This window comes from Sturnira hondurensis, unplaced genomic scaffold, assembly GCF_014824575.4.
Source record: "Sturnira hondurensis isolate 20B ecotype Veracruz unplaced genomic scaffold, ASM1482457v3 Scaffold0010128, whole genome shotgun sequence".
In the NCBI taxonomy this organism is placed as follows: domain Eukaryota; kingdom Metazoa; phylum Chordata; class Mammalia; order Chiroptera; family Phyllostomidae; genus Sturnira; species Sturnira hondurensis.
This window is the reverse complement of record NW_028082759.1, coordinates 26,813,438-27,057,489: the sequence shown is the minus strand read 5'-3', so window position 1 is coordinate 27,057,489 and position 244,052 is coordinate 26,813,438. Positions and strand designations below refer to the sequence as shown.

At 47.8% G+C, this 244,052-nt stretch overlaps 3 protein-coding genes across 11 annotated transcripts; 2 read left to right on the top strand and 1 right to left on the bottom strand.

The window, feature by feature from the left end:
• The first annotated feature begins 71,830 nt into the window (after positions 1-71,830).
• BLTP1 (bridge-like lipid transfer protein family member 1) lies at positions 71,831-190,509 on the top strand. 8 transcript variants are annotated; one of them, XM_037058586.1, is made up of 88 exons: positions 71,831-72,044; positions 73,512-73,598; positions 80,692-80,865; positions 83,268-83,384; positions 84,547-84,625; positions 85,655-85,719; positions 89,854-90,040; positions 91,952-92,033; positions 92,401-92,594; positions 93,570-93,649; positions 94,522-94,672; positions 96,115-96,271; positions 96,678-96,756; positions 98,537-98,628; positions 99,541-99,658; positions 100,925-101,080; positions 101,332-101,429; positions 102,544-102,722; positions 102,857-102,963; positions 103,830-104,038; positions 104,529-104,756; positions 105,566-105,703; positions 107,035-107,211; positions 109,148-109,276; positions 109,688-109,801; positions 110,398-110,678; positions 111,791-112,041; positions 114,679-114,937; positions 116,325-117,162; positions 119,209-119,279; positions 119,796-119,969; positions 120,444-120,564; positions 121,548-121,694; positions 122,050-122,177; positions 122,502-122,701; positions 124,726-124,923; positions 125,558-125,769; positions 128,050-128,201; positions 128,598-128,748; positions 128,898-129,050; positions 129,762-130,002; positions 131,188-131,327; positions 131,785-132,004; positions 132,395-132,553; positions 133,881-134,056; positions 136,729-136,904; positions 137,797-138,503; positions 138,921-139,160; positions 139,592-139,685; positions 141,479-141,529; positions 145,129-145,335; positions 146,730-146,968; positions 149,398-149,642; positions 150,269-150,374; positions 151,147-151,244; positions 152,000-152,185; positions 153,149-153,317; positions 154,153-154,364; positions 155,878-156,076; positions 156,738-156,797; positions 158,448-158,674; positions 159,986-160,186; positions 160,375-160,505; positions 161,939-162,062; positions 163,657-163,766; positions 164,359-164,449; positions 164,925-164,987; positions 167,360-167,601; positions 168,153-168,368; positions 169,689-169,866; positions 170,388-170,583; positions 172,105-172,262; positions 172,739-172,882; positions 173,912-174,113; positions 175,169-175,369; positions 175,933-176,112; positions 177,489-177,626; positions 178,442-178,696; positions 179,764-179,914; positions 180,309-180,466; positions 180,557-180,749; positions 180,963-181,180; positions 183,608-183,859; positions 184,809-185,012; positions 186,423-186,617; positions 187,038-187,172; positions 188,178-188,343; positions 190,099-190,509. In XM_037058586.1, exons 3-88 carry the CDS (start codon positions 80,769-80,771, stop codon positions 190,313-190,315), a joined length of 15,240 nt encoding a protein of 5,079 aa, XP_036914481.1. In that variant the 5' UTR covers positions 71,831-72,044; positions 73,512-73,598; positions 80,692-80,768; the 3' UTR covers positions 190,316-190,509. The 8 variants fall into 8 exon arrangements, with proteins under 8 accessions (XP_036914481.1, XP_036914485.1, XP_036914479.1 ...); XM_037058590.1 differs by having other exon boundaries at positions 107,032-107,211; positions 170,388-170,484; XM_037058584.1 differs by having other exon boundaries at positions 107,032-107,211.
• Positions 190,510-193,633: 3,124 nt separating this feature from the next.
• On the top strand, positions 193,634-212,731 carry ADAD1 (adenosine deaminase domain containing 1). Of its 2 annotated transcripts, none has more exons than XM_037058593.1 (11): positions 193,634-193,805; positions 195,166-195,354; positions 197,496-197,663; positions 198,910-198,978; positions 200,080-200,205; positions 202,845-202,968; positions 204,466-204,603; positions 205,476-205,705; positions 207,642-207,879; positions 210,598-210,730; positions 212,618-212,731. In XM_037058593.1, the coding sequence occupies exons 1-11, from the start codon at positions 193,634-193,636 to the stop codon at positions 212,729-212,731; spliced, it is 1,701 nt and encodes a 566-aa protein (XP_036914488.1). The 2 variants fall into 2 exon arrangements, with proteins under 2 accessions (XP_036914488.1, XP_036914487.1); XM_037058592.1 differs by having other exon boundaries at positions 204,433-204,603.
• Positions 212,732-219,587: 6,856 nt separating this feature from the next.
• Positions 219,588-225,070, bottom strand: IL2 (interleukin 2). Its single transcript, XM_037058215.1, has 4 exons — positions 224,924-225,070; positions 224,773-224,832; positions 222,408-222,554; positions 219,588-219,802 (listed from the first exon to the last, which is right to left on the bottom strand). The coding sequence occupies exons 1-4, from the start codon at positions 225,068-225,070 to the stop codon at positions 219,692-219,694; spliced, it is 465 nt and encodes a 154-aa protein (XP_036914110.1). The 3' UTR covers positions 219,588-219,691.
• Positions 225,071-244,052: the final 18,982 nt, after the last annotated feature.

Here is a 244,052-nt window from a genome sequence, read left to right as displayed (position 1 = left end):
AAGAGCACTATTTCTTCGAGGGGAAAAGGCTCATGGAATCGCCGTCAGAAAGAGTCTTAGGGACCAAGGAATTTATCCGTCGATTCAGAAATAATAAAACTGAGGCCTAGAGAGACTTGCTAAGCAACCCGAGGGAGGTAGCTAGGGAGAAGGTTTGGACTTATCCTGGGCCAGCGTCTTCTCCAAGGCTTCCAGGACGCAGCTTTCCAGCACGTCCAACTTGGAAGAATTACAAAAATACCAGACGTGCTCTGATGAGATAAAATAAGTTACTCATTTTTAATTGTATCCAATTTTACCATGTCTCATTGGGGAGCAATTCTTCCCAAGTTTAAGCAAAAAACACACGTAAGGAAAGGTATTTGGAATTTAGTTTTTTTAAAATTTTATTTATTTACCTTTAGAGAGGAAGGGAAGGAGAGAAGGAAAGAAATATCAATGTATGGCTGCCTCTTGTGAGTGCCCCGCTGGGAACTGACCTGCAACCCAGGCATGTGCCCTGACTGGGTATCGAACCGCGATCATGTGGTTCGCAGGTCTGCGCTCAATGCACAGAGCTACACCAGCCAGGGCTGGAATTTAGTTCTTAAAAGTTAAATAAAATATTGTGTTTTTCAGAGAACATAATAAATCTGTAATGTTCACAGAAGCAATGTTTACTTATACACCTGACACAGAAAAAAAGTAAATATTAGTACTAAGTAGTTCCTTACAGTTGGGAGTGCCATGTCCCAACATCCCAGATAGAATGGAGGTGAAGTGCCCCGCCCCTCCGTTCCCCCTCTGGAGTACTTCTAAAGCGGGGCTGTGCCAGCCTGCAGGCCCCCCACTCCTGCCCCGCCCGCTGTCTCCAGCCCGCCTCTCCCAGGCCCTTTCATCCTGAGGCTGCTACAGACACTTTGTTGCAGCAGGTCTGAGAACGTCTCTGGGGGCTTCCTGTTGGGAACTGCCCTGCCTGGTTTCAGAAGCTGTAACCCCGCCCCCCATGGCAAAGTCTGAGTGAGCAACCTTCAGACCATGAGCCACTAAGGAGACAAAGCTTGTCTCCCTGACATGAGCGTCGCCTCTGCTCCTTTTACTTCATCCATAACTGGCCCCCAACCCTTGATCAGTTAGCCAGTGATGGGTAAGATTCCACAAGGGGGGAACGACTTAAGACAGGCACGATCAGGTGGAGGCCCCAGGGAAGGACTTGAGGGCTCTGGAGAAAGAGGGTGATGGACCCTCACCCCTCGCCTTTGACAAAGCCTGAGTCCTCATTCTGTCTGTGAGAAGTGTCCTAATCTCTTGACTATCTTGCCGCCTCTGCCTGACTTAAGCCTGAAATAATGACTGAGGACGTTGCAGCCCTGTGCTGGAAAGGGCGGGTTCCCCGGGAGATCAGGCCTAAGAAAGAATACATAAACTCCTGTGAAACCTGCTTTGCTAAGAGTGCTTTCAACTAAATGATAAAGGTCCAAGCAGGAAATGAGTTTGTTTCCCAAAGTTTGGAGCCCTTTAGCTAACAGACCCTGACTCAGAATAAGCCCTCAGAGTTCTTTGTATGTTATCTATTGTTTGATCCTTACTGCCTGACCATGACTGATGAACTTTACCTGTATTCCTGTGCTAATTGAGCCCAATAAAAACCTGTCCAGGCAAGGGTCGGCACGCTGTCCCCTTGGAAGAGTAGCGGTGCCATCCCTTCTCCTCCACAGGACTCAGCAGTCCATGTGAATTGGTCTTGTGTCTCATCCATAATACCGCAGACACTGCAGGCCGGTGTCCATGTCAGCGTCCCAGGGCTCTCAGGTTACATTCCAAACTTGACCTGCTCAGTCCGGCGTGGTCTGAACTCATTCTTCTCCCACCCTCCCCAATGCACAGCCCACCTTTGGTCACCCTGAACTTTTCACTTGTTGCCTGGCATTCTGGGCACTTCCCCAACTCCCAGCCTTTGTCTGTGGCTCTCCTGTCTCCACTCTCTCTCTCTACCCTGCTTCCCTCGGCACACTTCTGCTTTGCCCTAAAATCCTAGGTTCCTTGTGCCTCTCATCTGACACACCCTCCCACGTCAGTGAAGCCCACATGGCCCCTGGTCCTTTCTCGTGTCTCTGTCGGTACCACAGTCTTGCTGCTGGTCACGTTGTATTGAAATTAGCTCTTTCTGTGCCTGTCCCCTCTTTGGACTGTGAATTCCTTGAAGATGGTTTGGGACGTTATTTCCTTTGAGGGTTCATCTTTTTGTCTTTGACCTTTAGCTCCACAGCTGATGTGCAGGACAAGAGGTCAATCCAGGTCTGTGGAATGAAGTCAGGAAGTCTACAGCATGACAGCTATGGGGGTGGGGGCAGGGGGTGGAGGGATGGAGGTAAAAGGACTCACGGACATGGACAGCAGTGTGGTGACTGTGAGGGGTGGGTCAGGAGGATAAATGGTAATGAAAAATAAAATATTTTATCTCTTAGAGAAGTTGTAGGTTCATAGCAATATGGAGTAGAAGGTATTTCCCAGGGGATTCCCAAACACTCTGTCATACATATGCCTCCCCCACCCTTGTCAACATCCCCCACCAGAGTGGGGTCTTTGATAAGCTGATGAACCTGCGCTGACATATCACTGTGATCCAGAGTCCATAGTTTACACTGAAGTTCACTTTTGCGGTTGTACGTTCTATGGGTTCAGTCAAATTTGTACTAACACGTGACCTCCAGACACAGAGTAATTTCACTGCCCTAAAAATACCTCTGTGCTCTACTTACTCAACCCCCCCTCCCTCCTAATGCCTCTCAAACACTGAGGGTTTTTTTAATCATTTCTATACTTTTGGTTTTTCCATAATGTCATAGACTTGGAATCATGTGCTCTACAGCCTTCCAGTGTGGCTTCTTTCACTTAGCAACGTGCATTTGAGTTTCCTGCACGTCCTTTCGTGGCTTGATTGTAGAGGTCAAGGAAAAGGAAAGAGATTGATGTAGCTCCTCTCTTTTTGGCACTGAATAACAGGCCGTTGTTTGAATAGCTACCGTTTCTTCATCCATTCACCCTCTGAACAGCAGCTTGTTTGCTTGCAAGTTTGGGCAATTATGAATAAACCTGCCATAAACACCCATGGGCAGGTTTTTGTGTGGCCATGACTTTTCAACTTCTTCGGGTAAGTGCCAAGGAGCACAATTGTGGTTCACATCCTCACCAGCACGGGGTCTTGTCATGTTCTGGATCTTATCTATTCTAACAGGGATACAGTGGTATCTCATTGTTTTAATTTGCATTTCCCTAATGACATGCCACCTGTTGATCTTTAGGGAGGTGTTTGTTAAGGCCTTTGGCCCAGTTTTTTAAATGTGGTTGTTTTCTCACTGAGTTTTAAGAGTTCTTTGTATATTTTGGATAACAGCATTTTATCACATATGTATTTTTTCCCTACAAATATTTTCTCCCAGTCTGTGGCTTGTCTTCTCATCCTCTTGACTCTTTGCTTTCTAAAGCAGATAAGTTGTTGGTTTTCTAAGCCACATAAACTAGTACGATGGGAAGTGCTGCGTGTCAGAACAATGAAACCCGAAAACAGAGGATCCACGAATGTCCCGGGATCAGTAATATTCCAGCGCCTTTTACACAGAACTTGCAGGATCCTGTAAACGGTATATCCCTAATGCTTGCAGCTCTTCGACAGGCCAAGGCGGTCCAGGCACTTTCCTTGCTTAAAACAAGTATTTTGAACACTGCTTCATCAGCTAGAAGTTTGGGACTCAAAATTTACTTTATCGCAGGAATACGCTGTGAGCGGTGCTTCTATTTCTGGGATGGCTCACGGAAGCCTGAGTAGCTTAGATTTGTTCAGTGGCGGGATGGGGTGGTATCCGAGGACAGAGGCCCTGGGCCACTTTCAAACTGCGGCCCTTCTGAGCAGCGAGAGAGGAAATCTCACGCATTCTGCCCTCGTCACGGGGGACGGGATCTCTCCTTGGTCCCACGTCGTCACCCGCAGCCTCCCTTCCCCGGAGCCTCCCAGCAGCCATCTGGGTCCTCAGGCGGATGTCGGTTTGCGTTCCGGGCGCCCTGGCTTTTCTGAAGCGCAAGAGTAGTGTTGCTGGGGATTCAGGGGCGCCCAGCCCTAAAGCGCTTCCCTCAAGGGAAGGGTGAGTGCAGCGAAGTAAGATCTTTGGGGAGGAAAAGCTAAACTGGGGAGGGACCACACTCACGTAAGAGTTCTTTCAGAGTGTATTGTTAGAATGGCCCTCTTTTATTATGAGTTATCGCTGTTAACCTCTCACTGGGAGTAACTGGTAAGTCACACTTTATCCTAGGCGAATACGTGTAGGAGAAAGCATAGTATGTGGCCGGTTCAGTACTCTCCACGGTCTTGGGTGTCCTCTTGGGTCTCGGAGCAGGACCTCCACCCATAAGGGGATGACTGGGTTGGGTAAGGACTCTGAGTTCATTGCTGTGACTGTGGAACTAACCCCCCAGGCCCGAAGTCTGGGTCCTCGAGCACGGCCCGCCCTGGCTGACTTAGATGGCGCTCCGTAATCCAGGGCCCAGCTTGCACAGGTGTTGGCTGCGCCCTCTTCCCCACTGGACTGGAAGCTCTTCGGGGGCAGGGACCGTCTCTCCACTGACCTGGTCACGCCAGGCCACCCAGAACGTGGGCACAAAGGAAGCCTTCAGTAAGTGGTGGCAGCTGGGACAGCAGACACTCGGACGAATCTTTGTGGGACGAGGCTCGGGGAGTGAGGAGGAGGAAGACAGCTTCTTCCTGCGCCTTCGGACAGTGCGCCAACTCCCAGTTCAACCTGAGAACGGGTGGGATTTTTCCCTCCGTGTCTTCCTCTTCCTCCTGTCGTGTCTTTTCCTACTTTATGGTGCCCAACCTCCCCGGTCCCCGCGGACTCTGTGACTTGACCGTGCTTTAATCTCCCGTGATATCATGTCTCTGGCCCGCTCTGTCCCCGAAGTGACCCCTGCTTTCCATCCCCCCTTGGACCTCCTACCTGTCAAAACTGCCATTCCTCCAGGGCCTCCAATTACAGCTGGCTGTTAAAGGATATGTAGCCAAGAGATTTCCATTTTTTAAAAAAAACTGCCATGAATAGCAATTTAGTGCAATTACTAGCTGTGCATTCAAGTGAAGTGAAAGGAGGAAGATGCTTTGGGGGGCCGGGTGAGGAGCCACCACGCCGCAAGCCAGCCTTGGGGTGACTTTCCTGCGGGCTTTCCGACTCGCATCTTCCCTGCTACGGAAGTTGCCGTTCCCATCGATTTAAGCTTGCCTCCCAGCCCCGGTTGGCATCTGCCCATAGCGACATCAAGGAAGGCTGCCAGCCCGAGGAGAGGGGACAAAGGGCGGCTTTCTGTACGGTGTCGGTCTTGAGAAAATGGGGACCGAAATATATCATCATTGGAGGACAGTTTTCCAGGAGTGTCTCACATGTAGGCGCATCTTGTGAGGAGCATGGCAGAGGCTGCCTTTGTTGTGGAAAGTTCTTCGAGGGTGTTTGGGTGGCAGGCGGCCTCAGAAGACAGGTGGCACCTGTCTCTGGGGCAAAGAGCAGGCTGGTTCACTGTCCCGTGCGTGGCACTTGGAGGATGCTCCCGCTGGGGCAAAGGCCAGGCAGGCTTCCTATCATTACCGGAGATTCGTTATCTAAGCTCGGGGTTCCTCTGTTGGGATGCAGAGCACGGCCCAGGCAGGTATCGTCTGGCCCGCTCTTGTCAGGACGGGGAATGGAGGCTCAGAGAACTGGGACAGGAGGTGACACTCTGGCGACTGCTACTGCCATGAGTGATAACCTGTCCTTTGTCCCTGGTCTGGGACTTTCGTACCTTCCGCCAGCATCCATGAAACTGAACTAACTTATTAGCTTGCAAATAGTGTGAAATCTCAGACCCTTCCTAGTTCTTGACAGTTATTACAGTTTACAGATGAAAAAGTTCTCAGCTCTCCCCAGAACAGATATCGCCAGGAGTAAATTAGATTCTTAAAGAGGCGTTTGCACCTTTCCCGGGGGACCAAGCGTGTTGCGAATTTTTCTGGGCCCAAGTAATCTTTTACCTCCTTGCTCACGATGACTTTGTATGTGGAATCAGACCCCAGGGAAATCGGTGCTCTCAGTGAGACTCGGCCTTGACGGGGGGGCTTGGTTATGGGACGACAGCCTATGGGCCGCCACTGCCCCTCCAACCAGCACTGCGTTTGGGTGTTTGCGGTGGAACAGGGTGAGTGGTTGGCTTTCATTTCCCCTGCGAGTACCTACGGAAATCAGGTCTGTTCGACCTCTATTTTGGGCAAGGGTAAGAACGGCTCTGGGTTATCCTAATCCGTATTCCGGCCCACCCCCTTCCACAACCTATTTAAAGACACGTTCCTCAAAGTTATATTTGTCCTTCCTCGAGGGAGGAGGAAAGGACTGATCACTTACCAATGGGAAACTGGCAGAAACATGTGGTATATACGTCACCTGCGAGAAAGGGAGTTTGAGAAAGAGAGAGGAGTTTCATCTTCCCAGTAGTTTTCCTTTTAGTGGGTTGAGTTCAAGTAATTTCTTATTCATGTTATTCCTATGCAGGATGAATCCTTAGAACACACTAAAAATGGTGATAAAAACTAAAATGTAATTCCTTTTCCTTTTCCTACTCATCTTTCTACCCTGTAATGTATTCATTCTGTGCTACCTGCAGGTTGCAAATGCAATTCCATCCTAAGGTCTGAACAGTTCAGTAATAGAGTTAGGACACAGTCTTCAGTCTCCACGTCACCCGTTCACCCTCCTTTGTTGCGTTTAAAAGCACCAGCCTGTCCTTTCCGTCATTGGACCAAGACAGAGTTGACCTGCTGACATCCCAAGTCTAACCGGGTGAGGATTTAGGGAAGGCAAAGTGGGCTTCTCTTAAATACTCCAGAGATAAACAAGGGGGGACCCCAAAATGGAACTTATTTATAAAAAACTGTGCATTCATTCTTACGTGTTTAAACCTCAGCCCCCTTCAAAGTGCTCTCTCTTTGATGCAACACACCTGTCGAGATGTTTTTTCCACTGCTCAAGACAGTTTTTAAACTCGTTGATTTTGATGCTTTTTAGTACTTCTGCCATTTTTTCTTCTCTTCCATGTTGGCAAGATGTTTCCCTTTGAGGACTTTTTCATCCAGGGAAACAAAAGAAAAAACTGCTTGGGGTGAGATCGGGGGAATAGGGAGGGTGGGGCATGGGGGTCATGCCATTTTTGGTCAGAAACTGCTGAACACTCAGCACGGTGTGGGAGGTACACTGGTAACTCACCCATCACGAAAGGGCAAACGTGTTGATAGAAAAAAATTCACTGAAGCTGAATGCAGCCTCTCACAACAATGCCAGCTGGTACATTGGTACAGGTGCGTTCCTGAACACTGCCCCAGTGAGGGAAGCCTGCGCTACGAGGGTCCTGCTCCAGAAGATAAATGTGTTTCTTAGGGATCCCGCCTCGTAAAGGACAGTATGTCCCCATCTTCAAATGTGACTCCTTTACCTTATAATTCGTCACTTTAGGCAGAAGTGTTAAGAGAGAGCAAAAGGAAAGAGAAATAGAAGAGAAGATGTATAAGGTTCTCTGCTTCTCCCTGTATTCACCTGGAATAAATTACCTTAAAAATGTAAGAAATATCCATATACATGGGATGCTCAATGGTTTACTGGAATACAAATTTTCATTAAAAGTAAAATGATAAGATTTTTATATGACATAAAATATATACCTCCATTATTAATATTTTAAAATGAGGTAATCAGAGTATACTTAAGGATAAGGGAAAGAGAGGAGATTATACTGTCTTGTGCTCGAGTCCCTTTTGCTGTCCCTACGCCGTCCTTTCTTAGAAGAGGTTTAGATGCCGGGGGCGGGGGGGCAGTACAGGGATGGAGGTCAGGGAATCGGCCTGACGAATACCTGCCCCCACCAGGATGGCGGTGAAACAAGTGCTGGGGGGGAGGGGGCTGCAGGTGGTAGGTCGGAGGGCTCCCGGAAAGCAATGACTTCCAACACATCTCAATCTACAAGGACCGGAAAAGGCCACCTGGACACAAACAAATCAAAGTCACAAACTTCATAACCAGGGGTTGGGGATGGGAATGGAGAGCAATTATAAGAATCCACATTGTCATAAGACAAAAAGAAGACAGATTACAGAGTTTTGTGGACAGTAGGTTTAGGCTTGACTACAGACCAGGGGAAGGTTGTCAGATACAATTTGATGCTTTGAGTTTTGGCTTAAATTGAATTTCTCCTGGGCCCCCATGGGCACCCTGTGAGGCGCTGCTGGCTGCCGAGCTTGGGCGCGCCACCCGAGTGGGGATCTGTACGAAACTCGCCACTCTCGCACACAGAAGCACCTCCTGTTGACGTTCTGCGGTAGCCCTGGCTGCTGAACAACAGAGAGGAGTCACTTCTTCAGAAGGTTTTGTTTTGTGAGGACTCCTCCCTCATCAACTGTTTAGCTGCCAGCTTCCAATTCTGAAACCCTGCGGGGAGAGAGGGCTGCTTGCACATCAGACGGGAGATGCCAGGCTCCCAAAACAGAAGCCGCTTCAATTTTCATGTAAAGTCACCGTGGCAAATCACAGGTGGATTTTTACCAAAAATTCATGGAAGGGCCTGTGCCGCCAATAATACCTTATTTAAAAGTAATCAGCTCATGCTTGGCTGGAAATATTATGTGTACCGTAGCCAAATGCTTTAAAACGTCAACAAAGGCACCCTTGGAGATACCTTGGCAAAAGCACCATATCCACAAATGAACTGATTTCCGGAGGAATAACAGAAGCTCACAATGAGCAGAAGCACGGATTAAGGATTTAAGTGTAGTGCCGTTAAGGGGGAAGAAATGGAATAGTTTATCAGGGCGACTTTTTGTAAGAATGTAGAAGATCTTATGCGTTTAGATCTGTTTCTGAAGTTACTTTTATATCAATGCAAAATACTCTGCAGCCATGAGTGACAAGATCTTACACACAGAAAATGTAAGACCAGTGTCTCCGGTGAGACAGGCACGGTCTGAGCCCACACACTCGGTCTCCCAGAGCCCCGGGTTGCCGTCAGCAGCAGCAGCAGCAGCAGCCTGAGCTCCTCTCTCCTCCTGATCCTCTCTGTGGACCGCGCAGGGAGCATTTATAGGGCGATGCCCTGGAAACCTAGATCAAACCCGGCAGCACAGCCCTCGAACCCTCTGGTCTCTCTGCATCGCCTCCAGACAGTGCCCTTCGCTGAACACACGTGGAAACCCAGGTGCCCTGGCCTTTGTCTGTCTCTCAGGCCTTACCGACTGCCACCTTCCCTTTGAGACTTGGCACGTGGGTGCCCTCTGCCTAGAATATATTCATCCAGACAGTTATTGGGAGATTTTTTTAAAACAAGCCACATAAAATTTTGCATATGGCACAAGTCAAGAGAGTGAAATGCGTCAGTGACAGCACATCTGTGAATTCAGCATTTACATGATTTATCTAGAACGCACTTGTCTTCAAGCTTTTCTGAATTAGCAAAAGTCCTTCCCCGTGTGGCACAGAGAAGTAAATGCTAGGACTTTTGTTTGCTCTATTGTTAAGTAATTTGAGACTATAGTATCTAATCAGTTTATACTCTAAAAAAAGAGTATTAGTCACTTTATCAAGAGATACAGTTTTTTTCTATAAAACCATAGTATCTCATATCTTAAGTTACACTTCAGAACTCAGGAGATTAGTACTTCTTCTATGTGGAAATGTAAAACATGCTATCCATGTTTTTACAAACCCATTTAATTCCATTCTTTGTCTCTTTTTAATCAAACATCCTTCCTTATCAGGACTCAATCAATTACTTGATTAATTATTAATAGCTCTGTGTATTTTATATGGTGTAAATATGAGTATTCACAGTAGAATAATTTATAATAAAAAGTAGAAATCATAGGATTTTGGTAAAGAATTATGGTGTTTCCATGCAACAGAATACTTTATGGGCACAAAAGTCATGTGGTAGAAGAATATTTATGGGGAAAAAATTCATGATATATACCAAGTAAAAATTGTGGGTTATTGAATTTTATGTATGGCTTTATACCACTTTCCTATACAAACCAACATGGCAAAAAGACTAAGAATTTTCACCTCTTCCTGGGGAAAGGAGAGTGGAGAGAGGTGTTTAAGATTTATGATGGCTTAAATTTTCCTTTAGCTTTTCTGTGCTTTTCAAATTTTATGCACTGACCTGTGTAAGTAAAAAAAAGGGGGGGGTGGTTAAAAGTGAATTGCTCAAATAAAAATCAGTTTTTGTTTAATTTCTTTATCCAAGCCAACCAATATTTTTTAACACAACCAAGTCAAAGATATTATAGGAGATATTTTTAAAAGACAGTTTTTTTCCTGCAGTCAAAGAGCTTTCAGCCAGATTTTAGAAGAATTGGATATAAAAATATAAAATATTTTTTAAAATCGATAAGGTTTAAATAACAAGTCAAGCCAAGAATAGAAAGGTAATAAGCACATATTAATTATATTGACAGATATTGCAATGGGAGAGTCACTTCTCTGTTCAACACTGCTGCGTTTTGCCCTGGCTGGTGTGGCTCAGTGGATTGGGCATTGGCCTTGGAACCAAAGGGCCTCGGGTCTGTCCCCAGTCAGGGCACGTGTGTGGGTTGCAGGCCAGGTCCCCAGTAGGGAGCGCATGAGAGGCAACTGCATATTGATGTTTCTCTCCTCTTTCTCACTTCCTTCCCTCCTCTCTAAATATAAATTAATAAAATCTTTTAAAAACCATTCCTGTGTTTCATCTGAGGCACTAACCGACCCATGCATTTTCTTTCCTGTTTGTTGTGTCTCACTGCTGACTCCATCTTTTGTAACTAATCCTGCCCTGGAGTTCAATTTCCATGGCATTTAGCAAAGTGCAGCTCTGAGAGCTCCTGGTTCCTTGACCGCAAACCACTTAGTGACACGCAAGAACCTGACAGTAGACAGCTGTCGTTTCAGTCCCTGCTCCGGTCTGAGATTTCAATTTAGATGTAACACGTGAAACTTCCTTCCCTATTTCCCGGTGTGGATTAAAGGGTGGGAGAGGGGAAACCTTGCTCCATGTCGGCTGGGGGCTGGTGACACACTTTGAGGTGCAGAGAGGGGGCATGGCGGGGAGAGGTAAACAGACCACGACAACACCGAGTGCATGTCTGTGTGAGGTGGGCGGAGTAAAGACGGTGGGACTGAGGGCACCTGAAGGCATTTCCCACGAGTACCCTGACCTTGGTGGTTTTCCTCCCTCAGCATGTAACCATGTTTGTTCGCCCTCCCCATGGGATTCTCGTTGTTCAGAGAAGCTGATCCCATTGCACAGTAATGTATTAGCCCCCTGAGAAAACTGGCATTCTTACCTATAACGATGGAAACTGACGGTTTTCAGTTTCCCCGAATGTTATCGACGGGTCAGTAAGGCAAAGAATTGTGGAGTCATGGGCTTCACGGGTGGGTTTTCACGGGTTTTTTTTCCAGACTGGTTTTTGAGACTGGGTGTGAGAATGTGTGCTTTCCCCCAGAGGGGAGTGAAAGACGGGATACATTTAAAACGTGGTGCGTTTAGAAGGACTAGCCAGGCCTTCCGGACATTTCCCCATACTGGGTAGGTGAGAAAGATGCAGAGTCAGAGGGTTCCCCAAACACTTGTGAATTGCATTTATCCAGTGAAGATTTTAATTTCTCCTCCTCATTATTGATTTCTCCTTCCCTGCCTCTCTCCCCCCATCCCTCCCTCTCTTCTTCCTGCATTCCTCTTTTCTTTGAACAAATTACATGCACACGTTTGGAATTAGGTTCCATAGCGAGTGCTGAAGAGGGAGTGTGTCTTTTCTCGTTGATTTAACAAATACAGAAGTTCATTAAGCCCGTTCTTCAGGGGCAGAGCAAAGACGGCAGCCCAGAGAAAAGCAGCAGTGGCCTCCTTATTGGAACACAACTTTTCAACAGCTCCTATAAAAGCTAAAGATAATTTCTGTGAAATAAAATGTGGTAAGCATAATCAAATGAGCACTTCATTCAAGTAACGAATCTGGAGTGAAGAGGCTTCTGATCACTGTCTTCCCAGTGCACTGGACCCCCGCTTCCCTGGGATCACGTCTGAGCTGAAGGACGGCTTCCTGATGGCACACTCACTCATACGTAATTATAAGCCAGTTAAAAGGTACAGGCTGTTCATGTCAATGAACAGATTATCATTTTCATAAAATAACCTTTATTGGGCAGTTTTCTGCACTTGAAGCTAGACGTTTTGCTAATAAAATCATCGATGGAGTAGAGATCGAAATTCTCCTCTGTAAGTGGGTTTTTCCTTCCGGGCAGCCGCTATTTCCATTGTTCGCTTTAGCGGAGATAAATTTAGGGTTTTAGAAAATGCAATGCGGGTACTTTTTCTCTGCTGCTTTTGGCCCGCCGAGTATTCTTGATGTTGTATTTTTACCTGGAAATTAAAAAGGCCTGAAGCCTTTGTTAGGCGCTACGTTTCCAGAGGACGAGAATAGAAGAAGGATCTGATCTGGCCCAGGGCCCTGCTCCCCTCGCAGAGACCCAGGCAGCAAAGGCAGCGAGTGTGCTGGAAGGCCTCGGAGGAACCGCCGCTGCCCTCGCAGCCAGGACTGAGAGCTGGCGTCTCAGACATCTGGCCAGGCGACGTCCCCAAGGTCACTTGGCAGGTCAAGTCCCTTGCGAACCTGCCCTTCCACCTTCGTCATCCTCCCAGTCACTTGAATCAGGTGGCCCTGGGCTACTTCTGCCTGCTTGAACTGAGCGAGTCCTCGAGCAGGGCTTTGTGCTCCCTTAGCCGCTGGCCGTCTGGGCCTGGACGGCCCTTCCCCGATCAGACCTCGCTGTTCTCCGTACCGTGCATGACACTTCAAACTATAATTTCATTTTGAGCTTTCTGATTGAAGTAGAACATGCACTCCAAAAAAGCACATCAGTCCTGTGTGTTCAGCTGGATGAATGTGTACAGCTGAAAGGCTGTAAGCCGCGCGGACCCAGGAAGGGACGTCACCCCAGGACCCCTTTCCTGCCCCCTCCTGTCACTGTCCCTCTCATTTCTCACAAAACCATGTGCTGCCTGTTTTTGAACTTGACCTAAATGGAACCATACACATTCTCTTTTGTGTCTGTCTCCTTTTGCTCCATATTATGTTTGGAAGACTCTCAAAGCTTTTTTTTAAAAATAAGCAATATTGCAATCTCTAAGATTTTAATCAGTTTATATGAGATGTTTTCCATGTCCCCAGTTTATATGGAAGGCAGCTTCTGTAAGGCGTGCGTGGCACCCCTCCCCAGGGGACGCCTGCTCAGCACTCACTGCTCTCCGTTCCCAGTGGGAACCCACTTTTGTCAGGGTATCCCTGTCACCCCTCCTCCCACTCACCCCATGTGATTCGTGGTGGGTGCCCCTCGTTGGCAGTCTTGCTGCTCCTCACCAGGGATTGGCTGAGGAATGAGATTCCCTGTTTTGGCCAATGAGACCTGAGGAGAGGTTTGGGGGGCCCCGGCACTGCCCAGGAGGTGCCGGCAGAAGGGGCCCTCTCCCTTCTCGCTGTGGTGTGTGAGGCTCTGGCCTCCAGGGCTAGCCCACCGCCAGCCCTGAGGAGGGAGTCAGCACCAGGGGGAGGAAGCTGGCCCAGAGCCGCAGGGAATAGGGCCCTGACCGGACTGAGTCATCCCTGAGCCCATCCAGCCTCGCCATTTCCCATAGTGTCATTCGGCAGAGCCAGTCATTGTTTAATTCAGCTCGGGATTTGTCTTGCTTGCTCACTGTTTAAACATACTGAGCGCTAGAGGCATTTTCACCAAAGCATCTCCCAGGAAGGCTTGGACGAGAGCTGGGAGGCTGTGCTGCTGAACAGAGGGGATGCGAGGCTCTGATTTTGGGAATGGGGTACACAGGTGGCCTCCGAGGATGGGGTGATGGGGAAGGATGTGGCCGTGAGGGTGAGGACTGGAGTGCAAATCCCACAGGGCGGGCAGAGGCGCTGTGGGCAGGAAGCACACAGGCAAAGGCGGCCGAGGGTGCCTGTGGGCAGAGAGACTTGCCTTCCCACCCCACCACACCACGCAGGAGGTGGCAGGACGTGAAAATCAGAGTGACCTCGGTGCAGGGCTGGCCCGAGGGAGCCCTCAGGGCACTGGCCTGCACTGGCGGGCAGGTTGCGGGGTTGCAGTGGCGTAGTTCTCTCGTCCAGGGCGGCAGGGCTGCTCAGACAATGGACATGGAGTGGGGTGCAGTGACAGCAGGCTCTCAGTGTCTTCCTGCACCCTGGGGTGATTGAGAGTGACTGGGTGGGGCAGGGTTTCTGTCCCTCCCCACCCCTGCCCCGGGGCGGGGGGCATCATTCACAGTGGTCACAGGGACCCAGGGAGCCTGCCTGGGGGGCGGCGGTGACCACAGACTCAGATGGGGAGGGTAGGACAGAGGGAAACTAGTTCTCTGCATCCAAGCGGGGGCTGTGGGGCCGACAGTTGCATTTACAAGGGGGGTATTAGAGGGACTGTATGTGACCTTTGCACCTGGCTTGTGAAGGTCTAGCTTCTACCTCGAAGGGATGGGGCAGGTGGTGAGGCCCAGGGATTGATGATGGAGGAGAGGTAGAGAGGCTGGGGACAGTGGACGGGGACAGAGTGTGGGCATCACAGCCCCTGCGGCAACGCACAGGGCAGGGGGTGTGCCGGCGGGAAGGGCTGCATGAGGCTGCAGATAAGCTGCCTGGAGACCAAGGGCACTGAGGATGTCTCCCACGGGGTGGGAGTCTCACGCTGTGGGGCGTGGAGACCACAGAGAGCTGCACACCTGTCTTCGGCAGCTTGAAGTTGGCTTCCAGGTGCCTGGAATCAGAAGGGACTGGAAACCCAAAGACAGGAAGCGGGGAGACTGACGGGAGCCAAAAGCAATAAGGCAGACGAGAGGGCGTGAACCCCAGCTGCGGATGCAGATGGCAGAGAGCGAGAGGTCTGCTACGGGTCCACATCAGGTTGGGTGTGAGGGCCGCTGACTGATGGAGATGGGGCTGGACCACTGTCACAGGACCTGGTCCCAGGCTGACGATTTTTCACACCGTCTTGCATTTTCTGCACAGCCACCCCAACTGGCAGGCTATTTGGGGAGCGTATTTGCAGCCAGATGAAACAAACAGAAAACCAAGTGATGAAGTGGCACATGTGAAAAATGTGCCTGAAACAGACCCTTTATCTTACGGGGTCAACAGTGCTCCTGTGTTTGGCCACACCGACCTGCGCACTCCAGGGCTGGTGACGGAAAAGGGTGTGTGCTTGGAACACCTTGGACCTCGCTGCCCTCCCCCCTCTCTGTCGGAACCTGCCGGAAGCAGGTCAGAGCCAAGCAACTGAAGATGTATTTTTTAGTTTCCAGAATTTGATTCACCACCGGCCAGAGTGAATTCATTTTCTAAGCTGGAAAACTCACTTGGCACTTGATTCCGAAGCTTAATTCTCTTTCTCAGTGAAGAGGAGAGATTATGAATGTGCTTCTGTGAGGGATGGATGCCGAACAGCTTTCTTTCTTGATGATAATAGAGGTAACGGTGCCTTTTAAAGTCGTGTTTTTTAAAGAATAACTTCAGTGTCTTCTCCTCCCAAGGGAGGGTCATGGAGCCCCATGTCAGGGTCATATTAGCTGCTTCATAAACGCCTATAAGAAAAATGCCAGTGAAGGACCAGTGCGAGCAGAAGACATTAGATGGGAAGAATCCCAAAGAGCGATGCAGCTGTAAAGCTGTGACGCCAGGAGAGCCATCTTACACTCAGGAAATTGGAAAATGAGTAGTTCTTCAGAGAAAAAAAGAGCGAAGGGGTGTGCCTGAGGGTGATTTGCTGCGCTCATTTAAGATTTGAGTCAAGAGCTGGGAGTCACTTTAGAGGGAAATCTCGGTTCTGGAGATGCTGCACGGATGTTAAACGACGCAGTCCCTCGTTTATTTGTGTCCAAGTGCATCACAGGGACTCATGAAAGACCCCGGGAGCCCGTCACTTCTTCCTCCAGAAGAGACTAGAGCTCACAGTGACTACGTAGTCATGACTTTGGCTGTTTAACAGAATATTTTTTCTTCCAGATTCACACTGCTTTCTGTAATCTAAACTAGTGTTTATGGCGCATAATAGTTAGAATGACTGGCTAATCCTTGAAGGGTAATCGTGAATGTCTGTATGCAGTATATTGTGCTGTGTCTCTGTACCGCACCAGAAAAGGAAAAGCAGCATTTAATACAGAGTGATTAGTAGCACATAACGAATGAAACACATTAAGCAGTATGAGGTAGTGTGCCCCAAATCACCCTTGCGATGCCATCCATTGCTGGGAAATTTCCCAGAGGAAGTGGGAATCGAGGGATCCTATCCCAATTGCATACAACGGGAGGGGAAAGTGCTCAGTTGCCTTAAGAAAGCGTTGCGGGGAGAAGGATTTTGAACCAGGAGGCGAAGGCAATATTCTGCCTCTGGAAATTCAAGGTCTCCACTGTGATTCCGAGTGTTGCCACTCATAGTAAGCATCTTGGCACAACAGGAATAAGAAGCCTGAGTCATTATCATGAATTTATATGTCAAGATGTAAGGAAAAAAGGCATAAACTGGCTAAAATTCTCACTGAAGCCTGGTGCCCTTTAAATGCATCAAGGCATCCTTAGAGATACCGTCATCACGAGAAGCGTAGCAAAGCAGCACCGCCCTGAGTGCGCACTAACAGTCAACAAGAAAAGCTTTTATCCACGTACAGTAATTGTTTCATTGTGTGTTGCCATTGGGAAATTTAACAGTGACTTGGATGTAAGCCAGACTCCCTTCGCCTTTTCCCTTCCTTTCCTTCCCAGTGCCCTCCTTCCATTCAGATGAAGGGAAGGGATGACATAGCCAGAAGTTATCATTTCCAAAGCCAAGGAAGCCAGCCAGTCCTCTATGAGGATTCTCATAGAGCTGCCAGCTGTATCCGTTACCCACTGTCACACCCCAAATGCTCTCGAAACGTTTCGATGTCCGACAATCGTTTGCATAGTTCGAGATACCGCCCGTTCACAAGTTGGCCATCTGGGCTGGCCCTGCCTGGGCTCCCTCACCTGTCTGCTTGCAGCTGTGGCCCCAGGCAGGGCCAGCACCCCTGCCTCTCCGGCAGGTGGCTCCTCCGCCCAGCAGGCTGCCCAGAGTGCGTGCTCCAGGTGGAGGCAGGGCCCTGACAGACCACGGAAGCCTGCAGGGGTTCTTGAGGCCTAAAACTGGCATGAGCCAGTTCTGCCACATTCTGTCAACAGGCCACAAGGCCGACCCAGGTTCCAGACATGGGAAGTAGTTTCTACCTCCTGATGGGAAAAGAAGCAAAGGCATGAATTTGGGGAGGCTGTTAACTGGGACCGTCAAGTCCTCGATCTGCCATGTTAGCTACAGTTTTTCTAGTACTTGAAAATATGCATTAAATTCGGGAGGGAACATTCCATCTTATTAAATGCCCCCCACCCTTGCACGTACAAAGGTGATCATGGATTGGATTTTCCTCCTTTAACCACATGAGGGACCATCTTCCCAGACTTTCTAGCATCGAACCTTCCTTGCATGCTGGACAGCACTTTACCCGGGGTAGTTATTGTTCTTTCATCCCACGGGGTCATCTCATCGCCGGTATTACAGTGTGGTTTTTGTGAATGGTCTGTAGTCTTGTTTTGTGCGTGTGTGTGTGTGTTAGATTTGTTACCAGAGTTATAGTTTTCTGTCAGAGGGAAATTTCCAGGATGACAGATTTTGTCCTAAAGAATATTATGTCATAGATTGCTGAATTCTGGCAAGATTTTAAATCCTACTTCTCAGTCCCTTTACTGTTTACTAGATGACGGACTCTGTGATTCCCCCAAGTTTTCCTACCTCCTCGAGACTCCACAGACCTCTGTCATTCGTTCACAGTGTGACCCAGGGAGTTTCTGCCGTGGTGTCCGGAGAGGCCCGCTTCCTGTATTGACACCTGTGTGCAATCCCCTCACCTGGAGGTGAGGGCCCGTGACTCTTCTGTAACCCACGGAACACGGCTTAGATAATGGGACGCCCCTTCCCTGGTCAGGTGATGTGAGGCAGTGACTTCTGTCTCTCGAACAGACGGTCTCCCTTACAGGCTGGCCAAGCAAGGCCCCGTGTTGGTAAGGGGGCGAGGGTGACCCATGGCCACCAACCCTCGACGGCAGCCCTCTAACACCTGGGGCCTTCCCAGGGAAGTCCTCAGGTGGAGACCGGCCATGGTCATACCTCCCCACAGCCTGTGCGACGGAGGAGGCAGACAGGGACAGCGACACTCTGTCTGACCCCCAGAAACTGTGAGTTGACATGTCTTGTTTCAGACCACTCAGTTTGTGCCGTTAGCCAGTGACAGTAACTGGTGCACGCTGAATAACAGATTCTTGGGGAAGAAGGGCCTTCAGAAATGCCGCATCGCTCAAGCTCATGTTCTAACGCAAATGTCCTCAGAGAGGATGTTCCACTTATGTCCCAATTGCTCCGATGACAGAAAGCACACTCACATAAAATGTAGCCCATTCCATCTTGGGGAAATGACAACTTTTAGGACTCAGTTCATTTTAATACGTTAACCATTTATTCCCAGGTCCTGACCTAGAATACATAGTTAGACCTAGAGGTTAGATGCTGAATACTAAGTTATGTTAGGATAGTTGCCCTTTTTATCCCCAGCTCCTGTCCTTGTTCGCACTGTGATGAAACTGCGAACATCTGAGACTGAGAACTGGTCACATGTGTTTGTGTCCCCAGAGCCTGTAGCAGCCCCTGGCATTAAGGAAATGCCCACTTATGAATGTCCGGGGGATGAGATTGCATTACCGATATTACATATTCCTAGCTCTTCCCGGAATCCCTAACATGACAGAGTTTCATATGTATATTTTTCATAATCTGACGTAAAATCTCAGCCCATTTTATCATCTCTGCTCCTCGACGACACTTCTGCCATCCGTGTGAACCGAGGACTGTGGACTCGGTCACCTCCTGATAGACTGGGGCTGCTGACCCAGTGCCCCACCCGTTTCTGCTGCGCTGTCCCAGGCCTGGGGATGGCTGGCCGTCCCCACCTCTGGGCAGCTGAGGACAAGGTCCTGCTCACTTCTGATTGGTTGAATCCACTGGGTCTGATTAATCCTGGCCAGTTAGAGGGCCCGTGTGCAAGGACAGGTCACACTAATTGTCCCTTATTTTTCTAAGTAAATATTGAACAGTTGGAAAGAAAGCAAATTAAATTTCCTTGAGAATACAATCTCTCCTTAAACAGTGGCTGGAAACTGTTACACATTTACATTGTCTGGTGGTGGCAATGAGAGGTATCAGTCAGATCTCTCTAGATTAAAAGTGATTTGATTATACCAGATTAAACCAAACTGAGTTAAACCAAAGAGGGGATGTGTGAGTCCTCATGACTGAAAGTGGGGATGAGTGTGAGCTCACCGTGGAGCTCAGATGCTCAGATGCTCTCATGAGAAATTGGTCTCTCCCAGTTCCTCAGCTCTGCTTGCTTGGGACTGACTTCTCTCCCAGGCTCTGACACGTCACGGGAGAAGTGGCAGCCAGCAGCTCCGGCTGACACCCTGTTTGTCAGTGAACTCCAGAAAAGAGCAAGCACCTCGCGCCCCATTGCCGGCTGACATCCAGGCGCTAAACCTCATTTAACGAGCTGACTAAGTAAGTAAGGTGTCCGTTTCTGAGATCAGCACTGAGTCCAGGGGCCTGGACGTGACCGACAAGCCAGGCTCGCACATGTGCCCGCTCCTGATCGTGGGACTGGGCACGGGCTTGGCCATGTGCGCCACCACAGTTGGTGTGTGGCGTTCCTGTGTGAGGTCAGAGGGGCTGACAACATCTCGGCTCACCTCCCATGTGCCCCCCAGGCCTTTGCACCAGTGGGGAAGACTGCCCCCTAGAAACTGCTCTTGAAAAGGGGGGACAGTGACTGAGGTGAGGACAGCAGCTCCCAACAGCAACGCTGGAGAGACGGCAGAAAACAAGTGAATAATAACATGAGATCAACAAACAACAATAACTATAAGCAAGCATAAGCATCGTGCAACAGCTGTGGCGATGCCGACAGCCTTGCCCTGGCCGCCCTCTAGAACTCGGTGTCCGGTGACAATAGGCCTCTGGGAAGGGGCTGTGTTGACCCGCTGGGGCCCATCGCAGGGTGTCCGTCTCTGTCGCCTGTTCCTGCTTTCTCCTTTCCGTCTTCTGTCCCTTCTGTCTTTCTGACTGCTCACCTGTCTGCGCACGGCTTCCTCCTTACGCCATTGTCTTCCACTTTGTGTTTGCCTCATTGTACTTCCCCTGTGCGTGGCAACATGTTATTTCTCATTCCTCCAAGGAGGGATGGAAAGGGAAGAGATAAAGAAGACACTACCGAGCCCCTGGCATAGTTAGTTGACGTGCTGGGACTAAGCCAGGCCACATAATTTTTTCGGTGCCTCTTGTTCCGAATTTATTAAGAATGTTGCGACGACAGGGCAGGCCTGTCTGGGACTGGGCTTGGTGCAGCTATAGAGGGTGGACCCTCGTGAAGCCCAGTGGCTGTCCCCAGCTACTCCTTCTGTCTCGCATGGCTGTCCTTCACAGGAGGCGGTCCCCTCCTCACACCCAGGAGGGTGCATTAGTCCAATGGTGTGTCCCCATTCCCTTTGTCTAACTGGGTTAGACGTGTGCACGTGAGACAGTTCTGGCCAATGGGATTTGATCCATCGAGGACAGAAAGAAGCCCAGGAGAAGCAGCCCCTGCCCCTTCCCTGGACATTATACATCTGAGCAGTAACGCCCGACAGAGCCAGTTGCTGAGTGAGGAACGCGTCCCTGAAGATGGCAAAGTGGAAAGAGACGAAGCCCATCAGTTAGTGGCTGAATTCACCAGCCATGAGGCCACTCCTGCTCCGGCTTCTTGACGTGTGAAATAATATACGTATTTTTTTAATTAAGCCAGTTCACTTAGATTTTCCTCATAGTTATAAGCAGCTCAATTTAACTGTCTTAGTAATCAATGGAATTCTTAATGAGAGTCCATTTGTACATACAAACAGAGACAAGGAAACAGAGAGAAGTGCCGGTTGCAGTGCAGAACCGGAGGACGGGCCTCCTGGCCAGTGTTGCCCCCACAAAACAGGCCCGTCTCACGCTGTCCCGCTCCTCGAACTCTCGGGAGCCGTTAAGCACGCACTCCGAAAGTCTGGAAACAGGAAGCTAAGTAACAAAACATGCTACTAAATGGAATGAAATCCCAGGTTTTAGAAACGGTTGTGATAACAGAACCTTGGACTCACAGATGAGACACCCTGAGGGAACATGTGAGTAAAGGTTTCCAATCCCAAAACAGAAACAGTCAGCCCTTGAACGTGGTTTTGGGGTCGCCTTGGAAACAGCCACCGAAAGCGCGTCTTTCTCAAGACGCCGCTAAATAAATGTATTCTGAAGCTACTTGTTACGCGTAGGACTCTGTCTGCTGTACGGGATAGGAGACCTAATGGGATAGGAGACCTAACTGGGACTGACTTAAGGTTACATAATCCGAGAGCCCACGGGGACTGGATTCCAGCCCAGTTAGATCCAGGCTGGAGTCTTTCTCCATCTCCTGGCCCTGCCCACCCTTGAGATGCACGGTGCTCCCATCTGGCCGCTCTCCTCACAGGCCCTGCCTGGAGCCAGGAGGGGAGGGCACCTGCTGCAGGGCCCCAGGGGTTTTTGAAGGAGGAGTGGTTTCGGAAGGGTTTTCTGGGAGATCAGAGGAGGGATCCCAGGCCGACAAAAACAAGTGCCTGTATCACTGCTGGTGCCATGGATTCAGGCTGAACTTTTAGTTTACTCATAGCAGGGTTACAGTGAAAGACAAGTGTTATTCGCAAGTCAGAAGGAGGAGTTCTGAATCCAACACTAACTTGTTTTTAAGTTAAGGCTTTTTTTCTTAATATACCAATTAAATTTTGAGGATTGGGTTAATATTTTAGTCTTCTGTCGAATCATTCCAAAAGCTAATTTTATTTCCAAATTGAAGGGGGCTGTGAACATGTCTAATCTCAAGTATAAATTAAAAAAGGGATGAAATCGAAACCAGACACCCCCTTTGTGTCACCAAATCCGAATGATGACAGACGACAGGTACACAGCGAGATGCTGGAGTGAAGCTATCTATCATACTCTGTCACAGGGACAGTTAAAAAGCCCAGATGTACAGTTGTGTAGCGTGATTGGGTTCATAGCAGCCCCTCTGACTGCCTGTCAGAGGAGACAGCTCAGTGAGGGAGCTGCCTTCCCGCGTTAGAAGGCAGCCTCATGTTCTTCCTTCTCTCTTCATCAGCTTGCATCGAAAGCTTCTAGTCCCAGGACATCGAACATGGGGAGTTCCCAGGAAAAGGAAGGCACGCTTCAAATTTTCAACCGAGCTTTGCATCTACTGTGAGTTCAGGGACTCACCTTTTTAAAGAACCCGATCGCCAGATCTGCACAAACTTGAGACTGCTGCATTTTCATTGGCACAGAGACAAAGACATTAATTTCTTGTCCCAGAATAACAAGACATCCTTTATTTCCAATAGAGGTAACTTGAAAACATTGCAGTAATTTATGGATACCATGCAATTGTAAGACAGCATGTTATTCCAGAGGCTGGAGAAAAATTAGCTCTTTAGGAGATGGTTTATCTGAGTCCAAGTTATGGTACTGCTTTGCACCGAGACCTCCTGGGTCTCTCGCACACGCAGCTCCTTTTTAAGTTATCACCTGCGTTGCTGTGCAGGGTGACAGCGAGGCGAGTGACAAGGCCTGGGTTGGGGGGAAGGTCATAACCAAATGAAGAGATAGCTAAAAAAAGCCCAGTTCATGCACTATCATCTTTTTATATCTTATTAAGCAGACAGCATTCATCACCACGATGTACAATGATACCATGTTGCTAAAGGGGAAAAATGAACCTGAAATGAAAACTGACCATGGCGGACTTTCCCTTAGGAGGAGGAAGAGGAGGAGTAATTCATTTCAGTGGAGAAATCAATCTCCTTAAATCTCTGTGCAGCTCCTCTTTCCTGACAAGAGGCTGTGGAGGAGGAGAGGGGCCTGAGGCCGGAGCACGTTCCTTGGTCCCCAGAGTCCGCGGCCACCGAGCGGGGGAGGGAGGGTAGAGCCGACAGAGCTGCGGCGCTCTCCCCCACCCCACCCACGGCAGCCAGGACCATTGCTGGCTCTGCGGTTGAGGCTGTTTGTGGTGGCAAAGAGGGAGGCCGAGGCAGAGCCAGGCAGCTTGGCGGGACGCTGGGGGTGGAGAAGCAGCCCAGGGTCTTCCGAGGAGACAGCCCCAGCGCGGCCCTCCAAGTCGTCTGCCCGGAAGCCTGCACTGTAACCTCCTTGACACCATTCCCTGGGATCATGAGTAAAACTCTCCCATCTGTCAAACTGCACTGGTTTTCATGACGGTCGGAATTCAAGTAACAACATCCTGAGTTCCGCATCCAAGGTCGTGTGCGTGGGGGAAGCGGGGACAAGACGTCGGTGAGACTGAGAGCAGGAACTGAGTCATACACGTCCCAGGAGCCTGGCACAGAAAGTCGGGGGAGGCGAGGGGGTGGCAGCGCCAGCTGACACCTGGGCCACTGACATCCTGGCAGCTACTCTCCCTGATGCGGAGATTTGCTGAGCGTCCTCCGTAGTCTGAGAGCCTTTGTGGGCTCTCTCGCTCCCTCCTTACAGCAGTTCCCTGTGATTTTCCTTGCTTTCCCTTGCTGAGATGAGGGAATTGGGGGGCAGCAAAGCTGACTAACTGGCAGACAGATGTCGGAGGGACACAAGCCCCTGCCCCCCACCCCTGCCCGCATTCAGCTCAGACCCCTCCTGGGGGCCGCTGGCCCCGCCCTGACCCTCGGACCCATGCTCCTTCTCTTTAGTATGAATAACTACACGCTGCCTCTGGATGCCGCCCCAAACTCCCAGGTCTTTTTCAGTTGAAGAAGACAGCTCTATTGTCCACAACAAGCGCTTCTCCACTAACTAATTAATTAGTATGCACAAAAGGGAAAAAAGTGTGATACCTAATTCCTAGCCTTTTGAGAATTACAATCAAGTTGGGTAAACAGGATAAATACGAAAATAGAAATAGAAATCAATGTACAGCATGGCAAACCAAACCCCAGAGGCCCCACTGACGTGGGCTTCTGTGAAGTTCTGGAAGGAGGGCGGCAGTGTGGGGTTCCAGGGCAGCTCCTCGGAAGCCGTGCGGGTTTGGGCAAGTTGCTTCAACTCCCTCGGTCACGGCTCCCACTGGCAGTGCAGGGAAGGTCAGAGCGCTCACTTTACCCTCCAGAGCAGTGAGTCCAAGTGAGAAAGACGGAAAATTGCTTTGTAAATCACAAAGCCCTATACAGATTCCAGGTATTATCTAGAATTCCAGTGCAAAACAGGCCTGTCTGCCAGGTACTTAAGAACTGCCCATCTCCCATGTCAAAGGCCAAAGGCCAGAAGGTCCAACGGCCAGTTCGTTCAAACAAGGCGCCACTTCTTCGCTGTCCCTTACCGACTCCTGGGGGCAGAGTCGTGGGTGGGAGAGCCAGCAGGGGGTGCAGTGAGGAAGTAAAAAGAGCAAATGTGACCAGTGGACCAGTGGGGCCCTGTCCTCTCTTCTCTTGACAATGGGACCAGCCGGTGTGACACCTGGACCTTCCTCAGGGACTCCCTTCTCTTCGCTGCATCCCCACTGCCGTCCTGTGTGCTCCTTGCCTCTCTCCTGGGCCTTGCCCCAGCCCCTTGGTCCACTGTCCACACTGCCACCACCAAGGTCGCCTTTCTGAGATGCAGACGTGATCCGTAGCTCTCCAGCCTCCAGCCTCCAGCCTCCGACCCCCTGCCCAGGGCCTGGAGCGCGTGCAGCCCGTCTGCGTTCACCTCTCAGCCCTTCTCCGGCTGCATCCCCAGGGCCTGTGACTGTCAGCCTTGCAGTTCTTCGAAGAAGCCACTGCCACAGCCGCACTTTGCACGCGCCCTTCCCCTCCTTGTCCTGGTGATATGTCACCCACCCTTGGGACTCCGTCAGCAGCACCTGCCTGTCCGCACCTTCCCTCTGGTCTGCTCCCGCTCCCATCCCGCCACCCCACACACAGAGGCAGAGTTGGGGGGGCTTTGACCCGTGAACACCATGTGCACGCTCCCCTCCCAGTGTTTTCCACAGGGAGCATCATTATTCGAGAAAGGGCAGGAAAAGGCACAAAGTCCAGACACACCAGGAATTTAGGACAAGGAGCCACCACAGCGAGAAAGTTATGCTGGGGTCTAGTTTGCACGGGGATGTCTGGGCCAGAACAGGCTGCTCTGGGGAGAGAGCGCCCCAGCCCCCCAAGTAAAACAATATGGATTTTTATCAGAACTCTTTTTGATCTCCATGAAGACCATTTTGAACACCATGAGGGCAATAAGACCTTTTTGATACGATTCTGAATAGTTGTCATTTATTGAGTGCTTATGGCTAATTACTGTGGGCCCGGCTCTTCGGCCAAGTGCCCTAAGGGTAGGGAGAATGGAAACTGGTGGAGGTTAAATAACTTGCCCAAGGTCATACACCGACTAAATGACAAAGCTGGGACTTGAGCTCATGTCTGTCAACTCCGAGCCTCAGTTCTGAACCCCTGAGTGCCCTGCCAGTGAATGTCATTACATTGACCAGGCCCTGGACCATCCCCAGCTGTGTCTTCCAGCCCCAAGCTTCCTGCGTGGCACATGCCAGGCCTCAATGAGCGCGTGTTGAATAGGCGCAGATAAGGGGGCCTGGTAGCTCAGCCCGACTTGCTGGTGTGCTAATGGGCCGGGGGCGGCTGCTGCGCTTCCTTCTGGGAGTGCTCCATTCCCTGCTCTGGCCATACACAAACAGGGCAGCCTCACTCCCAGATCTCAGTCTTATGCCCCCTCTGAACGGCACAGTTAGGGCCCAGCTGGGTGAACCCATGCCGGGCCAGCCAGCAGGACTCCCCACTCATGTTCCAGCTGGGGCCAGAGTCGAGCCTTGGTCTCCAGAGGCAGTAAAGCCAGAGACATGGAACACGAGAGCAGTGCGTGGTCACACCCCCACGAAGAGGTAGGCCTGAGAAGGAAAGGAGGACCTGTGGGCAGAAACCAAGATTTGAGAGAGAGGAACCCTGAGGAGAGATGGAGAGGAGGTAGGGATGGCAGAGTCTGAGCCCCGGTACCACGTGCTTCTCAAGTCCCAGCTCCCCTACTGCCCATGTGTGCCCTTTGCAACCCTGGGTTCTCACTAATCCACGAAGTTCACGTTTCCCTGAGAGAAAGGGAGAAGACTGTCTGTTCCATCTCTGTGTACAGCTCATGCCTCTCCGTCTCTCAGCCGAGATGACGTGGTCCTCGACAGAGCAGAGGGACACTCCGTTGGAAGCAATTCACCAGTGACACTCCTATGTTCCTGTCTCCCTCACCAGGACCTTTACATTGTAAAGCAGCTCTCCTGACCATCGGGGGGCAAGACACGGTTGGCTAAGGTGCCCCTAGTTCTCCAGAAGAGCTGGCACCAGAGTGTTTATTCTGGAGAACACTGGGGCCTCAATTACAGATCGGGGTTCTTTGCCACCCTGGACATAAGGAACAAAGCTGAGCTTAATTCATCATTAAATGAATCTATAACAACTAACTAATTACTGTACTACTTGATTTGTAGAACAGGTAGACTAGGAGGTAGCTCTTCCCCTTATAAAAAACTGCATCCCGGCTGCAAAACCTGGTTTTGGGGTCTCAGAGCCTGCCTGACAGTGTAGAAAGTCTCCCCTTGTGGGGAAACCGAAGGTCATGGTGGGTCCACTTATATTTCCTTCACACACGACTTATTCAAAAGCATCTTTATTACATGGAGCAAGGCAGCCAAGTCTGCACACTGCACAGTGTCACCTGGCTGGGGGCGCCAGCAGGGGCCTAAATCCAGCCATCACCTCTCACCCTAAGCCCATGGGGTCAGCTGCACCGTGCAGAGGCACCAGACAGAACAGTGCTGGCCCTATCAAAGCAAAGCACCCCGCCCGGGGCCGCAAGCTCTTCTGAAGGAAAAAAAAACCCCGACGGGTCACATTTTCCCTGTACGAGTGGAGCCCACCACGTCCACTAAGTGCTTACTGAGCTGAACGAGCACACTGTGCAACGAGAAAGGTAATGCTTTCCTATGTAACGTGCTGAAAGGACAGCGGCAGCAAACGCACACCTTACACCACGCCACGTTTCTCCTCATGGCTTTCGTCCTTCTGGAGTGTTTTCCACGGGACCCAACGGCACCAGAGTTGGTGACCGCCCTGTTGTATCCCTTGTTGAGCAGGACACGTACTTTAATTTAAAGAAAATTCACTTTCTATCAGTGCTTCCCTGTGTCCCCACAGGTTCCCGGATCCCCACAGCACCTGTGATCAGTGAGCAAACAGCCCCGGGGCGCGGCACAGCTGCAGCCCCATCAAATGTGGGGCTTTGGTCATCAGCACCGACGGTCAGCACCCTCCCGTGACTCCCCATCGTTGGCGTTTTTACACCACCGAAGGTCCTGGACCTGCTCACGGTACTTTCTATAAATAGCAGCCCCTCGTTCCAGCTTTCTAAGGAGCATGTTCTGCTAAACATAGACCGTGGAGACAAGCAACCTCTGTTTTTCTTGCGGTATATCATGGGTGCTAATTCAGGCTGAGTTTTCCCAATCCCATCCCAGCATGACCTTGGTTATTTTGGTTCTGTCACAGAGGTCACCATCTGACTTCACGTGCTTGATGGTTGGAGCCCAGGCCAGCAGTGTCCAGGCCCGGGAGTCTGGGGCCTCACAGCTGCGATCCCCATCAGCAGGAAGGACCGGGCTGTGGCTAAGTCTCACGGAGACTCTGATCCCCAAAACAAAAGTTCGGGAGGCTCCTGGTGATTAGAAGAGCCATCGAGCCATTTGAAGGTTGGGGTCCGGTTATCCCTGACTGAGGACTTCCCCAGCTGGGGCAGGGTGACAGCTGCCATGGCACATAGAGCAGGAGTGAGCCCGGTGGCTCTATGGGACATGTGACTAACGCCAAAGACTTCGAGTGAGACCTGCTCAGCCTCCCGGCCGAAGCCGGCCCTCAGCACAGCCTGGGTTTTGGGGGGTGTGACTTGCTGAAGTCTTTCATGTTTTTTGCTTGTTCGTTGTTTTTTTTTTCCCTCTCAAAGTGTATGCCATTCAGCACCAAAATGTGACAAAGAAGCCTTCTGGAGTTACTTGGTAGGGGTCTTCATTTTGGATACATTTTTTCCCCTTCAGACATTTGGCCCTTTCTGTCCATAATCTCAGGCCCTCCTGTCCCACCAAAGCTACCCCTGGAGTATTGGGGACCCATACAGTGCACTTACAAAATGCAACGTCACATCTCTCCATCACTGCTCCCCAGGACAACCCTGGGGGGCAGGACTTGTCCTTCCTGGTTTAGAGGTGAAGAAGTGACCTGACACTGATGATGTGACTGGTCCACAGAGGGCAGCCGGAACCCTGACCCTGGCCTCGGGCTCTCTGCGCTTTCACCAGAGCACCTTTCCTCTTAGGGGCACGTGCGACTTGCGTGGTGGAGAGGATGTCGGATCACAGCCCCAGGACTTGCAGCGGGAGGTGCTTGCGATGGTTGTTCAGTCTTCCTGAGCCTCAGTTTCTCTTTCTGTGAAACAAAATCCCTCTTGGCTCTCACATTCTGTGACCCATGGCTAGGTACACAGGGCGATTGGGAACCTTTCTTTATTCCACATTCAGTGCAGGTGTGGTTTATGCATTTTACAAGAAGAGGAAAATAGGAAAACATTGAGTAATTTTTCTCCTTCTTTCTCTTCCCTGTCATTATTCCCTCCATCTGCTGCCCGGATGAATTACGTTCTGCTCTTCACGTCCTCGTTTGTGTCGGCTGCCGCCAACCGTGCTGCTCCCACCTGACCCTACGGAGTGCTCCTGCTTCTGTTTTCATAAGTAACCTGAACACGGCGCGAACGTGTGTTCCCAGACAGCACGCCGGGGCTCGTGGGAGGTTAGGTTGGTGGCTTTTGCTCTGATTTGAGGTTCATCCTGCAGCATTTTATTTGCTTCTATGTTTTTGTTGAGGACAGAGATGCAAATACTTTCTTCATTTTTTAATCTTGACCTGAACCTTGTCGTGCATGTGAAACGGTACTTGCTGGAAACAAAGGAGAAAAAGAAGACGTTCCTGGGTGATGCTTACCCAGGCAACAACCTGCCTGCACAGTTAGATCCGCGGGGACCAGTGTCTCCCTGGACCACAGGCCTCTGCCTTTTGCATTGGCTGGAGACATTCAGGCCTCTTCTGAGACCCGCTGAGTCCAACACTCTGGAGTTATGGTCCCCAAATCTGTGCTAAAAGCCCCACAGCATTTGAAACACATTCACGTTTGAGAACTAGAGTTAGATCGTTCTCCCATGAGGCTGTTTTCCCACTGCTAACCTCCCCGGCACAGTCCTGCGAGAGTGAAGTCGAGGAGGGTATCTGTTAGTGGGACGGATGCGGAGCCAGGAAAGCCCAGCTGTCCCTCGAGAATAACCGTCAGTTACAACGTAACACTCCATCACCTTTTAAATTGTCCAGTCGTTACCTTAGACATGCACTATTAATGTCCTTCTCTATATTGTATGTATTTCACCAATATATAATATATAGTTTATGCACCCAAATCTTAAGTATCAAATCTTAAGATACTTGTAATTGACAAGCTATGTTTGAACCTTAGTTCAATTCCACTGAGCTGCCGTTTTCTGCAGTGACTCCACCAAGGCGTTACCGCCCAGCAGTCCAGCCTTGTCCCCTAGGTCTTGCGTGGTCTAGGTCTATGGGGTCTGTCCAGTTGCAGTTCCATGCTGTTTTGGAAGCGAATGAGCCTGTTTACCCTGAGGACAAGTACCCTCCTGAGGCGCCGGATCTGGTTCATTAATTCAGTTAGTGATAGCAGAGTCCTCTTCTGGGGAAGACGTCCTGTGTTTCTGATCAGCACTTTAACTTCCAAGATTAACCCGTACTCACAAGCTCTCCCAACATGGAAGTTCAATGCTAACTTACTGAAGGGATCATAGTCCTCTGAAGAATCTGGGTTGCGCTACTTCATAATTGCATAGAGCACATACTTAACCTCCCAAAACCTTGGTTCCTTACCAACAAAATAGGGCCTCTCCACCACAGTGCAGAACCTGGAGGGAATTCCTTTCGGTTTTAATGCAGCTCCCTTCCCACCCCCCACATTTTTCAGCCTTTAGTAGGAGACCGGGAGCTTTCCCTTTTCATTTGTCACGGGAGGGCAGTGAGCCTTTGGTGTCCGTACCACACACCTGGGTGTGAATCCTCAACCGGAGCTGGAACTAGCTGTGTGACCTTGGGCAACTTCCCTCATCCCTTTAGGCTTTAGTTTCCTTACCTGTAACAGGAGGTAATAATAGTACCTATCTTGTAGAGTTGGAGAGATAAGTATGTAACATGCTAGCCTATCACATGGTGAGTGCCCCAAATTTGTTGTCATTGCCTCTCTTTCTTCGAATGCATCAGACATGGCATTTGCTCCCTATTTAGACCAGGCCATTCATTGATTTTTTGTTATCATGATGAGGCAGAAATTATGACATGACTTCCTTCCACTCTTTTTTGTCAATTCGGTGTCTAGCTCTATCTGGGTACTGGCTGTTCTGCTTGAAGCCCACTTTTTGAAGGTGATGGTGGGTGTCTCAGTTGATGACTGGTTCCCATCTCTGAAACTGATGGCTCTTTGGTAGTAATTCGAACAGCGTATTTGAGAGGAGTTGAGACCAGGGATGATTTGCAAAAGTGAAGGGTGAAGGGCGAACTCCCCAGGGAGGGGTAGGTGGCCCTGCGGAGCAACTGCAGGCCCGCTGCACTCCGAGGCTGGAGGGCAGGGCGCAGTCCGGGCGCCTGGGCAGAGGCACCGCCTCCAGCAGAGAAACCCTGCAGCGGCCAGGGCAGCCCGGCACTCCCCTCCTTCCACCTTCTGACCCTCACACCGCCTCCTCCTGCAGCGGTAAGGCCATTCTCTGCGTCACCGAAAGGCCTCTACAGGTCAGTCCTGGGGCCTTTGTAACTGAGCACCGCACACGCGGGGGCGGGGCTAGAGGGCAGAAACTGCCTCCGTCCTCTTCTCCCCTTCCTCCCTCTTCAGCCAGCGGCCACTCTTCCATCCTTTCCCTTAAGACTTTCTTACAAGTCCGGGGTCACCACACGAACCAGGGTTCTACTCACCTCACACGCGTGTTCATAACAGCCCGTTGGCCGGCCTCCTGTTCTGTATTCTCCCCCATTTCGGTTTATCCTTTACCTACAGAACGGTTTTTATCTCCTACTTCTGAAATAAGATAGACACTTCCAACTACCAGTCAGAGGCAGCCCAGTTCTGTCCAATCATAGTTCTCCTTCTCAGCGTCATGCTGGCACCCAGCCTATCAGAACCAGCTTCTCATAGGCCCGCAGTGGCCGTTGCTACCCCAGGGATGTGAGCCCAATGTTACCAGTAGGAGATGGAACTGGCCTTGCTCCGCCAAGGCAGAGGCCACCGCAAAATATGGGACTCAGGAAGGGTGTTTTGGTGGCACTTGCTACTATGATAGATAGCATTATTATCCTTAACTTAGAAAACTTTTCAGACTTAGGATTCAGCTGATGAACCTGTTATTTGACAGCTTTAAAAAACATGTCCTTAACTCTGCAACCTCTGTTTCATATATAGGCATATTTCTGCAATTAGATCATGACTTAAGCTTTAATCATATTAATCACTTATCGATTATATGAGCCAAATGGACTGATAACCCTTGTTAACTAAGTGAAGCAGTGTATTGGAAGTTAAATCACTTAACAGTGCCTAAGCAGGTAATCATCTGGTGGTAAAGTCATAGCTAGCTTACCAACTACATGAAATACCACAGAATTTTGCAAAATGACTACAGCATTAAAAATTGAAGGTTAGAACCCAGAGTCTTCCCTTCGGTCATGTATATATTTCAATTTTCACAGTAGAAACAAGAGACTACTTTTATCATACTATTTATGGTAGCCAATTATCTCTTTGTCAAAAGAGGATTCCTGTAACCTACTTTAGGAAAAACGCTTAAGAGGCTATTTTGGTTTTCAGTGTCCAGGGATTTTGCACCTGCATTTATAGCACAGCAATATGTTGTGGTTGGAGCAGGGGTTTGGACACGGGTTTCCTCAGAGGACACTACTGTAACTCAGATATTAATCCCGGCCAATCAGCCGTGTGACCATGGCTCAGGATAGGTCAGTGATTCCTTGTGCTGTTTTCCGGGACATATTGGAACAGAGCCAGGTGGGGGCAGGGCAGGACGGTCCTTCGAACGACGGCTCGCAACATGAACACTAGGAGAACAGTGCGCATGCGCTGTCACTGGGTTTAGCGGCCGAACGTTGCCTCTTGGGTTTATGTCTCTCTGTGAAGTCAGGGAGGCCCGTTTTCTCTGGTGCTGTCAGTTCGATTCCTGACTCTACCGAGAAGCCCTTCTGGTTGTCTCTGTCCCAGTGTTGGCCTCAGCCAAATCAATTCCTCCTGAATTTGTTATCTTCTGTCTCAGGAAGGGCCACCTTAGAGTCAAAGTACAGCAGTGGTGAAGTCTGTCTGTCTGTCCATGCAGAACCAGCTTTGGGGAGAAGGAGCTTGGCTCTCAGAATATCTGAAATTTCTACATGAGAATGTGTAATACGTGGAAATGTTAGCTGAAGAGTTGAAATATTTTTCTATTTACTATGCAAAGTTCTTCCTCCTTATAAAAGTGTACTGCAATATAACCGGCTCATTACCATATTAATAAAAACAACAGTAGGCCAAAACTTACGTAAGTAATACATTACCATACGAACAATACTGATTGTCATAGCTCTCACCGAGTGGGGGCCCCACGGCCTAGACGGTGAAACCGAGGTGCCTGTAGGTGCCATGGAAGGGCCCAGCGGTGTGAGGCGCTGCTCCTGGGTGAAGACATGATATAATCTCCCAGCACAGAGCCCCGGGCCTCCTCCAGGCTACGCACAAACTCCGCATCGTGATCGAGACACTTCCTGGCTTCTGGAGCCTGATCTCTCATGGGCTTGTCCCTTCATTAACTATTTACATAGCAGATGGTATGTTCCCATCGTGCATGTTTGCCGTCGGAAATCCTGCTGTAGCCAAAATACTTCAAGAGTCAGAGTATCATTATATTCTCTGGAAGTTGCTCAATGTGAGTGGGGGCCCAGTGTCTCCTACTGCTGGAGACCAGCTCACTGAAACGCAGTGCGTGGCGAGGTCAGATTGAAGTCACTGAATGACCAGTTTGCCCAAATCCTGATTTTGCAAAACTGGTTCTTAATGTGCAAATAGGGATGTTCCGTTTTAATTACGGATGATCAAACATATGACATCAATGCTGATATATCATTTGAAGACTTGGCCCAAAAAATCTAAAAATGCTTCAGGTTTGGAGAAGTAGTTTCACCCAAGAAGTAGTCAAAACAATCCTAGCACATGTAAATGTTAAAAATTTGGTTTCAAACCAGGGGCACCTGGGACATGCAGACTTGGGGGCAGTTTGTTGAACGGCCGATGAAAACCTAACAAAGAAGGAGAGTCTAGGAGATGCCCGGCGATGGCGTGGGCGAGTGCGACACAGGCCACGCGGTTGGTGTGGAAGAGAGACGAGCGAGCTCGTCTCCGCCGCCGCCGGCCGCTGGTTGTTAGGGTAGAGCCGGAGGTTTATATGCTGCCGGAGGAGCTGGCAGAGTATCTTTAAAAGGCTGCAGCGTTGGGGAAGTTAATATGAAATGGCAGCAAACGAGAGACCCAGTTGCTTTACGGATCCTCCCCAAACTTGGCCGGGGTTTGCCTCTCCGAAGGGCACCGTAAACTACCGAGCACTGTCGTTTTTCCTGCGTCCTGCTCTGGAGTTAGTGCGGCTCCCTCGGAGACGCCTGGCCCTCGGCGTTGTGAGCTGTGCACTGCCCACTTCGTAGTCAGTGGGGCGGATGCTTGTGTTTCCAGGCGGGTGTTTGTCTCTTGGCGGTGGCCATCCTGGGCCTCAGTGGCCCCTCAGGCACCTTGCTGTTGTCAGTCACCTCCTGTCATCTCGGGTGACTTCAGGACACCAGCTGTCTGAATCACTGATGCCTTTTTTCTTCGTTGTTATTTGCATTTACTATTGTTATATAATATCTCGACTGGCAGCTCCTCCCGTGCTAGGCAAACGGCAGTGGGAATTTACTGGCAGCAGTTGGATGCCCAGTGCACTTATCCTAGAACCGGTCCAGGGGAGATCGGCCGCGCGTGCCAGAGATGCGGGGGGCGGGGGGGTGCGGGTGCATTCCAGCTCTCCCACGTCCCGCTCCCCCACACCCTGTTCCCGTGAGGCTATGAAAACTGTAATTGTAACGCTGCCCCCATGGCCAGAAGCACACCCAGAAGCCCCTCGTGGGCTGGTCTCCTTATTCTCTCATTACTCTGCCTCCACCTACGGTAAACACACAAAGCTGAGGTCTGTCCTCGGTGCAGGGTGTGACCCAGAGCAGGGGCCCCATGCACGTTTGTTGCTGGGGCCGTGCCTGGCTCATCCTGGGAATTTTCTCTCACCTGCCTAGGATCTGCTGACCTGGTTTCTGCTGCCCCCGTCCGTCAGACATGTCTGGACTCAAACACTAGAGAGTGTTGAGTTGTTTTACGTGTGTGTGTTTTCCCCTGAGAGGCTTCTCAGCTCTGTGTAAATCTGTGGTTCAAGAACATGGATGTTCGAGCTTCCTCTGGCCCATCCCAGCCCAGGCCAGAGAACTGGTCACTGCCGGAGTGCAGGTGATGGACGAGGTTGCTGTATCCCGGACCCAAAAAGTGTGACACCCTCCCGGCCAGGAATTCAGGGGAAACCGGCACAGAAATGTGGTCACAGACCAGACGGAGCCACCCTCCTGGGTCCACAGGGGCGGGGCTGGGAAGTGCTGCGAGACCCACAGGATGGCAAAGCTGCTGGCTACACCAGGGCCACACGAGCCATGCTGGCTGGCAGGACAGAGTCCCCTGCTTGTCATCAACATGGAGGGGAAGGCAATGCCTGTGCGAAGCCTTTTCTTTTCAGGATGAAAACTCTGAAAACACTGGACAAGCGAAATGGGAACATGGCTGGGTTGCCTCGGCTTCCTCCCCTAGGACTGGGGTTTACTCAAGGCCACTGGAGAGGGCGGGGGTCAGGACAGTGACCTGGACGGACAGCTTCAGGCTGACAGCGAGCCACGTGGTCTGCACGTTGGGAATTCTGGCAGGACCGAAAAGGAAGTGGATGCTGTCTCATTTTCTGATGTGACATAAACCAAAGCAGTCACGTCACCAAAGCTGAGCACCCTCAACCCCTCCCCTCCCACCTCCCACACTAGGAATGAGAGACAAGAAAGCCAGGGAGTGACTTTCTTTATGGTCTCAGGGGACAGGATCGAATTGTCACCCACTCTCTACTTTCAGTTTGCTAGAATAAAGAATATAAAAACATTTTTTCCCGTTTAAAAATGGACAAAGTGATTGAACACTGAAGTGGTTTCCTGAAGAAATAGGCCAAGCAGGGGAAAGACTCGGTCATCTGTGGTCTCTTCCATGGCCCCTAGGGGCCCAGACGGCTCTCAGGGGATGTGCCCTCCCTCTGTGAGCATCCGCCCCTGCGTGACAGTTGTGGGGAAGAAGCACAGTCTACAGTCTGCAGACTCGAGAACCGAGCTTTGCTGTCTGACTGGAAGACTGAGAAATGGAGACAGAGAAAGGCCAGGTCTCTGGGACACTTGTCTATGGCTGGTTTTGCTGCCATCTGCCCCCGTGTCACTCCCACAGATCTGTAGTCCCTGCCAAGGACCCTTTGCTGCTCCAGAAGCACACCCCTCACACCCCACCCGCCCTTTCTCCAGACTTTTCATAATCCACCAGCATCAAGCCGGGCCTCTGAAAGAGACCTGCCGGGTGTGGCCCACTGCCGAGAGTGGGACCGAGAAACAGACCAAGCAGGTGGCTCGCGTCCCAGTGCTTGGCAGTGTCAGGGATGCACAGGACCAGAGAGACTGTCATTTACTGAGAGGTGTCTCTGTGGGCTGCAAGTACTTGCTATTTTCATGTTTATGAAATTACCCCACAGGGACAGGGAAAGCAATTCACTGTCAGAGTAATTTCAAAGGGCAGCATTGTAGAATTCAGAGTAACAGAAACAGAGCAAAGTGAGTGTTGTTAAGAACACGCGCTTTTACGGCGATCAGCGAGTGTTCGTGCGTGCCCGTTTGCCCAGCGCTGGGGGGTTGCGGAGTCACAGTGACCCTGAGTCCATCCCTCAGGACATCATACACACAGGCTGAAGGCTTGTCCGCAGGAGCACCTGCCGTGCACAAGAGGTGTGTTTAGGAGTGAGTGTTATACGCAGTGGTGCGTCCATACATCAGCTCTCCCGAAAAACGGCTCTGGCTCAACACGACTTCGAGGGACACGCTTGTCACTGTGAAACGAATCAGTGGTATCAAGTGGTGTCTGCCAGCGTGGCTGCCCCCATATTGAATGCCAGCCATCCAAGCTGCCCCACTGCCTGTCCCTGCCCCGAACATATACCTACTTCGAGCTCACTTAAAACAGTGTCCAGGGGGACAGATGTGCAGAATGGCATAGTGTCCCCTGAATTAGAGCTCAGTGTTCCGTTCATTGCACAAAATAAAGAATAAATCACACATAAATTTGCACACAGTTGGAAGTCCACTGTGGGTAAAACGAAAGAGGACTAAATGTGACTGTCACCGCAAGCTGGCATCCAAGGCCCTGGAGAAAGTGCAGAGAGGGGCACCCCCCCCACCCAGCTGGCCGTGCACACCCTGCTGGGGGTGCCCTGCAGGACTAAGAGCAGCTCAGAAAGGGACCCGGGGCGGGAAAGCTCTCGCAGGACACTCACGCCCCTTCGGCGGGAGCTCCACTTAGTGCATTCCCCACCCGCAGACGCGCCGTCTGGTTGAAGCAGCAGGAAAACAAGGACAACAACCGGCTCTAACCTGGAGCACAGGGTTTCTGGGATGGAGGACGGGGCTCTGGTGACTGGCTCTTTCAGGCCCTGGTTAGCTAAGCTTGCTCAGACGAGCTCTGTTAGAATCCATTTAAAGTAGAGGCGGCAGTGGTGGCCGGTTACCGAGCAAATGGGGTCACAAACCAGTCACGAGAAACCATCTCCTAAAAGGGGGCTGATGGAAGGTTTGCTGACTGAGGCACACTCCGAGTGCACCTGGCACACGGCGGTGGGGCGGGGCACTGGCAGACAGTGAGAACACCCCCCCCCCCTTCTCAGGTGTTCTCCTCCCAGGTGGCTACGCTCAGCCTGAGCTCTGCTGCACTTCTCTCTCTCCCTCTCTCTCTCTTTTTCTCTCTCTCTCGTCTGTCATCAGTGTCTCTGCTCATGTCCTTTGTGAGAGTCTCCGAGTTTGCCTTTGTGACGTTTTTACAGGGCCTCTAGGAATGAACCTCCTATCAGTTATCACGGAGTTTCTAGGACAGAGGTTTTCCTCCTGCCAAATGCCGAGTCATAGAAGTGAGAAGAGGAGACCATCTTCTTCTATCTCATCAGGCTCACTGAAGCCTGGTGCTCCCCAGCCACCGTCAGTGACCCCTGGGGCACCCGGGGTGCTCATTGCGTCTCCCCACGTGGTAGGAGAGCCTTTATGTGGCATAGCACCCACTGCAGCTTGTCCCCATGTGTCCGTGAGCTGCTTTGGCTCAGCCTGCCCTCCTGGTCGGTGCCGTGGGGTTCAGACGGTCTCCCTCATGGTCCCCTCCTTGTGCTCTGCACTGTGCGGAGCTTGGAGGGGCGCCATGAACACCTGCTGAGTGGACGAGCACCGGGTTACAAACCGTTACAGCCCTCACTCCGACATTTCGGGAGGGTGGTATCTCAGTCAATAAGCCCACACAGCCTTATTCCCTGAATTCACATTAATGAGTGAAGAATTTCAATTTCCAGACGCTGCCAGCCCTCCACAGACCTCACGATAACCTTTTTGCTCTTTCACCAAAGCCCAGCAAGTCAGCTGCCCATCCCGTTATTCTATGGAGCCCCAGGAATGAAAGATCTATAAGGACCAGCCACAGAATAGAATTCCCCAAATCCTGCTATGGTTGTATTGTCTCTCACTGTTGGAACTTGGATGGTTAAATATAACATCTACTTCTATAGCATCATATACTGGTGTTTGTCTTTGCCAGTAAATTTTAAGTTTACTTGATAATAATTGAAATGTGTTCTTAAAAACACACAGAACTTTTGAGTAGAGAGGAAATATCAGAGTCATTATGAACCATTATGTCCTGTTAGGAAATCGTCTATTAAAAGCTTTTAGTGACGCTGAACTTTGGCAACCTTCGGAGCCCATTACAGTTCATCGCTGTAAAGTATTTCCCCGTGCATCTTTCTGGATGTCCTACTCTTAGCTATTATCCGAAGAACAGAGCACTCTTCTTTGCTGTATTTGCAAACAACAGAATGGAAACCAAGATATTTTGGACCCATTAAAAAAGGGGGTGTTACCTCCAATTTTTTGACACGTGAATGACCGTGCTGCAAATTCTCCAAAATAGAACAGAAATTGCTGCCTCTGCTGTGTGTGAGTGTGACTGTTCATAGTCTCCAATCAAAGTACATGACATGGCAAAAGCAAATCGGTCCTTTGCTGGTGCAGGTGGCACTGGCTTTGCTGAATAAGTCTTGGTCAGTGAGCCACTCACAACCGTGGGACTTACTTCCAGGACAGGTGCTGCCACCGCAGAGGAGCGAGGGTACCTCCTTATTCTCAGACAACAACCACAACCACAACCACAACAACAACAAGAAATCACCTCTCTTTCCACTTTTCACTTTCGCTGCCAGAAAGTGAGAGCCAAGCTCAAGCTCCAAGTTTTCTGCACTTTTCAGGTGCCTGTGAGTGAACATTTGTTGTATAATCCATAGACTTTTGAACACACACAAACATCAGTGAGCTGATTACTCAAGGTTACGTGGAGGGCTCTTGTATCTGTCCACACCCGACGCCAACAAAGCCCAGCCGCGCTTGAAGACTCAGTACACATCGGCCCCAAGTTAACGAAAATATATGAGACAATTCTGGTGAGTTTACAATCTCCCTTTCTTCTCGTTGAAGCCAAAACAAGCCATCATCGCAAAACATTTTTGCTCTCTGATTTAGCTAATAAATCCAGGGAAATCTGAACTTTTAAAACAAGAAGGCAATTTATCTCAACAGAAGAAAGCCAAAATGATTTTCAGAACTTTCAAATTAATGCTTTAGTGTGATTGAACCAGGGTCTTAACAACACCTGCTGCAGTGAATGGGAATGCGTTACGCATTTTGAAACCAAGACCACGTTGTCCTGCTTGCTGAATTTCAAAACCAAGCAGCCGTGTTAGAGCAAATAGCACTCCCCTGGTTTTCATTCGGCGGGGTGCTTTTAATAAAAATTGTAGATGACCACAAATACCAGAACATGCACGGTCCACTTACCCGGCGTCTTTGGAAATTCTGCGACTTGGATCCATAGTAAAGCAGATTCGAAGTCCACTGGCTGATGCCCTCCTTGTCTTGACTGGTGATGGTCAGTACCTGCCCACTGTTCCTAATTTTGCCTGATAATTGCTTCGTTTTCAAGTACCTTCAGTTTCTGGGCTTATGGGTGTACACACTCGGCCACGGCCTCCTCCTCTCCTCCACTCGCCCCTCGCCCCACTTTCGGGTCTGCCCTGAGAACTAAGACCTGTCTTCCCAACACACACACAGAGTGAAGCCCTTTCCACCCAGTAGGGAAGATCAGGGCTGTGGGGATTAACCGTGGTCCTCACACACAGCCCCCTCCTGGGCGTTACAGTCAGGTGCCAGCTGCACAAAGCAACCTGTCCTCCCCGTTTTCAAACATTTCTGGGCCGAGAGGAATTTTCAGATTCCAAGTTTACAGTGAAGTCAGGGTGACGGCGCCCGCCCTGAGTGTTAATTATTCATTGAAGGCTCTTTAAAGACACAGTTCAATATTTTTCTTACTGACTCACCGCTAATTAAATTACAAGTGAGGAGGAGTCTCAATTCCTCCTAATGGCACTTACCCTCTGTTTTCTTTCTAAATCACATTCGCAGAGATGTAAGCAATTTTGGGGAAACATCAAAGTGAGGGGGGGTTTTCTGTGCATGAAGTTACCATCACTGCCAGACATTAAAGGATGTTCCCAGCCATTATTCCCGTACTCCTGCCAAATTCATGTCGATCCAGCCACTTTCTTTTTCCTTTCTATTGTGGTAAGAACACCTGAGATCATCTCTCCACAGCCTTTTCACTGTACGATCCAGCATTGTTACCTGTAGAATTTACTCAGTGTGACTGAGACTTTGTACCCTTCATACCAGCTCTGCAGTCCCCCCACCCTTACCCCTGGCACCCACGTTCTATTCTTCATGACTGTTTTAGACATTTTTCTCACCTTGACATCTGCACAGGCCAAGGCAAGGGTAGCACATAGGATTATTCTAAAAGCAGAGGTGTCGGGTTTGTGATGTGAAGATTGTCAATAGTTGCCTATTTTTGTTGATTCCCGCCCCGGCTTTCCCACACGCTGAGCAAGTGAAAAAACTGGTGCCCCCGAGAGAAGGGAATCTGTGCGGGCAGCGGCCAGCCTTGCAGCAGAGGAGCCCGCACGTACAGCACATCTGAAATTTCATTACCTGTCGTTAGGGACGCTGTTAATGCTATTACTGTGATACAGACATCAAAGGGAATCAAATCACCCTCCCGGGAAAGCCGGCCCTGCTGGAGACGCTGGTCACCAACCTCAGGTACGTGGTGCTTCCCCAGCAAGAGGCCGAGGCTGCCCCGCAGCCCGCCTCTGAATCAGCCGCTCCGAGTGCACACGGGGGAGACTCATCAAATTAGGTAAAATGCGATTTGAATCTTGTCTTGCTCGGATTTCAGATTGTAGCATCATCAAAATTATTCCGATTGCCTGGAGTGTGTCTGTGGGTGGTTAAGGTCAATTAAGTTAAGACCAGTTAATTGGATTGAACCTGCATTGGAAAGAGCCTTTCAGGTGGAAAGCTCACGGGCTCTTTCGATTTGTTGGACTCCCTCCGTCATCGTCCCTGAAAGGAAAGCACAAGTGTGTGACGCACGCAGCCTTTTTGGTTTTCACTCGTGTCATGTAAAATAAAGCTTCTCCACTCTTTAAACATTTTTTCGTTTACTTATAGCCAGGCACATTTGATGGATGATCCACGTTTTGTTGCTTAAGTCCACGCTTGCAGAAGCTACAAGTAAGAACCAAAAGAAACGAAGAGCAAGTGTCAGAAGTGGGGGCGACTTCACAATAACGAGACGCGTGCAGACTGACACCTGACGGCTGCCTTCCAAAGTGTTTTTTAAAAGTTGGTCCTTGTTAACCACACTAGGTAGCCCGCCACCAGCTCCCTGTTTCAGTTATTTCCGTCCTTCTCTCGTTTAGTACAAGAAGGTCTTCAGCGTGTGACAGATTCCGCCCTAGAATTTTCACAGAGCCAGCGTCGAGCTTGAAGCCGCAGGCAGAGAGTGACATTTCACTGGAATTTAATAACATCATTTCCCTTTAGTTGAATTTGCTTCTATGGTGTTATTCTATTAATAGCAAATGACACTGTTTTTCTACTCATGGTAATGCCAACTTTTTCACCTTTTAAGTGAAAACAATGATTTAAGTTAAACACAAATATTGAGTGTGGCAGGGGTGTGGTGAAGGTCACAAAGGTGACCCAGGACTGGCGGAGGTGGGGAGCGCGGCCTGGGGCCAGGGCACAGGCTAGGTGCTGAGGCTCTGCCTGTGCCCTGGCCCCCTGGGTAGGGTGTGGCTTTGCAGTGAGACTGTTTGCGGGGATCTCTCTTCTATTTCCCCTCAGACAGGTTTTCCAAGATCGGTTAGCTTGGACTCTGGCATTCACAGTGCATCCGCTTCGGTCCCACTGCCCCGCCCTTATCCTGGCCTTCCCAGGTCAGCCCCGCCCTGGTTGTCCGTATCTCCCTGACCGGAAACTGGAGGGTCATCCTCTTGTTTGCACTGTTTTTATTACTGTCAGGGCCTCCCCTTGCCACCTCCTTCTACCCTTTGCTTAGCTCAAGCATTTACTAGTTCCAGACCCTACTAATTCTGATCCCTTTAAAAGGAATCTTAAAAGTGTGCTTCCGCTCTAACTCTACCAAAGTCCCGTCCACCCTTCAGGGTCCCCCTCGAATGTCGGTTTCTCAGTGAACTTCCCAAAGGTCACTGCACGAAGAATTCACCGCCCTCCCTAAGCCCACCTTGAGAGCTCTAGCAGAAGCTCCATCTCACACACCACCCTGCGGGTTGAGCCGAGAGGGAGCAAACCGAGAACGAGGGGTGTGCCTGGATCATCTCGTTAGTATAAACACCCCAAAAACGATGGATCGCATTGAACCATGATCAAATCACAAATTTACATGATTTTGAAATGACCTCGTAACTGTTTTTTAAAAGTGCTCTTTTGTCATTTTCATAATAATGTCTACTTTTCTCATTATTTCGTTTTCTCCAAAAACGGGTTAAAGAACCTCAGTAGCAGAAACACTCTTGAGGCACTGTGTTACAATAAAAGGGTATCGTTTTAACCATCCTAGGGCAAACTTATTCCATTTTGGGAGACATCCAGAAAACGTCGTGTTATCTTCCTGGGAAAGCCATTCCAATTTTTTGCATCTTTTATTCACAGGAAGTTATTTCTCAAGTTGAACCTAAACCACTTCAAGCTTCAGTTTAATTTGTTTCTTATCATCCGTCTCATCGTCTCCATGAGAAACAGCTGGCCACCATCCATTCCATCGGCTCCCACCGCAGTCAAGAGCCCGCGGTCTGACTAACCTCTGGAAAGCACACGCAAAATTCCCTTTTTAATCCGGAGTCGGCGGGCATCCCACACTAGCGGGGTGAGGCATGAGGTTTTTTAATGATGGGCATGGTGAGCTCTTTTAAACAGAGTTCCTCAGGTTGCTGTCAAGAGGGCAGTATTTTTTCAGAGTGAAAGTCCAAGGGAGACTCTATTATATTGTATTTAAGGAGGAAAATGGATCAGCTAGTTTGTAGAAAAAGAATGTGTCAAATCATGCGTTCAAAGGCATGTCCGCAGGTCACCGATACGGTGTGAAAAAAGCAGGTGTTGAGGGAGAGACTGCAGGGAGTTTACACTCTCCTGGCGCCAGAAATGAGCGGGTCCAAGGATGCAGCTGAAGTTCGGAGAAGAGGGTCCACCTGCAGCTCACCTGGGGGCCCGTGTCACTCCTGGGCCCCCTGCCGACAGGCGCAGCTCCCCACGGTGATGACCTTAGAGTGCAGGTGACACTTTGAGCACCTCTTTGTTTCTGGGAGCACCGTGTTCTGGGCTCACACTTGCACTTCACTCGTCTCGGGCCAGGAATCTTCTGGTTTTCCGAGGAGACCTGGTTCCTTTTAAGAGGAAATACGTTTTAGAAGATGGAATTCTGGGTGCAATCAGAACAGAAATATTATTTTTCCTAGGCCCTTTCACTGAAACAAAGCACTTAGATAATATATCATAGAACCATGAGTTTATGCTATGTACAATCCAAACACAACACTATAAGATTCTTTTTCTTCATCCTCTTCTTTGTATCTCTCTTTGTCTCAGTGAAAATAAACTGAGGTTTCCAACAATAAAATATTTACTCCTTAGTTCTATCCAACATACATACAAAATAGTGTCAGAATTACACCACCAATAACAAGCCTAGTGGGTAAAATTGTACAATTATTTGGAGTGTCTGTATAATCCTACATTGATATACAATATAGAGAGTGTGCTTAAAATTTAATTGAATTAATTTTTCTATATGGATATGTTATTAATTTCATGTACTGTTGAAATTATTTGTATATCATTTTAGTATAATCACTATGTATCACTTATAAAAGTATAAAAATGTATACATTTTTATACTTTTAAATTTAGTTGCATTTTTAAAAAATATATCATATTGACATGTTTTGTAAGTTGAAACTATATAAAACAGTATACTCGGCAAAATCTCTCTCCAAACTGCTTCTACCTTCTTCCTATCATTGATGGCTGGCTGGAAGGCTGACTACCTAGGTTAGATGATAGGCAGATGTTAGCTAGATCCTCACACATATCCTTCTTTCTTGCACAAAAGTAGCATACTGTATCTTTCTTATTTATCTCTTGTTTTTTTCACATAAGGTTATATGCTGAAGTGACTCCATTACAATAAACAGAGATATTTTTCATTCTGCTATCACTCCATTACTATTTAACCAGTCTTTTACAGATGGGCATTTAGCTTACAGTATTTTGCTGTCACAAATAACCCACAATGAATATGCTTGTGCATGTGTTATTTTGAATTTGTGGAGGTGTGTGTTAAGGGCAAATGCCCAGGAATGGACTTGCAGGCCTTCAAGCAAATACCTACGTAGTTTTGCTGGATGTTCCCAAATTTTTCTTCAGAGGAGTCAGGACATTTTGTGTTTCTACCAGCATGGGTCAAAGTTGCTTTTTCCCTAGTGCCTGGTCAGTAGAATATGTTGCCAAGTTACTGATCTTATAAGTAGGAAATAATAAATTTAAAAATGATTTCCATTTGGAAATGTAAGTACGAGCAAGTTGCTGAGCCTTTCTGAGCTTTAATTGCCTAGTGAAAATAAAATGCCCACCTGAAAGGGCTGTTCTGATGACCAAGTGTGTATAACAGGTAGATTTGTGAATACACTGAAAATCTATGACTTGGAACATAATAGATACTCAATAAGTGGTATTTCTTATTAATATTATTATGTATTTAGTAGGCAATACATTTCAAAGTAACATTTATCTTAATAAATAAGTCTTGGTAGCTAACATGGAAAATTATTATTCCTATGACAACAGGGAAGAACAGACTCAGAAGCCTTAAAGATCATTAAAGGCAAATAGTGCTTATCTCATATTCTATCTTCAATTGCTTGGTAGTGACTTCTGGAGTGTTAAGAATGTTTAAGATGACAAATCTTTGCTGAGCAGGTAAGAATACTTGGTTGACAAGTTATACCCACTACAGTCATGAGTGTGAGGGGTACACACATATTTCTTATCATTAATCTGCCTCAATTCATTGATTTTTGTACTTGAGGAACTGGGGGCATGAAGACTGGAATATTCTATAGATGAGAAGCAAATTAATACCAAAGTCAGGATTAAAAAGTAGAATTTCTAACTCAGTGCCATGCTTTTCTCATTGTACCTTAACATTCCACCCCCCTCCCTGTCACACACACATGTGCACACACACACATGCACAGGCTCCCCTCACACTCAAGCTGAGGGTGGCCTCGTGGGGGTTAGGTTGTGATCGTCAGCCACGTGGGGGGCGGGGGAGCCTCCCACGTTTGTACAGTGTGACCACCTGCTGTCCATCAAGCGCCTGTTCCGGACTCAGGACGAGGAAGGGGAGACGGTTCTCAAGTCTGGGTCAGGGGTTTCTTATGAATAGACGACTGATGGGTAGACAGCTCTTCCGATGGATAGAACCGATCATCAGAGGCATCTCATACGCCACTGAGTCACTGAGGGTTCGTTTTCCCTTTTCCAGAGAGTGAGGCCTTGCGGGCAGAGGCAGTGAGCCACCATGCCCTGGGCACAGAGCAGCCCAGCGGGGAGGTGAGGGTCGCTCAAAGGGCAGTCCAGCCACAGAGGCAGTGGGTGGGAAGCACAGTGACAAGTATTCCGACCAGGCAGTGCATCAAGCACAAATGGCATCCGGTGCCATCTCTCCCGGCCATCGCTCATCTAGGGTCACAGCTCTGGGATGCAGCCTTCAACCTGAACATGCAAAGCAGCGTCGGAGCAAATGGATACCCAGACTGGGAAATGGGTGTGCTTTCCCAGAGCCGTCTTGCTAAGCCACAAGGCAGAAGACTGGAAGGACCTTGGCTGGCATCCCAGAGAGGGAAGCTGGCATCGCTGGGGTTCTCGCAGAGAAGCAACGTGAACTCACGCCCTAGGACAGGATCACCTTTCCTGCCGTGCTGGGAACTCACCTGATGGGACGGGTCCCAGGGAGCACAGGAAGGCCAGTCAGGAAGCGGTGCCACGGTTCCAGCAAGAGGTGATAGAGGAATGGGTCCGAATGCAAGAAGTAGTCTGATTCTGGATGTAGGTTGGCAGTGGGGCCAAGAGGATCTCCTGTTAAAATAGATGTGGGAAGGGAGGGACACAGAGGAGGTGGGGATGACTCCACATTTTTTTCTGGACAACTCTAAGGATGGTATTGCTGATATAAAATGGGAAAGCTATAGGAGAGGTGGTCTGGGCAGGAAGATGGATGCCTTTTAATGATGGTGCCTCTTGGCATAAAGAAAAAAGTTAATTTATATTTTAATAGACTTGGCTATAAAAGAATGAATAGGTGACGTGTCCTTATAGAAAACGTAGCTTTAAAAAACCACTCAGATGACTCACCATTGGCAGTTAAAGAAATAGCATATATTTTCAAAGTTTTTTTCCTTGTCTAGAACAAATCATTCCCCCCAAAATGCAGGAAAACAGTGTTTTCATTACTAGGAGCTAAGAGGATACAGAGGAGAGGAATAACCAGAGGTAACTGGGCCAACCGGGGAGCATCTTCTAGAGCAGCTAGGATTTAAGCCAGAGGAAGGAAGGCAGAAGGAATCTTAGAGGTGGATCGACCCTCGGCTTGGAGAGTTCAAGGAGCCTCCAGCTGAAAGCCAAGCGCTTCGATTTTAGGAGGCAGGAGCGACAGTGGGTCTCGGGGAGGCCCCAAGACAAGGGAGGCGGAGCTGCAGAGTCTCTGAGTGAGAGAGGGAGCAAATGCCTAGGCATCAGAACTTCTGGGGCCACCACAGACTTGAGGGCGAGTGTCCACTTCCTCTGCAGAGGGGTTGACTAAATCGCGTCAAAGGCGCCTTTACGCCTCAGTTCAGATCCTGTCATTTTAGATGAGACTTGCACTTCAAGGCTGGGAAGGGGCTGTTATTCAGAAGGTATTAACCAACTGTTCCTCACCTCCAATGAGGACGGGATGTGAGGGCGAAGGAGGGTAGGTTAATTCCAACAGAACTCCTTGCCTGTTATTAAATCTCAGAACGAGGTCCTGAAAACAGCCCGCCACCGGATTAGACCCTGTAAGCGCCCCTGTGGTTTCCTGTTGCTACCAACCCAGGTCCCACGGGCTCCGACCTTGGCCCCGAGGTGTCTGGGCAGACTCCGTGCCCCTTGTTGTCCACAGGCCCAAGGGTCCAGTCAGCGCGAGTGCCCTCGGTCTGCCAACAGAGGTGGTGTCAGGAGCCCCCGCAAAGACTGGTGAGTCCCACCTCTCCTGAACATCTCCACTTGTACCCTGCCTTGTGCTCCTGTCGCTTCGGTACCTGAACACCCACTGATCACCGCTGGTACGCTGGTCTCTCTCAGTGTCTTGAAATAGCCTATTCTTTGTGAACAAATGGATGCGCATTCTCTTGATACTCCTGGAAAACAAGACAGAATGGCTTCTAATTGGTTTGGAATATGAAGTCCTGATTAGGAGGTGAGGAAAAGGCAGAAAATGGTGTGCCCAGTTAAACGGTCACTGGGTTCTTGTTTGCTCTGTGTGTTCACGGTTCTTGTTGGGGATCTTAGGACGTGTTCCCTGGGATGGTAGCTGCAAGCTAACTCCAGGTACCGACTTTGACGAAATATTTTTCTTTATAGTGCAGAAAGCCAGCAATTAAAAAAAAATCAGAAGCACAAATGTACATTATTTAGGTTATCTATGAATTCTAGTCATCAAATACTACCTTTACAATGGAGCATATTTTGCTGTGGATAATGCGCACTTTTTGCCCAAATTTTTTAAGGAAAAATAAGGATGGGCGTTATACATGAGTATGATGATTCCACACCATGGGGGTGATAATCCTGTGTATGGTGCACACCAAAAATGTTGGTGCGCAGCGCACAGGCAAAGCAGGACACCAGTCAAGCGGCGGGTAGAGGAGGAAGAAGGGCCCCGGGGGCTTCCTGGAATGTGAAAGAGGTGGTGTAGTGCCTACCGATGAGCCGAATCGGAGATTTCCTCTTTTATAAACCCTAATTTAAAACATGCATGTATTCCTCAAACTTTAAGAAATGTTTGATGAAAATTTGGGAAGATGCTTTTCTTTCACTCTGGCAAAGTGAAGGGAAGTGAGAGGTGATCTAGGCGGTGGCGGCTACAGAGCCGTGTGTCGTCAGTGAGCAGGAGGAAAGCAGGAGGACACCGGGTTTTGAATCTGGCCCCCGGCAAAGGGACCCACCTTATCCATGGCAGTGATGTACAGCCAACTCTACGTGGCAGCATGCATTCAGTTCCGGTGGCCGCGATTTCTGTTCCCTGCGCCAAAAGATTTCTAGTCTACCCACGTGAGCACTTTGCGTATCCCCAGTGTTGGCTGTTTTTTTTTTTTTAATTTTTCTTATTTAACTTTTGTTCAAGTACAGTTTTCTTTCTTGTATTCCCAGCCCTGCACCCCCCCAGTGCCCCCCACCCCCCTCCCATCTCCGCCCCCCGTCTTAGTTATTGGCACATGGACAATAACCCAGTGTTGGCTGTTTTAAGGGTGTCTGTTTACTGTGGTCATTTCTTTTATGTTTTACTTATTCACTCAGGATGGCTGGCTGCTTGGTAAGGTCATCTCGGGAAGAACACCGAGGTGAGTAACCCGATTCAGCACAGAGGAGAGCGATGCCAGCGGAAACGTGTTGGCACCTTTCTTCTCCCCAAGTTTTCATTGCTAAGTCTCCCTCTGGCTCAGACCCTAGATTTTGAAATGAGGAAAACATATATGACACTTATTTTAAGAACTGCGACTCTCCACCATTTCTCTCTCCAAACAAGCCTAAAATAATCTCATCATTGGCAAGGAGCTGTAAATTCCTATTCAAGCAAAAGGTTCCCTTCTTTATTCTTTTTCTTCCCAGAGGCTCAACCTCTTACATTAAGTAATTGGCAAGATTCGATGTTTTATCATGGAAAAATGATAGTGATAGTCATAGAACCAGGAAGGAGCCAAAATGCTCAATTTCAAATAACTAAATCTACCTTCTCTACAGCTGTTAATTTCATGAAGATTTTTCATCCTTAAGAGCGACCGTGTGTGTCTGTGTGTGTGCAGATTAATTTTGAGGTTTTGTTTAATTTTGATGCCGCTGTTTCATCTGTAGCCTAGAGGCTTCTCTGTTGTCTGACGGGGTAATTGGAGATGGAATTGTTTGATGGCTGTGATGGAAATACTGGACCAGAAACATTATGCTAATCTCACGAAAACAGCAGGACTGACAGGGTGCAGAAATGTGAGCCGAGGAACTGCCCTCCCCACCACCCGCCCCTCCCCTCCCCTCCCCTCGGCGCAGGCCAAGGGCACTCCTGCTGGCCACGCCTCTGCAGCTAAGAGGCCGTTCTGCTGTCCGAGAGCAGGGCACCTTAGACAAAACTTCTCCCTGTAACAGCCTCCCCGTCTCCTTGCCTGTTCCAGATCGGAGTGAAAGGAGCAGTTCTTCTAAGTTAAAAGATTGATAATTTCAACCGCATAAAACATAAAATTTAAAACGCAGAGAATGAAAGTTCTCCGGCAATCGTGACCATGAATTACGTTCTCAGAAAGCCTCCGGGCCTCCAGCTTCGTCCTGAATGAACCCGGGAGTTTTGCCCAGCCTCTGAGTTTCTCTCACGTGGCTCCTCTCCTGTGTGCTCCCTCTTGCCTCCCACCCAGAAAGTTCTCAAAGTGCCGGGTTTAGATGCGCTGCCCCGAGGCTCCCTGCCAAGGCCCCCATGGGAAGAGGCTGCTGCTTTAGGCAGCCGCGTGTGATGTGTGTCCCAGTCACATCGCCGCGCGAAGGATCCTGGTCGTTTCCTGCTGAGAGCGGACGGCAGGAAGGGAAAAAATGCAGGGAGCCTGGATTCTAACTTTTTAACCTCACTTTCGAATTTAGTCCCCATGGCACATCAGAGACAGCTTTTCATACACACACGCGCCCCACGCCAAAGTTTCTAGAAGCTGGTTGACTGATTTCATTCCCTCACGGGGATTGACTTAGCACGCCCCGGAAATGTTTGTGTCTGGATCCTGTCACTTCTAAAACTGTAGGACTAACGTTGCATTTCCTCGTGGGGAGGCTGAAGGCCTCTGAGACCCGCTGAAAGGCAAACAAACGAAGAACACCACTTTGTGGCTGAATTGTTGTCAAGAACTGGCCCTCCCTCCGAATCTTCTCTTTGACGAAGCAGTAAAAATTCCCGGGGTGGGGGGGGGGGCATGTCATACGAAGTTAGAGGATCCAGAAAAAGTGAAAACTTTCCAGACATGAGAACGCCAATTTTGTGGTCATAGAAGTTATCCTGAGTACAAACTTCATGTTCGTAGGTGTGGGAGGTAGAAGAAGGTCCCTGCAAAGACGTCTGCACCCAGGCCCCAGATCCTGTGAATCTGGCAGGCTATGGGGGAGAGGGGATTGAAGGTCACTAGAGGGTGAACTCCAAAACAGGGAAATTGTCACAGAATATCCAGGTGGGTCCTTAAAACCGGAAGCAGGGGAGGGGAGGCGGAGCAGTAGACTCCAGTGAGGCGGCCCCTGAGGCCCGGGCCTGAGGTTGTCACTTTGAAGATGGGCAGTGGAGCCACAAACCGAGGGAAGCAGGCAGCCCTGAGGAGGCGGGTTTCCTGGGAGCTTCTGCAGGAGACACAGGCCTGCCCACGCCTCCACATTAGCCTAGTGAGGCGCCTGCCGGACGCCGACCCTCAGGGCCGTAAGGTCGTGAGTCTGTTATTCCTGTGGGTCGTCCACACAGTGGAATACTCGGCCACAAAAAAGAAGGAGATTTTACCCATTGCAACAGCACGATGGACCTGTAGAGCTAGTCAGAGAAAGACATGTATCCTATGATCTCACTCATATGTGGAATCTAATGAACGAACTGAACTAACAAAGCAAACAGAGACAGACTCATAAATAGAGAGCAGGATGACAGTTAGTGGCAGGGAGAAGGTTGGGGGTGGAGGGATCGAGGAAAAAGGAAAAAGGACACATGAACACCGACAACAGTGGGGTGGTTGCAGGGGACAGGGGGAGTTAGGGGACTAAATGGTAATGGAAAAAATGCAGTAAGAAATTAAAGTGAAGAAAAAGCAAAACATTGGTGTTGCGTTAAGCCTGTGAGTGAGCGAGGCTGTGCCGGCAGCAACAGGAAGAGAACGCAGTTGGTCTCTGGGCAGTGGGGCAGAAGTCGGGGTTCCCCTGATTGCCTGCAGCTGGCTCGGGCACTTGCCCTTGGGTTGGCACTGCCCGGCGGTGGGGAAGAGGCAGGCTTCCTGAGGCCAGGTTTTCTCGGTCTCATCATGAGTCTTCTTCTAGAGAGAGTTCTGGGGGAGGGCAGAGTGGGTTGGGGTTGGAATCGGAGCCCTGACTTCTTAATTTCAAAATGAGAAGGTTAGATCATCTCAATGGAGGACCAGCTCCATCTCTGAGTGGCCCTGATACCGTCAATGAGGAGATGTGGGCCAATGCGCATGTGCAGAGCTCATGGCGTTCATCACTTCAGGTCCGCAACAGCCTCCAGGCTTGCGTGGCTGTGTCACCTGGTTCCGGAGAGAGAGGACATGGGGCGTTTTGCTCATCTCGCTGTGTTTGGAAGGAAGGCCTGTGCTTCCTGTGTTAGACAACACCGTCTGAGTCACTCGTGATTCCCCAAACGTGGGGTTAAACTACAACTGAGTGAACTCAGCGGGGTGGGCTGTGTGACTGGCGGTCACAGGCAGGGGTGGGGCACTGCACACGGATGGGGCGCTGGGCTCTGGCTGCCTCCGAGCGACTCTGTGTCTCCGAAGTTTCCCTGAATCCTGGCCACTACACTTACTGAAGACTGAATGAATGAAAAGTGAGTGAGTGAGTGAGTGAGTGAGTGAATGAATGAGGGAGTATATGAATGAGAGAAGGAATGAATGAGGGGGTTAATGAATGAGTGAGAGAGGGGGAATGAATGAATGAGTGAGTGAGTTAATGAATGAGTGAGTGATTGAATGAATGACTCAGTGAATGAGTGAATGAATGAATGAATGAATGGGCCACCTCCTTGATGCTTGTCTTGTTCACCCCATTCTCTGCACACCCCAGCTGGGAAGTGTGAAAACACAGCGGCTGCTCTCTCACCCAAGACTTGCATTCCTCTTCCCCAGCTTCTCTCATAAAAGATAAAATTGTCTTTTTGGAGAAACGTACACATTGCTTTGACAAGTAGAATTCTTAGACTAATGAAACTGAAGTAGAAAGAACATATATCCCTTAGGAGTCTTACATCTAGAATACATGAACAGTTCTAAAGAATAATAAGGGTTGGAAAACAACCAGTAGAAAATGAATTTCTGCCTCAGACTGAGCTGTAACAGCACAAACCACCGACCCGATGGATCTGCGTGCCTCCCCCTCCCGTTCTAGCTCGGCTCTCACGAACTCACTCGCCACCTGCTGTGCTGTCCACAGAGCCCTCCATACCTGGGTGTGGACGTGCGTGGCCTGAGTTTTTCCTGCTGGTCTTCTCTTTGAATGAATTGAGACGGTCTGTCTAAGTGCATTGACTAATGCTGTGAAGTGTGGAGCGATTCATCCCTTTGATCTTATTTTCCCCACCACGCGAAACTAACACTGCCTCAGAGGTGGACCTGGGTGGGTAGCCAGAAATAATCAGGAGAGAAGAAAGCAGAGGACGGTTTTCAGATATTAGGTCTTAGAGTGTTCCATTTTCCCTAAAGGCTTGAAACATTTAAAATTTCCATCTAAAAATTTTCTTAAACAGAAGGTAAGGGTAATACTTGCAGAGTGTGCCTAACAATGTGCAGTATAAAGAGAACCCCCTCAGGTCAGTTGATGGTCTCCTCTGTCCCCGAAGGAGAACAGCCTTAGGAAGAACGCGCTCTCTCCTTCCTGTCCTGAAGGTCACAGCCGCAGCGAGCACAGCCACACAGCCCCTGCTTTCCATTTCCCATGATGCTGGGACACGGCTCAGGAAAGAAGCACGACCGAGTCCGTTCGTTTCCTAAAAGCCGTGGGAAAAATGTGAACTGCTGGGGAAAGTCACACCCAAGGGAAAAGGCTCGCGCTCAGACCACGGACACTGTGAGCCTGTTTGGTTGCTTTTCTCAAGAGTCCACTTCTCGTCACTGGGTCAGGGAGCCTGTGGCTGGTGGAGAAGGAGCCCCGTGTCCAAGGTCATGGGGCTGGGGAAGGACTACCCTTCAGAGACCTCTGCCAGGGCCAGGGATGTTGGCTGCCGCAGAAACAGGGCCTCCACCCGCCGTCCCTGTCAGCTCCCTTGCATGGGTTTGATGTGTGAAGTATGTTTACTGGATGCCTTCCAGCCCCATCAAGGATTTTCCTAATATTTCTTTTTCCTACTCCCCAAGCTGCCTTTCTTTGTGGTGGTGGCCTCAGCTCTCGCCGAGTGAATTATGTGTTTAGGTCACCAGCAGGCAGAAGTGTAACTAAGGAGGCGTGCCCGAAGGGACTTCTGGGACAGTAGCCGTCATGAGAATAGGAGTGGACACAGAGAAAGTGTGGAGTGAGCAGCCCTGCTGGGTAGTGGGCAGAACAGGGAAATACCGGGGGGCTGACAAAGGAAAGGAGAGAGCTCTGTGTCTGAGTGTTCTCCCGAGAAAGCAGGAGAGCGCGGGGCCGGCAAAGGCACAGTGATCAAAACAGGAATGGCCGCCCTCACGCAGCCCACTAGAAGAGGCAGGGTGTCCAGCTTGATTATTTTATAAAAATTGCTTCCCTGATCCAAAAGGCTGGGAAATGGGCTGAGAAGGCGGAACCCGTGGAGGATCATGACAATTCACACGAGACCTCTGCGTTGTTCTTCAGTGGGGGTGCTATAAACCTTGAACTAAAAAGTTAGTGGCCGTAAAGAAGGGCTACAAAACATGAATGTCTCAGAAACATGACTCGAATCTCCTTCCTTCTCTTGAGAAAGCTGCGTCCGCCCCGCGTCGCAGCTCCCTGGCTCCTGGACACGCTGCTTTCTGAGTTGGGCTTCGCTTCACTAGGAAGGAGCTCTGCAGCCAGCTGGTGGCGGGGACCTCTGCAGCTGTCTGTGGCCCCTACCCCTTTCTCTTGGACACTTTATCTCATCTCATACCTCTGCCTTAGTGACCAGGTGTCCTCTGCCCACCACTGGCTTTTTCGTCCATCAGAAATTCCGTAGAGCAAAGGCAGAATCAAGGCAACTTACACCCACGGAGCCATTTGTAAAGTTGCAGTGACTCTGAAACGCAATGGCAGGCTAGTCACAAATGTTGGAGCCCTCAGCCTCATCTCCTTTATTATTATCCAGAGTTCTTTTTAAGCTTTTTTTTTTCTCTTAATAAAATGCTGGCAAAGGGGTCCAGAAGATGCAGCGGGTGTGAAGATTACTTTGCGCAGGGAGCGGTTAGGCACGGGCTCTCTCTCGGCTCCCTCATCTGCCTAGGAGCCGAGCCTCTCGGAGAGGACCGGTCTCCAGCCCCTGCCCTGTGAGATTCACCCCCACGGAGGGTGGACGCATCTCCGGGGAGAAGCTGCACGCACACACGTCGCCGAGACCGTCACTGGTGCCATGGGCTCTCCGAAGGGCGCCCTTACCTCTCCCAAAAGTCGCTGCATTTCTCTTCGCCCCTCCCTTTCCTCTGTTAAGATGATAAATAAGCCCCCAGTTCTACATACCTCTGTGAGTTATATTTTTCTGTGAACTCTCCTACCCAGTTTCGGTGACTAAATTTTGGCTTTTCTCTTACTCATCTGTCTTTGTCAGTTTAACTCATGGGCCCCCAAGTCTGGGACATATGCAGTCAGAGTAGGAGCTTTCCCTCCTCGACACAAGCCTTTCAGTCAAGCTTTGTCCATGTCCTACCCCCGCATGTCCTCAGAGAGTCCCACCCCGGGTATTTGCCACCCGAGTGCGCCCTCTGCTCTGGGGCTGCTGTCGGCCTGTCAGCCTCTATTTGAGAGATATCTATCTTTGAGCCCTGGATTCTTCTTCCCCCTTCTCGTGGCTGTAGCAAACCCCACCAGTGAGAGCAGCTGATGTCTAACAGAGCACTTACTGTGAGCCGGGCAGTGTCTCTAGTGTCTTCCATTGAGGGTAGAGAACTGGTCGGGGCTCTCCCAGCTCGCGGGCACCAGGCAGGGGGCTCCAGGGCAGGCGGTCTGGGGCCAGAGCTCCCCTCTTTGCCAGGACGCTCATTATAGTTTTTCTCTCGTTTTCAGGGGCTGACGTTACAATAGCGCCAGGCGTGAGACAATAGGAAGTTACATGGCCTGGGTCTACAGAAAACATTCAGATTCAAAATTTTAAAACGTCGTTTTTGCCAAACATGACCACCAGCCTCTGGGTGAGGACTACTGGGCAGGCTGCTGGCGTGGGGCCTCTCCTCTCCGAGAGCAGATGTGGAAGTGTGGATGGGTGGCCCACGGACGATTCAAGGTCACGGTGGTTAAAATTAGACTGAACTCCTGCTCCCCCCCCCCACTGCCTGATAATGAGTTGTCTTTTTAGTGTTTTTGAGTCTGTTATTCTGTAATTAATCTATGTCCAAATCATTAACCCATGTTGATGGGCACCTAACTGAAGAAAATACTAGCTTGAAAAGATGTGTGCGCCCTTGTGTTCGTTACAGCATTGTTTGCAACAGCCAAGACGTGGGAACACCCTACGTGCCCATCAATGGGCGAATGGATGAAGATGGACAAAAAACAGCTACGTAAAATGGGATACACACCCACACACAACAGACTGTTATTCAGTCATAAAGAGGGAAGGGAATCTCATCATGTGTAACAACGTGGACATACCCAGAGGGTACTGTGCTCAGTGAAATGAGTCAGACACAGACAAATGCCATATGATTTCACTTATATGCGGAATCTTAAAAAAAGGAAAATATCCTCGATAAAAACACAGCATCCCATTAATGTCCTATGGGTGCGTTAAGTGTTTTAAATGGACTCTCGCTTGTGCGTTTTCACTTGGTCATCGCACGAAGTAGGAGAAACGACTGTAATTTCTTGTCATAGACGAGGACCTCGAAGTTCTGGGACAGTGGGCAGCGATTTTAGACTACCCTGTTCACATGCAGCCTGCGAACTAAGAAGGGTTTCCCTGTTTTTTAAATGTCTGGGATGGGGGGCGAGGGACCACATCAAAAGAAGAAGAATGTTTTATGATGTGAAAATCCCATGAAATTCCAATACTTGTGTTTATTAGGAAGTTTTACTGGGAGACGCATCCGTGTTCGTCCGTTAAAGGATGTCCTGCGGTGGTTCTTACGCTCTGTCCCCACGGCGGAGCAGCTGTGGCAGAGGCCGTGCGTCAGGCGAAGCTGAAAATACAGGGTGGGGCAAATGTACATAGGCTTAGGCTGAGAAATAATGCAGTAATCAATAAGTGATAACACAAGAATAAGCTGTTTCAAGCACTCACAACTGTGGACCCACTTTTGCCCCACCCTGTGCATATCTGCTGACTGGCCCTTTATGGAGCAAGTTAACTGACCGCTGCCCTGGGAGGCTAAGTGACTTGTCCCCCATGGCACACTGTAGGGCCCTGTTCTAGAACGGGAATGCCGATCTTCTGACTCTCTCAAAGGACAGGCTCACTAGCTAGATGGCTCATTGCTTTGCAGACAAAAATAAAAGGAATATTTCTACGCTTTTGAACTGCCAGGCTTCTCAGCTTCCATTTCCATTGTAAAATGCTTCAATTATGGAAGCAGGACGAGAAGAAAATTCATAGCCCAGGCTCGAGAGCGCAGCTGGCGTGAACACCTCTCCTGGCCGCTCATCAGATGGCCCCCACCTCTGTCCCGAGCCACCCTCAGAGATGAGTGTCACCCGCAGGACACTCATCTCTTCCAAAAGCAGCATGACGAGGCTTATTCTTAGCATGGCCCAGGCCATAATACTTCACAAGAGTGCTACCCCCCTCGGTGCGCTTGTGGCTAAGGACAATCAAGACAGCAGATGGCGCAAAGAAATAGCACCCTCAAATCCTACCTCAATAGCGGCTTTACCTGAAAAAAAAAAGTTGTTTTTGTGACTGTGAACAGTATCTGCCTGGTTGACAGGACACATAGAGAGAGCGCTTAGACTGCAGTATGGGTCTGCTGCCGGACAGGCTTGCTCACGGTCAGGGGACAGCCGGGAAGCCGCCAGCCATTCTTAGCAGGGAGCAAGTTGCCCAGAGTTTTTAAACAGGAGCAAGATGGCCAATTTGGGCAGTTTCCCAGATATTACTGTGTTAGCCCGTGGTAGCCGTTATTGGCTCTTTCTGCATGAATTCTCAGAAAATTAATCACATCCCTATCCCAATATAAACATATTAACATATTTCAAATCCCAGTTAATTTTTAGAACAGCCTGAGTTTTGAAATAGGGCCCCTTCTCCCTCCCTTGTGTTGGTGTTGGTAGCCGGGAATTTCTACTCTGGCCTTAGAAAACAGCGTATTTCTTTTCCTAAAATTACCTGGGGTGATAAAAGCAATTGCTCATTAGGGGTTCACATGCTGTGATTTCTGATATATATTATGGTTACTAATGAGTTTGTCAAGAACAAAGACAAAGCACACAGGTACTACAATACGAACATTTGTAAGGGACTTACCTGGCTGTACAGCGGTTTATTTCATCATCATCTTCTGTATCATTACTAATAAAAGCCTATTGGGAACGCATCGGGCTTGATTTTCTACCAAGCCGTCCATTGGGGCACCTCTGTCAAGGCGGTGATTGATCAAAGGCAGCGAGGATGAGTGGGGCCGAGACTGCTTGCCTGCCGGCGTCCAAACTTGCCCCAGGTGGCGGAGCCCTCACGAAGCATACAAAGCGTTTTGTGATTTATCCTATCAGTGCGGGTCTTGTTTTCTAAGTTTTTCTTTCAAAGTGATTTAAGATTGAGAGAAAAGTTGCAAAAATAGTGTGAAGGCAAAAGATTTCCCTGTGTACTTCCCCCAGATTCCTCAAGCTCGACCATTTTGCATTTGCTTTATCATTTTTTGTACACACAGAGCGAAGCGGCTATAATTCTGTTTTCTGTAACCTCTGAGGGCAAGTTACACACCCGAGGCTTCCTCCTCACCCAGTGCATCACTGTGGGTGTCCTCAAGCCAAGGGCATTCTCTGTCCAGCCACAGCGCAGTTACCAACTAGCAGGCTCACTTCGACTGGAGTAAACTGGGGGAGTAGGTGTGGTTTCCAGATGTCATTCAAATTTTACTAATCGTCTCACAAACAGCTTTCATAGGAAAAGGGGAAGAAATCTGGTTGAAGAGTCAATCTAGGCACACAGATTGTTGTGCGGTTTTCTTTTCTCTTTAGTCACCTTTAATCTGTAATCTCCACTCTGATGACCTTGACCCTTTTGAAGGGTTCAGGCCATTTATTTTGAAAAAACATCAGTTTGCCGATTCCTAAAATTCCTTGCGATTAGGTCCACACAGTGTGTTCTGGGCAGGAGACCGCAGGCGGCGTTTGGCCCTTTCTTGGGGCTGTTGTGTGAGGAGATGCACAGGATCTGTCTGCCCAATTGTAGACACTGTTAACCTTGAACACTTACTTAGTAAGGCAGTACCAGCTGGGCTTTTCCACTGTGATTTTCTGTGTTTTCCCTCGTCTTGTGTGGGGTTGCAGTGAGACCACCTGCCTGAAACAATTACTGCTATGGAGATTGCCACACTGTGATTTTCTAGTCTCGTTTCCTCTGCATGTATCGCTGTGTGGAAGAGCCTTTCCTTCCTTGCACACTTACTTGCCTATTCCTGTTAGGATAAGCATGCCCTCTTGTTGCGATCAGTGAGTTGTACGCCGTCATTGGGGTTGTTTACGGGGGCGCATACGTTGCCCCGGGCTGGCTGATGGTTGGGGGGGCAGAAGTCCGCCAGCGGCATTTCTAGTCTGGCAGCTCCAGAAAGGGGCTGTGGACGTATGAGCTGGGAGGCCCCGGAGCGTTGGGTGCGGGAAGCACGGGACAGACTCCGGCGTCTCTGGGTGGTGGAACCCCTAGTAACTGGGAGGGGCTGGGGCCCCAGCAGAGCAGAGGCTGTGGAAGGCCAGGCGAGGCTGCAAACACGTAGACGGGTTTAGCATTGGACTCGTGGAGCGCAGTCCACCAAGGACACGTCCTGGGGAACCTCCTAGCGCTCGAGAATGGCGACCCAGAGCGCAGGGAAGAAGCAATGCGAGAGGGGCAGACCAGGGGTCACCCAAGACGGAGGCCTGGGCAGCCAGCGAGCAGCCTGAGCGGGACCGGAAAGCCCACCTAGAGGTGAGAAGAGTGGGGTTTCGGAAGAGGCTGTCGTTCGAATGTCAGAAAGGAAACAGAGCACAGAGCTTCTTCGCAGTTTCGAAAAGGAGGGAGTCGTCCGTGGAGCCGAACCCTGAGGCTGGATAGACAGATGGGTGAGATGAGGCCGCAAACCTGACAATGAGGAAGTCAGTGTCACCTTCAAGAGAAGAAGCTGCCTAATTTGCAGGTGAACAAGGTGACTGACGTGAGGATGCGAGAACAGCAAACACAAAATACACCTGCAGGGAGTTTAGCTGTGAAACGAAGAGCAAACGCACCAGCGTGAGGCAGGAGCAAGAGGACTTTTCTTAGACTGGACGTTGTCACCAGGGCTTCCTCCCAAGGACAGAAAAGGGGATGAGATCGGGAACACCTGTGGGCCCACCACCTGCCCAGGTACTGTTGATTCGGGTGCCCGGAGACACTGGGCCTGTGGAAGGCGGGAGTCTTACCCTAGCTGGAGTCCAGGAGGGACAGGCGTGACCTTACAGGGAGGTCGTGGCGTGAGGAGGAAGGCGAGTGGCAGAGCCGATTTTCCCCGTGTGGTCAGGGTGAAGGGAGAAGGAGAATGGATTCGGAGCTGCCTGAGACGGGGAAATGACTCTGAACCGTGGTCATAGGACCGAGACAGGCCTAAGGGTACTGCAGTGGTGTTCACCACATGGGAGAACCTGACTGTGTGCGCCATGTTAGTGGTGGCTGAGTACCTGGACACCTCAAATCCTTTATGGATCCGGACAGAGGAATGTGGGGGGATGGGGGCACTGTGAGCATGTCAGGCTCCCTCAGAAAACAGGTGGATGTGGTGGCAGGACCGGATGTGCATGAGGGTTGGAAGAGGAAGAGTCGTGGGCGGTGGGGAGAGCCTCAGCCCACGCGGGTCCCACCTCTCTGAAGGGAAGGGGAGGCAGGACGACCAGCTGGGAAGGCTCTCAGACTTCAGCTCAGTCTTCAGCAGTTGGGCCAAACCAAAGGGAAATCCTGGAGCCAAAGTGCCCTGCTAGGGAAGTGTCCATCTTGCAGGAAGAAGTGGGCCTTCATCCTCCAGCCCTGGGGCAGGCCTGCATTAACTCAGCAGCAAGGATTTGAGTGACACATTCCATGGCTGCCAGGTGAGCATGTGATGAACTTTCTATTTTTTTTTTAAGATTTTATTTATCTATTTATTTTTAGAGGGGAAGGAGAGAGGGAGAGAAACATCAATGTATGGTTGCCTTTTGTGCATCCCCTGCTGGGAGTTAGCCTGCAAGGAACCGGCTTGCAACCCAGGCATGTGCCCTGACTGGGAATCGAACCGCGATCGTCTGGTTCGCAGGCCCGAGCTCAATCCACTGAGCTACGCCAGCCAGGGCTATGAACTTTCTATTTTTTGAAATCAACTCCCAGGGAGCGAGATGATCACCAGAAAGTCTCCACGTAGGAGGACGTGTCGTCTCCAATGTACAGGGATGTGGGGCTGGAAACTGAGCCCTGGAGCGTGGACTCAGGGCTGTGGAAGGTTCCAACTTTCGACCAGAGTGAGAGAAGGAGAACTGGGACAGCATCAGGTAAATCACCCGCGAGCAATGCCCAGGCCCGTCCATCACCAAATCCGAATGGGCAGGAGGGCGGGGGTGTTCGTAAGGGAGGCTGCTTCCTGATGGATACATTACAAGACTGACTAGCACACCCAGGACCCCGCTGAGGCTGGGTAAGTTGCATTTTTAATGACACTAACAGCACAATGATAGGAACACCAGCGAACACAGTGAGCACTCTATTAAGTGTTTGTTGAATGAATGAAAGCAGGTTCACCGAGATTTTTACGAGGCATCAAAGGTCATTTTGGAGGATAAACAGGAAAACCAGGAAGTCAAAACTTTTTTTTTTCTGGCTATCTGATTACAGAAAGTTGTCGGGTCCTGTTCACTAATTTATCACCCCTGGCTTGTGTCCGAGGGTCCTGTTGCTTCTAGTATAGATAATAAACACCATAGACACTTCCTCTTTGAAAGCTGCTGTTTGTCTGGGGTCTCCGGAGAAACAGAACTGGTCAGATAGGTAGAAAGATCGAGAGATGATAGGTAGAGATTTACTACAAGGAATTAGCTCACATGATTGTGGAGACTGAGACACTCGAGGTCTACAGTCAACAGACTGGACGGTCTAGAGAGCTGAGGTGTTAATTCTAACCTGACTCCAAGGTCAGGAGGAGGCCGATGTCCCAGCTCTAAAACAATTGAATTGGCAGAGAGAAAGGACTCCTTCTTTCCAAGCTTTTTGTTCTGTTCAGCCCTCCAATGGGACCACCCACACTGGGGAGGCCGTGGCTTTCCTCAGCACACAGAACGTTCGTTTATCTGACCTGGAAACACCCTCCGACACACCCAAAGTCATGTGTAACCACGTATCTGAACACCTCACAGCTCATTCAAGTCAACACATCACGGTTGCCATTTGGACATCTAGGAACATAAAGGGAGTTCTGTGAGTCAAATATTTAAATATATGGCACTTCCATTTTTCCTGCAAAGATAACTTTTTCTTGGGTGGTTTGATACCAAAGGAAATAAAAACTAGACCTGGCTAACTCCCTAGTTTACAAGGCTGCCTCAGTGAGACCATTGACCAAGGCGAGAGAAAGAGTGCTTCCCCACGTAATACCACGTGACCCTAAGGCACATGGAAGACCTAAAGAACCAAGTGACAAGCGGCAGTCCCCTGGGCCAGGAGAGCAGTCTTAGTTCCTACTACACGTCCTTGTCCTTCAAGGTATGAGCGAGGGGCACAGCCAGAAGACTTCCGTTTTTAGCTACTGTTTATGTCACTTGAGAATAAATTCAATTATTTTTCTGACTCGGCACTGGACTTTTAAATTCCCTGCTCTGAACCTAGCTGTTCTGTTGTGTGATTTTTCTGTGCTCAGCAACTCCCAAGTAGCCAGCGAGCAGGAGCCGGCGGACGGCTCCCCTCTGGCTGCCTGGCTCGCATGGGGCCCAGGCAGGGAAGTGAGGGCTTAGCAGTTTGCCCAACCCCATCCCGGGGCCGGATTTCTGTGTTTTTAACAAATGGGTACAGAATGCGTTGGAAACTCTTCATTGGTAAAAGATTTAATCTTTGCTTAGAAAATTGTTTCCAAGTTTTTAAAGCAGGCAGTGATAAGGTTTTTTAAAACAGGAGACAGTGACATCATGTTTTGGTTGTAAAGATAATAGAACCATAGCAAAATTTCTTCGTATCTCTTTTAAAAATGTTCTTTTTCAAAAAGGAGTTATTTTCTCATTTATTTATTTGGTTTCTGTTTGTATCACCTCTTCTTTGATGGCACAGATGGATAAAAAAATTGTTTTAAAACTAAATGCTACAGTCGGGTATGATGTAATTATTTCAACCTCTTAAAGTGGCCCAGTGAAGCCCATACCACAGGTAAAGGTGTGTATCTCTCATGGGTGTGTGGAACTTATGGGCCAGCTTGGTTGGGTTGCAGTACCCAGCCACCTAATCTGACACTGGCCTAGGTGTTGCTGTGAAGGTATTTGGTAGACGTGATTAGCATCTGAAATCAGTTGACTTGAAGTAAAGGAGTTTGCCCTGGACAATGTGGCCAGGCCTTGTCCCGTCAGTTATGAGGCCTGGAGAGCAAAAACAAGCTTTCCCAAGCATAAGAAATTCTGCCTGAAAACTGCACCATTAACTCCTGCTCAAGTTTCCGGCCTGCCCTGTGGATGGCAGACTCTCCCACGGCATGAGCTTGTTTCTTAAAAGATACACGATGGAGAGAGGGAGAGAGATCTTTGTACATACGCAGTCATTCCATTTCACCTTCTGAAAAACACAGCCTGTCATGTTGCTGCCAAGATGTCTATTGTATTGATTCTGTTTCTCTAGGCGAGGCTGACTGAGCAAAGTGCAGGGGGTGGGGATGGGTTGGTGGGAGGTGACTTTGATTAATGCAGAGGGTAGGGAGTGGCCACGTGGCCTTAGGCCTTGGAGAATCCACAAAACAGGTAGGGATGACAAACAACAGCTTAAGTGAGAAAAGAAATCAACTTGAAGAGACTGAAAAAATTAAATTAGGTGTTTCTCCAACCAGGTTGGCAAATATTCCAAAGACTGACAGTCTGCGTCATTGGTGTGGTAGCGAGAAAACCGAGCTCTCGGACCCCTGTGTGGGAGGGTCCAAGGCCTATCCCCCATGGGAGGGAGTTTGGTGATATCCAACAAAATTTTCATGGTTGTTCATCACTGGATCCAGCATTCCCAGTTCAAGGCTGTTACCCTGAAGATGTACCTTCACAAAAGTGAAAAACACAGAGGGTTAGTCTTGGCATCATTTTTTTTGAAATAGCAAAATACTGGAAGCAACCTAAGTGCCTATGTGTAGAAGATTGGTTAATTAAGTCTAGTGCATGCACACGGCAGAGTTCCATGTAACTACATTAAAAAAGAAAGATTTCTATGTATGGGTATGAAATGATTTCTAGGATATTGTATTAGGTGAAAATCAAGGGAGAAATGAATATAGATAGAATGCCAATTTTTAAATAAGGAAGAGAAAACAAGAATGTGTGTGTGTGTTTGCTTATTCTTGCAAAATAAAAATTTCAGTAGAAAAGAAAACCCCAAAGGCAGAACCAAGGAAACAGTTTCTGTGAGATAATAGGAAGTACATGTGTTGGTTTGTCCCCCAGGTCCTGACACAGGCTCCTGAAACCTTGCATTGTACTTTGCTGGGGACAGGAGCGTCTTCTGTTCTGATGACACTGGCTGGCTCCTACTCAAGGACTGGTCAGGAAATGGCGTTTGTGGTGGTTCATACTGGTGTGACGAAGACTCCATAAAATCCCCAAAGTGCAGGGTTTGCAGAGCTCCCAGGTGATGAACAGGTGAGGGCCCGGGAGAGTGGTGCCCAGAGAGGGAATGGAAGCTCCGCCCCTTCCAGGTCTTCCATAGGGATACTCATCTTATCCTTTATCATAGCATTTTATTACAAACCATCGAACATGAGTGACCTGTTTCTCTGGGTTCTGGAGCCCTTGTAGCCAATTCCTCAAACCAGAGGAGGCAGTTTTGGGCACCTCCCATCTGGACATCCCAAAGACACCACCCTGATCCATTTTACTGATGGGACTGTGATGCAAAACACGAAATGGCTGCATGCTGAAGGCCTCCAGGAGAACTGTGCGTTCCTGCGGTGGAGGGCGTTCCCTGAGGAGTTTCAGGGGCAGGCTACGTCTATGACAGTTTCCAGTTCCAGGGGTCAGAGTTGTGTTGGAAGTCCCCCAGAAAGCGTAACACAGGTGCCCTCGTCTGCACCTCCTGACACCAGACAGGAAGCACATTAGCTGGTGGGCTTGGGGTTCTGGAGGCCAGACTTCTCTGGCCTGTGAAGTGGGTGATGAACTGCCTCAGGCTTTGAACAGCGCCCAGAGCCAGAAAGGGCCCTGTTGCAGGTCCAGGTTGCTATGCCCGTAGGGCTGCTGCTGGGTCATGTGATCTGCAAGTCTGCAAGTGTGAGGATAGCAGTGTAGCAAAGACTGCTGTGTGGTGTTTGTCTCAAGTCCCCACAAGAAAACCACAGAGCAGGGTCCCGGGGTTCTAGAGCAAGGCCGTGCCATCGGGAGCAGAGGATCTTGCACCTGGTATGCTGCTAGGGCCCTGTAGAGACGGGGTACCTGGGTGCGAGGGGCCGGGCGACCACGCCTCCACCCTTGCCTCCCCCAGGAGCGACACCTCTGGGCATGGAGTGGGTTGGCGTCAGTCTCTTATAACATGGAAGAGGTGCCCCTGGGACTGAGCCTGGTCAGGCCACCCAGACTCCCGTAACACCCGCTGCCGTGGGCCGGCGGCCCTCTCTCCCAGGGAGGAGCAGGGCCAAGTCTGGTCCTGGTTTATGGATGGGCCGGCTCCATCCGTGGGCCCGGGCTGAGGGGTGGGCAGCTGCCCTTGACAGTGATGAGGGAGTGAGCGTGGAGGGTAGAGGTCTTGTTCTTGCTCAGTCTCCGGCTGCTCTTACTAGCAGTGCTTTGATTAAAATTGATTTAGGTGTTTGTGGGCTTTTTGTCTATGTATAATTTATAATGAGTTTTTTTGTGTTCCTTATACTATCAGGTGCACTGAATTTATATGTAAAATACAATTCATACTGTGTTAACTGGAAACATTGTGAGCAGAGCTGTCTCTTTACTTACTTGGACCTTGTACATCCTTTAAAATTTTGTTCATAAAGGTTTATTCGTTCTTCGGTTAGCTCCTGGTTTGTGCTGGTTTTGTTAATTGCGTCCTCTTTTCTAGTGGGACTTGGTTAAGGAAGGTGTATTTTAGTAACTACACACACTAAAAAGCCAGTGTCAGACGAGATCAGGCACGTTCAGTGCGGTGGGGCCGTAGACTGTAAATAGCCAGTATCGCTGCTTTGGAAAGGAGGCGGCTTTCGCAGGGGGTTCCTGTTTATGAAATGAAGACACTTCAAGAGCGCTGTGAGTGTCTGGCTCCTTCCACGGGAAACCCTGCACCCAGTTCCTCTCTCCCCCCGCTACTCTGGTCGGCATCACCACGCTGGTTTTCTCTTCCCAGGGTTACAGCCTGTACTTTTAAAGAAACTAAAATGATGTGAATTCTTGTATAGCCTTCATATTTACATACCTTAGAGGTTTTCATTTCTTTCATATTTTCTCAAGTTTGACTCATTTCTTAACTCAAAAGAGAGGGACTTTGAAGGTATTTTTGGCCTCGCAAGCACATAACCTGATTTCAGAATTTGCTAACATTTGTGTCGGCTGCTAGGGAGACGATTAGTTTATATAAACTGAGATGAATTATAATTTGCTTGTTTTTGTGAGAATTATCATTACAGGTTAGGACAAAAGTGGCTTATGATAGCTGGGTATGGGGCAATCATTCAATTACTTGTTATTGAAGTGGCGGCTTATGGAAGGGAAAATATGATTAGAGTTTAATAAAAGTATACATTAGAGAATTACATCTTTGATGCATGATAACAAGGAAACATTTTTTTTCTTAATAAAAATGCTAGCAGTCTGATTTGTGACTTTGACGTTACTTAGATGTTCCATAAACCTTGCTCTTGAGAATTGTATCTCTTGCTGAGAAATTTTAGTCACTTTAGAATAATAATTCAATGGTAGGATGTCTAACATTTAAACTTCTTTGGCAAACAGAAGAAAATTAACTCCAGAATAAGAAAATTGGGTATATGTGACCCGACCGAAATACATTTGTTCCTGTGCTGTTTAAGTGAAGAAGGCTGGACACCTTTTGCTGTTACAGTGCTGATTCTGCTAAGGAGAAATGGTAGAAACCTGCAGTCAAATTTATGGGATTTATCATTTTAGGTTACATATTCAGCCAAAACGGAATTGATGCGATCAGTTTTTCATCTGGCTGAGTTCTCCCCTAAGCTCTCTGTTTCCATAATGTCTGTTTTCCCAATCACTTGCTCTGTCTGGCCAATAAATCACACTGGTATTTTCTCTTGTATTTTCATTGTTGAGTCCTAATAGTTGTTTATACATCCGGGACGCAAATTCCTTATCAAACGCATGATCACGAAAGTGTTTCCCCATTCTGTGGGTTGTCTTTCCCCTTCTGGATGCCATCCTTTGTAGCAGATGTGACCTAGTTCTCTACCTGGGGTTAAGCTCCAAGGAGAATGCTGGACAGCCCCAGGACTCACGAAGGGACCTGGACGGAACTTGAAAAGGCCTTCACATAAATGACTGCTGGGGGAGGGGCAGGGGACAGCCCAAACCGAGCACACAGTGGGCCTTGTGGACACTGAAGGACAGCACAGAACCAGTTGGATTCTGTCTCTCTTTAAAGTCCTTCGATGGCTTCCCGTTGAATTTAACCTAAAGTCCAAACTCCTCGTCACAGACCAGAACCTCCGACCCTCAAGTGTGGGCGCAGAACAGCGGCAGAGCCACCTGGGCTGTTGAACCTGCAGAGCCTCAGGTCCTGCCCCAGACCTTGAAGCAGAGTCTGTATTTTATAAAGGTCCCCAGGTGGTTTGTCTGCATATGAAAGTATGAGGAGCATTGGCATACACGATCATGAATGAATAGTTTAAACTACGTGGCGATAGTCAAGGTATTTATTTTCTCTTAGAAAGAGACAGTATATGTTATATTTGAGGCCTAAACTCCAAGAGTGAAATCCTGCTGGTATGATGCCTCAAAAACATGCCAGTGTTTGTGCCCTAATTTGCTGTGCCCCTCCACTGAATAGATCGATCGTCTAAGGAAAAACAAATCCCACCCATCAGCGCTTTCTAGAACACATACAAGATCAAGTGATAACTTACAAAATACAAAACAAAGCTAGAGTTTTTAAACAGTATGTGGAATGTCTGTGTCAAAGAATTATGGAAGAGTGACGTGAAAATGAGACCAGTTTTAGGAGAAGATCACATTTGTCAGGTGTGGTGGGCTCAGCTATGTTCCCCCCTCGAAGTTGGACGTCGTAGCCTTAACCCCCGGACCTCAGAATGCGACTGTGCTTGGAGGTCAGGCCTTTAGAGAGGTACTTCATTTGCGGTGAAGCTATTAGGGTAGTCCCGAATCCTGTCCGACTGGTGTCCCCGTAAGAAGAGGAGATGGGGACACAGGGAGTGACACGAGGGGCCCTCGGGCACAGAAAGGACCGTGTGAGGACACGGTGAGGAGGCGGCCATCTGCAAACCATCAGCAGGCGTCTCACGAGAAACCGAAACCGCTGACGCCCTGATCCAGAACGTCCGCGCTCCAGAACAGTTAGAAAGTATCTGTCGGCTAAGCCGTCCACTCTGCGATATTCTGTCGCGGCCGCCTGAGCAAACCAACACAAGAGTCAAGCCACCTTGTGTTTGGAGGGAGAAAGTGTAACTTGATGAGAAAGCCAAAGAAAAAGATGCTTACACACAGTTATTAGCAACCACACCTAAAACAAAAGCAAACCAAGAGGACAGCTAGATCAGGAGTGGAACCATAGAAATGAAGAACACATGGAGGGTTAGAAACAGGGGGGTGGGAGGAGGAGAAGGGGGGAGAAGGCACAGAAAATAGCATAGACCGTAGGTAGAAAATAGATAGGGGAGAGGGCGAGAATAGTGGGGGAAATATAGAATCTAAAGAAGTTGAGACACGTGGTTATAAACTAAGGGGGGAGAAGGGTGGGGGAGGGAGTGTGCGGGTAGAGGGGAATGAAGGGGGGAATAGAACAACTGTAATGGTATAATCAATAAACTATATTAAAAAAGATGCTTACAGTTCATGAAAATACTTTATTTTACTTTAGAGTAGGTAGCACGCACACATCACAAAACTTCGTTGTTATAAAAAGGGTGTGCGGTGGAAGAGAACTTTCCCCAAACTCTTCCTGGGTCAGGGCGCCCCGTTCATGCCTCGTCCTAATGACAGTCTGCACCAGGTCCTCCAGCATTTTTGCAGTTGTACCCTGTGCCTAAAGAGGTGTGCACGTGTGTGCCTGTTATTTTACAGTATGTGCCAGCGACAGGGGATTTTAACTTTTGTCCAAAGGAGTCTATGACCAGTACGCTTTGCAAGTCAATTTGTTGGCTTTGGCCTATTTGCTTATTATTTTCCACACACATACATATATATCTGCTCTCCAGCTTTTTCATAAAGTGTGTTGTGGCTCCTCTTGTGTCAGGGCATGCATAGCTGTCATATTTTGTCACCACTCCACAATGTTCCACAAGCTTTAAACTAGTCTTTGAGAACTGAACATTTTTACATTAACAATCTTTGGCTTTTACAAGCAGTGTAGCAATGGGGAGTTTGTACACTGGTCATTGTGAAGGTACCTGGATGATTCGTTCTAGAAGTGCAAATGCTGGGTGGAAAGAAATGGGCACTTAAAGTTTTAAAAGGGAATTGCCGTATTGCTCTCCATCGAGGCTAATGAATTCACATGCCCACCAGCAAGATAATAAGGTGTCTGTTTCCTCGAACCCGTTCTAGAACCTGGTGATAAATAGTTCCGTCCCTTGTTTGCAGTGGTGGTAACCTGAACTTACATTTAATAAAGTGACATAAAGCTTTATACACACATTTGTCAGATTCCTGATATGATTTTGCTGTGTATTAGGTGCACTTTTTGCTCCATTTTTTGAGGGACTAAATAAGGATGCACATTACACATGGGTAGTACCTGAAATACCTGGCATCCGTTCTTGTGTTTTGTAATTATGTTACATAAAATTTCTTGTACCATATGTTAAAAAATAAGTGCTAAAATTTATTTATAATACAAAAAACAAGTATCTAAGTATAAATAAATGAAACATTGAATTAAAAAATTAGAATAAAATATTTTCCCCTGAAAGTTTGGGCCAAAAATGTGGGTGTGCATCATACCCGGCAAAATATGGTTGTTGTGTAAGATATTAGCATTGGGGGGACTTGGGTGAAGGATACACAAGGCCACTCTGTACTTTTTTTGGTTATTTCCTGTGGATCTATAATTATTGCAAAGTAAAAAAAGAAACATCAAAAGCCATTAGAGGGCTTCTACCATCAGAACGATTCTTATTGAGGCCTCTGGATGGAGACAGTGGCTTCTGACCAGGTGGCAGAAAGTGAAAGCAGGTGGGGAACTAGGGGCGAAGGGGCCTCACCAGGATAATTGGTGAGTCCGATAGCCTATCAGGGGGCTGAATGGTCTTCACAGAATCAAACATCTTTAGAACAGAAAGGCTTTTAAAATAAACAGTCCACTTGGATAATGTGGTCTGGGTACCTGTGTCCAGTTGCAAGGTGGCTCTGGCCCCAGGGACAAAAAGGAAGCAGAGTCAGAAGCTCTGCAACAGTCCACTCCGTGGTCGGGTGTGATTCACAGTGAGTTTCAGCCCCTCACCCTTGTGATGAACCCTTTCTCCAGCCCCAGAGCAGTTTAGTTCAGTGAATTTTAATTGGAGGAGACAGAACCACATCCACATAATTTCTAGTACAGAGAACTTGTCCTGGGACAATTTCCCTCTTCTGCAGAATTTGTTTGAACTTGAACCCTTGTGGGATCCTGGTGCCTTACTAGGGAACCAAAGTTAAGAATGACGAGGATTCTTCCAACCTTTGAAAAGACCGTTGAAATTAATTTCTTTGTAGAAGTACAGAAATAAGCTCTAAAGAGCTCATTCAGATAAGGATGGTAGGAGCGTCCTGGTGGCCCATGGAAGGCACTAACATAGGTGGGCATTTTTCGGTTTCCATGCAGTGCTTCTATAAACCACTTCTGCCTGGACCTCGTTTCCTTCCAGGCAATAAAGGCTAATATGGTACCTCATGTGTTTAACCTTTCCCGAGTTTATTTTACATTTGGTTTTGATAGGGGACTCAAGACTTGGAAAATTTTAGCTTAAGGTAAAAAGTTGTAAGTCTAGCAAGTAACGTGTATGTTAAAGCTTTTGTTTCAGAAACTACCGTGAGGCCCATCCTGGCTCCTGGGAAAACCGCAGGGCCCCTGGGGCACTGCTAGTGATCACCGCCTGGGGACATCCGGACCTTTGTTCCAGTGAGAGCAGAGAACCTCTCTCCCCTGGGAACAGCCAACTGCCCAGAACAGGAAGGCTGCAGCTTCACTCACCCAATACCCCCTGAATTTCAAAGCCCTCACCGCACCTTGTTTATCCACCCATCCCCCACCTCATAAAAGGCCCTGCCTGGAAAGAAAAGACAAGATGGTTTGTTAGGGTATGAGCCCGCCATCTTCTCCGATCACTAGCCATCTGAATAAAGGGCCCATAAAAAATTCAATTGCTGTCATTGCTTATTGGATTTGGTAGTGACAGGCTGCCTGAATGCCGGTGTCTTTTCCGGCTACAGGTTTATGTCTGTTCCTTTGGGCTACGCACGGAACTCCTATGTGGAACTGTGAGATGAGGGACTTCTGCTCCGGGAGGAAGGCAGAGTAGAGATTTTGATCCAGAACTCAGCAGGTGGGATACAGGAATATTTGAGGGCATGAGCTTTGGAGCCACACTGCTTGTATTCAAACCCTACCTCTCCATGATTAACTGATGTAACCTCGCTGTACCTTAGGTTTTCACTCGTGAAACAAATAAATGGGGATAAGGGTGTTTCCTTCACAGGGTTTTGGGAGGGGTGAGTGCTTAGAATAGTGACTGGCCCACACTTTACACTATTTGCAATTGCAGGTCTCCTTGTCTCATGGGCGTATTTCACACCTGGCCCTAGCAATCAGAAAGCTTCCACAGTTACGGTTGTTCTCCACTTTTTCTGTTACAAATTGTGCCTTGGCTCCGCCTCCCGCCGGTCCAGGGGTGGGGCGAGGGCGGGGCCCCGCCGATTACTGGGCGAGACTCCGAGGGCGTGCCTCCAGGCGCTGGCGCCGTGACGTAGGACGTTACCAATTCACGCAAGCGCAGCGCAGGCTGGCCCCGCAGCTCGGACTCCCTCCCACCCCCGCCTCTCTCTGTCAGTGGTCTGGGTCGGGGCCAGACCTCCGGCGGAGGGCCTGGATCTTCGGCGGCGGGCCCGACTGGCAGGGCTCGAGGGTGTGGGCGCGGGCTGCGTACAGCCGGCACTGCTGCCGCTGTCCAGGGCCCTTGGCGTCCTCCAATGAGAGGCCGGACGGTTCCGGGCCGCCCCAGCGCTCGCCCAGGTTAGGGGACTGGGCTCGGTTCTGGTGGGCGGCACGTTATCCAGAGTCTCTGGACCTCAGGCGGGTCGGAGTCGGGAGGTTTGGCTTCGAGGCAGGTGCGCGCTACGGCGTCGGCTCACCTCCTAGTCTTCCGCTGTGCTCACCTTCAGCGTTGGGACCTGCGGAGCTGGTGTCGAAGGCCAGTGGGAAGGCCTGACGGGCCCCGGCGGGGGCTCGGAGCCCGGAGTAGCCCCTGCGGACGGTGCTGAGGCGGGTGGGCGGCGCCCGCTGGCGGGTGTGTGGCCTCTGCGGGAAGAACCGTGCACCTGCCAGCGGCGGCTACAGCCGCACTGGCACCTGGTTACAGGAGGCTGCGTAGCGCTTAATTCCGGGCGGTGGGGCTTCAGAACCCCCTTTCCTGCCCAGGCGACGTGTGTCTTGTGTTCTGAATCCTGTCTTGTATATGCTGGCTGAGTCTGCACAATGGAAGTGGACACATTTCAGCGGAAGCATTATCTTGGTCAAAGGGAGGTGAAGGAAAGTTGATTTTCTTTAGAGTCGTCGCTGCAGCCCCCCTCCGCCCACCTCTCCCACTCCCGACACCGCCTTAGCCTTAGTTTCAGCAGCAGAAAGTTAGGGACGCTTGTTAAAGGGAAGGAGAGTTTGTAAATTTCCTCTGTAAGGAAGTCATGGGATCCAAACTGTCTGAGCGTGTAAGTTTCAACTGGTTTCATGTTGCTGCTTCCCCTTTGTGCATGTCAGTGAAGCGATTTATTCTAAGTTAACTAGGCACGTGAAGTGTCAGAACAGATGAATTTACCAGAATATGTATCTCACAAAACTGTTGAGTGGTACATTAGGTGCATACATTACCTCATTTAATCGTTATAACAAGCCTATCATGTAAGGTCTGTTATTCTCCTTTTGTATGTGAGAAAACTATAAAGCCCTCAGCCCTAAAAAACAGCTCGTCCAAAGTCAGAGCTATGAATAAACCAGGTGACCTGGCTCCAGGTTACAGCAGCCCCTGAATCCGTGTGCTTTGCCATCTCCCAAGCATATTAAAAATTTGCAGGGTGATTTTCACTGGACAAAAAGTGCTCCAGGGGCCGGGAATAAGAAGGAAACCAGGGAGCCCTTCTTGCCGGCAGAGACCCAGCATTTGAGAGAACTTTTTTAAGGCCACACTTTGAGAAGGTTGTACGGGTAGCAGGGTGTGACTGCTGGAACCCTCTGACTATTAAGCCATGAGCGTTCCATAAGTACGGTAGTTTTGAAATGTTTGGAAGGCCATGGGTTGGAAATTGTGGCCTTGTTGTAGATTTAGGAGTATTTCTTATTTGGAGACATATGGAAGAAGGAAAGGTAGTATTAAACTAACATTAAAGACTTACCTGCAGGTGTAATCAAATCATTTAATCTGAAACTGTGAAACTGCTGGTAAAGCCAGAATATCTGGGTTATTAGTTGAAATCTTTTTTTTTTTAGGTTTGATAAGATGAAACACCACAGATGGGCCTTTTGAAGATAAGGAGAAGGAAAAACAACACTGAAGACATTGGGCAAAAAACCTGGGTAAATGTTTTGGCTAAGTTAGGAAAAAAATCTAATTCCCAATGAAAGCTCAGACAGAGGAAATCTGACTTTCTGTTTCAGTTGTGTTTTAGTCTGCTTTAAACGGTGGGGGACTGGGGGTGGAGTGGGGTGGTGCCTAGCTTGACCTGTCAGTCATTTTACTGGACTTTGGAACCACTGATATCTTCCTGACAGTTGAGTCACGGGCTGAGTTTGTGTGTCGGAAGCGTAAGGCCGCGGACACCTTTGTCTGGACTACCCAGTGTCCCTGTGCTTTTACCTCTTTTGCGTGCACATCGATCTTCCTGTGTTATAAAGGATTTAAAAAGAAATGATGAAAATTAGTGGACTTTTGGTTTGTTCTTCATACAATACTGTGTGTGGTTGAACTCAGGTGCACTTTTACGACGAGTCCTGTGGAGAATAGTAAAAGCTATGGTTTAGCATGACTAAGAAACACTTAACTCACTTGGCAAATATTTAGTGGGGACCAGAGTGTCAGGCATTATTTCAGGCCTCTAGTAAGAGCAGTGGTCACCATGGCCCTGAAGACCGCCAGAGCAGGGAGACTTTTTCTAGAAGGTAATATTTTTGTAAATCCATACATTTTCTTGTTTTTTTAATGCAAGGATGTTTTTTGGTTTATGTAAAAGACTAGGAAAGCAGCCCTGTGCAACCATATTGTAGATGTTTGTGTTTATAATCTTTCATATTATTTTCATTATTAAAGGGAGATAGCCTTCGTGCTACTTCAAGGGACAGTGGGAAACCAGGATTCTTACAGACTTCATTTGACGTACATTTTTCACATTAAAGATAGTGCTAGGATGGTAGAATTTCATGAGAGGCTAAGAAAACATTAACTCTTCAATTTGTGAAAATTTCGGGGTATTTCTATGTGACAAATAGAAGTGATATGTTCAGATAGGCAGTCTGGATGGTGACTTGGAGAGAAAGGAGCTTGGGGGCATGGTGATTAAGGACAGGCCATTGCAGTCACCCAGGTGGCGGATGAGAAACAGAATTGAAACAGTACAGATGGGAAGTGTGGACACAGATGGACTTGACAGTTGCAGAGGTGCCAGAATGGGCAGGATTCAATAGGCTGGAGAGACAGTGGTGTCTGGGTGCTTCCTCGTCACTGTCGTGCTCAAGCACATAACATTTAAGAAATACTTGCAGCATAAGTGAAATGGATTACCTGATGTCTCAGGACACTGAGTAGACGCTGGGGCCACTTCTGAGGGGGCGTAGGAGGAGCAGTATGGTTGAAACATGGTTGGAGGAGAGAAGTTCAGCGGGAGCTGTTGTATTTGAAGCCTCTGTGATTTCCACCAAGAACTGTCATCAGGCAGTTGTACATATGATCTGAGATATGACTTGTGGACTCTCAGTTCACAGGGATAGTTAAAAGCAGTGCAAGTGGATGAGATCATTCACGGAGAACATGTGGAGCAGGGAGCCTGACCTGTGGCCCAGGATGGCTGTGAACGCAGCCCAACACAAAATTGTAAATTTACTCAAAACATTGTGAGATTTGTTTGTGATTACGTATCGCAGTGTATTTAACGTGTGGCCCAAGACAGCTCCTTTTCTTCTGGTGTGGCACTCTTCCAGTGTGGCCCAGAGACGCCAAAAGGGTGGGCAGCCCTGAACGTGGAGCACTAGAGAGAAGCAAGGATGGGGCACACTGATACTGAAGTGTCAGGTGGAAGAAAAACACCCCTCAGAGGGGGTGGGTGGGCAGGGAGGTAGGAGGAAAAGTCACGAGCGGCACAGAAGTCAGTGGGAGAACTGGGTTTGGGAGAAGGACTGTGTATCAGTCTCTTTGAGACATCAGATAAGATGAGGACCACATAGTGTCCATTGGGCAAGCCAAGTAAGCAGCTGTTGACCCCAGCAGGAGGAATTCCACAGCGGGAGCCTGCTCACACTGGGTGAGAGAAGAGGAAGAAGAATCGGTGAAGCACACTGACCAAGCTGGATGGGCCGTGGGTCAAGGGGGCTTGGGGTAGGCTTCTGCCAAGACAGGTAGGAAGGTGCGATGATCATGGACATGGTGGTTAGTAAGAGTGCAAGTAGAGGGTGCTTCAGGAAGTCTGTGCAGGAGACCCCCACTTGCAGGAGAAAGAGAGAATGGTTCCTTTTCAGAACTGGTAGCCTTTTGGGTGTGGGCCTGCTGGCTGCTGATCTTTTGGTAAAGAGGAAGAGAGAGGGGTGAGGGTAGTTTAGCTTAAGAGTATAAGTATGGACCATGTGTGTAGAGAGACTTTGCAGCTATCTTGCAAAATTACCTTCTTAAACTTTGGATTCGTCACCTGTTGCTGAATAACAACTTACCCCAAAATTTAGTGGCTTAAAACATTATCTCAGGGTTTCTATTGACTCAGAACCTTGGGTGTGACTAAGATGATTGTGTTTGGCTTAGGGTCTCTTAAGAGCTTGTAGCCAAGATCTTGGCTGAGAGGGACTTTAACCACCTGGGCATCAGCTGGGGCCGGGCGATTTGCCACCCTGTTGGTTCACTCCCATGGCTGTTGGCTGGAGGCCTGGGATCTGCCCCTCATGCACCTCTCTAGGGCTTCTTAGTGTCCTAACCAGGCAGCTGGCTTCCCCCAGAGCAGATGCCCTGGTAGAGGGAGCAAGTTGGAAGCTGTGGTGTCATCTGTGACCTGGTCACACACCATGGCTGCTGCCCTGTTCTTTTAGAATTGTGTCATCAAGTCCAGCTCCCATTTGGGAGGGGAATTCATTAAGCTTCACCTCTTGGAGGGAAGAAGATTGAAGAGTTTTTGGACATATTTTCAAATGACCACATACCTTTTGTCAATTGCCATTTCCTTTAGGGGGCAAAGCTCTGTAGAATGATGTAGAGATACAGTCTTTATGACCAGGTGAGAGGGAGGTACAGAGAAGTGGGGAAGTGGTTCAGCCAGAGATGCTAATCAGGCCCCAGAACTAGATGTGTTACTGCTTGTAGTTATTTAAAGGAAAAAAATTGCTGATCTTTGATTTAATGGAGGATTGCTTTAGGAGAAAAAATGCCATAGTGGGTAAAATATGAATTTCTTCTTATACCAAGATATGAATTCTGGTAACATTCATTTTAGCTCCTAAAGTAGAATCTAGGGCTGGGAGGAGGGAACTTATTTTTCACAGAAAAAACCCTATAAACCAAGAGATTGTTATCGATTTCTATGAACATAAGTGATGACAGGTAATAGGACACAGACTCTAAGGCCAGACAGTCTAGTTGTGACCCCAGGACGGCCTTAGCTTCTGCCCCAGTTTCCTTGTCTGTGCAAGGGGGGATTGTAAGTGGGTAGTTATTTGTGGTGGTTAGATGAATAAATACGTGTAAAGTGTTTAGAACAGTGCTGGGCACATAGCAAGCAGTGAATAAATGTTAGCCATTGCTTTGGTAGCTCTATTTGAGTGGGGAGCTAATTCCACGGAGTTAACATTTCAGAGAATAAGATAACATTGACCAAAATGTTTAGAGTTTAGACTTTAAATTACTGACCTTATTGTACTTTGTCGCTTTTTATGTGTGTGTACAGTGTGTTTTTATCTAGCTCCAATCCATTTGAAGTACTGCATCAGATGTCCACATAGTATGGTTAGGGCGTATCCCCATAAAACTCACAGAAGCAGGCTTTAACGCTTCTTTCCATAAGAGTTCAGTTTCAATGGTAGCAATATTCTTTGCTCATAGGAAGTGGCTGTAAGATGAATCTGTTGGCCTCTTTCCATGGCAACATGCTAATGAAAGACCTTTTCTCTGAACGTGATGTAGTGAGAGTGGTGGTGAGCAGGTGTGGCCACTGTCTTCCTCCCGCTGCCCGCACATCCGGAGACCCCGTTTTCCTGTTCCATTGGGTGGGCAATTTGAAGAGTGTTAGGGAAGGCTGTCTGACTGAAGTGACTTAAGGTAGAAGATGAGAGAGAAGCTTAAGGAGTATATGCAAAAATGGGAACGGTTTTACTACAAGAAACCTTTAGAATTTTACCTTGCTAATGCTTTTTGGTGTTAGGCATTCTCATATATTTTTAATCAAGATGAAAGTGTGTTACATTGAATTCTTGATTAAAAGGATTAAAAGAAACTAGCAGAGTGGGTTTACCAGCCAGCACGAAAGGCAAAACGCCCCCACAGCTGATCCCTGTGTGGGCTGTGGTGGTGGGCAGGTCGACCTTCTCCTCTGCGGCCCTTTCTGCCGGCCCCTGCAGCACCTGCGGGAGGGCCCTCGCCACGGTGAGCCCTGGGGGGCTGCTGGGGGTGGGTGCTGCTCAGGCCTCACAGCCCTTCCGGGGCCGGGCCGGGTTGGCTCTTCTCACCCTGTGGGGGGGCGTGTTCTCCGCAGCATTCTAAGAGCTTTTTTCCTTTCAGTAGGAATCTAGGTGAAACAGCCCGAATTTCTGGTTATAAAAGGGAGGTTTGCTACAGTGCAACATTTTTTTGTTGGGTGACATGATTTCCCAGATGTTAACAATTCTTTCAGCTCTAACATGAAGTATTTTTGTAGCACGCATGACGATATTGAAAAATACGTGTGTTTGGTTGGCTGATTTGTGGTGGTGGAGCCGTTTGTCACGTGTGTGAGCACTCCCTCAGTGGCGAGTGCCTGCCGGGTAGTGGGCGTGCGTCAGTGTTTGGTCTGTTCCCACGAGTCCCGCTCACTGGCGTTTGTACAGCCGTATTATTTATCTTCACTTTGTGGTTTAGGCCAAATAATGTCTTTTGATTATAAAGTTCTGTTTAGCTAACTATATACACTTTATGTCTTACATATTGCAACGAATGAGACACAATTAGATTATTGTTTACTGCTATACATTTTATTGTTTTTTACCTTAAACGTTTTTTGTTGAACTGATTTTTTTAAAGAATGCTAATCACAGTGATTGTAATGACTTTCTTGTCACGCACTGCGCTGTGGGTTTCATGTTTGCGTTAGCCCCTCCTACAGGGAGAGAAGGCCATTCACACAGAGGACGCAGGCTCATGGTGGAGCAGTGACGTGCACCAGCTGTCTCCCAGTGACGGGAGGGTGGGGGACCCCGAGCTTTCCATTTCAAATCTGACTTCAGAGTCCACCCTGGTTCCAGGTGGCCAGACGATTTCTGTTATTTCTGATTGAATGTTATGTTACCACTTAATTTTACTGGGATTTAGAGTTAGTGGATAGTGAAATTGTGCTTGTCACATGGAGAATCCAGGGCCTGACTACATGACCTCAGAGAATAATTGTCTGTTTTGTTTGTTTAAATGAACAGAACGGGCGGTTAGATACCTTTGCTCTGTGTACACAACTGCTGATCCTGGCTGAAACCGTGAAAGAAACTAAGTTTGCTTTTGTTGTCCACCGCATTGTTTTTAAGGCTTTCTCCATCTTCAGGAATCTTGGGACTGGTATAATATTCTTGGGTCTTGCTCATACTATAACACATGGTAATAATTAATGGTAGCTATTACTGACATACTTTAAAGTTACCTTGGTATTTTAAGAAAGAATAGTGGTTAGTACTCTATTTAAATGAATGGATGGTGGATTTTAGGCCTCGTACCCTAATGGGTAAAAAGTTTTAGGCAGATATTTTCAAATCACTGTGTGCTCCGGGGTACCACTGTCACGTGAGATGTTCAGTTGCAGTAAGTACTTCTCTGTTTTCTGTACTGATTTGCACAGCATCGTACACTCAGAAGGAGCATCACAAGCACATTTACTTTACTAGGACGCTTGCCTTTAGATGCTTGAGTGCTCAGGCTATTTGAGCCATTGTAGAAAAAGTTCAAAGGAATTGGAACACTCTTAAAATATCCTTTGTATAAAAATGTTGTGATCTGATTTGTGTTTTATTTCTGTTTGGGAGTGTCACTATGTCACAGGAAAGACAGGCACTCAGTGTGTTCGGGAGCTCCTTTGTGTTGGTACAAACTGAGGTTTTGGGTCAGTTACCCTGCTTGGTCAGACACCCGGTTTCTTAACTGTTAGAGAGGACATACATTTGACGTTGAAATTGGGAACCCTACAAAAGTATCTCAAGATAGTTTGTTACAAGTGCACCAAAACTAACCAGTAACTGCAAAGTTTTCAAGTACGAATGTATATATTCTTTTTTAGTCTCTCCAAGGACATGTTTTTAGTGATTTTAGAGAGAGAGGAAGGGAGCCCTGGCTGGTGGCTCAGCCGGTGGAAGCATCGTCTGCACCGCAGTGTTTGGGGTCCAATCCCTGGTCGGGGCGCACACTGGAGGCAGCCAGCTGACGTTTCTCTCTCATGTCCATGTTTTTTTCTCTCTCCCTCTAGAATCAGTAGTCATATCCTTGGGTGAGGATTTTTAAAAAACTTTAAAAAAAAGGAAGAAAGAAAAAGCTTATGTTGTAAAGTTAGCTGCCACATTTTAAGTTGCTGGTTGATGGATTTTTCAAAGCTTTGAAAAGTCTGAGAACATTCTTTACAGTTTTATTGTGATGTAATTGACATGTAACATTGTATTTTCTTGAGGGTGAAAAGGATCTTCGGAAATACTTGTTTATCCTCGGCAGTAGTTGATAATTACGTACTTTTGTAATGATGCATTTATCTCATTCCAATATTATCTTCCTCCTGTGGAGCAGTGAAGCAGGTTGACTTGCAGGGTGTGTCTCTTCCGGTTGGAGTGTGTAACTGATGGCTTTTTGTTGGGTGTGTAGTGGAAGTTGAGTGGTAGTGTGTGAGGGCTCCCCCTTCTGGCCTCTGTACTCCACCTTAAATGAGGTTTCCCTTTATTGCAGTAGTTTTCACGATACTTGCTCTCTCCGTATTGTTGAGATGAATGTCTTTGATTGTATTTCAGGATAATGACGTCCCTCTTATTTAGATCCGGAATATAGTAACTGAACCTGTTTTTCTATTCATACTTAGAATGGTGAAATCAGGATGTTAAAGTACGATACATTGTCTTACGTTTCATGTGGAAATGTGGACATGTTTTGTGGTTGTTTGTTGTATTTTTGCATCCTTATCACTGAAAGAACCAGACTGTGGTTTAATAAACTTTCATGTTTATTAAATTCACCCTTCTCCCCCTCACATGATTTTCCTTGCAGGGTAATAAAGCTCTGAGTCGAAATTTGACTTTGAACTCTGTTGCACTTGTAGATGCTGCTCTGGGAAAGCCGCAGTGATGGACCAGAAGAAGAACGAGAGCATTGTCCCCAGCATCACCCAGCTGGAGGACTTCCTTATAGAGCACAACTCCAATGTCGTCTGGCTCCTCGTCGGTAAGGGGAGTGTGTTTCCTCGCACATCACTGGTTTTTGTGCATGGAATAACCACTGCCACATTTTAAGCAGTGGTTGGCTGAAGTCGGAATGCTTAAAATACCGTTTGTTTACTTTTTGGAAAGGAGATTTAATCTGTGTTTCCATGAATATTCGCTCTGGGAACTGCTCTGGGAAGCTCTTTTTCTTAGGCTGCTGCCCTGGCTGGCTGAGGGAGGGGGCAGAGGGGGGAGACGCTGCCCTTGGCCATGCCTCTGTGTTCGGGTCCACTCCCCACTGCGTCCCCCATACAAGGGAGGAACCTCCCGGGAAAATGGGACACGCCGGCCTACGGAGCTCCTCTCCTTCCTCGCTCCCCACACTCTGGGCAGTGGATTCTCCTGGTAATGGTGCTTCTATCTAATATCCGGAACGTTTCCTACGTGCCTGCAGACAATACACAAGAGTATAGTTAAATGGCAGAGAGAGGGATGGGATACGAGTGATTGAACGTGGATGATCAAACGAAAGGGAGGAATACTGAAACAGTAGCCTGCAAGGGGAGCTTCCTGTAGACTGTTACCAGGAAGTTTTCGTGGAAGAGTGGTGTTTGACTTGAGTTTGGGGTAGGGATTAAACGGTGAGGAGGGAAATAGGGAGGGTGGGGTGGGGTAAGAGAGGACAGGGGGGCCAATGGTCTTTGTCAGGCACCGTCCGTGTGCGCATGCTCTCTCACTGAACGCTCCCGGCAGGCTTAGGAAGGCTGGCGGTACCCTTCCCCTTTGAACATGCGGGGAACTGAGGCCCAAAAGGGTCACATGGTCAGCTCTCAGGGCCCTTTTCTCTGAACGTGCGCTGATGCTGCTTTCCTGCCGCCAGGGACCTACGGTGGGGCCTTGGGTAGAGGTGACGGGGTTGTAATGATTCGTGCAGGACTGGATTACCATTTAAACTTTGAGTGCTATTTTCCCCAGTGGATAGGCATGAATTAGTTTAAATTACCATTTGATAAAAGCAAAAAAAAAAACGGAAAATGAAAGGCAGAGCGTTAGTATGGAGTAGGACTTCGTAAAAGCAGTTTGATTAGGGACAGAATTCTTCCTTGTTTCCTGTGTGTCCCTCGGCTGCCATCCAGAATTTCTCTTTTCTGGTGTGTACGGCCCCTTTCTTTAAGGAGAAGTCAGCAACAGCGACCAGGAAAACACCGAGCGGCCTCAGGAACTCAGAGGGGTGGGGCACGGTGCAGCGAAGAGGCTCCCGCCCCAGGCTGCGGGACCCCGGCCACCCTTCCTCTGAAGGTGCCCCTGGCCTTCCTGAGTGGCTGGCAGCAGCCGTGGGCACGGTGGTTTGCAGCAAAAATTCACACGGCGTGACGTGCAACCTAGAGCACGGTGTCTCAGCGAAGTGCTTTTTCCAAAGAGCTGCTCTGGGGACAGTTCTGTGGGCTGATTGCTGCACCAAAGCCGTCACCGTCCATCTCAGTCTCAGCCACCCTGCGACATGTCAGTGATGGCCACGACTTATCACATTAAATGATGCTTTTAGAAGTGAAGAGCTGAATTTGATGTTCCTGAAAGGCTACTCACGTTAAATGGCTTTGTATGACTTTGTCCTAATTTAGTAAATAGTTATATTTTTTAAATGGATGGGTAAAAAAATTATCAGAAAATGCTTTCTTGTATTTTACCTTTTGTATATTCATGAACTAGTTTTTTGGGGAATATTATAAATTATATAAGTGACTATAAACCTTATGACAAATGGGCAAATTTGGCATATCATTTATTATAGTGTATTTGGTAAAAGTAGGCATTTTTAAAAGGTTATTGCCTTATCAATTATGGCAAAAATAGTATAAGATGTTCTATTTAATATAGATATGCCTTTAAGTGGGCTAAATTCCTATTTATTTCTATTGCTTTTTTTAAAAAACAGAGTTGATCAATTTAAAATGTAATGACTTTTCTCTGATTCAAAAAATCATCAGTTTTCTTTCTTTGTAAGTGACTTTAGCCTTTAGGAATAGCTTGGGAATGCGCTCTTAGCCTACCAAAGGTAGATGTTTTTCATAATGTACGGAGTGACAGGCTTTCTTGCCCCAGAACACCATTCCCTGTGTTCGTCAGTTGAAGCAGCACAAAGCAGTGAGGGGGAAATAGGAGGAAAGCAGAGGGCGTTAATTGATCCGACTGGGACCTGTGCCTTCCTGGCTAGTGGTTGGAAGGGATCGGGGGAAGCTGGTGAAGTAGAGCCGGCCTCTGGTTTTAGAACCTGGGTATTCCGCTGTAAGAGGACACGCTCCCACACCACCATTTCCGAACGTGGGAAACGACCGGTCACTAATGAGGTTTTACTAACGAGGTTTTACTAGGACGGTAAGGTGATTGAAAGTGACACCCGTCTGCATTTTTTTCTCCCAACAGCTACCATTTTGTCCTGTGGATGGATTATTTACCTCACCTATTATAATTCTCGGAATGTTGGTCTCATTTTGACATTGGTTCTTAACAGATTGTACAAACGAGGCTATATCCACATTGGTAAGTTTGAGTAATTCTGAGTTTTTTCTTCTGTGTAATCTTAAGGTATTTATTATAAATTTATGTTTTATGAACAGGTAGTAGCTTTAGAAATTTCCTTTTGTTTTATGAAGGTCTAACGAATTTCTGTCATGCAGCACTTTGTGACATGTTATGTCCTTTACCTCATTCTTATTTCTCAAAGTGTTTCCACAGTTCTTTTTTTTTTCTTTTTATTGATTCTAGATGGAGGGAGAGGGAGGGAGGAAGAGAGGGAGAGAAACATCGATGTGACTGAAACATCGATTGGTTGTCTTTTGCACACGCCCTGACTGGGAACCGAAGTACAACCCAGGCAGGTGCCAGCCTGGGAATTGAACCCACGACCTTCTAGTCTGCAGACCTTCTGGTCTGGTCAGAGGCCAACAAAGTGAGCTATCCTGGCCAGGGCTCCATAGTGACCTTTGACTATAATTTGAAAATACAGATAAATATAAAATATGGAAATAGAAATTTCTCATGATTCTACGATCCAGAGGAAGTTTTGAATGGTTGATGAAGTATTAGTTGTGTTTTTTCTTTTTTAAGTAAGCCATACTTTAAAAATTGGAGTCATCTTGTGTGTTTCATTTTGTGGCCTGCTTTATTAATTTAGTTTCTGACTGCTTATAAGTGGGAGGTTTGCAGAGAGATAGGAGGGTGTGTTAGGAAGCTCCATGCTTCGGGAAGTCCTCCACCAGTGGGGACAGAGGGAGAGGGGACACTGGGGAGAACTGCCCTTCCCTGGAGCTGCCTGCCTGGCGGTGGACGTAGACAAATGCCTGTCAAACATAGTCTTCCATGAGTCGGAGGCAGTGACTGGTTCCTGGCGTCACACCAATTGATGGAGGAAAATGGCGAATTAGGCACCGCTTTGGGTTTATTTAGGGGCTGTGCATAATTCAGGGAGTTGTGGGGCAGCTGTTAAAACCGATCTAGTAGCTCAGCCCATGGTGGTGTTGCTTGTGGCACTTGTTTGGAAAGAGTGATAGAGATCAGTGAGGTTGTGAGGCTGTCAGGGAGGGAGGCAGGGGGAACATTGAATTATTGAATAAATTGAGTGCTAAGATTATTTTAAGTTTTAAAGGCTTTACTATCTATCAAAAGAATTACATTAATCGTTTTTGTTTTTTTCCTGTAACAGGCTCCTTCTCTTTCTCTGTTCTTTCTGGAAAAGTCATGGTCCGTGAAATCTATTACATCACAGAAGACATGTCTATTAGGTAAAAAGCAAAAGCAAAAGCAAATATAAGAACCTGTCTTAAGCTTGAAATGTTGAAAAGATTTTTCTGATTCTGATACTTTATTTAATATTACTTGGTTGTTCAAATAAAACCATACATCAAAAATCATTATTTTTAGAAAATCAGACCTGATGAGTTAATGTTTTAAAATGTTTCGTTCAGTGGATTAATTTACCCAAGGGTTAGACTGGCAATAAGTGTATGAAATAGCAGCCTGCAGAAACAGATAATCTCCTTTTACTCCAAGTTGAAAAATTGAGCCGTTAAATTAACTGACCGTTTCTGTTGTAGAGTTTCTGGCGGCCATTTGTTGTATACAGTCAGGGCAGAGATGCTGAGAACTCTCATCCATGTGGTCCTTATGGCGTCATACGTTTTTAGACTTGTTTAGCATCTGCTAACAACTGTAATTTTACTTTAGAAGAAGGAAACACAAATCTGAATGTAATCAGAAATAATAATATGTTGATGTGTTCTCTCTTCTCTGAGCCTTGAAAGAAAAGCTTACTCTATTTTTGTGATTTTCTTAAAATTTGCTTCTGAGATACAACTTGGAAACATTTGAGCTATTTGAGAGATGCCAGGGTTTGGCAGCTTCTCTGTGACTCTGAAATTACTTCTAAATTAAAAGTGAAAAGTAGAAGTTGAGGAGCTGGAAGTTCGTCCTTCAGGAGCGTGACCGGACACGTCACTACGGAAAGGGGGGAGCGTCTGTAAAAGCCCCCTGGTGCGGTAGCGCCCCCTCTCAGGATCGGCCTGGTGCAGTTTTTACACCGTTAGGGAGATCAACGAGCGAGTTTTCATTAGCACTTTATTTTTCTGCTGAGCGTAGTGTGGTATTACATTTTACCTTCATTTAACTAGACGAGGCGAACCCTTTAGGTACGCCAGTGTTCTGCTGAGAACTCTGTATTTCCTTATGATCGGTTGCCTGCCTTTTATAATAACTAAGAATCAAGTTAAGTAAATTGTTACTTAGAGTTCCGTGTTGTCATTTATCTTGCCTAGAATTCAAGATGGATTTGTCATTTTTCGGTGGTGGAAAATGTATAACCCAAAGCAGAAGCAGCATGGTGAGTTTTCATCTTCCCAGGTATTTGAAATTGCCAATCATATAATCAGATTTCATTTATGGGTTTTGAAATGCTTCACATTTTATAACAGATAAAAATATTTTGAAAAGCCTGGACTTCACAAAATTCCGACTGGCGGACAATCAGAGTTTTTACCGGTTGGCTGAAAATGCCGTAACTGCTTCCCTCTCAGCTGGGTGAATTGGTTTCCCCTCGTGCCTGTCTGTTCAGGGCATCCTCAGTGTGACCCTGCCCGTGTTTCCAGCCTTGCCTTCAGCCACCTGTGGGCCTGACCCATCGCGGGGTGGGCGGCCTCCCCAGCCCCTTTGGCTCTTCCTCTAAGATACTTCTCCACGTCCCAGCTGCGCTGCCCGCCTCCCGCTCCCCCGACATGGCTCCTAACCCTCAGTGATCTGATGTGGCAGGGTGGATGGAGAACAGGGAATGCAGACTGTCTTCGGGTTCTGCTTTTATCTTCAGATTTGGGCCATCCCAGAATCCTCCCGGTCGTTTTATGGCTCCTGCCTGTGGCCCTAACCCTCCTACTCAACACTGACCAAACCAGGGGCTTCGAGGGGAGTAAAGACCTTCTTTTCCCTCTCAAATAGTGAGTCTCAAACCTTCTGGTCTCAGGACCCTTCATCTCCTTGTAAATGATTGGAGGCCCACAGAGCTCTCGTTTATGTAGCACATCAGTACTTAGTGCATTCAGAATTAAGTCCAATAATCATAGAAACACTTTTATTTCACTAAAAATATCTGTGATAAATCCATTACATATGAAAATAAATAACGTTCTTTATAGAAGTAATGTTTCCAAAGCAGAACAAAAGTGAGAAGAGTATCATTGTTTTGCATTTCGTAAATCTCTTTTAAATGTCTGGCTCCATGGAAGACAAGTAGATTCTCTCCTCTTCTTTTGTGTTTAGCCTGTCGAAGTGCCATACATCACGTAGCCTTTAAAAACACCCCACTGTCCACTCGTGGAAGAGTGAGAAACCAAGTCAAACATCTCAGTATAATAACAGTACTAAAATAGTTTTGACCTTTTGGTCCTCTGGAAAGGTCTTGGGAGCACCCCACAGGTCCCTGGACCATAGTTTGGTAGCTGCACTTGACCCTTGAACCACACAGGGGTTAGGAGCACCCACCGCCACCCTCCCTGTGTGGTCAAAAGTTCACATACAACCTCTTACTCCCCCCGAACTTCACCAGCAGCCTTCTGTTGACCAGAAGCCTTACAGGTAACATAGTCTGTTAACATGTATTTTGTGTGTTATATGTATTATATACTGTATTTTTACAATAAAATAATCAGAGAAAAGGAAATGTCAAAAAAATCATAAGAAAGGATATATTTACAGTATTTATTTAAAAAAATCTGTGTGTAAGTGGACCTATGCGGTTCAAACTTGTGTTGTTCAATAGTCAGCTGTCGTATTCTAGAAGGTGGGTCCTGGGAGAGTAGGGCTGGAAGAGGACGGATAAAGCCCTCCCGCCCTTCCTCAGCTCACAGGCCCTCCTGGTGTCCCCAGGGCTCTGAGTGGTGGTGGACTGGGGTGGGGGCTCGCCGGGGGGCCTGACTGTGGGTGACCACCGTGTCAGTGCTGTTGGAGTTCTTGCAGAGGTCGGCCCCCGTGTCCCCGCCTTGGTGGCCTTGGTGAGCTGGTGCCCTGCAGTCGGCTGTCAGGTCTGTGGGGAGGGGAGGTGCTGCTGTGCCCCTCCAGTGAGCCGGGGGTGGAACGAAGGGGGCTCCTGCTCTCCTTCGCACAGTCAGCACTGCTTGCGCATCGCTGCCCGTGCATCGCTGCCCATCCAGCCAGGGGCCCGTCCAGACTCTCGCGCCCATCGTTGCTGCTGGGGCTCCTCTGCCCGTCTCCACGGCACACTCCTGACGACCGGGTGTTTGCACTCGGGGCTCGTGCTAAGCCGTTGTGTAAGGACATTGGAGAACAAGTGGCCTGAGTGGGTTTTGCGGTATGTGCACACACACAGAGCATGAAGGAGGGAGTGCGGGAAATGAGCGTGGAGGAGGGTGGGCGCAGGGTCCGTGGAACTGTGAGCCAGTTTGCGGGGAGGGCACTGTGTCCCCCGAGGTCAGGACAGGCTGCGCAGATTGGAGCAGGTCAGCAGAAAAACATGAAGCAAGTGAGGAAATGGGTTATTGCCAGTATGGGGGCCTGGGGAGAACATTTCCTGGTGGTTGTGTTCCCGTTTCATTACCAAGATGGAAGCCAGTTTACTCGAAGTGAGTATTGCTAGGCGAGAAGCGTGCCACCCTGTCCGAGTTTATAAGGTCCCTGAAAGGACCTTGGAATTAATCTGAGAGAGGTGGGGCGCCAGCAGGAAACTAGGGAACGGAGTGGCATGACCTCGGCTGGGCTTTGAGAGGCCTGGCTGACATTAAAGCCCAGGCTTGGTGGGGGTCAGGGCAGGGGCAGGGAGGCAGGATGCTGTGTTCCCTGAAGATGCTCGGGCTGCAGCGATGTGGGCCCGGGCGGTGGCGAGGGGCTGGCCTGGGCTCTGCGCTGAAGGGCGAGCACCTGAAAGGACTGACTTGCTGCTGAGACAGGGTGCTGCGGAGCAGGTTCGGGGAGAAGTTGGCATCTGGTTGGGTGCCGTGCGTGAGATCCTGTGAGACGTCACAGGGGACACTTTGGAGCAGGCTGCTGGACAGGCGACCCTGGCACTTCGGGCAGAGGCCGAGGGGGGTGACTGAGGGAAGGCCTAACCCCGGTGAGGGCTGGGGTCTGATTTTATCTCTTGGAGATGGATAATGATGCTTATTACCATCAGGTCTTAAAACACCTAGGTGGTCTAGGTCTGAAAAAACGAGCGTGTTTCCTCTTCTTAGTTTAAAGAATTCGGCCTGCAGCAAGAACGGGCAGAATTTGTGACACGGTAGCTTTTCGTCACCTGGTAAACCTGAAGGGGTCGGAGGGAACGTAGGTCGAGAGCTATTTTTAAAAGGCCTGAAAAATTTTAGCTCCTGAGCATTGGTTTTTTTGAAGGATTGGGTTTATGTTTTCCCATCACTCGTCTGAGGGAGCAAGGAGGAAGAGCAGGGTTGGAGGGGAACTGAAAGTGTCGCTGTGCAAGAGTGAGCGCTGTGATTGGTGTCCCTTAGTGAGGTTTTGAAGCATGAGAGGCACTGTATTTTCATTTGTTGGTTTAAACGGAAGATTATGTTTATCTAGAGCACTTGACATTTCATCTGCTCTTTTGCTAATAACTTGAGAAATTTTGGAGACATTTGGCATCTTACCACAGGTGTATACCTCATATTTAAACCGCAGCTTAAGGTAATGAAATGAAAGTTAATACCAATTTTTGTACCCGTTTTTAAAAATTAAATGGGTCATATCCACTTTTATTTGCCTTTCAATTGACTTTGTTCTATATGTATAAAAGTGGATAAAAGTTTGAAAACAAGTCTCAGGAAACACGTGTGTGGTCCGTCTCAAAAGCCGGCACTGGCCCTGGACTGCCCTCCGGGTCCCCTGTGGTCGGATGGGCCGCTCTGACTCCGGTGCGCTCTGTGGGCACCACAGGCGCCCTGGTGGCACCGTGCAGGTGGACTTGGTGATTACTGCTGCTCCCTACGGTTAATGTCCTTGTGTTTTGCACTTGAAATCGGAGCCTGCGTTTCATACAGTCTTTGTTGTTTCAGCACTGGGTAGTTTTTTAGACACAAGCCAGTGGCTATGCAAAAAGTCCTTCCTGTGAAGCAGAAGTTTAAGTACTGATGTGATGTTTAAATGCGTTATACTTTGAATATTCTACTATTTGCATTTTAGTATAAATTTATAGCTATATTAGGGTAAAGTTTCACTCTTACTCTGTACATGGCAATTTTCTGTTCTTAGCATAAATAAAATCTGTGACTTCTGTCACTAGACAACCAGAATCTAGAAATTTAGGTTGTATTTAGAGCACTAAACTAAAATGTCCCAGTGACATCAGCTTTTTCCTTTTGCCAGTGTTTTACATGTGTTTTAAATGTGACTCTCTTCCTCATAGAATTGTTTTAAAGTAAATCATTTAAGTTACTTTGCTGTGAAAAAGGCGTGACCGAAACTCTGGCGTTTGTAAGACGTTAACCAAGAACTGTGTGTGTGTTGTTGGTGTCTTCAGACCCCAAGGCAGAGACCAGGCTGTACATCACGGTCAACGACTTCGAGTTTCACGTCTACAACCGTTCGGGGCTGTATGGACGTCTTCAAGAGTTGTTTGGCTTGGAGCCAACAATAATCCCACCCAGGAAGGAGGAGGATAAAACACGGGAAAATGGGAGAACAAGAGCCCAGTCCAAAATTGAAAGGTTCGTTGTCACACTTGAATTTTATTAATCTCAGACATGTAAACATTCACTTGCTTATTCATAAGCTTATTCGCTTATGTAGGAAAGTGAGAGACTTTTTTTTTGTTACCAACCTTGTATCCTGCAGCCTTGCTGTACTCACTAGTTCTAAGAGGTTTTTTTGATCTGTTCTTTCCGACTTTCTGCATAGACAGTTGTGTCACCTGCAAATGCAGGAAGTCTTACTTCCCCCTTCCCGGTCTCTGTACCGTTGATTTCGTGTCTTGTTGCAGTAGCCGGAACTTCCAAAGCTGAAAGGGCATGGCGAGGTGGGGCTCCCTTGCTCCGTCCCAGACCCTGGTGGGCAGCTTCTAGCCTCTCCCCCTGCAGTGCGGTGCTGACTGTGGGCGCTCTTCGTGGAGAGAGGGCATTTCCCTCTGTTCCTGGTTTACTGGGGGGTTTCAACCATGAATGGCTGTGGGATGTGGTCGCATGCGTTTTCTGCATCTAGTGGTATGATCATTTGCTTTTTTGGTTTTAGCCTCTTAGTGTTAATTGATTTTTGAATGTTGAATAGCCTTGCATACCTAATAGTTTTTGTGTAGGTAAATAAGGAGGACATTTATTCGCAATTAAGTATTTAAAGGATATTATGTCCTAGGCACTGAGCCAGGGCACCTAGCTCTTGACAGCTCACCAGGAATATGACAGCTCTTCTGTCTCTAGGGAATTCATAGCTGACTTGGGACTTAGATCAGTTAATGGGCAAGGCCATTTTAGTGCGAGAAGTGTTACCACAGGGACCAGAGTAGGTTTCTGTGGACACACGCGGAGGGCTGGGGCCTGAAGGGTCTGGAGGGCTGGGACCTGAAGACGAACGAGTTGGCAGAGGTGGTCACGTGGGTCTCCCACTGAGGAGGGACATGCGGGGCAGCAGGAAGTTACTCACTGGGGCTGTGGTGGGTGTGTGAGGGGGGATAGACGAGACTGAAATGGTTAGCAGGGTTGAGGGCTTTACCCCAGGTCAGTCATGCTGTGCTGTGACTGGGGGGCGATGAGACTGGGCAGGGAGACCCGATGCAAAGATGTTGTAGCAATTCACCATGTGGGCTGGTAGCAGAGGGAAGGAGAGAAGTGGGTGGAGTGAGACAGACTTAGGTGGATGAATCCAGAAGGCGTGGTGGGTTAGACAGGGAGATTGAGCAAGAAGGGCGATAACAGCGACTCCGCATTTCTTATGGAAGCAGTGGGTGTGCCTAGTCGGGCAGCTGCAGGGCGAGGGGAGGGCAGGGGGTGGTGGCGAGGTCCCATTCGTGGAGACGGCCCAGGAACGTGGTTCAGGAGATTCCAGGGGGTCGAAGCGAGATGCCTCAAGTTTCCTGTGACGTCTTCATGAACTGCCCTGGACGTCTCACATCCTACGCGTCGTGTGCTCTCGGCCTGTGGTTTTCGCTTTATCGGGAGGACGTTGGCACGGAGTGGTGAGAGGGGGAGGAAGAGGGTCGGCTCAGCTGCCAGAAACGCGCCAATGATAGGAGACCTCGGAGTGACTCGTCCCGTGGTCACTCGTGTGGACAATAATTCTGGCTATCTTGTAAAATGTCCTGTTGGGGTGCAGTGGGCACGGTGGCAGGTGTAATGACATCCTCTCCCAATTTGCACTCGGGACGTTAAGGCTTGTCATTCTGAGAGTGCAGTTTTGTCATTAGTGCTCGCCGACCCGAAAACTGACACGTGACCACCTGCCTCCCACGGGCACTTTAGGGGTGTCAGTCTTCGGGTAGACAGTCTCCGTCTTGCTTATGGGAGCCACCGAGAAGCACACCTGGAAAGGCGTGGCTGGCATTACTGATGGATGTTTTGAGGAAGTCCACTGTATCCTCAGGTATTTAAGTTTTCTTATGTATGTCAGCTTTTGTTTTTTTTCCTCAGAGTAAAAGTGAAAACAGAATCTCAGGACCCCACATCTTCCTGGAGATCCCTCATTCCGGTCATAAAGGTCAACGTGAGCACCGTGAGTCGGTTCTGCTACAAGGGACGTTTGGTGGGCTCATGACAGAAGCTTTTTTTTTGCAAACATAATTTTCACTTAAGAAAAGAATGTAATTTTGTAGTTATTTTGGTTCCAGCTTTCATAAAGTGTGAAGGAATTATTTTAACACCAGTACCACTTCAGCACAAATTTATTAGACCTGAAAGCCTATTTGTTCACAGGGCTTGAATCTCTTTAAACCCAGGTCTGCATTGACCAGGGCAGCAGTTTCATTATAGATAGTGGTAAAGTGGAATCATTCAGTCGTTGCTTGAAAATGCTTGTTACTCGGTCCGCTAAGGGGAAAACACAGCCTGGTAGTATGGCACGATGTCTCTCCTTTTCTCAGGGACGCTTGGCCTTTGGAAACCACTACCAGCCGCAGACTCTGTGCATCAACTTCGACGATGCTTTCTTAACTTACACCACGAAGCCGCCCTCCAGTCACCTGGACCAGTTCATGCACATTGTGAAAGGGAAGCTGGAGAACGCGCGCGTCATGCTCGTGCCCAGCCCACGATACGTCGGCCTTCAAAATGATGAGTAAGAATCCTTGTAACAGTCATTTCTTTCTGCTTTAATCTTTAAAAAAGATTTTATTTCTTTATTTTTAGAGAGAGGGGAAGAGAGGGAGGAAGAGAAAGAGAGAAATATCAGTGTGTGGTTGCCTCTCATGTACCCCCCCCCCCTACTGGGTACCTGGCCTGCAAGCCAGGCATGTGCCCTGACTGGGAATTGAACTGGTGACTCTTTGGTTCACAGGGCGGCTCTCAGTCCACTGAGCCACACCAGCCAGGGCCACAATGATCTTTTTATATCTAATGTAGATATTAATTAAGATGTTTAGCATCCTTTTAGTTTCTTTGTTACAAGTTGGGCAGTAATGAGGTATATTTGCTATTAAATCAATGAATAGTATAGTCCTGCTTTATAAGGAAAGTGGATATGCTATCCATTGGTAAACTCTAATTTAAATATTTTTATAAGATTATGTAGCTATAATTTTTTTACCCTTTTCTCCTTCTTAGTGTATTTGGGAAACTCATTTTGGGCAATTAAGCTTTGGTATTTGATAATAGAAAATACACTTTACAGGTGGGTTTGTTTACAAAAGGAATGAGTAAATAGTAAATTCAGCAAATTCATTATGGTGGAGTACCATTGTGAGTTAATGAAATTTGAACTTGAGTTGAAATTACTCTTGGGAAATGGTTGAAATGAGGCTGGTACACTTACGATGGAACTTGCTTGGCATTCAAGTCCTGGTCAGATTTTCACCCAGCTTTCCGGATTCGCACCCTGCCCCTTGAGTAGCTCCTTGCATCAGGAGGCAGGGTGCACTAGTGATGCACTGTGGGCTCCCCTCGTGGTGGTGGGCTGCTTGTGTATGAGAGCCTGGGGCAGAGGGAACCGCGGACACACAGCTGCCACCCGACGGCAGGCTACACGCTCGTGGTTGGAGCACTGAGCATCCTGTCTTCTGGAACTGTACTTAGCTTGCCTTGCGCCTCCTTGCAGACCTCCAAGATTGATGGGAGAAGGCTTCGTGGTGATGCAGTCGAACGACGTGGACATATACTACTACATGGACGAGCCAGGTAGGGCTGCCTGGCAGTGGATCCACACTGTGATTCTGTTTCTTCTGTGCAATGGGGTGGGTAATCACACGTTAAGTCTCTTTACTTAGGGTGTAAGTTAGCATCAGTAAGTGGTAGATGTGCCTGTAAGAGTGTCCGCTACAGTAGAAAATACCTGTGTCGTTGTCGAAAGTTGAATCAAGAAAGTTTTGAAGTGTGTAACGGCATTCGTTAATGTTTGGACAGCTGTGCTTGTCTTAGTGAATCCATTCCTTCCACACGACCGATGCGTGAGGTCACAGAGTCGTGTGGCGGGCGAGAGACCCCCGCCAAGAGCAAGGGAGGAAACAGCATGTTTTCGTGTGGCGGCACACAAGACAGCCAGACTCCACATTGTAACTGGCCTTTGAGAAAATGCTGCTTGTCGCGTGTCGGCAGAGTGTCACGGAAGAATACCCAGAGTTATCAGAAAGCGCTATCAAAACACTCCTCCCTTTTCTGTCCACCTATTGGTGTGACGCTTCACCAAATCCTTACACGATAGAATTAATGCAAAAACAACTGTGAGAACCAGGGTGTTTTCTTTTAGGCTGGATGTTACAGGTATTTGCCAGAATAAAATAATGCCAACAGTTTTCACTAAATTATTGTAGAAAACATGGTTATTTTTCATTGAAAATATTTTTATTAAAAATGAAATGAAAATGTTACTTTTATTAAAATACACTATGTATATACATATGTATATATATATACATATGTATATGTATAGTTATTTTATGAGTATAAAGTGTTCCTGAGATCAAAAAGTTTTTAGAATTGCTGACCTAAAGAAATATTTTAGTGGTTCTTTTAAGTAACTGCCGTTATTTTCTATATTTTGCAATGTGTAGGACTTGTTCCAGAAGAAACAGAAGAAAATATTGAAGGAGAACTAAGCAGTGAGGATTGCAAATTACAAGATTTGCCTCCATGTTGGGGCCTGGACATAGTCTGTGGTAAAGGAACAGACTTCAACTACGGACCGTGGGCTGATAGACAGAGGTACGCGAGTGAACTCCGTTTCTAGGAAGTCTTTCAAATGTACGAGCTCTACTCTTAATTTCTATTACAACCAGCCTAATATTTCCCTAAGCTGTTTTATTATGGCAGGGTAAGTTATCTCTAGACATATGAATTTGCACAGTGACTTGTTTGTGGAGCAATCGGCTGTAAAGGAAGAGTTTGTTCATAGCCAGATGGCGACTGACGAGCATTCGTAGTAGGGTCTTTTGTTTCCCGTTTGTGTTTGATCAATGGGTATGTCACCGATGGTTGGGCTTGTGCGGATTCCATTATAGAAACAGATAGTTCAGCTTCAGAGGAGGACAAAAGAAACAGAGAGGTTTATTACGTGATATAATAGAGGTCAGTAAAAACTCTTGAAAAACTTTGAAAGGTACTGAATTGGTTTGCTCGGGCTTCCACAATGAAGTACCACGGCCCACATGGCTTAAACAGTAGGGATTTCTCACAGTGCCGAAGGTGGAGGCCTGCGGTCGAGGCGTCGGCTGGGCTGGTTTCTCAGGAAGGCTGCGGCCGCCAGGGAAGGACCTGTCTGAGGCCTCTCTCCTTTGGCTCGTGGACGGCCGTCTTCTCCCTGCGTCTTTGCGTGGTCTTCCCTTTTGTGTGTCTTGGAGGTCTCTGTGTCCAAATTAGATGGGGGCCCACCAGACAGATCTCATTTTAACTTAATTACCTCTGTAGAGACCCTGTCTCCAAATATGGCCAAACTCTGAGGTTAGGACTTCAACATAAGAATATTTAGGGAACCACAGTTCAAGGTGCAAGGTACAAGACTGTAAAGGTACAAGACTCGTATTAAAGATGAAAGAAGAGACTCGGGGGAGGCTTTTCTGGTGGGGGACATGTGAGTAGAGTTTTGAAACATAAGTAAGGGTTAGCGAGGGGAGGAAGAGCCTTGTGCGAAGGAGAGGACGTTTGCCGGGAGGGATGAGGACACATCTGAATTTTTTTTAAAGATTTTATTTATTTATCTTTAGAAGGGAAGGGAAGGAGAGAGGGAGAGAAATATCAGTGTATGGTTGCCTCTCATGGGTCCCCTGCTGGGAACTGGCCTGCAACCCAGGCATGTGCCCTGACTGGGAATTGAACTGCGATCGTCTGGTTTGCAGGCCTGCGCTCAATCCGCTGAGCTACACCAGCCAGGGCCACATCTGAATTTTTAGGCTAACAGGCACTGCTTAGAGGTCATCCAGCAGCGTCTCTGTTGGGACAGCTGGTACAAAGCCTTTCTCACGGTAGAGAAGGCTTCTGTTTCACTGAGAGGAAACTAGAGGAGGCGTTTGTGATTTAATGTTTTTCTGTTTTGTCTGTTTGTTAGATAAGATAGTAGTGATAACATAAAGGTACAATATTGATTCTGGTCCCTTATTAGAGGTAATTTTGTTGGAATAACATGTTTCTATTCTTTCTACCTTATACAGAGATTGTTTATGGAAGTTTTTCTTCCCACCCGATTATCAAGTTCTGAAAGTTTCTGAAATTGCACGGCCGGGGAGGCCAAGGCAGATCCTTGCCTTTGAACTGCGCATGAATATTATTGCCGATGCCACAATTGACTTGCTGTTTACCAAGAATAGGGTAATTATTGAAATAATGTTCAGCAAATAGTGTTTAAAGTTTGAACACTGTTTTCCAGAGTGTTTTTCTGGTGGCCAGTTCTGTACTTGGAGTCATTTCTGTGAGCTTCCTGCCACCCGACCCGCAACAGCGGCATATATGGTACTTTCATTAAGTGCTGAAAGTAGAAGGAAGTTAACCACTATTAATAAAATACCTCCTACTACAGTCTGCCTCACTTTCTCCTTTATATTTGCGCAGATTGTTTTAGTGTATTTTTGGTATGACTTTGAACTTGTGTTCTTAAGAACTTTGGATACGTATTTAGTGTCCTTGATGACTATATTTTTGTCTGTGATAAGAACTCAGAAGTGAAGGTTGTAGAGCACTTTCGGCAAATGCTCTGTGTGAACCGACTTTTCCGCAGGAAACAAACGCTGTGCACGTGAACGTGGGCGCTGGCTCCTACCTGGAGATCAACATCCCCATGACTGTCTCGGAGCACGGTAAGCCGCCGCCGCCTCCTGTTCCACGCGAGCTGTGGGGAACCAGTACACAGACGGTGGCTTGTCAGCTCATCTGAACTAACCTGCATCCCTGGGGCTTTCTTTTGCAGCTTCTCATTATATTGTAATGTACCCGTCGTTATCGATAATAGATATTACATAACTGAACCATCTGTGTGCCCAGAGAGAGGGGAAGGTGTTTACAAATCAGGATAGGCCTGTGAATCTGTGCTTCCGTTATACCCCATGTTTCTCTTCTGTAAGGGTGAGCAGCATTTGCTCGGCCTGTGCGTCCCCTGGGACCCCGTGGGAGCAGCTGCTGTGTCTTTCTTCCCCCTCCGTCCACCGGACACTGAGCCCAGCAGCTGGCACGCGGCCCAGCCAGTGACTGACTGGAGGACTCAGGCTTTGTTCTAGGTCATGTCGTAGATTCTGTCCGGGAGTAAACTGGGTGCTGTGAACAGCGTAACTTCAACGAGATCGTTTCATATTTCAGATATTAAATTTGCCCCTCTAACTAGTTTCATCTGAGCTGAAATAATGTAATTCATTAGACATCTGAAATTTGGGCTCTGATACAAGTGAATCAGCAGCGTGATTAAATATTTGTGTTAGGCTGACCAAAATATCATATAGCCACTTTAATTGTTTCTTGTTCTTTCTGTCCTCTTAGTACATCTGTAACTGAGGGCGATTAAAATGAACTTACACTTTCTTCCTCCAGGGTGCAGGGAATAGCCCCTTACCCGTGTTTAAAAATCACTAACCAGCGGTGCTAGGATTGCTAAGTGGAGAGTGATTTCCACACCGTTCTTGGTGCCCTGTGCGTGTTCCTGTCACAATAATCCCACTGAGTCTTGAAGCAGAGCTTCTGGGAGAGTGGGACTCGCGTGGCCAGTGGACAGCTGCAGCTGCAGGCCTGTGACGGGGACAGGCACTGGGGTCGCGTGAACTTGCACGGCTTGGTTGCGGGAGCACAGCTGCTGTTTGCACGCTGACCACGTGTGTAGTCAGTAGGATCTGCACAGAACCTCTCACACCGTTACTGGTGCACAGGGAGAGGCCGGCAGCCCTGTGGGGGTTCACGGACGTGCTGCAGCACACTGGCCGTGCGTCCAAGGGGAGCCTGGTCAGGCCCTTGGTCAAGGTCAGGTGCTTTTAAGAGGACTGTCTGAGGGAAAATAGGCCTAAGTATGAGACAGTGAAAACAGAACTCAGATGCACGTGAAACATTTTTTCAGAGATTCAGGTGTTTGAAAATAAAATGCCCAGAGCAGGAAGTGGCCGTATGGTGAGGACCACGGGTTAGCGCTCCTGCAGGGCCTCCATCACGAACAGGAATGGGAGACCCCCTCGTGCTGCTCTCGTGAGAGTGGGCTGCAGGCGTGGGGTCATGGTCGTCACTGAGGAAGAGCAGTCGTGTAGAAACTGCTGCCGAGAAGGCGGCCTGGAAGTGACAGGAACACGCGGGCTGAGTCGGGGAGGGACAGGGCCCGGCACATGCTGACGTGGTCGGCACCCTCACCGAGAGGGGACCTGCGGTTCCGCGCGAGGGGGCCCAGCCACGGTCCACAGGACGCGGGGCCGAGCTCTCTCCCTCCGGCGTGTTCACACGAGGACGGCGCCTGTTAGGGAGAGCACGCCGTCCCCCACCGGGGTGATTTACGGAGCAACGACCACTGCCTTCAGGGGTCTCTTCCTCGGGTGGTGGTGGGGTCCCAGTTTTTAAGTCGTGTGTGTACGTATTTGGGTTCTCAGTTTTTGTGCTTTCACTCACCAGGCTACACCCCTGCAATTAAAGGACAGCTCCTGCACGTCGACGCCACGAGCAGCATGCAGTACCGGACGCTGCTGGAGGCAGAAATGTTAGCGGTGAGCCTGACCTGTGGCCCCAGTGGGCTCTTCCTAGGGATAACGGTCGCGATGGATGAGGTGAAAGGGAGAAAACCCTGGCACCCTGGGTTGCCCCCTCTCACAACCAGGAAAGTTTGGGAAATACTCGTGACCCGACCTTAGGTTGCAGACTCCGTGGTCAGGCAGACTGTTAATTTCTGTGAGGGCCAACAGCAGCAGCGAAGGCCGCTCTGTGCATGGCTGGTACTCAGAGCAGGTTCTTTTATAAAATGTGCTGCCAGTGGGTCCTTACTTGCTTCCCCAAACAAGCTGCTTACGCATGATGTATGTAAATTCAAAGGAAAATTTTGAATTGGCCAGGAAGATATTGGTACCATAAATAGGTCTTTGACTGGCACGGTCAGCATTTGAATGGTTGCTGAGCCCTTGCTGGTCAGTACAGCCAGCCAGGGGAGGCAGCTCATGCCTTCGCGGGAGTGTCCAGCTTTGGCAGGGGGAGTGTGGGCCTGTGACAGCTGTGTTGTCCGACAGGAGCCCAGGAGGCCCTGGGCGCAGCCTTGAGCGTGAGTGTGCGTTGCCCTGCCCCACCTCCGAGCCTGAGCCTCTGGCTGACCAGTTCAAGCGGGCAGACGAGTTAGGGGGTTGCCTGTTCCTCCACGGATTTAGCTGGAGTACGGTCTTGAAACTGTAGCCTGGTTGTTGTTCCTCAACGTTTTTGACTACATCGTGGCTTAGTATTTCAAGGAACTGGACGTAACCGTGGATACTGCCCTTTAGCCATAGTAATATTGAAATGTGGAAGGGACCTCTGTCTCACTGAGTAGGAAGATAGCGGTCCCTACTCACCAGTCTGTGCGAGTTCATCTCTGATACTGTTCCCCCAGGGTCACGTTTGAGGCGCTAACATTTTGACCTGACATTGGTTTTCAGTTCCACATCAATGCCAGCTACCCCCGAGTGTGGAACATGCCCCAGACGTGGCAGTGTGAATTAGAGGTGTACAAAGCCACCTACCACTTCATCTTTGCACAGAAGAACTTCTTCACAGGTAATTTTCTTGCGAACACAGCCCAGTGAGATTCATCACAGGGAACGGCTGTCCGTTCCATAGGTTTTGCTTTTGGAGTCAGGGATCAAGTGATCATACCACTAGATGCAGAAAATGCATCTGACTCTAAACGCACCAGCCTAGGGCCCCGTGACACAGCTGCGTGAGGGGCACCTCTGGGGGGCTATGGGCACCAAAGCGTCCCTGCCGGCACCAGGCAGAGTGTGCGAAGGACGGGGTGCAGGGCAGGAGGAAGGCGCCGCGGCAGGCCAGGGCTGCCATCCTCTGAGAAGAGTTTCTCCCTGCTGTGGTGAAAAAGAATTGAGATGCCAAAGGATAAGCGCACTAAGAATAGGCACGCAGTTTAAAAAGCAGTGATTAAACCATACACATCAGCAGTAGGACTAAGCAGCAGTCAGCAAAGGTGATGGCTCTCAATTCTTAGAAGGCCAGGTCTGTGTTTTGTGCACCGGGCTCCAGGGCAGAGTCTGGTGCTCAGTGCACATCTGTGCGTGTTTGTTTAACGAATAAACAGCTTCAAAAAATGACCCGCCCTGCTGTAATGAACAGTTCGATGGAATGAGATGCCATCTTCCAAGGTGGCATCTACCAGGTTGCACCCTCCCCTCAAAAAAAGAGGGAGGGAGGGAGGGGGAGGAAGAGGTAGGAAGAAATATGCAGGAGAGGGTACAATGAAGCAGACAGACTTCCGTTTCCGAGAGGAGTCTGTGGACAGTGCAGAAACCCACACAGGTGAGCACCCTCAGTGCGGGGTGTTCGGGCCGTAGAACATCAGGTGATGTCTTTCTCTTTATAGTTTCTTTAGAAAATATTTCATGAAGTGCATACATTTTTTCTGATTTGGAACTGTGATTAGTAAGTAAACATCTGTTTGCTGCTAAATCCTTTAGCTATACCTTAATCAAAATCTTTTAATATTTCAGTATAAAAGTTCCTTTTATTTTTAAATAAAAATTCAGCCCTGGCTGGTGTAGCTCATTGGATTGAACGCCGGCCCACAAACCAGAGAATGGAGATTTGATTCCCAGTCAGGGCACATACCTGGGTTGCAGGCCAGTTCCCAGCAGGGGATGTAGGAGAGGCAACCATACATTGATATTTCTCTCCCTCTCTCCTTCCCTTCTCCTCTAAAGATAAATAAATAAAAATTTAAAATTATAGTTTTGACTGTTATTACAATCTTTGCATTTTGTTTTCTGAATTTCAGTGAACTTTAATTTCTGTCTTTCATCCTGATAATTTTAGATTTAATTCAAGACTGGTCTAGTGATAGTGCTCCAGACATTTTTTCATTTGTTCCGTATACCTGGAACTTTAAAATCATGTTTCATCAGTTTGAAATGATCTGGGCAGCTAATCAGCACAACTGGATTGACTGTTCCACTAAACAACAGGAAAATGGTGAGGACTTTTTAAAAATTACGTCAAGTGTTCCATTTGTTGAGATAAATACCAATAGATTGGCATTGATTTTGTATTTTGGAATTGATCTTTTTTCTATTACTGAGTGGGACTTTTAGAGAAGTGTTTCGATTTGTATTGGGTTAAACATATAGTCTTAAATTTGATTTTGTTTGGGTGTGTATGTGAGGCAAGTATTATTTAAACTTTTATTGAAGTTAAAAGTAAATTTCCTCTTTCTTTTTTTTCAGTGTATCTGGCAGCCTGTGGGGAAACACTGAACATTGACTTCTCTCTGCCGTTTATGGACTTTGTCCCAGCGACATGCAGCACCAAGTTCTCCCTCCGAGTGCGTGCGGTCCCTCCTTGCCCCTCTGTGGGTCCCTGGCTTCATGAAGTAGCTTATTAGCTTTCCTCCACTGTTCACTGACTTCCAGGTCACACAATTGCTCCCTGAGTTGATTGCTTTCTAACTTCTGTGGGTGACCTAATGTTCACTGTCTGTGAACTAGACTTCAGACTTCCCCCTCTCGTTCCTCATTGCAACCATGAACTCAAGCCATAACCAAAAATGCTTTTGTCTGAAGCCACTCACGCGTTCAGAGTCTTGGGAAACACCCAGTTGTAGGGCGTAGCAGTCAGTAGTGGTTGTAGTGTTGACGGAAGTCGTGATGGTGAAGAGTAGCCACAATGATAGAAGAGGAGCTGACACCTGTGAATCATTCCGGATGTGCCGGACATGCCTTCTAGGCTTCCATGTCGTCATTAGCTCAGAACAAACCCTGGGGGCAGGTGGAGGTGTCATCTGCATGTAAGGAGTAGGAAACTGAGGCGCTGAGCTTAGTAACATGCCGTGCAGCTGGTGAGCGGCCCAGGTGGAATTTGAACCCAGGCAATTGAGCATAGGGCTCTGCTCTTTTCAGTGGTGGGCTGTGAGCCTGTTAGGAAACCAGGCATCAGGATGGGAAAGTTTAGAAGACCCAGAAAGACAAAGGGGAGGCTGAATGAAAACCCTTAGAGGTACCATTTCAGGATTCCTAAAAGCCAGTTGAGGAATCGAGACTTATTAGAACCAAAAGAGACAATCATTTTGTAAAAATCTACAAAAACAGGACATATTCCACCTGAGCTTATATTGGTGAGACAGTTTTTTATTTTTACTTTTTGCTGAACTGCATGCGAAATATCCATGGGTACCCGTGGAGGATAATCCTTATACTGTTTTGTGGAAACTATGCTGTTTATTTCCCTGGCTTTTTTCTTGACATTCTCATCAGAATTTAGTTTTAGTCAATGTAAAATCTTAATTCCAGTTATTTATCTGACTGTTCAGTGTTAAATCTGCCTTTTGTAATTCATGTTTTCTTTTTAATTTTTTCTCAAGATTATTAGAGAGTAAGTAGTAACCTAACATGTTCACATACTTATTTTATTGCTGTTGGTTATTGTGAATTAATTTTTAGGGAGAAGATGTTGACCTTCATCTGTTTCTACCAGATTGCCACCCTAGCAAATATTCATTATTTATGCTAGTAAAGAATTGCCACCCGAATAAAATGACTCATGACACTGGTCTCCCTGCTGAGTGCCAGAGCGGCCAGAAGACAGTCAAGCCAAAATGGCGGAACCTCACTCAAGAAAAGTGAGTGCCTGCCGGGGTGACTGTGGGTTGCGGAGTCCTTCGGAGCACAGCGGTAGCCTCCCTACCTGTGCCGTCGTTGGCGCGCGGTGAGAGCGTGGGCACCTCACTAGAGACTTTGCTCTCGGCTCTCACAGGGCTGGCTGGGTTGAATGCTGGGCTGTGCCAAGTGTCCTGCTCACCATCGACTACACATGGCACCCGATTTACCCCCAGAAAGCAGATGAGCAGCTGAAACAGTCGCGTAAGTATTTCTGTATCATTTGCACTTGGAAAATCTGATGCTATGATTGATAGTCATCAAAGATACAAGAACGGAACATGCATCTGTTCTTTTGACATAATTGTGTACATTTAAAATCCTTTAAGGATTTTGGTATAATTATGGCTAACTTCTACTGAGCACTTACTATGTATCAAATACTAGGCCAAGCTCTTTCCTGACTTAAGTTATCTCTTTCAGTCCCTACAACTCCGAGGCAATGTGCCGGAGAAAGCAGTTACGTAATTTTTTCAGCTCTGCCACGACAGGAGCGGCAGAGCTGGCATTGCGAACACGGCGTATGTCGGTCTCTGCGTTGATACTTAAAGTACTTGGTTTTGTGAAATGCTAGTTTCTTAACTGAATGTGGTGATGTCATAGTTACTACTCTGAGGCTTCTGTGCCTTAAAACTGGGGTCCTCTGCATTTTTCCAGTAAGTTATGTTTCAAAGAACGGTTTTCAAAATTGTTCTCATGTATGGAGCTCGATAACAGCGCACTGTTTGAATAGCTATTTGTCGGAAACCAAGCACATGTTACTCCAAGCAGGGTTAAAGCCTAACCGTGACCCGAGTTCGTGTCGCAGGGACTCCATGTTCCCGGGAACTTCTCATTGATTCTGTAGTATGACTCAGGTATTTCTGCTCATGTTCCAGCAAGGTCTCTTCTGTTTCACATTCTTTATTCTTAGTCCTTCAGGTTTGTTTTCATTGTATACTCTAGCCATTATAACAGGGTCAGTTGCTTTCATATTTGCCAAATAGAATTTCTTAGTGAGTGGGTCCTTGAAGAACTTCCGAGAGGTCCTCTGCTGCCGTCACCAAACTTTTTGCTCCTGGTTCGTTCAGTGTCAGAGATGGAGGAAACGATGCTGTCTGTGCTGAGGCCGTCCCAGAGGACGTCAGACAGAGCCGCTTCTGCTCCCTCCACGTCCTCGCGCCCCCCCGTCGACCCCTCGGAACTTCCGCCGGACAGGCTGCACGTGGAGATGGAGCTGTCCCCGGACTCTCAGATAACACTCTATGGGCCTCTGTTAAATGCCTTTTTGTGTATAAAGGTACGCTTTTTAAAAGAACTACCATCTCTTCTGTGGTCTCACTGCTGTGGAGGCTGGGCCAGAGGGTGCTTAGCTAACGGGGATGCTGTGCCCTGCAGCAAGGGGCAGGCAGTCATTCCTCTGGGGCCCGGCTTCCTTCCCGCTCTGGGAAGTGCGGACGAAGACCGTCGCATCTACACATCTTCAACTATTTCTTCCAGGTTGTAGATTGCAAGTTTTTGCTATAATTGGGGGTGGTATTATCAAGAAGTTTACTATATAAACTTAAGTAACGAGGGCTTTTTTGCTACAGAATATTGATTTACTAAGCAGTCAAGTAAGCATGTTTCTTAAATATATACACCTTTTTTTTCTTTATTTTAAGGAAACAGACCAGATACTTTTAATGAAGTAAAATAGGCCAGAGAGATGCTCAGCTTACGGACTCTAGGCTCCAAGGTGAGAGGTTGTTGCTGCCACCCTTGACAGCAGTCTGTCTCCATACCTGCAGGAAAACTACTTTGGGGAGGACGACATGTACATGGACTTTGAGGAGGTTGTTTCGAGTCCCGTCCTGTCCCTGTCGACATCCTCCAGCTCTGGGTGGACTGCCGTCGGAATGGAAGGTGACAGGAGGGAGAACGGAAGCGCAGCCAAGGCAGTGCACCCGCTGTCCCTGCGTCCCTGGGACATCACCGTGCGGGTGAATCTGCACCGAGTCCACGGGCGCCTCCCCGTTGTAAGTGTTCATGTAGCAGAGTGCTAGACACCACCCCCCACCCCCCTGCCCCTGGGCGTGGGACACCCCGTGCACACTCGTGGTCACTGAAATATCCACTTGGAGAACTTCCATATCTGTCCTTTCATCTTGATGGAGTGAGCATGTTGTTTTCTTCAGAACGTGATTTCTCAATCATTGGCAGTTTTACTGTTTTCCTCCTCTCACGCCAGTGCTTTCTTTGCTGTTCTGTGTAACTGCAGGACATTTTGCCATGGCCCGGAATTGCGTTGTTGTGGTTAGCCTGGTGGGTGTCCTAGGACTTTGCATTTTCTTAGCCTGTGTCTCCAATTCCAGACCAGCTTGGGAACCTGTGGTGTGCTTATTCTCACGAAGTCAGGGTTCAGGCTCGACTTTGGAGGTTGAACGGTGTCCCTAGAGCTTTGGACCCGGCTCTGAACCCTGGTTCACTCTGAGGTTGACTGCAGGCCTCTCAGGCTAACTTGGAGTGAGATTATATTCCCCCAGGACCCTAAGACCCCTAGAGCCTGATGCGGTCCGATGGTGTCTGATGGGATCGGGGTCACCCCGGGCTTTGTGTTGCACGTGGGCTCCATGTCACATGCCTTGGGTCATACAGCAGAGAAGTCCCCTCTGGTGCACATGGCCCTCCTGTTCATCCTGGGGTGGAGGTGACATGTGTGTCAGTAAGCACTGTTTCTTTTTGTAAAATCAGATCTCTTAGTTACTACTTGTAATTTTTATTTTCCTGTACTTTCTTGGTCTTCACCTTTTCTCTATCTTGATCATGACATTTTGTCTGACTTCAGCACGGGACTGCCGACGGTCCGGAATGTCCCACGGCTTTCTTGGAAAGGCTGTGTTTTGAAATGAAGAAAGGATTTAGGGAGACTATGCTGCAGCTTGTCCTGTCACCCCTGAATGTGTTCATCAGTGACAACTACCAGGTAATGTGACAATGAGCTGTGGCAGAGACTCAGCTGCTTCTTGGTGCTCTTGATGGGGACAGAACCCAGTGTTAGCCCCTGTGCATGGAGCGTTCAGCTGCGTAAACTGGAGATTTCTCGTGTAGTCGCAACAAGTTTTGTATGTGTGCGTGTATGTGCGTATAGGATTTTTTCAAGAGTCTGTTTTGTTTTCTTTTTCTTTCTATTACTCTCTGTTTATGTGATCCCAGGCATTTATATTTTGTATCTATCGTTTTTAGAAGTGGAAATAAATACTTTATAACTTTTTCACTTATTTAGGGAAGGGAAAATGTACAAAATGTTGGTAGATTCTACTGAAAATTGCCACCTAAATGTTGCTATTAACCGGTACTATAAATCTGCAAAACGTGCGTATTCCCGTGGCCAATGACTTAGTCTTTCTGTCTGGCGCACCCACAGGATGCTTTGTTAATTCCTTCACGTTCCCTCTGGGGCTCCTTTGGAAGAGAACCAGTGATACTCACCAAGGGGGGTTAATTTACATTCCTGAGTAGAGTGTCACCTTATAATCAGTGCTTTTCAGTGCCGAACGGCTTCTCTTTCTACCACTACTTTAGGGTTCTTCCCTACTTTGAGGCAGCTTGTGTGCTTTAGAAACGTAAATGGATTGCACAAAGCCAAGTGCATATATAAGTGGGAACACGAGTCTGACACCTAGAATCATCAGTAGGTCCACCTGGGGGCTGACGGGCTGGCACTGTAAGCCTCTGACTCCGGACCCCCGACCCTTCCATGGGGCGGTGCTCCGTGCAGAGCCCCCTTTCAGCACTTACCCCGAAGCTTTTGGAAGCGGCAAGTCTTAGCAGTGCTGGAAGTATTTGCTGCTTTTAGTACATTTAGTTACAAATATTCACTTGCTCTGCAAAATCAGTCTACCCTTTTCATGCCTACAAAAGCTATATGGAAGACGGCTTTCTTCTCTAGTTCTTCATTTTATGGTCTTAATGGTCTATTGTTCTCTGTTATTTTCTTCTTTTCAATATTTTAATCTCTTGGTTCCTGCCTTCCCATGAGACCCGGGCCTGTGATGTTTCCTGTCGGTCACAGTCGGGGTTTCCTTTTTTTTGTCAGGCACTGGTGGCTCCGAGACCTGCCTTCGGTGCAGGGCCCGGCTGCCTTGCTTCGTGGGCAGGCTCTCGGGGGCGTCGTCTCACTGCATTGGCTCAGACTGTGGTTAAGAGGGGTGTGAGGAGCTGGGCCAGCCCAAGCCTTACTTCCCGGGCAGCAACTAGAAACTGGAATGCCATTTGCTTGTCTGCCTCACGTCTTAGCGTCCCTGTTTTCAGCAGCGGCCCCCCGTGGACGAAGCACTCAAGGAAGGTCACATCAGTCTGTCGGGCCTCCAGCTGCGGGCACACGCCATGTTCTCCGCAGAAGGCTTGCCTCTGGGGAGCGATTCCCTGGAGTACGCGTGGCTCATCGACGTCCAGGCCGGGAGCCTCACGGCCAAGGTCACAGCACCGCAGGTAGGGGTCCGGCCCCACCCCCGCCCCCCATTTCTGTTCCTTTGCTCCCCCGCAGTCCTACTCCCGGAGCCGGGTGCTGGGCCCTGGGCCTGCCCACTGCGCTCGCACCACCGGCTGGCGCTCCGACGGCTGGCATTCTCAGCTCTCCTAGCAACAGCAGCCAGAGATGCGAGTCCCTTCTCTAAGCCACGTGGGGCTGAGGCGTGTGGTGTTTTGTAGCTCCACGTGGCAGTTTAAGGGATTTGACACTTTCTGTGGGAAAAACTCAGGATGAGATATGTATTACACATACATGTATTATTAAACTCACATTAGTTGGTTCTCCACTGTTGGAACAATCTTCTTTTCCTCGTATATAGAATAATTTTCTAAGAACTTTGGTTTCTTTGTCTGTTTCTTAAGTAGGATTTGAAAATGGCATCTGTGCTACTAAGGATTAAGTAGTGAGGTTCTTCACTTGTCTTGTCCCCCAAACAAGACATCGCTTGTGCCTGCTATCAGTGCTGCGGCGCCGGCTCCCAGGAGTGAGAGCGGAGTCCCCAGTGAGTGGGCCTGGTCTGGAGGGCTGGCAGAGATCCTTCGGATGGGCCCTCCCTCCCACCACCCATCCCACTGTCTCTACTTCTTACTTATTTATTTTATGTAATCTTTATTGCGTTTTCCCCCCTTACCATTGAGTCCCCTTGCACCCCCCTTCCCTCAGCCATCACCACACTGCTGTCCACGTCCCTGGGTCCTTCTCAGGACAGAGGACTGTGACATGGACCACAGTGTCTCTGGGAGACTTGGAGGACTTCAGGATTGTTTGCTTCTGGAAACGAAGCACTGAAATCTAGTTGAATGGCTGTGGTACTGTAGCACTTCGCCTGTTGAGCCGTATCTTTGATAAAGCGCCTGCTTCTCTTGGCATTGCCAGGGACTGGAATGTGGCAGAGTGTGCGTACGCAGTTTCAGTAAGGAGTCACTGAATGGGTACAAAACGTGCAGCGGAGAGACAGGTGGCGGCAGCAAGGGCACTGAAGAGTCCAAGCACCTGCTGTATTTAAAAGAAATTGTTGGGGACAGCAAAAGTGAAGATTCTAGAAATAGTTGGAAACGAATGATTTTTGAAAGGATATTTTATGTGAAAACGGATGAAAACAAATATTCAGTGCTCTTGGGCCTCATAACCAGCCTCTGCCCATCACCCACCGTTTTCTGGCTCCACATGTACAAGTGAGAATGGGAGTGTGGAGCACCCGGTGTGTTTCCCGTGAGCTGAGGGGGGCCCAGGACGGCTGGGCTCTTGGGTCTCTAAGCTGGGGGGGGAGGGGCTTCAGGAGGTTAGATTGCGCACTCTTGACAGGGGTGACACCATGTACACCGGGTCTCAGTGAGTTTATTAACTGCTGTGGTCAGTTACGGGATTAGGGGTCTTTTACCTGAGGATTGGGTGAGGCATTGATACATAGTTACTTAGGTTTCTATTTACGTAAACAAAAGTGCTTCAACCTTCAGAATACCTAATTTCCTAAAATTATAGTTCAGTATGATAATTAAATACTCAAATTTCCCATTGAAGCTCGGTTGACTATTAGGTAGAGAATTCCGGGGGCTTTTCTGTGCCAAGGGTTCTATTTCTTCATATAAGAAGAAAGGTATAATCTTGAACATGAGTACTTGCTTTAGAAGTTGAATTTCTTGGTTGAAATTTGAAATGAGTTTTCATTTTCGCAGTGCATTTGTCATTCACAAATGAAAAGTGACACTCGTTGGTACTGATGATGCCGAGGCGGAAGCGTCGCGATGCTGGCCAACAGGCAGCCAGGCTGTCTAGCGGCGGTGTGGGGCGGCCTTTGGGCTCCTTCAGGCTGCTCATGTCCCTGACCAGCTTTCGCGCTCCCAGCGCTTGTCTGGTGTGCTGACGGTGTTGTCCATCTGTGCCGCTTGTTTGTAGCTGGCCTGCCTCTTGGAGTGGGGACAGACGTTTGTCTTCCATGTGGCGTGTCGGGAGTACGAACTGGAAAGGCCGAAATCAGTGATCATGTGTCCGCATGGGATTGATCGTCGGTTCTGTGAGTCCAAGGTACGTTAACAAGTGTGTTAGCAGTTTCGTAAACTTGTTTTTTTACATGACAGGGTGAGGCATCAGCTGTAAAGCAAATGCGCACAGCCATGAGGTCAGCACTGTAGTTCGGTTTTTTCATCGTCCCAAAGTTATTTTTGCAAATGGATAGCCAGTTATTTAGTTGTAAGTATGTGAAGTATGCAGGAATTGTTCAAACATGCATTCACAAATACATGGACATATAAAAATTCTATCTCACCTCTTGCATTTTTTCTGTCAACACTTAATCTTACTTTGTTATTGCACTAAGTGTTTGGGTTTGCCGCATGTTCATGTAGAAGATCTGGAAGCGGAGTCGAGGAAGCTCAGACCCATGACACTGTTGGTCCATTTGAACAGAACCAACTGTCCCGCCCTCTTTCCTTTCAGGTGAGCTGTACGCCCGGCCCAGCGCCGGGCGACCTGAAATACACCATGACGCGTTTGGCGGCCCAGGGAGCAGACGTCTACATCGTGGAGCACGGCTGTGCCACAAACATAAAGGTGCCCGTCAGTCTGTGTCTGGGCCAGCGTGGTTCTTCTTCCTCTGGACCAAACCAGGCCTCTGTGTCGTGAAGTACAACACGTGTGTAACTTGCTGTCCCACCCAGCACTGCAGAAACCTAGGAGGTGGCTTCTGTCTTTCACTCACTCACCTTCCCTCCAGGATTATTCTTTCAGGCATAACTGCACTGCCTCTTCACACTAAATGAGTTATTGTAATATTAGCTTACGGCAGAGGGACAAACCAGTAACCTGCTTTTGTGGCAGGGAAGTGAGTGGATAATGTTTTTCAGAGAAAAGCTTGTTTTTAAAAATCAAACTTTTTAAAGATTCTGTGATTCTATTACTTATCACCCTTCTAGTTTCATTCCTTCTCTTGTTTTTCTGTGGACTTACATTCTTTCTCTTTTATCCTTCTTTTAAATTGAATGGTTTTATTCTGTTGCATTTATTTTTTTCTGTTTCTCATTCCCCCCTTTTCCTTTCCCTTTTCTTCTTTACGCAACTTGAAATAATTACTTACCCTGTAGTTTATTCTAAGTTGCCAAGAAACGCAGAAACCAGAGATGCGGTTCCTTTTCTCCCCTCACCTTTAGATGGGTGCCGTTCGGGTGGCCGACTGTAACCTCCACAACCAGACGGTTGGGGAGGGAGTAAGCGCGGCCGTTCAGGACTTTCAAGTGAGACAGTACATCGAGCAGCTGAGCAGCCCTCGGGCTGGCCTTCAGCCTGCGGTGCTGCGGCGGGCCTGCTGGCTGGAGGCCGGCTCGGCCAGCTTCGGGCTCATCACTGTGGATGTTGCGCTGGCGGCTGACCACCATTCTAAACACGAGGCGCAGAGGCATTTCTTAGAAACTCACGATGCCCGGACTAAGAGGTGAGTGGGATTTAAGATGTAAATGGTTACATGACTATAGAGGCAGTTCTACTGGTAGGAATGGAAAAAGGGCCTTTTAAATCAAGACCTCATATGATTGTGTCTCTACCTGGTGACTCTTCGACCTTCGGCTTCAGGTGTCCTTGTGGGTATTTGTCTCCCGGGAGTTTTGGGAGCAGGTGTGTTTGTTTCTGGTACAACGGGGCAGTGGCTGACCCCGCGTCAGCTGCTGTGCCGCAAACCTCACAGGGTGAGGCTGTTTGCTTGGCACAGTACTCGGCCCATAACAGATATTCGAAAAATCTGAATGAATGAGTATAAAATGAAAGTGCTAATACCAATTACATCTTCCTGAGGGCCTTGAGAATCCAGTGAGATAATGCGTATGAAAAAGGAATAAAGTTGGAGCTCTCAGATTTGTACCATGTAACAGTTTTGAAGAAGGGAGGGGAGTTAATGCTGATAGATGTGTGGGGGTCATTCACAGAGTTTGAGAATTTTAGTGCATTGTCTCATTTCTTCATTTAGAGTACTTACTACCCAATTATTATCAGTATTTCTCTAAAATAGAGCATAGTGCATTATTTTGGTTTTATTGGGAAATCATTTTTCACTTGCCCCATATTTATAACAGTTGGGTGTATTAAATTTGCCTTGTGAAATAGGCTCTGGGATACTAAGGGTAATAATGCATTGTCTGCTAACCAGAATCTATACCAGTGGCCTCGTCCATTTTTTAGATTTGTGTTTAAGTTTGTAGTCTTATTGAGGATATATCCTGTTGTTTTTAAACTGGAGTTCAGTGATTTTTACACTTGTTTCTTCCTAGCTCTTTTTTTTTTTAGTGTATGCTGTAGCTCTCTTATTATTATTCCTGTTTATTTCCATGTCACTGACATGGTGAGACTACTGTTTGTTTTTTTAGAATGGCAAAATGATTAAAAAGACATACCACAGTAGAAATAAACCTTTTTTGGTTTACTGTGTCTTTTACACATATTAATAATTAACTTACCGTTAACTGATTATCTGCCAAAAAATTTTTCTTTTCTTAGTGAGCTTTTGCCCCATTAGTGTTTCTCATTTGTTTGTTTGTTTGGGGTTCTGTGCAGGCTGTGGTTTCTGTGGCCCGAGGACCCCCTGAGGAATAAGAGGTGCAGGCACAGGTGTGGCTGCCTTGGTGGCTGCAGGTTCTTCGGTGGCACGGCGTCTGGTCTGGACTTCTTCAAACTGGAAGAGCTGACCCCATCCAGCAGCTCTGCGTTCTCGAGCACCAGTGCAGAGTCAGAGATGTGTTACGGGCAGTCTCTGCTGCAGCCCGGAGAGTGGATCGTCACCAAGGAGACCCCCAGACCTGCGGAGGGTGAGGCGCCGTGCTGGCCTCTGGTTGTTGCCTTTGTCCCTGCGCCAACTGGGGGCAGGGCCCTACCACCCTGTTCCACTCAGGTTTGGAGCTGTCCTAGAGGGGGATGTGACTGTCTCCCTGTGTCGGTTTGGAGCTGTCCTAGATGGGGATGCGACCATCCCCCTGTGTTGGTTTGGAGCTGTCCGAGAGGGGATGCGACTGTCTCCCTGTGTTGGTTTGGAGCTGTCCGAGAGGGGGATGTGACCGTCCCCCTGTGTTGGTTTGGAGCTGTCCGAGAGGGGGATGTGACCGTCCCCCTGTGTTGGTTTGGAGCTGTCCGAGAGGGGGATGCGACTGTCCCCCTGTGTTGGTTTGGAGCTGTCCGAGAGGGGGATGCGACCGTCCCCCTGTGTTGGTTTGGAGCTGTCCGAGAGGGGGATGTGACCGTCCCCCTGTGTTGGTTTGGAGCTGTCCGAGAGGGGGATGCGACTGTCTCCCTGTGTTGGTTTGGAGCTATCCTAGAGGGGGATGCGACTGTCCCCCTGTGTTGGTTTGGAGCTGTCCGAGAGGGGGATGCGACCGTCCCCCTGTGTCGGTTTGGAGCTGTCCGAGAGGGGGATGTGACCGTCCGCCTGTGTTGGTTTGGAGCTGTCCTAGAGGGGGATGTGACCGTCCCCCTGTGTTGGTTTGGAGCTGTCCTAGAGGGGGATGTGACCGTCCCCCTGTGTTGGTTTGGAGCTGTCCTAGAGGGGGATGCGACCATCTCCCTGTGTTGGTTTGGAGCTGTCCTAGAGGGGGATGCGACCGTCCCCCTGTGTTGGTTTGGAGCTGTCCTAGAGGGGGATGCGACTGTCCCCCTGTGTTGGTTTGGAGCTGTCCTAGAGGGGGATGTGACCGTCCCCCTGTGTTGGTTTGGAGCTGTCCTAGAGGGGGATGCGACCATCTCCCTGTGTCTGGCAGGCGATTCAGCTGATGCCAGATGATGCCAGATAAGACGTGAGTCTTTCAGATTCACTCAAGGCAAAAATGGGTCCACTATTCATCCAAGCTTATTCTAAATATTTCCTTCTGTATCATTATTTTTCTAGAAGCCAACTTCCAGAGGTGTACTTTGGAGTAGTTGTGCTTCAAAGTAATTGTTGTTGTACCAGTTTATTTTAATAAAAATCCCTTTAACAATAGTGATGTTCACACCGTCGACTCCAATGTCATCACCTGCTTCTGTGAAATGTCCTCCTCACTGACACTGAACTGTGTCAGGAAGAGGAATGTGGTCTTTCCTTAGAGTTTGTGGGGTAACTGTGCATGTCCGTGCATGCGGTGTGAGCAGTACGTGGTGTGTGCAGCGCATCATAGGTTTGTCTGGTGTCTTTTCGCTGAGACTTCAGAGGGGCTTTGCCTTTGGGCGTCTGGGTTGTGTGGCCCCCAGCTCAGTGCATGCTCACTGCTTCGGTTTCCAGTGTCTCGTGGGGGGGGGGCCTCGGTAGTTCACCGGTCCTGAGCCTTTCTTCCTTGGTTCATTCAAAAGCATTCACTTAGCACTGCCTTTCTTCAGTAGACAAACAAGGTTAGGAAAAAAATCTGTGTAAGAGTTTAGTGGAGAGATTTCCCATGTGTAAGGAGCTCTTAGTAGGAAGAGCTGGACCGAATGTCTCCATACACCAGATTCCTGTTTACACGGTTTTTCACTAGAGAGTAAGACGTAAGTGTGTTCACACTCGTTCAAGGTTGATTTCAGCAGTTTCACTCATAAGAGCAGTTTGTCTTATAAACTCAGGGAACACTGAAACTTCTTGACATGTAAAGAAAAAGTTTCTAAGTACAGTTTTACCAGTGTCTTCTTTATATTACTTCCTACATTTGAGTATTTGTTTTGAAGATTTTCACAGGCAATTTCTTATTTCTTCCCCAAACTGCCATGTGAGTTGTATGTCATCCCTGTTGACAGTGAATAAACTCAGGCTCATCACTGAGACTGGGCACATGAAGTCGCACAGTCAAGTGTGTGGCTGAGCCTGTGTGTGATGCCACAGGGCCTGGGCCAGAGGCCTGAGGACACGTTCCAGGTCAGAGAGGACAGGACAGCCGCATGCAGTGATGTGCAGGCCTAGAGCAGGTCCTGTGCTGGAGGGGCGGGGCGCCATAAAGGACGCCACGGGGCCGGGAGGGGCTGGAAAGCCGTGGTAGATGAACTCTCAGTGCTGTCCGAACACCAGGCTGCGCACGTCGGCAACCGGACTGCAGCGTGTTACTCTTAGGAAGTAAACACTTGGGTGTCCAGGTGAAAAGGCCCCAGTGTCTGCCAGGTACTCTTGAAAAGTACTGTGTATATGTGAATAGGGTAAAGGGAACAAAATATTTGAAATAGATAATTCCAAGTAAAGGTGTGTGGTGGCTTTGTGCTGTTCTTGAACATTTTCTATTAGGGTTGAAAGTTTTCAAATAAAAGGTTAAAAAAAGAAGAAAAATGTCTCTGTCTCTGGACCCACACGTAGGTGGGTACCGTCTTTGCGAAGTCGCACACTTGGCCTTTAAAAAGTGGGGGCGCTCAAAGACAGGGAACTGAACTCAGTGCTGTGTGTGTCCCAGACCACCGTGGGGACAGCTGCTGTGGGCACGGCTGTGTCACGTAGCTGCCCTGGCTCACCCGTGCAGGTCCTGCAAGTGGCGGGAAGCGGAGAGAGTGGGAGAGCAGGCCCGCGGGGATGGAGGCCGAGCGGAAGACACAGCACCTGAGCCTGCAGGTCCCGCTGCGCTGTCACAGCTCGTCCTCGTCCTCGGACGACAACAGCAGCTGCAGTGCGGCCCAGCCCCTGCTGGCCGGGGACCGGGAAAGCCCGTCCTCGGGGGCTGAAGAGCACGTGCTGCCAAAGGCACTCCTGCCGGGCGTGCAAAGAGACGAAGGCCACGGGAGGTTAGTGTCCTGTGTGTGTGTGTGGGGGGCGGGGGACTGCTCCACACTGGGCGGGGAAGTGGCTTTCCTCTCCACTCTCCCGCTGTGGCAGTGCTTTTCTTCTCCTGGACATGTTTTCAAGGGTCCACTTGCTGTCGTCCTTTTGGTTATAAAGGTAACACAGTCCAGATACTGGAACATTATAAAGGCAACACAGTCCAGTATCTGGTAACGTTCCAGGAACATACAGGAAAGTGTAACGACAAGAACATTTTGGGTCTTCTGGCCTTTTGGAGTGAACCGTTGGTAGTGTTTGGGCAGTCCTGGACCCGGGCCATCTCTTGTCCCCTCTTTCTGCAGTGGTTGACGCCTTTCTTGAAACACGGTTCCCTCCCGACTGGATGGCGCACTTCAGATTTTCCTCCCTCCTCTTGGGCTGCTCCTTCTCGGGCCCTGTTCCCACGTCCTCCATTCTTTCCTCCCTTTCTTCATTCTCTTCCGCTCACAGTGGCCTTGTCACACAGAGCTGTCCCCAGGAGAACAGGGCACCCCGTTCGTGCCCTTTCTGCCCTCTCTGCGCTACTTCCCCCGACAGCCTCTGCAGCCCGTTTGGCTTCCCTTAGGGGCTGCAGCCGACGTCTCTGAACTGCAGCCCAAGTCTTGTCTTTACAAGCCCACTTCCCTTCGTGACATATGTCCGCTGGGCCCTGGCGCTGAGGCCTCAGGCTTGACATGTGGCCCTGTGCCTGCCACGGCCAGCTGGTTCTGCGTCAGTGAGTGGCCCTTCTGCATGGGCTGCCAAAGTCAGGAACGTTGGGACTACTGACTTTTTTCCCTCCTTCAGTTCCTCTCAGGTAATGAAAGGTCTCTGGTACATTTTCTTGGACAAGGTTTTAAAGGATGTGGGGAAAAAAGATGAATGCAGTACTTAATGGATTATAATTAGAGTATATTATGGGTTTCAGTCTTTTTTTGTCTTAAGCTTCTTCAGTTTTTTTGAAACTATATGGGATGGAAGCACATTGTGTGGTTTTGTTACTTCGTATGGTTATTTCATTGTAAAATCTTAGGTTTTCCTTTGTAAAGTAAATGATTCAGATTACTAGAGGGCTTTGTGTAAAGATCGTATTTATTTACTTTCAGAGAGAGGGGAGGGAGGGAGAAAGAGAGGGAGAGAGACATCAGTGTGAGAGAGAAACATACATGTGTTGCCTTCTGCACATGACCCCAACTGAGACCAGCCCCACCCTGACTGGGAACTGAACCGGTGACCTTTCGCTTTGCGGAATGTTGCCCACCAACTGAGCCACACCAGTCAGGGCGTCGGAGGGGTTTGTGAGCACTGCTGTTTGTACTTGGAGTAAACTCTGTGTGCAGCAAAGGGTCATGGATTTGCTTTCTGTTTCAGTGCTCCTGCAGAAATTTCAGGTCACAGCCCCGTGTCTCCAAACACACAGGACAAGTCAGCGGGTCAGTCCCCACTGCGGTCCCCGCTGAAGCGACAAGCCTCCGTGTGTTCCACCCGGCTGGGCAGCACCAAGAGCCTCACCGCCGCATTTTATGGGGACAAGCAGCCCCCTGCCGCGGGAGTCCAGTTCAGCAGCGACGTCTCCCGCAGTGACGAGAATGTCCTGGACTCACCGAAGCAGAGGCGGAGCTTTGGCTCCTTCCCCTACACACCGTCGGCCGACTCGAGCTCGTTCCCTCAGTACCGGTCCATGGACTCCAGCATGTCCGTGGCCGACAGCGAGGCCTACTTTTCTGCCGCTGAGGAGTTCGAACCCATTAGCAGTGACGAAGGCCCGGGAACGTACCCGGGGAGGAAGAAGAAGAAGAAGCAGACGCAGCAGATTGACTACAGCCGGGGATCCATATACCACAGCGTGGAGGGACCGCTCCTTGGCCACGGAGAGAGCCTTCAGGACCCCCGGACCCTGCCGTTCAGAACCCACCCTTCCCAGGCCTCCTTCGTGTCTGCGCTGGGTGGGGACGACGATGTCCTGGAGCACCTGGACGCTGCGGAGGGGGAGAAGACGGTGGGGAGCGAGCAGGGCGCGTCTCAGCAGCCGGCCACGAGCTGCTACCAGACGTACCTCACTCAGTTCCAGGTGGTGAACTGGACGGCGAAGCACCCGGCCAACAAAAGGACCTCCAAGTCCTCGCTGCATCGCCCCCTCGACCTGGACACGCCCCCCAGTGAGGAGGGCTCCTCGTCGTGTGAGCAGCTCTCTGTACCGACTTTTAAGGTATAAACCAAATCGTTGGTTTCCACTGATACATTTGCCTAGGAAAATAGGTTTGGAAGGTGTTCTCAGAATTGCACTCAGTCATTTTAGCTACTTTTCTGAAAGATAGACTTTCTGAAGTCTGGGCTTCACGTATGGTAGTAGGTCTTAGTAGTTACAAAGTTGCAGACTGAGAAATAGTTACAGACTGGAACTATTGCAGTGTTAACTAATGTAATAGTCCCTGTCTACACTGTATTCTTAAAATAGGATCAAGTCTCTGTGAATTGGTATTTCCTGTCTTAAAAATAAATTTTGATGTTGTTTTTAGTAGTGGGTGTTCTAATCCGTAGCTGCTTCTGTGCAAACCCAGTTCCAACCACCAGCCACTGGGGCCTTAACAGTGCATGCGGTTGGTCGTTGGCCACCTCAGTAATGTGTTCTGTAAACACCTTTCTTTAGGAAGGCCATAAAGAAGTCAGAGTAAATGGAGTGACAGTAGCCAATATGAAAGCTGTTTTTATAGAATTACACATTGCTAAGAGAAAGTTTAATAATTTTAAAGACCAAAGCAAGCAAGTGAAATCTTGTGGAACTGATTACACATAGGTGGGCACTTACCTGAAGTGTCGTAATGTATTCATTGGTAATTCATGTGTTACGTGCCATGTGAGCCCAGCACTCGCTGTGGGAAAAGGGGCATGGGTGTTTCATTTGGGGACGGGGACAGACAGTGGACAGATGAATGGATAAGCACATAGTGACAAGTGAGAAGAGTCTCGTGATGACAGCCAAAGCGTACTGGGGAGGAGAACGGTAGGTCGTATCGGCGAGACGGCCCCAGTTCAAACTGAGGCTTGAAGGGTGAGGAGGAGCGGAGGGTGGGAGACCCAGGGCCAAACGTGCAGGCACAGGAGTTGCCTCGCTGACGTGCTGCAGGGGACAGGAGTCTGTGTGACCGGGGCGTGGCGGGTCAGCAGGGCCCCACTCCTGATGGCCGGGAGACCTGCACAAAGGTGGCAGAGCAGGTGTCAAGAGTTAGAATTCATTTCACCTTCATTTGGAAACTCACACGGGCTTGGGCGGCAGCATGTGAAGGCGCGGGCTTGGGCCGCTTGGTGGGGTTGAGTTGTCAGTAAGCAAGAGAGGAAGGGGGGTGGCCACGGACGAGGCCGTGGCAGCTGGGGTCCCGTGATGATGGGGACTGTGATAGATGGAGTTGAATAAACATCCTTGTGGGGGTACAGGTGCACGTGCACGCCAGCAACATGCATTGAGGAAGCGTTAGTAAGAGGTGGGGAGTTTGGTGTCGAGGTTGTGCCGTACCTTCCCTGCCCGGGCTAAACTGCTCATGCTGAGGTTTAAAGTGCTTTCTTTATTCCATGTGAAATGTTAGCGTGTGAAGTTTGGGGTATGAAGTTGAATGGTACTTGTACAGAACAGGATCTGAGAGGTTAGAACTATTTTAGTATTTTCAGGAAATCGTTTGGGTTTGATTAAGCAGTCAAATGTCTGGAGAAAGTAAGTCAAGGAATTCATACCTTTAGATCATTTTAAAAATAGAACATAGGAAGTAAGAAAGTTATTTTTCTCCATTAAATCTAAGTGGCTGCCTACTTAGGGTTCAGATCGCTTGTTCAAGTGGTTTATTTATATTTTTCATCTTTCATGGACCTAAAATACAGTCTAGCCTTCCTATCATGTGAAGTTTGTATGGGATTTCCCACCTGCAAGCCCGTTGTGTCAGGAAGAGACTCTGAGACCAGCTTCATGGCTCGACTTCAGAGCCGGACTGGGCCTGGCGCACTCGCCCCTGAGCCTTGTTGTCCAGGCTTCCACTCTCGCTGCCCAGACCTTAGGGCCCTGCTCTGGCCGCTCACTGGGTAAACTGGAAGTGAGGTTGCCAAATACACACTTTCCGGGATTTTCTCAGTTTGTCTGTCAAATATTTAGGTCATACATGTCAAAGTCGCCTTTAATGAGGTAATCTGGATAGTCACAAGTAGAGCATAAAGTTGGAGAATGACACCAAAATTCTAGCATCAGTGGTGCTCTGTGTCCTTCTAGGTCATCAAGCAGGGGCTCGCAGCTAATTCTTTGCTAGACAGAGGAGAGCAGCTGTCGGGGTCAACTTCAAAGTAAGTGAAAACAAGCAGGTTTAGAGCCTCAAGCCTGTCTGTCTTGATTATGAGACGTGCAGAGTTTATTCTAAACAACAGCCATCCTTTATTTGAATATAGAATTTATTTCATGAATAAATCACCCCAAATAATTCAACTCCTGGCTCTCAGGGATTTGCCTGCGCCCGTCAGTAGTCGGGGGCACTTCTGTAGCTCCCTCTGCAGCCTGGGCACGCCAAGGCGGGGGACTGGCAGGGGTCACAGGCGTGGTTTTCATATTTTGGAAAGGCTTCATCAAGTAAACACATCACAGTGGTTTTCTCACTTGCTGTATGAACCATGTTTGGTCAGTTTATACTTTAGAATCTCACTTGTCCTGTCTTTGAAAAGTATTTGGGACATGGACCATCTAGCCCCATTCCATGAACTTTTCAGTTGGAATAAGTGTAGGTTGAAGTGTTCACTCCCCCTAAGGACACTCCAGCTGCTTCTTCACAGTCTCTGTAACGCACACTTGGCTTGTCGAACGTGCAGGACACCGTACACCCCTCTGGAGAGGAGAGCCACAGAGAGCGTGGAGGACGACACAGGAACGGACGAGTGGGCCCTGGACCAGCCTGTGCCCCAGACCAGGACGACGGCCGTGGTGGAGGTCCGAGGTGCTGTGGATGTCGTGCTGACGCCCCTGGTGGCTGAGGCTTTAGACAGGTGTGGGGTTTGTCTAAGGCCGTAACTGTTGTTTCATGAAATGATGGGGGGGGTGTGACGAGCGTGAGGATGTGTGTTCACGGAGAAGGATGCGGGGGTGGCTGTTTGAATGAACAGACCTGGAGAGACATTTTAAAAGGTCTGTGTCTCACTTGGCTGTCATGTTTACTTTTCCGTCCAAAGGATTATATTGTAATGTTATAAGAATCATATTGCATACTTTTCATTTTTTTGCTTTGGGCCAATGATCATAAAATGATCAGATGCCCAGTAGCTAATTATGATGTTTGATATTCTTACTGCTGTCCAGTTGCTGGAGGGACAAAGGGATGATAACAGGCCCCCTGTCCTGCAAGACGTCTGGGGGTTTTCTGGGGAGACAGAACTGACCTGCACGCAGCCCAGAGTGGAGCACACAGTGGAGCTGTCTCGATAACCTGAGTCTTCCATTTATCCGTTGCTCTCCTCTCACAGATACATCGAGGCGATGGCCCATCGCGCCAGCACCCGCCACCCGGCAGCAATTGTGGACGACCTTCACGCCAAGGTCCTCAGGGAAGCTGTCCAAAACAGCAGGACCACTTTCTCAGAAAATGTAAGGATGTCTTCAGTCGAGCGTGGCGAATTGAGTATTCTTCATGTCTAGCTAATATCCAAACTTGAAAAAAATGAACTTATTAAAAATGTATTCTTCATTTAAATTGGAACATGTGGACATTTCTAAATGGCCTTTGTATGTCATTGGCTCCGTAAGAGATGGTAATATATTACACTGTACTGTGGGTTAGGCAGTAGTCGGATGTTTATTAAAATGGAGCTTGATTTTTCCATTAATTTCAGAAGTAGCTTAATTCTAGCTCTGTCCCCAAAATCTTTGTCCCTAAGTGAATGTGCCTTCTCCAGGGCTGGTTTTCATTTCTTGAGGAAGCAAAGCTGTTAGTATTTTGGTGTTTCTCTATGACAAGAAAACTTGTCTCTTACTTTTTTTGAGATTGTTTGCTTGACTCCGGGAGTCAGGTCCCCACCCACTGGCATGTGACATCCAGCTGCTGCTGTGGCCAGAGCTGCCGCTGTGGTGAGGCAGTTGCGTCCCACCGCTCTCCTGCCAGACCCCCTTGGCTTGCACGTTGGTCCGGGTCCTGTGTGGACTGGGCACCAAGGCCCAGGGTGACTGTCTTTAGTGGCCCAGTTATTCCAAGTATGTTGGGAGTTAGGGTGGAGGGGTACATATCAGAAGAAATTGGAGAGTTTTCTCAGGCAGCAAGGAGCCAATTTGGAGAAACCGAATCTGCCCTCAAGTACAATAAGTGGAATTTAGTGATCCTAAAAAATACCCATTATTGTTGTTATCACCATTTCTCTGTAGGCCTGTTTCACTTTTCTCTTTGTCACTTCTCTGAACCCCGAAGGTGTCAATCTCTTTTGTCTGGTTTGGAGTTCAAGACCAGGGTGCTAACCCGATGGCAGAGGGCCCCCAGGGGCACAAAGGTGCAGGGAGAAGGCGCAGGCCACTGGGGCGGCTGGGGTGGCAATTATGACCCAGTCAGGAAATGAGAGTCCTCTGTCCACTGTCTTTAGTTATCTTCCAAACAAGACGTCAGGGGAACGAAGCCTGAGCACCCTACCGTAGGGATGACGCCCGAGGGACAGACGCAGACCAGCCTCGCAGTGAAACCGGACAGTGTGACCGTCAGGGGCCTGCAGGCCAGCGTCAACATACCGAAGGTGACCGGCTGAGGGCTCGTGCATTCTGGTGGTTTTGTCTTTCATGTTCGCTGAACTGAGGGCGGAATGTCAGGAAGAGGTGTTTTATTCCCTCGAAGAGCTAATGTAGGAATTAGTGTAAGATAAATAAGCTTATTTCAGCAGAGTGTTGGGTGTGATACACCACAAAGTCCGCATCCATCCAGTAGGAATTTATGATGATTTTGTGAGAGTCTGTGTTCACCCGCTTTGTCTTCGTAACTCTCAGACACATGCAGGTGCTGTCCATCACAGTAGTCTTTCGCTGTCCTGGACAGCTCATGCTCGACCATTGCTCACTTCTCAGCACTGACAGTTACGCTGTTCTCTGTGTCAGATCAACTTATGTTTGTTGCAAGCCTCAGTGGAAGAGGCCCCCAGCACGGCCCCCAGCAGAAGCGTGACTCACGTGTCCCTGGTTGCTTTGTGTTTCGACAGAATCGCCACGCAAGTCCGCATGAACAGGTAGGGAAGGGTTTAGTCACCTGAGCCACGATGATCTTACTGGATGAGAGAACAGGCCTTTCCCATCTTTTTAATGCACTTCTGAAAATTCCAGAGTCAAAACCCAAAACTGGTATTGGAATTTTAAATCTCCCTTTGTAGGTATTTGAAAGTTTGTACTGCTTTTATTTCCACCGTCCTTCAGTAAAGAATGGAGACTGTCCTTTCACACTGGTTTAATCAGAGCAGTGGGATGCTCGCTTTAAACTGCTCGCGAGTGTGGTGTGTTTCCCGAGCCGTGCTGCTGAGACGTGAGCGTGGTGCCTCCTTTTCTTTTCTGTGAAGAGGTGTGGTCGAGGAGGCCGCCAGCAGTGCAGAGGCCGGCAGAGCGTCCCGGTTCGACAGGTGTGTGCACGCTACCAGGATGCAGCCGCAGTCATCCGGGTCGCTCAGGTCCAACGCTGGAGCTGAGAAAGGCAAGGAAATCGCCGCCAAGCTGAACATCCATCGAGTTCACGGGCAGCTCAGGGGTCTCGATACAACAGGTAGGATTCGACAACTGGTGGTTTGCAAAAGGAGGCACTTCCCCCTTTGAGTGTTGCCGCGATGGCAGTGTTCTGTGAGAAGGAGGCACGCACACGTCGGGCCATGGTGTCCGACTCCCTGTCGCTGGCACTCGAGGCCAGACGGAAGGCAGGCTGCCGTCGGCGAGTGCACGGCGTGGTCCCAGTCAGGAACCCGCCTGTGTCTCCACACCCCCGCTACTCATTGCCCTGCGCGCTCCCGATGGCAGCGCGCTCCCAATGGCTCCCGACCATTCTGTCGACCCACCTCATTAAAAACGATTAGCTCCGCGTCCACGACAGATGGCGAGTATGTGAGATGCAGCGGCAGCAGCAGTGGCAGCCCAGGTCGTGCCTCTTAAAGGCCTTGCCGCGGGGGAGGCCAGAGTCGCCAGCTGCCTGGGGCCTCTCCACGGCGCCCCACGCCTGTGCTCCGTCAGAGGCCTGAGCCACCTCAGTGTCCGAGGTTCTGCCCAGAAGAGGACGGTTGGTCAGTCGTCCGTGAGGGGCCTGCTGTCCTGGGCAGACTGACCTTTACCCAGGAGCCACTCGCTGAGTTTCGTTGGCTCAGAAGTGTCCGAGGGCTGTTGTGGCTGCGTCTGTGTAACCTCTGGGCTTTTTCGAGGTTATGTCCCCACCCTTGTGTCTGAGGCTGGAGCACGGGACCTGAGGGTTCTGAAATAGCGTTTCCAACTCCCAGGTCCTGTAGCCCCCAGGCAGGTGCAGAAAGCAGCGGCGTTGGCTCGAAAGGCCCCTCGTTGTGCACTGCGGCCCCTGTGCGCCAGCGTGCCGGGCAGACCAGAAGCAGCAACTGAATACACGTTTGAAAGGTGCATGATGCGGATGAAACTCCTCAGACTCCCCAGGGAAGTTTAAGGAGACTGGTGTATAATAATAACACAGGGGGAAATGTGAATGCAGTGTGTACACGACACTTGTGAAAGCAAATTCAGTAAGCCAACGGCTGGTGTTACCTGTAGAGGGGGGAGTGTACGTGCTCTCACTGCAGACCCTCTCACACCCCTGGGAGCTCTGCTAGCGCGTTACCCAACCACAAGTTTAAGTAAAAAAGTTAAATCCTCACCTTACACCACGTTTCAGAATAAGTTCATGTAATTAGACAAATGTGAAATAATTAGATAATGAAAACACTGCAGGAAAAGGACTTGGGAAGCCTTTCTAATCACGAACACAGAGTAGAGTGTGTTCCCGGCGCAGTGTCCTGCAGCCGTTAAAACGCTGTCTCGGGGGGCTGCTAAGTAAGGCCTGAGGGTGCCCATGGGGTTGCTGCTGCCGCCCGGGGCAGGTGGGGCTCGCTGCAGGGCTGGGAAGGGGCTTCACCTGGGTGCATTCACACGTGTTTCTTAATCTTGTTTCTGATTTTTTATTTTTTTGTATTCATTAGCTGTAATCAGAGAAATTTCTAAAAGTAAGGTAAAAAGGAAAAAAGTGCCAGAAACACGGGATGTTGATTTTCATATCGTAGTTATAAGCAGTGGACTATGGCCTGTCTGAATTATATGGAATATGTTAGTGTAAAGTGATTTTTTAGTAAAAGTTGCCATGTTTTGTTCTTTAGAAAATAATGGTTTTTTGAGGCTGGGTAACTAAAATATTTTTTTTACATTAAATAATGAGAAAGTATTTAAGAATAGTTCTCTGTGAAGCTGAATCACACAGGAGCTTTTAAACTTCAAACTTTTGAGTCCCTCTGACCTATCGGAAGTGAGTCCATCCTGCCTCCGGGCAGCCGGCCGCCTTGTTAACCGTGGAACATAACCCCCGCCTCCAGCTTCCCCCGGGTGCCAGCTGTTCATGTGCGGTGCCACGTCAGGCAGCAGTCTGTCGCAGGTGCGGGTTCGCCTGTCTGTCTGTAGTTTTTGGCAGGCTGCTCAGATACCTTGCGAGCACCACCACTGTGCTACATGTTTACATGGTTTGTTGTTTGAAAAATACGTAAAGCCTCTGTCTGTACAAGTGGTGGTGTCATTCTCTTGTGATGACAGACGTTGGCACCTGCGCCATCACCGCCATCCCCTTTGAGAAGTCCAAAGTGCTGTTCACGCTGGAGGAACTGGACGAGTTCACGTTTGTGGACGAGACCGATCAGCAAGCTGTGCCAGACGCGAGCCGGATTGGTCCCAGCCACGAGAAGTGGGGCTGGATAATGTTCGAATGTGGGCTTGAAAACTTAACCATAAAAGGTAGGTGGTTTTGTGTTTTTTAAATTCTGCTTCGGTGGGGACAGATCGGCCGAACACTGCTGAAGTGTTTGGAACACTCATGACTTTCAACAACCCGAACCAGCACGTGCAAGCGGCAAGCACGTGGCTGGGGTTGGTTACCAGGGGTGGGCGCCCCGTCCCTGTTCCCTCCATTGTGTGGTCCAAAGCCAGCAGAGCGTCCAGACTCACAGCATCTCAGTGCCTGGACAGAGCGGTCTGTGGCTCGGATCAAAGCCACCCAGCTTCTGAATGCTTGCGTCTGGGAAACCGGAACTTGGATGAGCAGAGCTTGGCCCTGTAGGATGAAAGTGCTGTAGTCCGTTATTCAGGGAGACAGACTGACCTGTGGTTGTGCCTGTGTACTTTTATGTGGCTGAGTAGCGTGTGAGACAGGGAGGCCGATTTCTGTAGGAGACCTTTGGGGCTAGTCATACATAGTAGTGGTTGTGCGTGCCTACGATTGCTCACCTGGTAATTTGATTTCACGTCACCTTTGTAGGTGAGGCTCAGTTTTGGTGAGAATGAAAAAGTTCTGTATATTTGTTTTTCTCTGTGTGGGTATGGTAGAGTATGATACCAAGTGTCTTAATAAAGACGTTCTCACATTTGGCAGGAGGAAGACAGTCTGGTGCTGTTTTGTATAATGCTTTTGGGACAATGGGCAAGGCGAGCACCACCGAAGGTGGCGGCGTGCTGACGTCCAATCACTCCTCTGACTCCCCGACCGGCAGCGGCTACAACACGGATGTCTCTGATGACAACCTTCCCTGCGACCGAGCCAGCCCTTCTTCTGACTTAAATGGGAACTCTGTTTCTGATGAGCAGGTTGGTGAACGATGAGGATACTTTGGAAAAATAACAAACTTTGGAAAGCAGCACACCGACTCAGACTTAATTTCTGGAGTACATTCGCTGGTCTTCCTGTAGATTGGATCGTGCTTTAGTGTAGTAAAGGCGTTTTGGTGGTGAAGGGATTTCACTTGCACTGGAGTGTAGTTTTGTAGGCACCGTGTCGTAGGTACGTGGGTGTCCATCACAGCACCCAACGCAGTACTGCTTGTGTCTTAGTGGTGTTTGCTGAATTACTGAGTTAGTAGAATTTCAGAACGTGACTTGTTTTTAAGTCATTTCAAGGATTTTAGCAGAATTCAATTTTTAAATAGTTTTGTTACTGGTAGTATTTCATGTAGGTTTTAAATATTTTTGTCACTATCTGCCCATTCCAGTCAGATCCCAAAGAACACCTTAGATCCCCCCATTTATTACTTTTATTATGGTAGAATTTTATGGTGATAAGTACAGGAACCACAATAATGAAAATATTTAAAATTCTAGATCTCGAAAGCATTGCACCAGTTACCAGTGGGTGACCTTGGGCAAGTCATTCACTCTCTCCAGTCTCTGCATCTGGGACAGGAGAGTCCACGCACTCCCCTCTTCAGGAGTCACGGGGCGGGGGGGGGCGCCCACTTGTGTGAAAGGCCCACCTCAGGGTCTGCCGCCCAGGACGAGCCCGTGAACCTCCGGCTGGAGCTCATGTGCGCACTTCCGATCACGTCAGGGTTAGACTAGTTGAGGTGAGAAAAAAGCACCTTTTCTTTAAGAACTGTGTCGTGGATATGCCTTGCTTATTTGCAGAGTTACCCACTAACCCCAGGTTTCTAGGCATTTCTTTGGAAACGTTCATTTTGATTTGATGTGTAGATAAGAAGTTTAATCCCAGCTTCCTTGTGGGGTCTTGGGAAGTCTTTGGGGGAAGGGTGGAGACAAGCACTTCAGTGAGGAAAGTAAAGGGTCCCTGGCTGCTCCCGGACAGAGGAGCCCCTGCCGCTCGTCCTCTCCGCCACCCCAGCTGTGCACACCCACGCCGCCTCACCCCGATCCTGTTGCCCCGCTGAGGTGCCCACTGTTCTCCCTGTGGACTTCTTCCCCGGCCCATTTGCCTTTGCAGCCCCGTCCGGGCAGGGCTCTGCTCCCGCGCTATGCTCTCGTTTCCTGGGCCAGCCCTGTGGGCGGCACTGCTGCTTCCGATGGGCTCTGCCCTCAGCCCCAGCCCTCCCTGAGCTCCCGGGTCCCATCGAGGGCTCTACGATACCGCTCCCCGTGTGCCGCGTGCACCGAGATCCACTCAGGTTTTTATTCTTCCTTGCTTCCATGCTGTGACAATTAGTTGCTTATTGTCTACTAACCCTGCTCTTTCTTTGGAATTTCCCGTTCCTCAAGTCTGTCTTCTGTGTCCTCATGCACCCAGTGCCTGGCTGTCAGCCCTGGGCTGGAGCCCACAGGCCAGGTGTGTTGGGGATTCAGGTGGTTTTCTTTCAAAAGAGAGGTAATATGGGGTGCGTATGATGTGTCTGTTACCTGAACTGCCAGTGAATCTGAGGCTGCTTCACCTTGAAATACTTAAGTATTTCTGCAGCGTAATTTAAATCAAACTACCCGGTGGGATAAAGAGCTTCTCATCAGTCTGGGTTGGGTTTTGATGCCAGAGGTGCAGAAAAGGGGTAGGTTTTCGGAGTGCCGTGGATTTCAGGGTCACAGACAACGGGGTGGAGTGCCTGCCTGCGCGCCCTCCCGTGGCTGGGGCCTGGGGTCCACGTGGTGTTGTGACACGGGTGTTCTTCGTGCCTCGATCCCTCCACGGGAAAGTGCCAGTCTTTTCTCTGTCGTGACCGGTGGTATCTGAGAGTGAGTCCGAGACAGACGCTAAGGCGGAGACTTTTGTTTGTTCGCTAGTATTCCCCCTCTCCTCCCTGCATCCTGGATGGCAGTGGCTGCCCACCCAAACCAGTGTTCTGTTTCTCAGGACAGTGTTAGATGCGAGCATGACCGAGGACTTTCACAGCGTTGTTTGTTTGGACGTGGGTTACAGTGGTACCGGTTATGGCTCTTTATTTGGCAGCTTGATATACTCTGTGAGGTGGAAGATAGGGTTTAGTCGGAAGCAGAGGACCTTAAGTCTGTCGCTTACCCTAGTCACTGGCTGCGTAGCTTCTGGCAAAGTTACAAAGCCTCTTTCCGTCACTCCCTTCACCTGGAAAAGAATTTTAGGTGAAGGGACACTTCACGTCCCTAAGCAGCAGTTCGGTGTCCTGTGTCACGTAGGACGAAGGAGTCGAGTCTGACGACCTGAAGAAAGACGTGCCTCTCCTGCCGCCCCCGCCCGACTCCTGCAGCATGAAGCTCACCATCCAGGAGATCTGGTTCAGCTTCGCGGCCCCCACCAACGTGCGGTCTCCGGCTCACGCGTTTTCGAGGTAAGGGGCCTGGAAAGTGTGCTGCTGTCGCTGTCTCTTCATCTCAGTGACGTGCAGCTCTCTGTCACGTGTGCTTTGAGTCACCTTTAGGGTACATCTAGTGCGAGGGCCGCCCTGTCTGCCCGCCTCGCCCGCCTCAGATGCCGTTGGTGTTTGTCCGGCATTTTTTGTTTTCCAGGGTATTAGTTTTACTTTTACATGTTGCCCTGCCACGAACTTTTCATTTTTCTCACCTCTAATAGGCTCTTTTATATTTTTTCTTTTCTATTATCTGGTGGTCAAAAGGAAAAGTAATTTTGTTTGAACAAAATAGCCACTAAGTACAGTAGATATGGAGGATTGTTTGAAATGCAAACTTGACATTTGTCTTTACAAATTCCTGAAATACACTTGAAGGCAGCTGAACCTTCTGAGCACGGCGACCCCTGCCGTTGGTGCGTGGCTTGTTCCCATCGATCAGCTGAAGTCGTCCCTGAACAAGCTGGACACGGAGGGGACGCTGCGAGTCTGTGCTGTGATGGGCTGCATCATGACTGAGGCGCTGGAGGTAGGTCCTCAGCGGTCCATGGCGGACCCGGAGTTTGTGTTGAAAAGGACCCTGGTCGTCCAGACTTCCCAATGCTGGGCTGCTGGATAGTCTCTGTTTGTGTCGTCTTTAGTACATCATGCTAAGCCTGTTATTTTGCTCTGTTTCAGAATAAAAGTGTGCATTTTCCCCTAAGAAGTAAATACAACAGACTGACAAAAGTTGCCCGCTTTCTCCAAGAAAACCCCTCGTGTTTGCTATGCAACATACTCCACCACTACCTGCACCAGGCCAATTACTCCATCATCGATGACGCCACCATGGTCAGTGACGGGACGTGTGTGGCTTCAGAGAGGCCTCTGCCATCGGGGACCATTGACCCCCGGGGCGGGAGATGCACGTGTGCAATTAGGGGCAGAGTGCAGGCAGCCACGCAGGCCCACAGACCACAGTGGGCTCTGGTGGCTGCTGGGAGTGGGCGGTGTGAAGTGTGAGAAGATGTGGTCGTGGAGGAGACTTCTGGGGATGGAGTGTCAAGTAAGCAACCGGTCAAGGATGGGCCCCGGAGAAAACCGAAGTTAAAGCAGCTGGGGAGGGAAAGGAGAACCGGGAAAGGGCATCTTGGAAGCCAGAGGTGTAGTGACTTCCAAGCAAGAGTCGTCACCAGAGTCGGACTTTCCAGCAGTGTTCAGCACAAGGGCTTCCTGATGACCGAGGGGGATGACCGGTTGTCCAGAGGAGTTCGGTGAGCCTCTGCCTGTGAAAAGCTCTCCATAAGGCAGCACAGTCAGGGTCAAGGCTGCAGGAGTCCTCTCCCCTTCACGAGCTGCTGCTAGCAGAGCTACCCAGGGCCCTTTCGCCAGCTCAGGGTCCAGTGGGTCCGTGTAGTTGCAGGCCAGCCTAACGTCTAAGTTCTGCTCTCTCTTTCTGAGTGGCAGTTACGAGACTTAAGTGACTCAATGCTGCAAAGCACTTTGGGGGGAACTGTGGTTGCTATAGTGAGGTGACTGCTCCCCATACCCTTGTCGTCACAGAGTGATGGGCTTCCTGCCTTGGTGACCTTAAAGAAAGGCTTAGTTGCACTGGCCAGGCAGTGGATGAAGTTCATTGTGGTGACACCGGCCTTCAAAGGAGTCAGCCTGCACCGGCCGGCCCGGCCCCCGCAGCCCCAGGCCACCGCGGACCCCGACCATGAGGATGGGCTCGGGCTGGACAATGGAGGGGGCCTGCAGAGCGACACCAGTGCCGATGGGGCCGAGTTCGAATTCGATGCAGGTGACTCTGAACATTTGGCTTATGATTTATGTATTTGGCAGCCTAGTACAGGTGGCATGGTATTAATTTGTGCCCCGAATTTGAAATCTGAGTTTTTCGTAGCTGAATTATATAAATATGCTCTGTATTAGTCCAGATAAATGGTAATAATATTGGAGCCTTACACTGATTTGATTCTCAGTTTTAATTTGCGGACTGTAGCAGACCTCTCCTGATTGACCCAGGACAGACAGCAGACACCTTCGTGTGACTAGAATATTTTGAGGGAAACATGTTAACCTCCATTTGAAAATCTATTTGTTTCTCTGTCAGCTCGCCCTGTGCCACAGTGTCTTAAAGGGGCCTTTGACTTTCACCCAGGGCCTGTCTGAGCCTGACTTTACGTCACGTTTGGAGGCCTGGGCTCTGTCCAGGACTCTGCCAGCCTAGTGGCTTAGCACACAGGCTGTGTGTGTGCACGTTTCACACACTCATGGAGCAGGACACACGTGGGCTCCCAGCTGTGAGTCTGCGAGACAGAGTTCATTCTTGTGCTACTGTGCACCGATGAATCTATTAGCTCCCACACCAACAACTGTGCACCCACAGGTGCCTCACCCTGTACACACTCCAGTGCTTTTCCAAATGTTGCTTTCGCTATTCTCATGAGAGGTCCTGTCCACTGCAGTTTATGTTGTGGTAGTTTGAAAAAATAATGCAAGGGCCATGGGAAAAGATAGTCTTAAAAATTAGAGCTTTCAGGACACCAATATATAACACCTCACCCAGATTCTTTGTTTTCAAAAACTTACATGTGATACATGATTGTGTTACAGCCTATGAGGAATAGGCTGTATTTTACTTATTTTGACAAATTTCAAGTCTCCACAGAAGTTGAAAGAACAGTGTGGTGAGTGGCCCTCCTAATTAATTTCCTGCAAATGCGGGTGTCACTCTGTGAAAGCCCTGGGCTCTTTGAGCTCAGCTGGACCGGTGTCTGGTCCCTTGCCAGTGGGGCGGCCTATGTGAGAGCGCAGGTCTGTGCCCCTCTCACCGGGTTCGGTGAGGACACTGGGTGGGACGAGTGACGTGCGAAAGGAGAGGAGCACAGGCAGCCGAGGAGCCGTCCCCCCGAGGGTGGTCGCACTGCTGTGCCGGGTTAGGGGGTGCTGGCACTCTGCAGCCGCTGACCGCCGCCCGTTGCAGCCGCTGTCAGCGAGCACACGATGCTGCTGGAAGGCCCGGGCAGCCGGCCGCCCGCCGGCCCGGGGCCCGTCACCGGGGCGGAGATCATGAGGAAGCTGTCCAAGACACACACCCACAGCGACTCCGCGTTGAAGATAAAGGTACGGTTTGGGTTTTTAGAGTCGTTCAGGCTTGCAGAGAATACCCAGGCTTTGGCTGTCTCAGGTTTAAGTATTGGGTATCCACCGTAAATATTTAAATTTGGTAAAAAGAGTATTTGTATGTTGAATTTTATGTGATTAGTAATTTGTAGTGCACACGTTTCTTGGCGAATTGTATCACCAACAGTAAGTAACACTGAGTAAGGACTACTTCAACTACCAAGCCTTAGGGTTCTCTTTTTAGTGCCATTGAATAGTGCGGTCAATAAAATAGAGTATTGAGCATGTCCATCATCTTGCAATCGTGTGTAACCAGCGCCCAGTTGGAGGCAGGCTGGTGTGTGGTTCTGAGGACATTGTTTCGTGTGGTGGGTGTGCGCCGCAGTGAGCAGTGGTGGCAGGGGTGCGGCAGCTGTGGCTCTTGTGCGTGAGGAAGAGCCTTGTGCTTCCTCTGCAGGGCATCCACCCGTACCACTCTCTGAGCTACACCAGCGGGGACACCGCCACGGACTCGCCGGTGCACGGGGGCCGCGCCGGGATGCCGGTCAGGGAGAGCCCGCGCAAGGAGAGCCTGCTCAGCTACCTGACCGGGAGCTTCCCGAGCCTGCACAACCTCCTGGAGGGGACCCCGCAGAGGGGCAGCGCGGCCGGGAAGAGCAGCTCCCTGACCAGAGCAGGTGGGCCTATCTGCTCGTGTGGGGGGCGCCGTGGCAAAGACAAGACTCGTGCTTGTGGGGCTAGAACTCACCTGTCACGTTGCACCTTGTGTCTGAGAGAGGACTTGGGGAGAGGACTTCCGTCGGTGACCCGTTAGTGTCTTCTTGCCCTTAGTTTGATTTTTAAATTGTAGTGTTTAACCTCACTCCCCACCCAGGTGTGGCGTGGGGTGCTGTCTAGACCAGGCAACGATGAACCCCCAGCATAATGTGTAAGCTGTCTGTCCCCGCCTCTGCGTCCGAGCCCCAGTGTCGCGTAGGGCGTCTGAAAACCCGTGCGAAATGCTCTTTCCCTTCCTGTTTCCCAGTCCTCAGTACGGAAGCTAATGCTCAGTCACTCCCTCCGTTCAGGGAACGCTCTGGCCACGGACATGCTGTCGGAGCACCCGCTGCTGTCGGAGCCGTCCTCCGTGAGCTTCTACAACTGGATGTCCAACGCCGTGGGCAACCGGGGAGGCGTGGTGCAGGAGTCCCCGGCCACCAAGTCAGGGCACAACAGTCTTCCCACAGGTAGGGGCTGGTCATGTGCTTTTCCTCTACCCTCTGAGGGGCGCCTGGGAAGTTCCTGTAGGATCCTGGTTTTCGGAGGATGGAAGGAAACCACAAATGCCTAAGTGCCATTCAGTTGAAATGGGCCCGTTTGTGGAACACCTGGGAAGTCCTGCAGGTGAGGGAGTCGTGAGCAGCCACTCCGTGCTCCTGTGTGAGTCGGACGGGTCAAATGGGAGAGCGTCTGTAATTTAAGGAGCCCAAAACTTCTGGTTGGTGTGGCTGGGTTGATGTTCAAAATGCCAGAGGAGGCGCACAGCAAAAGCAGTGTGTGGTCACAGCACTGCAGGCCTGCAGTGCAGGTGGTGGTTTCAGTCCGTCCGGGCCTCTCCGGGCAGTGGGCTCCAGCATGCGCATGCCCGGTGTGGCTGCCTGGACACTCTGTTCAGTCTGAGGGGACACTAGGAGGGACAAAGTAAGATTCTTGCCCTCGACGAGGAAAAGAGATGGGGGCGGTTGATCGCTTTTTAAAAGTGTGCATGAGTAGCGAGAAGGACGGCAGGGAGTGGACCAAGAAGGAGTGGGGGTCTCTCCTGGAATGTGCGTGGGGTCAGCCCTCCTGTCCTAGTTTTATGTTTTTCCAAATGTACTAGATGCATGTATTTTTTGGTAGAAAATGTATTTTTTAAAGAACGAACGAGGTAGCCTTTGATTCCAGTTACGAAAAGCAGATAAAATTAATCTGTGTCACGGCTTTTTGGATCGCTAGTGTATTTATTCAGACCGAAAAGACGATATTATGAAAAGTGGTTGCTTTGCAACTGCACAGTCATTTTTCCTGCCGGAGTGTGACCACTTCTGCGTCTGGACCCAATCCGGACACTGACCGCCTCCGTCCTCTGTGCCGCCCTGCCAAGGAAGGCAGACTGCTGATGCCGGGCCAGCGGCCGGCGCTTGGCCTGGCTGGTTTCCCTAGAAAGAGAGTCTCAGTTTCACAAGCACCAGAAAGGACTGTTTCTTCTCTCACGGGCCCTCTGCCTGGCGTTGAAGGAGAAAGGGAGGAAGAGAGGAGGGAGTGCCATCCGCTGGGCAGGGAGTTTGCACGTGCGACCGTGGACGCCACCTGGATGCCCCCTCCCCCGCCCCCTGTGCTGCTTTCCACCAGCTGCTGTGCGCTCTGCTCCTCCGGGCAGACTTCGTGTAGGAGGGTGACAGACATGTTCTGAGGGTCTGGTGTCACTTCGCCTTGTATTAGTCATGTCTGTTATTGATAGACAGCCTAAAAGTGGTCACTCTTTTTTTCTCTTATTTTTAATAATTTAGATCTCCTTCTCATTTTTCCTCGTAGGTGTCGCGCCCAATCTCCCTACGATACCCTCGGCCTCAGACTTCAACACTGTGTTGTCGAGCGAGCAGGACACTCTGGACGGGACGCACTCTCAGCACAGCACGAGTCAGGAGGACGTGGCGGGTGCAGAAGAAGCCAACCAAGGCTTCCCTGCGGTTCAGCTGGCTGACGCACAGGTGAGCCGGCCCGCTGCTTCCCGGCCGTCGTATCCTTCACAGGGCAGCAGCAAGCAGTGGCAGCCATCTCCAGCGGTCATCTTGGCATTGATTGACAGCCATTTTCAATGCTAGGACACACCTAGCATTGTGTCCATCCTATGGCCTTTGGTCTGCATGCAGCCTGGGGTGGCTAGGAATGCAGCCCAACACAAAATTTAAATTTACCTAAAACCTTTTTTTGCTCCTCAATTTTCACTAGTGTTTGTGTATTTAATGTGTGGCCCCAGATGACTCCTCTTCTTGCAGTGTGGCCCAGAGACGCCGAGAGGTTGGACAGCCCTGCCCTAGGGCCTTCAAAAAGTGCGCGGGTTAATGGACACTGACCCATGTGTGTTCTGCAGAAGAGAGGCATGGCTGTTCACCTCACAGAGTAGCATTCTGGCTGGAGGTACAGATTGACCACATCGTGTATCCAAGACTGGAAAGATACATTAAGTCGTGTCCATGGTGGGAGGACTTTGGAGCGAGCAGTGGGAGGTGCCGATGGTTCCAGACCAGAGGAGTCACGTGACTGGGCTCACTGGGGGGAGCCGTGGGCGGGGGCGAGGTGGGGGGGCGAGCCCCTGGTCACCCTGGTGGTGGCGAGGCTTTTAGCAGCGAGTCTTGTGGTGGCTTTGACGAGGTGAAGGAGGAATGGCGGGGAGGTCTCGTTTAATGGGCCAAATACGGCGGGGGCACAGGACGAAATCTCTGACGTGGTGTTGGTGTCAGTGGCCTGGAGGCGAGTGCAGGGTGGTCCTGGGCCAGAAGGCCATGGTTTTCCCAGGAGGAGGGAGACTGGAGTGAATGTCCGCACCCGTGACTCCTTGTGGTGGCCCTGCGCCTGGAAGGAGGGCAGCAGGGCCGACAGGTAGATCCCGGTTCAGGGAGGATGAGCCCCGGTGGGGTGCGGGGCCCTTTACAGAGAGACGCTGTCGACACAGAGGGAGCTTTGTCCTCTGAGTCTTCGGGATGGCAAGGACACCTCACGGCCTCACCCCCTGCGGGTCAGTCCACAAACGGGAGCTTCCGTTTTCTCCCCCAGGAGGGCGTAGTCTGTGGTGAAGCTGTTTCCAGACACTTACGTTTTCTGGGGTTTACTTCTCCATGCCCTTGTGGTTGTTCTGGGGGACTCTTTCCCTTTTTCTTAAAAGGGAAAGTAGAGGAAGAGATAGTATGTTCTGTTTTGTCCTTTATGATACGTTCATTGCATTTGTTAGCATTCAATGCACGTTTTTAAAGTACTGGGCTGTGTTATGTGTTAAACTCTAAAACGTGCCTGACCCGTGACTATGAGACGCTTCAGTGAAAACTGCACGGAGTGACTTAGGTGTGCATAGAGGAGTGCGTGTGGCAGAGTGTGCCGCAGACTCCAGCCGGGGGCCGCTCGGCGCTGAGGGCCCAGGCGGAGCGTAGGAAGTCCGGGGCTCCCCGCGGCCGTCGGGTCCTCTCCTCTCAGTGGCCTAGGCTGCCCTGCTCCAGGAGCAGAGGAGGGTTGGGTTGAAGTGGACACAGTGAGAAAAGCGTGGGGATCGTAGTCTGGGTGGTTGCTGATGCCATGGCTCAGCCAGGGTTGGGGGTGAAGGGAGCCACGCGACTCTCCCCGGAGCAGCGTGCCGGTCGAGTCGTCTGTGGGCCGCAGCCATCATTCCGGGTGACAGGCTGGGACACGAGCACAGGGAAGTCAGGAGCCAGGTTCCCCAGTGGGCACGGAGCACAGCCAGGGGTGTGAATGGAAGATGGTCTGAGGCTGGAAGAGGCGGGAGGAGAGAGTGTGCCAGCCAGGCCTCAGGGAGAGGGCATCTCTCCCGAGGTCGCCATGTGGAGAGTGTGCATTCTGTCCCTCACGGCCCAGCCTCCCTGGGGCGAGCACAGGGCTCACCTGGCGACAACTGAGAACGTGCGCCGGTTCCCGTCCCACAATGGCACTCGTTCATTGTGGCAGGGTTTTTAAGCTTCAGGAAGTGGCCCCTAAGGGAGAGTGTGCAGTGAACAAGTCAGGAAGGAACAAAGAGAGCATTGACACCTGGACTGAGGATGTCCTAGACGGAGGGGGCACCTGAGCAGCCAGAGCGATCGCCATGGGTTGTTGAACCTGTGCCATTGCTTCTGCTTAGGTTGGCTCTTGGTGACCATGAAACTCAGTCACCTAGAGAGTCAACCAGGGGGATGTGTTTTCATAAGCATGTGTGACACCAAAAAGTAAAGGAAGTTCTTTGTCAAATGACTGTTATGACCAAGTGACACCATTTACAAATAGGTCAGATATTCATAATACAGGAATTTATTTATATTGACACAGGAAGTTGGTGAACTTCTGTGAACTAATACACCAGATTTTTGTGGAAATGCAGATATTCACGCCTTTTTCAAAAGCAAGAAGAATGATTTATGCGAACTCATAATTTTATTTTCCTTGTCTTTTCAGATGCTCAGGCAGCATTGAGTAATCCTTGTCCTTATGATTCATTTGCAGACAGAAGGTGCTCGACAGCATGGTTCAATTTTAAGTGAGATGAGCGTTCTGCTCACGGCAGAAGGACCTCTTTCATGCCTCACACTACACGCTGGGGCCTGGGGCCGGGGAGAAAACAGCCCCAGTGGGCGAGGAGCCGTACATCATGCTCCCGTGGCCGTGTTGTGTCTTCCAGGTCGTTTTCAAGCCTCTGCTGAGCCACACCGGGATCCAGGCGCAGGACGCGATGCCACTGTGCTACCGGATGTACTTCGGAGAGCACCTGTCGTTTTCAGGGACGCTGGACTGCCTCAGGGCGGACATCGTGGACTCGGACACAGCCAAGGAGAGGAAGGGCAGAAGGGCAAGAAGGTGCCTAGCGTTGCTGTCTTCACGTAGAATTTTGTGCAAGGGCCATGGCACTGGTTTGTTTCTAGCTTTGCCGTCTCCTCATGCTCATGAGAAGTCCGTTTTACTGTCCTGGTGAGAAGGCAATGTCCCTTTAATGGAGAACATGACCGCACTGGCAGTTGCGAGACCTGCTCGCAGGCCGCTCCTTGGAGCGCGTGAGCGCCCCGAGAGGTAGCCGGGTGTGCCTGCGGCGGTGTGGGCGCTTCGAGTCCCACGTCGCTTCACTGGCTGCAGGCTCGCGGTCCTACAGGCTGTGTTCCATGCCTCTCACGAAGCATCTGTTCCTGACCTCCTTGCTGAGCCGGCCTGCGTGGCAGGCAGTGTGGTGAGAGTTAGGGGCTGTGTTTTACTGTCAGTCTTTGTTGTGACAGTTCTGGAGCTGCCTCACTGTTGCCTAGGAAATAATATGCCCACCGACAGCGTTTGACGAGTTTTTTGTGAACTTGAATTTCACTTTGGGTCTTGCTAAAGTGGAAAGGTGTAATAGAATATGGACATAGGTTTTTTTGCCGTGTGCTTGGTTTCATCCAATTCGTGCTTTTGCAAGGAGGTAAGTTGATCTTTAATGGACTTTGAATTCCAGTACCGTCTGGAGGTACCATCGGAGGTGAGGAACATTGTTTTCAGTACCTCAGTGACACTGTTACCCGAAGTCTGATTCTGACTAGTCAGTGATAGAGCAAGAGCGGTTTCCTGCTTACAATAGTCTGGCTTAGTGAAAAAAGTAAATTCTACTTGATTTCACGCTTAAAATTATTTAAATGGCTTGGAGATTATTTTGCTAATAAATTAATACGAAGTGCACAGCTCTAGAGGAGAGGAAGTAAAAACCCCTTTATTTCCTCATTTTTAGGCAGGGCCACGTGAATCTTCCTCCGCTGGAGTTCAAACCTGCGCTGAGGCTGGAGACCTTCAGCCTCAGCGCGGTGGTGATGGAGAAGTCCGAGTGTGCCCCTCGGAGCTCCACCAGCGCACTGTCCTTCCACGACCTCGGCAGGCGCCACTACAGCACCTTCCACTGCAACTTCACCGTCTCCTGTCAGTCCATCAGCCAGCACGTGGACATGGCCCTGGTGCGCCTCATCCACCAGTTCAGCACCATGGTCGACGACATCAAAGCCACGCAGACGGACATCAAGCTGAGCAGGTACACAGCGGGGTCCGCTTCGCCAACGCCCACCTTCAAAACCAGGAAACACCGGGATTTCCGCTCCTCCGACTTCAGCCGCAGCTCCAGGGGAAGTCTCAATGGTGGCACCAGAGTGAATAACACAAAGAACAAACGGACCAGCAACGAGAACAACAAAAAGGAGTCTCGGAACAAAAACTCCTTGGGTCGGTCCGAGAGAAGGACTTCCAAAGTGTCCCGGAAGGGCTCCAAGGACGTGGTGGACCACGTGGCGATCCCCATGGACGACTCGGACTCCATCACCGTGTCGGAACAGAGCGAGCCCTCCGCCGAGTGCTGGCAGAACATGTACAAGCTGCTCAACTTCTACTCCCTCATCTCCGACCCGACGGGCATCCTGGAAAAGTCTTCGGAGGCTTTTGGGCCCGCAGGTGATGGCTCTCTCTGTGCTTTTACAACTTCTGTTTGGAACCGCAGAGCTCCTAAGAGAGGCCGCAGGTTGTTCCCGCTTTCTTCTTTCTTCACGCAGTGAGTGGGTGATGGAGATGCCCAGCAGGGGTGGGCCCTGCAGGGGGCAGTCACGACACCCAGACCCTGCCGTCTGCCTCCTGCCCCCCAGCCTGGGCACAGCATCCCCCATCGAGTCACACAGGCCTGCCCGCTGACCCCAGATGCTGCTCTTGGCTTTCAGGGTGGCCAAGAGGCCTGTGGGGGAGGGGTGAAGTCATTTTATGGGAACGTGGAGGGCGAGGGCTGGTCGGGAGGGCGACAGAAACGAGGGGAGACGGCGTTTGGAGTGTCCTGTCATGGTGCAGTTCTCACCCGCGCGTGCCCCCTTGCTCTTGCAGGCGTGCGGAGCCCGACGGAGCCGGCCTGCAGAGTGGTGTTTGAGAATGAACAGGACAGCAGCAGCACGACGAAGCGGAAGCGCAGCTTGGTGACAGCGGAGCCCCAGCACGTCACCCTGATCGTGTTTGGGATCGGCATGGTGAACCGCACCCACCTGGAGGCGGACATCGGCGGGCTCACCATGGAGGCGGAGCTGAAGCGCATCCACGGCAGCTTCACCCTGAAGGAGAGGATGAGAGGTGCGCTCGCTGCGCAGGCTGCGGCCACCCGCACTGTTCAGGGCCTGCCGCCCCCGGCCGCAGAGCTGGCCGAGGCACCTTCCCTCTCCCGTCCTTTCTGGTTTTTAAAAAGCTCCCAGTGTTCTGCACTGAGTGTGCCTTCTGAGTGAAAACGTCCTCAGGCTGCGTGACGCCGTTAGGCCCTGGGATTGCATGAGTGGTGTGTTCAACTGTGCGTTTAGCCTTACTCCAATTTCGATATATAGTGTATATGGATATATGAATGTAGAGAACTGTGACTTCAAGGAAATTTTTAAAAGTAGTTTGAATTTTATCACAACTTTAAAAGTGTATTTTGTCACTGAATATACTGTAACTAAAATGCAATTTTAATATGACGTGCAATTATCTTATTTCCAGAATTCACGGAATTATCTTTTATTGCATTTCAGACGTTTTACATCAGAAGATGACTGAGACCTGTGCCACTGCGCATGTCGGTGGTGTGAACATCGTGCTGCTGGAAGGGGTCACCCCGAACATACAGTGAGTGGCTGCTGTCCTCCCTCAGGGCCGTGCGCCCCGGGGTTTCGGGGAACTGGGAGTTCGTCGGCCGAGTCTCGCACCCTACGAGTCTTGATATTTGTACACTGAGTGTTTCAGGTGCTGCAGTTCTGCCGTTAATAATATCACCCAATGAAATGTTTCAGAAAGATGATTTTTTCTCCTCCTTAAAACTGGTTTTTCTACCTCACTTCCCCCCTAAAACATTGATTCCCGGGGCGTTGTAAGGTTGATTATCAAGGAAAGTGATTACAGTACAAATTTTGGTCAAACATACAAGATGCAAAAGCTCACGCAGTTCAAGTAGTCCAATGAAATTACAGTCAGAGGGTGCAGACTCTCGGTTTTACGTTCAACAGTTACCACCCACATCCAGGCTGAGTTTTAAAACCTCCTCTTGCCGCTTTGGCCTTGAAATGATGTAACAGCAGTGCCCATGGGCCCTTCTCATCGTGCAGGTGAGCGTCTTACATGCCGCTCACCTTCCCCGTCACTTCTTGTGACCCTTTGTCCTTTTCCTGTGAGCCCTGTTCCTGGAGCTGTGCAGAATCACTGGCAGCGATCACCTGTGCACACAATGGACCACTCATCCGTCACCCGCCCGTGAAACGGCTGCCTCGGTTCAGACCACGTGGCAGGGTGTTCCCAGCTTCCTTTCACTGGAGCAGCTTCATCTCGTAATCACAAAATACGTATAGGTCAGATTTTGAGAACTTGCTCTTAAGGTTCTGACTAGTTATTGTTGTCCTACTATGGTCCCAGGAAGTTTCTATCATGTCCTCTTTACTGAGTAAGGAGCTGATTTGGTTCAGCATTACAGAAGGTAAATATTAGTTCTGTATGGACTAATTACAGGCCCATTCATAGTATTTTAAACATGGATAACGTGATCGCTGTCTTGGGGAACATTTCCCGCAAGAGAAGTATAAGTCTTGTTGGGCAGTTTGGACTTGTAACCTCAGGACCAAGGAGAACACATTTCACTCTGGTGGTTGGGAGAGATGACAAGCCCTTTCCTGGCTGTGCCTGTGGGACAGGGACTGTCGCGCAACAGCTACACCCTTCAGAAGCAGCTGCTGTGGGCCAGGAGCCTCTCAGAGGTTACTTCCCGTCCCCTGACCTGGGTTCATCCCCACTGCCCACCCGCACATTGAGATTCGCCAGAACCCAAGGGTTTGCCTAAAATGCTTCACTCTGGACAGTAAGATGGAGGAGAGGCCTGAACTGCCCTCCCTGCCACTGGCCCTGCCGCTTTTGCAGAATCACCTCCGACCCGGGCTCCACAGCCCACCTGGCCCCTCCCCTCTTCCTCAGGGAACCAGGTCTGTGGCTGACCCTCCCATTGTATCCCCGAGTCTTGCTGTGCCTTGTGTCTCCGGGGTCTGCCAGCCCTGCGGAGAGCGGCGCACGCAGTCTCTGAGCTTGCAAAACGCAGTTATAAGATGGATTTTTAGTAGTAGTAGATTGCTGGTTGTTTTTCCTTTTACAAAGAAAGACCTCTTAACTTTTGTGTTTGAAAAATAAAAGGTATGACTCACTGCCAGATTCTAGTAGTGGTAAGTTTTTCTGGGTTTATTCTTAGACTTTTTATTTCCAGTTTTAATTAAAAGGAAACAACTGAAAAATTAGTTCCAAAGGTTCTTTGAAGGACAGTGTTAAAAGTGGGAAATAAGAAAAACTTTGCAGGTGATGGGTCATATTGTAACTGGTTTGTGCATGAATGTTTACCTGCATCCTTTTTGTTTTCCTGCTTTCCCTTGCATCTTCGTCTGTAGACTGGAGGATTTCCCTACATCTCCTACAAGCACAGCCAAACAAGAGTTTCTGTATGTTTCATTACTCTTTTTCGTGGGCTTTGTGGTTGACTTCGTATTGAGTAGTTTTAGAGAAAAGATTACCTGCATGGCTGTGGATGTATGTAGTTAGTTATTATTGTGTAGTTTCCATGTAGACCCTGTCATAGATTAAAGCTCACTGGTGTTCCAGGAGAATGCGCAGGCAAGAGCTGCCTTTTGCAGGGGCCGCTATTAAAGTTGATGCTGTCACACGTCCTTGGTCACGTTCGACCTGATGGCAGGAGCTGAAGTGTTTCCCTTGGCGGAAGGTCCTTTGCTCATTGCATGAGTAGTTACTAAAACACTAACGCTGAAAAGGCCTGCGCATCTCGACCTTCTGGTTCTGTTTTTACGATGAGGAGCGTCTTCTGCTCCCCTGACAGATTCCGTGTGTGGCTCCTTCTGCATGTGTGTCTGTGTTCTGAGTGCCTCGTTTCACCCGTATGTGTGTGATGCATGTGATGTGTTGTGGCACTGAGCTGCACTGAGTGCCAGACGTGAAGTGCTGGTCACGTGAGTCTTACCACCATGGCAGGCGGCTATGTTACTTAGCGCTGGCTGTTTCCTCGGACATTTTCTGTAAAGCCCGAACATGCAGAGTAAACATATGACTCTGCGTATTGAGTTCCATGGTGGTGAGGTCATAAGAGTATAAGAGTATAAAAATGTCGTACCTGGTAACGTTTGTTTCATGCATGTTAATAACAGGCCATAGACAGAATGTCAGTTCCAGCCCTTTGTTGGGGTTACTGTGATGTATGTCACGGTATCAGCCGATTAGAAATACTAACAAAGAATAAATGCGCGAATGTTAGAGGATCGTTTTCTAGAAATCACTCTTCCACATTAGCGTAATCTTCGTAGACACTGAACACAACCTGATGCACATAAGTCATCAGAGCAGCTGAAGAAGATTCACTGTGTCCCTTCTGTCAGAGTTTCTGGATGTACAACAAGGACAACCAATAGCTACATGACTGTAAAAGAGGGTGTTTTTAAGTGGCTGAAGGTGACGTTTCCATCCACTCAGCAGTTACTCGTTGTGTGTTGTGTCCTGAGCCCCATGTCTGGCTCAGAGATGTGACAGCAGGAGCAGGGGAGGTGTGTCTGCAGTGATGCCACTCTCGGGCCACCCCCTCCTCCTCTGGGGTTTCCCACTGAGAAAGTTAACATGGGAGGCACAGTTGCCAAATGGGAAAAAAAGTTCCAGTGACTTTAATAGTTTAGTACATAGCCTGTGGTCACAACACTGCAGGCCCCAGCAACACAGCTGAAGCGAGGCCGTCAGCATGAATTAGTCTGGCTCCTTGTCCTGCCCCTGGGCTTGGGCACTGATGCTCACAGGGGTAGGCCAGGGGTGGGGATAGAGGCAGTGAGACCCCAGGGAGAATCCTCGAGTCGTTCTCTCACCCTGTTGCACGGGCAGGGGTGCTTGGCCTATCTCGAAGGCCCCACTGCCTGGACGCAGGTGGGGAGGCACCCTGGCCACAGCAGTGAGGCTTGCTGTGGGCCAGGGGACCGGACTCACTGTTGGAGAGTTCTACAGCCCCTGGTCCCTTGCCACGGACTTCTCATGCTGCTGAGGCTCCCCTTGTCTTCTCGTTAGAGGGGCTTCCGTCGTGCCTTTGCCATGTGGAAGTCTCGCACATGGCGTGCTTCAGCTCGCATGGCGTCCTCCTTGAAGACCAGACCACACTTAGGAGTCAGCACCTCCTACTGGCAGCTCGAGAAGAGCTTCGTTTCTCACCCCGGGTCTCTGACCCTGTGACGAGGGTTGCCCAGGTGTCCTCTGCTGTTCCTGGCTCAGTGTGATGAGAGTGGGACCCCCACATCCTCCAGCAGCGTCACCCCCGTGGGCGCAGTGGGCGCGGTGGGCGCGTGGCGAAGGCCACACGTAGCCCGAGTCCCTGACAGCAGCATTTCCACCAGAAAGGCCACAGCGGGACCTACAGCAGCAGAGTCGTCGGCCCCCCTTAGCCTCCCATCCTGGCTTCTGGCACACAGTTGGAAATGCAGTGTTAGGGACGTGCTTACCTGGTCAAAAGTAATAGTCCCGTAGGTCACCATCGATGATGAGGGTGAAACAGTGAGATGGCGCTTTTGACTGTTGTGACAATGAGCCAGACGTCTTTGTAAGTGCAGGTTGTTTCATCCGTCAGGTGGGTGCAGTTTACAAGTAGAGAGCCATTTTCATCTTAGCGTTGTGGAAGTGTGTCCTAGCTGATGTTGGAATTGAGTTTAAAATGAAATATTGTGGATGATTAACAGTTGCTTTATTTACTATAATATGTCAGAAAGGATTAAAAAATTCAGTGACTAGTTGGCCTCCCAGAACTGGGTCAGGCCTTTGTGCTGACCAATTGCGCAGAATCCACCTTCTCTTTCTAGTCAGTGATAGTCTCTGGGAAACAGTCATCCTTGCAAACAAAAGCAATTCAGTTCTCTGTAGCCACTTGGGGATTTTATGTAACACCTGGGTTTCACCGTTTGTAAACGGTCCTCTGACACAGCTGCCCTCCGGCCTCTCGGGGTTTGCGCTCAAAGACGCCCTTGTGGTGGCTGATTCTTTAGGTCCTCGAGACTGTAAGCAAATACTCAGTGAACCCTCTCAGCCCAAGTGGAGAGAAATGCCTGGGAACTGACATGGGTTAACAGGAAATTGCATTTTGCGGGTCGTGCTAAATTTACTTATCTTCAAGCTTCCTTGCCCGTTTGGAAGATAGTGTTCAAGTCAGAAACAGACCTTTCCGGGCAGCTCACCTAGGGCCTCTCCCCAGTGTCACGTTGCCTAGTGGGACATTGTCACACGTCCCACTGCGCGTGGGGCCTCTCCCGGGCTGTCTGCGCGAGTCCCCAGCTGCCGTGGGCAGCTTCGTCCTTCTGCTCTCCTTCCTTCCCCTTGTTCATCTCACGCCCTCTGGGGAGTGCTTATCACACTGCGGGCACTGTTCTGGCCCCTGGGGAGAGGGGACAGGAGACCCAGGCAGTGCAGCCCCGTGCACCCCGTGCAGGCCAGGCCAGACCAGTGCGGCCCCTTCTCACCGAGGGGCAGTGGCCCCTCCTAGGTGGGACTTCCCACACCTCTTCGTCACTCACTGGAAATAGAAAACCCAAGTTAATTTCTTCCTTTCTGCTGATTCCTCTTAATATATTTTATCGTATTAGATGATTATTAAGTTCCTCGATTTGATTTTAAGAAATATATTGAGCATTTTTATCTTTTTATAGTCGGTGTCTATGTTTCTTAGTGGTTGTACACAGACCCCCCGAAATAGGTTAGAGGACAAAATGGAGTTCTAAGTAGATAAAAAATGGAAATGGAGTTTTGGGTGTTGCGTGCATGTAACGTGTCAGTGTTCGTGTATTTACTTGCATGTGATCAGAGACCTCTATGAAAATAGAGTATTTGGTGTGTCTAGCAAACATTGTAAGATAAGTGTATTTCAGTAAATGGTTTAGATGCATGAAAAATTTGAAGTCGTTTAGTTCAGTGAGTAATTTAACAGCATTTGTCTTGTTCTCTGAAATACTTTCTGCGACATTTCCCTGTGTTTGGCCGCATTTTGACGGCCCTCCGTCTCCGTGACTAGGACCGTCGTGAAGTGCAGCATCGCCAAGTCCCAGGCCCTCTACAGTGCCCAGCGGGGCCTGAAGACGAGCAACGCGGCCGTGCTCAGAGTCGGCGCCGTCAGCGTCAACATCCCCCAGCACCCCGCCACCCTGCACAGCATGATGGTCCGGAGCTCTCACCAGCTGTCGAAGCAGATCTCCGACCTCATCAGACAGCCCTCCGCTGTGTAAGCCTGCCGTCCGGCCTGTCCCTCTGCGTGGCGGCGCTTCGGGGCCTTCTCTGCTGTGTGAACAGGGGTCGGGGGGGACAGGTTTCACCCCCGGAGCGACCTGGTGGATGTGGGGCCGGTGGGAGGTAGGCAGGCGTGTTCGTGGGCAATGTTGGATGTCACGTGGTGACCTGTCACAGCTGCCCTTGTCAGTGTCCCCTGTTGCTCAAAGCTGAAGGGGCCTGGTGCCGTGCGGGCATCGTAAGAGGTGCTGATATAAAGTGTGAACTGTGTCGGTCCTTGTGTGCCTTTAACTCACAGACACATGTGACTGCATGGGCGTCCGGGAGCTCGGTGGCCATTTGTGTCCCGTGCATGGCTTCGTGCCGTCCTTCCTGTGAAGGCAGGGCACGATCCTGGCACATAAGCATTGTAAAGGGCAGCGATTCAGACCTCGGTGCACTGACCTTCCTTCCATGGGCCGGCAGCCCTTGTTCGTGGGGCTGCGTGGCCGACTTAGTGGTTCCAAAGCTGTAGCTGATGAACCACCAAGAAAACCATGTTATACCCATGTTTCCTTTTCCATAGCCTCGGAGGTAAAACAGCAACAGAAACACAGTGTGTCTTCTGATGGTGCCCTGAAGCAGTGCTTTTCCAGCTGTTCTGACTGGATCTTTAATTCTAACATGATACTAACTCACATCTGAAGTTGCCTAGGTGGTAGTAGTAGTGTGAATGCTTCTCTTGCTAACGGAATTTGGAATCCAGAATGTGTACGTGAGCCTTGATTTAGAAAACTCTGAGCAATTTTCTAGTATGCTGCGTGGCCCACAAAGTGTGACAGTCACGAAATGAGACTCTGGAGCCAGGCCGGCTGAGTCCAAGTCCTGATTTCACCACTTCCCAGCAGTGCTTCTGCATATGCAAAGTGGAGGTAATAGTGTCTGCTCAGGGGGTTTCGTGAGGTAAACGAATACGTGATTGAAACACGCAGCACTCGGAAGAGTTCCCGGCACACATTAGCGCCCAGTCCTCGTGGGTGGTGGCGGCGGCTCTGTTCTCAGGCGTGGTCGCAGCGGTTGGGGCCACAGCGGTGGTGGGCCTCCTGCAGCACGCTGCAGGCGTGGGGTTCCGCATCGGACACGCCCGAGTCTGGAGTCCAGTGTCACATTGACGACAGGCAGGGCGTAGGCGTTCCAGTGTTGTCGTTTCTCTTGGTGCTGCTTCTGTTAGTTCGCTGCTCGGATCACCATTTTCCAGTGGCCGTTTCCAGGAATATGATGATCTGCATTAGGAAGAAAACGTCTGTTCACAGTGTATTTTTCACTGAGAACTCCAATAACTTTACAGAATAACTGTATAACAAAAGGTACACTTGTGTATCTTTTTCTATATTTATTTTTGCTTTGTAGCCCACAGCCAGTAAAAGAAGATATCGCAACCCCCCTACCTTCTGAAAAAACCCCAACGAGTGTTAATCAGACGCCCATAGAGACAAACGAGTTTCCTCAGCTGCCGGAAGGCTTGGAGAAGAAGCCCTTGGTCCTGAAGTTCAGCACCATGCTGGATGGCGTCGCCCTTGGGGCCGCGCTGCTGCCGTCCCTGCGGGCCGAGTACAAGACGGGCCGGATGCGGAGCCACGGGATGACAGGTAGCAGCGCCCACGCCCTGTCCCGGGGTGGCACTGTCATGGGGTCAGCAGCCCTTTGACAAAAGGGCTGACTTGGTTTTGTGGCTGTTACATGGAAATGTAAATAGTTTTAATCAAAGTACTTTTACATGTCATTAGTGACTTTCCTCAGTTGAGTACAAACCATCGGTCCCCTCATTGATGACCACCGTGGGCCTGTCATCAGAGGTCATCTCTCCAAATTAAAGTGAAGCTGGAGAAATTTCTACACCTGTCCGTTCCCATTGCTCGAATGCGAGCCTTCAGCTCAAATTGGAGGGCATTTGACTTCTTCAGAATAGCTGCTTCTGTAAGGTTTTGTGATCCTCCCATTCCTGCCCCAAATTCTTTGCAGTTATGTTGTTATCTAAAATGTACCAGGTATACAAGTTAAAATTACGTACACAGTTTAAAGGATAGTAAAAAACTGGAAGTTTATCAGTTTGTCACACACCTAAGAGTTAGGAAGTACCGTACTTGCGTCATCTTCAGGGAACGCTGCCACTACCGGGTGGTGTTCCCCGCGGCTGCTTGGGGGCGCCCACTGCTGTGAGCTTCCTTGGCTTTCCTATGCAGTCTCTCTCTCTCTCTCTTGCACGCATGCACTCACGAGCAACTGAGAGTCTATGCTGCCTGTTTTGAACTCCATTTACACGTAATCTCATTTATATTTTTTTATTCATAGTATTTTTTTTTGCTGTACATTTTCTGTAAGGTTCATCTATTCATGTATGTGATATGCATTCATTTTTCACTGAAATACAGTGGTTCATTAAGTGATTGTACCACAGTGGACGTGTCCATTCTGCCCCGATGGACCTCTGGCCCATTTGCATTTTTACTGTTCCATTCATCTCACACCCACCCCCCCCATGTGGCTTCCCAGGGTGTGAGGCTGGGGAGAACGCACCCCTTCCCCAAGGAGCGTGGCCTTGGCCCCAGCGCGGCGCCCGCCAGCACCGCCTCCCCCAGGTCAGGCCCGAGTCCCACTGCCCCGTGTCCCCGCCACACGCCTGCCTCTCTGCCCACCCGGCCACTGTGGCACGGTGTCCACTGTGGTTTGCATTCCACCGCAGGAGCTACTCATGGACCTGGGGTTTTAAATGTGACTTCTTACATGGAGTTCCTATGGACGGTTCTTGTTTGCCTGCTGCTCGTTTTACTGTGGAGTCCTTTGTGTTTTTCTTGGCTAGTAGGAGCTCTTGATGTGTTTTGGTAACCCTTTATGTTAACTCTTAGATGTTGTGTGTGTAACGCACACTGTCACCCGGCTAGAGGCTCATCATTTCACTCTGAGTTGTCGTTCGATCCACGAACACTAATTTTAATGTGGCTGCATTTACCATTGTTTTCGTCTGTCATGTGCATTTTTATGTCTTAAATGCTTCTCTTCCCAGGATCATGAAAATATTCTGCCTTTCCTGTTAAATGTTTTACAGTTCTCTGTTTTATATTTTTAGTCTGTATGGAAATGGTTTTTTTAAACTTGGTGTGGAGGGAGTGATCTGGATGACCAGTCACTTGTACTTGGTGACCCTGGTGATAGTTGTAGTGGTGGCAGCTTCTGTGGTAGCTGGTCCCCCTGACCCCCAGGTGGCCTGCAGCGGCAGTCTGGGCATGTGCCTAGCGGGGGTGGGGAGTGGAGCGGGTCAGAGCCGCTGGGCCCTCTCGGGCCCTCACAGTGGCACCAGCTGATGGAGAGCTTCTCCGTGTGTGGCTGACTTGTTCCCAGTGCAGACGTCACGGTGGGGTGAGTGAACGTGGTGAAGGTGACAGGAAGAAGGTGACTGTTCATTAGTATTTGAGAAAGACTGATTTCTAGTACAATCGAGAACACTGGGACTATATAAGCGTAATCATTTTGTGTTTATACACCTGTACCTGTATACATGATAGTCTGTGTATCCGTGTTTGAGTAGGGAGAGCTGGTGGTACACAGGACGCCCAGCAGGGACTGGGTGGGCTGGAGGGCAGCGCGTGTGTGCACAGGACGTGGTGGGTGGCAGTCGGCGATAGATCCTGATTTAAGTGCAGCATCTGCTGCTTCTTAATGCACTTTTGTTGCACTTGGCTTATTTGTAGTATCTCTTCTGCAATGAGCGTAATTGGTCTTCTGTCTCCCCTCTATGAAATGAAGAGTGTTGGTAAGTGTTTCTCTGTCACCCGACACCATGTTGGGCCCTGGAAGCTTCGTGAATACTTCTTTCAGGCTTGATGATACTGACTGACTGACTCTCCGTAGCACCCATAGATGTGTTTAAAGATATAAGCAAATTTAAAATACCCTTTCCAAGTCTCTCAACACAGGTTTTGGGATATGCATACTTTTTCTCGGGCACCACTTTTGAACAGAGCAAGGAACATGTGGGTGAACGGCCTTCTGATCAAAGAAGCGTTGCTCCTTCTCACAGGTGCACAGACCAGGTTTACGTTTGAGCTGCCAAATCACAGACTGCGCTTCACCTCCAAAGTCTCTGCCACGGACATGTCGACCATTCCCCCCTCCGCCAGCCTGAACCTGCCCCCCGTGACCATGTCCGGGAAGTACGTGATGGAGGAGCACGACAGCTACTCAGACCAGGTGTGGAGCATCGACGAGCTGCCCGCCAAGCAGGGCTACTACCTGCAGGGGAACTACCTGCGCTGCGTGGCGGAGGTGAGCTCCCCTGGTCGTTTGCTTGCTCTTAGTGATTAGATGTCTTCAAGCTTTAGGTGCACCAAAATATTTGGTGGCCCCAGCTTTCAAGGCAAACATTAAATCATTCATTCTGCAGAAATCTAGACCAAATCTGGCGTGGGTGTGCATGTATGTCTGTCTTTCTCCCTGTAGGTTATTGAAACATGTTTGATTTTGTTATTTCTTACACTGGGTTTCACATCCATCTCTGCAACATTTTCATGGTTCATTTTATTATGAGGGTGTTGACTCATTGCTCTAACAATACAGCAATGGTCATTAAAAATAAATGTTACTCTAGACAAAATTTCAGTTTTGAAATTAACAGGCTGCATAATTAAAGTGTAATTTTCATTGTTTTCAAATGATTTCTTGTACTTCGTTGGCTACTGTTATTTTTAAAAAAAACTGGGGGACTGGCCCATAATAAATCAGCAACTTATTGGGAAATCTGAATATTTTTAACCCTTCTTCAGGGTATTGATTTCAAAGAGAATGCGGGTAATCATTGGCTCTAGAGTTTGGGATTACTTTTGTGAGCGAGATAGGTATCCCAAACCCTTCAGTCAGCAGAGAGAACCTCACGCTCCACTCCTGTTTGCCAGGTTGGTTCTTTCGAACATAATCTCACAACCGACCTTCTGAACCACTTGGTGTTCGTGCAGAAAGTGTTCATGAAGGAAGTCAACGAAGTGATTCAGAAAGTCTCTGGTGAGCCGACCCGTCCCCGCACGGCCCGGGACACAGGGCAGTGGGCAGCTCTCCCCGCGGGTTGCGTGGGGCCTGGAGTCTGAGGGATGAGCACTGGGCCCGGTGTCTGGGTGTGCCCTGTGGGACTTCCTGCAGACCAGATGTGCCCTGTGGGACTTCGTGCAGACCAGGTGTGCCCTGTGGGACTTCCTGCAGACCAGATGTGCCCTGTGGGACTTCCTGCAGACCAGGTGTGCCCTGTGGGACTTCCTGCAGACCAGGTGTGCCCTGTGGGACTTCCTGCAGACCAGGTGTGCCTGCTCTGGCTTCCCAGCCTGCAGGTGCCTTTGCTGATTACTTTAGTCCTGTGTGATGTATACATCCATAATTTTTAAAACCAAAGCAAAATTTGCTGGTATTTCTCCACCTTTATTTTTTCTTTTGTTCTTTCATGTGTGGCACATCTAAATACAAACAACAAAGTTCACATTTTTGATAAATTAGTTTACATTTTTTGCTTCAGATAAATGTTCTGGGATGTGTAGTCACACTTGGTTTACTTACACAGGCAGTGTGTTAATTTAGTCCTCGTAAGACGTGTTAAGCAGCGTCTGTGTGCACAGCATCACCCCCGCCTCACATGCGCCTGCCTCTGTGAGCCTGACCTGATCCAGAGCTTGGCTGAATGATCAGTGAAAATAAAATACGCGTTTGTGGGGGTTTCCAGCGTGCAGCACAGTGATGTTCCTTTAGAGAAGTTGCCCCTCATCCTCGGTGATTTAACCTTGTCCAGGTGGGGAGCAGCCGATCCCTCTGTGGAATGAGCATGATGGCGCAGCGGACGGGGACAAGCCCAAGATCCTCCTCTACTCCCTCAACCTGCAGTTCAAGGTGACGCGTGAGGGCCAACGCTGCCCTTAGGAGCATCTTTCTGATGAATCGCGTGCTCGTTGCAGGAAACGCAGGCGATGTGTAAACGTGCCAGATAGAAAACAGAAGTGACCTGTATCCACTCCCAGAAAAGCTTTAGCAAGTGTTCGAATGTGCTGTGGGACCTTGCTCTGTTTGCGAAGGTCTTTGCAGCACTCACGTATTTTAAAAGCCTTGGATGCCTTTCCAAGCAGAACATTCAGTTCAGCCTTATCTTCTTGAACAGCTGTACTATATACATACATTTGTAACAATTTATTCCCTTGCTAACATTTTATTTTTTAAATAATTGCTTTCATAAATTGCAAGAGATATTTTGTACATTTGTCCAATTAATAGTAGTATCTTAATAGCAAACCTTCATGTTTCTAATATTTAAGACACTAGTGTTCTCAAAAATAAAAATTATTTAAGTCAAATAGGTATTTAATTATAATGTATTTAACCCATAAACAGTCTAGATTTTAAATACAAAATACTGAAATAAAATTAAATAGCTAAAAAGTCCCTACTAATGAGAGATCAAAGACTGTTGGCAGTTTTATCAGCGTATTAGACATCCTGTACATGTTTTAAAGCACTCTGTTTTGTTTATCATGTATTGTTTATCATGTTTTGTTTATCTATTTTGTTTATCATGTATTGAAAGGGTTCACTGGAGTGGGTGGCACTGGTACTTCAAGGCCCCTGTTTCCCTCTAACCCTGGATCTGCTAGGGCATTCAGGTGACAGCCACCACTCCATCCATGCGAGCTGTGAGGTTCGAGACCGGGCTGATCGAACTGGAGCTTTCAAACCGGCTCCAGACCAAAGCATCGCCAGGAAGCAGCAGCTACCTGAAACTGTTTGGTAAATGCCAGGTGGATTTGAATCTGGCACTGGGACAGATCGTCAAACACCAGGTGAGGGCAGAGTGTGCTGGTATCAGTGCTGTGGCTTTGAACTTGTGTACATCAGGTTTAACTACTTCGAGTGTCACTATATTTATGAAAATATTTCATTTATGCTAACATTTCTGAGTGAAAATTTGAATGAAAACTTATTTATGAAGGCCATTACAACCTTACCTGGGTATTTCATCCTGTACTTTGGTGGTCTTTTGTTACAGTTTAGCACAAATACGATCACATGGAACTTAAGCCAGTATCTTCTTAAATGTTTGCTTATCTTCTCTTTATTTCATTAAGCATTCTTCTTATTTCAATGCTTTGTGCTAGTAACATTGGTGAGTTCTTAAAACGTTACTGTCTTAGCTATGTGATGGTTTTAGCAAGTTTTGTATACCATAATGTTTGTGTGTCTTTTTCTGTACACACACACACACACACACACACAGATCAGACTCTGTTTTATACAAATTGATATTTACAGCTCATGGGGTTTTTTTTGTTTTATTGTTGGAAATTTTGTAGATTTTAGCCATTTCCCTTCTGTGAGTTAAAAAACTGATTAAATGAATACCACAGTTTCACAGTTGAATGTCTCTATTAAAGAATACATGGCAGGAATAAATGAAGAAAAAATTTTTGTTATCTCTAGAAAAACACTAATTTGTTCAAATAAAAATATTTTGAGAGGAGATAATTAAATGTTTCTAATTATCTTGAAACATTTAATACTTTGCTATTTAGAATATGGACCACATCCTAGGTTTTACATGAACTTGATGTTTGACTTTGTAGTTACTTCTTAAAAAGCCATTCATATTGTATATGAATTTCAGGTATTTGTGGTATAGAATATAAATTGGGGAAAATGTACTATAGTTGTTTTGGTGCACAAAACCATTAATGTTGTTAAAAATGCTTTATTTTCTTTTATTAAAATGTTTTTCATTATTTGCTTTTCTTGAACTTTTAATTTAGGTTTATGAGGAAGCTGGTTCTGATTTCCATCAAGTTGCCTATTTTAAAACCAGAATTGGATTACGAAATGCCCTCCGAGAAGAGATCAGTGGGTCGTCAGATCGGGAAGCCGTGCTCATCACCTTGAACAGGCCAATTGTGTACGCACAGCCTGTGGCCTTCGACAGAGGTGAGCCAGTCGGGAGGGCCGTCCTGCTGGACGAGGGCTGCTGGGGCAGCACCAGCTGACAGTCAGTTGCCTGCAGTCCCCAGTGCGATGCTGGAGGAGGAGCTCGCTGTCCCCGGAAGCTGCAGTGTGGGTACTGCAGGAGGTTCTTGCTTATTCTCTTCAGTTTTTAGAGTCATTTTACCGTGTAAAATTATTTGCTAAGACTTTGGGTCTAGCTAACCAGTGCACTCATTTGTTTGGTATTGTCTTTACTCACTCATTCTCTGACATTTACTGTTTTTTGGTCTAGAAGTTCAGTCTGAAGTCTCCTGTTCTCCCTGGACTCTCAGTTCAGTGGGTAGAGCCGGGTGGATTCGGGGGCATTAGAGATCAGGTTCTAGGTCCTCAGAGGGTCTCTGCCTTGTCCTGTGCTATTTAGAGGGACACCAGCTCTTTAGATTGGACTTGGAGCTAGGAGTTCACCAGGGAGACAGGAAGTGAAAGCTTCTCTCCCTGGCCTCCGCACCCCCGACCTGGAACAGCCCCTGGCATGGGCAGCCAAAATCAAGTTCATATCTGCCAAACGGGGAGAGCATGATGAGGAGGGTGTATGAGCACAGAGGTCCAAGGAAATACAGCAGCAGCTTTCACAGAGGACGGTGATGGGGACTGAGGCTGAACAGAGAGAGAGGGCCCAATCAGTGTGTGCTGGGTCTATATTTTGGAAGTGTGTTTCAGAAGTAACAAAGAGCCATGGAGGGAGCCACTGAAGATTGGGCTGGTGGAGGTTTGCTTGCCATACAGCTTTACAGTTTTGACCAAAACTGTGTTTCTGCCCTGCCTTCATCATCACCAGCTGTGCTGTTTTGGCTGAACTACAAGGCTGCCTACGACAACTGGAACGAACAGCGGATGGCTCTGCATAAGGACATCCACATGGCTACGAAGGAGGTGGTGGACATGCTGCCCGGAATCCAGCAGACCTCCGCCCAGGCCTTCGGGACGCTATTCCTGCAGCTCACCGTCAATGATCTGGGGATTTGCCTGCCAATCACAAACACGGCACAGGTACGGAGCGAGCCCGGTGGTTCTGCTGCCATTTCCAGGGCTGTAGTGCACCACGGTGCATTTGCTAGAACAGTTTCTAGTCTCAGCCTAGTAAATAAGTATGATTGAATTTCCCCAGTGAATCTTCATTCATTTGAACCCCCTGAGATGGGTCTCTGATGGCTCTGCTGGGCCTCTGGACAGGGATGACACTGACACCGTCTTGCAGCTCCTCATTTGACCTTGACCATTAAGCATGTTAGTTTTCAGAATCTTTTTATTGTTTTTGTTTGTGGGCAAAGAAGGCTTTGACATACACTTGTTAATAAAATAGAAACAAAAGAGCATTTAACAGTAGTGGTTAATAACATTTACTAATCTCATCTTAAATAGGGTGGGAAATTTCAAAGTGCTTTTAAACTGATATTTAATGGTGACAAAAATTCCAAGTTATGTGTGCACCTGGATAAAGCAAGAACTTTTTCTTCAGCCCTGGCTGGTGTATCTCAGTGGATTGAGTGCAAGCCTGCAAACCAAAGAGTTCCCGATTCGATTCCCAGTCAGGGCACATGCCTGGGTTGTGGGCCAGGTCTCCAGCAGGAGGCACTGGAGAGGCATCTACACATTGATGTTTCTCTTCCTCTCTTTCTCCCTTACTTCCCCTCTCTAAAAGTAAATAAATACAGTTTTTAAACAAAAAATATTTTTAAAAATATTTTATTTATTTATTTTTAGAGAGAGGGGAAGGGAAGGAGAAAGTGGGAGAGAAACATTAATGTGTGGTTGCCTCTCATGTGTCCCCCACTGGGGACCTGGCCCACAATCCAGGTGTGTGCCCTGACTGGGAATCGAACCCGCAACCCTTTGCTTCACAGGCCTGTGCTCAATCCACTGAGCTACACCAGCCAGGGCAACAAAAAAGATTTTAAAAAATAGAATTTTTTCTTCATAATTTGGGACTACTTCTCAGAAATACACATTTGCACACTCATGTGCCTGAGTGAGAAAAAGGCTATAAAACCCTGTCAGACCAAGAAGTTGCAATTACAACCAGAGCAGATGCCTATATTTTACTGTTATAATTTGTCTTAAATAGCCTTTAAGCAGTTACGGAGTGAACTTGTCCTTCAGTGCTTTGTTTGCATGAGCCCTGGGTGGAGCACTGGCAGCGTGTGATGCATTTGGGCGTCAGGAGGTGAATGGCGTGCTTTCGTGGCACGTGGTTTGGACAGGTCTCTGGGGGCCGCGCACACCAAGGCTGGTGATGAGAGTGAGGGTGAATGCTCCTCACAGTGAAATCAGAAGCTTGAGTTAGAAGAGTAGACAATTAGCCTTTTGCAAGTTTATTTTAAAAAATACATGGAAATGCATTTCACTTGAGCAAGCTAATTTTTAGAAGTAGGTACCTTTCTCAGCTGCTTTTTAATGTAGCTTTCTGGGCTTGACCTCTGATGGGTTTCTGCTCTCACGAACCCTACGAGAATGTAAAACGCTGTCACCTTTTGTCTCACTGCTTCTCTGATGCGTCTGGCAGTCCAACCACGCCGGGGACCTCGACGCTGGCTCTGCCTTGGTGCTGACCATCGAGAGCACCCTCATCACAGCCTGCTCCTCGGAGTCCCTGGTCAGCAAAGGACACTTCAAAAACTTCTGTATCCGCTTCGCTGACGGCTTTGAGACATCGTGGGACGACTGGAAGCCAGAAGTCCGTGGGGACCTCGTGATGAATGCCTGTGAGTGTTGTTTGTTTTCTGTGTGCAGGGTAGGCTTTTGAAAAATTAAAAAACAAAAACAAGAAACCACAACCTAATGTCTTCATTCATTAAAGTAAAGGATGTTCAGGTATAGAAATATTATTGGCCTTTGTAAAATGAGGGCTGTTTCTATTTCAAAACATTGAAACATGTTTGTGGAAAGCAGCAGCTTTCCGCGGTGTCAGTGAGTGAACCACGCAGCCATTCCTGTGGACGGCGCAGCCCTCGAAGGTTCGCTCACTGCCTGATCTTCCCTACATTGATTCACAAATGACCGGGCAAAGCACCTGTTCTGGGGAGTTTTGAGAGAAAGTGTGAAATGCAGTTCCTCACGTAACATAGAAGAGACTTGAGCAGCTGGGTCAGCCAGGCGAGGTCGCTCTGGCCAGGACGGCCACGGGTGGACAGTGAAGGCACAGCTGCAGCTAAACACCTGCAATTATGGGCTAAAACATCAGAGGTGGGAAATGGATACTATGAGTTGTGGAAAGCAGCCCTGTTGGTCTGCAGGTTAGAAGCTGAATCCTAAGAAGGTCGTGGTCCTGGTTATGTTAGGTAATCTTTGGGTGAGAAGTTTCAGGACAGTGTTTGACTTCCAGCGCACTCTCTTTGCCAACCATTTTTGGGTGCTTGTGTGCAGGTGTGGTTCCCGACGGCACCTACGAAGTGTGCTCCCGGACTGCAGGACAAGCGGCGGCCGGTAGGCACACGTTTGCTATTACTCCTGTCCCCTGTGTCTGGGGGAACCCTGCCTTCATGTGTATTCTCTGCCTGTCCAGTGATGGGGGAGGGGATCTTTGAACTGACTCTGGTGTTCCCCAAATTTTACACGTGTGCACCGATCACCAGCATATTCTTATTTAACAATTATAATCAGACATCTGCTCGATATGAGATGGACCGCAGGAGTTTAGGGAAGACAAAGATAAATAAGGTATACTTTCTACTCTGTAAATTTAAGCTGTAATAATGTGGCTAAGGCTCTGCAGCATAATTAAACTATAGTGTGCGTGAAGTACAATGAAATACAAAGTTCCAATTGCTATTGACAGTTACAGAGAGAGAGAACATTTCCAAATTTGGAAGGATACTAGGATCAGAGCAAGCTTCATGGCAGAACAAGTGTTTAAATAGCAGTTGACAGATGGGTAGAATCGTTTCTGAAGCAAAAACTGGGAGGTGCAGGTCGCAGAAAACTGAGGCAGAAAGTGTCAGCGGTTGTGATGGCAAAATGCAGTGTCAGTGGTGCTGTCCAGACTGGCGGGAACACAGTTATATGAAAAATAAGTTTGGGAAAAGCCTGAATCCCAAAAGTAGGACTTGGAACTTGGTTAGCACAGCCAGAAAGCCACTGAATCCTGAGCAGGAAAGCACTGGTGGCCGTGTCAGAGGGACACTTTCAAGAATCAGGAGGAGGAAACTCCAGCAAACCAGGCCAGAGACAACCAGAGAAATCATCGGCTGTCCACCTGGGGTGACAGCACAGGGCACACGTCCCTTACTTGGCATAAAACCAGGGTCAGCTGGAGGGAGATGCTTATGAAGGGGCTCTTCAGTGCTGCAGGCGGGGGGCTGATTGATGTCCGCAGGTTTCTTTCCCTCTGGTCACCCCCTCCTGTGCTCCCCAAGCCTGGCCTCTGTGCCTGTGCTGAGTGATGTCCCCGAGCAGCAGGGTGACAGGCCCCACTGTCGGGACTGGAAAGGTCAGAACACGTCCAGAGTGAAGTCAGAATGAAAGGTCAAGACTGAGGTGAACGCACGTTTTGAGAGAGGGTTCCCACCAAAGTTTTTGTCAGGACTTTTGTGTACACGTGACAACAAGCCACTGAAATGAGCTTAACCAAAAGGGCGGGCATTAGAAGGACATTTGCAGACTACAGGCAGGTGTAGGGGTGGCTGCTTCAGTGAAGAGGAGGAACTGGGACCTCACAGAGTCCCCCTGGGGGGCTGGGATGAGACCCCATGTCAGCAGGGCTCAGCAGCTCCCGCCACCCCCTTGGGGAGCTTACTTCACTCCCTGAGGTCCCCAGGCCCCTGATGGGCATGCGGCTGCCGGCTGCTCGGGGCCCGGTGCCTCGACACAGGAGGGCTGGGCTCTCCAGCCCAGGGCATGCTTCTTGCTTCCCGGCACAGACCCTCACTGGGTAGGTGATTTGATTACTCTGGCTAATGACAGGGGGACACAGCCACAGGTGCTGAGCCGTGGGGCAGGACAAGGGACAGGGAGTCCCAGGAGCAGCTGCTGCTGCCCGGAGGCAGCCTCGGGGGCCGTGGCCCTGCTCCACAAGCCTCTGTCCGTTTGACCCTTGAAACGTAGAATTATTTAAATGTCACTTCTCTGTGCAAACAGAGAGCAGTAGTGCCGGAACCTGGACCCTCAACGTGCTGTGGAAAATGTGTGGGATTGACGTGCACATGGACCCCAACATCGGCAAGCGGCTAAATGCCCTGGGCAACACCCTGACCACCCTGACTGGCGAGGAGGACGTGGACGACATTGCTGACCTGAACTCCGTGAACATCGGCGACCTGTCGGATGAGGATGAAGTGGACACGATGTCTCCCACTGTCCACACTGTACGTAATCTCGCTCTTGGACGTGTTTCGACCAGAGACGGGGATGCTATTAACTCGCTGTTATTTATTATATTATAGTTGCTAATTGTGCAAGAAGGAAGGGAGTGGTAGTTCCTGTGTCCACAGTTCATAATATTGTTTCTACTGTCATAATATGAGGGGAGACCCGAAAAATACTGCAATTATCTTCCGGAGGTGGGCCCCTTTATTACAGGCTTCTCCTGCTAGGCGAGTGTTCTAGGAACCCATCTATATCAGTGGACCAGCCAGTGGTGTTGTGAGAGGCTGGGTTTGGCTTCAGCGAATTTTTTTGATGACTCTTTCAACGTGGTTGCCCACTTCACGATGGGTGGTTTTCAAGCACGCCTGCCCACACCTGCCCACACTGCTGTGAGTGTTCAGCAGTTTCTGACCAAAAACGGCATGACCCCCATGCCCCACCCTCCCTATTCACCCAGTCTCACCCTGGGCAACTTTTTTTCTCCATCTGGATGAGAAAAGTCCTCAAAGGGAAACGTTTTGCCCATGTGGAAGAGGTGAAACCCAAAACAGCAGAAGCACTAAAAGGCACCCAAGTCGGTGCATTCAAGCTGTTTGGAGCAGTGGAAAAGCCATCTTGGTAGGTGTGTTGCATCGGATGGGGAGTACGTTGAAGGGGACTGAGGTCTCAACACATGAGAACAAATACGCGATTTTTAAAATAAATATATTCCAGGCTTTTTCTCATACTGTCCCTTTTCATACTGTCTTTTTAATTGAGCTCTTCTCTCATAATAATGTCTGTCCCCCAACTTGTGCCTTAACCTGCAGGTGACATTCGAGGTGCTGCAAATCTGCAGAAAGGCAGAGTGGCTTAGTGGTTTCCTCAGGCTGGGGGCGGGGCCGGTGGGAGGGGCCCGGGAGAGACTGCAGGCAGTTGCGAGGCTTCGCTTGTGTGCCATGAAAATGTTCCGGGCTGATTGTGCTGATGGCCACACAGCTTGTGAGTGTATAAAGCCCACTGAGTTGTACGATCGACACGGGCGCGCTCTACGGCATGTAAACTATATCTAAGTAAAGACGTTAAAAAATGAAACTCAAAAGCAGAGTACATGCCCCCAAAATAAGGGCATTTAAAAATATGTATTTCTATCTATATTGTACGTTTTATAGTATCAAGTTTTTTCATAGTTAAAAAGACAGTTACTCTGCTTTATTCTGGTTATTGATTATTAAAAAATTTTAAGCAACCTTTTAACTATTGTATGGTGAAATAGTTTTGTTCTTGGAAAGACATCTTTGAAAAAATTAACGTTCCTGTTTGTCATTCAGAGTTCAGATGGAAGCTCAGTCAGTGGAGATGGCCACAAGCTCACCTTTGGGCAGCGACTTGTAAACCACCTGCTAGGCCTGACGCCCCCACACCAGCGCTATTCTGTTCCTGCAGAGTATCTGTGCGACCCCGGGCCGAGGGTCTCCCCTCAGTCTAGCCAGGCCCATGTGAAAGTGTGCAGAGCTCACTCATGGGGAAACGTAGGTGCTGACGAAGTAGACGCCCGTGAAAACCGAGGGCTGCCAATCACTGGAGAATTCCAATCACCCCGCCTACTGTAGATGCCTCTGATTCTTGCATGTGTCCTTGATTTGTGTCGTGTCTGAGATAGGGTAGATTTGCTGGGTGACCAGAGGACGGCCCTGACAGACGCACCTTGATTTTTCAGGAAGCTGTGGAGTATCGAAGACAAGGTGCACCTTGCAGCCAGCTGGGAGACCTGAGGGGCAGGAAGCTGATGAAGCGAATTGTGGACATCAGAGAGCTGAATGAGCAGGCCAAGGTCATAGATGATCTGAAGTATGTGCCGCGGTGTTCCGTGGAGCACACCGCTCCCCAGTGACGGAGCCCTTGGGTCTTAGGTGGGGGGAGGTGGGGCGTGTGTGGAGGAGATGAGCAAGGCCACCACCGGCAGCTGGCCTCAGGGCGCACCTCCTGCAAGGACACGGCTGGGCCCTAGGTCCTGGCCTCGTGCCGCCACGGCTCCTCATTTCCAAGCAGTGTGTGGCTGGCTTTGAGTCCCACACATGTGCCTCCACATGTGCATGGCTGCTTACATGTACCTTCACATGTGAGTGTGAATCCCCTTGTCTTTGGTGACATCAGTATTTCAGGGATCGACATTTTTTTTAAAGATTTTATTTATTTATCTGTAGAGGGAAAGGGAAGGAGAGAAGGAGAGAAGTATCAATGTATGGTTGCCTCTTGTGAGTCCCCTGCTGGGAACTGGCCTGCAACCCAGGCATGGGCCCTGACTGGGAATCGAACCTCGATCCTCTGGTTCGCAGGCCCACGCTCAATCCACTGAGCTACACCAGCCAGGGCAGGGATCGACATTTTTGACAGAGAAACAAGTTGAGGATTTCTCAGCATGTGCATTTGACATGTCACCCCAGTTCACTGTCCCCAGGATTTCTGTAGGGTCAGGTGGCATCGTGCAAACTCTGTAGTGGAGAAAACTGGCTGGGGGGATAAAGAATTAGAGCGTGAACCTCTGCGGCCTGAATTCAGTGCCTGCTTGTTGGCCTGCCTGTTCTAGCCCTTCGCCAGCACTGAGGTGGGTGCAGGGAGGGCTGGGGGAGGGGTGCGTGGCCATAATTTGTTCTCTGCGTCTCCCGTCTGCTGGGTGCTGCTAAGGAGCATTTCCTCCTTAGGGTTCTTCTCAGCAGACTTGAAAGTTTACTTTTCCAGAGACAGTCGTCACGCCTCATATTTTCTAATCTTCCAACACCTATACCTGTGGTTATTTTGAATTCAAGGGCTTTACATAAATATTTGTGTTTTTACAGTGAAAGGTGTTACCTGAAAGCTTGTGTGAGAGTTAATTATGATACTGTGATTCACATTTTCCTGTTGACTTACGTTACAGTTTGAGTTTTGTTTTTGGGTGGAAAAAATGACTTGAAGCAAGTACGTGCGTCCTCCCCTAAAACCTTCCTGAGGCTTATGTTGTATAGGTAGGGCCTGCACGCCAGTGCCCCTCCGTGGAGCAGTCCACAGCTCTCACAGCGGGTCGGGGAGCCGCGGCACAGGAGTGAGTGAGAGCTGCCTCCTGAAACCTTGCAGCCTCTTACCCTTTGCCTGGTCTGAGTGTTAACTTCCTGGAGGGTTGTGGCTCGTTCGTACGTAGTCTTTGATATTCTGAAAAGTGGAAGAATTAAGAAGGAGCAAGTAAAAGTCAGCTTTACTTTTTAACTTCTTTATATTAATTGCCATATTTGTTTTGCATCCAGAAAATTAGGTGCAAGTGAAGGAACCATAAACCAGGAAATTCAGCGTTACCAGCAGTTAGAATCTGTGGCTGTGAATGATATTCGAAGAGACGTTCGCAAGAAATTACGGAGGTCCAGCATGCGAGTGAGTCAGCACTTCTCGAGAATTGTATCGAAGTAGACTTTTTCTTTTTTGCTTCCTGAACTCTATGATGGCACGAACCCTGTTCCCTCTCCCCCTCCATTGCTGGTGCTAACACCAGCTGGTCTGTGCACCGCACTCCTGCTGCGTGCCAGGCAGTTTAGGGCACCTTGTGTAACGGCCCAGGAGGTCCTTTCGGCAGTCCTGTGAGGAGCTTGTGTCCTTCCTCCGTTTAAAGGGTGAGGAAACAGAGACCTGGGGAGGTGGGGTCACATGACCACGGTCGTACACCGCAGTCCCCACAGCGCCGAGGCGCAGACCCACAGCCTGTGCCCTCAGCTGAGGGCTCAGTCTGCCTTTTGTGATGTCACCCGTTCTTTTCAGTCTCGACCTCAGATGGGAACTCTCTTGTGGTGTCCCTCCTACCCCATCCCCTTCCATACGGCTCACTCCACCACTCAGAGATTGAGTCTCGCTTCACCATATGCTTGTTCAGCTGTCTGTAGTAGCGTTTGAGTCTCTTAAAGAGCAAGTTATTTATCTTTGACCCCGCTACCCACCACATTTTCTGGAATTTAGTCCAATTGCTGAACAACTGAAATAAATATATAGCTATGCTACACATGGTAGGAAAAAAACTCTAAACCTTATTTGAGTGAAAGTAGATTGCTTTGACTCTTGTTAGTGGAGAACTCGCCTGTTAAGAAGAGGTAAACAGCAGAACCCTCCATTTCTTCGTTCCAGAAGAGGGTGTGGGAGGCGCCCACACACACACACACGCGGACCGAGGTGGCACTGCTGGGTCAGAGCAGGGGTGGGACAGGCCGGCAGTGTTGGGCCTGAGCTGTCTTCCGGTGGCCACCCCCCGAGGCCCTGACAACCTAGTCCGAATGTCGTTCTGAGTTACTGATTCCAGTTAAATGTAAAATCCAGCTTCAGTTATTCATCACTGGCTTCCGGTGTTAATAAACACGTAATCCTGTACACAGTATAATTAAAATAATGCTTGTGTAGTGTGTGTGTGTCACTTACACTCAGTAATGACTGAGAAACAAAACTAGTCAGGGAGAATCGAGGAATGAGCGAAAACCTGTGTCCCTAACATGGGCCTCCCTTGGTATCCCCCCAAATGTCTGGCGAGTCCTCCTGCGCCACACACCTCTGCTGTGTGCATCCCTTTGCACTCTGCCTTCTGCTCCGTGTTTGGAGGCCCGGAAAGCATTCCAGCCGCCACTGCCTTCCCCTGCCGCCGTGGGGTCCTGTCCCAGCTGCCTGTGGGTGGGACCTGAGGGGACTGGAGTTCTTTTCCTCTTTCCTTGTAATTCTCATCTCCTCTTTAATCATCTCCTTTCTTCCTACCTTCTCTCTGTGCCGGTCACCCTGCTCCCTGTCTTTCTCTCAGGCCAGCTGGTGGCTAATGTGTTTGCTGTATCCTCTCCCAGTAGACAGGAGGGCCAAAGCGCAGCTGACCGACGCTCCACTTCCACCTGTCTGCGTTGGGAAGGGACTCTTCAGGTCACTTGTTCCTGAGCTGGGGAGGCCACCGGCTGGTTCACAGGGGTTTACACTCACCCTTGTTTCTCCCCCACTTTATTAGGCTGCTTCCCTGAAGGATAAGTGGGGTTTGGGCTACAAACCGAGCTACAGCCGGTCCAAGACGGTCTCTGCTTCTGGGAGGCCGCCTCTGAAGCGAACGGAAAGGGCCAGGTAATATGCATCCCAGCCATCCGCCCTGGACCACCTGCGGCCCGAGCTAGGCCCGCTCCTGCACAGCGCGCTGAGGGTGGGAGCCACACACTCGTGAAGGCCGGAGCAGACCTAGCGTTTCACACACCAGCAGTGTGTGACTGCTGGGCGCTGTCATTGTGTGCTTTTCAGGAATGGAGTACCTTGCTTCTTAGGCAGGTTTATGTGTAAACTTGCGGACTGCCCAGAGAAGGGGAAAGGTGCCAGTTAGCAGCTGCTGCTCCAAGTTTGTCGTTTTAGAAAGTGTGTGATTTCACACACATTTAGCATGTGAATTTACATATTGAAGGAAAATGCTGTTTTACTAATAAATGAGCACTATAAAGTAAAAATTGTAAATTCTTTTTTAGAACATTTTATGTCAGCAAAACATTCAATGTTTTCTTATGAGATACTGAAAGTTAAGAAATGCAGTACCAAAAGTTCAATCTTTGGTTACGGTGAATCTTTAGAAATAGAGTGCAGTGTCGTGATCAGACTCTGTTGAAGTCCAGGGTTTTTTTAAAAACAGGCGTGCTGATGTTTTGTAACTCCACATTCATTTCACTCGCAGTTCTCGAGCAGGAGACCCCGAGGAGCTCCCGGAAATCCGTGTGGACGCGGCATCTCCTGGGCCCCGAGTGACGTTTAACATCCAAGACACAGTAAGCGAGGCTCTGTGTGTTAGATGCATGGGGCTAAGGGACCATACAGCTGTGACGGCTCTGTGATTTCAAAGCTCGAGTCCTGCCTGCATCCGGGTGGGGCTGTGATGCCCAGAGCGCCGGAGCATTCCTGGGGAGAGCAGGGCGCCGCCCACCTGGCATTGCCCACGGAGAGTGAAGACGCCGCTCAGGCAGAGGTTTCGTTGGGCGCTCCTCCTCCTGTTGCAGAGCCTCACCAAACTAGGGCTTGTGCACAGGAGTGACGTGGGGTGGTTCTGCGCTGATGCATTTCGGCCCTTCTGCACCGCAGTGTAAAATGTGTAAAGGTGGGAGCGGAAACCAGAAGGGACCAGGTCAGCTTTGAAGCTGCAGTCTCATTTAATAGCATATGAAAAATGTTTGTTTTGTTTTTTGTCTATCTGTTTATTTGAAACCATTTTTTGTGAGTTTTTATAAATTTTCTTATTATTTTAAGTTGAAAAAAACAGTGTGGGCAAGCACACCAGAGTCCAGCTGTCCCGGGGAAGGGTACTTCCAGGTACTTTTTAAGAACAACGTAAATTCTGCTTTTAAACTAATTAACCACCTTGGAAATCTTCTTTCTCAGTGTCTTCCTCACATTTCATACTAAACTCAGACCTCAAAAATATTTTAGATAAAGGTTTAAGATTTTTTGAGTTACAGAGCTCTTGCATAAGTATATTTTAGTTTTATACTTCTTCATAGTTTAATGCTATTTAATCTTCACAATTAAAAGGCTAAATCAACTCAACCAAATTGTAAACCAAAAAATGCAATTTTATTGCAGTTATTTGCTAATCCCCAATACAAAATTAATATTTTCTTTTAAAAAGGTAGATAACTGGTTCAAATTAAAATCAAACCTATTACAGAACAACAAATTAATCATTGAATGTTATTTATTTTGAGTCATTGGCATAAAAAATGTATAAAAACTCCACTTAGAAAATTATTCTCATTTTAAAAACAGTATGGAAAATGTGCTAATTTGTAAGTCATAATTTGTAAGTCAAAATAATGTTTATATGAGCCAGATATTTTCTTTAAATAAGTCATAAAAGTAAAATTGAATTTTTAAAATGTACCTACATACTAGCTATATAAACCTTTGTCTAGAAATTGTCAAGTGACTTTTAAAAATTGCTGCTTCTCCCACATGTACTTGGTTTTCCTTCTCAACTCTTTTACACTACACTCTCCATATACAGGGGCCAGCACAAGTAACACCCCTTTTTTATTATAGACTCTGTCACCACAAAATCATAAGTATGTAATTCTGTAACATGACAGTATTACACTTAAGCACATTATGACATTTTAGGTGGAATGTTCAAATTAAAACTACAACTTACTACACCCGTATTATTGCCCTGCCAACCACACTCAAGCAGGCGATACTTCTGCTGGACCCTGTATTTCCCATAGTAGCACTGAATTTAGTCAAACTGATTTTTTTTAAATGTATGTGACTTTTAAAAAAAGATTTTACTTATTTATTTTTAGGGAGAGGAGAAAGAGAGGGAGAGAAACATCAGTGTGTGGTTGTTTCTCATGCACCTCCCACTGGGGGGCACCTGGCCTGCAACCTAGGCATGTGCCCTGACTGGGAGTCGAACCGACAACCCTTTGGTTCTCAGGTCAGCACTCAGTCCACTGAGCCACACCAGCCAGGGATAAATTTTGTTTGAAAACTACTAGATTACAATACAATGAGCTTGATAAACTTATCCTTTTTCTAAAAATGAACTTGGAAATAAATCATAGTGAATTAGTGGAATCTACCAATTAAGTTCTTTTAATGGGTATAATTGACATGTAACATAATATTAGTTTCAGCTGTACAGCATAATGATTCAATATGTGTACTGGAAAATGATTAAGTGATTCCTAAATGCATTAACATTTGAATTGAGTCAAGTCCTACTTTTATATAACAATGTATGCTGTTAATAAAAATAGTATATAAAATTATAAACTACAAAGTAAATCTTTAGGCATGGTTAAATAATAAATGAATATAAAACAAAGAGATATTTATCTATATAAATTCTTACCATAGTTTTAAAAATTGAAGATGGTTTGATAAATAAAATTTGATTTATTTTATTTACTAAATAACATGTATTTAGTAAATAAAGAAAAGGTGAATCCTGCAAATGTTTGAGGTTTTGAACTAGGAACTTAGAACTTCACTAGGTTACAAATGGGAGCAGCAGCAAAGACTCGCTCCCCTTGCACATCACACTGGACAGGGCCCCCGGCTCCCCAAGGGCAGTCAGGCAGCTCTCAGAATTGGGGTCCAGAGCAGCTCGCAGGCAGCTCTCTGTTCCCGTCTCCTCCTTAAATGCAATGGCCACGGGTTGCAGTCCTCAGTTAGTGCCATGGTGTTTATACCAACTGTTCACCCTCACGGGTAGGGTTCTTAAGTTTGAGTGATTGACATGCTCATTCTCGAAGCTCTTTGCTGTCCCCAGCTGTCAGGTCCTGCCCAGACGGGACGTGCCACCCGTGCTGCAGCGCTGCATGGGCGCTCTCCTTGCGGCTGACGCCCTCCCGGCCTCCGATTGCAGCGGGTCCTTGTTTTCCTCTCTCTCTGCAGCATGTTTACCTTGCACTTCCTACTGATTAGTATGCCGGCACATGCTTGTCTAAGGACAGTTTCACTCTCGTGTTCCCTGTGTCGGTGGGGTGACTTTCTGTGGTTTGACCTTCCACTTCCTTCCTCGCTGTGCCAGTGCATATGTTTGTAAAGCTGATCTTTCTTTCCAAAAAAGTTCAGAGTGAGGAAATTCGACTCTGGGACAATTTTTAAATGCTTAAACATCTGTCTTCTTTTTTTAATTGAGAAGTTTGTGATTTGAACCTGATTTCGGTTTCCCCTTTTCACAGTTTCCGGAGGAGACAGAGCTGGATCTTCTGTCCGTCACCATTGACGGCCCCTCTCATTACTCACCCAACAGCGAAGGGTCCTGCTCCGTGTTCCGTTCCCCCCGAGTGCCAGGCTTGTCCCCAGGTGCCGCCTTCCAGCCTGAAGACAGCCGGCGAGATGACAGTTTGTCTTCTACGAGCGAAGATTCCGAGAAGGATGAAGATCACGAGAAGGAAAGGTTTTATATCTACAGGAAACCCTCGTGAGTAGCCTTTTTGTTTTAAGATCCTCGGGTAACATCTCTGAATCTAGGATGACTGAGCTTAAAGCGTTGCGTGGAGCTGTTCGCAGAAAAGAGTGTTCACGTGCCTAGTGGAGCGAGACGGGGACACGTGCCATGGTTACCTGCATGACGCGGCTCCATAGCCTGTTGGTTTTTTCCCTCTCCCTGTGCTTCTGCCCCTTAATACAACTGCAGGAGAGTCACAGCATTTGCAAAATGTTGTCTCCTCCCGTACGCGGAGTGCGGTGCCCACACGTCTGCAGCTGCCCCCCACAGTGGGGACTGCGCCCGTGTCCTCAGTGCACGGCCGGTGCACAGTCATTGCTCTCAGCACGTGGGTGTGGAATAAGATGTGACTCTGTTACACTTAGGAGAAGCTTCAGTTAGTGCGAGCTAGTTGAGTATTTTGTGTGAACTTACGAAATAGTGCAGTCTAATTACAGACTGTGGTTTGCACAGCACGTTGGAGGGTAGTTTGTCCGGACTCTTCCTCCTTTGCTCTGATGTGGTGGCCATTTTTCTCTCCATAGACATACGTCTCGTAAGAAGGCCACAGGCTTCGCTGCTGTCCACCAGCTATTCACAGAGCGCTGGCCCACGGCACCTGTCAACCGGAGCCTCAGTGGCACAGCCTCAGAGAGGAACATCGACTTTGAACTAGACATACGGGTGGAAATCGACAGTGGAAAGTGCGTGCTGCACCCGACCACCCTCCTACAAGAGCATGACGACATCAGCTTGAGGAGGTGAGGGGCTGCCTGGAGGGGGCGCGTGTAGTCCCGCCGATGGAAGTGCTGGTGGCGCAGTGCTCTCAGGCCCGCCCTGCGCCCTGCAGTGCAGGTGTGAAGAGTGGCTTCAGTGACACTTCAGTGTTTGAGTGGTTGCTTGTGTGGCACGCTTTCTTTAGACAAGTGTGTAATATTTTTTGGTAACTAGAAGCGGGTGCCTGTTTTAGATTCTAGGAAATTCTTTGATTAGATAGTTACATCTTCGGACTCCCCTTTAAACCAGTGTGAACCTCTCTGTCGGCCTCTGCCCTTGTGGAGCACACCTGTCTTAGAGGGCAGTGCCGCGCTCGCGGGTTTCTGCTTGTCGAGAGTCGTGACGAGCGCCCTGGGAGCGGGGGTGGCGGGCCACCTGCACGCAGGGGCCTCCGTGTGCTGGGGGTTGTCCCCGGCGCACCTACGGCTTCGCGTCTGCTCCCGTCAGTAGCAGCTGGTGCCGCGAACTGGCTGGATGTCAGGTTATTTTCCCGTCAGACTCTTGGTTCACTTTTCTCTCCTAATCTGGAAGAGAATTAGAAGATCATGGTTGGGTGGGTGGGTGAGTGCGGGTAGACCAGAGGGTGAGGCTTGCAGACCTTGAAGCCAGCAGGCCAGCGGTGGCCTCTGACCCCACGTGTTCACCTCTCCTGCGTCCGTGAGAAAGGTCTTTAAATAAATAGTCTGTCTGTCAAGGGAGACTCTTTTCTGTTTTTAACCCTCACCTGAGGTGAGGCCCATCGATCCTGGAGAGGGGGAGGGGAGGGAGAGAGGATGAGAGAGCAAGGAGGCAGACACCGATCAGTTGCCTCTCGAACACCCCAGCCGAGAATCAAACCCGTGACTCTGGGTTCGTGGGTTGGCACTCCAGCCAGCTGAGCCACACCAGCCAGGGTCCCAGGGTGGCTTTTACAAAGTCACAAGATAAAAATGAAACTCTTACCGAGGTAGCAGTGATGGTAAGAAAAGACCGTTTGTTTCGGGTTGAACCCCGATAAACGACAATAACTCGCTGGCGCCCACTGTTCTCACCTCTGCAGGGGCAGCTGCACTCAGTTCGGTGTCTGTGCTCAGCGGGCCAGGCATGAGCCCAGGCGAGAGGAAAGGTCTCGGACCGCAGGACAGGACCAGCGCCAGTGTGAGGGGTCCACGGTTTAGCCAGACACCCCAAAAAGCTTTCCCTTCTCGACTTCATCGTTGAGGGATGACATTCCATTCACTGTGCAAATGACAGTTTGATTTTAAACAAAAAGAAGGGAGAGGAATGTCATTTTTAAAAAAGATAAAACACTTTTCTGTTTCTAGGAGCTACGACAGAAGTTCCAGGAGTTTAGATCAAGATTCTCCTTCAAAAAAGAAGTTTCAAACTAACTATGCTTCTACGACTCATTTGATGACGAGCAAGAAGGTGCCGTCATCCCTGCAGACTAAGCCGAGTGACTTGGAGACCACGGTCTTCTACATCCCTGGCGTGGACGTGAAGGTGCAGGCCTGGGGGTCGGGGCGCGGGGTCATATCTGGGGGTCCGCCTCTGCTCTCTCTCACCCAGGCTCTTCTCTCGCCAGGGACGTGGAAGTGGGGCGTCCGAGGGACGCGTCTCTCTAACGTGTGAGCGTCTCCATGGCATGTTGTCACTTCTCCAGGGTGGCTTTTGCCACAAAGTTTGAGCAGAAAGCTCATTTTATTTTTCACACATTGACAGTTAGAATATAAAGTTACTAAGCCTTGCCTAGTGCAATACTATTAAACAACTAGTTTTTAGATTCCAGAATTGCGGAGTCCTAGAATGTTAAGCTAGAACTAACTTTAAATACCATCGGGGCAACCTTTTCAAATTTGAAGAGGCGAGAAAGCGGAGAAGCGCCAGGGTTCCAGAGCTACCCTGTGAACGCAGGGCCTGGCTCTTCGGGTGCTGGGTACCTGCCTTCCTTCCACACTTCTCCTCTACCTGCCCTCTCTCATCGGCGTGGTTTCAGCTTTGGAAGGTTTTTCTTCCCAATGCAGCTGCATTACAATTCCAAGACGCTGAAGACTGAGTCGCCCAACGCCTCCAGAGGGTCGTCCCTGCCGAGAACGCTCTCGAAAGAGTCCAAGCTGTCCGGTATGAGAGATAGTGCCGCCTCTCCTCCTCCTGTGCCCTGCACTGTCCAGAGCAAGACTAACACCTTACTTCCTCCCCAGCCCCCACCTCTGCCCTCAGGTACTGATGGAAACGTGCCTGGCTTTTCCTTTCTCTCATGACTTACTGTTTGGTCATCATCTGCTTGCTCTGTTGAGACTTTCAGACTCACATATTTAAGAGAAGAGGAAATAGACTTGATAATGGCTGTACAGGATTCACAGATGGGAGTGTGAGCTAGCTACTCTGGCCTGTTTTTCAAACTGATACTACCTTAGAATAGCAGTTGTTAAAATAAACTTAGTATGGTAAACACTTAGTTTTTTTGACTCCACATATTTAGGAAAAGTTCTCTGTAGTTCCAATTTGGAAGTGATCTAGATGGAAACATCAGACTTATACAAGACAGGATGCATTGGTGTGACCACATTCCTTATCCGTTATTGAACAACAGATTGTCCCAAACCGGGCAGCTTATAACCTCAGACCTGGCTTCCACGGATCACGAACTCAGGGGCAGTGTGGCTGGATTCATCCGACCTCACTGTCCTTTACGAAGCCGCTGCCAAGCTTGGGCGAGGCCTGTGTCACCTGAATGCATGCCTGGGGCACGTGGCTGCGAGCTGTGTCCTGCCCCCACGGGCCTCTCCTTTGGACGGGGAGTCTCTCAGCAGGAATCCCTGGCTGAAGCGGCCTTCCCTGTGTGGCTTAGCCTCAGAAGCCACGTGTCATCCCACCCACAGTGCCTGTGGGTCCTGCAGCCCAGCCCCGCTCAGAGTGGGGGTGGGGGGGGCCACACCCAGATGTGGATGCCAGACCGGGACGTCGGAGGCTGTTCTGGAGCCTGGGGTACCACACTGTGTGAACAGTGCCCTGCCCACATCGAATTTCCGAAACAGGGAGTGTCAGAGGGAACGTCAGAGTGGACAGTCGTCATCTGAAACCGTTGCGTTTGGGAGATGGAACTTGATATATAAATCTTTTAGAGTGACCTGTGATCATGATAATAATGCCAATCTTTTAATATAATTTTCAGTTGACAAGGCACATCTAACATCTGCGCCCACTGAGTGCAGGACAGGCATTATTATTCCCACTTGATATATGAGGGAAGTTAAAGCTCATAGAAGTTGCATTTACTTCCCAGGTGTACAAAACTGGTATGTGTTGTCACAGTCGGAATCCTAAGGCAAAGTTAGCCCAGCCCGAGGCAGCCTGGGAACTCACCCTGCTGACTCAGGAATGCCGGGTTGGGTAGAAGGAGAGGGGCGGCCCTCGCAGGGACGCGTTGCAGATGTGTGTGCTGAGAACAGAGGGAAGCCTGAAAACAAGGGCATTTTTCTTCACGTGCCACTACAGACTGTCAAAGTTCTCTGTATTGAAAACTTACCCAGATTCGTGAGCTAGAGCGAGTAGGAGTAACTCATTGTCTATGTCTTCAGTCACCTTTGTGTTCTGAGGTTCACGTTTCATGTCTATCAGCCCACTGTCCTTACTACATTCTTGTATGGTTTCAGTCGTGTCACTGGACTGCCATGTAATTCTGAGGTCTCAGGAAGTCACTGTATGTTGTGTTAAGCCCCACACCTGTCACTGTTCTAGCCAAGGGAAAAGGAAGTGGAGGAGTGAAGACAGCCAAGCTGTACGCCTGGGTCGCCCTCCAGTCGCTGCCGGAAGAGATGGTCATCAGCCCCTGCCTGCTGGACTTCCTGGAGAAGGCTCTGGAGACGATCCCCATCACCCCCATCGAGAGGAATTACACGAGTGAGTGCCCTCCTTCCGGCTCACTCCTCATCATGCACATTTGGGGGCCCTAGGACGTAGAAGGGTTTTGCAATTATCTACTATTACATGATACATAGTTTCGGCATCATCTGCTGTTAGGCAGTATCTTCAGTGATAACGTAAAAGAGTTGTAGCGCTGAGAAAGAACTTGAGGGATCAGCTAGTCCTCATTTGTAAGTAGACAGACCAAGTCCTGGTGAGCGTGTGGGATTCCCCATGGCCACAGCGAGCTCAGGACAGTCCCCCCTGAGGTCCTGAGGCGGCTCTTTGCCTGGCAGCCCTTGAGGGCAGAGGCATCGCTGCCGCTTAGCGTTTGGCGTCACGGTGGGGGTGGGCTTAGGGACCAAAGTGCAGCTCGAGGGGCCGCAGAAGCAAGTGTGGCCGCGTGCTCACAGCCCTGAGCGCAGGGCTTGCCCTGGTCCTGACGGCCAGACTGAAACTGGACCTTCCAACAGCAGTCAGCTCCCAAGATGAGGACATGGGGCACTTTGATATCCCGGAGCCCATGGAGGAGTCCACGGCGTCGCTGGTGTCGTCCTCCACGTCTGCGTACTCCTCCTTCCCCGTGGACGTCGTGGTGTACGTGCGCGTGCAGGTGGGCTCCACCGGGCGCCCGCGGTCTGGGAGGGCGGTCTTTCCCGTGGTTCTCTGGCTTCTCTCACGTGGCTCTGCGGTCACGTTGTCTTTTCCGGGGCTCACGGACCTTTGGACGCACCGTGGCTGCCAGGCACCTGGCACCTCAGGGAAGCACCAGTGCAGTTTCATGTGTGTGCTTTTCTGCCAAGGAGGGTTTTCAAAATTTAGATTTCACACCTGTGTGGCAAACATAAAAACATGTAAGTGAAAATCCCACTTTCGCATGAACATCTTTTTCAGAATGACCTGTGTATTTAGAATGACCTCCTGCCTGTGGCAGAGGGAAAGGGCAGTGGAGACAAAAAGTCACAGTAATGCCTCTGAGAGTTTTGCTACAAGTCATGTGATTGTTCTTTGCTCTTTCACTTTAAAATGCAGTCCTGTCAGTAGGCCTTTGGGAGTGTAAGTCAGCGTCCGATTGAGCCCATTTCGTAAGAGGATTTGAAAACTCGCTGGTAAACTTGAGGGTTTTGTTCACCCTCAGTTGGAATCGTATCCTCCATCTCCAGAATAAAAGAAACGGTAGCGGTCAGTACCCTGTGCAAGCTGCTCTCTGCAGCGGCTGTTTGGCCAGAGAACTTCCTCCTTGTGCTTTGCGTAGCTTTCCGGGGTCTCCTGAAAACGTGTGATGGCTTAGCACTTGAGAGTTTAATGAAACTGTAATTAATGCAAGTCTTTTAAAATTTTAGCATAAAGGAAAGGACTTCCTAGACTTGATTATGAGCAAGTGTCTTTAATGATCTAAATACCTAAATATTTATCACTCAGAAATGGCTCTTCAAATACTTAGATGTTTAAAAGTGATCCCATTATGTTAATATATTGCTGAATGCCCATGGGTCTGTTTGCATAAGCTAGTACATTAAACACAGAGTCCTTTTGTGTGTTGGTCAGTCAGAATCTGTGGACTGAAAGGGAAATTAATTTTTGGAATCTGCGGTGAATGAACGTGTCTAACCTGGAGCCTTTTCCTCCCTTTTCACTGCAGCCCTCCCAGATCAAGTTCAGCTGCTTGCCGGTGTCCAGAGTGGAATGCATGCTGAAGTTGCCGTCCCTGGACTTGGTGTTCTCCTCAAACCGGGGAGAGCTGGAGACTTTAGGGACCACGTATCCAGCCGAGACTTTGTCCCCTGGAAGCAGTGCCTCCCAGGGTGGGGCAAAGGCCTCTGCAGGCAAGACAGGAACCCCAGGTAAAGCACCCTTCCTCTGCCCCATCTGTGCAGAGCCAAGGGCTACCTGACGCTCCGTGTGGCTGGCCTCGTGTTGTTTATGCTAACAGCGTGTTGGGGGTTAGCCCGTCCACCCATGGAAAGTTTGGCCACTGGGGACGCTTGGTCTCTAAGAAAGAGGATCCATAACTTTCTGCATTTTGAGGGGGGCTTGTCATTGGGGGTTCTTTTATTTTTTCCATTTATATTCAATATTATTTTGTATTAGTTTCAGGTATACAGCACAGTGGTTAGTCAATCACATACTACTTTACAAAGCAATTCCAGTATTTTAAGTGCCCACCTGGACCCACACGTGGTTGTTACATGTTACTGACTGTGTTCCCTAGATGACTATTCTGTAACTATTATGTAACTACCAGTCTGCATGTCTCAATCCCTACAGCTTCTCCCCCAGGCCCCCAACTCCCTCCCTTCTGGCAACCACCAGTCTGTTCTTGTATCTGTGAGTCTGTTTCAATTTTGTTTGTTTATTTTGTTCGTTAGACTCCACATGTAAGAGAAATCACATGGTACTTGTCTTTGAGTGAGTGACTTCACTGAGCATTATCCCTTCTGTGTCCATCCATGCTGTTGCAAACGGTACAGCTATCTGCATTTGTGTGCCTTACACTGTCCCCACTGTCCCCACTGGAGCGCCGGCTCCCGCTGTTTCACGTGGGCTTGTGTGCAGTCTAGTTTGTCCCCTACCCGCTGCCTGAACCTCGCTGTTCTGCGTCTCTCCCGCGGCTGACTCCAGTGGTGCAAGTGAGAGAAGAAACAGGAAGCCAGGGGGCTGGTCGCTCACATGTACACGTGGCGCTGTCAGAGTGTTCAACCCTGGTTTGCCAAGTAAATTAATTGGAAAATACTCCTAAGACATCATTTTGTTTCCAAGGATTTAAAGCTATTGATGAGTTTGAGGTTGAGTGTTTCTAGTTTATCTTACAGTCATGCTGGGCTCCCGAGACTGTGTTGGTGACGGGCTTTGGTTTCCTGCGGCTTATAGAGGTTTCTGGTGTCTGTGTCGGCTGCAGGTTCAGCGGGCCTGGGCAGCCCTCTCGGCCGAAGCCGGCACAGCAGCAGCCAGTCAGATCTGACCACGTCCAGCAGCAGCTCGTCGGGGCTGAGCTTCACGGCCTGCATGTCCGACTTCTCGCTCTATGTGTTCCACCCGTACGGAGCTGGGAAGCAGAAGACTGCCGTCTCTGGCCTCACGACCGGGTCAGGGGCACTAGGTACGGCCGGCACGCTCGCCTCTTCCTCGCATGATGGCCCTGTGCAGGCTTTGAGCTTTTCAGAGCACGTGATGCCTTTCGTAATGGGCATAGACCGAGACCAGAAACTTAAAACATTTTTCCTCTTGGTAATATCTGCCCTGTCTGTACAAATAAGTAAAAGTATGTGATAAATAAGTAAGATAAATTAATTATACAAGAATTTTAAAACTTCTAGTATTTTACAAGTGATATGCACAGCACAATCTCTCTGGATATAGGTTTATTGGTGTAAGAAATTACACTCTACAAACAGTAAATTTTTAAAGTGTGTGCACCGTGTTCACTAATTTGCAGTGAGACTGTGGCCAGTGTCGCCATTATGGCTTGACTCTCATGGGCACCCTGAGCTGCAGGGGCAGCACTGCAGGTGCTCATTAGGCGGTTTTGCTGGGGCTCTTACCTCACTGACACGAGTTTACTCGGTGCTCACTTCCAGGGGTCGGGATAATGTCACGGAACTGCAGTGGGTGGTTGTGTGTGTGTGCACAGCATACATGTAAGTGTGTGTGTGTGTTTTAAAGGGAATGTGGATGAAGAACCCACTTCCGTCACTGGTCGGAAAGACTCACTAAGCATAAACCTTGAGTTTGTGAAAGTGAGTTTATCTCGGATACGACGATCAGGAGGCACCTCATTTTTTGAAAGTCAGTCTGTAAACAAATCTGCAAGCAAAATGGACACCACGCTCATCAATATATCTGGTATGCAGTTTTATAGTTTTTTAATTATATATTGTTTTCCAGAGTTAAATAAGGGCCTCCTTTTAACTGTGTTTGGGTATTCGATGCACCTGTCGTTAGGCTTTGGGTGGGAAAGGGAGGCCGGGGAGGAGCCGCCGTGCGGCCCAGAGTGCACTCACCTGTGTGAGGGTGCAGCTTCCAGGGGATGCAAAGAAAGATCACCTGGGGGCCAGGACACACCTCACCAAACTGCCAAAAACGGCTGCTTTTCTTCTCTACCGCTGACTGGTCAAATTTCTAATTTTTTACTTGATTTTCAAATGGCAAATTCATAAAACACTAAGGAGGAATGAGTTAAAGATGTTGCGCACACGTTTGATTTTGATTATTGAGAAGGGCTGCCCATAGCTACGGAGCCAGTCCCGATGCGGGCGGTACCCGAGCACTTGGCGCGTGTGCCAGGCCGGAGACCACGCTGCTCCTTCGGCACTTCCTGTGGGCATTGGGGCTGGCGGTGGTGGTTAGGAAACGGGAGGACAGCGTCGTCCCCAGAGTAGCATGTTATATCGTCCCCTGAGGACGGATCTCACCTCAAGTGCTTGGACTGTAAGAAACAAGGCAGAGCTGTATGTGAACCCTCAGCATCTCTGCACATGTGTTTCTGCACGTATGTTTCTGTACGTAAAAGAAGCGGTTCATTATGAAAGAATTCATGGCGGCATGGACATGGACAGTGGTGAAAGGGAGGAGGTATTGTGTTGAGAAATTGAAGAGAACCCACAGGTCTGTTGAGGAGCTGCAGGGGGGACAAGGTGGCCTCAGCCTTTGCACCTGGATGACAGGGACTGAGAGGTCACTAACTAGGTAGGAGATAAAGACGCACCTCCAGGGCAGGTGGGGCAGGCTGGGTGGCTGAGGGCTCAGGCTGACACCAAGAGCAGGTCCAGGCATGGCAGCTGGGAGCAGGCACACTCACAGACATCCACTGCTGCCCACCGCTGCCCGGTGAGTGGCCACTTCTGAGGGGGTACGTCCCGGCTGGCCCCCACAAGCCATTTGCCATAGTTGGGAAAAGCCTGGGGTCACAGCTGAAAGCCATCCCTGAGACTGACCTTTGGAGCCTCTCTGAGAATTTGCTGAGAAGTTGGCCATTCCAGCTTGCCCCCCTCACAGAAGGGGTGGAGCCAGTGGTGTTGGGCTGGGACGAGCTCTTCTCCCTCCTGGGGAAGGAGCCCATCATCACTTACTGATCAGACTGCACCACGGTCTTTGGTGTTTCGTGACTTGTAACAAGTGTAGCTCGAGTGTGGCAAGCACTGTGCAACACTGCACCATACCATGCAGAACATCGCAGGTCGGGAGTCGGCTCTAACAGGTCCTCTCTGTCTCTGCGCCAGCTGTTTGCGACATAGGCTCTGCGTCCTTTAAATACGACATGCGCCGACTCAGTGAGATCCTGGCATTCCCAAGAGCCTGGTACAGGAGAAGCATTGCAAGGCGCCTCTTCCTTGGAGACCAAACTATAAACTTGCCAAGTAAGTTTGTCGCGTGATTGGACTAATACTTTGGTTGCTTTTAATTTGGGCAGCACTAGTGACGAGACTGGTGGTTGGCGAGTCGCTCCATGCCTTTCCTTCCCTCGTGCAGAAGGCCTCTGTGAGCCCCGAGTGTGCAGGAGCGCAGTGCTCACTCAGCTGACTTGCGGCCGCTGAGTTTCTCTGTGTCTTTGTAGCACCTGCAGATGCGGAAATACGGGGCCCGGCACAAATAAGGCCCCTTTTTTGTGTCAAAATCTTTTATTATGAAGTCATAAGCATGTAGTTCTGTAACATAACACTATCACACTCAGGCACACCATATAACATTTTAGGTGAAATGTTTGAATTAAAACGGTAAATTATTACACCCATATTATTACCCTAGCAGCCACACTCCAGCAGGCCCTGTGTATTTCACCATGCAAGTCAGTCACGGGTAGTGAAGCATGGAAAACAGAAAGTGCTGGTTGGGGGCGGGCTACCATGGTGCCTGCGTTTTTCCTCCTGGATGTAGACAGTGCTGCCGGATGAAACTGTGGAAGTGAGAGGTGGAGCTAGCAGGGCACAATTCGGAGTGGGCGACGTCGGTCTAGGTCCACCCCATGTCTGTGAAAGGGGCACGCGGTGCCTCTCTAGCCCTTCTCCCAGCATTCCTGGTGGGAGGCTCGTGGTGAACTGTAAGCTTCTGCACTTGCATCAAACAGAGAACCAGAAGAAATGCATAATGGGATTAGAAGTGGTAACAGTGGCAACATTTATTTTGCGACATGCTCATTTTATGGTTAATTGCTTTTGTTTCTGCATCTTGTTAGCATCTGGCCCAGGGACACCTGACTCCATTGAGGGGGTGAGCCAGCACCTGTCCCCAGAGTCCTCGAGGAAGGCCTACTGCAGGACCTGGGAGCAGCCCAGCCAGTCGGCCTCCTTCACACACATGCCCCCGTCCCCCAGCGTGTTCAGTGAGCACCTGGCGAACAGCACCATGTCACCGGGGGCGGCGCAGAGCCTCAAGTCCCCCGCGTCCGTGAGGTCCAGGAGCGTGTCGGATTCCTCCGTGCCCCGGAGAGGTGACATTGCCTGTTCTCACTGGCCCTCCTGTGCCCAGATCAAGGTCTTAGCGAGTTCCCCCCAGATCTCTGCCCCTCTGCAGGCAGGTCTGACCTTGCAGGTCTCTGCGCATGGTGGCGGGCAGGGGTTGGACAACCAAGCAGCAACCCCTGGAAGTTTCTGCCTGCAGAGAAGACAGCTGGGTGCTAGCAGCTTTGGAAAGGAAGGCGGAGAGGGGGGAATGGGCCTATTTTAGTGTGCTCCGTGTGGTGTGGTGATTTTGTTTGTTTTTTCAATTACAGTTTACACGCAGTATCATTTTGCATGAGTCTCAGGTGTGCAGCAGAGTGGTTAGACAGTCATGTACTTTACACACTGGCCCCCCAGTATATCTAGGACCCACCCGGCACCATTCACAGTTATCACATTGTCATTGACTGTGTTCCCTACCCTGTACTTCAAATTCCTGCGACTATCAGTCTGTGTTTCTCAATGGTTTCGTTTTTTTTAGAAGTCAAACAAACCTTCGATGTTAGAAGTTTTGATATTGGAAAAGTTAATCTCTTAGTATTCATTCGGTCAGTCTTTTGGTGACTTAGTGTTTTTTGAACTGTCGTGTGCTCACACTCTACTTGTGTCTGAACTTATAAAAACGAGCAAGTAGTTCATGTCATGAAATGAGAGAGAGTGCAATGAGCGCACGTGGGATTCCTGACGCCCGTGAGACCCAGGAGGTAGGCCCACGGCAGCCTCAGCATCGCGGAGTGGCCCTGGCTGGCGGTCCTGTCTTGGCTGGTAGCAACCACGGGTTTCCTGCTCTGCTGAGAAAGCCTGGGGACCGAGGGACCCGTGCTGCCACGTCCCGTGCACACCCACGGTGGCGCAAGTGCAGGGCTTCCTGAGCTTCCAAAGGCACGGCCGCGGGCATCCGCAGGCCGCCGTTGGGGAATGGCCCGCTCTCCGAGGAGAGGCCTGAACACGAGAGCGCCGCATCCGCAGTTCTGGGGCCGAGGTGATGAGTGGTTTTTGCATTGTAATCACTGAGTATCTGTGTGAATAAGTGTGCATTTGTTTTTTCTTGTTTTAGATTCACTTTCAAAAACATCAACTCCTTTCAACAAGTCAAACAAAGCGGCGAGTCAACAGGGGACCCCGTGGGAAACACTTGTTGTGTTTGCTATCAACCTGAAGCAATTAAACGTTCAGATGAATATGAGTAATGTGATGGGAAACACAACGTAAGCTATTCTGATTCAAAGAGGTGTACTTAATCGTCAGTTTTAATTGTTCTTATATTGTGGTAAAGCAGTTCAAAACCTTTTTTTAATGCTGAAATGTTTGAAACAGTAAAAACAGTTGAGAAAAGTATAATATTGCTCTATCCTGACAATGCCTTAATCTAATCCTAAAGCTCCTATAAAACAACATGAAATATGGTTGAAAAAGAGAAAATTATAAGTAAAACAGCATAACTTTCTAGCTAAGCAAAAAGCCTCATCATAAATATTAACATTTAAACATTTATCAGTTTTTATAGTCAACTTCTTTTTAAACTTTGTTGAAATCATCTAACTCTTGCTGTAAGTCATGCCGCTGGAAGCGGTGTGTCTCACTGGCAACCTTCTTCTGTAGTTGGACCACGAGCGGCTTGAAGAGCCAGGGCCGTCTGTCGGTAGGAAGTCACCGCGACCGGGAGATCAGCATGTCCGTGGGGCTGGGGAGGTCCCAGTTAGACTCCAAGGGGGGCGTCGTTGGCGGGACCATCGATGTCAATGCTCTGGAGATGGTCGGTATGTTGACATTCCACAGTTTTTAAAAACTGATTTTGGGGAGTTGTTCCCAGTGGGCGTTTCTGCAAACAGCGACTGTGTTTGTTTCAGCACATATTTCTGAACACCCGAATCAGCAGCCCAGTCACAAGATCCAGGTCACCATGGGCTCTACTGAGGCCCGCGTGGACTACATGGGCTCCAGCATCCTCATGGGCATCTTCAGCAATGCCGACCTCAAGCTGCAGGACGAGTGGAAGGTGAACCTGTGCACCGCCCCGGACTCCAGCATGGCCGATAAGAGGTATTGGGGAGGAGAGGGCGCCTCCGCACTCCACCCGCTGCTCCGCGCGCCGGCCGCCATCCCAGGAGAGGCCCACGGCAGGCCCTTTGCTGCAGAATGATTCTCCGTCGTGCACTCAGTGGGAACGAAAGTCGGGTGGGGAGGGGAACTCTCCGCGTGCTTTTAAACTGTCCTCTGTAAGGTACCTGATGAAGACTCTGCTTTATGTTCTAGTGAGATTTTTGTCCATGGAGATCTGAAGTGGGATATTTTCCAAGTGATGATATCAAGATCAACCACCCCAGACCTGATAAAAATAGGAATGAAGCTCCAGGAATTTTTCACGCAACAGTTTGACACCAGCAAACGAGCTCTGTCTACCTGGGGACCCGTTCCTTACCTTCCACCCAAGGCCGTGCCAAACAACCTGGAGAGAAGTTCGCAAGAGCAGTGTAAGAGTTAGAATTGAGCCTGCGTGTGTGCTTATCTTTGAGTGACCATGGTAAAGCCCTCACTTAAAGCCATGCAGTGCCCGTGCGCCACACTAACAAAGTGAGCCCTACACTCTTCTCCAGCTTGCTCAGTGGTGCACCGATCCCTGCCCACCAGTGGGATTTGCGGCCTTCCTCCGAGAAGTCCCCCTGTCCCCCAGCAGCAGCTCCCCGAAACCCCCGAATACTTTGTCCCAGTCCTGCGTTCTCCCCAGACAGTGGGCTGTGGAGTCAGAGGGTCTGCGCGGCCCGGTAGTGCCGGGTCACATTCGACACATCGCTGCTTTCCCTCGGTGCTTCAGCCAGCAGATGCTCAGCGAGTTCGGCCGTGTCCTTAAGCGCTGTTTCAGGTGCAGAAGATCTGGTGGATGAGGTTCCAGCCTTATGAAGTTGACACACTAATGGGAGAGACAGTCCACAACTAGTTTGCTAACTAAAATGAAGGCAATTTTAGGTAGAGAAGTGCTAGGAAAAGGGCCAAAGCAGGAGAAGGAGATGGAGAGCCAGTGTGTGGGGGTGGCCCTTGCCAGAGAGGGGGGTCAGGGATAGCTGTTCTCAAGAGAAAGGTCTAGGCTGAGACCTGGGGGAGGAGCGTCCAGGGGCTCGGGAGGGGGCTGAGCCCCTGCAATGGGAGGAAACCGGCTTTGTTTGAGGACCTGTCAGGCGCCACCGTGTGGAGCAGGGTGAGGGAGCAAGAGAAGGCTGGGCCTGGACTCAGAGAGGTGGGCCACAGATAAGGGTCATCACGTGGTGGGTGGGCAGCTGTTGGAGAGTTTGAACAGACTTGGCATTTAACTTTGTCTGAAAATAATCCTTTGGGACATGTTGCCTTGGCCACCATGGGGAGGAGAGACCGCAGGCGGCTGAGAGTGGCAGGAAGGGGACCAAGCACAGCTGCTGCCACCGTGACACACATTCATACCACCTCAGTGAGGGGGCTGCTGCGGGAGCCTGGCTAGACCAAGGGGCTATAGCCAGGGGACAGAGGTGACACTGGCAAAAAGTTGTTAGAGTCAGGGTAATTTTTAATGATTTTTTTGTTGTCACAGAAGCAATACTTGTACATTGGGGAAAAAACTAGAAAATACAAGCAAAAAATAAAGACATGTCATTCCGCCCAGAAATCACCCCCATGAACACCTGGTGGCCCGGACCCCCAGACACTCTTTTGTGCACCTGTGTGTGTGTGTGTGTACGCGCTTCCTGCCAAAGTGCCCACCCTGGTGCACAGCCGTTTTCACCAGCGCCTCCCACGCTCCATGTCACTGCTTTGCTTGCTCTAGCCTGGGACTGCATCCCATAGCTGCCCTAAAATTATCCTAAAACCATCCAAAGCAGGATCTCTGGTTCAAGGTCACAGGTTAATCTGGTTTTGTGCCTTTACTCTTTTAATTCAGCATAATCCTTTTTTTAATGACCTCACTTGTTTGAGAGATTTGGACAATTGTCCTGCAGAATATTCTACCTTCTAGATATCTTTCAGTTGCTTCCCTGTGGCTTTATTTATTTTGTTCCTCTCGTGCCTGTATTTTCTTTCGACTGGAATTGGTATCAGGTGCATACAAGTAGAGGGAAGTGTCCCCAAATGCCTGGCCTGGCTTCTCTAAAAAGTCCTTGACATGGAAGACATGCCTAGGGACTCGTTTCCGATTAGAGGGAACTAGGGACACACCAACTAAACAGTGCACGGTCCCTCATCGGGTCTGGAATGAGAGCTGTGGGGACAGCCAGAAAGGACATCATTGCGAGAGTGAGTGGGGACACAAATTAGTGTATCTCCAGAGGAAGCAGAGTGTCTCACACGCGACTGTGTGTCGGAGGGCCCTGGACACCTCACTGAGATGCAGGCTCCAACACCGCAGATGGGGGCCATCGGGCTGTGCCTTCCCGACAAGGACCAGGTGGTGCTGATGGTCCTCAGGCCTCACTTTTGAGGAGCAAGGGTACAAAAGAGTAAAAAAAGTTACTGAAAATCAGGGGACTGCGTTTGATTTCCAGGTCTTGTGGTCCCTTGTTTCTCGAGACCTCTCTGCTTCACTCATCAGATCCAGACGAAAGCCCCGCTCACAGAGCTGCTGTGAGGATGGTGGGGGCTGTTGCGGGCCAGTGAGTTGCTACAGCAGTGTCAGTCGTGCTGTCACGAGCAGTGGCTCCTCTTCTGTGTGTCCGTCCCTGTGCAGCGCCTTTCCCAAGGCTGCTCGTTAGTTCCCCGGCCATAGCAACCAGGGCTTCCCTTGCCTGAGGCCCCGCTGCCCCGCCCCCCCCCGCCCCCCCCCCCCCCCCCCCGCCGCTGTGGAAAGGAGTCCTGCTGCCCGCTGGCTCCTGCCACTGCCGGCCAGGTTGTGCGTGGCAGGCAGCCAGGACAGGTGCTGTTTGGTTCTCTTGCAGTGCTGGACGCCGCGCACCACCGGCACTGGCCCGGCGTGCTGAAGGTGGTGTCGGGATGCCACATCTCCTTGTTCCAGATCCCGCTGCCAGAGGACGGGATGCAGTTCGGAGGGTCGATGAGCTTGCACGGCAATCATATGACACTGGCTTGTTTTCATGGTCCGAATTTCCGCTCAAAATCCTGGGCCCTTTTTCACTTGGAAGAACCAAACATTGCTTTTTGGACCGAAGCTCAGAAAATCTGGGAGGATGGTAAACTGGCACATTCCTAGCTCTTGCTCTTTTCTGTCTCCTGATAAGATAGTATTACCTGGCAGAGTGATTTTTTTCTTAGGTGCATATTTTGTTTCTTCTTACAATATTCCTGAAGTCTGTCTCTGTTGTCACGTGGCTGACATGGCAAGGAGTTCACTGCCATGAGTCAGTATCCGCGAACCTGGGAAAGGACTTATTCCTGAACCTGCCATCTGTTCCGGTTCTGATGTAGGCATTCAGGTATCTGCTGCTGTGGCCGTAGTCATGGTGGCCGCCACTGAAATGTCTTACGTGAGCAGGAGAGTCTCACAAAGTCGGAGAAGGGCGTCTTCTTAGTGGCCGTGTCAGGAAGGGATCCTGTCAAGACTGAAGACTGAAGTGTAAAGCTGTGAAGGCCAGGGCAGGGCTCTGGTTTCACCTGGTTTCACCTCGTATTTGTGGTGATAAACCCAGTTCCTTGCAGCTGTAACTTCCTACTTAGTGGTTTTGGTTTTTTTAATAATTTTTTAAAGATTTTACTTATTTATTTATCTTTAGAGGGGATGGAGAGAGGGAGAGAAACATCAATGTATGGTTGCCTTTCGTGCGTCCCCTGCTGGGAGTTGGCCTGCAGGGAACCGGCCTGCAACCCAGGCATGTGCCCTGACTGGGAATCGAACCGCGATCCTCTGGTTCGCAGGGCCGCGCTCAATCCACTGAGCTACACCAGCCAGGGCCCTATTTAGTGGTTTTTAATTGACCATAAACATGACGGTGCTGTCCACCTCACTGGGATGAACTGAGTTGTAACAAAGAGAAAGCAGCATCACTTGTGACAATTTTTCTCACTTAGTTCCTCATGCTCACAATCCTCTTTATGACTTGGTTAAATCTGTTGCTCTTAAGGCCACACTGTTTTCTTGCACTTAATACAGTCTGTTACATCAAGAAACTTCTTTTCCTCTAGGCTCGGGTGATCATTCTACATACATTGTACAGACTCTGGATTTTCACCTGGGCCACAACACCATGGTCACCAAACCCTGTGGCGCTCTGGAAAGCCCCATGGCGACAATAACCAAGATAACACGGCGTCGCCATGAGAACCCACCCCACGGAGTGGCGAGTGTGAAGGAGTGGTTCAATTATGTTACGGCCACGAGAAATGAAGGTCAAAAGTTTGATTTTTTTTTTTTTGAAGATACTTGTTTTTTCTGTTCTGTGCTCTTTGGACTGTTTAGCATTTAAGTGGAGGGAGTACTTTTATTTCTTCAATTAAACAAGCCTTGTTCTAGGCCTGGTGCCTTAGTGACAATATCGGTGCCGGCTTCACTGCCCCAAGGAGGCAACATCTCGCGGACTTAAATTAGTTTACATGTAACGGAAAACATTCAAAATAGAATTGGCCTACGTAAATGAAATTAAGTTTACTTCATGGTGATTGGAAAAATATTTTCACACTAATGCTTAAACATTTCAGGTTTGGGCAAGTTATTGCATAGCTAAGTAAGAGAATGCCACAAACTTAAGGTTCTGGATAAAGTAAAATGAAACTAAATAATATTATTCCTACAAAGTGGAAGGTTTTAACGAGAGTGGTTTGGGCGAGTTTTTTCCTTTGATTAGATTCAACAGTCTTGTAATAATGTAGTCATGAACAGTTTTATTTTATGCTTGTTTTGTGTTCAAGGTTATAGCACTGCTTTTACCAAATTGTTTCACTTCTATTGGAAAGCTGACTAGATTGAGACATATTAAGATGGGAATGTTTTACTTAAAAATGACTTTGCAAAATATGAAAGATGATGGCCTGGGCCCATGGAAAACAGCTACCGTGGCACAGGCCGCCCCCAGGAGGGAAGACTGAGAACAGGGGAGAAGGAAGCACCTGGGAGCACTGTGCGCGCAGTGATGTTCTTCCCTCCAAATGTGTGTTATGGGGGGGGGGGCTTTGGGGCTGGGGCACGCTGGAGGGGCTGGTGGCCTACTGAACTGCTGCCTCTGTGCCTGGTGCTAAGACAACCATAGTGTAATCGTGGCACATTTGTTGAGGAAAATCAGGACTTCTGCCTGATTTCAAGATCAGGGTTGTGTTTAATCACAAATTCTGTAGTAATGAAGTATTCAATGTGTGAAGAACGCTGGGATTAATGACACTCTTAAATTCAGACATGAATTCAGTTGAGAATAATATTTATTTTAAAGTTCAAGCAACAAAAACCGAAATGGATAGTATTATTGGATTTAATCCAAAATCATGTTACAAAGCCTCAGTCTTGAGAATAGTTATATGTGTTACTATTTATGTATATGTGTATATACGTTTACATAAATATAAATCGCTCTATTTTAGCACTATGTTTATTTATATAGATATATGTATACCCCTATCTATGTATATATAGAGAGAATGTAACTATTCTCAAGACCACAACCCTATATGGCTCTATGTTTTCAAATGTGAGTTTATTTTCCACCTTTGGAAATGATAAAAGTGCTCGTATCAGAGTTTCACGAAAGCTGTAGGCTTACCCGTGCCTGTTGGTTTAATTTGGTGCTTACTGGCCCCTCATGCCCATAGAGCTGAACCTGCTTCGCAACGTGGATGCTAACAACTCGGAGAACAGCACCACGGTGAAGAACGCCAGCCTGCTGAGCGGGTTCAGGGGCGGCTCCTCCTACAACCACGAAACAGAGACTATCTTTGCGTTGCCGAGGATGCAGCTTGACTTCAAGTCCATTCACGTTCAAGAACCACAAGAACCTTCGTTACAAGGTATGTCGAAAAACGACCTTTAGTTTCTCACGTTACTAAGAAAATTCTAAAGGAACCTCAAGCAACGCTCTTCCCGCAGGTTATTTCTGTGATATCAATATAATCTGATGAGACTGATATCCTGGGTCAAATTGATTTTCTTACCAGCCACATGACTTACAGCACGTAATTTAATCCATTTGCGCCTCTCTCTCAGTAGAATAGAGGATAATAACAGGACTTCATTCGTGGGGGTTTACGAGGAATGAACGGCACACACTTGACACTGTCGTCACTCTGCAAGTCACACCCAGAAGCCGCTCCTTTCCCCATCGTTGCCCTCAGGGGGATACACGTACACAGACCCCATCAGTCCCTCACTGCCTCGCAGAGAGAGACTTAGGTTGTCCCCCTTTACAGTAAAGGGACTCTGCCTTGCAGATGCCAGCCTGAAGCCCAAGGTGGAGTGCAGCGTGGTGACCGAGTTCACTGATCACATCTGCGTGACCATGGATGCCGAGCTCATCATGTTCCTCCATGACCTCGTGTCGGCCTACCTTAAAGAGAAGGAGAAAGGTGCGTGGGGTCGTCGTGTTTGCGGGTTGTGGTTTTTCTTTCAAGCCTCAGGAAGGCAGCTGTCTGCCATTTATATGGGCTTTTATGGGCTGAGGTACACAAAAAGAATGTGTCTCCTTCCTCCAGGAACAGCGAATGTCACTGAATAAGTACCCGTAAGTAATCTATCAGTAAGACCGTGGGACAGACCCAGTGTCCGCCAGGTACACACAGCGCTCCTCTGTAGCCATGCTTTGCACCGGGTGGTATTTCATGTCACACTGTTTCCATGTGCGTGTGGACATTACTGGGATGTGCAGGAGTTTCTCAGAGTAGGAAAAGAAAACCTCTTTGAAGAAATGTTACTACTCAGGTGAAATGACTAAGGGAAACAACAGCATACTAAAGTAGCGTGTTGTCTATTATTTATGATCACCAGCTTAGTAAGACTGTCGTTCGTAAGACAGTTGAGTGTTCGCTACATAGAGTGCAAAGCCTGCTTACAGAAAAAGCTTCTAAGTTAGTTGCCACTGTTCAAATGCACATACAGCCGTTAACACACTACAACCATTGGGCCGCACGTTCTAAATGAATGGATTGTATGGTGTGTGGATTACATCTCAACAAAGCGGCAAAAGTAACAAGCCGCTCACCTGAATCCACTCTTTGGGAAACCCACAGCTGTCAGTTCAGCGCCCCAGGCCTGTGGTCAGAGAAGTCCCGTGTCCTTGCCCATTCGTCTTAGGCCCCCAGATACACGTAAAACCTGTGCCGTCACTCAAAAATAAATGATGGCATAATTGTAAGACAATGAAAGAACTTTGATAATTATCTTTCTCTAAGCAATATTAATTATTGACACTTATTTATAGCTTATATAAAAATACTACTTTTTAAGAAATGTAATTAAATGAGGCTGTGGCCAGTTCATAGATAAAATGACAAGGGGAGCCAATTATTGTTTGTGCAGTGGTTTAAAGTAAACTGATAAACATTTGCAATACTAATCTATTGTTTTCATCATAGCCATTTTCCCACCTCGCATTTTATCGACTCGGCCAGGACAGAAAAGTCCGGTCATCGTCCACGATGATGCTGCCTCCGACAAGGACAGACAAGACGGGATCGCCTACACCACCGTGGACTGGAGGGACTTCCTGTGCAACACGTGGCACTTGGAGCCCACGCTCAGGTCAGCAGTGGCATGTGTGTCTGCCTAGACGCTGCGGGCGCTCAAGAAAGGGTCACAGTTAGGTGTCAAGTTATTAAATGCTTTTCACCAAAATGCACATTTAGAAGTGAGCCAGTGGGCCCTGTATAAGCAGAAAGTGACTTCGTGTTGGTAATTTGTATGCAGTGAAATGTGTCGTAACCAAATCAACAAAACACTTCAGTATGAATAGCACATAAATGCATGAGAAATATTCACAGTGTCAATACTAAGGAACAACTCTAAAATATTGCTAAGGTCAAAATGCATAGAACTGCTTAGAGAATCTGTTTTGTATTTGTTAAGTCTAAGTAAACACAACTGGCTAGTGAAGTCAGCCCCTCACTGAGTTGGTTCTGTGACCTTAAGGGAAACAGTGGGTAACACAACAGTGCTGCACAGGCCAAGTGGTGTAAGTAAGAGTTGAGGTTCCACAACGTTGTGACGAAATGTTGTTAACGACTCACTGTGTCCTCTAATTTGAAAGGAGCATATGATGGTTCATTTACCGTAAGTACGCTCCTTCCTCCAGCAAACTGGCGTGCAACTCCTCGATGTGAGGCGGGGCTGGACAGCGTGGTGCAGGGCTGGGGTGCTAAGCCCTGCTTTTTGGAGAAGTGGCTCGCCCAGTGGCCCTAAGAACTGCTCTCTGCATCAGTTGCTGCACAGTAAAAATTTAGAAAATGGTATGACGTGCCATGTAGGGTTGTTACGGTGGTAACATAAGTTAATCAGCACCAAGTGCTTATGACTGTTAAGAGTTTCAGGAGGTCTGAGCTGAGTACCAGCCTTTCCCCTCATTGAAACAGTGGGAGAGCAGCTGGAAATCACAATGACAATTTTCTTACTGATGAAGCCGGTAACAGTCTGTGGTTTGGGTGTCGAGCAACAGTGGCTCTCCACCACAGAGTCCAGGCTGGGCTGCCCCCGGGGGGCTCAGCGCCACAGGCCCCTGCGGGGTGGCTGGAGCCGTGCAGCCAGGAGCACCGGGTGCTCACCTAGCCATGGGCCGGCAGCCGGGAACAGTCTGGCCTCGCCGATTTAGGGGCCTGTCCTTGAAAAACTTGTGGTGGCATAAAGGGACAGACCACCATGAGAGAAGGCAGGGTGGAGGGAACCGAACTACACCACTCTGTTTCTCCCTTAGTGTGCAATCAGATGAACCTTCAGAAAGGGGTGGCTCAAGGCCAGGAGCGTTTCACGCGTGGCCGTTCTTCCATGTGGAAAGGAAGGAACTGGAAGGAAACGGCACTTCCTTAGAACATGCTGAGTACATGGCAAACACTCTGCATATTTTACCCCCTCCCATTGTGCCACATACACGAACTTGTGTTTTTTCAGCTTTACTGAGGTGTAATTGACAAAACAGGAAGATATTTGAAGTGTATGTCATCCTGACTTCCTATACATTGTGGAAGGACTTCTCCCACCAAGTTAATTAACATCTTTTAGAGTGAACCAGATGTCCTTTAAATGTTTAAGATGGCTATGTAACACTAGGCTTGAAAGAAGTTCACTGACCCCCATTACTGTGTGTGGGCTTATTAAGGCTACTGATAATCACGTTTTTTTTTAATGCTATTACAGTGAACCCAAGAATCGTAGGTGAGATTAATCAGATGCACCTACTGAAAATACTTTGTCTTGAGCATATAATGGAGACTAGTGATGTCTTGAACTTCCTTCAGGACAGTGCTGGGACACCGTGCTCCTAATTCTTGTTTATCCTTATTTTAGATTAATTTCTTGGACTGGAAGGAAGATCGATCCAGTAGGCGTTGATTACATTCTTCAAAAGCTGGGCTTCCACCACGCCAGGACTACCATCCCCAAGTGGCTTCAGAGAGGGGTCATGGACCCCCTGGACAAGGTTCTGTCCGTCCTCATCAAAAAGCTGGGGACTGCACTACAGGATGAGAAGGAGAGGAAAGGAAAGGACAAGGAAGAACACTAAAAAGTCACTTGATCTGTGAACACATTGTGATTGTGTCCATTAAGTTTTATGACACTGGTTTTTTTGTATAGTAAAATTATTTTAAATATAACTTTAAAATAATTCTAATTTTGTGGCCATTATATTGAAGGTTTTTAAGTTAACCTGTTTGTTCTAGTCCCACCATTCTGTATACAGTGAAGTCCTGCATGATGCAGATTTTGTGAAAAACTAGACTAAGATACGTACGCCTGCTCCCTAGGGTCTATAAACTGTGTTACGTGCAGTGCGATTTCCGCACCTCCAAACACTTTCAAAGTAACTGTGAATTTCTTGTTATTGGCCATATTTTTAGGAGGAATCTTGTTTATAATGTGATATTTGGTTATTAATTACTTTTTCTTTTTTAACGCAGACTTGTATAAATATCTATTTGTATATAGTTTGAGTAATTGTGATGTGATTAAATATTATTATAATATTGTTTGCCGCTACTGTAATAAAGTGACAATAATTGGTTTCAGTCTGTAGTTGGTTTTGGGTTTTTTTCTTCCCTGGATAGCTTTTTAAAATAGTAGCGGCCTGCCCTGGGTCAGTTACTGCATGTTTTCATAGAAGATAAGCAGTGCTTATAACAACGATGTCCGTATAAAAAAACGAGCTCGAGGAAGGTGCCCCCAGGGAGAGGCACAGCAGGCGCTGCAGAAACAGCAGCTATTCTAGTTCCCAACTACTGCCCAGCACGGCTGTTTTCATTAGCATGTGTCCTTTATGTGTACGTCTAAATGATTCTGTGCATGTGAAGGTGGGTGCATGTGCATATATGTTTTGTGCTTATGAAGGTATATGTATAATGTACATGCATTAGTGTAATAAAAAGATTTTAAAAAGATAGAAAATCTAAAATATTCAAAAGTAGCTGTGATACTTTTAATTACAACTCAGGTGTAAAATCAGCCAAGTCGGTACAATCCATTTAAAATTGAGTGAACAATAGAACTGAAGAACCTCGAGCTACAAAACACCTCAAGAAAGCCTCTGGTGCTTAATCTTGCACTGGGGTAAATAAGGCAGTATTCTCTCTGACAGATTCTAAAAAACAAAAACAAAACAAAACCCTCCAGAAAACTCAAGATACTTAGTCAGTCAAGGGCATGTTTTGATGGATGGATGGACAGATATCTGGATAGACAGACAGAAAGTGGTCTAGGGGAATTAATAATGGTTTGCTATTGTCACACTGCAACTCAGCAGCACAATGCAAACTAAAGCCGCAGTGACCGGAAACTTTGTATTCCTCCCGGGAGCCCGCTCATCTGCCATCTCATCCCTCCGGGCCCCCCAGGCACCCTTGCCCTGGGGGCTATGGGAACACTGTGTCCACTGCGCCAACCTTCCGGAGAAGCTAATTCTGTGCCCACTTTAGATTTAAGATGATACTGTCAGAAAGTTGCTTCATCGAACAAAATAACTGAAACTTAGTACCAAGTTAACTTCATAGTTTGATAGACTATGGTCACGACAAGATGTTACCATTAAGAGAAAGTGCATGCAGGGGTAAATATAAAATTATTTCAGAAGAAAATATATATATATATATATGCTTTATCTGTAAGGTAATTTTTACCCGTTCCTTTTACTTATTGAGCTTTTATTTCTATTGCCTGTCTCTCCTGAGATTTGATCCTAATGTAATTATGTATGTCTGTGCTTGGAAGTTTCGTTCATCATCCTTATCACGCTTCTTGGCAACATTTGAATATTCTCAATTTCTTGTGGCCAACAGTTTCTAAATGTTACTAAGTAAAATTCTGGATTGAGTTAGATTACAATTACTAAATGACACTTCATCAAAATGACATAATCAACACATTTTGATAATCACTAAACATAGGCTTTAACTGAAAACGCACTGCTTAATGAGAAGAATTAAGCTGCTTTTTTTTTTTCACGCAATTAGCCCCGGTATTTGTGGGTGGATATTACTTCTTGCTGTAAGGCGGTATAACTCCATTGATTCTATTGTTTGTTTTTTTCTTTTTGGGTAAAGCGATTTTACTCTTCAGAAACCTGGTCCATATAAATAGTAGTGCACACTTAAACTTTTGTTACAACAATGTCACTCAAATCCTCCTGCCTTGCGCGCCGAAACTTATGAGTAATTCACGAGAAAAACGTGCTCCACAATCCATCAGCAGGCACCTCCCCGAGGGCCCCCTTGGCGTTTCCCGAGCGACGGAGGGAGAACGCCCACCGGCCGCGGAGACCCGTTTTCCGGATCACAGCTGAAGTCTCGCGTGTTTTCCATCAACTCAAGGCTCCGTGAAGCTGAGCGTCGGNAATCCTCCTGCCTTGCGCGCCGAAACTTATGAGTAATTCACGAGAAAAACGTGCTCCACAATCCATCAGCAGGCACCTCCCCGAGGGCCCCCTTGGCGTTTCCCGAGCGACGGAGGGAGAACGCCCACCGGCCGCGGAGACCCGTTTTCCGGATCACAGCTGAAGTCTCGCGTGTTTTCCATCAACCCAAGGCTCCGTGAAGCCGAGCGTCGGGCACACACAAGGCCTTGTCAGAGTAGAACTGGGGATAGAGCTAAGGGTTTCCTCGAGGAAAGGAAACCATGGACAAGGGGCCCCACGCAGGACGCTGTGAGGGCTGCTGGGGCATCAGTGAGCGGAGCCAGTGACCCTCCAGGCCCGCGCCTGCCGCGCCTGACTCCCCAGCACCGAGCGGTGGCAGCGCCCACACGCCCTCGCTGGGCGACGCCGGCCTGCAGCACGTGGCCCCAGCGCACGTGACTCACCCCAACGCACCGGACCTTTGGCGGCTCCACACCCTCGTAGGCTCACGCCAGGTGTAGGGGCGGGCCTGCGGCTCAGAGACGGTGGTGATTGGACGAAGCCGGGAGCGGGCGTTGTCAGTCCGCACCGCCCATCGCGAGACCGCTCTTGAGGGCTGCAGGCGGCGGCGGCCGCGAGGCTCTCACGCGGAGGCCAGAAGTGGGAGGTTGAGGCGAGGAGGGGGAGCGCCAGCGTCGGCCGGCGAGCCCGCGGGCTGTGGCCGGGCTCAGCTTTCCGCCCGCGGAGTCGGGGAGGACGCTTTCGGTGGGTGGGAGTTGGCGGGAGCGGGGAGGCCACCCGCAACCGCGGCTACGCGGGCGCCGGGGGTTGCTTCTCGCCCCTCCCCCGAGGGCCCCAGGCTTTCCCCCGGGGGCGCGAGTGGCAGGTCCGGGCCCTCGCCCCCGAAACTAGTCCCGGAGCCGCCACGACGTCAGTTAGAGTCGCGGCCGGCGCGTGTGCCTCTTCGAGCCACCTCTCTCGCCATTCCCAGGCGGGAAGATGTCGGCCAACAGTGGCTGGTTCCAGAGCGACCGGGTCCCCAGCTTTGCTCAGATGCTGAAGAAGAACTTGCCGGCCCAGCCGCCTGCGCCGACGGTGGCGCCGCCCGCCGCGCCCTCTTCGGACAGGGACGGCCTGGCCCGCCTGGCGTCCAAGGTCACACCGGTGACGGGTACGGCGTCCTCCCAGTTCCCTAGACCGCGGGCGGCCCGGGCGAGCGCCGGAGCGCCGGGCCGGGGTCTCCGGGGGTGTCCGGGCAGGTGTCCGGGCAGGTGTCGGGCTGGCGTCGGGCTGGCGGGGCGGTTCCTCCCCTTCCCGCCCGGCAGGACGGCTCTGGTCTCGCTTAGCGGTCTTTACCTTCGCTCGTTACATTGTATCCTGACAGCCGTCCTGTGGGCGTGCGCTTTTAAAAAATGTATCAAAGCTGGTGCCTTTCTGTGCAGCCGTTTTCATATTCAGGGTGGAAGGAAACACACAACATTGTTTGCTTATTGTGCTTTATAATTTCAACAAAGGTGAAAGGGCAACTAAAACGCAAGAAAAGGTTTGTGTTGTGTGTGTGTGGAGAGGGGTTGTGACTGATGGAACGCGTGGGAAGTGGTTTCTGGAAGTTTCTCGGTACTACTGACATTTTGAGGAACATTTCAGTTGCCCTCTCACCTTTCTTGAAATTATAAAGCACAATAAGCAAACAATGTTGTGTGTTTGCTGGGGGGCTGTCTTACATGTTGGAAGATGTTAAGCCACAGCCCTGGCCTCTGGCCACTGGAAGCCAAGGGCAGGACATAGTCAGCATGCTCAAAATATCCAAATCAGTGTTATCAGTGAAAATGATACTGTTGTACGCAATAAACGCGAGGGACTTGTTGGCCACCCCAACACCTGTGGCTGTGCCCCACGTGGAACTGGGCCTGCAGATGCCCCTCCCCGGGCTGCTCAGTTACATTTTACTGCTGGCTCACCCGGCAGCTCAGGTGTGTCTTCCCAGAGCCAGGTGAGGCTGTGGCCCCTTCCGGGAGGGGCCTGGACCCACGTGTCTGTGTTCCACAGGTCACTCGGCGGAGCGTGTCGTGTGCAGCAGGGACAAACACCCGTTAACAGTTTGAGAATTCAGTGAGGAAGATAATACGCAGTAGTTGGGAAACCAGAGATGCAGGCCTAGCCCCAGGTCTGTGTCTGCTCTGTTGTAGGCGTGGTGGCGCCATGCAGATACAGGGCTTGGAGAGCCTCTGCAGACCTAGGCAACCCGGCAATCCGTGGTGGTTCATCTCTGGTGACAGGGGGGGGGGGGCGGCGGCGACAGCCCTTCTTTGCAAATTAGTCTCAGGGCTCCGGAAGTGTATCCAGTGTTCAAAGCGACAGGTTGCACTGGTCGTTTGCACCAGAATTGCTGAGCAGACACTTGGATGTGATGAAAAACACACAAGACTAAGCGTGTCCGGGACAGTCTTCCACTTTAGAGGAGAGACTAGTGCTTTTGCTCACGTTTTCTTTAAATTTACCAAGTTGACGAGCGTAACCTTTGTTCTTAGGTAATTTTCCAGAACCGTTGTTTTCCAGAGGTCTTTCATCTATTTCAAACCCTGTCCTTCCTCCAAAAAAAATACCTAAGGAATTTATAATGAAATACAAGCGTGGAGAGATTAACCCCGTGTCGGCCTTGCACCAGTTCGCACAGATGCAGCGGGTTCAGCTTGACCTTAAGGAAACAGTAACAACAGGCAAGTGAAAGCCGTGTCTGCTTATTACAGGACTGGGAAGCTTTTTCCTCTTACAAGCAGAGCATGCAAATGGTGCTAAATTTGATTATTTTCTGTATTCCCGTAATGTTACAGCCAGATAACTACTAGTATCTTTTACTGGTATATTTCAGAAAATTTATATTAATATTTAGCTTTTTGAGAATCTAAGTAACTCATACAAAATATTTATAAAAATAGCATTTAATTTTTCTGTGTGTAGCTTGTAGAACTGAAATTTCATCAGCCTCATGTATTATTCTCAGTTGTAAATACTTGTAGAATAAAGATGCTTTTTAGGGATATTAAATATTTGGACTATGATTATCTCATGAACTGGATTCTGTGAGGTTGATACCTAACAAAAATTATGGTCAAATTTAGCTTCTGAAATTCAGGAATCACAGGTCAAAAAAGCGCCTCGTCGTTTGTGGACTTGTCTGTGACTGTTTCCTCTCAGTTGTCTCTAAACTGCTGCGCCCAGCAGCCTCTGTCCCCACGTTGTGCCTGTGGAAGGCCACTGGTGTGCAGACCAACCACAGGTGGAAAGCGGCTTCTGATTCCATCACCTGTGCCCAGTGCCCAGGAAGCACTTTAGGAGAGTGGAGGGATAAGAGAAGTGCTCCTGAGAGGCGCCGACAGTCTTAGAGTGCACACATGTGTGTCCCCATCCAGGCAGACAGGGTCTTGGTGTGGAAGGGGGTTTTCCCAGGTCTGTCGCTGTTGGTCGGACTACTTCGTGTGGTCAGTACTGGGGGCTCACTTTCTGTGTAACCAGCTGGCTTTCCTCTGTTCTCAGACTACCCCTGGGAAAGGTAAACTATGGCTCACAGGAGGAAAAAAATTGATTGGGGTACATCTTCATTGAGCTGAGCAAAAACTGCTTAAAACACAACCCACTGATTGTGAGTGGAGTTCATCGTGTGTGCGGAGTACCAATCGATCACTCTGATTCAGTGGGTTTGGTGGTGAAACCAGAGAATCAGTGTTTTTCACGCGCTCCACAGGTGATTCACACCCATTCCCACCAGAGCTCCAGAGCTGGGGTGTGTCAGGGCTCTGACAGCCCTGGTTAAGAGATGCGCTGGGCGGAGTCTCACACGTAGGAGCCATCTGGGCCTCTTGTTAAGTACACACAGTATTTTCAGGTGCAGTAAATCTGGAATGGAACCCAGGTGGCCCTGGAGGAAGAAACTGGGGAAACAGGTCATAGGGGGTGGGGGTGGGGGAGCAGCTTTCCCAGGTGCAGTCGGTAGTTGCTTGTAGCCTGATGCACTTCTTCACAAACAACCGGCAGTGGGTGTCCTGTTGGAGACCAGGAGACGACGGTGGGGAGGAGGCTCCTGTGCAGTGGTGGTGAGCCTAGCTGTCTGTGGCCGGAGTAGTGGCTGACGTTTCCAGTGGGCCTCCGCAAGTCCAGGCACCAGCAAGTGGGACTGGAACGAGGACACTCTTCAGCCTGTAAACTTAGGAAATTATTCCATTTCCCTTTTTATTAGGCAAATGTGAAAACTGGTCAGAGTAATGGTGCAAAGGTAATCCTTGGAGGAATTTTGGATGACCATACATTTATTTTAATTCTTTATTTTGTTTGGTCTTCCTTGTGAATCCTTTTCATCTGCCCTATGACTGTGGTGGGTTGAGTTGCTTTCAACTTCCTAAGAGGGGCACAGGATTTCTTCAAAGGCATCCCCTCCACCTCGGGCGCTCAGAGGGAGGGAGTATCAGGGCACTCAGAGGGAGAAAGGCAATTTTGTTGGTATTGAAGTTGTCAAGAAGAGAGATGTTTCCAGAGGTTCCACCTTTGCCTGTCCCTGGTCATTTGGCAGATACTTTTGGATGCTCACCATTGCTGGGCATTGTGCCAGCTGCTGTCACTCCCTGTCCTGTAAGGTGGGCCCTACGGCGGAGTGCAGGCCGGCCAGCTGCTCAAAGGATTCCTCAGAACTGGTTCTGGGACCCACGAGCTTCCCTCCAGGCCTGTGCTGGCCCTACAGAAAGGCAGACAGGCTGAGATAGCTAGTTTCCCACAGTTGTTCTCGGATGCTACCCTGTGTGACAAATACCTTTTGCAGGTTTATGCTGTGAAGTCCTGCAGTATTTACTCTTAGTTCTTTTTCAAGGAAACGTTTTGGGACCATATTTTGCCTTTTGTGCTGTGGTGGATGGTATTCAGTACAAGACTGGACTGGGACAGAATAAAAAGGAGTCCAGATCCAATGCAGCAAAATTAGCTCTTGATGAACTCCTGCAGCTGGATGAACCTGAGCCAAGACATTTGGAAACCTCAGGTAAATACTCTTGATTATGAAGTGTTAGTAAAAGGTACCATTTTCTTAGGGGGACTCCCGTGGAGGATGTTCTGTTAATGAAGAGTTACTTGGCAACTACAAGGTAGAAGTGGGAGAATTTGGATAATTTCCTTACCATTGCTGTTTGATTGCTGATGTATTTGGTAGTTAAAACTCTTCTGATATATTTCAGTCCTCAAAGAGGAAAACATGTTGCTGAATTGTCTGATAACTTGTGAGATTGTCAGTGGGTTCCAGCCCTAGGACTTGCTTTTCTCTAGTTTATTGGGCTCTCATTTTTCACTTAACATTGTTCTTTTAATACTTAGAGCTTTTTAATGCAATTTTATGACATTTACCTGTGTTAAATTCAGTAATGCTGGAATTACTTGGGAAAATAATAGTCTAAAGTAGCATGGCAAATACGCTAAGAGTGTAAACTGCAGAATTGGATTGCTCAGGTTGGACTATTGATGCTGGGAAGGCAAATGATCTGCCCTCTAAGCCTAAGTTTTCGACTTTTGAAAAGTGGGGCCAAGGGTAGTACGTGCCTCCAGTGACTGACATGCAAAGCCCTTCAGCAGAGTGTGTGAGTAACACATGATCGAATGGTAGGAGTCCCAGTAAACATCAGTTTGAGGAACATGTTAACATGTTACAAAAACTGGCATAGCAAGCATAGATTCATTTCATGTTTGGTTACATTTTGGTTACCTCTTGGTTCAGTGTCACGTTTTCTTGTTTTTCCTGCATTTCCTAACTTTGGAACCAAATTGCAAAGCCATTGCAAAGGATGGGATTAAAAGCTTCAAAAGCTTTGAATGTAGTATTCCTCTAGAAAACACTTTAGTCAGGATAGCGCTAAAAATGAACATTTTTTGCTTATTAAATTTTTAATAAACTACTTTAAAATGTTTTACACAGTATTACTGTAAATAGGAAATTGTTCTTAAGCATTTAAAACAGGATTTCATTTGAATGACTTTTCAGAATGTTATAACTGTTACAAAGCAAGCTTTATAGTAGCATAACATTAGGAAACCCAGAAATGTGTTTGTGTAATTGACTTCAAATAGGGAGGACATTCCTCGAGACTTAGTTAGTGGGTATCTGATGGTCTGGAGTTCGCAGAAGTGTACAAACAAGCTAATCCTTCTTGGATTGTCATTTCATTACAGAGTGGTGAGCTAGTTGCTCTTGGAACAGTGAAGTTTTATGTTTGCTTCTCTGCTGGTTTTATTCACAGGTCCTCCTCCCATCCCTGCAGAACCTGTTGCTTCACCTGAGCCCGCATATGTTTCGAAAGTGCACTATGGTAGGAAAGTCCTTTGTAGTGTTCTGTTTTAGAAGAGTGAGTAATTAAAAATTGTGTCAGGTTGGCCAAAAAGTCCAGTTACATTTTTTCCCTAGGATGGTATCTTTAACTTCACTGGAAACCGTTTTGTTAGATTGTATCATGACAGCTGTTACATCAGCATGTATTTATAAAAAACTAACAAAAATTGGTGAATTTTTGTGCAGCCATTTTAATACTGAAGATAAAAGAAAATAATGCATTTTCAGTGTATTTTGCTTTATTCAAAAAAGGTAAAAATGCAGCTGAAACACACAAAAAAGATGTGTGCAGTGTATGGAGAAAGTGCTGTGACTGATTGAATGTGTCAAGACTGGTTTGTAAAGTTTCTTGGTGCTACTGACATTGTGGCCAAATCATTCTTTGCTGTGGGGCTGTCCTGTGCGTTGGAAGATGTTTAGCAGCACCTATGGCCTTTCCCCACAAGAAGCCAATAGTGGGAGACAGCCAACATGCTCAAAATATCCAGATCAATAAAGTTATTGGTGAAAATGAAAAATGTCTTAACTTTATGGAAAAAATGTAATAGACTTTTTGGCCAGCCCAATAACAATATATAATTAAAATATGCACAAGTATGAAAATAAACATTAATATTTAATTGTTCAAACCTGTTTCATTTCCTCAAAGAGGAGAATTTCCTTTCATATGTTGCTAAAAATTAAAGAAATAGGGAATGCAGAAGAAAGATTGAAGAAATGTCTTTTTTTTTTTTAGAAGGAGAGAGTTCATCATTTTCATGTAACTACTTTTTTGAGAATTCTGTTCCATATCATTGGTAGTCTTGTCATTAATAAAAAGCAATGGTTTTCTGATGCTCGATTGTTTGGAAATTCCTGTCAATTAATTCATTTTTTGATGGTAGTTACTTGTCACTCAAGAGCAAGAAAACGATAACGTAAATACTTTAAAATCTCAATCCCGACCTACTATAAACTTACTTATATATCTTTATAAATTATTAACATATCCAATTGTGAAACTATAATATGAATAATAGAGGCCTCTGGGAGAAAACACAATGTTCAAATTCATATTGCATGTGATTGTTTTGTTTTCTAGAAGGGAGACACAAGCAGTATGCAAAGATTTCTCATATCGTTAAAGAAACATTTAATCAACTAATTTCTAGTCATTCAGAATATCTGAAATGTAGCAATTCATTGGCTGCTTTTATAACTGAAAGAGGTAAGTCCAAATATTTGGCATGTGTTGGTGTGTAAAAAAGCTATTAGATAGATATCTTAATGATCTGAACTATACTATAATAGTAACTTAATTAATTCTCTTTGCTCCCATTGGAGATAGTGTTTTATTGAAGTGGCCTTTTCTAATAGGTGTGGGTCATTAGACAAAGGTTCTCTTCCAAAGGTGAAGTATACTTAGCAGAAACCAGTAGAGAACTGCAGAATGGTAAAATGCCTGACATATTAAACAGTAATTCTGAAATCTGATACCCATTATAACAAACATTGAGAAGTGATCTGTAAAAATTAACAGACTTGCTTTATTTTCAAGTAAGAAATTATCAATATATGAAAAAATCATGAACCCTCTGGTTTTTGTGTGGACATGATATGTGATTCCAACTACATTTTAGTTTTTATTTACTCTTCAGTGTTCTTGACCATTAATTAGAAGTCTTTGGATTTTATATTCATCTCTGAATAAGGTGTTAAAGATGATATAAAACAACTTGAGATTTGGTCTCTAAAGTCAAAGGTGAATAAAAGTTATAAATTGTTTTCTGTAATCCACAAATGTGTAAGAACTCACAGGAAGGAACTGATACAGTTGAGTGGTTTCAGACAGGTGAGACTTGGCTGGCTCTTTAAGGGTTACTAAGGTGGGAGGGATAGAGGGAAGCAAGACAGGGAGGCGGACACAGTGGAGGGAAGAGAGCAGCAGCGAGAGAACTGAGAGAACCGTTCACGGGCCAGGGAGAGAGAACTTGGTGGTGCGTGCAGAGGAGTCTATGTACGGAGTAATACAAAACAAGTAGTTTGGTGAGATGTCACCAGCTTATGGAGGGGTTTAAAGCCAGTGAAAAATTGGATTTAATGAAGTCGGTAGTTAGCTATGAACGATTTTCGAACAGGGATTGATAAAATGTGCTATACTCGTTGGAAACATTAGCATCAGGCTCAGCCCTGCTGCTTTATTGGGCAGGTCACATGCTTACCATCTCTCTGCTTCAATTTTCTTCTCATTTCTTAAGTGGGAATTGTAACAACTTCTACTTCATGGAGTTGTTAGGATTGGCTGTGATAATGTAAATAAGGTATTTAGCTTAGTACTTGGCATTTAGTAAAAGCTTAATAAATTACATTTGTGATGATTAAGATAGTTGATGTTTAAGCAATAATGGGCAACAAATAATTTGCTACAAATATTACAAGGATTAGATCTTAATTAGAGAATCACAGCTAATGGAGTACCATATGAGAGGTGAGGTAGACATGAACAGGAAGAGAAAAAATGTTTTTTAAAAAACGTGAAGTTTACATGGGGGAGAGGTGTTTTCATGCACACAGGGAAGCTGACATAAAGTTGTGTGGCGAGAGCATGGGAGAGAAGAAGTTAGAAACAGGGTGAAAGCCTGAAGAAAAAATCAAGTTCATGTTCCTGGGATAACTTACACGATTAACATAGAGAATGTGACCCAATATGTTGTTTGCTTGTTACCTTCAGTGGCTTTGCCATAGCTCCCTGTGACATCCACAGACTCCTTAGTATGGCTTACAGTGCCTCTTTCTCTCAATCGCCTCTGATACCACGCCCTTCGTGGCCCTCTCCGGAAGCAGCCACACTGGTTTCTGCCAGGCCTGAGTCTGCATCAGCTATTTCTGAGTGACGGTGAAATACCATTCCCTCCCCACTGTGCTGCTGATGCCGCTTCCTGAGACTTCCATTCCAGTGTCAGAGGGAAGGACTCTGCACTTGGTCTGCGTGCGGTAGCATTTCCCTCGCCAGTCTTTGCATTAGGCCCATGTTGTTTCCTTCAAGGCCTTGATCACAGTTTGTGAATTATTCAGTCTTTTTTCTGTCTTCTGTTAGAAACTTCATGAGGGGATCTGGCTCAGCCTTTTACTCCCAGCGTCCACTTCCATGCCTGGTACTTGTTAGGACCTCAACAATTTTTGTTGAATTAATGAAAGTCCCTTAGGTAGTTGCATATGTGAAACTGACCTTCATTTGAATGACTAAGAGGAGAGATTTTCTCATATCCTCAGGACTGAAATAAAAGAATAAGCAAGATGATCAGAGGAGAATATTGAGAGAAAAAAGAGCAATGAAGTAGGGCCCAGGCTATGGGAAGACCCCATAGTTACTGTGAAAGGGGAGTGATGTCTGTTGGGAGCATAGCATCAAGGAAATCTCAAGATGCAGCCAGAGGAAGTGGAGCAAGACTGGGAAGAGTATAAGGTGCTTGTTTCCTCAAAAAGAGCAGTTTCAGGAGAGCAAAGAAAGAAACGAGAAATTGGTGTGAGTTTGAGCGCATTAAGAAAAAATAGAGGCACTCTGTAATTTGCTTAACAGAAGTAGAATGGCAAGTGAAGTCTTAGCAAGCAAAATCAGTCTCGATGGAGAAGGGTAGCTGGTGATTCTAGTGCTTGTAAAAATTGAGATAAAATAGCATAATATAAAACATGCTGTTTTAATGGACTTGTTGAAGACTCTCAAACTCTTCTTTGCAATTGTAGAATTATTTCTCTGTGATTTTGGATTGTATATTTACTGACTGTAAAATGGTCAGTTGGAGGTGTGGTGGTTGGACCTGGGGCAGAGGGCGTAGAATGACCTGCTGCTATCACTGCTCCCTGCAGCCGGACGGCACGAAGTTGTGGCTCTCGGCACGGGCGAGTACAACTACAGCCAGTGCATTAAGCCAGACGGAAGAGTGTTGCACGACACACATGCTGTGGTCACGGCAAGAAGGTCTCTCCTTAGGTAAGGTAGTAAACACACTTCGTGCCACCAAACGGTAATGCTTCCAGCCTAAAAGAACTGCCTGATGTTTGTCTTTCTTTACAAATGGAGTTTCACTGCTCTCTGGGCCAGGGATGTGACAGTTTCTTATCCAAGCCATCTGATCCGATTATTTCCATGTCATTTTTGGAAGCCTTCTTGTATGGACTGCAGTGTCTAATCTGGATTTTAGTGGCTTTAATAACGAGAATCCAGTTGTAAGAGTCATTTTTCTCCAAGATCAAAATACCATCTTTATTACTGATTAAAGTAATTAATCGGAGAGCATAGCTTTAAATGTGGACCATGTAGGCTTGGTAATATTTCACCTCTGCATTAGCCATACTTGTCCAGAGCAGCATGGGAGTTGGGTGGGTTTCCATCCAGGAGGTCTGTGCAAGTTAACCGTGTAACAGTGTAGGTAAGGTCTCCTTTAGGCTGACAGATCTCAGAGAAAGGGGTGAGGTGAGCAGGCCTAGTTTCTTTTTCTGAACTCATCAGTCCCTCCACTCCTTACAAGTGGATCGATAACAGGCAGGAGAGAGAGGCCAGGAATGTTACTGTTTGGAAGTCCCCTAGTTTGAAAACAGGAGAGGTGGGAAATAAGTGTTACTACCTCACTGAACTTACAGTATATAAAACCTTTTAGTGGACATTTCACATGGGGTAATTTCAGCATTCTGATACCAATATTAAGTTATCAGGGTATCTAGTTATCAGCATGTGTCTGTTTTTATTTAACTACACATCCTCACTTTTTGTAGGTGGTGTTTTGTTAGCTGGAGTATTTTTAAACAAATTTAGGTATATTACTTTATCTGAAAAACGTAAATATGGATCTTGAAAGTTTGAGGGAGTCCATTGAGGCACTGCAAGTCATTGTCCTCCCATCCCCCCGGTGCTGTTGAATTATTTGACTTCTTTAAAGATACCTCTTTCAGATTTATTTCTTTCCATGCTTGGCACTGTTACATAATGGTACTTAATTTTGTGTTATGTACATATTTTTGATAATAGGATTAAAGCCATTTTTTAAAAATAAGCAGAATAGTGTTTGTCCCTGATTTGATTAGTAGTGTCTTTCAGGAGACCTTCACTTCTTAACACAGCTGTGGTCTTCACTCTATCATTCCTATACTCTTGGATTTTGGTCTCCAAAATCTGTGACAGGAAGGAGGGAGGGGTCAGGAGGAAAACGGGTCTTCTGTGTGTGAGATGGGAGTGGGACAGCAGTCGAGGAGGGAAGGGTGCTTCACAGCGGGTCACGGGCCAGCTGGGCCCCAGCTGAGGCCGTCTCGAGGGACTGGCTCTGGGGGTATTTTTGGAGTTACTGATGAGTGTTCTGACGTACAGAGATGTTGCTCATCACACATGGGGATGTGATGCTCATTGAGATAATACTTTTAAGCTATATGACTCGGTAACATCATCATTCATTTATTTTAGGTACTTTTACAGACAACTTCTACTCTTCTACAGCAAAAATCCTACTATGATGGAAAAATCAATATTTTGTACTGAGCCAGCTTCAAATTTGCTCACTGTCAAACAGAACATCAACATTTACCTCTACGTGAACCAGCTGCCTAAAGGATCAGCCCAGATCAAGTCACAGCTGTAAGTACCACAGAAGTTGTTTCTAAAAGCAGCTAGGGTGGCTGTGTCAGCGGTTCTGAGTCCCTTCCACGGGCCACCTGGTCACATCTCACATATTCCCCTCCAACCGTGAGGTGTTATTTGTAGACTACAAGAGGCCACAAATTCTGCCTCCCTCCCTCTACTCAGTCGATCTATTGCCACTACTTAAATATTGATGCACTTCAGCGCTTACCTTTCCTGGGCTGTTGAAAATCTCCAGTTTTGAGAATTCATAAACTTCAGAAAAGTTTGGCTTTATGCACCATTCACACAGTAATATAGGAGTTAAGGAATGAATTTTGTTTTTCTGGTGAATATATGGCCAACACTTCATTATCTTGATGAGTGGGTAACCTTAGTTAGCCTGAAAATTAAACAATATGGAGAAGCACAGAAAAGAAAGTAAAATTCACTTCAAGTCCAACCATCTGCAGAAAACCATGGTCAATATTTTGTTAAAAATTCTCACACCTTTGAAAGCAAAGGGAACTTCAAGAAAAATAATTTTAGATTTTATTGTTTTAACATTGTGTTGAAGATGAATCTTGAATAAAGACTGTCAGGTTTTTTTAATTACCTCATTTTGTAGTTTTTAAAGTTTTTCATACAGAAATTTTCATATTTACTGTAGTAAGGAACAAAAAGGTTTTCATTTGATTTTAAGGCAGGCAAAAAATGTTTGGAACCAAGCCACTGCGTTCCCGCCTAGGTTTGGGTGTCATCTGCCTCTGCTACTGAATCAAATGTACACTGGCCAGGTACACACGTGTAAGAACAGTTCTTACATACATGTGGATTTTACCTTGTCGGCTTTGTTTGTTAAAGGAAGAAACTTGCTTTTCTTTTTCCAGGCGTCTTAATCCACATTCAATATCTGCATTTGAAGCCAATGAAGAACTGAGTCTCCATGTGGCTGTTGAAGGCAAAATTTACCTGACTGTCTACTGTCCTGCAGATGTTGCCAATAGAGTAAGCAGTATGTCCGCAAGTGACAAATTGATGAAATGGGAGGTGCTTGGTGTCCAGGGGGCGCTGCTGAGTCACTTCATACAGCCAGTCTATATCAGCGGTGTACTTGTAGGTGAGTGCGCCCCCATACCTCCTAGTGCTCGTATGAGGAAATACAGTGTTCATCAATGTAAACTCAGGTTGTCTGTGTGTGACACTGGATTTAAGGGAAGAAAATAGATCTACTCTTCTGTGATTATTTCACACTTAGTATAATGTAGTTTTCATCATCCTGCAAGAGGCTAAGACTTAATATTTTGGTTTGCCAATTAAATGTGCTCTGTCTGGAACATACACTTTAATTTACACAATATTCAATTTTTACTTTTGGAAGATGTTCCCTTGAACTTCTCAAATCTAATAGCTTACATTTAGTTGTCCCTGCAATAAGAATGGTACTAAGTGCCTGTTTTGGTTCTTTCCTACCCTTACGCCTTTTTCATACATTTGGTTCTGATCGCCATCCTCTGAGTAGGAGGTAAGTAGAACACAAAATCAATAAGGTGAATCAGTAAATTATCTCTTTTTTTGATGGGGGATATTACAGAATACTGTATTTATATTTCAGTGGCTTGCCAAACATTAGTTCAGTGGCAAACAGTTTTGGAGCTTATTTCTGTAGTTTTTGTAAAGTCCTAGTTGTTTCAAAGCTTTAGGTGCTCTTGTGGATCCGTTTAAGCACCACCATCATGTGGCTCCTTTTCACTGTCTGTTAAATTTTGGTAACAGTTACACCATGTGAAAGCTTTTAGATCCTCACCTGGGTAACATCTTTTTTAAAAAAAAATATTTTTTATTTTTAGAATGGGGGAGAGAGGAAGAGAAACACCAATGTATGGTTGCCTTTTGCACTCTCCCTGCTGGGGACCTGGCCTGAAACCCAGGCATGTGCCCTGACTGGGAATCAAACTGGCCACCCTTTGGTTCACAGGCTGGTGCTCAGTCGACTGAGCCACACCAGCCAGGGCAAGTCATTGAATTTTGTAGGGACACATTTAGTCTGTAGGACAGTGTGTAAATAATATCTAATGTTTTCTTTTGAATTCATGTTTTCTGTTCATTGCAGAAATAATGACTATACCACAAACCTTATGTCTTCCCAACTTCTTTCTGTGCCCCAGTATATCCTTGACTAGCCTTCATCTGTCAGTATATCTTAATTTGATACGTTCAAAGGAGTGCTTAGGAAAAAGGTGACTCAGGTTCTTTTTACACTGCTTTCTAGTTCCCAGATAGTCATGAGTGTGAGTCCAGTGGCTAAGTCGGCTCCTCCAGTGATGTGGACACAAAGCTTTATTTGTGCAATGTGTCTGGTGGTACCAGCAGGATTCTCTTGTTGTGAAAACCTCCAGCCCTCTAAGGCAAAAAGAGATCTGCTGTAAAGTCACTGATTTTTGACTAGGAATGACGCTCCCGAACTTCCGTGCTGAGTTTGGTGCAGCCCGTACATTCTGTGTTTTTGAGCTCTCCTCTTCAACAATTATTTTATCTGAAAACACTAGCTTTTGGTATTGCCCGCAATTTTAATCAGAAATGGTCACCTTTAAAAAAACTGTGTCATGAATGTAGAATGTTGTGATATTGGAACAGTTGTAATTTGTGGCCCTCGGATATGGAAAAGTAACGTACTCTCTCTCACTAAGTTTTTCTCAGCGCGTTTAAGTGCTATGCATGTGCCGCTGCCTTCATGCTGGATTCTGAGAAATCCAGACAGGAGGAGCCAGTTCCCTCTGGCATGCCCTGTGAAAAAGTTTCCTTCTGTGCCAGCTCTGGCTCTTTGCTTTTATTCACTGGAATACTAATTCATTGTTCTCTGTGGGAGGTTCTTTTTGAGTGGAGACTGTGTCATTGCTTTGCCCTGGTTCTGGTCAGGAATATGGAAGTAGCTGTCCGAGAGCAGGAGGGGAGGGCAGGCTGCAGGATAAGGGGTAAGGAAGTGGATGTGAGACTCCGCAGTGGATTTTGTGGGGCGTCTCTGATGCCAGTAGTGTTTTGTTTGTGTCCTCCAGGGGATGAGAACTGCAGTGACACAAGAGGCTTAGAAATTGCCATCAAGCACCGTGTGGATGATGCACTCACGGCAAAGCTCCCCATGTTTTACCTGGTCAACCGACCTCACATCAGCCTAGTGCCGTCTGCGTTTCTACTTCAGCCCGATGTGGACTGTAGATTCTTGAGTCTGAACTGGGCACAAGGAGATGTTTCTTTGGAGATTGTGGATGGCCTGAGTGGGAAGATCACAGAAAGGTCAGCATAGTTAACTTCTTTTAAAATGACATGTTACATGGAACATATTTTAACACAAGTTTTTATTCTAACTTTTTTGGATACGATTATTTGAATTCTGAACGGTAACAATAATAGGTATTGTTAATTGAATGTGACTATGCTGTCGGCATTGTACTAATGAAAAAAATTTTTTTTTTCCTGAAGAGAAGACAGGCATGGAGAAGTTATATAACTTACTGAAGCTCTATAAAGGTGGTAGCACCAGCTTTCAAAACCAGTTTTCAGAACCTGTGTTTCTCTAAGTGTCATTTCATGGCCCTGAAACAGTTCTCTAACTTTTGGCTCAAAGAAGAAATAGAATGCAACTGCAAAATGTGTAGAAAACAGGCTGTTAAAAGCTTTACATGTCAGAACTTGTAGGGTGAGCAGCTAAAGCTGCTGGAAAAACCCGCACTTCAAATGCTTATGTCAGCAAGTAATGGAAATGAGCAGAATGAAGAAACTGATGAAACGAGAAAAGCTAAGAGCTAGAGAATAAAAAAGAAATAACTCTAAACTGATCTGTGGGAAAAAATTACTAGCTCATCTCTTACAAAATAATGAACTAAGGAGTAATTACTCAAAAACAGAGAAAAGAATCATAAACTTTCTTTCTCAACCACACCAATATATTTGATAATCTGGGTTGAAATGATTAATTTTCTAGGAAAAAATATTTCTAAAATTGGTACAAAAGAAGGAAAAATCTAAATAGATTATTTTCATGAGGAAGTTATCAAGAAGGTACTCTCACTCTTCTTCAGAGGAAGCACCGTTCTGAGGGGAATTTTGTGAACCTCTAAATAGCGCAGACTTCCAGCAGACTTCCAGCATTGCCTACAAGGAAGGACAACACTGACGTGCTTTCACCAGTCGTGCATCGGCGGCCCTGGAGTGTGACGGAGGACTGCTGCCCCGCCTGCCGGGGTTGTCGAGCAGGCGCACTTTTTACCCAAGCGAAACTGCCAAATAAAATATTAGGGAGCAGAATCAGGCAGTGCGTTAAAATAGTAATGTATTTCATACAACAATATCAATCGGGTTTTTCCCCTAGGAACACGTGGGTAGTAACATAATAAAAATAATACCAGGTTAGAAACTCTTATTAATGTAATTTGTCAGATTAGTTGATCTAGGGAAAAACACCGTATCTCTATAAATTATAAGGCATATAATTCAGCTCTACAACTATTCTAGATAATAAAACAGGGGTAGATTTTTTGTTAAGGATAAAATATATCTTTATTAGTCCAGAAGTATCATGATTGAAGAAGAAATCCCAGAGGCATTTTCACTAATATCTAGACAAACATGATTGTTTACTATTAATACTGTTACTTAACATTTCACTTAAATGCAGTTGGACAAGGGAAAGAAATGAGATATAAAATATTGGAAAGGAGGTAAAATCACTACTCTTTGCATGGGTACAGTTTTATACCTGAAAAGCCCAAGAGAATAATCTGAAAAACCATAGGAATGAAAGTCGGTAGAAAATTAATATATAGAGATCAGAAGCTTTCATACAGAAGAGCGTACATGAACTGCTGTTGCACACAAACTACCCTAGCACTTAAGTGACTAAAAACAACATTCATTACCACTGACAGGTCCTTCAGTCCACGGAGCTGACTTGGTTGGGTTCCCCCATGTGTCTAGGGTTAGCTCTAGGTTAACTGAAGGTCCACTTGGCGGATCTCAGCAGGACAGCTGGGTTTGGTGTCTGCGTTCTGTCCCATCTGGCTCACGTGGCCGGGGAAGGAGAGCCGAGAAGGAGAACACAGCACCTCTTGAGATCTTGGCTTTGAGCTGGCACATGGTCTAGTCTGTCTGCCGCAACCAGTCCCAAAGGTAGCCCAAGTTCAGGGGCAGGGGAAAGCTAATTGATGGGTGAATCCGAAAGATGATGTTGTAAAGAGTGTGGAGACAGAGAAATGAAAGATTTGGGCCATTTTTGTAATCTATCATAAGAGCAAATAGAAGATATTCAGGAAAGGAGTTACAATAACCACAAAGTGCATGATACATGGACCCACTTCTATTAAAAACAGGTACATACTTGCACTCATATGTAGAATCAGGCGGTTGGTGTGCATATTTTACTTTAGCAGGGAGTTAGGATTTATACACGGTGAAATAAATGCACTGGGCGGTTTCGTGAATTCTGACACAGGTACATACCTGTGCAGCCATCACCCCAGTCAAAATGCAAGGGAGGCATTTCTGTCATCCCAGAAAATGTTCCCATGCCCCCACTTCGGTCAGTAAAGTATTAGAACCACTGTCTATTTTAATTTCTAATGCAACACTATAATAACTTAAACTGTAATTTTATTAAAAGGGGGGAGGGAAGAACGGGGGGAATTGTCATCAAGGAACATGTATAAAGGTCTCATGGACAAAGCCAGAGAGGTGGGTAGGATGAAGGGTGGGAGGGGGGAAGGGTGCAGGTGGAGTAGTGGGGGGAGGTGATGGAGACAACTGTACTTCAATAACAATAAAAAATAAAAACAGAAAAAAGTTAACTTCAGAAACTAATGAAATATTCCAAATATTGTTATGTAAAAATTTCACTCTGTGCATCCTACATAATTGAGATAAGTACCTTGATTCTAGGCAGATTTTAATCCCTACAGTTGCCTGCGTGGTAAGTCCTTGTGTGACGACTCGTGACTGCTGCATTCCTTTCTGTCTCAGCTCCCCTTTTAAAAGTGGCATGTCCATGGCCAGTCGCCTGTGCAAGGCCGCAATGTTAAGTCGATTTAACCTGCTTGCCGGGGAAGCAAAGAAAGAGGATGTACTTGAAGCTCGTACATATCATGCAGCTAAGGTAAGTCCGAAAAGGAATGGAGTGATCGATCGTAGAAATGTAACTGAAGACAATAGTGTAGTCATTTCATGATTATGTGTAGCACAAATTGTTTGAATAGGTCTTGAATATGGGCTATTGCCCTGTAATGGTAAACTTAGTTTTTAAACAAACATGCTAGAATCTAGGTCCGTAAGTGTTGTCACTTGAAGTAGCTGTGGTATGTCTTTGTATAATATGTGCTTTGACAGCGTTGTTTAGAACCTGCTGTCATGCCTAGAGCAACCAGTGGGAATCAGGTTCCCTCTGTTTGCAGTGTTAACTGTGCTAATTATAGAAGTTAACTATTCTAAAATAGTACATTAAGGTATCGAAATAAACTAATTTTGCTGTATCAGAGTTGTGAAACAGCTTTAATTTCAGCGTGTAATTTTGCCAGAGAAAGTAGGTGATGTAGATAACCTTTTTCTTTCTTTAAAAATATTATTTTTTTAGTATAAAAATATAAACACTTAGCGTGTTTAAGTGGATAACTCGACAATTTTTAAAGTATAGAGGAAAAATATTACTTGTAATCCCATCTACTAGTTAAATATAATAATCTGGTAATATAAGCATGTTATTTCAGTTTCTTATCATGCATATAAATTTTGGGTTACGCATAATTTTAAAATATTAAGTGCATTTTGGTAATCATGTTTTCTAGTATGTTTTTTTCATTCAACGTAATAATGACATGAGCCATATTCATAATATGACATCCATGCTGTCAGTGTATTGTCTCTCATCGTCTAAGTCTCAGTAATGATGTAGCATCACGTGAGCACCTCTCAGTCTTACTGGTACCTTAGTGCTCAGACTGTGTGACCGCAGTTGCAAAGCTGTTGTGCTCAGTGCGGTTGTGTGTACATACACACATTCATAAGTGTAAAAGTTCGTATGGACATTTTCTGGTCTTGGCAGCGTAAAGAGATTGTAAATCATCCCTGTAAAACAAGTGTGGAACTAGACAAAGTCAAACCTTCTTTTCACCACTTTGGAAATTGACTAGAGGCAGGAAGCACACTGACAAGTGTACATTGTTGAAAAATGGTTAAAGCTCAGGATCAAAACAGGAGCTTGTGTCTCCTTTGCTGGGGCCATTCTGTCCCTCTTCCTCCTCTTTGCTGGTTCCCACGGAAGAACTGTACAGTTTTCCCAGAGGGAGAGCGCCACCACGAGCAGGGCAGGTGCTGCTGCTAGAGGGGGCAGTCTTGATCTGGGGCTTTGTCCGCTGCAGGTGCCCGAATGGTAGGGTGCCCATGGGGAAAATCCAGGTGCGGTCCTGCTTGGGGCAGGTGGTGAGCCAGCCAGAGACGTGGGTAGACTTGGCAGTTCGAGAGCCACGGAAGGGTGAGGTCGATCCTCTGTGTATCCTGGCTGCCTGAGAAACTGCCCTGTACGCAGGGAGACCCGGCAGGAGCCAGTGGAGAGTGAACTGGTGAAGGCAGTGGAAGCTTCACCAGTGTGAGGTGCCCAAGCACAGCGCCTGCTGAAGCCCTTGGCTGGTCCCAAAGCTCTGCAGATGCAGGGCAACCACGGGGAAGCCAGGCCAACACAGGAAATAAACCGAAATGTGAATGGTGGTTGTCTGTAGTTTGGAGATTAGAGGTGATTTTTATTTTCTTATGTTTTACCTATTTTTCACATTTTATGTCACGAGTATGATTACTCTTTAATCAAAAATGTTAAAGAAGAAATTTTCAGGAGTGTTGGGAAGGAAATTTTTTAGTTTCAGAAATAATACAGGAATTCAAACATACTTTAATTTTTAAAATGTGAAACTAAAGAGTCAAGATTAGGGCTACTTACTTTTCATTAGCCAAATTCTGCCTATGTTCTATAATTCCATTTTTTTTCTTTCTATAGTGTATGTCTGGATCCTATCAAGAAGCTAAAACTTTGTTGAAATCCTACTTACAGCAACATGGCTATGGCTCCTGGATTGTGAAATCTCCCTGTATAGAGCAATTTAGTATGTGAATTAGGCTATCCATTGTCACATTAAACATCTCTCCTTTTTTTCGGCGTGTTTCGACTAGTAGAATTTTTGAAGCATAGTAGTGATTTTCAGCTTACAAATTCAGAATCTTGCAACAGCAGTGTCTAGAGATTGCCAAAAATTTGTAAACATTCATGTCAAATCACATTGAAGCATGAGGGTTTTGAATTTTTATATGGAAGAATAATTATGTAGACATTTTATATTTATTATGTAGCCATTTTGTATTCATTTTTACAAACATCAGAAATTCTAACCCTTTTTGTAGTTTGAAAGGAAATTTATTCTTTTAAGTTGTGTTAAAGCTATTCGTGCAGCAAAATACATTCAACATTGTGTCCTGATATCTCACTTAAGTTTTTTAATTAAAAATTGTAATCCAAGAATACAAATAGTAATTTTTACTCGTTTGTTGGCTAATTCAACAGACATTTGAGGGCCTAATATTTACAATCACCATGTTAACATGATAGTAAAAAGCAGTGACTAAAACATCATTTCTCGTGTCAAACTTCACATGTAAATGCAGAATAGTGTTAGACATGTTAGGGAATAATTTGATAAATGAGTTATTCTGCTTAATAGTATCATAAATGCTTTAAATAAGATTACTCATTTATAAGTGCCCTATAAGATTGATCCAAATGTGATTTAATCCTTTACGATTTAGAGTAGTAGGGAAGTAAGATCATAAGATTGTTTAGCTTTACATTTGTTGATATGATGCTTAGCTGAAAAGGAACAGTTTGTTTATTCTGAATTTAGGATGCGTATCTTTAGTGAAACTGTGTATTCCGTAACTTTAGCCTCTTCAATGTAGTCCTGAGTTTCAGTCACAGGTAAATTAATTAAATGTTATTGGTTCTCAGGCTTTATCCCTCTTGGATCTTCATTAGATTTATAAGCTTCATGCCACCCCATATGGACTTAAAATCTCCTAAGAGGTTGATGTAGGGTTTTGGGGGTTTGTTTTTTGGGGGGGGCTTGTCTATTCTAAAATTATGGCAGAGTTTAGTTGATGAGCATTGAAGTCATTCTGGAAAGGCATGCATGTCTTAGAGTAGACACTGTACTTACTAATATTAGGGAGAACCATGTAAAATTGCCATTTTTAATAGTTTTAATGGGTCAGTTTTATATGGAGAAACATAAATGGAACAGTTTTATGTGGAGAAACATAAATGTACTATTAATAAGTTCCACTTTTGTCAATTAGATGAACTGTTTTGCTTATTTCTCCAAACTGGTTTTTTCTTATTAAATATTTTTAGTCTCTTTTCTGAATTGTTTCCTCCTATTATTAAAGGCTGGCCAGCTAATATCCAACCTTTATTTGTATTATTTTTATAGTAAATTTGCCTTTGAAAATATCAATACAGGATCTTTCACCTTCTTTGGGCTCTTCACGCTTGTATGTGTTCTGCTTTGGATGGGCACTTACACAGTAGAGCAGAGCGCACTGAGTGGCCCAGGCCGGCCCCTGAGAGAGACTGCTTAGCCAGTCAAGGCCTGGAGTGCGGCATTTCTGTGAGAGCCAGTGTAAGACATTCCATTTCTTCACAAAAGGTGCAGTGGTAAGAGCAAGGTAAAACAAATAGACCCGGCTGTTTTACAGATTCTACTAAGTGCCCCTTGTTCATTCAGCAGATGCTGGTCATCACTGAGTGTCTCTCTCTACTCTGTCTACTCCGCGTGTGCACTGCTTTGGTTTAGAGAAGGAAAGATCGTGGCTAGAGAGGGATGGCAAGAGAGGCTACGTGAAGGATGAAGGAGAGGGCATTTCCCAGAAGGCTGTCGTCTAACAGAAGGGTCAGGAGATGGTGTGGGACATAACGTTGGCTTTTGTGACAGTTGTAAGGTGATCTCTCTTGGCTCAGTTTTTCATTATTACAAGGATGAAATTATTACTGTTGGTTATTGTTGAAGGGTAGAAGCTTGATAGAAAAAAGGGCTCCAGGCTACTCTTTGTCAAAGCAGAAATGCCTATTATCTTTTATCTATTACATATTGAGGTGTACAGCTGCTTTGCTTGCAGAAAAGTAAACTAAACTTCAATGTCCGAAATTGTTCAAAAACCACTGAACTAGTTGCATCTAAGTTGAAGCCCTCTTCCAGCTTGAAAGTTCTGTTATCTGAGTAAGGGTGGGTGAAATTTGGAAGGCTGCAGCAGGGAGAGTTCACACCCATTGGATGTAATACAGCAAAGGTTAGAAGGAAGATGTCACTCTGAGGCTGGAGTGTAGAACCTTGGGTGGAGAAGTTGAGGGTTAAGTCTAGGGTGTTTTCTCAGTTTGGGAGGGGGCGGTAAAATTGTCAGGTGGAGGTGGTCCACAATTGAAACTGCTGTGGTGGAGACCTTGAAAGTTTCTATAAAGATAAAAACTTACAAATCACTTGCACAGAGGTAATTACTGTGGGAAAAGATGTTTGCCTCACTCGGGGAGAGTAAAAGGAGAACATTTGGACTAGAACAGCAGGGAACACAGAGCATCTGAACCTGGAAAAGTACGAGGAACACATGGGGCTGTCTGACGGGAAGCTGAAGAGTCAGGGGAGTAGAAGGAAAAGTTTCCAGGGGAGTGCGGACCCCCAGAATCCTCCAGGGACAAAACTGCGCTACTCAAACCTGCTTGTTTGCTGGAGGCATCAGTCCAAAGCCCTTTGTGGAGCTGATACGGCAGAAGGCTGATGCAGACTCTGTGTGCAGACTCCAGCCCGCCGGAGTCTGTGTGCTGTGGATGCAGTACACAGATTCACACGGACTGCCGAGTCCTGTGGAGGAGAAGGGGTGGCACGACCACTCTCTCAAGGGGAGAGCAGAGCATGTCAGCCCTTGCCTGGACAGGCTCTTATTGCTTCCTAGTCACGTTATATCAAAGAAGGTTCTCATTATTTCTAGATTTAGTTGAAATAACAAAAAAAGAAAAAAAAGTTGCAAGTGCAAGGGAATGATAAAAATGATCGATTTGGTTACGTTTTGCCTTTGGGACGTCTTAGCACAGACTTGAGGGAGTTGCTTCAGAGATACACATGAAACATCTGCAGTCTTAACTCAGGGTGAGGGAGTTTTAGCAAAAGCAAGTCTCACAGCCTGCCTAGGTACAATGCAGGCCTGATTCCCCACGGGAAAGCTGATCTGCACAGCTGGCTCCTGTGTGCTGCCTCGCGTTGGTCACTTTTCCGGATCAGTGTTGGGCTACATTTGCCACGCCATACTGATTGGTTCCCTAAAGAAGGCCCCCATGCTGCACAGAGCAAGTTTTTACAGGCTCTCTTGGTATGGGCGGGTCTACCAGCACCTTTGGGAGCACCACCCTCCAGGTGAGGAAGAGCTGCGTGGCCGTGTGAGACTGGCTGTGGTCAGGGCGTGGATGTGCAGTGGGGACCTGGAGGGAGGCAGGGACTGAGGTTGCCTTCCAGCGGTTTGATGGTGAGCAACAGTGCTGTGGCTGGGGTGTTTGTTTGATTTTTAATGTTTGCTTAAAAGAGCAGGAAGATTTCATCGATGTGCGTGTATTTATAGCAGAGCCGCCTAATGTAATGGTCATGACTTGTTTAGGGGTGTGGGGTGCTAGCAGGTCAGGGACATGCCCTGCCATTGGGGAGTCCTGTGTGGTGTGAGTGCATTACTGAATGGAATTGGGGAGGGAACCCCAAGGAGCAAGAACTGAGTGGAAGCCGAGCAGTTGCCTTGAGGAAGGAAGGGTGGGCAGGTGTGTGAGGACAGGAGGCTGCGTCCAGGCTGTGTTCCATTTGCATTCTTAAATCGACTCCTGGCCTGAGTTTTGTCATGCTTCCCTCTCCCTCCATCCTGCTCAGTTAGGAGAAGCAGTGCGGTCCTTAAACTTGTGGCTTGAGTGGTGGCTTATGAATGGGGGCTTAGTGTCCTGTCTCTTCAACCTGTGAGGGCTGTGTGTGGGGCCAGGGACAGCTGGAGCCCAGTGCAGTTGGCCTGTTTTTACTCCAGGTTTGGTAATCCCATCTTATCTGTGCCACGGGATAAAAGTGGTTAGAAAGTGGCATGCTAAACCTGTTAATAAAAAACGTAGTTGTGTTCATCGTGTATTAAGGCAATGCCCATATGGGGTAAAACAGTCCAATGAACACTGTATCTGTTATAGAAACTTAGACTTTTTTATTTGGGAAGTATTCTTAGATAATTTTACAGGCAGAAATAAGGCCTGCTTGAGTGTGGTTGGTAGGGTAGTAATGTGGGTATAGTAATTTATGGTTTTAATTTGAACATTTCATGTAAAGTGTCATATGGTGTGCTCGAGTGTGATACTGTTAATATTGTTATGTTACAGAATTACATGCCTATGTTTTTGTAATAAAAGATTTTGCAATAAAAAAGGGAGTGTTACTTGTGCTAGGCCCTGTATTTCATTTTGCACATGAAATGAAGTGAGCATTATTTTAAGAGAGCCCTAAGTCAAACTAAATAATTTGAGTATAATGTGTGCATGAAATACATAAAAATATTTTGCAAATATTGATGGGGACTAGATATGAATGTCGTCAAGCTTCATAACATTAGTTAATGAAGAATTACTGTGACTTACAAAGGCAAATTTATTTTCTTTGAGAATGAGGTGAAATTCATGGTTCCTGAATATAATTGTTCCTTGACGTAAGAAAGGAGAAAGAATGTTGTTATGTAAACAAGAAGTATGAGAATTTCCTCTTTAAAAGTCTTTTGATCCTAATACATCCTATAAATTGACTTAAAATGCAACCTACTACTCTGTCATTTTCTCTGTGATAATAGATGTCAGATACATTTGATATCTTAATGGTTTTTGTTGGTGCCATAGGAGCACCATCTGTCATCTCTGGTCCTAAGGAAGAAAACCTCCACAGAACTCAGGTGGCTGCTGGTGCCCCTTACTGAGGTGTTTCTTGGTGTCTTCCTGGGCCAGGTGTGAAGTCCGCCTGTGTCAGTCCATTCCAACAGTGCCCTTTCCCCACTCTGTAGCCTCCCTCAAGGGGAAGTTCTGCTGCTTCAACATCATTAAAAGAGGCCACTTGGAGTCCAAGCATATACTCAATCAGCTGTTAATGGCATTTGCAAGTTTTCGTTTATTTCTGAATTCCAGGGAGTTCACTCATCTCAGTTAAATCAGCCTGAACAAGACTTGTTTTCCAGACCTGTTGGTCTAAACACTTTGTAGCTCTCTGCCCAGCAATGTTGAGATGCTAACAATCCCCACTTTAGGCCTGGAGGAAACGAAAACTGGGAGAGGCAAGTTGTGCAGAAGGTCACCCTCAATTTGTGAGTCATTGAGAGGCTTTGAAGGAGGGGAGTGGGTTTTCCTTGGAGAAGGGGCTGTCGCCTTCAACAGCACAGCAGGGTGTTTTCATCCTGTGTCCACACCCCACCTCTCAGGGTCCCTCTGCCTCCTGCCCTGTGGGTGAGAGGCCTGGAAGGCCTCTGGGTCTGCCTCTCTACAGACCCAGATCGGGCCCTGCCAGGTGTGCCCTGTGGCTGCTGTGGAAACACCATTTCAAAGCCACAGTGAGCCTGTCCGTGTATGCTTTTTTCATGAAGTTGTATATTTATAACTCTAATTTTTCCCTGTCCTGTATCTGGACCATTAGAAGAATCTAGGTGATAATTGCAATTTTTATTACTATTCTTGCTGTAGCAATTAAATGTCCAGATTATGAATGGGGGCTTAGTGTCTCGTCCCTTCAACCTGTGAGGGCTGTGTGTGGGGCCAGGGACACCTGGAGCCCAGTGCAGTTGGCCTGTTTTTACTCCAGGTTTGCTAATCCCATCTTGGATCTCATAATATCTTGTCCTCTGTCTGCATTTCACCCTGTGCTACCATTGATGATAATTTAATACTACTACACCCCAAAGATTTCCCATACCCCACCATCACTGTGCTTTTGACTCTCTGAACCACCCAGTCCCAGGAGCCTGTTTGAGAGGCTGTTTCTGGGGCAGTGACTGTGGCTGGGTTAGGAGACAGATGGCACAGTAAGAGTGTCCACGCAGGAGCGTCTCACAGAGAGGTGAGATGCTCACTCATCTTTTGGGAGATGACTCCTAGAGCAGGGCCCAGGGACACTGCAAGGGTGGCACAGCACCTGGAGAGGTAACAGTGGACATGCACCGCGCTGGCTGGAAGGGAGGAGGGGAAAGAAAGGTTAGCAAGACCGGGGGCCAGGGCGGCCGTGGGCGGGGGGCTTAGAGCTAGGCCACCTTGGCTAAGAGGCACAGCCACCTGGAGGCTGCTCACCTGGGACAGTCAGGAATCTCTGCTGCCCCTGAGCCCTCCCACCTGGGTGCCTCAGCAGCTAGGCCCAGAGGACAGGGAGAAGACTAAGGTCAGAGAACAGGTGTGAGATTGAGAGTGAATGGAGAGCCACACCAGTTATATGAGGGGTTTCAAGACTGTTTGGTGTCTTAAGTTTAAGGCATGACCTGGAGAAGGAAAATCATACAATTTGATGAGGTTTTCTCAGACTGGAACTAAGGAACTGGTAGCTTGTGGCAGGAGAAAGCAAGAGCTTTAAGAGCCCATTTCCTCTCCCATGTGCCTCTCCAGGGGCAGAGCAGCTTCTGCAGCATCTTAACTGTCTCTGAGGTCACATGAGCGATTTGGAAATACTTCAGTGATCACAATATTTTTGTGCTATTCTCAGAATAACATATCTGGGCTTGTTATTATCCATCAACTTTATTAAATAATTTTATTAACTGGTCTACATGTACATTATATTTAACAATTCAACAATAAATACTTTGGGATAAATAATTTACGTACATTTTTAGAGCCCTTAGGGCTTACAAAAAGAATCTTAAAAGATCCATATTTACCAGCTGGATACTAGGAATAATAATTACAAAAGATAGCAAACCATACATCAAAAATAAATAACATTTTAAATATTTAAATAAATAGAAAGCCTAATCCATTTGCAATGGGAAGCCCTTAGGTCAGCGTTGAGAAGATGCTCTGGCAGAAGGCAACCCACTTGTTCAGGAACTCCACGAAGGTTACTGTCTCGTCGTCATACTCGCATGGAGCTCCTGCTGCGGATTCCTATAAAACAAAATTTTTTTTAATTCAGGGTAGTTTACCTTCATTATATTATTTGATAGGCTTATGGACTTTATTTTGAAGTAGGTTAAATATATTCACATTTTTTTGAAATGATCACATTGACGTGCCAAAATTACATGTTACAACATCAGGTGACAGTAACACACAAGCTGAGATTTCCCTCACTTGTTAATTTTGTCGATCTCAATGCACACAAGATCTTTTCCTTTGAACTGTAAGCATTTTAAATAAAAACAGATCTGGACAAATACTTCATTAAATGCTGCATGCAAAATAAAGTCTTTACCCCTCCTTTCCTCTGGGTGTACATCTGTATCTGTGGGTTGCATGTATGCAGTGCTGGACCTATTGTACTTTCTTTTTTAGACCTCCAGTCTCCTGTTACTCCCTTTGAGTGAATCTCTTCATATTCCCCCAAACCAGATAGAACCAGCCAAGAGTAAGGACAAACTTGTCTGGGGGAAGTTTGCATGGAAAGCAGTTTCTTAAATACTCATACCTACCCCCACCCTACCTTAGCATCAGTCAGGTACCAACTTTTGAAAATATTAGAAATTTTGTGCTTTTTACTAATTTTTTGGAAATTAACCTTCTCCACTAATTCAAGCTATTTCAACTCGTCCTCTGTGGGCCAAGCTAAGACTGATTCATAGGAAGACAAGATCTTTCAAATTTGAAGTAATTTTTATCCTGGAAACATAAACTGAGAGAAAACTGTTGTAGTATGATACTCTACTCTTTTTTTTTTTACATATGGGTTTGGCACAAATAATGCCTTTTTTATTACAAAATCTTTTATTACAAAATCTTAAGCATGTAATTCTGTAACATAACAATATCACACTCAAGCATGCTATATGACATTTTAGGTGAAATGCTCAAATTAAAACTATAAATTAACCCTGGCTGATGTAGCTCAGTGGATTGAGTGTGGGCCTGCAAACCAAAGGACTGTGGTTCGATTCCCAGTCAGGGCACATGCCTGGGTTGCAGGCCAGTCCCCAGCAGGTGATGCATGAGAGGCAACCATACCTTGATACTAAAAAGAAAAAAGAAAACTATAAATTATTACACTCATCCTACCAACCACACTCAGTCAGGCCTTACTTCTGACAGACCCTATATAATTGAATATTGCAACCTCTTGGTTAGATTTTCTAAAACACCTGGCTTTTGAAATGCAGAGTCTCTCATTTTTTCATAATTTTATCTTAATTTTTGCATCAAAAATTTAGAGTGAATTTACCTATGCTCACTAAAAACTTTAGAGCAAACCTTTTGGCATAGATGAGAAACAAGAGTCTATTGATACCATCTAGATATCGATGTTGTTGCTGGATGATGGTGTCTAGATGATGTTGCTCTCAATGTATTTTTTAATTTGTTTTAATTGTTCAAGTACAATTTTCTGTCTTTTACTCCCATCCTAGCTCACCCCCTCAGTGCTCTCCACCTCCCTCCCATTTCCACCCCCCTTAGTTTTAGCCCATGTGTCCTTTTACACTTGTTCCTATAAACCCTTCTTCCCCTTTTCCCCTGAAATTCACTCCCCTCTCCCCTCTGGTCCCTTTCAGCCTGTTCTCTATTTCCGTGTCTTTGGTTATATTTTGCTTGCTTGTTTGTTTTGTTGTTTAGGTTCTTTTTAAAGGTGAGATCATATGGTATTTGTCTTTTACCACCTGGCTTATTTCACTCAGCATAATGCTTTCCAGTTCCATCCATGCTGTTGCAAAGGGTTAGGAGCTGTTTCTTTCTTTCTGCTGCATAGAATTCCATTGTGTAAATGTACCATAGTTTTTGGATCCATTCATTTACTGATGGCCACCTAAGTTGCTTCCAGCACTTGGCTATTATTTTTAAAAAATGGAAAGAAATAGACTAATAATAAAATGACTCCTATTTGGAAACAGCTAGTGTTAACTAACATATTTTTAGAACCTTGGTCCTACTATCATTAAAATTATGCTATTTATTCAGGACAGTTTTTCACTCATGAATTTTGTATCCTGGCAAATAAGATGGGGAAAAAAGCCATGAATCTCTCTCATATCACCTGAGTCCCTTGCAGCATCCATGCTTCCCAGGCATTAAAGATACTTTAGATTCTGAAAGTATTGCCTCTAAGTAAGGAGTTAATCATCTAGTCCATTGGCCATTTTAATAGTTGCCATTTTTTGGACAGATCTCTTTGTCCTTCTACCAATGGTAAGGAAAACCCATTCAAAAGGCCTTACAGGTAATCAGCATTAGCTATTCTGGAAAATGGTCTACAGTAATTTAAAAAATATATGATAAAACCTGCCTGCTTTCTGTGAACTTCAACTCAAGTGTCTTCTCCTGTTCCCAGTGAAGGGTGAACAGGGCGAGGACAGTGCGGGGTAGAGTCATCCCAGTCGCCATGGCAGGAGGAAGCCCTCTGGCTCTTCCCTCACACCTCCACCCCTCCCAACCCCACACTGAGTCACCCAGCGCGAAGATGGTTCATGCTCACAGTGGGCATACAATGTATGAGCACATCACAAGTGCCACTGCAGAACACCCTTCACATGTTCTTTCCAGGGAAGGCAGTGAAGTGAGGCCTTACCACTAGTGCGTTCACTGTGACATTGATGTTTCCCACTGACCGCGCCATCTCTTCCAAGTGGAAGTTTTTCCTTTGAGTTAAATTTAGCACGTCCTTCAGAGGGTTGAGTTCGTCCGTTAGACACAGCAGATGTTTCAGTTCTGTGACCTTGAATAATAAAAATAATTATCAGGTCAGTTTTCTCTGATGAAGGGTGAAACAGAAAGTCATCTCAAATTTATTCTATTAAGCGTAGCAGTATAGAGTCTTTTCCACTCTCCTCCCTGTGTCAGCATCACAGTCAAGATGGACCGATAAAACTTGGAAAAACTAGAGTTCAGCTACCCACTGTTAGAATTAACTGTTAACAAATAATGAATCATTAATTTCAGCCTAATTTGGCTTTGCAAAAGTCCACATTTCTGCACCCAATTGCAAATCATAGATAGAGGTTAAATTCTTTCCCAGTCTGTACAGAGGTCATTAGGGTGGCATAGTCAGAAAGTGGAGGTTCAGGCTCATGTTCTGTGATTCCAGTATCTCATGGTTTAGACTCACAGAGTTGAGAGTCTCAAGAGTTGAGACTCACAGAAGGGCTCTGGGAAGCCATCGGACAGTCCTAACATTTTACAGATCAGGTGAGTGTCACTGTATGTAGTGATGGCTCTTGCAACAGCAAGTCACAAGTCACTGCCTCTCCATTATTTACTCTCCTATGAGTACACTAAGATGCATTTGAAAAATAATGCCAAACAAATAAAACATCAGTATTTGAAGGATTTTGGATGGGCCTCTCGTTAAACACACAAACACACGTGATAAGATTTCACATTCCAATAGTACATTATAATTTCAAAGTGTTTTCTCCTAAATAAGCCCATTTTAGTCTCACAGCCACCTTTTGAGGTAGGCAATGCAGTGTCATCTCAAATTTACAAATAAGGAAAGTAAATCTCAGAATTTGTGTTCTCTCCAAGGCCACATGACTAGGGGGAGACAGGATTAAATTTCAGTTTTTTCTTTTGTAATTACATAGCATCCTTTGAGTTAAATGTTATGGTTTTCCAAAATCTTTTAGAATCATGGAATGGTGGTAAAATGGACAGTTGAATGGAGTTTATCACATTGCTTTTGGTTTCAACCAGATCTTGACTTGTCATTTAGAAACTGTTAGATTTCAAAGAATCTACCACCCTCTAAACTATGCACACATCTCCTGTTATCTTTCTAACAATCTTCACAGGGAGAGGGAGGACTACACCACACATCTTACATTTGCATCTACTGGCCTCTCAACTTACTACTGCAGGTTCTATAAGTTCAAGGCTTTAGTTCTTGGCATGCATGACTTAGAGCCAGTCCCCCCAGAAGAGTCTAGAGTCTTTTAAGTTGCTGGCGGTAAGAAATGTGCGCCTCTGGTTAAGCTGGAGATCTCTAAGTTACTTTTTTTCATCTTTCAAAAGAGTAACTTGAAGCACAATTTAAGAGGTAGATCAATGGGGCCGACTCTGGGTTCTGGTAAGTCCCATTTTGTGGGCTGCACTGCACCCTGGGACGGGCTCTTCCCATTTTCTGTGGGCAGGCACAGCCAGGCTTTTGGCTGTCCTCGCTGGGCGACGAGGACTCAGGCCAGCTGTGCTGCTCTTGCTGCCTAAAGCCCCGAACAGCCAAATCAAAATTTTACTGTCTCCTCCCTGGGGAGAATTTTATCTTCACTACTTACTGCTACTGATAGCCAGTGCTCCTGCAGAGTTTGCCAAATGCCATTAGGAGTCCTTTTCATTGACTCGTTAATACAGAACCATATAAAGTACTACAGTTATTCACAGATGTAGATAATAAACTGAGTTATAAAGCGAGTCGGTGACTTGCCCAAGTTCACAAAGCTAGGACATGGCAGAGTTGAGATTTCCGCTCCGCTAGCCTGGCCCTCAGCCTCTGCTGGGGATGCGGGCCCTGCTGCCTTCAGGGAAGACCCTTAGGCTCCCCCCTAAAGCAAGGGATTTATCCCAAGGGGGCTCCTCTGACATTGGCTCTGATCCTCCATGTGGTAAAAGTGCATCATAGAGTAACCCTGGAGTCCTGCCTTTTCAGAGAAAGCAGTACATCAACACAGTCTGGTTCTAAAACCGTCCCAGCAATAAGTGAGAATAGCATTCTTGTCTCTTCTTCCCACTTCCTCCCCCCCCCGAACACAGCAAGTACACACAAAAACATACAGAGAAAGCCATTTTACAGAAACCCCATGATCAAACTTAGGTTTTTTAAAATTGAAGTTACTAATTCTTTTTCTCAGTTGAAATGCTATTAATGCAATCTGTGCGGATTTGCGTGTTACTTCAAATCTTAATAGAACACAAAAATGAACTTAGAGAGTTGTACTTACCTTCATGGGTGTGTAAAACTTAAACGTGAGCATCGTGGAGTGTTCGTGGTTCTTGTAATTCTGAGAAAGCACAATAGATTGTTAGTATAAAGTGCACTCCAGGCAGAAAAGTGAAATGAAGTCTCTTAAGTAGGAAAGGGGATAGACTTACGTTGACCCCTTTCAGAAGCTTCTCCAAGTCCTCCTTTATGTCCACCAGCTTCTGCCGGGTGTCCCTGCTGGAGCCTGAGGTAGGTGCACCATCTACGACGAACGCGAGAGTTAGTGCGATGCAGGACAAGAGGTGCATCTTGAACATCGTGGCAAGCAGTGAGGCTGCTGTGGGTAGTGATTAGAGAGGCTGATGGGGAGCTCTCGAACAAGGGAGGATATTTATACTGTTATTTCTGGAAAAATGACCTGGGGGTGTCAAAATATTTTACATATTACACATATTTTCAAAGAGTCTACCTGTGTGGCAAGAGGCATTACCTTTATTTTTCCTCTTCTGATGACTCTTTGGAATTTCTTTAAACCCCCATAGTTGACTGAATGGATGTAGGTGAAATCCCTCCGGTTACTTGAGCCCACACTTCTGCGGCGGTTCCAAAGCACACGCCTCGCGCCTCCTGTATGAAACAGTTTTTCCCCCTCTTTCTCTAAGGGGGCGGGGAGACAAAAGTGGCTCATGAACATTTTCTTCTCTACACTGAACATGTGGCTCACCCCACTGGTGGACAGAAGCCAGAGTAAATAGTTAAAAAAAATAAATTTTTAGATTTGTTGATTAGACAGGAAGAATACTGGTTTCCTGTTTCAAGATGGTTTTACCTTTTTATCTACACAATACCTCAGCTAATGCATGCGACGCAAAAGATTGTTTCTCACATAATCAGCTAGAGAAATATTAAGATCAGGACCCATGTCATGCTCATTGATCTTGAGGTGTTTTATGTTTTAATTTTAATGTTTCTTGTATCTGTTTGCATCTCTTTCTGCCTGTGGAACTTTTTAAAAACATGTAGTGTTTAACAAACAAATACTCAGAAAATGTATTGCATCCAAGGGTACTGATGTTAGGGGCGTGTGTGTGAGAGAGAGGGATTTATTTTTGCTCTTTTATTGTTGTTGCTGGGCATCGAGGGGCTATAACGAGAGTTGGAATGTTGCAGGACCCAAGGATGCCCTACTTCCTCTTGGTTTCCAAGGGATCACCTGAACTATTAGATCCCTCCCCCCTGCCACTCTCTTACACACATGCTGTCTGTATTCCTCTCAATATAAGGTAGAAAATAAGCATAGCAATAGGGATCCCCAAGTGTGTCTGAAGAAAGCTTACTAAGTAGGATTTCTGGGCACCATTTGCACATCATTTAGGAGAAGGATAACATTATGCAGCCAGCATGCAGTGTGCCCGTAGTGGCCCTTCGCTGTGGCGGGGGTAAGTGCCCAGGAGGAAATGCGGCCAGGAGGCACGAGTGTGCTTTGTCGGGGGAGAGCAGTCCTCGGGACAAGGACACCTGTGCTCATGTGTTCCAGGCAGAACTCAGTGACAGCGGTTATTAGGAGGGACACCCATGACCATTCCCGAACCACCTTCATGAAAAAATGAGTAAGCTCCAAGCAACTGTAACAAACAAACAAAGGCAGAAAAGGGGTTGCATTCAAGGGTGCTGATGTTAGTTTTGAAATAAATAAACTTTACATGTGTCATATTATAAACCAACCCGTATGTTTCTAGTTTTTACATTGTCGCCTCTTTAATAGATTTGGACTTATCTTCTAAAGCTCCTGGGACTCCACGAGTGTAGCAATACTGGTCATGAAAGAAGGTGGGTATTTTTTGAGTCAGTAGACTGAGGAGGATGCTTGGGGTGTGTGTTCATCTGTCAGCAGTATGATGTACTGACTGATGGACTGTCTTGGTTGGGATTTCTAATTTCAATGGGGAGCAGTCAAGGTCCAGTTCTGTCCTTTCTCAAAGAGATTGCTTGTAACTTCTCCATTTCTACTACCACACTCATTTCTTGTCTAGTCTTTACACAGGCGTATGCCTAGCACCTACAGTGCCCTCAGAACGGCAAGAGAAAGCCCAGGGTGCAGGGGCTGGTCTGGTTGCACCCTTACAGTGAACCTGGTGGGTGAGGCTTTCCATTGTGCAGATTAGAAAACTGAAGCCCAGAGGAGTTTGGTCATTTCTGCTGGGTCATTCAGTCCTTACTGCAGCAAGGGGCAGAACAAGGGCTTGAAAGCAGAATGTTCTGACTCCCCGGCCACTTGTAATGTCTCTGGAAGAACCTGCGTCGTTGCAGGGCAGACGTGCACAGAGATGGGTGTGATCCTGGGTGAGGGGCTGGCAGTGCTTCCAGAGGGATGGGGAGGGAGAGTTTGGAAGAAGGAACAGATTTTAACCTGGGTTTGACATTGTGGCCAAACTGTGGTCGCGTAACTTCAGGGTTAGGAGGGCGGGTGGCTGGGCTTAGGCACTGGAGGGACACTCACTGAGCATGCGTGCAAAGAACAGAGAAGCGATTCAGTGCTATTTCTGCAGCAGGCAGTATTCTGAAAAATAGAAAACAGTACAATTTTAAAATAAGCACTGTAGTTCCTCAGGTGGAAAAAAAGGAAGGTAAGTCAGAGTAGAGACAGATGGTGTTTTTTAGAAGAGAAGACATGGGCTAGAGACAAATGATTATGATATTTTTATATTAGTAAAACATGCAAAACACCTCTCTGTACCTTTCAAATCAAAACCACAAAATTAGCATTCATTCTAAGGGAAAGGCTACTTAGTGATCTTGTTTCGCTTCTCTAAAGATACCGGTGTCTCATCCCGGCATCATCAGCGCAGGCCTCACCCTTCCAGAATGGAAGGACTCGGGCCCACACATTGCTCCGTGTGGGGGCTTTTCCAGCGGGGCCTTTGATGTTCTCAGTCTTGGTACTTCTGCTTCTCCGGCTATTTCCATTAAAGAATGGGTCAGCGTGGCGACATTTGTGGGACCCTGTAGAAATGCTGTTGCATAGCCAACACCATTATGGAGGCTGGCCTCATTTCTTTCTTGAAATGCTTGGGGAGAAAGCTCCCGTAGGCTGCGGGTGCTTTCACTTTTTAACGTGTCTGACACATGAGCTGGCCTTTCTGACTGTAGTGGTGACAAAGGCGGCATTAGACTGCTAACTACACCTCAAGTCACCTCCCTACTTCCCCTTTGAAAATAACAGTTTTCTATTCAGTAAGAAGCTATTTTCATTGCTTATTAGCGTCATTTGTGACTTACCCTCTTAAATGCCAGAGCAACCCGAGTTCTGAAAACAGGAACTCCCTGTCCCTGGGGCTGCCTAGGTGGGGAGCTGCAGTCGGCCATCCCTCCAGGCTGACTCCCCAGCCCCCTGCCTGCTGCTGGAGTTCCTTCTTCCAGCCCCACTGCAGCTTAGTGACAGTGGTTTAGTCTGGAGCTCGATGCCTGCATTCTGCATCTCGTCAGGGCCTCCGAGGGCCTCCCGGCCCTGCAAGACACATTCTCTCCCTTTGACATTACGACGACGTACTGTTGGGCAACCTCCAGGCCTCCAGAGTTCAGCCAGCGGCTGTGTTTCCCATGAAAATCTGCGTTCCCTCAGGCCTGGGTCGGTGCCCGGCTTCGTGTCTGTGACCCTGGGGTCCTCCGCAGTGTGACCGCACGTCTGGGAATCTGCCCTCATGGCTCGTGAAAGTCGCGTTCACGTGCTTTTCTGTATGGCCACTTTTAAGAGTGTCCAGAACCCCTTGGAGTGGGACAGTTACTTCCTCAGTCCTTGTCATTTTGCAAGTGTTTTCAATTCATTCTCATTAAGTCAGTTTACTGGTGAGAAACTTGATGTTTGTAGCGATTGAGTGACTTGACTAAGATCAGATTCTTAAGTTAGAGATGAAATTACCATGTTTTGTCATGTGTAATGTGTACTTTTCTCCCAAGAATTTTGAAGGGAAAATAAATATGCACATTATACATGGGTATAATGATTACATGCCTGGGTATAATAATTCCATGTAAAATGTGCATAAAAATGTGGACGCATGTGACACATGGCAAAGTACGGTAGAGCAGTGTCTGGGACCCAAGCCTGCCTTGTTCCCAGCGATCATACATTTCTGTGTAAGGTAGGGAAGCCCAGTGCCGGGCCCGTGAGGCCCTGTGGAGAAGGCTGGCTCAGAGCCTCCCAGGCCCTGGCCCTTCACTCTCCCTTGGCACCAGCTGCCTTCACCCGAGCAACCCCTGGGAGCTGCTCGACAATTTCCAGGAACTCAGAGCAGCTGGATTTACACAGTAGCTACAAAAGTGGGGTTTTGTTCATGTTGCAAATCTCCTTTGGGGCAGGGGGTCTTCTAAAAGCACACGGGCACTTGATGTTTTCCTAGCACTTCTCCTGTGTCTGAAGTAAGGACATGCAGAGGCCACTGTGGATCAAAGCCAGAGGGGGCAGCTGGGCTGTGCCAGGCTGGTGACCTCACCAGTGCTGATCAGGTTAAGTTCTCACTGCAGAGTTCCATACCTGGGAGAGCCGAAACTTCAGTTAAGTCGTGGTTTGGTGATGTGGTATTTAGCATTGGTGACTCCATTTTGGGCCTTTTTTAGTCTTTAACTCTAAATAATGTATATTTTAAAGAATATATCCTTGTCCTGGTTGGTGTGTCTCAGTGGATTGAGCACCAGCCTGTGAACCTAAAGGTCCCCAGTTCGATTCCTAGTCAGGGCACATGCCTGGATTGCAGGCTGGGTCCCCAGTCACGGGCGGGCATGTGAGAGGCAACCGACTGATGTATCTCTCACACATCAGTGTTTCTCTTTCTTTCTCCCTCCCTTCTGCTTTCTCTAAAAAAGAAAGAAAGGATATAGCTTTATTTCTGATTTAAAAATTATAACATTATTATATAATTATAATATTCATTATAGAAAATTTGGAAAATACAATGAAGCTTTAAAAAATTAAATGGAAATTAACTGTATTCTTATCAGGTAAAGATAACTCTGGTAATGAGTTATCACATACTGATATATGTCCATCTAGTCTTTTTTTGGTGGGTTTTTCTACATGCTTTTTTTCCCTCAATAATGTGTTATAAATGTCTCATGTTAAGTATTCTTCTAAAACGTTAGTTTTAACAGTTGTAGAATTCTTCTGTGTGACTCTATTCTTTTATTGAAATTTACATTAATTCCAGTCATTCACAATTATGAATAGTGCCATAATTCACTAAACTCTTACACATAAATATTTGTGCAAGTTTCTGATTATCCTCTTAGTTTAACACCCTAGATATAGAATTCCTCAGTCCAATTATATGCACGTTTTATGGTTTTTGATGCTCATTCAGAAAGTTCCGAACAACCGGACACTCCTTGTCATTGGGAGGAGCCTGTTTTCCTCCGCTGCCTGCATAGCTTCCATGTTACTGAATAGGGGAGGAAGTGTGACAGAGACCGGAGAGGGGGTGGGGAATGTCTGCCCACTGGCTGTCAGACCCCTGTACAACCGTCCACAGTGGGGAGCAAGTCTTATTTGTCACTCACTGGCTGTGTGACTTTGAACAAGGTACTTCCCCCTGAGCCTGGCTTATCCTTTCTAAAATGACAACTTGGACTTCACTGGACTCTTACAAAGGACAAATAAGGTAGCTTAAATAAAAGCACCCAACACTAATATGTTAACTTGGAATGAATAAGTGACCACCCGAGCTGTTTTGGATATGCTACCCCTCTCCCTCTTTCTATTTAAGGCACGTTTCTTAAATGATGAAACTTGTTTTGCATAATTTCTTGATACCATTCAGGTTTACCAATCTGCCTGATTTAAGGGTTGAGAAGGAGACACGTGGAAATTTTGACCATGCCAGCATTGCCCAGATTAAACTCAGGGAAAAGTCTAATTAATTGACCAAATAATTTTAATTATTCTCTATGGTTCTGGGAGGTAAGGTGTAACAGAAATATTACTGCATACTAGGTCAGTTCCATCTAAGGGTGTCCCTGTTTGCTGTGGGGAAGGAACAATTATTTTCACTCTTCCAGATGCTTTGCTGAGATCATCCCCTTCCCCTCCCTCCTCCCAAGTTATAATAAAGGAGAAATTCGTAGGAGAAAAAACAAACAATTTTAATTATACGTATGTACCTACAGGAGCCCCACAGAGATATGAAACTCAAAGGCAGCCAGACAGTTGAGACTGATGTACCATCCTCAGCCCAGGGAGGAGGTAGGGGTCTGAGCCTGTGACATGGGGAAGGCTGTGCAGGACAAGGCGAGAGGCGGAGGGTTTGGTCAGCTACCCTGCAAACAAGCCTCTTAGTGACCAAGTCCTCTCTGGGCCTACACCTCTCTTCCTGGTGTAGGCCCCCTTTCTGATATAAACTTCCATCGTACGTGGAGGTGTCCTTTATACAAGGTTTAATGTTCTGTTTTCGGAGCTTCTCCTACTGCAGTTTCTCAAATTAATCAACTCAAAATGTAATCCTTACACCAAAGAGGCATATTTTGAGGTGGCTTATTCTGCTGCCCTTCACCATCAAAACTGAACTGTCTTGACCTGTAAAACAGACATAGGGAGGGACGCCTTACTGTAAGACAGTGAATGCAAGGGGGGGGTAGGTAGGGAGTTGACTAAGGGTGACATTTTCTAGCTTCTGTGGCAGAAGTGTAGACACATAATCAACAGGATGCAACTGAGAGTCCAGGCATAACCCCTGACATTTGTGGCTGATTGGTTTTTGACCAGGTTGCCCGGACAATTTGATGGAGGAAGAATAATCTTTCAACAGCTGGTGCTGAGGCCATTGGTCATCTGCCTGCTAAAGAGGAAACTAACTTTCTTCTAAAGCCCTGCTTTACCCCACATACAAACGTAAACTCAGAGTGGATCGTAGACCTACGTTTTAGAGTGTAAGAGACTTGGAATAAAACACAGAAGTAAATATCTTTTTGCTTTCACTCAGGCAACGGTTTCTTAAATATGTCACTAAAAACAAAATGAAAGGAAAAAATTAATTGGACTTGACTTCATCAAAATTTAAAACTTGGTTCAAAGGATACCATAAAAAAAGTGAAAGGACAACCCACAGAATGGGAGAAAATATTTGCAAATTAAGTATCTTACAAGTTATTTGTATCTAGAATGTAAAAGAACCCTTGCAACCGAACAACAGAGAGGCAACCCGACTTAAAAATGGCCAAGTGGTTGAAATAGGCATTTCTCCAAGAAAGATGTACACATGACCAGGGAGCACACAGTAAAAATGCCCATTCTCTTTGACATGAGGGAAAGCGAGTCAAAGTCATGAAGAGATGCCTCTTCATGCCCGTTAGGATAACTGAACTAAAAAAGACAGTAACAAGCATTGGTAAGGTTGTGAGTGAATTGGAACCATGATGCATTGCTGATGAGAATGGGAAATAATGGTGCAACTGCTTTGAGAGACAGTTTGGTAGTTTTTCAAAACATTAACAATCGAGTACTATGCTATATGGCCCAGCAGCCCCACTCCTGGGTATATACCCAAGAGAAATGAAGACATAACCACACAAAAACTAGTACAGAAGTGGTCATAGCAGCACTCATCCAAAGAGGCAGAAGGTGGAAATGACGCAAATGCCCTCAAATGATGCATGGGTAAGTAAAGTGTGATATGTCCATACAAAGGAATATTATTTGGCAATAAAAATACTGAAGGACTGATGCATTCCACAGCACTAATGAACCTTGCACACACTGTACTCATTTAAAAAACCTGGTCACAAAGGCTCAAATATTGCCTGATTCTGTGTGTGAAGTGTTCAGAGAAAGCAGACCCGTGGTACCCAGGGGCTGGGTCAGGGGAGGATGCAGAGTGACTCGTCGTGGGCGCGGGGTTTCCTACTGAGTGCTGAAAATATTCTGCAGTTTGATAGTGATGATGGTTGCAGTACTTTGCAAATATACTAAAAACCACTAAATTGTATGCTAAGGGTATGTAAATTATATCTCTGAGCTGTTAAATTTTTTTGCTAGCTTCACAGTTGTGGTTGAAAGATAGGTAGTATGCTTCTGGTTTGTGGCTGCACTGAAATAAGCGAAGTGCCCAGATGAAACTCCATTTCTCTCGAAGAATTGTGTACATAACTAGCATGTGTGAAAAGCTGCGTTACAATTAGGAAGAATGAACTAAATGAATTAAACTTTATAAATGTCTCTATTGTTAAGTGACAAGATACCACATGGCATTCAGTCACTACTCCTGTTGCCAAAGTTCATCACCTGATTAAGTCCCAAACATTGGAGAAGCAGGAATGCTTTTTCTTGAACTCGTAAATGAAAATGGCAGCCTTCAGCCCATCAGTATGTGTGAATGTTTGAAAAATACAAAGTGAATAAAATTTCAAAGTGAATAACTGTAAAACAAATGCCGTAGAAATGTGGAGTGGTTCCACAAAAGATGGTTCCATGGACTTCCCTGCCATTTGTTAGTGGGATTTTAGTGTTTCTTGGCCATGTATATTGGGCTAAACATTTCTGTCCAAGTCATACATTAGTCAGCAACTAGAAAAAGAGTAGGTAAAATACTAAATTTATTAAGTTAGTGGAAAATGGTTAATCTCCCACTGTCTCAAAATTCACTATTTAATCCAGATTTTCAACATGATGTTTCTTCTCTTTCTCCAGATAGACAACCGCAGGGCTTGGTGTGGGGTGGGAGAAGGGACTGGCAAATTTAGTGAGCTTGAGAATAAACCCATGGCCTCCACTCCAGGGTGTAGCCTCAGGGAGATTCACTTTCTGAGGAAGAGCAAGTCTTTCCAATTTTAAGTCAGTGTGAGATTGAGGGTGGAAAAAACAGAGATGAAACCACAGGCCCATGGCCCACAAGGTAGAGTTTGAGGTTCCGTGAAGGCGCAGTCACAGAAGGAAGCGTTGTCTTTTAATTCTGTCTTCAGTGTGCGTGTGACTCAGAAGTCGTCCATAACTGGGGGTATTGTTTCAGGGACAATTGCTTTATTGAACTGGAAGATTTTTTCACATGTGATAATTGACCACATTAAAGAGATGGGTCAACTATATCTGAACCTAATTTGTAAGAATAAAAATGCTTTCCAGAGTTACCATTTTTTTCACAGCTTTATTGAAAATATAGTTGATATAGAGAATATTGCACTTTTCATGTGTACAGTGTGACGAGTTTGGATGCAGACATTTTATGAAACCAGCACTGCAGTCAGGCTGATAAACACGTCTACCTTGTATGCCCCTTTCTGTGGTGGTAACACTTAACCTGAGGTCTGCTGTCAGTAAGCACACAATACAGTACTGGTAACAATTGGCACCAAGTTGTACAGCAGATCTCTAGAACTTAACTCCTCTTGCACAAATGAAACTTCATACCGTTGAGCACCCACTCCCAATTTCCCCTCCCTCCAGTTCTTGGCAACCATTGTACCTTGTTTCTGTGAGTTTACTCTGTTAGATACCTGATGTATAATGCAGTGGAGTAATGCAGTGTGTACCCCTTTCAGACGGGCTTATTTCCCTTAGCATTGCGTCCTCCAGGCTCATCCATGCTACTGCATATGGTAGGATCTCTTTCTCTTTAAAAGCTGAATAATACTGTATGTATATAAAACATTTTCTTTATCCATTCACTTGTTGATGGATGTTTATTGTAGGTTGTTTCCATATTTTGGCTATTGTGAATAATGCTGCAATCAACATGGGAATGCAGATATCAGTTCTTTGAATATACCCAGAAGTAGAATTACTGGATCATATGATAGTTCTATGTTCAACTTTTTGAAGAATCACCATACAGTTTTCTATGGTAGTTGCACCATTTTACATTTCAGTGAACAGTGTACAAGGGTTCCAATTTCTCCATACCCTTACCAACATTTATCTTTTTTATTTTTTTTAATAACAGCTGTCCTGACAGGTGTGAGAAGCCATCACATTAAGGTTTTGATTTGCATTTCCTTAATAATTAGTGATGTTGAGCATCTTTTCACACATATGTTGGCCATTTGTATGTCTTCTCTGGAGAAATGTCCAAGTCCTTTTCACATGTTTTAATCAGGTTATTTTTGTTTTTATTTCCTGATTGAGTTGCGGAAGTTCTTCATGTATTTTGGATATTAATGTATCAGGTATGTGTCTAGCAAATATTCTCTCCCATTCCATTGGTTTCCTTTCATCCGCTGTTCTCTGCTGCACAGAAGCTTTTTCGGTTCAGTGTGGTCTCCCTTGGGGTTGCCGTTTTTGGCCCTGTGCTGTTGGTGTCATACCCACGACGCTGACCCTTGACACTCCTCGCCAGGGTCAGTGTCAAGAAGCTTTTCTTCTAGGAGTTTTACATTCAAGTCTTTAATCCATTTAAATTGATTTTTGTGTCTGGTGGGAGATAAGGGTTCAGTTTCATTAGTGGATACCCAGTTTTCTGTACAAAATTTGTTGAAGAAACTATTCTGTCCCCATTGTATTGTATTTTACCTTTACTGAAAATTAATTGTGTGCATAGGTTTATTTCTGCTGTGTCTATTCTGTTCCACTGGGCCATATGTCTGTCTTTATACCAAATACCATACATTTTTAAAAGTTTTTTCCATTTATATTTAGAGAGAGATTAAGGGAGGGAGAAAGAGAGGGGGAGGGGTATCAGTGTGTGGTTGCCTCTCATGTGCCCCCAGCTGGGGACTGGCCCACAACCCAGGCGTGTGCCCGACTGGGGTTTGAACTGCGATCTTTGGGTTCACAGGCCTGCACTCAATCCACTGAGCTACACCAGCCAGGTCTTCACTATTTTTTAAAATAAACGTTCTGTCCCTTTTTCCCTCTCTCTCTGTCTTTTACTCCACAATGTATATATTGGTTCATTTGATGGTATCCCTCAAGTCCCTTAGACTTTCTTCACTCTTTTTCATTATTTTTTTCATTTTATTCCTCTGACTATTACTTCCCTTAAGTTCACAGATTCTTTCTTCTGCTTGATCAAGTCTGATGTTGAAGCTTTCTGTTGAATTTTTCAGTTCATTTATTAAATTCTTGAGCTCCAGAATTTCTGTTTGGTTTCTCTTTTATGGTTTTCATGTCTGTTGATATTCTTGTTTTGTTCATGTTATGTTTTTCTGATTTTATTTAGGCATCTGTTCTTTTGTAATTCACTGAAGTACTTTAAGACAATTATTTTGAATTCCTTTTCAGAAACTACATAGATCTCCAGTTCTTTCAAGTTGATTACTTGAGCTTTATTTTTCTTCAGTTTCATCGCATTTCCATGAATGTTCATGTTCCTTGGAGTCTTGCACTGGTATCTGTGCATTTGAAGAAACAATCACTTCTCCTCATCTTTACATATTGGCTTTGACCAGGAAAGACCCTCACCCTACAGGGTGTCTGGGAGCCTCCTCTTTTCTGTGGATGTGCATACCCTCTCCTCTTCCTTCTTTCTGTTTCGGTTTGTCTTGTTTCTTTTCAACCTGCAAGGCTCAAAATTATTGAACTCTCAACAAACTTAGATTATAGGCTGTAGACAGAACGGGCCTCTGTGGAAAAGACCTGTATCTTCTTTTTCTTTTCTGCTGTCAGGTGGGCCACTTTCAGTACCTGCTTGTCTCTTTCTTGTAGGGTTTTACTGAGCGAGAAGCAGCTCATTCACTCCAACATTCCTAATTTGTCCTTTTGCCCCAAATGCCGTTCCTTTAGTAGACATATATCCATGCTCCAGTTTTACTGGCTGTTTGCCAGACAAGTTTCTAGACCCTGTCAACCAGCAGGAATAGCAGGGTACCCATTGCCACTGGTTCCACCTTTTCCACTTAACAGACTCCACATCGTGTTTAGAGTCTGAGACTTGTAGAATTTCATTTTCACATACCGGATTCTGTACCGAATAGGATCCCCCCAGCCATAAGTAATAGAAGCCCTGCCTCGAGTGGACGTGAACAGCAAGGGCGTTCTTCTTGTATTCTAGGAAATGTAAAAGTAGGGCAGGCTCCAGAGCCGGCTGACTTGGCAGCTTCGTTGTGTCACCAGGGACCTGCTCCATGCTGCCACCGAGTGACTGATGAGGCTTGTTCCTCTCATGGTCGTAATGTGGCTGCCAGCAGCAGTGAGAAAAATTATCCTTCCCTGTTCACATCCAGCAGGAGAGAGTGAAATGAGCTCCTTGGCCCAAATTGGCATAGGTCTGCCTGTCTCCTAATTAACCAGTTCCAAGGGAGGTAGCCTTACCATGGCTGGCTTGCACTGGTCTTCAGAGATAGAATGGGTGTTGGAGCATTAGCTCCAATCTTTTCCATAGCTGAACCTATTTCATTGTGCATTCATATGCAAATAGGTACCTGTCTCTCAGTACTAGCTAAATTCTTCCCTGGGCTCTCCTCCTAAGAGCTTCAAGTAAATGACTATTGCATGACTAGAGCTATGGAAAAATTGCTTGACCAAGCTATGCATTTTTTATTTCACTTTGACTTAAGTCATTATCAGGAACCACATGTTAATAATTCAGTAAAGGTACCTGGATCTCCTGTATTTTTAGGAAAGCTTTAAGGTTGAAAGTAACATAACCCAAATATAGTACTTCAATAAATAGGATTGTGTGTCACATAAGGAATCTGACTATATGTATTTGCTTGTGTTGGCTTCATAGCTTGACAATGTCCAGGTTACTTGTGATTCTCAGCCTTAATTATATATGTCTGTCACCTCATGGTGACAACATGGCTGCTGCAACTGTAGACATCATTTTCACATTTTAAGCAGGACGAAGGGGGCAGGGTGGTAGGTGACTATGGAGAAGGGGTCTGGGTAAACCAAACCCAGTGTCGGTCACACACTGCCAGCTGGGTAAAGTACATAAGGACATGCTCTACTCTCTTCCAGGAGATGGAAGTATATTTATAGGTGATGATAGACACGAGCATCTAGACCTGCCCGGTCCAGCCACCCCGTTCTGTAGGAGTGCCCCGGACGGAATGGCTTGAAATGGCTTCCTAAGATGGGCTTCATTTTGTTTGGGGGTTGGGGTGTATGTTAAGTTTCCTAGGGCGGCTGTAACAAAACTCCACCTGATGGGTGGCTTAAAGCAGCAAAATTCATCTCACAGTCTGGAGCATAAACATCAAAATCACAGTTTCCGCAGGGTCGGGTCTGATAAAGAGTCGCCTCCTCACCGCTCTCCTGGCTCCTGGTGGGGCTGGCGGTCCTTGGCCTTTCCTGCTTGTAGATGCGCTGTGTCCGCCTCTGTCTCTGTGTCCTTCCATGTCCTCTTTGTAGGACACCAGCCATCAGATTCAGGGCCCTCCATAACCCAGTGTGACCTTGTCTCAACTAATTACTAATGAACCAATCTGCAGAGAGCCCATTTCCAAACAAGGTCACACTCCTAAGTTCCAGGGTTAGGACTTCAACACATCTTTTTTAGGGGACACAGCTCACCACATAGCAGGGTGCCCAACTGTTGTTGGTGCCTACTGTCAGATTGTATTATAAAAGGCCTGTCTTTGTCAGACATACACCAGTAATGTATGAGAGTGGTTTTATTTTATGTGTGTTACAGTTTTATGATAGTTACAGGCATCTTTTGGAGACATTGTGAGTTTGGTTCCGGACCACTGCACCAAAGCAGACATTGCAGTGAAGGAAGCACATGATTTTTTGGTTTCTTAGTTCCTGCAATGAAAGTTATGTTCACCCTATACTGTTGTCTATTAACTGCGCTATAGCACTATGTCCAAAAATACATACATACCTTAGTTTAAAAATATTGCTGAAAAAATGCTAACCGTCATTTTAGTCTGGAGCTAGTCATGGTGTTTTTTGCTGGTGGAGGGCTTCGCCTCAAGGCTGGTGCTGCTGACTGAGCCAGGTGGCAGTTGCTGCAGGCTGGGGTGGCAGGGGCCCTTTTAAAAATAAGACAACAGTGAAGTTTACATGTAGGTCGACTCTTCCTTCCATAAATGATTTCTCTGTAGTGTGTGGTGCACTTTGATACATTTTATCCACAACAGAACGTCTCTCAAAGTTGAAATCAGTTCTCTCAAACCCCGCCACATTACAATCCCTTTTTTGTCATTTCAACAGTCTTAACAGCATCTTCACAAGTATATTCTATCTCAAGAAATTACTTTCTGGCTAATCCAAAAGAAACACCTCCTCATTCATTGTTCAGGTTTGATCACGAGATGGCAGAAGTTCAATCACATCTTCCGGCCCCACTTCTAATTCCAGTTCTCTTAGTATTTCTGCCACACCTGCAGTGACTTCCCCCACTTACATCTAGAACCCCTCAAAGTCAGCCCTGAGGGTCTGAATGAACTTCTTCCAAGGTCCTGTTAATGTTAGTATTTGGCCTATTCTCGTAAATCATGAATGTTCTTAATGGCAGCTGGAATTGATGAACCCTTTACAGAAGGTTTTCAATTTATACACTTACCCCAAATTCATCAAGGGAATTACCATCTATGGTAAATTACCATCTATGCATTTACCTTTAGTAAATGCATTTCTTAAATTCTAAAACTTAAAAGTCAGAATTACTCCCTGATTCTCGGGCTACCGAATGGATGCTGTGTCAACAGACATGACAACAACATTCATCTCATTGTATGTCTCCCTCAAAGCGCAGGGTGACCAAGTGTATTGTCAGCAAGTGGTGATACCTTGAAAGACATCTTTATTCTGAACAGTGGTTCTCAGCAGTGGACTGAGAATATTTGGGAAACCATGTACACATATGTGCTATCATCCCTGCTTTGTTTTTTCATTTATAGATGCAAGGGCCAAGTAGATTTAGTGTAATTCTTAAGGGCCTAGGATTTCCAGAATGGTAAATGAGCCCTGGCTTCAACCTGAAGTCACAGCTTCATTAGCTCCTAATGAGAGAGTCAGCCTGTCCTTTGCAGCTTTGAAGCCAAGCACTGCCTTCCCCTTTCTGGCTGTCATAGTCCTGGATGGCAGCCTTTTCCAATAAAAGGCAGCTTCGTCCACATAGAAGATCTGTTGTTTAGAGTAGCCGCCCTCATTAATTATCTGAGCCAGACCTTCTGGGGCACTTGCTGCAGCTTCTCCATCAGCACTTGCTGCTTCACCATGCTCTTTGATGTTAGGGAGAAAACTTCTTTCCCGAAACCCCGCGAACCAGCCTCTGCCAGCTTCCAGCCCTCCTTCTGCAGCTCCTGCCCCTCCCTCGGCCTTCGCAGAACTGAAGAGAGTCAGGGCCTCACTCTAGATTAGGCTTTGGCCTCAGGGAGCTTTGGGGCTGGTTGGATCTCCCACCCAGACCACCAAAACTTTCTCCGTGTCAACAACAAGGCTGTTGCACTTTCTTATCACTCATGTGCTCGCTGAAGTAGCGCTTTTCATTTCCTTCCAGAACTTTTCCTTTGCATTCATAGTTTGGCTAAGTGTTTGGCAAAAGAGGCCTAGCTTTCTACCAGTCTTGGCTTTTGACATGCCTTCCTCACTAAGCTTCATCATTTCTAGCTTTTTATTTAAAGTGAGAGTCGGGCTCTTCCTTTCACTTAGAGGCCACGTCCAGGTTATTAACTTCAATCAACATAACAAGTAATGGAAATAATCGAAATGTTAGGAGAATTACTAAAGTGTAGCACAGAGACACAAAGTGAGCAAATGTTGGAAAATGGCGCCAGTAGACTCATTCGGTGCCAGTCACCACACACCTCCCATCTGTAAAACATGCAGTGCCTGCCTAGTGCAGTCGAGCAAGGTGAAGCAAAGCCAGGCTTGCCTGTGTCGCTCGCTGTGTGGCGACTGTCCTCATTGTGTGATGACCCCTTCCTCACAAGAAAGGCTTCGTGCCTGGGACAGGCCTGTTGGCCAAGTTCCTGTAGAGAGGAAATCTGCAGGCTCTCCCGGGCGGGTCAGAGGGCCTGGAGAGCGGGCGCCGGCTGACCCCCGCCCGCCCCCCCGCCCCTTCAGTTGTGAGGAGTGCTTCTAGGCGACCTCAGGAAGTGAGGTTCTGATAAGGACGTCAGGCAGACCAGGAGCACTCGGGCATAGCCGGCTAATGGAGACAAGAGCGCCATTCTGGAAACAGCTGAGATGGCTCAGTCACACCCTGGGACAGGCATGGGAAGCCCACTCTGGTGTGCTGCTTACTGCAGTCACTGGCAATTGCATCTGTCCCTCCTAAGCAGGTGTCAGCTGCTTGCAGTAGAGTCAGCTCTACTGTGTGGCCATAGCTCGACTGTGCTAACAGTGAACTGACCTTAATGTCCCCCCCAACTCATTCACTAGTGGCTTCTACTCTACTATGGCCTCTGTTTCTTGCTCCCACTCACTATCTCCTGGCTTCCACCAAAACTGTTGTCTATTGGTTGTGATGCTGAGTATTCTGAATTCATGCTCCCCAAGAGTGTGGCTCAGCCCATACTGCCCATCCTATGTCAGCTGAGCACAGTGCTAGGTCAGGTGGAGTGCATAGCATTGGCCTTCTTGGTGAGGGCCGGGGCTTTAATAACTGTCTATGATCTGCTGGTACAGTCACCTGTAACCTCGCCGGTGCATCCTGGGCCCACAACCTGACAACTCAGGCCAGGGGCTGCCCTCAGAATGAGCGTCATACGCTCCTGAGGCTCTGCCATGGGTCAGTGCAGCGGGCCTGGTCTGTCCATTCATAGCAACGCGCTCCACCCAGGGAAGCCTTCCTGGAGAGAGGACTACAGAGCAGAGTCTGGAGAGCAGTGGGAGCTGGACAAGGAGGGAGGAGTGCACTGGACAGAGGCAACAGGCTGAGCAGCAGCCCAGACACGTGGAGCAGTGCGCCGTGTGCGGGGAACCGAACTCAGGTTGGTGTAACCTGGACGTCAGTGTTCAGGCCGGACCACTAGTGAAGACCCTGTTTGCCAGGTTACTGAGCTTGGACTTTTAGTGAGGACATCACAGAAATGTTTTAAGCAGGAAAATAGAATAACTTCCTAGTTCAAGTATAAAATGTAGGTTTAAAGGGAACAGAAGCACCATCGTGTCAACTAGTTAGGAAGCTATTAAAGGGGGGGGGGAGTTGGGGTACAGATGGAGAAGGTAAAACGGGCAAAACTTGATCACTGAACTGAGAGGGGGAGGCTGTGTCGGGAGTATGTTCAGCACGACTCCCAGGCTTCCAACAGGGGCAGCCAGTGGGAGGCCCCTTCAACCACGGTTCAAGGACATAACACGAAGGACTGTTCTGGGGGAGAAGACAGAGGGTACCAAGCTTGGTTTTAGATATTCTGAGTTTCAGGTACCCCAAGTACACACATTTGGATACATGCCTCCAAGTTCAACTGTCATTTCTGCAAAGAAAGCTTCTCTGCCAGTTGCAGGGTACAGGTAGGCCAGAATCTGCTAACATCCTACCCTGGCTGTGGTGCTAACCACAGTGTCAGGTCAGTAACCAGTTGTGCACTTAACTGTTTCATGGAGTCTTCTGGGGGGTGGGCCGTGTTGCCTGGGTCTAGGCCGGAGCCGCCTCCACGGTGGCATCAGTAAACGTCCACTGGGCAAACACTAGGTGCTTCTCAGTGACCCACGAGTGACTTACTGCCACCCGGCACCTCTCACACGCAGAGCCTGCAACTCTGAGAAGCAGCATGCCTGTGCGGGCCTGCATGGGGGAATGTGAGGTTGCCAGACTCAGCACATACAGTCTAGGATGCGCAGTTGGCCTTGCCTTTCAGTGTGATGGTGTCCTCAATGTTGCATGGAACGCACTGGGACACGGCCTAGGTGAGGGACTTTGACTCAGAACTGTCTGACCGCAAAGAGGAAACATGGGCATTGCACCAGACTGATTCTCCTCCTTGTTAGTAGAAGTTTTGTTTCATTCTGTGTTGTTTTTTTTAAATTCCTGCTTTGATGGAAAGTTAGTTAGTTTATCCTGGATGTAGACCAGCAATGAACCGTTTCCAAAAGTTTTGTCAAGAGTTTTTCTGGGGCCTTCTCTGAATAGAGGGGTAGCCTGGGCTTTCTGCAGCCTCCCGCGGGGGAGTGAGCTGGAGGACTCTCCTGGGCGGGCGGGCCCCCCACCCACACCTGCGGTATTTTGAGCCACTCAGGAGCTGCGGCCCCTATCAGATGATGTACGTCAAAGACGATGCTTTGCACTGCATGAGTTTCCTCACTGATGCTGTTCTGAATTGTTCTGGAAACTAGATAACAGTGTGGTTCTAGCAGTTTTCCTGAGCCGTCTTTAGGGATGTCCTGTGTGGTTAATTTGATCTGTGGGGCTGCTGTGTGCGTTATGGGTAATTTTGAAACATGGGGTTTGCTTATCTCTCTGTCTTCCCTAAGTGACAACATTTGGGCGCTGGTTCAAGGGGCAGTACCAGGCTTTTCTTGAAGGACATAGAAAGGCTCTCACATGCTCTGCGTCCCACCCCCTGGTCCATCGGTTTGTCTTGTATGAATGTACGTGTGCTGTGCGTAGAGACGGACACATGTAAGTTGACTAGAACACTAATAGTGATTATTCTCTGCATAATGTGAATTGACGGTCATTGTTACTGTTTCTTTACATCTCTCTGTATCTTTTGAACTTTTGACATAAGCAGCATTACTTTTATAATAACAGTAACAATAAAAACTACTCTCTTTGGGGTAGAAAAACAGGTTCAGCCTTCCCTTTATAGATGATACTCTTCTGTTCTTCCTCTTACCCACTTATGAAACAAAAATGAAAGAAAAATAAGATAAAGAGGAGAGACTCTTCAAAGAGATTATTCAATAAAACAAATCAAAGAGCTTTTAAAAATGGAAACAGAGTACTGCTCTAATCTTCAGAAAGAGACAGCTTTGAATCATGAGCAGTGAAAACACAAGCTCGGGATTCGGTGCACAGGCTCTTCAGACGGGAGCCCTGCGGGTGCTAAGGGGCGACGGGCAGAGTGTGCCAGTCAGGCCTTGCGCCTCAGGCCTGCCCACACGCCCACTGCCTCCTCACTGTCCAGTTCCCAGCGGCTGCTTCTTACCGGCAATCCAGGCCCACTGTCCAGAGTGACGTCCCCCACTGCAGCCCCTGGCTGCTGCTACTGTTCACAAGGATTCCTGTCACACAGCTTTTGAAGTCTTTCAATTTACAGAAAGCTGACGGAATGCAGAAGACCTGGCAGTCTTCCAAGGAGCAAGCACTCAAGCCTCAGTGGTGTGTTAGTGCGTGTGTCCCAGCTTGGACCAGAGGACAGAGAGTCAGGTGACAGCCACCGAATGGTCTTGTGCCTGCTGTGTTTCTACCTGCAGAAATTCCTCACAGCTAATTCTGAAAGGCCTGGTGGGAGGTCACGGGTCACACTGCTCCCACGTGG

What these genes read in the sequence shown, in the direction of transcription:
- BLTP1 (XM_037058584.1), top strand. Translation starts at nt 80,769, where the DNA reads ATGGACCAGAAGAAGAACGAGAGCATTGTCCCCAGCATCACCCAGCTG. An exon ending in GACCCCCAGACCTGCGGAGG is followed by an intron (nt 112,042 to 114,678) that starts GTGAGGCGCCGT and finishes TCACCCGTGCAG; the next exon opens with GTCCTGCAAGTGGCGGGAAG. An exon ending in AGAGACGAAGGCCACGGGAG is followed by an intron (nt 114,938 to 116,324) that starts GTTAGTGTCCTG and finishes TTTCTGTTTCAG; the next exon opens with TGCTCCTGCAGAAATTTCAG.
- ADAD1 (XM_037058592.1), top strand. Translation starts at nt 193,634, where the DNA reads ATGTCGGCCAACAGTGGCTGGTTCCAGAGCGACCGGGTCCCCAGCTTT. An exon ending in TAAGGAAACAGTAACAACAG is followed by an intron (nt 195,355 to 197,495) that starts GCAAGTGAAAGC and finishes TTCTTTTTCAAG; the next exon opens with GAAACGTTTTGGGACCATAT. An exon ending in GTACATATCATGCAGCTAAG is followed by an intron (nt 210,731 to 212,617) that starts GTAAGTCCGAAA and finishes TTCTTTCTATAG; the next exon opens with TGTATGTCTGGATCCTATCA.
- IL2 (XM_037058215.1), bottom strand. Translation starts at nt 225,070, where the DNA reads ATGTTCAAGATGCACCTCTTGTCCTGCATCGCACTAACTCTCGCGTTC. An exon ending in AGCTTCTGAAAGGGGTCAAC is followed by an intron (nt 224,833 to 224,923) that starts GTAAGTCTATCC and finishes GTGCTTTCTCAG; the next exon opens with AATTACAAGAACCACGAACA. An exon ending in TCACAGTGAACGCACTAGTG is followed by an intron (nt 219,803 to 222,407) that starts GTAAGGCCTCAC and finishes TTTGTTTTATAG; the next exon opens with GAATCCGCAGCAGGAGCTCC.